Genomic DNA, 217988 nt, shown 5'->3' on the forward strand with positions numbered 1-217988 from the left:
GGTCGTGTATGGTCTTGTTAGGCCATCCAAGACACTGTAGATAGTAGTTCCAATGAAAATCACTGGAAAATGCACTGGTGCTGAATGTTTCAGAGTAACTTCCACTGAAACTGCATGCAGTTAATTTCATTGGATTGCTGATTCTGAATTTCAGCTGATCACCCTCGATTCAGCACCATCCTTTCAGTAGAAAATTTACTGAATTGGATTCAGCTCCGCATGGGTCGGGGCCCGTGTTTTAACTGGTACCCTGGCATACCCATGCCTTCCTAATATGGTAATTTGTTTGGCGTTCAGTGTCAACTTGGAATCGAGACTTTGATGAGATTACCATATGAAACTTATGTATACATGAAGCTAATCACTATCCAATGTATCCGAACCGTCTCCGATCTGATCGTTGCCACCAGGTGCTAACCACCGGTCGATGATAAAGGTTTCACCTCGTGTCTGTACTCGGCCAACAACTGCCTTGATGTTTCGTGTGTCCGTGACTACTGGTGCAACAGACTCTTTGTATCCAACTGGGGATATTGACGCATCTGTTCCATCCGTCTTGCATGGTGTTATAAGTGCAAGGATGAGTGTCGTGTTGCGTAGGAACCTGTAAACTTTGTGTTCACCAAGCTCACAAACTAAAATTTTATCCAGCTGGCCGTAACCGATCACATCAACAGGTTGTGACCCCCCCGCGTCAGAATATGAGACTTCAAACTACATCAAAAAATAAATAATGTCAGCTGCAGCCACACTCAAGGTGAAAATACTCACTCGAACGAATGAATTGTCGCGATACTTTGCATTGCTCACACCCCTCAGAGCATATTTAGTCCTGATCGAATCACCACCACTGATTATCCTCATTTTCCCCCACAGATGCATCACAAATGGCAAGTGCACTGCAAGATCATTGCACCGTCCTCCAAGAACCTGGGAGAGATACACTCTGATTCGTTTGTGGGTGTCTTCATCAGGTGCATAGCTTGAACAACACGGTGTTCGCAAGACAAGTTCAGGATCTGGTCCATAAGCCTGCTATTAAGTGTTGCATTAAACTCACGACTTCCATGACTTACAGTTTTCGAATGATTGTTCATTCTCTAATTCTTGTTGTCCACGGCGTGGATTGAGGTCTTTGAGCTCATCTTGGAGGTCAAACTTGCTACTGAGTTGGCTAAGGTATGCAGTGTATAAAACAACACAGGAAAGACCACTCCACGGGTGCCGTTTCGAACGGAGACCAGTTTTGAGGTGCAGGCAATACCGCTCAACATAGAATGTCCAGTGGACCCAAGCAGGTCCACACATGCACAGGTCTTTTGCGACATGCAGACATCCATGAATTGGGAGTGTGCAAACTGCTAACCTATCTTCCTTGAATTGATAGTAATAGCTGTTGGCATCGAGTGAGAATATTTTAAATGGAAATTGATTTAGTTACCGCTCGAACTCTCTAACCCACTCCGCAAACCCTCGCTCAAGATTATTGATCTCTTGTGTGGTGATTTCGAGCTTGACAGATGTCTTCATCAAGGAGATGAGTTTGCACATGTAGATGTAGTATTTGACCTGTGGAAAGCGATTTCGGAGCATGATGGGTGCAATATGAATGAACCAGAAGCTCCAAGCTTCGGTTGTAAAGGTTGATCTATCAACAGCAATATTACCTAGAACCCGCACAAAAGCAGTAGGTATTTCCTTCACCGCCTCCACTGTTTCAGCGCCAATTTCTTCCCAGACATGTGGTGCAAGTTCATAATCCTCGCTGCCAACATCCAACATCTTGTAATGCCCCATCCACAGGTCAACGAGTTGTGGGATAATATTCTCGAGGAACAGGTGCATCCATTCCCAAGGAGCACAATTTGCATAATCAATCGAATTGACACGACGGAGTGATGGCTCCCCCTTTATTCCATGTTCTTTTGCAAGGTGCTCTCTCTGGCGCTTTGTTACCGTAGCATCCAACTCCTCCAGGACACCAACAAAACCCTCATGTGTGCGTAAAGGGAGGTCAAGGGGATTATATGATTGGCAGGTCTGATTTTCTCGTCGAGGTGTTGTGAGAGGTGTATAATAGTTTGTCCCTCGTGCACTGATCTTGTGAACACCTTTCATCTCGCAAGATCTGCACGGAGAATATCCATTGTGTCCTTTGATATTCAAAAGTTTCTCGATGGCAATGATATCCCCGTTCTTGAAAATGTTATAGGCATAGAGGTAAAAGTTGGTTTTATCAGATGCATCAAAGGTTCGAATACCATCGGCAAGTTCAGCAAGCTCGTTGTCGAGAGGGCAGATAAATGATGCAAGATCTTTGGGCTGATGAGGACCAGGGATGACACCAACACACCGAACATTTTCGAGGTGTGTTTGGACGAGAGGAGGAAGGTTGAGATTCATTAGGAGGAGTGGTGTTGCAGATGGACCACTTTGACGACGATTAAAAAGCAGAAAACCGTCCACTGACAGCGAGAACGCTATGTCATGCTTTCCGGAGAAGAATTTGTGTTGCCATTTGACGTCATCAACCATAACATCGGTCTGACATAGCGTGCGATACCACTCTGAGTCAAAGACATCTCGAATGATGCCAGGCTCTCCGACATAGTTCTGCCGATATGAAAGCAGTTGTATCATATCTGGACTCTGGAAAAATGCCTGAAGACGGGGAATGAGGGGGAGATATGAAAAATGTTGCCATGCACGTCCACCGGCATCATAGCATGATTCATTGCAAAAAGGACATTGGATATGATGGGAATAGTCGTCGGTATATGCAATACACGAGTTAATACAGCAATCATAGTTGATCAGTTGAATACCTGATAATGTGGCAAGGCGGCACAGAATGACCCATTCAGAGTCTATTGTCATTTTGTGCCGAAAAGACTGCCACATGCGATCAAATACACGATGAGGAATGTTCCCGACCAGCTTCAGCTGGAATGCACGGATGTTGTTGCGATCCTCGTCAGTGAGTATATCATTACCTAGGTTACATTAGAATTAGCATTCGTATTTGAATATAAATACATACAGAGCTCATGCGTCTCTTTGGCCTTCATCGGACCTCGCCAATCCTCTAGCTCAAGAATCATGGTGTTGAGAGTCATGATGGTATGGTGGTCCACGTCATCCTCATTGAAATCATACAAATCATGAGCCTCCAATGTAGCAGACCCGTCAGAAGAGGTACCATCTAAACTAGACTCGGATGACTCGTCAGCACGATGGGAGGAGTGTGATGCTGCATCCTGGATGATCATGGAAGAAAGCTGTGAATCATCCTCAGCATCTGAGTCTGAGCTACCGAAATCAGAGCATAGTGCTTCATTGGGGTCTGCAGAGGCGTAGTGTTTCTCCCTGCGAGAGCGAGACAAGAACTTATAGCAAGAAGGTGCATGGCGGCAGCGTTTTTTGGCCTCTGGAGGCATGTAGTGTCTTGTCTGTAGATAGTTTGCCACTGGCGATAGCAGAAGTCAACATTTGTTCTGATTGTCAAAGTGCGTGGTCAATGTGAATGTTGAAACATTGACAAACAAGGGTCAATGCACTCTTCTATTAGTTATAGTACATCAATGGTGATTCTGCACACAAGGACCCCACTAGTACATGAAGTGTTCAAAAAGCTAGAGCTGACCATCAAAGACACTGACTACGTAGCTATGATTAGTCTGAGTGATGGCGACCGAGTTCACTTGTAGGCAAAATAAGTGTACAATTAAAAATAATGGGACATTGGACGTACAGATGTGTTGTAGTGATCAAAGGTGTTGCCTCCAATGCAGGAGTGAATCCACCTGTCAAAGTCAGTAGAGATGGATGCGTCCTGAAGAACTTCCTGTTCTATGACGAGCGTGGTTTGCTCATTCAATAGCACGTCCATTGCATAGAAGCATGTGTGGACATGTATTGTGACTGGGCACGGTTTGGGGAGGGTTAGTCTCCTGAAACTTAATGCTGCCGCCATACAACAGATGTCCGCAGCCAGTGGATGGAGCGCACTTGTACTCGACAAATGCACCATGTACATCAGTGGAAAGGCACTGCGAAGCGGCCTTGTCGAATTAAGCCTGAAGAACAGGTTCAAGAGACATAGCGCAAATACCACAGACATTGAGAATTGACTGGAGAACAAATCAGAATGTTACTCATAACAACAGCAAAGATGAAACTCACCTCGTAGTACACCCTCGCAACCTCCTCATGAGCCCTCTTATTGTGCACCTCGCACTCGGCCATCAAACCCATCTGCAGACCCATAACACCAACAAAACAGGCCCAATAGCCAGCTGTTGATCATGCTTGCGTCTGAGCCGCCTGCGGAGACTAGGACGATGAGAGTCGGTGATACAGAGAGGTTGTTGACGAGTGTGAGATGCCAGAAGAGAGAACTTCGGCTGCATGCATGTTGCAATTTGGCCTGGGTCAAGTGTGTTAGCGTGATGAGTAAATATAACTAAAAAAAATCGGTGATGGATGAGGGAACGAGAGCGTGATACTCCACCATTTGGCTTGGGGCAAAATGGGCCATACCAGCCTCATGGTAAGGAGGGGAGGTAAAGGAGCCAATACTAGATTGAGGCTTACCGATTCAACGAGATCCCACTGAGGGGAGTCATGCGTGGTGCTCGTATCGGCAGTCTGGAATGAGCAGGATCCCTGGTACTAACTGAGGTAAACCAGTTCTGCCTTTTATGCTTTTCACCCCCTGGCACACCAAAGGGAGTTACACGACAAGGTGGGCAGAGCTCTGAGAACACACAGCAGTCACTTTGATGCCCAGGGACCTAGATGCACAAGTTAACGGCGGACTAACACCTCAACACCTGCGGCTCTGATTTTCTTCAGGTCCCGGAAGGCTCAGGATCGTGCATCCTTTATAGCTCGTCCAGCCACACTGCAGATGCCGTGTTTAGCCATGGTGTGAAAGAATAACGACTATCAAGCCAGTAAATAGATGACCTGTATCTGTCAAAGCGCCAACCTACAGCACATTCAACACAGATCAGCGAGTCCAAGAAGATGCGAAACAAAAATTGATCAGATTCATGATGACAAACAAATTCTCACGTGCCTTGAGTGTCTGGTAGTGACGACAACCCTTCATTATTTGATGTGAGCTGCCTTCAATTTGTATCCTCATCACGGAACATGAGCTTGCTTCATGCAGATCCCAGTTATAAACACGATGCTAGCGCGAAACTCTGAGTGGGACAAGGCCCTCCAAGACTCAGTCAAGGTCAGATACTCTGCATATCATGCCACTGTTGGTGCTGACTCTGATTCTTGATGCAGTCCATTGCTATCCAGCCCTCATTATTGGGCTACATTTCCAAGGCCATCGCACTCCGTGCCAACGAGCAGCTCTGGGACGTGACAGAAGCATTTGATCTTGCGTTCGTATTTTCGAATCGTGATCCAATCACCGTCGATCTTTTACTGTTGATCAAGGTACTCCCATCGCTATCTCAGAGTCTGTCTGTCATACTAATACTTTGATGTCATCTTGTCCAGGCTGTTGTACTTTTCAATGCCGGTCGCCACGATGAGGCGATGAGGCGAGTCCAAGACCTCACCACCGCTTGTCATCACTTGGATACACTTCCGTGCAGTGTTATCAACGTGAGCTTTGCGTCATACCTCACGAGTTTTCTCATTTTCGAACACACTCCTCAGTCATATCTACGTGTGCAGCTTGCAATAATTGCTTTTGATGACAGGCGGTACAGCGAAGCCGCCGATCAACTGAACGATGTCATGCCTAGTATAACCGACATGTCCTCTTATCGAATGCCCTTTGAACCTACATTGAAGGTATTCACAGTGGTACGTCACTGTGAAGCCCACAGGACAATTTTAATGATTTGTGCTGTACAGCTCTTCAGCTGGGACTTGGATTCACTATGGCAAAGTATCAACCAAAGGCGGTGCGATGCACTCCTTTGCGCCGATCAAGTGATCGAAGCGGTCGAATCTCACCAATACACTATGTGCATGACTGACGAGGATGTGAAGGACAGCTACCTCGCATGGTTCACTGGTGGGTGCTTTGGGCCTTGAACGAACATCAACATTTACTCTGAGGATGTTTAGCTTTCAAGGAAACCTGTACTGCACGCTGTCTCACAAAAGGAGATGAGGCTGTTACTGCAAGCAATTACGAGGTGGCTATCAAACTATATTCAGCAGAAATCGGGCTTGACTCCTCGTGCAAGTCCCTGTTTGCACAATGCAGCAAGGCAAATTTGGAACGAAACCTGTGAGCAGCTCTGGGACGCGACAGAAGCATTTGATCTCACATTCGTATTTTCAAATCGCGAGCCAATCACCGTCGGTCTTTTACTATTTATCAAGGTACTCTTGTCGCTAAATATGACCTTTCTGATAAGGAAAATCTACTGAGTCCATTCCTCAAGCGCACTGAATGTGAATGTGCGATAGCTCCTGGAACTCTTCGGTCAACGAAACATTCAAGCACCGGCAACCTCTTGCATGTCATAGCAGCTGCGAACAATGCGAAGCAGGGGAAGCAACCTCACGCCGCAGATCATGGCACTCAGCCAGCGCTTGCATGTGCTCGCAAGGCGAGTGAAGAGGCGCGGAAGGCATTGTCACAGTCGTGACGTGTGGTGTGCTATTGATTTATTTTATTTTATTGCATCGTTATTTACGATATGACATACGATAGCCTTGGTTTCTGCGGCGGGCATGCGAAGATGACCCACTGTCAATAGTAGTTCTTTGTATACGATATCATCTGTAAGCCGATCCCCCAATCTTACCTTCTGTTACTAACTGAGCCCTCCTGAAGATTTCAATGATGCACAGCATCAAGCTACCAGGTACGCCAGTACAATTGCTGGACTGCAGGTTCTTCGTATCATTAATGAGCCCATGTAGTGCGACGGTACAGACCAGCACTCTTGCAGGTGGGCAGCCTGCCTGGACCATAGCTTGCACTGCTCCTTTACACAGATGTACTTGTAATTAAAATGTTGACGATTCGATCGCGGGAAAAATGTCACGTGATACATAATATTCGCAATACGATCTCTGATCAAGTCAACCCTCTCTCTCCCAATACCACCATCAAACATGCCTGCAACACAGAAGAAATCCAAAAGGACGCGCCTCCAGTTTTCTGGCCGAGCAAATGACCCAACTGCAGCAGGAGATCAGCTCATTACAGCATGAGATAAGTGTGAGTTTTGTGTGCTACCTTACGACGCGTGTTTGCAGGAAAGCAAAAGAAGCCTCATCGCGGGACGGACTCACTGCCCAAGCCCAAACGATTGATCCCTAAGCTGCCTGGGGCTCCTGGTAAGCGCAATGGATACTCAGTGCAATATGCAATGGGTCTAGGGACCGATAAGTGACAGTACAATGCCCTAATGGTGACTATATGCTGATTATATGCGCACAGAAATGTGTCCAAGTGAGCCTGGCTGACATTCTAACTTAAGGCGTCTACAAGACATTTATGTAGAACATATCTGAACCTTGATAAGACACGCCGTGGACAGGACGACAATGATATTTCCATTGTTGTAGCGAAGGTGAGTCGCATATAAGATTTGACATAACTTAATAGACTGACTCTGTATAGGTACAGAAAAAACACCTGATTCTACTTAAGTTCGCAAATGCATGGCCAATCCATGCCTGGATCCAGCAATACCTCCACAACCATAACAACGACCGAAAAAATCGACTGTGTAATGTAACTGTCATAAGTATTTCCGTAGTCGACCCCTTTCATGAATGCACTGACTGTACCTGTGCAGTCCCAGGATTGTGACAGCAGGGAGGACACAGACGACAATGAATGGGATGAAGACGACAATGAACAGGATGAAGATGACAATGAACAGGACGAGGACGACAATGAACAGGACGAGGACAATAATGAATGGGACGCGGACGCGGACGATGATGCAGATGAGGACACCAATGTGGATGCAGACAATGACAATGATGCGGACGAGGACACGGATCAGGACCAGGACCAGGACCAGGACGAACAGGACCAGGACGAACAGGACCAGGACCAGGACAAAGACCACGAGGATGAGGACGGGGATGAAGACCAGGATGAAGATGGGGATGAAACCCTGACTAATGATGGTGTTCAGGATGAGGGCACAGCCAACAGGGAGGCCAGCAACCAGGAAGGCCACGAGCAGGTGGCGATCAACCCAGCCAACAAGCATGTTCCTCCCCGCTTACTCAACCTATCGAGGAAGCGAAAGATGGTCATGTCATCAGATGAAGAAACCGAACCTATTCAACCCCCACCTCAGAAGAAGCAGGCGACCATACCCACTGCTGACGAGGACCTCCCAACCATCTGTCCGAGTGATGGGTGCAACGACATTGTGCCCTCACATCCTTCGGGAATGGTCCTTGTGAAGTACAAAGCATATCGACACTGCTTGCAGATGCCAGGTGGCGAATTCACACGCCAGACACTCAAGCTCGAGTTGGAGCTCTGCGCTGCCATCCAGAGCGACCTGCGGCGCGAAAGGTACATTCAAAGTGCTTACGATAACAGATGGCTATCCGAGATCAATTACTTCACCATACATCACTCTGTTTTGAAGCTCGAACCTGATCTCCGTCGACTGATCTTTGATAAAGCCACGAAGGAAGACTGCTTTGTTTACCAGACTCTTCTTACCGATCTACTCGAACAGGGCTACGGAGTTGAGCTTGACAGACGACTGGCTTTTCTTGCACACCTGAAGATATTTGATGTCGGACGCCCAATTTTCAACAAGGCACGGCCTGGATAGTGAGTCCTGACGCACTCTTGTGACATTATGCTAATGATCCATAGCTATGGTCCGAAAGGCAGTGCAGTCCTTCACGCAACCATCAACCAGCTATTTGACCCACAGGAAGGAATACCTACTGATGCCTTCGCCCCACTATCATATGAACAATATACGTATTTCATCCTCATCTCCTACATAGCCAGCCAACTCATTGCAGACGATCGGAGGTTTGTTGATGATCAGCCGTGCACACTTCAGCAAGCATTCAAACTCATGGTGGCCAGCACGGATGCTGGTGACGCACTCCAGGGCATCGACGAGGAAGGGAAGGATGAGCGATTTGATGACATCCTTATGAAGATTATGTTGAAACAGGTGACGGAGTTGGACTATCTGCCAGCAGTGTTGCAGCCAACAGCCCTGGCGCCTCAGCAGGAGAAAGGACGAAAAAAGGTCTGTCTCATCATTTTCTTACTTTAGCGAGTCTTCAATTTGTACTAGGCGAACAGGAAGGGTACAGTCACAGCTGATTCTGCCCGCCGGCGAAGTACCCGCCTGGTGAGTCGATGTGCATTACATAATTGGTCCGATACTCACAGCATGGTCAAGACTTTGTCCCAGCGTTAACAGAATTTGTGGTGTCACTCTGCTGTGCTTGTGCTCTCGAACCTCGCCGGCGTCCCCGTTTCTATACTAGTTGCAATTAATAGAGCTTCGCTTTAAGTTCATTAACTAATGTAATTCAGTGCTTTGTTCTATTACCTTGGTGTGAATGTCAGAACATAATTACAGCACATTTTCAGCACATTTTCAGAGTACAGTTTCAGAGTACAGTTTCAGAGTATCATTCCAGAGTATCATTTCAGAGCATGCATTCAGAGTACGGATTCAGAGTATGGATTCAGACCATCATTTCAGAGTTTGCTTTCAGAGTAAAATTTCACTGCAATATCAGCTGAAATTTCAGAGTAAAAAACGGCAATATCAGCACCTCGATTTCAGTACCTAATGCTATGAATTTCATGAAGTTATCATCTGATTTCACCCACTGAATTTCATTGGATCTACTATCCACAGTGAAGACCTCGTCAGGTTTGGGCACTTTTGCTGATGTAAAAAGGTTTACTACGTATACCCTGAAAGGCGCTAACGTCATCACATTGTTTGTTCAATAGTCAAATTTCTCGCTACCAATGCTCACTGGCAGGTGACCATGCAGATCCTACTGTACATTCAAAGTTCATTCTTGACCACCTCCGCTCGCTGTCTTGAGACTCAGTCTGGTGTACGCACATAATTCGGCCCTCGCTAAAAGTATTGGAGGGAGTGCTCTTGGTATTCTGGTTCACTAGCTGTTAGTGCGCAAACGCAAAATGAATATCGCATCTGATGGGACCTCCGAATCAGATCCCCTCCTACAGGAAGATTAAACACGAACTGACCTTCAGGTAAGTAGCTCAATTCCATCCTTTATGCAGTACATAGACTCATCGAAGTGGGTAACCAGATAGACCACACTCCCAGCGCACCACTCTGTTCCATCTGCGCCCAACTGGATTTCCACCAGATTCTCCTCGACGATATCCCACGGAACAAATCAATCCCCCTGGGCGGGCGGCGAGAGGAGCTTGCCAGAATTTATGAGAATGGTGGATGTAGTGTCGATGGCCGTGGTTCCTGCTCCTCCTGCGTGTCGTTATGTCGCCCTCAGCTACCTGTGGGGAGGCATTGGCGCGGAGCATTGGACGATGAAGGATAATATAGCAGAGCGCTTCATACCTGGCGGGTTGAACATAGCACACTTCCCTGAAACCATCACAGATTCCATTCAACTCGTTCGACAACTTGGCAAACGTTACATGTGGATCGACACTCTATGCATCATTCAAGATGATCTAGAGGACAAGATCCATCAGAAACACGCTATGGATTTGATCTATGGCGGGTCATATTTCACGATATATGCTGCTGGTGGTACGTCCGCTCGAGATCCTCTCCCAGGATTTCGTCCACGAACTAGAACGCCACAGCAGCACATCGCGGTCATTCAAGGACTTCATCTCGCCGTGCCTTTACCAGGACCTATCGAGGCGCTCACTCTATCCGTGTGGAACACGCGTGGCTGGACCTATCAAGAGCTCATGCTCTCCCGCCGAAGAATATACTTCACTGGGCAGCAAGTCTATTTTGAATGCAGACGAGATATCTTCTGCGAAGACGTCGTCGCTGAAAGCAGGCGCCTCGCGTCGTCCACCCAACCTTTACGGTATAAAGGTGCAGGAAACTTCACCTACCTTCAGAAACCCATGCGGGTGCTCTTCGATCAGTACATCGCGAGTTATATGTCTGCCATCGGGCTGTATACACGGCGTAACCTTACCGTGGAGTCAGATATCGTCGATGCTATCACTGCAATAACAAATGCCTTGACAAAAAGTTTTGAGCTTGGTGGGGGCAACCCCGCCAGAGCTTTTAACTTTGTAATGACGTTGACAGACCTCGAGTACGTCCTTGTCTGGCAACATGATCCACGCACGCCTCGTGTTCGTCGTTCGATTACTGGTGAAGACAGTTCACCCTGGCCTTCTTGGGCGTGGGCTGGATGGCGTGGCGCTGTTCACTACCCGGGGGAAGCTCTGTATGCCCACTTCGACAGTCATTCTGACCGACCGAGAGTGACGGAGACGGTTATCGACCCTTGGTACATCGTGGAGCATAATGGTGATACAGTGCAGCTTGATGTTGCGTTCACCGGGCATTTGTGCGTCCCAGGCCACAGGCATCGATGAACCCATATTCTTCTCCGAAAGGGATCTTGGAAGCATCACAGCTGAGGTTGGATCGTCATCGACGGCTGGAGCCAGGCACCCTCATATTCCGCACTACTTCCAGTCGCTTTAGTATCGTACGGGGACACGGTGGAGAAGACGTAAAGTCGAGTGAACGTTTCTACAACGATCTTTTCAATATCCTCTCCAACACTTCGACCTGGGTTGGCAGCGTCATACTGTCATTAGATCCTGCCCCGCCGGCTTCCCTTGAGTTCATTGTCCTTTCCCGTACTACTGCGGGCCCTGGCGTGTATGACGAAGAATGTCTTGGAAGGTTCTACTCTGGATGCATGTTATATGTGATGGCGGTGAGCGAGAGTGAGGGTTTGATGGAGCGCGTTGGGTTGGGTGTTATTCATGAGTCTCCGTGGATTGCTTCGGGTGCAAAGGAGAAGGTGGTGTTTCTTCGATGATAGTCACGTTATCTCGGTTTTATTGAAAAAAAAAGACATTTATTTTGTAAAGCGAAGACCTTTCAAGCAGTCGGTACGAATGAGATTAGGGAGATTACTAGTATCCCAAGTCGACCATGGAGCCAAGCCGGGTCTGTTTAAACGCATCATTGAGATTATTGAATGATGCAAGCTTCAGCAACGTGAAAATACCCCGGGGTAAAAGTAGTGTTGTGGGCAGAACCACTAGGTAGCACTAGTAGATAATACTAGAGTTCTGCCGTGCCAGAATCGCAAGGCAGAACTTTTTGTCCGTTATAAGAATCCATTAGTCAACACTAATGATGCAACATTCCAAATTTCTAATCTCCTTCCTCATCGCTATGGTGACCAGCTGGCAGCCAGGCAAGCCGTCGATAAGTGGGCTGCGGTGAGGGAAATTCAGTGAATCACGTGAATGTGGTTTACTGCATGCGTACGAGGATGGGGAGCTGGATATTTGGAACACCAAATTCGAGGTGTTACACACAATTGTGCAACGTGCTAATGGGGCTGCAAAATGCCACCTTGTGCTTGATCCGACGAGTCCTGGCGATATGATGGTCGCTATCACTATTGTTAATGATATCCATCCTTCTCCACCTTCTCAGGTGGAGCGTAGGACCAAACTGCTCAATTAGACTGCTATGGAGATCACGGAGGATCTAACGTGGCTGAACGCTTCGTCGTGATGCATCAGGTAGTAAGTCACCTATAATGGACTTGTAAGTTCGCTGATTGGGAAAGAAAGTCTTCTTGGCGCCAGCTGCAGCACGGAATTGAAAGGATAGGCGTCTTCCAACAAAGCTCCTCCACACTCGCTTGAGGCTGTTGTTGTCGTATTTGAATACAGCAGGTAGTAAGACCCTGTCGCAGGTTTGTACAACATATACACGATTTACAAAGTAGTTGGTTGGCTGATTAACCACTCTCAGTCTACCTACATCCACAAACTCAAAATGCTTTCGTGCCTTGGTTGACTATGAGAGCTAATCTCACCGCCGACACTTGACTATGCGTCCCGGTCAATGATCCAGAGGGCAATGGCAGTCGTGCTATCCAAAAGTTCTTCCATGTATGATTTATCGTACACGTCGCAGAACTACCAATCGTCCGGTCAGTTGCATGCCAATTCCGCGAATTGACTCACATCAAGATGGAGGTGCAATTCAGAGCGCAAGGTCCATATGTGCGTCATTCTGCAGGGCACGATGAACGGGATACGCTTATAAAATGAATGGGTCAACGCACGGACGATAAAAATCTGTCAATCTATGCCCGATCCTCATGTCCGAAATTTGCACCATTGGGTTCTGAGCTCCTATGGGCCAATTGAGAGGGAGGCTATCCTCGACCTTTTTGAGGTTGGTGATTGCGAGTGCATTTGGATTGTCTTGGAAATATTGACCGGATCCGATGTGAGGAAGATGCTTGTTAGACAGCCGGATCGAGTATTGCTCCTTGATCTTCGCCATGACCGCAAGTAATTGTGCTTTTGGACTTGCCTCCCAAGGCACGTCGCTCGCATAGACAACCATGGGGAAAGCGCACAAGAATGAGACATGATGCGAACGTGCGTCGTGGGGTGGAACTAGAAATCGTTGGTACGCTATACTGATGACCTCTCATCAAATTGCGTGATCACAGCGTCGAGTCTACTTACATTGTGAAGTCCAGTATAACATTTGCCTTGTTTTCACGAAGAAGTTCCGAGTGATGGGCCCTCAGAACAGTAAGTACTTGAGCTGCTTCAAAAAGCTGGGTGACAGTGAAGTCTGTCAACGCCAGTGCATCGAGAATTTCCTTGAACGTTTTTGCATCCAATATTCTATGGAGGCGCGCAGATGCCCCTCTTACAAGAACTTGATCTCGTTGTGGTATCAGACCTTTCAAGTGCTTTAGGGGTGTGAGTACTTGTGCTGGGGATGGGAGACAGCGAGAGCCATTCACCTGTTGATGTTCCATCGCCTGGCGTGCCGCAGTGTGTAGGGCCTCTACTCCAGCCTCCAAACCATCCCTTGGCCCTCCAGTGGCAGTGACAGGACCGACCGGAAGGTTTCTCCACTCTTGGCCCAATCAAGGGAGTCAAGGGACGGATGAGCGTCATTCGTAATGAAGTCAAAAATACGATAGAGAGCATTGTATATGATGAAGGCGTCCGCGAGATAATGAGCAGTGTGGAAAAAAATCGAGTGTAATCCACTGGGGCGTAGAACAAGGTGGCAACCGAAATGTTGCTTGATGATAAGCTCATCGCCATTTGTGTAAGGCAGCCGGACCTGATTCATGGAAAAGACAAAATCGTAGTCGGACATTGTTGTTCTGTGCACCGTGAGGCTTGCTTCCGCCCATTTCTTTGCATCTTCAAGTGTGCAAACGGGTTCATACGACCATGACCTCGCCATTGGAACGGTCGGATCTGGACCGTGTTTATCAACGGTCGCTGCTAGAAGCGGGGAAGAAAATCTAGGATCTAATCATCAGTACTGTCAAAAGTAACTGTATTAAAAGTACCTCATAAAACATAACGCGTTGTGGATAGAAGTCACTAGCTGGGACTGAGGGATGATGCATGTGAAAGACACTCCCATGCAAAATTCATTTGAACTTTACGATGTCAGGCAGGTTTGTTCCCAAGTCGTGTGTTTTGCGCCTGCTCACCCATCCAAGAGTTCAGACAAATCATGGTGCAACAACTCTGACCCATACAGAGGCCTGTGAAGACCAAGGTCAATTGGTGGAAACCGTGGAAAATGTGTAAAAGACCTCGTATAGAGTCCAGCATGGAGGGTCCATGGTTTCTCTTCTGCTGTGAGAGACATAGTGGCAGACAGGGAGGGGACGGCAAGGCTGTCAGCTGTAGTTCTCGCTGTCCATATAAAAGCCCCATCGGTAACTTAATTCCATCCAGCTACCATCTTGGACGTAAATGAGAAATGGTACCGTCTGTTGCACTGCCAATCAGTTTGTATCAATGCGGTCTAGTGATGTGTAGGCCGCGCCTCAGGCGCCTCATGCTCTCGGGCCAACCCCCCACTAGGCCAGGCAAAGTCAGGTCTACACTCCCTGTTTGCAAGGGGCCAGCCGCAAGGCCCCTGAATGGGGTTGCGACCATGGATAAGTCTGCTACGAGCCCACGATGTTCAAGGAAGCGAGGTGGAATACAGAATTGGCAGATCGATGGGAACGACGATGGACGAACAATGTGGTGAGATAAGGTTTAATAAAAACGATTCTGATGCAGATAGGCTGACAGATCTCGATAGCTCCATTATTTTCAGGACTCGGCGAGAGGGTGATTTGATGCTGATGAGAGAGATATACAGGTAGACTGGAGAGTCAAAGCATACAGTGGGAATACGTATTGAATCTCTACGAGCAAGCGGCGGGAGGTCAAAGCACTCGTGAAAGAGGTGCTAGCAACGAAAAGATCAATGATGTCCGGGCGTGAAGGTGGACTCCTGTGAATTTTCTTGGAGATCGGTCAATTTCTGCATTCTCTGAATGAGATAGACAAACAGGTCCTGACTTCTCCTCCACACAACTCCATAAGCGGTTAGTTGTGAGTCACCTAGATCAGGTCCAAGGCGGCTATCGGTATTGTAACTGCTCACCGTTATCCGTCTCCATCATCGCCATAGCCCTGATACTCCGTCGCGACGAGTATTCATCACTTTGTTTTGCCAAGTTTTCCCTGCTGATCGTGTTGAGATACCCACAAACCGCGTGTGGATTTCGGAGGTGAGTGGGGTGAGTGAAGTGAGAACAGATAGTGCGATACAGTAAGACCCAAGGTGAAGTGCATAGCCTGCGGCGCTACCAGCTCTTCAGGCATACACGTGGAAATCAGAAATTGCAGACAATATGTCCATAAGAGAGTTATTTCAGTATGCATGTATGAATAATCTAATCACCTACACAGGTAAGTAAGACCCTAATGCCAATGCAGATCGCGTACTGAGCGCTTGATTGAAAGGCTTCCGTGCATCTTCAACAACGCTCTCGTAGGTGATGGTGATGTCGTCAGGGACCGCAAGTGCAAAGCAGGAACCTGTCTCGATAATGAGGCTATATGAAATGCCAGGCAATGGAAATGCAAAGAAGATTGTCGACATCTTCCCGAGGCACCAACAAAGCCCGCAGTGCTATAGGAAACATAGAGCATCATACAGGTCATCTGGCAGAATGCGGAGATCCTGGGACGTCGGAGAATGGCATTGCATGTTCAAGACAATGAGATCTTTTTTGCGGCTGGTGAACCCGGAATTCTTAGTCTCCCGTAGTCAGACCCATCGAAGGAAGATAGACATTACTTCGTATTGAAGAATTATTTTTACACACCAAAGACTATAAGCAAATGTTGACCAAATGGCATGCAGCCTGAAACGAAGGTAGCGGTTGGTAAGCAGGCCTATGTAGCAATGACAAAATTCACCCCCCTCCGGACCTGGGTTTGTCTAAATTTAGATCACCTCAAAAATAGACTTGGTATGGATATACTCCGCATTCTACATGTGCTTGGTCTGCCGCAGATAAACAACGATGTTACGTTGGACAGATGCAAGTAAATAATGGCACACCTGGAGCTCCCATTCGGGATTGACGAAGATGTTGGGTTGAATGAGATAGTACTGGCCCAAGTCGAAGTTCGAAGTACGGTACAGGGATTGTAGGAAATTTCTAGCGAGCCTCCGAAGTCAATTTAAGACATTTTAAGGGTACTTTTCACACTGGTACCATTTTAAGTCACACTAATGATGTACAATAATATTTCAAGGCACTTACAATGCCTTGTACAATCATTCAAAGGTGGTGGTGTGTGACAAGCCTAACATTTCATTTTAAGGGAATGAAATGATCACATAAGCATTGTAAAGCCTGACAAGGTTAGCCCGAGTAATTTCAAGAGTTTTTGTGTGTCTCAATGCCCTTGCAAGACTAACATCCAGAATTTCAAAATAATAATAATGATACTGATATTGGGTGACTTCCCGCAGGCTAAATAATCCAGATTATCATATACCGGAGTGCGAAAACAAATTTCAAATAGAGCATGTAAAATACTCTGTAGGAAATAGTCAACCGGAGGCTAAAGGATAATCTGGAATATCTACTGAAGTGTTACCATACTTGCCATGGATGACATGACAATTCAATTAGCATTCCAGGCTCTGGAGAACGAGGCAGGGTTAGAACAAGATGAGGATGAAGAAGCTGCACTGGCAGTTGCCACCACTGTCCTGGTCAGAGTTGAGCTAGCACACCAAGATCGTATCGATGAACGAAAGCCACGATGGCTATACCTTTGCTGTCCACAACTCCTTCCCAACCCATGAAAGGACACCCCATGGCAGGCCCTATTTGCTACCCAAAACAACCGAGCACTCATCACAACAATGGGCTTTGATGTTGAGACATTTGCCTTCATCCTCACTTCAGGCTTTGCAGAGCAGTGGTATAACACACCAATTCCCTGTGATGATGTCAGTACCCATGCTGATCCTTATGTTGAGCTGCCTGATGTCTTGATGCCAGAGGGGCCCTGGGCCTTGTCTTGCACTACCTTAACTCTACCATGCACCAGATAAGTTTGCAACAGATCTTTGCCATCATCCCATCGACTGTAACACACTACCTTTCATTTTCGCTATGCATACTTCTCCTCACTCTCCAAGGCATGCCAGATGCCCAGATCCGTTGGCTACGTGGAGCCGAGTTTGAGGAATGTAGTAGTCTTGTTGTGGCTCGCCATCCACGACTTATTGGTGCCTTTGGTAGCATTGATGGGCTCAAGCTTCCCATCCAGATATCCAATGACAATGATATTGAGAATGTGACCTTCAATGGTTGGTTATCAGAGCATTTTATAAGCTCCATCCTCACATTTTCAGCTGAAGGTGAGTTGAATTACTGTATGAATGATGGAGACTAATGACTTATATTTCAGGTGTAATTATTGCTCCCTGGACTAATGCTCCAGGGAGCTGGCATGATTCTCATGTGGCAAAGCAAATATACACTGTCCTTCAAGACCGCACACCTGATGGCTACTATATTGTGGCAGACACTGCATTCCCTCGTGGGAGCAATGTCATCGAAGGCTGCATCCGTGCACCCCTCAAACAGGGTCAAACCCTGTGAGGGACAGCAGCTGAGATTGAGGAGCACATGGCCTTCAATCGTGAATTGCTGTCATATTGGCAAACTGCAGAATGGGGCATGTGAGGCCTCCAAGGAGCTTTTGGCAGGCTGCAAGTGCCACTTGATATCTCCAACAAAGAATTCCGTGGTGATCTTATTGAATCATGTGTTCGCCTACATAATCTATGAGCAATACAGGTGGGAATCAACCAGATATGCACTGTCTACATGCAGCAGTGGCAGGCTATGGACAAAGATGTTGAGGTTTGGCGTGATTTTGAGAACATGCTCTTTTCAGAGCAAAGGCAGAAGGATTGTGTTATGAGATTCCATTGTAACATTAGAGTACCAGTAAAGTAGTACTCGCACAAAGATGAGAGGTTCAACAAACCTCTGGTGTACCCGCATGGTCCACTACACTAGTATGCCAATCATCCATTGCTTTTTCCTTGCCCTTTTCAACACGGCTTTCAGCCATACATTGTGAAGCCACATGGTGTTGCACATTCAAGCGCTCTCTGGCCTCCAATTCACATGATGGCCCTCCAATGGGTGTGACATCATCATGACTTGGAAAGGGTTCAAACTCCTCATCTGATACCCACTGGAGTGATTGCCCTCCGTCTGGGAACCACTCTGACACCATGGACTTCTTTCTGGGCAGGACAGGAGAGGGTAGTTTTTGGTGATGGCCACCTCCAGTAGACATTTGCAACATCTCCACATGCATCTCTGCCTTGTCGCAGGCCCGTTCAGTATAATAAAGCTTGTCACGTACATCAAAGAGTTGGTTACAAAGATTTTCGGTGGTTTGCTGCAAGTCACGTAGCTGCTGAGCCTGTGTCATAAGTTGAGTATTCGCAAGAGTCCGACTTGCTCGCTCTTCATCATGAGCTCGTTGTGCACTTGGATCAAATGCACCCAATAGACGAGTCAGTAGCTCTGACACAGCAGCACCCCATGCATTGCGACGGGGAATAGGAGCATCTGTGCGAGTGGCCTTCACAACTGCTATGTGCTGTGGCTCATCTGGACCAGATGAGTCCATCTGACTGCCATCATCATTGTTGTCAAACTCCTTGTCATTGAGATCACGTGTGCCTGCTCGTTCATTGATGAGCGAATCAATGTGGTGTGCCCGCATGACATCAGGGGGGCAGACTCCATCCCCAGTGGGTTTGGTAGTCTTGACGAGCTGAGAGCAGGTTAGATATGACACCCCCTGAGATGAGAAGTCAAAGCTTACCTGTTTGAATTTGGTTTCAATCGAATTGACTTTGCGATCAGGATGGCCATGGGTCTTAGACCACTCAGCAAATCTGGTATGTACCACAAGCCAGCCTTGCTGGTCAAGTGGAAGTTCATCTTTGACAAAGTTTAGGAGGGCTTTGACATCAGCGGAGGTATAATTATTGGACCCGGAAGGGCACCCGCGTTTGTTGGCCTTGGCATCATCATCATCCTCAGCAACCTCACAAGTCCATTTCATCTTGCCTTTGCCCTTCAATGTTTGCACCTTGCGATGAGCACCTGCAGTTTTAGGTACCGCAGCATGCCCCAGTGCCTCCGTGATGGTCACTGGATCTGTGAGGTCTTGATCACCATTGTCGGGCAATGGTCGGAGAGCTGGATCCACGACTGCCTCATGCAGGGAGATGCATGAACCGCTTGGCATGGGAGGAATGGAAGCATGGTGGGTTGTAGCTGGAGTGAGAGACATGAGACCACGGAGACCTTAATAGCCAATGGGATCAGGCCTCAAGGTCTGCGATGAGAGCACAACAGTTTGCTACAGCATTAGTCTCAACATCACAACAGTGAATAGAAATGATGCACTTGTGCAATACCCGGGTGTGGCTGCCAAGTGCCAAGGTAGTCATAAGCATATGCATTGCCTGCATCATCATAGTGCAAGCCATGATCAAATCTTGGAGGTGGAATGTCAGACATTGACGGAGGTAAAAAGAATGAATACTGACCTCATGCCAATCAGAATACAGACTTTATATGCCAGTGTACCATCACCTGGCAAAAAAAACCAAACAGGACACTCGTAGCCATACATTGCAGTCAAATCGGCAGGAATGTGCAGGTTGCAGCCTAACGTGAAGGTGCGCACATGGATGTTAGGGTTGGTGAAAAGTAATTTCTTGAGGAGAGTAAAGGATTGGATGACAGTTGTCCAACAGTCCAACATGAAGGCACCCATGCAGATTTTAGGGTTGGTGAAAACAAACTTCTTGAAGATACTTGAGGATTGGATGCTTGTCGTCCAATGTACATCAACTCAGATCATTACAGGAACAGTGCTGCCATGCTGGTGCCACCCAGGTAGCAAAGGCGAAGAGTATGGGCCTGGGTCGTTGGCATGGCGGGCCATACTGTGGCATCTGAAACAAAGGGAAGCCTGAAAGGTGATTAGCATGAGGGGTGGTCACTGACTCACTACAAAGCTTCTAGTGGAATGACGGCAGGAGTGAGTCTCAGTATGAAGCCACAGCTTGAGGCCAGAGGGCCTTTACCATGCAGTGCTGGACAATTCTGAGTGGCCGACAGCGCATTTGTCTAGCTTATGTCAGTGGATATTGCAGGTGTGAGTAGTCCTAAAATGGTAATTGTGATTTATTCTGCATTGCTAAAATATGTAAGGGGGGGGGGGGGGTACCCCCCCCCCCCCCCCCCCTACAGATTTAAGGTTTATTTGAGGGTAGAAAGCCTAGTTGAATTTCAAACAATGTCCGGCTTTGTGGCACACCTTCCTAAAGCGTGCAATTATAATCTATTCCACTTTATCCTGGATTATTTGAGCCTGCAGGAAGTCACCCATTGATATTGATACATGTAGTACATAGTATCAAAAATACAATTATTTTAAAAATTGGAGGGGGGGGGAACATTCAATGTATGAATATTAAGGGGAACACAGATGATATCATCTTGGAGTGAGAGGAGGGAGTGCAGAAGGGGGGGTAACAGACAACGCACCAGAACCTGGTTGACTTGTGGCAGGTGGGAGTGCTGTGTGGGGGGAGACAGAGGATGCGCCAGAACTTGGTTGACTTGCAGCAGATGGGAGTGCCTGTTGGGAGGTGACAGAGGATGCACCAGAACTCGATTGACTTGTGGTGGGAGTGCTGTGTAAGGGGAGGCAGGATGTGGGTTGACTTGTGGCAGATGGGAGGGTGTGGGGGAGCAAGCATTTTTGACGATGGCAAAGCAGATCAAGGATAAGTGAGCAAGATTTATTGCCATAACATTCATGTGGCTCACCTGACTTGATTTAAGGATGGGATCAACCTCAACACCCGCAGGTGGTGCCAAATCGTCAACAGTTACTCCAGGGCAATCTGTTTGGCAACAGCAGTCAGGCTCGTGCTGCTAAAGGTGGGTTGTAATTTGCTTGGGGTGGGGCAACAGAGGACGTGCTGTTACACAAAACCTCTTGGATGAGATCCAGCAGTGCTAAACCCAGCAAGGAGTATTTGTAGTGTAGCCTCCAGTGCTAGCCCAACAAGGAGCTTGCCTGTGCTCGGTCTGAGTAAGGGTTGAGGCCCTTACTTGCATAGAGTTGATTGGAGATTTCTCAAGGATACAATCCAAGAAAATGGAGTTCAACTCAAGAGTATTGTCTCAAGAGAAGATGGTTCTTTGCACTAAGGGAGTTCTCTTAAGTAAGAGAAGTTCAGACCCAAAGACAAGTACAAGATGAGAACCAAGTAGATTCAAGTTAGAGAATCTATCTACAAGAGGACTTGTATATATATGTAGGTAATGTTACCAAAGCATCAGTAAGGGTTCAGGGTAAGTATGAGTCAGAACTGGTTGAATGGTAAGGGTACAGGGTATGGTGAATCATAGTCATGAAAGGGTAAGAGGTGCTGGTTGAATGGCAAGGGCAAGTGTAGGGCATAGGGTTAGATAGAAGCAGCAGCTTCTATGATCTAGGGGAAGAAGTGAGAGCTTCTTGGGTTTCAAGACAATGCAATCAAAAGAAAGAAGATATAAATGGAAATGTAACCATGGTCCAGGTTTAGATGAGTTTGCACAGTTTAGCCACATGTTGATGGTCATGTGACATTGGTCATGCAAGTCATGACAGTTTAACCTTGTGTCAGAGAATGAAGAATGAAATAATATGTAACACTCATGTTACTGTAACACATGCCAGAACTTGGTTGACCTGCGGTGGGAGTGCTGTGTGGGGGAAACAGAGGATACGTCAGAGTCATGATAGTCTGAGGTGTGTTTTTGAAGGATAGAGTTGGTGTTGGAAGAGACATAATACTGGCAATTGCTGCTAGTGTGCTTGTTGTATGCACATCAAGACCAATATAGCTATCTAATTGCAGATAGCTACTAATAATGCGGAGGAGTTTATACCCTTCTGGGCTGGTCCTCTGGTTCAAGACATTCACTGCCAAATAAAAGGCTTGCTGTGCAGCAGTTAGCATTAGAAAGCTGAAAACCCCCCAATATGTACCTTAGATAAGTCTTGCATCTTGTTGCCATCACTGAAGGTGATGTGAATGATGGTGCTGAAGTGATTAAGGTTGCACCATTGAGGGAAACCAGCAACCCTACCAGTGAAGGACATGAATATACATGAATTGCAATGTGAGTGACTTACTGTTTCTCAACTTTTGACTCTTTGCCATGCATAAGTGCTTTGAGGATCTTCTTCAACTCCTCAAGTAGGTGCTTCCACATACCAAGGTGGAGGGCATGCAGGTGGTCAAAACTGATGGCTTGATGGGGATCAGAGTGCATGATAAGCCAAAAAACATTCTGTTGATGAGGTATAATTAGCAAAGATCAGGATTATATGGGATAACCAGATATGAAGGACAAGGGTGGGAAGGAGGTCTGTATAATAGGGTTATTAGTAGACAAGTTTTCACTGGACTGTGCAAATGTGATATTGTGATTGGTGGCCAGACTCAATGAATGAGTGAGCGGTAGTGCAAGCCATTAGAACTGAGATAATGAAAACACAGAAGAGAAATGAGAATAAATATTGCTGAGAGCTTACTGCAACAGCATGCAATCCTAATGCCTTGAGTGGTTCTTCACCTTGGGCTTTGCTGACCTTATAAATGTTGAGTGCAGCTATCACTTCTTCCACTGATCTAAATGCGAACATCTTCAACAGCTTGCTAAACTTCTTGAGCGGTATGAGACAAACCAGACAGGGACATTTACTATGGTGGCCACGAATAAGAGACATGATCCCTCTAAATATCAGATTGTGGGCATGTGTAAAACAATTAGTACAGAGAGATATAGAACATACTGTTCTTTATAATCAGCTGAAAGTATCAGAAGAATGGGAAACAGCCAGCACATGATCTTGTCATAGCAATTGTGGGAGTAATCAGACTTTGAGTATTGCATGACCAGTTCCAAGAGTTTGAAGAATGCCTCATGCCATACAACACACTTGAGGTTTACAAACCCTGGCTTGCCTTCTTCATCTGCACCTTCGGATACCTGCAATTATAATGTGAGTACCATAATATCAGAAGATTCAATCAGAATGTTGACATATGATAGGCAACCACCCGATGACACGGCCGCTGCCAATGCCCTCACTGTTCCATATACTAACCAGCAAATTTGAGCAACAAACAACAGGATGTCCCTTTGTTGTGCCATGGGACGACAGTTTCGTCTTGTCTGCATACAGGATGAAGCAGAATGGAGCGGCTTTCAGACCATTGGGAAGGCAAGACTGATTAATGTTGAGTGAAAGCAGATAATGATATTAAACAAATGTCATGCACCTGGACATCCCACCATCAATCACCTGTCCAAGGCTCATTGTAAAAGCATTCAAACTCCCTGCTGTTATGCTTGAAAACACATTGCGCATCCCAGACAAAATGTGGAGCGAGTAGTGGATTAGCTAACAAATCAAGGGCCCAGTTCCAGAGAGGCAGCATGTGCATCTCATATACTTGTTGTTCTTTTTTGTAGGGAACAGTGATGTTGTGTTTTATAAACTATGTCACAAATATATCATACAAAATATTAGATTTATTAGTAACATACCAGCATAACCTGAGCGGCCACATGTTCCCAAGCCTTGCACAAACCATTATCATTTGTGAGCGTTGTTCAGCTCTCGCCTCTCGATATGCAACCAATGAGAGCAAGTAGGTCATCAATATGCAACTTGTTGAGCATGGCATTGAGCATGATCTCCGCAAACTCAAAGTCACCATGGGAACAAAAAGGATGCCAAGGCTCTTCATCCACAGGAAGATCTTCTTCATGATGTGTATTGACACCAAACTCCTTGAAGGTTTGAAGGAGTGGTTCATGGCCAGTGGAAGGATGATACTCTATTTTGAATTTGATGGGTCGTTGAAGAGAGATCATAGGTTGTAACTCAACAGAACCTTGCTGGCTATTGACTATGTAGAAGAATCAATTAGTGATACAAATAAATATGGTATACGCCTACCTGGACTGCCAGCACCCTCGAAGCTCCTGTTGTAGTTCCCATTGTAAGCTTTGGCTGCTGGCAGTGCAGGGTCTGCACCTCCTGCAGCTTGTTTCATGCTTCTTGAACTTCTTGCTACAATGCAGGCATGAAAGTTGCCTGGTCAGTGTTTCTTCTGAGAAGTTATATTTGCTTCTATAAGTACGAGAAGGACCCATACCAATAGCAATGTGGTAGTACTGATTTAAGTGAGATATGAGGCATTAGTGGTGCTCAAAGTTAACATCATAGAAATTTTCAAATGTAAAAATTTTGTGACTTGCTGGTAATTGAAGCTCTGACACTGACAAATCAGCCCCCATACCTTGTACCATGACTGTCATCATATCTATAGCATTCTGCAACTACATCTATGCCTCAAGAATCAGATCAAAAAAAACTACTTCATACCCTCAAACAAATGACTAATGACCTTACCATTGCACGATGAGTTTATGGTTGATCAGCTACTAGATAATGACTCTGATGAAGACTCTGATAAGGAATCAGAGATTGGTGCTCATAGCAGCTCAGATATCAGTATACGGACTGCATCACCAACATGGCCAGACTCCCCAGTGTCCCCTATGTCGTCCATCACATGTCATGGATTCCAAATACAAATTATTTTTCGTTCCTCAGCTTTCCTCCAGCTACTTCTAGTTACTGAACCGGTCACGTGACTTCACTTCCCATCACATCTTCACCTCTTCACATATCACCTGTTGTTTCTCTGATTGGTTCCCCAACTCCACAGGCTAGAACAATCTTGCTTCTGAAAGAAGTACTGGTCAGATCTTGGGCTTCTATTTAGTCACCATCTGACTCATTGCTTATATATCATGATGTCATGCTCAGTCATCCGCAGTATCGTACAACTCTTTTATCATTAGCTGATTTCTTTCACACTCAGATATCTCCTCTTCAATGTTATGTATATAAGTAGGTTGGTTAGCATAAGTACTCCTTAGACTTAACCTCTTCATTTCCACACTGGTGGTAGACTTAGATGTTCACGCTCAATCCTATCTTTGATCTATTCATCAACTGTGACCGAGTCCTAGTGGTTGTGTGTTAGACTTTGCCATTCGGTGAACTCTAGTCATAACATTAGGTTAAGTCTTCTTACCACTCTGACTTGAACTTTGTCTTGGACATTGCCATTCTTGACAAACTTCATCATGCTATTCTGCTGAGATTTATCTTACAGATTACGTTTAAAACTCAATCATTATTCCCCGACACATTTTGTTATATCAATCTCTTTACATTACTCTTTAGTAGAAGTGAACCAGGCCCTTGTCTTACTATGAGCCACCAGTTCATAAGGATCAGTGACACTTAGGTCCTGTTTCCGTACGTCTACAGTTCAGCCCAAAACCCTGCCAACTGTACGCTACATATCTGCTTTCTACGTAACAGAATGGCACTTGTGACTGTCCTCTCACAGTCTAGTTACATTACTATAGGAGCTTGTGGGTATTAAGCAGACCCAAAAGTTCACTGCATCTTTCGTGAACTCCTCTCGAGTTCTACTTAGGTTGACAAACCACTACATGCGCTGTATTCACACCTTTGTTATAACAGCACCTCCATCCAGATCCCATCTCATCAGGGCTAGAGCTCTCACGCTGCACGACAACTCCTCCTGTCTAGCAAACAACTGTCCATTCTTCAATGTCCGAGAATCTAGGAGAAACTGGGATAACCGCTTCAGAGAATATAGAAGTGCCAATGGCTCCGCCAGTAATACCACCAGTAGCAGCTCCAGACAGGGATCAAATTCATTCTCTGGCACCGCAGGGATGGCACAACCGGGGCCCAGTCATATCTGTAAAACCATCCACCACCACAATCGAAGGCCCTTCTGCACCGCTAGGCATCTCAGGCCCTGGAATGACTACCATCACCCACCAGGACATTTCGAATGCAATCACCACCATTGTCGAAGCAGAAAGGGTATTCACCAGAGCCTTGATAGACCAACTGCAGAGGGAGATCAACAAGCTTCAGGAAGGCTTGGTGCACGCGAACGACAAGAACACAGACCTGAGGATCAGGGTGAGGGATGCAGAGAACACAATCATGGATTTGCAAACCTCATCTATGATGAAGACCCCAGGCGCTATATCTGGGACTTCAAGCTCTGATCTCAAAATGGCAAAACCCATGGAGTTCACTGGAGAAAAGAACTCCATTGATGTTGACACCTTCCTCACTCAGCTTGAGATATACTTCATGGGTTATCCTGGAGCATCAGAACAACAGAAGTGTACATGCCTAATGTCTTTCTGTTAAGGACCTGCAGCAAAATGGGCGGAGAGCATTACACCCATGGCCCTTAAAGGTGGAGTCGGTTCTTATGATGCCATCAGGAGAGATATGCAAGTCATGTGGAGTATCATCAATAAAGAGGAGAAAGCAGCAAGGGAGTTAGAAGCTCTCCGACAGGGGAACCACACCATCGTGGAATACATTTCCCTCTTTCAGCAGAAACTTTCCTTCTGTCATTTCTCCAACTACGAGTTGATGTGCAAACTCCGCTTCGGACTAGACCAATGGGTTAGGAACCAATTGGCCCATATCCACCCTAACAGAAAAGACACACTGGAAGGGTTGATTAGGGAGACACTCATCATCAGGCAGAACCTAGAGGAACTCGACAACGAGAAGAAGAGTGACTGGACACCCCGCCATCCATGGCAAGGTGCTGCTGCAACATCTGCACCACATCAGGAAAAACTGTATCTCTATATAGAGGACCATCCTCTATATAGCCCTGATAGCACACCACAGCTCTATACAGTCTATGGCAAGCTATCACAGCGCTATAGACCAGTATAGACATCATGAAAGTCTATATATTACCATAAAGTTTGGTAAGTGTATTTAGAAGTAAAACATTTCAACAACTATAGACCCCAGTAGACCGTGGGAACTTTTTTCGATGAAAACCAAAGTTGTAGTCCTTGTCAAGGGAAGTCTATCCATAGTCTAATGACTTCAATAGGTTAAGATCCTAGTGAGTTACAAGGAAAATACTCGAAATTGAAGGGTTCAAGAAAACAACTTGACCGTGGGAACTTTTTTCGATGAAAATCATAGTTGTAGCCCTTGTCAAGGGCAGTCTATCCATAGTCTTATGACTTCAATAGGTTAAGATCCTAGTGAGTTATAAGGAAAATACTCGAAATTGGAGGGTTCAAGAAAGCAACTTGACCGTGGGAACTTTTTTCGATTAAATCAAAGTTGTAGTCCTTGTCAAGGGAAGTCTATCCATAGTCTAATGACTTCAATAGGTCAAGATCTTAGTGAGTTATAAGGAAAATACTTGGAATTGAAGGGTTCAAAAGTGTTAAGGTACACCTTATATATGTAAGCAAAAATGCGAAAATTCACCTTATGTGTATTCAAAATCCTAATGCTAACAGTCAATTTCATTGTCTTTTTCTTACTGTCATAATCCTAGTCCTATTAACCAAAAACTCGAAAATTCACCAAGTCTTGTGTTGTGGCTTTGTTTGGCACTGCTTATGTAAGCAAAATGCGGTCAACCAACAAGTCTTTTCCCATTCTTTCCTTCCCCCCCCACTGCCCCCTCATTAGATTATCTTCCATATTTTTCTTACAATTTTCGAGTTTTTGCCTCTCTTCTCTTCTTCTTGCTTCTCTATCCTTCTCTTGGTGTTGATGTTGTTGGTGCTGGTACTGGTGCTGGTGCTTTGAACTCTGGTAAGTCTCCCTCCATAATTTTCGCATTTTTGACTATTTGACTAATCTTTTTTCTAACCCTCTCCTTCTAGCTCTCTTCCCTCCTGCTCCTCCTCCCCCCAACTATTTTCGCATTTTTGACCATTTGGCAAGTCTTTTCTCTGACTCTCACTTCCTCCTGTCTGATCCTCTCCTTCTAGCTCCCTTCCCTCCTCTTCCCTCAAGAATTTTCGCAATTTTCACTATTTGGTAAGTCTTTCTTTTTTTTGTATTCATCTTTCCTCTCTGATTCTTCCTTCTAGTTCTCTTGCCTCTTCCTCCTGTAATTTTCGCATTTTTGCCTGTTTTGTAGTTATTAGTTTACATGTATTGTAGTAGTTGAAATATAATTTGGAATTTTCGCTTTTTTTTAATTTTGAGAACACTATCATGGCAACAAACAGCTATTAAGAGAAATTTTTGCTTTGTGTTTTGAGCTATAATAGCTACAATAGTTGTGGTATGTTCCACCCAGCTATAGCAACTTTAATAGAGCTATATAGCACTATACACTGGTGTAGTAAGCCTGCACAATTGGGCACTTGGCTATACGAGCTATAGGGCTATGGAGTCTGTATAGCAGTCTATAGTGCTATGGGTGGCTATATAGCCTTACCACATTTTCCTGATGCAGTAGCACCCAAGACCACATTGCAAGGAGGAAACATGATGAACATTGATGCAACCAGAACAGGAGGTAGACCCCGACCTCAAGGACAACCAGGACATGATTTCAAATGCTATCGCTGCGGAGAAGATGGGCACATGGCTCATAATTGTACAGGAAAGCCTCTTGACAAGGGCAAAGGACCAGCTGTCGGTGCCATCAAAGAAGGAGAAGTTCCAGCTGTGAAACTGCTCACACTGGAAGATATTAAATGCATCGTAAACAAGAGGATCTGCCTCTCCACCATATACAACCCAGAGAAGAAGGGTTTTTAGATAGATCAAAGTTGACTGCAAACTTACATAGATCAGAAGAATCGTTTCTCCATTCTCGGTGACTCGGCAATCATGTTTACAGAAGTATTAGAAGTTTGTTCTGGGAATAAACGAGAGCGTTTTTACTTGCTAGTTACGTTGGAAGGAAAACAAAGGAAAGCAGCCATCAATGCTCTAGTAGACTGCGGAGCAACAAATCTCTTCATCAGCGAAAGATTTGTAGAAAAGAACCAAGTCCAAACCAAGCAGTTGTTGCGAGCACTGCCAGTCCATAATATTGATGGAACTAAAAACTCCGCCAGACCAATCAAAAGCTACACCAATTTGAAACTCATGATAGGGGATCATGAGGAAGAAGTAGCTTTTCTGATCACAGATTTAGGAACCGATGATGTCATCATTGGAATAGATTGGCTATGATACCATAACCCCAGTATCGATTGGAATGCGGGAAAGGTGGCATTAGACTGTTGTCCAGTTAAATGTCAAAAAGCCAAGGTCAAGGACAAAAAGACCAAGGCGAAGAAGCGAAGAGCCACGAACTTTTCGATCCTTGAGGTGTTGCCTGAGTTGATACTGACAGAAGATGATGAAGATGACAATATTGAGGGAGCCTCTATCCATCATCAGATTCAGTCGACAAGCTTCAACTCTTCACCTTTGTTGCATAAATTGTGAGGACATGTCAGAATCAAGGAAGTAGGGGATGAGGATTCACCAAAGAATGTGTGGATCAGATACAAAAGCTCTGTAGCGTCAGAGTTAGCTCAGCAGGAGGAAAAGAAGAAGGAAAAGAAGCCCATAGAAGAGATGGTGCCAGAGTGGCTCCATGACTACCTTAAGGTCTTCTCTGAAGAAGAATCTACTTGATTCCCCAACTCTAAGAAGTGGGATTATAAAGTAGATCTCAAGGACCCTAACAATCTTCCTCCCAACGCGAAAGCATATCCCCTTTCGCCCGTCAAAAATGAAGCATGTGAAAAGTGGCTCAAACAAGAGTACAATTTAGGATGACTGAGAGATTCTGAATCTCCAGTAGCAGCTCCTTTCTTCTTTGTTGCCAAGAAAGATGGAAAACTCAGACCTGTCATGGACTATTGGAGGTTAAATGAGAAAACCATCCAAAATGCATACCCTCTCCCTCGTTCTCAGGATCTCATGGAATATCAGAGGTTAAATGAGAAAACCATCCGAAATACATACCCTCTCCCTCGTTCTCAGGATCTCATTGATCGTCTCTCCAGTGCAAAACTCTTTTCGAAAATGGATGTTCAATGGGGTTACAATAATATTAGAATGAAAGAAGGAGACCAGTGGAAAGCCGCCTTCAGAACTCCTTTTGGACATCACAAACCAGTCATAATGTACTTCGGCATGACAAACTCCCCTGCTACCTTTCAGACCATGATGGACCAGATCTTCCAAGATCTCAAGGAAGGAAAGGTCGTTGTAGTATACATCGATGACATCTTGGTCTTCACCAATGACAATGTAGAAAAGCATAGAAAGGTGGTGCATGAAGTATTGCAAAGATTGCAGGACAATGATCTCTATCTCAAACCGGAGAAGTGTTCCTTTGAGAAGAAAGAAGTAGAATTTCTCGGTTTGATCATCAAAGATGGACACATCTCCATGGATCCGGTCAAGGTTAAAGGAGTTCAGGAATGGCCCACTCCTACCTGCATCAAAGACATTCAATGATTCATGGGATTTGCAAACTTTTATTGTTGATTCATTCTCAGGTTCTTGAACATTGCCAGACCCATGAATGAGCTCATCGGGAAGGATGTACCATGGGAATGGACAGACAAACAAGAGAAGGGTTTTAGAACCCTTAAAGACAATTTCATGTCTGCACCAGTACTAGTTATGCCAGATGCACAAAAGAAACAGAAAATAGAAAGCAATGCATCTGACTACACTACTGGTGGTGTACTTTCTCAGTTGGAAGAAGATGGACTATGGCACCCAGTGGCCTTTTTTAGCAAATCAATGCAGGATGCAGAATGAAATCACAACATTCACAACAAAGAACTTTGGGCCATCATCCATGCATTGGAGGAGTGAAGGCATTATGTGCAGGGCACACCTCATCCAGTAGAAATTTGGATGGATCACAAGAACCTCAAATACTTCATGACAAGTCAGAAGTTAACTTGCAGACAAGCAAGATGGTCCTTGTTCCTTGCAGAATACAATTTTACACTGCAACACAAACTGGGGAAGGTTAATGACACTGCCGACGCTCTGTCCAGGAGGCCAGACCACAGAGGGGTGGTAGAAAATGACAATTCCAATCATGTGCTTTTAAAACCTGAGTTTTTCCATATTAAAGCCGCAAAAAGAGGTCAGATTCTGATAGAAGGAGAACAATTGCTATTGAAGCGTATCAGAAACTGTACCGATTTGGATCCGGAAGTCCGAAATGCTATTGAAACCTTGAAGAAGGCCCCTGTGCAGTTGAGAAGAGGACTAGAAGAGTGGAATACGGAGGATGGACTCATTCTATTCAGAGGATTGGTTTACGTTCCCAATAACAAGGAAATATGTCGCTCAGTGCTAGAGATCTTTCATGACTCACCTGCAGCAGGACACATGGGACATGCCAAAACTCTTGAACTTGTCTCATGAAACTATTGGTGGCCTCAGATGCAGAAATGGGTCAATGACTACGTAGATGGATGTGATCGATGCAAGCAAACAAAGGTGTTGCCATCTAAACCCCATGGACCTTTGAAACCAAATGAAATTCCAGAAGGCCCATGGCAAAGCATTAGCTGTGACCTTATCACCAGTCTACCCATCTCCCAAGGCAAAGACAGTATTCTAGTAGTCGTCAATTGTTTTACAAAGCAAGCACATCTTGCTCCGACCACCAAGGATGTTAATTCCAAAGGAGTTGCGGACTTGTTTCTCAAACATGTATGGAAGTTGCACGGAACACCAAAGAAGGTGATTTCAGATAGGGGAACACAATTTGTGTCAAAGTTTATGCAAGAAGTCTCAAAAAGACTAGGAACCAAGTGGTCCATGTCAACAGCATTTCACCCTCAGACTGACAGACAAACTGAACGAGTCAATGCAGAAGTAGAACAATACCTTCGGCTCTTCATGTCTTACTGTCAAAATGACTGGGTATCATGGCTTCCCATTGCAGAATTTACACATAATAATTCCATTACAACTACTGGACATTATCCCTTCAAAACCCTCTACAGCTATAACCCCGAATTCATCATTTCTCCCAATTCCTCTAATACCATTCCTCAAGCCGATGAGAGGGTAGCCGAGATGAAAGAAGCACAGAAAGAAGCAAAGGCAATACTAGAAATAGCAAATGATCAGTGTGGGGAACGTCCCCACTGCAGGCCCATATCCCGCATAATTCCCATGCCTTACCACCATCTTCCCGTGCATTCCGCTACCATCCCGCTACCCATCTGCATCTTCCCAAAGCCGTCCGCTACACAGAACCAAGCAGAACCAAGCAGAACCCAGTGGAACAATTGTGTACCACACACATCATATCCCTTTAGCCTTCGGAACGTCCTCCTCCGTCCTGTCCCTGTCCTTCCATCCTCACTGGTGAGTACTAGCTACGTTCCCCGTGTTACTAACATGTTCCTATCTCATTTCATATGTGTTACGATACTTATACGGATCCTTCCACTACTCGGGACCAGTTCCTTATCTCACAGCCTCACCCAGTTGTAGCATAGCGCATTTCGGAACCCCTTCCTATATAGGTAGCAATAGATGGGATCTTAGTTTTTTACCTTCTGATAGACTCGACTCCACTTCCACTTCCAGAGTACTTCCCAGTACTCCACTCACTGTCTAAAATATCTTCCTGAATCTATTCCTGATCTCATTGCAATGTTCCCACCTCTGTGAGTTCCGCTCGAAATGCCTGACATCGGATCCGATGACTTGGAGCAAGTACCAGACACAAGCCTGGTCCGACTTTGCCCAATCATCCTCCTGCAGGCTTGTAGTTTCTTTTCCCTCCATTAGTTCCCTGCTTGTTCTGTTTGTTCCCCATTTGTTCTGTTTGTCCCGCGTTAGTTCCGTTAGTTCTGCATAGTTCTGCTCGTGGTGCATTAGTTCTGCTTGTTGCGCGCTGAGTTCCACTTGTCACGTACCCTCCACATCTTTGTGTTTCCAGTCCTAGTAAGGACCGGAACCCTTCGGGTCGCTAGACAGAGTCTAGTCTTTGCTTTCCTCGCACTTATTTGAGGACCCGCTACCCAGTAGCAATCCCCTCAGGACGAGTATTAGTCTCGCACCCTTGTTAGACATCTGAATCACCCCAGAGTCTATTTTCCTCACCCACATCGGATGAAGTGTTTCTATGATCATAGAGTAAAAAATGCACCTATATTGGAAGTTGGACAGAAGGTTTGGCTAGATGCCAAAAATATCAAACAATGACGCCCAAGTCAGAAGTTATTGGATTGCCATCTTGGCCCCTTTGAAATACTCGAGTGAATAGGCAAGTTAAACTACCAGATCAGATTACCACAATCATATCAGATCCATCCAGTATTTCATGTGGGATTACTCACACCCCACAAAACTTCCGCACTAACACCTCAAATTGCTGTCATATACCAGATCCGAGTACCCCCAGTACCACCTATAAGCATCCCTACTGCTGGTCCGACCCCCTGTTTTCCCATCTGCTCCATTCCTCCTTCTCCGACAATGCATGAAGTGCATCTCAGCAGGATTAGCCCTGCTACCTCTGCCTGACCCCGTTCCGCTCTTCTGACACTACCCCTATGTCCTCCGACACCATACCCCTTCCATCGGACCCTATCTGTGGTTTTGCTCCTCTGCCCTATCGGTCCGCCTGATCCTACTCCTACTCCCTCCACTTTTCCGACCCACTCGGTTCCGCTCATCTTGTCCCACTCAACTATCAGTCCGTCCGACCGCCTCACCAGTCCACTCCTAGACTAGGAACCACTCAACTGGTCCTATCACCATTTGGTATCATAGTTCCGCTTTTCGGATCACCAGTAATCCCTATACCCTAGCAATTCTGATCTGTTGCATACATACTGTTCCCTGAGCCTTATTTTTGTATGTCTCAGTCATCCTATTGTAATCCTATACACTCAGCACATAGCTATCTGCTATGCTATGCTCATCACTTAGAGTATATAAACATATGTACATTTGTCTGTAGATACTCAGTCTGAATATTACCTTTTCTAAGCCCTGCTCTTCTGTTCTTTGACTTGGGCCTGATCCTAGTCAACTCCTGTTAGCCGGCCTAGGGGATTGACTCCCTAGGTCAGCCACCCTCCGATCCTCTGATCCTCTGATCCCCCAATCCTCCGTTCCCCTGTTCCCCCACTCCTCCATTCCCCCATTCCCCCACTCCCCCGTTCCTCCGCTCATCTGACTTCCCATGTGTCGGAACCAAACCCTGCACTCTCGTATCCATCCCCTCCATTCTGCTCTGCTTCAGACTTCGTCCAAGCAGTCCCTTCCACTCCACTTCTACTGTTGGTTCCGACCGCAGTAGTCTCCCGCCTCCCTCCTGTTGGGCGGAACAACCCCCGCCTGACTTTCCCGCACTCACCTAGTAGTCCGTTGGTCCTCCTTCAGAGGACCCCCATTCCGACATCCTGTCGGAACTCATAGAATTCGTGTTGGACTACATTCCGAATTAGGGGCACGTACTCGGGTAAGGGGCGCAGCGTACAAGCTGAAGCCAAGCCCCTCAGACTCCGCTTTACCCCTGAGCACGGTCTTAACAATTGCCCCCATATGTCCACCCCCAGATATAGTCCAATCCAAAGAAGAGTATCAAGTAGAAGAAGTGATAAATAGCAGAATGTGGCGACAGCAACTACAATACAAAGTAAAATGGAAGGGGTATCCATTGGAAGAAGTGACATGGGAAAAAGAGGAAAATCTGAAGAACTCCCCCAGATTAGTCAGCGAATTTTACGCTGTGGGGAATGCTCCCACTGTAGGCATAAAACCCCATTGATTCCACATCATCTCACATCAGTTCCACATATTCTGCATGTTCCGTGTTTCCCACACATTGTCCGATGCGTTCCACATTCCCGTGCATCCTTTGGAACACGCCCACACTATCCGATATTCCTGCACATCATTGGACAACCTTCGCATGTCCTGTCCCCATCCTTCCAGGTCCATTGGTACACTGTATCTCTCTTCCCATTGCTTCTAACATTATCCAGATCACACTGACACATGCCCTTATGGCATGGACCCCTATTGCAGAGTATTGCGCCCATGTGCACTGCCTGCCTTCACTTCCGCTTCCTGAGAAATTTACCACCTGTACCTCAGTGTTCCTTGAAAATAATGTTCCCTATAAGTAGTGTGTCACGAATTCCTATCACGAACCATTTTTCATTTCTCGGTTTTCCTTTGGCTACTTCCAGTACCTGAACCAGTCATGTGACTTCTCACCCTTTCACACCTTCACATGTCACACCATCACCCCTTCACATTTCACCTATCACATCTCCGATCGGTTCCCCTATGCCTAGGGCCAGAATTATTCCATTACCAATCACTTAATCTCCACTATGACCTCATTGCTTATATACCACAACATCATGCTAGATCATCCACAGTATCGTACGATTCTTTCTCATTGGCTGAATTCTTTTAGACTCAGATATTTCCGATTCAATGTTATGTATATAGTTAAGGTAGTCATAGTCAGTACTCCTTAGACTTGACCTCTTCGTTCCTACCCAGTGTAGACTCAGATGTTCACTCTCAATGTCATCTCTTTCTCTATACTTTGACGAGTCCTAGTGGTTGTGTGATACCTTTACCATTTGGTGAACATTGATCATAACATTAGGTTAAGTCTACTCTTACCACTCCAACTCGAACTTAGTATTGGACACTTCATTCTCGACTAACTTCACCCATGCTATTCTGCTGAGATTATTCTCATGGATTATGTTTCCAATCATCATTCCCAGACGCGTTACATGTGTCTCATTTTTTATGTACACCTTTAGTAGAAGTCAACCAGGCCCTTGTCTTACTACAAGCCGCCAGTTGATAAGAGATAGTGACATCTAGGTCCTATTCTCGCACGTCTGCAGTTCGGCCCCAAACCCTGCCAACTGTATGCTACCTATCTTCTTTCATACTATAAAGAATGGCACTCGCAACTGTCCTCTCACAGTCTAGATACAATTACTATAGGAGCTTGTGGGTATCTAGAAGACCCAAAGTTCACCACATTGCTCATGAACTCCTTTCGAGTTCTACTTTAGGTTGATGAACCGCTACACGCGCTGTATTCGCACCTTTAGTCACCATTTCACCTCCATACTGTTCTCGTCTCCTCAGGCAAAGAGCTCTCGTGTTACACAACAACTCTACCCGTCGGGAAAACAACTGCCCATTCCTTCATGTCCACTTCAGAAATAAACACGCAATGGGGAGCCAGCCATCCCATTCAGTCACCAGCTCCCCTTGTGCCATGGGCATCCCAACAAGGAATGAGCGGACTCCAAGAACAAGGGTACCAATCTGTCAAATCATCCACACCAACCCCATCGAGGCCAGCCTCTGTGGCTCCAGGCATCTCTGGCCTGCAAGGATCCATCATTACCCACGAGCATATTTCCAACACCATTCACACCGTCATAGAACTAGAAAGGCGAAACACAAACACCGCCTAGCAGAGTTTCAACAGAAACTAGACGAGATGAATGACACTCTACAGATGGTGGATCTAGAGAACCTAAGGTTGAGGGACAGACTAGTGACAGCAGAGCAAACTATCACGGCTTTGCAGTCCTTTCGTCCAGCAACGCTGACGGGACCGGCAGCTACCTCGGAAGTACGAGCTCTGATCTCAAAATGGCCAAACCTACAGAGTTCACTGGGGACAAGGGCTCCATTGACATCGACACTTTCCTCACCCAATGCGACATCTATTTCACCGGCTATCCTACCGCCACTGAGCAGCAGAAGAGTTCCTGTATTATTTCTTTCTGCAAGGGCTCTGCAGCAAAGTGGGCAGAAACCACCTCCAGAAGAGTCATGTCCAGAAACTACTCTGCACTAGGAGGATATAATCTTCTCAAGTCAGAGATGATTGCCATGTGGGGACTAGTAAACAAGGAAGAAGTCATGGCTAGGGAATTAGACGCTCTTCGCCAAGGCACTCACATGGTTGCAGAATATGTTTCCATTTTCAGACAGAAGGCATCTCACTGCCAATTCTCTGATTATGAACTCATTCGCAAGTTCCGTCTAGGACTAGACCAATAGGTTCGCAACCAGTTGGCTCATGTGAACCCAAGAGATAAGCAAACTCTTGAGGGGATCATTTCACATGCCTTAACCATTGGGCAAAACCTAGAGGAACTAGATGCGGAGAAGAAACTGTGGACCCAACGAAAGCCATTCCAACCCCAGACTATTACAGTAACATGAGTGTTACACGTCATTTCATTCTTCGGACTCGTCCAGACCTGGACCATGGTTATGATTCTATTTCTGTCTCTGTTCTTTTTGATCTCGTTGTTCTGAAATGTGAGAAGCTCTCACTTCTACTCCTAGATCACAGAAGCCACGGCTTCTCCCGAACCCTATGCCCTAATCACTGTATCAGTTCCCTCATTGATTGGGATTCCCCATGCCCTTTACCCTTACCATTCAACCGGTACTACTTACCCCTTTTTGTATGTGACTCATACATACCCTTGACCCTTACTGATGATTCAGTAATACCTCCATTACCCTGTACCCTTACCGTTCCACTGGTATCTCACTTTCCATACATATATATATCACTTCTCTTGTAGATAGATTCTCTAACTTTAATCTACTCGGTTCTCATCTGATACTTGTCTTAGGGTCTGAACTTCTCTTGCCTAAGAGAACTCCCTCTGTGCAAAGAACCATATACTCTTGAGATGATACTCTTGAGTTGAACTCCATCTCTTGGATCGTATCCTTGAGAAACTCCAATTGACTCTACGCAAGTAAGGGCCTCAACCCTTGCTCAAACTTAGCGCAGGCAAGCTCCTTGCTGGGCTAGTGCCAAAGGCCACACTTCAAACACCCCTTGCGGGTTTAGCGCCGCCGGATCTCATCCGAGAGGTTTCACATAACACAGACCCCTGCTCGCACAATTGCACAGGGCAGAGATGCAATGGATGTAGACGCATCCAAAATACAAGGTGGACCCCAACCTCAAGGCAAATTGGGAGGTTCAAGTTTCAAATGCTACTGCTGTGGCAAAGAAGGACACATGGCCCAGAACTGTACTGGAGAACCCCTCAACAAGGGCAAGGGACCTGTGGTCTGAGCAGTCAAGGAAGAGGAAGTCAAGCCTCTGACTTGCGAGGACATTGACAGGATCATAAACAAATGTATCGCCATGTCTAGCATTTACAACCCAGAGAAGAATAAGGGTTTTTAGAAGGGTTGAAGTTGACTGCAAACTTAGACGTGAACAATCGTTTTTCCATTCTTAGTAATTCAGCTATCATGTTTACAGAAGTATCAGAAGTTTGTTCTGGGAATAAACGAGAACATTTCTACTCACCAGTTACATTGGAAGGAAAGCAAAGAAAAGCAGAAGTGAATGCTCTAGTAGACTGCGGAGTAACAAACCTCTTTCTCAGTGAAAAGTTTGTAGAGAAGAATCAAGTCAGAACCAAGCAGTTATTGCGAGCACTGCCGATCCGGAATATAGACAGAACTAAAAATTCCGCTGGACCAATCAAAAGCTACACCAATTTGAAACTCAGGATAGGGGATCACGAGGAAGAAGTAGCCTTTCTGATCACAGATCTAGGAACCGATGATGTAATCATTGGAATAGATTGGCTACGATACCACAACCCTAGCATTAACTGGAACACAGGGAAGGTTGCCCTAGACCACTGCCCAGTAAAATGCAAAGAAGCAGAGACAAAAAGCTTCGGCAATTCCTGAGCTCTTACCGGCAGAAGATGATGAAGATGAGCCTCAGATAAAGGCGACAGACTTCAACTCTTCACCTTTATCACAGGAATCATGAGGACATGTTAGGCATGGAACTACCAAGAATGTTCCTGAGGTGGAGGAGGTCGAAGATGAGGATTCACCACAGAACGTGTGGATCAGATACAAAAGCTCCGTAGCATCAGAGTTAGCTCAACAGGAGGAAATGAAGAAGGAAAAGAAGTCCGTAGAAGAGATGGTCCCAGAGTGGCTCCACAACTATCTCAAGGTCTTCTCCAAAGAAGAGTCTACTAGGTTCCCCAAATCAAAAAAGTGGGATCATAAGATAGACCTCAAGGACCCTAATGATCTTCCTCCTAATGTGAAAGCATATCCCCTTTTGCCCGCAGAACATGAGGCTTGTGAGAAGTGGCTTAAACAGGAATATAAATTAGGACGACTGAGAGATTCTGAATCTCCAGTAGCAGCTCCTTTCTTCTTTGTTGCCAAGATGGATGGGAAACTCAGACCCGTCATGGACTATCGAAGATTGAATGAAAAGACAATTCATAATGCATACCCATTGCCCCGTTCTCAGGACCTTATTGATAAACTTTCTGGTGCTAAACTATTCTCAAAAATGGATGTTCGTTGGGGTTACAACAACATCAGGATGAAAGAAGGAGACCAATGGAAGGCCGCCTTCAAAACCCCTTTTGGACATCATGAACCAGTAGTAATGTATTTTGGTCTTACAAACTCTCCCGCTACCTTTCAAACAATGATGGACCAGATCTTCCAAGATCTCAAGGAAGGAAAAGTCATTGTAGTCTACATTGACGACATCCTGGTCTTCATGAATGACGATGTAGAGAAACATCGAAAGGTGGTTCGAGAAGTACTCCAGAGGCTTCAGGACAATGACCTTTACTTAAAACCAGAAAAGTGCTCCTTTGAGAAGAAAGAAGTCGAGTTTCTTGGTCTGGTAGTAAAAGATGGACATGTTTCCATGGATCCCGTAAAGGACAAGGGTGTACAAGACTGGCCCACCCCTACTTGTGTAAAGGACATCCAATGATTCATGGGATTCGCGAACTTTTATCGTCGTTTCATTCTCGGATTCTTGAACATTGCCAAACCCATGAATGATCTTATCCGTAAGGATGTACTATGGGAATGGATGGACAAACAAGAGAAAGCTTTCCAGACTCTTAAAGACAATTTCACTTCCGCACCAGTTTTGGTTATGCCAGATGCCAAAAGAAACAAAAAATAGAAACAGATGCATCTGACTACACCACTGGTGGTGTTCTTTCTCAATTAGAAGATGATGGACGATGGCACCCTGTTGCCTTTTTCAGTAAATATATGCAAGACACAGAGCGAAACTATGATATCCACGATAAAGAACTATTGGCTATCATTCACACTCTTGAAGAGTGGAGGCATTACGTGCAAGGAGTAGCCCAACCCTGTGGAAATTTGGACAGATCACAAAAACCTTGAATACTTCATGACTAGTCAAAAGTTAACTCGCAGGCAAGTGAGGTGGTCTTTGTTCCTTGCAGAGTATGAATTTACTTTGCACCACAAACTGGGGAAGGTGAATGACACTGCCGATGCTCTGTCCAGGAGGCCAGACCACAAGGAGGGGGTAGAAGATGACAATTTGGATTGTGTGCTTTTAAAACCCGAGTTTTTTCAAATAAAAGCTGCAAAAGAGGTCAAGTTCTCATCCAAGGAGAACAATTGCTGTTGAAACGCATTAGAAACAGCACAGACCTAGATCCTGGAAGTCTGAAATGCTATTGAAACCCTCAAAAAGGCACCTGTACAACTGCAAAAAGGATCAGAAGAATGGAATACAGGAGGATGGACTTATTCTATTCAGAGGATTGGTGTATGTCCCCAACAATAAAGACATTTGTCAGCTCAGTGCTGGAGATCTTCCATGACTCGCCTGCAGCAGGACATATGGGACGAGCTAAAACTCTTGAACTAGTTTCCCAGTAACTATTGGTGGCCCCAGATGCAGAAATGGGTCAATGACTACATAGAAGGATGCGATCGATGCAAGCAAACCAAGGCACTACTGTCTAAACCCCATGGACCCTTGAAACCAAACAAAATTCCAGAAGGTCCATGGCAATTCATTAGCTGTGATCTTATTGTCAATCTTCCAAAATCTGAAGGCAAAGACAGCATCTTCATCATAGTCGACCAGTTTCACAAAACAAGCACATCTTATTCCAACCACCAAAGACATTGATTCCAAAGGCATTGTGGACTTATTCATCCAACATGTATGGAAATTGCATGGTACTCCAAAGAGAACAATCTCAGACAGAGGAACACAATTTGTGTTGAAATTCACACAGGAAGTGTCCAAGAGACTAGGGATCAAATGGTCCATGTCTACTGCATATCACCCACAAACTGATGGACAGATGGAACAAGTCAATCAAGAAGTTGAACAGTACCTATGACTCTTCACATCCTACCATCAGAATGATTGGGTTTCTTGGCTTCCAATTGCTGAATTCACACATAGCAATTCCGTAACAGTCACTGGACACTCTCCATTCAAATGTCTCTACGGCTACAATCCCGAATTCATAATTTCCCCTAACTTCTCCAACACAATTCCCCAAGCCAACCAGAGACTAGCTGAAATGAAGGAAGTGCAAGAAGAGGCAAAGGTGACACTAGAGATAGCAAACGATCAAATGAAGCGCTTTTATGACCATAAAGTAAAAGACACACCAGAATTCAAACCAGGCAACAAGGTATGGCTAGACGCAACAAACATCAAACAATGTCATCTGAGCCAAAAATTGTCTGACCGCCGTCTTGGACCATTTGAAATCGAAGAGAAGACTGGCGAGCTAAACTACAAGTTGAAACTCCCCAGTAAATATCGCATCCACCCAGTCTTTCATGTATCGCTACTCACCCCACATTGAACCTCTCAACTTGTTGACCACCCACCTCTAGAACATCCACCTCCAGAGATTGTTGATCAAATCCCAGAATATGAAGCAGAACAAATATTGCAAACGCGACTATACAGACGCAAGTTGCAGTATTTAGTAAAGTGGAAAGGATATTCAGTAGAAGAAGCAACATGGCAGTCAGAAGAAGATGTGAAGAATGCGCCACTTATTGTAGCCGACTTTTATGCAAAAAACCCCAATGTGGTTAAATTGGCATGCATCTCTGCTTCAATTCTGACAACCCCTGATTTCCTCGAATGGCGAAAAAGAAATATTCGACCATCATACATTCGCGAGGACACTCACCTTAAACAGGGGGTAATGTCACAAATTCCTAACACGAACCATTTTTCATTTCTCAGTTTTCCTTCGGCTACTTCCAGTACCTGAACCAGTCACATGACTTCTCACCCTTTCACACCTTCACATGTCACACTGTCACCCCTTCACATTTCACCTATCACATCTCCGATTGGTTCCCCTACGCCTAGGGCCAGAATTATTCCATTACCAATCACTTAATCTCCACTATGACCTCATTGCTTATACATCACAACATCATGCTAGATCATCCGCAGTATCATACAATTCTTTCTCATTGGCTGAATTCTTTTAGACTCAGATATCTCTGATTCAATGTTATGTATATAGTTAAGGTAATCATAGTCAGTACTCCTTAGACTTAACCTCTTCGTTCCTACCCAGTGTAGACCCAGACGTTCACTCTCAATATCATCTCTTTCTCTATACTTTGACAAGTCCTAGTGGTCGTGTGATACCTTTACCATTTGGTGAACGTTGATCATAACATAGTGGTACTCAGGGCTTCGGTGCTTGGGATCGAATCCCATCTCTTACCTTCCGACTTTTCTCTAACTTTTCCTTCACCTTACTAGAGGACTGCTTTGACTTATGCTCACTATCAATCTAACCTTGTGATATACCTCCTTCAACTTGATCTGCAAGTTCCGACAAATCAGTACATTCCGCATTGTATCCATTTGAGTTCCGCTTCATTCCATTTCATTCCACTTGAGTTCCTGCTTGTTCCACATTTTTGCTGATCCTCATCCTACCTGTGGTAGGGTTGATTAGGGTTCGTTTAGACAGAGACTAGTACTCCCCAGTAGCAATCCCCTTTAGGGTCGAACTGCACTTGTTCCCAAGTGAGGCAGCAGGCAGCAAAGACCCAACTGTGTAGTAGATCGAATTTCTTGCTGCTGCACTTGTTGTACCCACAATGCCACACATCCTGACGCTCCAAAATCACATTCAATCGCTAGCTCTATCATTCCAATTCTACAGACACCCGGTTTCCTCGAATGGAGACAAAAAAATATCTGACCATCTTACATTTGTGAGGACGCTCAACCTAGAAAGGGGGTAATGTCACGAATTCCAAATACAAATCATTTTTTGTTCCTCAGCTTTCCTCTGGCTACTTCTAGTTACTGAACCGGTCATGTGACTTCACTTCCCATCACATCTTCACCTCTTCACATATCACCTGTTGTTTCTCCAATTGGTTCCCCAACTCCACAGGCTAGAACAATCTCGCTTCTGAAAGAAGTACTGGTCGGATCTTGGGCTTCTATTTAGTCACCATCTGACTCATTGCTTATATATCATGATGTCATGCTCAGTCATCTGCAGTATCGTACAACTCTTTTATCATTAGGCTGATTTCTTTCATACTCAGATATCTCCTCTTCAATGTTATGTATATAAGTAGGTTGGTTAGCGTAAGTACTCCTTAGACTTAACCTCTTCATTTCCACACTGGTGGTAGACTTAGATGTTCACGCTCAATCCTATCTTTGATCTATTCATCAACTGTGACCGAGTCCTAGTGGTTGTGTGTTAGACTTTGCCATTCAGTGAACTCTAGTCATAACATCACATCTACCTTTTTTGATCAGCTCTCTGACATTGCTCTCGACAGCATACTCTGATGTTCTATCAAGCAGTATCCCAGACATGTGTGATTGGGTCTTTACACAGTTTGTTGATGTGATTGGGGCACTGCACAATAGTGTCAGGTGCTTAATGTCCATCTGTCTCTGAGCCACGCACCCTAGCTACACTTGCTGCAAGAGTGGGCACTATTATCACCTCAAAATTTTTGCCACAATCTCCGTTGTGATGCAGATGTGTTTGATGAACTTACAACATTAATTCAACCACACCCTATCTTCTATAATGAATTGAATAACCCACAACTCCCTATTGCAGTCCAGCTCGCCATTTTTCTCAATGGCATTGGCCATTATGGCAATGTTGCAACTACTGAAGATATATCTGACTAGGCTGGAGTGTCTGTGGGGACCATCTACAACTGCTACAAACAGGTGATGATCGCAATCTTGCAATTGCATGACTGGGCCACTCATTTTGATCTGCTCAACCGTGAGGATCAGATTGAGTGAGAGCAGGCAAAAGCTTACGTGGAAAAAAAGATGTGTTGTGAATGGCACAGCAGTTTTCTTTGTGTAGATGGGACTCCATCCCCCTTACACGAGAAGCCTGGTTGGCATGGGGAAGGTTTCTTTGACAAGAACTCTGACTACTCTCTAACAGCCTAGGTAAGTATCAGCTCAGTGTGTGGCACAGTGACTTACAATTAAAAAGGTCATTATATTGCCTCACAACCTCCATATTGTGGACTACATCATTGGCATACCTGGGAGTCTTCATGACTCAAATGTATTTGTATGAACAAGGGTCTCCCAGCATCCCAAGTCCTTTTTTGGTGCAGGAGGGTGGTTATGGATGGACTTGGTGTATGCTGCACAAACCTGGTGTGTACCACCATATAAACTGGCCACCAGGAGGGAGTTTGATGGCAGAAAAAAAGATGTTCAACTATAACCTGTCAACAGTGAGCATTGATATTAAATAATATATTTTCATAGTCCTTACCCAGCGTCTAGGTCCATGTTTGTTCAGAGCATTTTTTTTGGCTCTATCAAGGGCTGGTTCCAATCACTGCAGGAGCTTCACATCCCAATCCAAAGCCAGAAGGACCTCGAACTATACAAACATGTGGATCCATTTGTGCTTCATTCTGCATAATTTAATTGTCAAAATCAAGGAAAAATCAAACCATGAAGACTCAAACACATGCTTCTATCAGCAAACTCAGAGGTTGAGGCGAGCTGATGGTGACACAAGAGAGGATTAGCAAGAGGGTGGTGCAGTAGGTGATCAGACCTGCATTGGAACTGTGGGGCAGGATTTTCGCAATGTGTTAAAGATGTGGTTGCTTGCCTCATTGGAGTAAGCTCTTATCACAAACCTGTAGCATTTGTTGTGTGTAGTCACACTTGAGATTTTCTCAAGAAAGGAGTGTTTTTGTGAGCTCCAGACCCTGAGTGAACTCATTCTGCAACTGCCTCTGAGTTGGCACTGTCAAGCACAAAATGGTTTGCATTTCCCAAAAACCTGTTACATGATGATATTGTACAGACCTACTTCAGTTTTGATCACCACTGCACTCCATGGCAATACAATGAATTCAAGCCTCCTCCTCCTCCTCCTCCTCCTCCTCCTCCTCTCAATGTGCACACGATAGCTCAATCTCAATTCTCACAAACTCAATTTGTTGCATCATCCTCTCCTACATGTGGAGATGATCTTGTTCAGCAAGACACATTGCATGTTCCTGCTCATCACAAGCACTGCAGGCCTTGAGATCACAAGCCCAAATGTCACTTCTCCAGTTTCATACATTTATAGTGTTCATGCTCGATATGACCCTCACATTTACCATCAAGGTGCATCATTAGGGAATCTGCTGTCTGAGACATCCTTTCTGCAGCAGCAGAGGTCTGATCAAGAGCACTGCCACCAGGGTGTTTGTGTGATGAAGAGGGGGGGGCGACTAGATTGAGGTGAAGCACTCTGAGTAGGTGCACAAGATTGTTTTGTAGCAAGAGAAGGCAAACTTTCATGACTTCCTTTAAGTGAGCTGATGCAAAGAGACTGCAGTGCTCAGCTAGCACAAATATCCAAGTCTTCTGAGTCAATGGGCGTAGACTGAAGGCTAGGTGAAGACTCTTTGAGATCAGAAAAAAAAGATTGTGAATTATCAGTGGCATTTTGATTGGGTGCTGGCAAGTGCTCAGGAGAGTTCAACAATATCACACCATGTGTGTCAAAAGTTGAGATGGGAGGGAGTTGCGGTCATCGGTACCAGTTAGGGATCTGCACAGGTAACCCCCGGGTATCCAGGAGCTAACCTGTACCCCTACCCACCAAAACCCCTACCCATACCAAGGGGTACGGGTATCACTGAGGGTACCACAGGTATGCATGGGTACATGACCTCTGGCGGGTACACCATGGGTACAATGAAAATTGAGTGCAAATTGAGTATAGTACTGACAAAATGTATACTACCATTATACCTTTATATCATCCCATCCATCCTCCATCACTCGGTCATCACCCTCAACATCAGCCATGGTTGCAACGGCCTTGACGTTGTCATCCTTGACAAGGCCCATCAACGACCAGGATCCAACACAGAGTAGTGTGCGCATCGATTGAGCCAAGAGATGATTACACACATGAGATGGAATGAGACGGCCACGACTAAAAATGTGTTCTACATCAACAGACGTAGCTACAGTGTGTGTGAATGTATCAGTTATTAGCACATACAAAAAAAAGAATCTTACCAGGTATTGTAAGATAATCCAGGGCCATATGAGAGAGACGGGGGAATGTGTGACAGCGCTCAGTGCCACCAGAGCAGGGCATCATCAACATCTTCAATATTGGTTGCAAGGTAGGTGTTGAGTTCATTCTGCACGATGCGTTGCTGGGGCTTAGCGAGTGCGGGCAAGCTGTCAAAAATATTCTCGAAGTCTCCCTGGGGACCAGTCAGTCAGCAACCAGTATTTGAGTGTGCTCACATACCTGGTGAGCACTAGCAGAGTTGTCGCCATCATTCAGGGCTCCGTCAGGAGGGATTCTGTGAGATCGATAAGATGTTGTATACTGGTTGCGAACTAGAGCCTCGGCTGTAGTAATCCATTCCGGCTGCCATCCTGCCTGCTTGAAGTATTGGAGTTTGTGGCGAGGGTGGAGAACTGTAGCACCTAATTAGTTAGTTAACTTAAATGAATGAAAAAAAAACATACCCATGGCAATGCGGTGTAGGGAGTTATGTTACTCTGGGCTTGTATTGATGGTTTTTACTTAGTTTATGTACGCATTTTTACTGCTTATGTAAACAAACAATCTTCTTGAGCCACCACCATAAGCAGTACTCTTTTGATTCACTTTTCTCTCTGAGCACTACCTAGCTCTAGTCCAGAAACCCTCTAGGGTCGAATGCACCTCCTTGCAGGTATAGCAGCAGGCAGCAAGACCCAATACTTTCTGCACCCAGCAGAATTGTTGTACCCACAGCGGTAAATGTTTGACAAGTCTGTAAGTGAATAATAGTGGTTGAGGGTTTTTTTTGCAAGTCCGAGGGCAGTATGGATGGCTGGCTGAAGACGGGCCTTGTTGATGATGCAGTTGGTGAAGGTGGTGTCAATATGGTCCATCGCTGGTATAACCATAGCGAGGTTTGGCATTGAACAAGAGAAAAACATTGTTGCGTGCTTGAGAATCTTACAATGAGTCATTTTGATTAGTCAGCAAACCAGCGGTGCGCAACATTCAGAACACATCACTCACCTTCAAAACATCACACAATTCTTTTGCCAGCATCCACTCTTCGTCATCTAGCTCATACTCTCCCAATCCCAGTTTGCGTTTGTCAGTAATTCGGTCAATTGTGGTCCGGTACTCCAGCACAAACTCCAACATGTCAAATGTTGAGTTCCAGCAAGTTGCAACATCACATGGCATGTTTCTGACTCCCAGCTGCAAGTCCTTCAAGATCTCATGCCAGGCTGGCAGCAGGAGGGTGGTGGAGTGAATGAGCTTAAAGGCAAGTTTTCGGAGCTATGCAAACTGGTGATTGTTTTTTTTGTTATATTTGATAAGATAAACTCACTTTGACGAGTATGAGCCTGATAGGACGAATATTGTTGTGGAGTTCACATTGCTCATCTGGCATAAGTAATGCAACCTCGTCAACCCATCCTGGTGCATCATCATTGCCCTCCTCATCACCATCTTCCACAGTCACCTGCTCCTCAAGCTCCATACCCTTCACAAGATCATCAAGGGTTTCATCCCCATTTCATTTTGGTGGGTCAAACTGACGTATTAGTGACTTTGCAATGAGGTTTACAACATGGAGGAAGCAATGGGTCTGTGAGTTCTTGCCCTTGAAGTGTGCAACATTGTTCAACACGTTATCGGACATAATGCTCAAGATCTTCAAGATTTGTGATCAACATGGTAAGTCCTTCCTATTCATGTCCATACCTTATCTGTCTGATATCCCGAAGTCTTGCAGAATCTTCACAAATGCTTCTGCTAGGGTCACACCACTGTGCGACTGCGTGTTTCCAGTAAGTACATTGTTCATAGACATAGATTAACTAATTGCTCACCTTCGGTACCTCTACAATGTCTAGAATCATAGCCACAGGCTTGCCCTTGTGCTCAAGATGCACGGATTCTGCCATGAAGGCTTTGTGATTGGGTGACGTCCATGCATCCATTGCAAAGTTAAGTTCACCTTCGTATTTCTGGAGCATGTTTGCTATTTGCTGACGTGTTTGCACAAAGACCAGATGGACATCACGGGATACTGTAGATGGTGAAGGGATATAGTATTCCAGCCTGCCTGTTTTCATGAGGGATTGAAACCCTCAGTTGTTCACAACCTCAAACGGACGAAAGCTTTCGGAAACCCAATGGACAATTTCGGCCCTTAAATATGTATATTAGGTTGATCTTGTGTACTGAAGGAAGTACTTACTTTGTCTCCGTTTTTGTGTGCTGATGGTGTGAAAAAGTCACCTTCCCTTTCCCCTTTCGTTCAAAAGAGGCCGTTATTGTGCCTGTCGTAAGTATACCCTGCACAACAGTTTCGTGTGCCTCCCTGGCATTTTTGGTTTGAACTGCAGCAGCAAGTGCATCTTCCCCCCAGCAGTTTTTGACATGCTTACACATGTTTCCAGTTGACCTTGCATCTCCAGTATCAAGGAATCGGCGGATTCATTGCTGACAACCTTTTGCAGCACATTTGAATATGTGGCATCGTCAACCATGTACATACTCAATGTCAGCTTCAGGATGAAAAAATGCATAGACGGGTGAGTTCCAGTCTTTTTTCAGACACTCTGACATTGATTTAGTGTGCGTCCAGTGATCAGCAGATTGACAAACCAAGTTCTGCCTCCAAGGATTCTCCATCATCAATGTTCTTACCATCGCGAGAGGTGTCAGAGTCAGTATCATTGATAATAATGGTATTGAGAGCATCCTCATCTTCTTTGGTGTGAACAGTGGCCTTATGGCTGCTTGGGAATGTGGGTGTGGGACTCAAGCTCCGAGAAGAAGAAGACTCAGAGCTTGTTTCAAGTGTGGTACCCTTGAGTTTTTTTGAGGTCTTGATAGTGGTACTGCTATGGCTAGCTTTTCATTTGAGCTTGTTGGCTCATTCAGCCAAAGCCTGGGCTGCCTTCGTCGTGAGCTTCGTTACCCTTTTGCCTAACTTAGACATGGTATTGTAGATCTAGATAACAGGGTTATGAGAAGAATTTCATTTTAGATTGGCTTTTGAGTATAATAGGAATAAGGTTTTGATGTCCTATACAGTTGTGACAGCTGTGACACCAAAATGGATAATTGAAGAGATGGGTATTGACGGGTCAGGGGTCTGTCAAACTGAACCGCTACCCGTACCCCTAGAGACCCTTACCCCTTACCCCCATGGGTTACCCATACCCCTGCTAATCCCTAGTACCAGTGTGGCAATGGAGCTAGTGAGAATGAGCTAGGTGTGTTGCTAGGACTATGGTCCAAAGGTAACAGTGGTGATGGTGGTGAGGATCATGATTCAAATGATTCCATGCAGGGGGACTGGTCAACCATCATATCATCTGTAGTGCAATTCCTAATCTCAACTATTTCTCCATCTTCAGGATTGTCATCCATGTGAACATTGTCATCACCTGTAGCCAGTGGTTGTGATTGCTTGGGAACATTAAAATGTTCCAATGCAGCGGATGCAAAATCTTGCCCTGCGTCTGCAGTAGAGAATGTGTAATTGAAAGCTGGGTTTGTCTGCCACCAGCCATGAAGGTCAGGCCACCAGGGAAATTTTTTGAGCTTTGTATCTGACAGAGACACAATTAAGATGTGCATATGAACAGCAGCTGAAACTTACCAATCAACAACTTCATCTGCAGATCCTCTTGCAGTTCCACATATGTCTTTCCAGCTCCTGACTGCTTGAGTTCCTTGTTGAACTCATTGTATTTTTTCTTGAGCCTGAAACATCTGATCGGTGATTCTAGTGGGAGGATGGATGACACAGGAACTAGAGACTTATGTGCCAAAATGGGTTGAAACTGGTTTAATAAATACCTTTGGGTCCTCCTTGAAAAGTCACTGCACCTCCAGATCCTCATCATTCAAAAATACAGCTTGTGCAACCTGTGAATAGAAGATATCTCTTGAAGTTCCACTCTGCTTCTTCTTCCGACCTTGCTCCTTGGTGTCCTTTGCAGAATCAGAGAAAAGCTTGATGTGTGTGTCTTCATTTTCCTTGCACCAGGCAAGTAGACATTCAGTATGAGCACTATGGACCCCTTCCCAATGAATAGTACACTTCCTCCCAGTGTCCATGCTGGCAGGTGTGCTGACCCAGACTCCACCTCAAGCTTTCTGATTGGAGCGTGACATTGTCCAGGGTGTTTCTTATAACAGCAATTAAAGATCAGATTGATGCTTTGGCAGTGTCGATGCCAGTAACAACAATATCGAGCACACTGGCAAGGCAGGGCATGGCAGAGTTCAAAACCTGCCATACTGGCAGCATCCAATTTCGCAAAATTTTGCTGTGAATTTTTTTCTACATTCGCTTTGAGAACCACTATTAATATCTAAATCAGTATGTTTATCAGTCATTGCATAATAATATCTCACGCTTTTGATGACTTCGGCCAACCTTGAAAAGGGATTTTAAGGTACCTTAAAATGCACATGACCCAACTTGTAAGCCGGCAGCATTACAATGGGTCTTTGCTTTTTTCCGACATATGATGATCGCTATCACTATTGTTAATGATATCCATCCTTCTCCACCTTCTCAGGTTGAGCATAGGACCAAACTGCTCAATCAGACTGCTATGGAGATCACGGAGGATCTGACGTGGCTGAACACCTCATCTTGATGCATCAGGTAGTAAGTCACCTATAATGGACTTGTGAGTTTGCTGATCAGGAAAGAAAGTCCTCTCTTGGCACCAGCTGCAGCACGGAATTGAAAGGGTGGGCATCTTCCAACAAAGCTCCTCCACACTCCTTGAGGCTGTTGTTGACGTACTTACATACAGCAGGTAGTAAGACCCTGTCGCAGGTTTGTACAACATATACACAATTTACAAAGTAGCTGGTTGGTTGATTAACCACTCTCAGTCTACCTACATCCACAAACTCAAAATGCTTTCGCGCCTTGGTTGAATATGAGAGCTAATCTCACCGCCGACACTTGACTATGCGTCCCGGTCAATGATCCAGAGGGCAATGGCAGTCATGCTATCCAAAAATTCTTCCATGTACGATTTATCGTACACGTCGGAGAACTGCCAATCGTCCGGTCAGTTGCATGCCAATCCCGCGAAATTGACTCACTTGTAGATGAATGTGCAATTCAGAGCGCAAGGTCCATATGTGCGTCATTCTGCAGGGCATGGTGAACGGGATACGCTTATAAAACAAATGGGTCAACGCACGGACGATAAAAATCTATCAATCTGCCCCCGATCCTCATGTCCGAAATTTGCACCATTGGGTTCTGAGCTCCTATGGGCCAATTGAGAGGGAGGCTATCCTCGACCCTTTTGAAGTTGTTGATTGCGAGTGCATTTGGATTGTCTTGGAAATATTGATCGTATCCGATGTGAGGAAGATGCTTGTTGGACAGCCGGATCGAGTATTGTTCCCTGATCTTCGTCATGACCGCAAGTAATTGTGCTTTTGGACTTGCCTCCCAAGGCACGTCGCTCGCATAGACAACCATGGGGAAAGCGCACAAGAATGAGACATGATGCGAACGTGCGTCGTGGGGTGGAACTAGAAATCGTTGGTACGCTATACTGATGACCTCTCATCAATTTTGCGTGATCACAGCATCGAGTCTACTTACACTGTGAAGTCCAGCATAACGTTTGCCTTGTCGTCACGAAGGGGTTCCGAGTGATGGGCCCTCAGAACAGTAAGCATCTGAGCTGCTTCAAAAAGCTGGGTGACAGTGAAGTCTGTCAACGCCAGTGCATCGAGAATTTCCTTGAACGTTTTTGCATCCAATATTCTATGGAGGCGCGCAGGTGCCCTTCGCACAAGAGCTTGATCTCGTTGTGGTATCAGACCTTTCGAGTGCTTTAGGGGCGTGAGTACTTGTGTTGGGGATGGGAGACAGCGAGAGCCATTCACCTGTTGATGTTCCATCGCCTGACGTGCCGCAGTATGTAAGGCCTCTACTCCAGCCTCCCAACCATCCCTTGGCCCTCCAGTGGCAGTGACAGGACCGACCGGAAGGTTTCTCCACTCTTGCCCCCAATCAAGGGAGTCAAGGGACGGATGAGTGTCGTTAGTAATGAAGTCAAAAATACGATAGAGAGCATTGTATATGACGAAGGCGTCCGCGAGATAATGAGCAGTGTGGAAAAAAATCGAGTGCAACCCACTGGGGCGTAGAACAAGGTGGCAACCGAAATGTTGCTTGATGATAAGCTCATCGCCATTTGTGTAAGGCAGCCGGACCTCATTTATGGAAAAGACAAAATCGTCGTCGGACATTGTTGTTCTGTGCACCGTGAGGCTTGCTTCCGCCCATTTCTTCGCATCTTCAAGAGTGAAAACGGGTTCATACAGCCATGACTTTGCCATAGGAACGGTTGGATCTGGACCGTGTTTATCAACGGTCGCTGCCAGAAGCGGGGAAGAAAATCTAGGATCTAATCATCAGTACTGTCAAAAGTAACTGCATTGAAAGTACCTCATGAAACATAATGCGTTTTGGATAGAGGACACCAGCTGGGACTGAGGGATGATGCATGTGAAAGACACCCCCATGCAAAATTCATTTGAGCTTTACGATGTCAGGCGGGTTGTTCCCAAGTCGTGTGTTTGCGCTTGCTTACCCATCCGTCGGTTCAGAAAAATCATGGTGCAACAACTCTGACCCATACAGAGGCCTGTAAAGACCAAGGTCAGTTGGTGGAAACAGTGAAAAATGTGTAAAAGACCTCGTATAGAGTCCAGCATGGAGGGTCCATGGTTTCTCTTCTGCTGTGAGAGACATAGTGGCAGACAGGGAGGGGACGGTGGAGCGGTGTATCCGCGACTGTGTGCCTGCGTGTCGCGAGCAAGGCAAAGTGATGAAGAGCACTACCCACGACAAAAGCCCAAAGAACACTGAGTGGCTGACTAAGCTACGGTGCTACCCGGCTGCTACTCCGCCCCTCGCCTAGGGGTCCCCCACTCCAACGGAAAGGCTGTTAGCTGTAGTTCTCGCTGTCCATAAAAAAGCCCTGTCGGTAACTTAATTCCATCCACCTACCAGTCTTGGAGGTAAGTGAGAAATAGTACTGCCCTTTGCACTGCCAATGTGTTTGTATCAATCCGGTCTAACGATGTGTAGGCCGGGTCTTAGGCGCCTCATGCTCTTGGGCCAAACGCCCGCTAGGCCAGGAAAAATCAGGTCTACACTGCGTGTTTGCAAGGGGCCAGCCGCAAGGCCCCTGAATGGGGTTGTGACCATGGGTAAGTCTGCTACGAGCCCACGATGTTCAAGGAAGCGAGGTCGAATACAGAATTGGTGCATCGATGGGAACGGCGATGGACGAACAATGTGGTGAGACAAGGTTTAATGAAAACGATTCTGATGCGGATAGGCTGATAGATCTCGACAGCTCCATTATTTTCGGACTCGGCGAGAGGGTGATTTGATGCTGATGAGAGAGAGATGCGGGTAGACTCGAGAGTCAAAGCATACAGTGGGGATACGCGTTGAATCTCTACGAGCGAGCAGCGGGAGGTCAAAGCACTCGTGAAAGAGGTGCTAGCAACGAAAAGATCAGTGAAGTCCGGGCGTGAAGGTGGACTCCTGTGAATTTTCTTGGAGATCGGTCGATTTCTGCATTCTCTGAACGAGATAGACAAACAGGTCCTGACTTCACAGCTCCACGCAGCTCCATAAGCGGTTATTTGTGAGCCACATAGATCTGGTCCAAGGTGGCTATCGGTATTGTAACTGCTCACCGTTATCAGTCTCCATCGTTGCTATAGCCCTGATACTCCGTCGCGACGAGTATTCATCACTTTGTTTCGCCAAGTTTTCCCTACTGATCGTGTTGAGATAACCACAAAGCCGCGTGCAGATTTCGGAGATGAGTAGTGTGAGTGAAGTGAGAACAGATATAGTGCTGATACGGTAAGACCCAAGGTGAAGTGCATAGCCTGCGGCGCCACCAGGTCTTCAGGCATACACGTGGAAACCGGAAATTGCGGACAATATGTCCATAAGAGAGTTATTTCAGTATGCATGTATGAATAATCTCATCACCCACAGAGGTAAGTAAGACCCTAATGCCAATGCGGATCGCGTACTGAGTGCTTAATTGAAAGGCTTCCGTGCATCTTCAACAACGTTCTCGTAGGTGATGGTCATGTCGTCAGGGACCGCAAGTGCAAAGCAGGAACCTGTCTCGATAATGAGGCTATATGAAATGCCAGGCAACGGAAATGCAAAGAAAATTGTTGACCGAGATACGGTAGATACCCGCATCTTCCCGAGGCACCAACAAAGCCCGCAGTGCTATAGGAAACATAGAGCATCATGCAGGTCATCTGGCAGAATGCGGAGATCCTGGGACGTCGGAGAATGGCATTGCATGTTCAAGACGACGAGATCTTTTTTGCGGCTGGTAAACCCGGAATTCTTATTGAAGAATTATTTTTACACACCAAAGACTATAAGCACATGTTGATCAAATAGCATGCAGCCTGAAACGATGGTAGCGGCTACCTACTCAGTGTATATCAAGACCGCCCTCATCATTCCCACCAAGAAGTCTATTTTAATTTTTCTCGATGTACTCAGACCACCAACCCGGCATCTTGTCTCGGATGTATGAGGGTCAGCATCCACGTACGAAGGGAATGAAGGAGGACCTTTTACCTGGCAAATTCTTGCCAAGTATCTCATAAGCCTTCTGTTCTGTATGGTGTTCTTCAGATCAAGGTCACCTTCGACATCAACGCCAATTATATTCGGAACGTTTCTTCATTTCGACAATACTTCTGGGGCAAGTTGAGTTGCATCATGATTGAGGACGACGATCTTGTTTGTAAAAGAAGAAGGTCTACATGCGTGGCTGCCACTGAACACCTCACCGTTATCGCGTCACCAAGCTGCGCTTTGGGTCCATGCCGGCACTTGCTAGCTACATCATCACCGTGTATCATGCCTTGCGGGTTTAACGTGCTACAAGAGCTATTATTCCTGGCGCTGGAGGAGGGTTAAAGTGCGCGGCAAGGATTACCGGACATCTATCATAGGGAATTCTTGTTTGCCTGACATTTCTTATAATTTATACACACTATCGACCAAGACCCGCTGATTCCTCAACTTGATGTATTCAGCCCAGTGACGCAGGCAAATTATCGAAATCTTTGTGATGCACTGTGTATCCCCTGTGTATCCCATGAACCACCAAGGGTCATGGCTCAAGCCGCGTCCGGGTTTCGGGGGCGAGCAAATCGAAAACAAATATAGTGTTGGATCTTGATGCGATAAGGCCGAAGGTGAAGTGCAGCGCTACTAGATCTTCAAATATGTAGTTGCGACCGCAAAGGACTGCCTCTGGACTCTGGAGTCTGGGCAACCATGACCCTCGAGACGAAGTGTTCACCTGAATCCTCGTGATTTTGCTACAGACTCTACAGCAGACAACAGCACCGACGAGAATGCGAAAGGAGATCACTACGTAGAGGGCAAGAGAATGTATCAGGAAATTTTCTACAAACAACTATAAGTTCAACATGGATGACTCTAAAGAGAACAAAGGATCAACGACTCGAACTTATGAATCTGTACTCGATGAAAGCAATATATATGGAGCTACACACCAATATGAATGAATACCATTCTCTGCTCAAGCGGCACTTCCTTCTTTGGCACGGTGCGCGTAGCATGGTTAAGTGCCAAGGCCGCCTTCGTACAGTCCATGTCACCGTCCTCCAAATTTTCGAACATTTTGTGATAGAAAGCCTCAACGACGTGTTTTGCGACAGCGTCATCGACCGCCCAAAGAGTTCCAATGACACTCTTAAACCCCGAAAATTGTAGACCAGCAGCGAGATGGATGACTTCGTCAGGTGTCTCCTCATCGCCGACGGCAGTATGACACGCTGATAAAAATGCGAATTCGGCTTGCGGAGCATTGTTCTCCATGATGTCAAGCAGCTTCAGAGGTTTATCTCTCATGGCGAAACGTGAGTGATATGGCTGCTCGTGGTCCTGCTTGCCATGACAAGCGAGGTGCACCCAAGGTGTTGCATCGCAAAGCATCAAGTGCACCTGCCTGTGTAGCCTCGTCGCCAGATATATTGGTGAACTTGATGTCGGGGGGAACAAGTTTATGGATGAGCTCAAGCTCGTTGTCAACATCGGCGAGCACCGTGCCTTGCCCAGCACCTGGCTGACTTTGCCCAATTGCCGCGAAGGACTGGAGGCGCATGGTTCTTCATCATCTGTCGAGACCGGATCAAAGCCGACAGCGTTGGCGTGTAAGAGCAGATGTAAAGATCCTCTAGGGATGATTCTTGCCCAGAAGCGATCTGCCTTGGTCCGAAAGGGGTGAGCTGCATGGAGAGGAATGGATGTGAAGGCTGCTGTGGGACATAGCCAGATTCGAGACCGGCGCCGCAATTTGAGGTCATGCTGGAGGACATCAACGATGGGTAGCATGATCACGTCCCAAATTTTCCTCAAGATTACTCGCAAATCCTTCCTCGGCTCCGTTGGGCCCATCAGACCAGCGTGCCGTATCTCCCTGGCGAAGTCCTTCTTGAGCATCTCTAGATCTGTGAGAGTGACAGACGGAAAGGGAACATGGTAGGGCTGTCCTGACGTCGGGACAATGAGGGCGTCACATGAGTATTTGCTGGCATTAAGGATAATGACTGGGCCATGGCGCGCTGCCACTTGCAATTCTTCATACGATGGAGGGAGCAGGAATCGCGAGAAACCTTGGAGATTTCGGATTTCACCTGCTGTAGCTTCCCATCGCGTCGTAAGTCTCCTGTACTCTACTGCTGCCTGATCAGCAGCAGCTCTATCCGTGATAGCTGCAGAATCCTCAGCGGCGTTGGAAATCAGCTCGCTCAGCTCCGAGAAGTTGCGAGCTAGTTGCGGGTTTGTTGATTCGAGGTCTTCAAGCGGAGTCCTGAGTCGGGAAGCCAGCGACCATTGCTGGCCACGGCCCTGCTCCACAAGTTCGACGGCCTTTTGCAGGTCATGATGGCGTATGGCACATGATGCTGCATTTGCAGGGAGTGTTGTAGCATATTGGAAGGCAGCAGCAGCTTCACGCCGCGAAATGATGGATGACCGTGTCGCTAAATAAGCGTCATGAAGCTCGAAAAATGCCGTGTAGGCCTCCAGCGCAGATCCGTGACCATGCTGCTCCGCTGCGACAGTCCAATTAGATGACAGCATGATGCGTTGTCGCAAGCTTTGAGTGGGATGCCTCGATGCCAGTTTCATGTTCTCGATCGCGAGTGACAAATCAGCGGGGTTGTGTAGAGTCCGGTAACGAAACAAATAGGCCTCATGCAGCCATCCATAGCTGAAAAATCTGTCCGGGTGCAGTGGAGGTAAAGTCGCCAACGATTGCTGGCAGAGATTAATGGCCTCCTCAATATCTTCATTCTCCAGAGTTTTCGTGAAACGAGAGCGGAGTGCCGAGCTCAAATTGTTAAGAGTGACATGGCGCTCTGGATGATCATGCTTCTTTAACCGAAGCGATTCGCGGTAAGAATCGATGGCCTCGTTAAGATCCTCTGAGTTGCTGATATGCAATTTCCCATGTCTGGTTGTGAGCGCGATGGCAAGGTTGTTGAGCGGGGTGTCACGACCTGGATGTCCAGGTGGGCACAATGTCAGTGCCTCGCGATGGAGGCTGATAGCTCTGTTGATGTCATCAGTGTCACCACATTTTCCGAAACGGGTGCAAAGGGCGCGCCCTAGGTTGTCGAATCGTGCAAAACGATATGCACAGTGTCCAACAGGACACAAGCGCAGTGCTTCTTCGTACAAAGAGATGGCCTCGTCGAGGTCATGAGATTTTGCTTGGTGATCGAAGCGTTTTGCGATCAAAATGGCCAAGTTATTCAAGTAGGCATCATGACCATGACATCCTTTGGGGGCCAGTGAAACAATTTCACGGCAACATTGAATGCTCTCGTCTAAATCATCAATGCTCCCATATTGTGCAAAACGAGCTCTGAGATTTAATGAAAGCTTATTGAGGGCGCTAAGACGGTATTGGTGACCCAGAGGACAGAGCTCGACCACGATTCGTCGGAGTTGGGTACCTTCATCGGATGCATCTATTGGAAGGTTGTTGCATCTGAAGATCACATAATCGACGCCACTGTTCCCTACCGCGATGCTGTGAAGATAGGTGCCCTCTGGACAAAGAGGCAGTAGTTGATGGCAGAGCTGGACGGATTTCCAGATATCAGCTGGGGTAGTATGTTGATTGTTGTGGCGCCATCTCAGCGCTTGGGTGAGATAAAAGAGAGTCAAGGGACGATCGGGGTGGTCCTGCGGACGCAATGCATGGGCATCGTGGAATAGAGAGGTGGTAGATTCAATGTCTTGAAAATCCTTCAGAACATAACCCGCAAGTTGGGCAAACGCGAGGTTGGTGAGAGCTGTTGCATGGTCGGGATGGCCGATCGGACACCGGTCCAGAACCAATTGAAATCGCTCCACAGCATCATTCAGGTGAGAGACCATCTTGCTTGTTGTGTATTCGGCAACTCTTGCGTGGCCTGCATCTGTGTCTCGGGCAGCCTCGCAGTCTATGGTACACTAAAATTTGCGTTCCGTCAGCCAAAGCCTACAGCACTGAGGCTATAATCACTCACATCAAACAGATCACCGTCGTCGTTGCTGCAAGCATGCACAGAAGCGGCCTTCAACGTGAGAGAAGGACAGACACCTCGAATAGGTGGAAAGGACAGATCTATGACCAATGAGGAGATGTAGTAGATGAATGTGAAGTAGTCCACTCACCGAAAGGCTCGTCACCATGATCGCGGAGGTCATTCCACGATGTTTTAAGTTGTCCAATGAGTTCTCCATGTCCTAGCATTCGACTAAGCTCAAAGGACGCCCGGATCTCCAGCGTTAAACTAGGTGACATATCTGGTAATCTGCAAACGCACAATGAGTACTGGAATCACGTCCGAAAATCTTTGCGAAAGGCTTTACAAGGTCACGGTATCGCCCCATGCTACAGAAATGTCAGACGATAGGACTCGGACAGCTGAGTTCCAGCGTCTCGTCTCGTCGATTTTGATGGATACATAAGTGCCTGCGGGTATGCGCGAGGAAGGGACATTAATATTTTGTCCGCTAATGACTGTGGATAGAGCGTGAACAAACACCAAGGTCGTATGGAATGACGCACCTTGAAGTCTAATATATTGGCCTTCCCAGCTACCGGGCATGATAGCCCGATAGAGCAAACGACGAGCGGTACGGCGCATCGAGTATGAGCTGAGTAGTGAGACAAGAAGGGGTAAAGGATATGGGGAATGTGGACGAAGTGCAGGTGAGAGGAGAGGAGAAATGGGTGGGGGTTGAGGGCATGCTGCGAGTGCATGTTTATGCTGTGGATGGCTGGTGGGCACAATAGACGCTGGTACTGATCAACCGAACACTCAGCGCTGAGGCAAAAATAGGACAAGGCAATCATATTGTCATGGTCAGTCGTCAGCAAAGTGGCCCACTCTCATCGGCCAGGCTGCTGGAACGTCATGCAGTCTGAGAGCGCTCTGCTGACCTAGCCTTTCCACTCTCATCAAGGTTTTCATCACTCCGGATACTAGTCATTTAGCATACCATAAGGCAAGATGTAGAATGCAGTGTTTTGTGTAATGTAAACAATACAGACCATCCAGTGTACAGAAAAGCCGATCTGATCCATTCCATACGAGTCTGATTGAGCTGATATCATGGGGAAGATGGTCGGGAGCGTCGTGGCAAGCGGACAGTACAACGAGTAACAAATAAAAACGTTAGCGTGAATGTGACTTGGAGCAGTCGGACTCAGAATGGGAACAAAGGCGAAACTTTGAACATCGCACGTAACCCAGCTCCTACAGCTCCTGGGGTGCGAGAGGATATAGCTGCACGCTGTCACCTGGGTCACTTTCGCCCGCATGGGTACTTAGTGAGAGGTTCCAAGCTACGAGCTCCAGTGGCGACAGGTCGGGGCATGGACTTTGCAGTTGTCGGTGATTGGAGTCATAGAATGTTATGAGAGTGAGTGCTTTAGGTTAAGTACAAGTAAATAATGGCGCACCTGGGGCTCCCATTCGAGATTGACGAAGATGTTGGGTTGAATGAGATAGTACTGGCCCGAGCCGAAGTTCGAGTATGGTACGGGGTTTGCCGAGGATAAATTTTGTAGTGTCATTGGCGTCCTCAGAGTACATTTGTTGAGCCGGAATATCTCTATCTCTTCGTCTGAGATGAATGGGTACAGTTATTCCGCATTGACAAACACTATCGTCCACACACGCGGAAAAGGAAGTATAATCAACCCTAGATATATAACCATATCTTCGCTTTGGGTGTTTGGGCAGCGTCCAGGATCTCTAATTCTGTTGTCCAATAGACATGCTACAAATACTCATGTTGTATATCCCCCTCTCATTTGGCAACTGCGCCATTATTTCCGACGGTTAACCACCAGTGAAAGGATCTCAACTTACAATGTTGATATAGCAGGGCTCGCGGAAGAGTAGGCTGAGGTACGTTAATTAAAGCATCGCCAGCCAGCCACTGGATGCCGAGCGGAGCTTGTTTTCGGCGGATGTGACATTGAGTTACAACTCTGTTACATTGTGTGACTGTCCGAACGAGTGATTGTCCGAAGTTGTGGTAGCCGATAGTAGAGCTCAGTAGTATAACTCAATTCCTCATTGCAGTAGCTGAGTTTACTGAATAAGAGGTCGCCCTGCACGCTGCACAAATCGACAAGAGCAAAACTTCCCTCCAATGAGTATTCAATAGGTGTCCTCGACCTTCTCAAGCGTACCGTTAGGACGTTTAGGAGAATCTTGGTCAATGGTAGCATGGGTTTACAGCATTTTATCGGCATCACTGTTTCATCAAAGTATTCTGGCTCGGTTGCACTATCATACGGCGCGCATTTGAACATGTGGTTCACGATCCACCGCCATGGCACAGAAGAAATACCTCCCCTGACTTGATCGCTGGGAAGAAAGTCGGTAGTTTGGCCATAAGAAAGCCTGGGAGCAGACAAGTTGACTGGCTCGCAGCGTGTAGAGATGACTTACAGCAAATTAGGAGTGACCTAGTCAGCATGAGCTGGAGGACAGATAAAATAAACGGTGGTTGGAGGCAGAATGGGAACAGATTCCGGTATCAACTACTTTCTGTTACGCATGTATTGTTCTAACAGTCCCGCAGGATTACCGATGGGCCAACGGCATCAACACCAGTCGTTTATACCCCTGAGAGAGGGTCCAAGGGCATCATTGCTTTTATCATCGAGAAACGTTCAAAGGTTTCTCCACACGCTAAACACTTGATAAAATCGGCATGAGACGCAGTAATAACTGATGAATATTAGTACGTACGCAAAGATTCATGCAAGCCGCGCGTATGTCTATGTTGTATGACCAGTTCAAATCATCATAACACCTCAATATTTTTTTAGACTGCTTTCGAACGGTGGTTCGATTTGGACAATCCCTGGTTCGGAGAATTGATGTCATGTATTAGTATGACAAAAACTTATTGGTTTTGCGGTTCATTCCTCAAGTGTGCTCGGCCAATTGGGTTTTTTAAAGGTATAGCATTGATAACACTGTCCTGGATACATCCATACGTATACTAGAACTATTCATAAGGGATCGTCGAATGATGATGTCTGAGATTGTGAGATGCGATGAGTAATTGTATGATGAGTGTCTGAACAACTTGAACGTCTGAAAGTGTACAAGATGTGGCAAAAGATCCAGATACGACGGAGTAACATGAGATAAATGACATATAAAGTAACAACCAATAATAACAGTCCAAACGATGAGAACACACAAGTCCGTCAATGGCGTTTCAGTTCTGCGAAGCGAAAGACAACCGTTGTCGAAGTGATTGCGCTAGGAATAATACGATGTGTCTAATGCGGCACGGTCAAATGAGGGATCATGCGCAGCATCTACGGAGAGCCAAAGAGGTCATCTTTATCTTCATCCGCTGGGATGATTGAGAAATCTCCCGCCGTAACCGGTAAGGGAGGCGCTGCGGAGAATTTCTTGGGCAAAGAGCTTGGTTCGGGTGACGCCTGGGCGCTGGGTTGCGGAGTGGGCAGGAACGAAAAGTCATGGGCAATCACAGGGAAGGGTGCTTGATGGGTCACCGAACTTGGTTCAGGTGGCGCCTGGACGCTAGATTGCGTAGTGGGCAAGAACGAAAAGTCGTGGGCAATCACAGGGAAGGGCGCTTGTTGGGTCACCGAGCTCGGTGCAGGTCTTGCGGTGAATTGTGCAGCGGGGGTGTATGGGAAGTTATGGGCGACCACCGGCATGGGCGGGGCTTGTTGGGGCACCGAGTTCATAGCAGGTCCTGCCACCTGGAAGGTGAATTCACCTGAGGGCACGGTGGTAGGGGGCAGAGACGCGAAGCTACTGGTGGTCAATGTAGTAGGTGCACTTGCACGAAGCGCTTCAGCTCTGGCCTGGTCTCTGTCACACGTTCCCGACGCAATGTGACGCGACCGACTATCAGAACGACTAAAGCTAGTAAGAATCAACAACTTCGGCCCCATAATTGCATTTGAAAGAATCGGGGTACTCACAATTTGCCACAGGTTGCGCATGGCAAGTGATCGCTGCGTCCCTGATGCTTGTTGCTTTCTCTATGTTTATGCACGTTGCTTCCCTGCATCACTTTGCCGCCGCACTGAACACGTTGGCATTGGTACCTGTGTTTTCCTTCCCGCGTGTCGAAATATCTCTGATAAAACAAGTGTTAGTGGGATGGCGAGAACCAAAGAAATAAATTCAACTCACAAAATCAGGGTCCTGATTGGCGGGAATGCGACTGTTTCTCTTTGGTACCCTGCCACCATTACTATCAACCGCCTTGCGCTTCCCGCGCTGCACAGTTCCGCCAGATGAGCCTACAGATGCCACCTGCGGCATGAATCGGTTGGAAGGGCCGACGTGTTGGTTGTAATCGGTTACCTGGATCTGAGGTAGCATGCCGTAGGGAGCAGGAGAGGAGGCGCCTGATACCTGTGTGTCGGTCCCGTATACGTGTTGCGCCGCCGCTATGAACGTAGCAATTTGTTCGGGTGTGTAGGAGTTCAAAAGTTGATTTATCACGTCTTGAGGGGCTGCGGGAGGTTGTGGTTGCGTAGCTGAAGCCTCAGGTGCAGCAGCAACAGCCTGTTGCAGACGGGGAATCGCGACTCGAGGTCGCACAGCTACTGCAGGAGCAATACCAGCTTGTATAGGAGGAGCATAAGATGTCGCTACATTCGTAGGCTGGGTGGGCGGGGCATACCCACTATACACATGAGGGGGGAGGACGGGGTGGGGGTAATGGGATGGTTGGAACGGCTGCTGGGAAGGATAAGTGGTAGCCAGAGGATGAATATACGCAGGAATTCCAGCGTCGAACGCGGGATTCGCCATTTGGTACCCTGCATTGGGAGCCGACCCAGTTGCAACATTACCATACATTTCGGGAGGATACAGTGGGAAATAAGGCTGGGACTGGGGGTGAGGCTGAGGCTCATTCTGGGAGGCTGAGGCTGAGGCATTGGGGTGGGTGGTGTGGGTAGTGGACATTTGACCCATCTGAGCGGTGTGATGGTCCATGCAGACAGATAAAGTTATAGAGAGAGATGCGAGTGGCGTATACTATAGTGCACAGATTAGACAGTGGAAGTCAAGATGTGGAAGAGAGAATGCGATGGGTGAGTGAGGAAAAGGACACAGGTATCAGTACTTAACTGCTGGGTCACCCGCTTCAAGTAAATAAAGCGGATGACTGAGCGTGCGGCGCGTCACTTCCTTTTTTCGCGCTGTGGTCCACAACTTGTTGCCCAGGCAAAGCGAGTCAGTGACCCTGCTGGATATTCATACAAGGAAAGCATCCACTGCTCTTTCATCCGCACAGATTTTTCCAGCGGACAATAGTCAAACACGCAGGCCACCCGAATATCCCCTACACGAATGGGAGGAAGCTGAATTAGGTATGTCGATCGTTGACTGTCGATCTTCAGAAACTTCTTTCCTGTGACAGATGCAAGTTATCTTTAAAACGCGTCGAACGCGACGAGTTGGATCTGAATTATGGGGGTGCTTGCCCCCTGGCTCATGGAATCTTCTTCGTGCAGTCGCTGCTGCCGGCCATTGAACATTGAGAATTGCATACCGAAAACCATATTGACAAAATCTATCAGCACAAAACACATTAGACAGGAGATTACATGCTCATTGATACAAATACATCATGTCCGACCACTAATATGACAAGCGGGGAAAGGTACGTGTCTCTCCAACACGTCCAAGTCGAGTCGCGTCTCCAGTCACCACGAACACTACTCTTCTCTATCACAGAACACTTAGTCGTTGTGCCCTTAACAAGCGGATACAACTTACTGCCACCAGATCACGAGCGTATCAGTAAGTCACGTTGCAAGTAGTCTACGTGGACTCCCGGCGGTGTACGTCTGGCAATGTGTTCTAATTCAAGAAAAATAGCCATGACGCGCAAACAGAGAACAATGTGGCAGCAGATGAATAACTCACCCAAAGCAGAACGGACCAATGAGCACCACACTCTGGCGCACGCTCTCGACGTCTGGAAGCATGGGGCTAACGTCCTGCGGGCGGTAGAACATGTTAGATGACATCAAGGGTGGTCAAGGTGAGACATACCATCAAGTCAAGCGCGACGAGTAACCTCGATTACATCGTAGATGGAGTGTCCTTCGCGGAAGGTAAGGCCACCGCGCACCTGCAGGATTTTGGTTAGTGCTGCTCTTTGACTTGGCATTTGATTTGACTAAAATGCATTGTCTGCACGCCGCGGGCTGGGCATTCCCCCACGGATCAAAGCGTCTGTGTTTCCAACATGGACCCCATCGAGACAGGAGCTTCATGTGTGACACATTTTCAAAGCGCCCGCAGGGTCAGGACGCAAGGAGAATGACGTGAATCTACACCCCAACAAGGAAACAATGGTTCAGTGTAGGTCACCAAAATGGCGTTGACCAGACAACTGACTCTGCACCCCACTTAAAAATACGTGCTAACGCACAATCAACCTCGTGCACGCCATCCGAGATATTCGAGTTGGTTAATGAGCCCCAGGAGGTGGGTGGGGCGTTTGTCCGCGCTGAGTTTTGGCTAAGGGGAGGAGGGGGGGGTGAGCGAGTGAGTGATTTGACTGAGCTTGTGGTCCTAGAAGAACTGACTTGACCACAACTGTCGTGTGTGCTGTGATAAGGTTACCATCACGCCGGTGCGGCTGGTATTGAAATGCTCACCTAAACGGATATCCCTAAAAACTGAGGAGGCGAGAAATCAGTACGGGACGTGGTAAAGACATTAAACTGGCGAGAAAGTTGTTGGAAGGGGTTGGTGGTGTCCTGAAGGCAAGCAGTGAGTGGAATCGCCAGCAGTCAAAGTGGAGCCAGTGGGTGTAAAGAACTGACGGGGTGAATCATGGTCGATGTTGATGATATCCGATTCCCGAATTCCGATCTGGGTGAAACACAAGGATGGCAAGACACCGCCACCAACAGCCTCACTCATCAAGCGCTCACAACTTTAGGAATATTCTGACTATGACATCTTATATGGCCGTCTATGGGAGACCAGCACAAATTGACCATCCAGTACGTCTGATTCTGACTCCAACTTAAATTATTCACAAGTCCAATTGGCGTCTGACCCATCAGTGGAAAAAACCTTCCGTACCCACAGACATCCATGCAGTGACTAGCAATCGTAATCAGTTGTTCCGAGTTCCATTATTCGGCAGATTTATTCAAGTACTTCCATGGTTCCTGGTCCCGTCATATGCGCTCCGCCGGTTTGAGCTCGACGATTGGAGTCAGAACCACCATTTTCACCCGGATGCGACGGATAACGAGAGCTACACAATCAATGTTTTTGACCTAGGGGCGGGCGGCGTAGGCAGCCTGTTTGTTACAACGACCTAGCACCCTGAGTGCGCCCGAGAGACCATCTACCTGCACGGTGTCGCCTGAGTCATTCCCTGATTTGTCAATTTAGGCTGCTTGCGAGACGCGCCTTCCTGTGTCAATGGGCTGCAATCGGAAATTGAGACGTTATGAGGGGTTCAGTGTGTGGAGCGGTGGGGGAGGTATGGGAAGGACATCTGCTTTGCTTGCACTACGTCGGGAGAGCTCTAGAGGGCAAGAAGGGACACTCGAGCTCGGCTGGTCAACAAGTCTAGTTTGTGAGGGTGCCGCGGCTATGGCAAAGAATTCGTGGGTGCCGTCTTACGTCTTTCCTTGTACACGAACCCCTTCCACCCTTTGTTCTAGATATCTACATTCACCCTGGCCCTACCGTCTCGACCATTGTGTCGCAATACTTCCTCGCGCACAGGAGCGCAGAGCACAGCGGCTTGCATCTTCAAATCATTGTCTCCATTGAGGAGTTTTGGACATATTCACAAGAAATCGTACTCCTACAAACGCGAGCTTCATCCTTCAAGCTTCAGATCTTCTGACCCACCTTACCCTCTTCCCCACAGCGTGGCATCGACCTGGCGCTTGTGTTGGAATGCCGCACCCCTCGCACATGCATGATTTACCTGACGGCTAGCGTCAGAGTTCACATCCGGCGAGCACGTCATTCATTATAGATACCCTGCCCTATCCTTTGCAATACCCCTGTTGCCTCCGCTCAGTCAGTCCCTTTCTCACCATACATTTCCGCTCTGTCCACTGATCTCCCCTCTCACTTTCAGCTTTTCACACACGTAGCTGGTTGATATAATAGCGAAAGGACAGATGTCCATTATTAGCCAGGTTTCCTCAATGTTCCGAAATCATCGACTGACTTAACTTCACCTATCTCGTAAGGATTGTTTCTGCCGGACCACGCATTGAAGAATGGTTTGCGAGTTGAACCAAGCAACAGAGTGATGTTAGCCTAACGCCAGTAACTCTTCTTCGTCCAACCTGAGCCATCACCTCATGGACATGCCACGACTTCCAACGCATCATCCCTGGGTGGGACACGAGAAAATTCATCGTCTTCCTGGACAGGCGCTGCGGCAATGAGAGCAGACAAGCACTTCAAGAGAGCAGCACACGACAGACCTCTTACCAACAACCCTCCCCACTCGCAACCCCACCCCAACGACTTTCCCAGGCAGCAGCGAAACAGTAATTTAACGGAAAGATCATATTAGATCCTCCTTCATACGACATGCAGCGCTATTCCATCCAACCGCTTCGCGCACACTGACACAAATATGCCAGAAATGCGACGACAGATGAATCAGTCCCTCACTTCCTAATCGCATACCTGGGCTATGCTAGACAACGACGAACACTCGTGAGCTAATTCGGAACGCGCACACATAATCTCAAATACCCTACTTATACACCCGAATTGTATCAAACCCACATTGTACGCACGAGACGTTTCGGGACGACATTCGGAAACCCCGGTTCTCCAGCGTCGAAGGTGCAAGAAGTAGATCTAATATGTCGGTCAACAATTGACTCTAAATCGCAGGAGACAACATGATCGGAAGGGCCACTCAGTTTTCATTGTCGCTGTTCAACGCGTGCGTGGCGTTATCCCGTAGTAAAGGATGACAAACTGTCCACGCCTCTCGCGAGATTTCGAGAGGAAGAGTTCAGGTCGGAAAAACTCGCTGAAGAGACGAAGAAAGATTATGATTGACAATTCATGGTTACAGCAGCAGCGAAGGGCTGAACAACGTAGACTACGGTAATGACTGATGGTCGGGCTGCGCAATAGATGTTATAATTTTAGTACAATTCTCACCAAATTCTCGCTTCGCAAGGCAGCGCCTGATCCTAGTGTTATAGTACAGATGATAGAAAATACAGTTTTTACATTGAATACAGCTATCTTTGCATTCTGATCATGCGTCCATTCTACGGCGGTTGTTGAAGGCTTTGACTACAGATGTGATTTGACCAAAGAACCACGTTTGCGATAATCTGTCTGGAATGAATACGACTTTGTCGTGGTCTTTTCCAGACTTGTGAGTGAAACGGATGCCAGTATCTTCCACTGCGACACCCTGCACCATAGTCATGGGGAGGTCCCAAGCAAGGCGAAGCTTTTTCGATGAAAACGAAAGAACTCGTGACGAAGTCAGCAATGTGGTGTTCTCGCTACCTGGGGACTCTATCGCCCAATCAGTTACGCCCAATAAACAAAATTACTAACATACCGATGTGTGCAACGTAGGCCTCTTTGCGAAATGCGCCATTGTTAAGATCCCTCATCCAATACTGACCCAAGGCTTCACGAGCAGAGAATGGCTAGTAGAACAAGGTCAGTGGGTGAGAGATAATGCTCAAGAAGGTTACTTACCACCAAAATGCCATCCGGTGGGACATGTCTCGGCTGTAAACATGGTGTAAATGGGACATAGTATGGAATACTACAATTACCCACCAAGCGAATACGATCTCGCTCTGGTTTGTCAAACACCGTAGTTGTATTGCGGATCCCTGAGAGGCGCACGGTTAGCTATCCATGTGCGGCGAAAATGGTATGACAAACCTTCGGATAAGTTAGACGCAAAGTCAAAGATGCCAATGGCTGGTTTGGTAACAGCGCTGTACACGAACAAGATGAACAGAAGATACTGCATGGTATAGTTGACTTACCCCACAACGCCCTTTCCAACGCCCTTGAAAAAGCCGAGTGCTCCTTCTGCTTCAGCGCCCTGTATGGGTTTCGTCTGGCAAGACTCAGTCAAACACAGCGACAGAAAAGTCGAGTGGAAAAGACCTACAACGATTCCTGCCATTGCGCTGACCACGCTACTCGCAAGGGCTTCGCCTCCTGCTGAAACTCCGTAGCTGGGATTGTGGGTCAGTCGCTCACGCTCACTCAATAAAAGATTCCCTCACATAGCATGGCGCGGGCGGTTGCGCCGCTGAGTTGTTCTGCGTTGAGCCTGATACCCAGAATCAAGAGTTGCTGCAGATAGCCCTTCAGGACGTCATCAGTAACAATCCAAACAGTCCAATTTGAAGTTTTCGTACCTTTGCCAACACTGCTGGTGAACTTGGTCATACTATCTGACAAGCCAAATACCGTTTTCTTCACAAAGCTAGTGGCACCCTGGTAGAGGATCACTTGAAATGGTCTACGAATATATCGTGTCTCGTACCTTGGCAATTCCAATTCCTAGCCCCCTGTTGCCATGCATAACAACTCCGTGGTATGGGGCATAGAAAATGTCTGACACGCCAGAGCTGACATTCGTGAAGAGCCCGATGGGATTGCCAATGAAATCGGCTGATCCGAGGATGCGATATAGCTGACGAAGGATATCCTGACGGTAATGGTAAGTAATCCTAGCTTGCAGTTCAGGCATCGTCAGTCGCATGTCTTTGATCGCCAATGCATTCAATTCCAGCTGCGCGTCGTTGACGTTACCCAGAGTCATCGTCAATGCATTGATGATAACAGCTAAAGGGTTGCGAATGCTTGGCCTGAAGAAAACACTTAGTGCATCCATAGTTTACGAGCAAAGTCGAAGCACAATTCGTACTTTTCCTCGCTGCTAACCCTTTCGGTGCGCATAAATGAAAGAGACAGCTGTATTGGTTGAAGTTCCAAGACTTCAAAATAGACATCTTGTCCGGCAGCAGAAAGCTGAGGTTCTGGTATTTCTTCCGGATGTTGTATTAAAACACTGATCACACATGTAAGCCGAAAGAAAGGACGAAATGAAATTCTGCACTTACTCCTTAGCGTTCTCTTCCCATGACACGCCCTGGATTTGTGTCAGATCGTATATTGCAAGAAGCAGATCTTCGTCTGCTTCTATGGTCAGCGCCTGGAGGAGGACAGAGCAATACTTGACGAATAAGACGCCGTGTTCTGAATTTAAACCCTGAGTGTGGTTCTGAAACTAAAGAAGGAAGCTTGGCTGACCTTGGTCTGTAAGCCAAACGACTGAACCCTGTATAGTCGGGAGGACTGCGATACCACTGGCTTCCTTGGATATTGGGCTAGGCTGGAGAATGACTGGATACAGCGCATCGTGCAGCTGGTTGTCTATTTGGAGTGAGTCACAGGACAGGTTCACGGACTGTGCAGCAGGGCCATTGCTGTACTCGAACTTCAAAGCCTCGACGGATATGTAAACGACTTCGACCATCCTGCGATTAACCAAGGATATTGCTATTCCAGCAAACTCCACATCGAATGTCAATGTCGGAGACACGTCTTCCATAATCGCCTCAAAACCTTCTGAGCTGCTTGTCATGGTATCAGGCCGCGACCAGGAGCTCGAACTGAGATGTTTCGGCTTGTAGATGCTACGCTCAGCAACGTATGGTGTGATGCGTAATATCTGTCGGTGTCCATCTGGTCTCACATCCAATGAAACAGCACGGATCCTTTGACAGTCCTAGGTTGCACGTTAGTAACTATTCGAACCTCAGGGGAATTGAAGGCACATGGAACTTGAACGGCATGAGAACACCCATTTCCATGATGTCCACAGTGTGGTGGGAATCGTTTTTCACGAGCATTATTTTCTTTTCTCTGACAGCAGGCTGGTCCCAGGCATATGGCATGCTCGAATGGGGCCCCAATTTATATTGTGGGGCCGAAGATTTTACTGCGTCCGCATCTTCACGACTGGGATCCTACGGAGTCGACATTGGGTGAGGATGTATTTTCAGGTACAAGGAATTTGGGAAGCCCATACCCATTGCATCATAGAGACAGAGAAATCGCTGTCGTTCTCAATAACGAAGGGCATTGCTTCCGCAGCAGACAATATTACGAATATTGTGGATCCATCAATCTTGACGTCGACCTGAACTATATATATGTCGTTGTTCGGGAGTTGAACACGAAGATGAACAGAACCAAGGTCTTCAATATTTATGGGTGCAGACCTGAGAAATTATCAGGAAGGTACCAGAGACAATATAGTCGGGATGTTACCACTGAGAGTTGAGTTCAGAGTACGCAATTGTGAGCAATTTTTCCTGGCTGGCATGCATGATCTGCAATGGGCAACGTTCGCCAGGATGGAGTATTGCGCGTCCTTTAGGTGCTGCTCCATATTCTCGGAAGTATATGGGATCTAGCAGGTTGTTTTTGATCAGAAATCTTGGGGCAAGAGTCATAACCTTAGTAAGTTTGTATTTCCCCAACCCTTCAGTCCACGACAATCCGATGTGGAACTCCTCTGCATTTTGCCTCGAGGATGGTATCACCATTTCAGTTTCTGCACAAGGGGCCTCTAGACTGAAGACCTAGTGTACAACTGTGAATCTAGTGAACTCAGCTTCCCGTCGTGTGACCGTACCTTCGACCAACCAGATTCACCAACTTTGAACACAAATGCTTGACCATTGTCACGGGGGTGAGACAATACTGGTGGGATGCTAAGCTCGCCGTAAAAAGGAAGGTATGTGGATACCTACAGAATGGAATTGGTTTGGAAATGACATCTAATAAGTTATTAGTAAGCCATGATAGATCGTCGACTGGGGTTTACCGGATCTAGTATCAGCGGCAATCTCGACAAAGGATATCGCTCGATGAGACTGTGCAGCCTTCACACCAAAAGGCAACCCTGTCTTGTTGATGACGAGATATGGGCAATATATCTGCAGTTTGAAGGCACCGCCGGACTCAGGATAGCGTCTAAGAATAAATGAGTTGCGAAACCCGAAAAGGTAGGGGCGTAGGACGGACACATAGTTTAAACGTAGATCCAGTTTACGGTTACTCTGGTCCCGCAAGCTTAGGCGTGACTCTACCTCAAAGTCCGAATTCTGGCCAGTGTTGATGACGGCAAAGTCGCTGGGCTTGAAGACTATGTTCCACAATGAGTATACATACACAAATGAGCAATTGGACTCACTCGTATCTTGTACGTCAACATTCAATAGGACCAAATGACCAAGTTCCACAGAATGCACAGGCATGACGCCACCCTTTCTAAGGTAGCTCTTCCAGTTCTGATCAGCGTCCTTGTCATATATTCTATACTGAATGTTGCAAGGGAGTAGGTTCTCGAGCTCAATTGGTGCGCGGAGTTTGAGTTTAATTTTCGGTGATGTGCTGGGTCGGAGAGAGGAACGCAATTAGTAGTAGGGACACATACCAATGTGAAGATAACTTCACTATGTTCCAGACTCGTTCGAGTCACTTTGTGCCCACGCTTGAAATCGGAAGGGAGATTCTCGCTGGTCATTACAAGGGCAACTGATTGTGAGACTCTTCTTGGTGGTAAGGTCCTCAAAGCGTATGGAGGTGCACCATCTATATCCAAGTGTCTCTTTAAGGGACTAAATCAATATGCTCCGCAAGCATTGAGCGTGTGGATACGCACGATCTGGCTGCAGTTGGATGCTGTTTTGGGTCACTGCTTCTATGGGCAGAGAATAGTCCTGGCCAGGGGCTGAGGAAGTATTAACCACTGAATCACAAGCGCATTTCAGTACTGACCTATCCTTTCTAACGAGTAAACCGGATGTCCTGTATGATCCACCAACATAATTTCCAGTGGATAGAATGTCTGATTCTCGACCAGATACGTGGAACGGAGCGTAACAATTTTTGCGCTGTCTTCAATTGATACAGAGCACATCACGCGGTCAGCATATTTCCCCGTTCGAGGCCGGAGGGAGAATGTAAAATCCCCTTCTCTGTCCACTGGTATGCCCCTTAGTATTTCCCATGGCTTGCCGACAAGATGTATGCAAATGTGATGTTGTTGGGAGGTCGAGACATGCTACAATGGCAAAATAAGAACAGCACCAATAACAAACACAAGTCTACTTGCCTCGTGCATTGTTTTCCAGTCTTCAAACCGCCAGTCCACAGTTTGATCATTCGCAATTTTGACCGCGTTGGGATCCTTTGAATCGCGACTGACATCATCGTCAGACCACACAAAGAGAGGGGATCCAGTGCGGTTCCTGATACGGTATGGTGCAAAGCTTCCACGGGCCTTCTGTAGTACGACTTGTCCTTCCTTACCCCACATATTGGCAGAAGTGACAGCGAGCTCCGCGAAAGCGGTACTGACATTGAGGTCTAAACGTTCTCGAGCTGACACCGATACCTTGAGTTCACTCGAGGGCTGATCTCGGCCAACCTACAAGATGAATATATGTATTACCATTTTCCTCAAATGTCAGTAAACTCACCGAGAGAGTAAAGGTCCATGGATCGATTACTGCATAATTGAATTAGCACAGAAAGAGAGTTGAAGACGAGGCTACTTACAAGGTTCCCAGTGTGAATTTGTCCAGTTCCAGTAGCTAACTTGGGTCGCAAGGGTAGCAGTCGCGCGAAGCTGGTGGTGAATAGTCAAACTACGGGATAACGCGAAGGCTATTCTCTACGCACATCTGCAGACCCATACCGAGCTTCAACAATAAATGGCTTAATCTTCAAGTGAATCATAGGCTGCTCATGCAGGTCGCCTATGAGAATCAGACAGAGTCCATCAAATGATACTTTAAGCTAATAGAAAATGTTAATGATCAAGGTAGTAAAACTTCTTTCGACGTACCTGTTCTTTGGACATCACGGCCTGCCTAATAGTCTGCCTATGGCTTCTCGTAGATCGTGATGTTTGGCTGGGCCCCTTGTATGCCAGTTGTGCGGACTTCGTGCTATAAATGTCCACTGTTTTTCTAGCGATAGTGGTGATCAATGTGATATCCCGAAAGGAGGCCCGGAAGATGATAGGTTTGGCAGCGAGTTCCATGCTCGTCATCTGTTCTCTCGTGGAAGAGCGACCATCCATAGAGAAGGTCAAATCAACACTATCCAAGAAGCGTGAAGTGTCTGCGTCAGCGCCCATGCGGATAAGTGACATCCGTAGTTGATTGACAGTCAACGCAAGAATGCCCTACAACACCATTCTTAGCACAGTGTTGATACAAAGAAAGGAAGGACGGACTTGCTGTGACAGCAGAATTTGGTCAATGTATAACCTGATGGCCTGTGAATTTGCGTCTTCATCGTTCTCCAGCACATCAACCGAAAGGTCACGCAGATCAAGTCGGAAATCAAGTCGAGACTGCGGTAACTCGCGCTGAGATTCAGCCGTGGATGCGTTTTCAATGTCGGCCGGGATGTCCTGCTGAAACGTGTTCGTGAAGAACTCTGATAATGCGATGACGGGCTCGATGGCCAGAAGAACGTGTAGTGAATCCACCGTCAGAATGGTACATCGAAGAGTTGCCAGACGTCGTGTAGAGAACCGCGATTTGATTACGGCCATGGTCCGCTGCAGGTATAACTTCACGGAATGCGGACCGTCCTGGGCGGGTATTGCTGATTGTAAATGACTTGAGCGCAGCTTGATCCTCCACCGCGCCATCAGATAGTCAATTTGTAGCGCAGGCTGCTATCGTTCAGGACAAAATGTGCTATACCATGGTCTTCAAGGCTTTCTTCGCAAGTTACCAGACCATCATACAAGTGCAACTCCACCATCTTCGAGGAAGCAACAAAATCCACGGTCGTCCACACGCGGATTCCCTCAACATAGGGAAGCCAGGTGGAGTTCGGTCTCGAGGTCCGCTACCTGATTACTAGAGATACCGCTTCTGTCACTGCTGCTCACAGGCAATGATGACTCTGCCTGGGCATTTCCTTCCAGTGAAGCAACCAGAATCTTAGGTATGGACTGTGCGCAAGCTTCATGAGAAGAATGTATTGAGTCTGCGTCAAGTACAGCTTGACATCAGAAATCTTCACTGCAATCTGATGTTTTCTCGCCATTAGAAAGACTATCGTAGTAATAAAAATGCGCTACCTGGGTGTCTGGAAGCTCACTCTCCTGCGATCGATCGATTCTGCTTGTTTGAATCACATCCACGACTGATGTCAATGTCGTCAGCAATCTTCAGCATAGAGGATTCTCCATTATAAACAAGGTCGGACACGAGCTGGATGCCACATAAACTGGCGGTGATTCTACTAGTGTCAGCCTCGTGTGAGTTACGAGCGCTGATCTCTCCCAGTCGCATGACCAGGACGTCTTGCAAACGGCTAGGATCTGAGGGGAAAACGATGGCTGATGTCTTCACAGAGACGTCAAATTGCACGCGCGCAAAATCGTAGAGTTTTGCTAGTTTGGTGACAAATAGATAGATGTCATGCAGGGGTTGCTCCAAAAAGTGGACCTTGAGCGACCCGGCATTCAAGAAAAAGAAGAGTCAAAACCCAAGTTTGATGTTTCTGCAGGATCGAGAGTCTGATAATGAAATTCCGCGCCTTCAAGTGGACAGAATTTGCTTGAATTGTGGCTTGGCAAGTTCCTTTGAGCGATCGTCACTCAACGCAAGGTCCTCCTAAGCGACCGGTAATCCTCATCGTGTTTGTCCGGAGGAATAAATGAGCATCGGCAGTTGATACGGAAAGAGTGGACAAGCTATCGAAGCCGTCGAGAAGCATGACTACATGTGGCAGTGAGTGTGCTGCTGATGGCTCTGAATAAAAGACAGACATTTCATATTATCAAGTCTGACAGCTAATCTGATAGTTCTCGTGTTGCTACTAGCAGGCGGAGACAATTCCCCATCACTAGAGATAGCGGGTGTACTTGGAGATTTGTTCGTGGGCTGATCTGGAACTTGAGGAACAAAAGTCGGCATGATGAAATCATACAGTGAAACTACGGGTTCTGGTGCAGCATGAAATATGAACGTGGATAGTTGGATATCAATGCTTTGATCGACGCTTTGGTAGACGGTATCAAATTCGGGTGAGTTCTTCTGCACTCGTTTGTAGGAAAATGTTAGCATATCCTCGACTGACTCCGTGTTTTCTGAAGACACCAGCTGGATGGGATTTCTGTTAGCTTGCGCGACATTCATTGTCAGTGACCTGAATGCATGTTGATGACTCCTGCTCAGAAAGGTTGTACCACGTACCTCAAATTAATGTCTAGATTCATATTGAATTTGAGAAGCGAGAACGTAAGTCGAAACTGCTGGAGGACGACTTCCCCGAGTGGCTCCTCGCTGCCATTACTACTAGACTTTGAGATAGCCCCACGAAGGGTGTCAATCTCAAAATCAAGCTCAAATATGTGTTGCCAGATTTCAAAATGCTGCAAATCGTGTGAGAATACGGGAGACAGATGATAGATATAAACTACCTCGAACGAGCTATCACTTGCTTCAAAGAACAGGTTATTTCTGTGGATCGATGCAGCTTCATTGTCGGCCTCATCATCATCCACGTTGTATTCTGTGCCAAAAAGCTCAAAGAGCTCAGCTGACCAAGGTGATACGAGTGGTGCAGTATCGATGTGCGTCTGGGGAGGCTTCTGGTCACTGACTTCATCAAAGTGCGGGATCGTGACATCCACAATGCCCATTAATGCCTTGTACTTGGCGTCGGAGACGTTCACTTGAAGACTGGGCAAATGTCCGGAAATTTTGAATCGAGCAAGGTTGACAGCAGACGGTACGATGGAGTTCTGCACCTGCAAACTGAAGTTGATGCGTTCCAGTAGATGGAGGGTGTCGCCCTTCTCAGAAGTGAGAGCATCACGATAAGCTTGTAGGTCGTTGCCTAAGACAACCTGGACATAATGGTTAGTGGCACTAGACTTGTTAACACCGCGGTGTGGACTAACCTGGGCTGCCTGAAGCTTGAGTGACACCTTGTCATACATCAGGGACTCCAGTCTCTTGTAGTCATCCTCACTGTATGACTGGTTTCGCTTGGCGTGTATCTCCCGCAGAGCACTTTTATCGGTTAGATCGCTCTTGATGGCTATGTGGCCAGCATCAATAACAAGATGACTGCATTGGAGCGTGGTGACGCTAAAAAGTAACAACTTAGGTAGTTTCGACCATTCTGCGTTGGTGGAACGCACTCTTCCGGAAAGATGATAATGGGTGCGGTTATATCCAGTTGGAGATCAATAGTTTTATGAGTTTGCAGAGCATACTCTAGACCAGCTCGAGTTCGCTTTCGTAGGCCCTCCAGGGACTGACTTGCTACATTCTAAAATTTGAAGGCATCAGGAATTTTGCTGAATGGTCTCGGAGACCGCGCACCAATAAAAGTTCGACTGATCCCAACTGGCACTCGGGTCGACGAAGGAACATGAAAATGGCTTCAACATAACCTTTGTGGTAAATAATTTCCATGTGACGCAAGCGGGCTGTAAGAGCAGTATCAGCGCGTTTGTCCAGAGGCTTGCTCTCAAATTTCACGAAGAAGAATGGATCTTCAACTCCCCCGTTCTTGATGGCCTTGGCACCTTCTGCTACCGAAGTCTTGACTCGGACTACTTGTCGATATAGCGAGTCCTTGGTCGCCCCATCAAAAACACCAAATCCTCCTAAGGACACAGATGCCTCAAAATTGTCCGGTCTTTGGATGACTTCGGCACGGAACGAGTCAAAAACAGTTGAGATAACCTCGGTGGCTGACCCCTTTGGATCGACCTTCAGCGCAAATGAACCCTTCTTGATTTCTGCAACCACTCGCGTCTTGAGAGCATCTCGGGGCACCTCGAACAGAGCTGCGATGGCCGATTTCTCATCATAGTAATCAAACACATCATAAAGCTGCTTACGCTGCTCCTCCGTCATCTGGCCTCCAAAAGCGGTGTTGTCTTTCGGCCGATCTGTCTGAGATCCCCAGGGCCAAGACATCCAGCCGCCAGATTGCTGTTGTTGTTGTGTAGTATGGGCTTCTTCAAGTATTTTCCTCGACTCCATGTCTTTACGTAGACGGGAGCGTGCTATTGATCTGTAGAAGCGAATGTCCTCATACGACAACTTGCATTCCAACGCATTGAGCAATGCAATGTCCTGAAAAGCATGACTGTGCATCCACTACAGTGAAGCCAAATAAAACGTACAGATTCACGCAATGAATTCAACATCTTCTTCTCGAATAACTCGAGATATTTGTTGCGATCATCTCGACGTTCCGCAAAGTATGCCCAAGTCAATTTACGACGTCGATCGCAGACCCTATCCATAATCGCCTGGGCGGCAAAGCGTAATAATGCTCTTCCTCGATTCGCCTTGAACTCCTCGTCGCTTGGTCGAAATTTTCTGTACTAGGATGGAAGACATGAATTTGAAATCAATATCTCCTGAATCGAGATGCTGTTACCTGATGCTGACGGGTGTAGACGTGATACATGTCAACCAAAGACATGGCATCTCGATATTGGTTGTCATCTAAGGCGATGCTGATTTCGTCAAAAAGCAATTGCATGTCGAAGTGTGGTGTATCCTTATCAAGTTTGCGATTCACAACAATCTGATGAATGGTCATGTTTTATGAACGCTGAGTGGCTAACGCCAACTTACTCTTCCCTCACCCGACACCGGGCTGAGGATGAATTGATGGGATGATTGGTGATCCTTTTGTGATATTTGAGGTTAAAGCTGATGGTGCTGCAGAATAAATCAAACTGACTGTGGTAATAAATCCCTCTTTAACTGCAGATAAGGGCAGCCCTGCCATGCTTTGCGAGTCTGAATCAAAATATACTGCTAGTGATTCCAACCTAGCCAACTGACCCACAGCTCAGTGGTGCGCCTTCACTCCATCTAGCTGCTTACCTTGCGGAATGCACCGGTCGCACATTCTATGAAAGTCGGTTGCCATTCCTCGTTGACTGACACCGCTGTGAAACTCGCCAATGTGATGCCCATGGCGAAATGATGCTAATATTGGACGTTATATAATGAATTGTGAGGCCCGTTTGTCCTACGTACGCCAGGAACGCTCATGTTGTCCTCGTACCGTACATGAATGTTCTTTACGGTCACCTGCAGGTTGCTGATTATTTTAGCCGTTAAGGAAGCCCAGAAACCCTGCGACTGCGAAGAATCCTCTGGAACAGTGATGTTGATATGACGCTGCACCAACAGAAGGGCATAAGAGTCACACACCTGAGGAAGCATGCATGTGCAGAAGTTCTGTACTTCTCAATCGGTCGAGTTTGGCGGCCTGTGCTCTCTGCCTTTCCTCATCTGGATCGATGTTCGTCTGCGGAGAGGGTGTGGCGAGGAGATACACATCTTCGATCAATATCTCGACAGGTTGATTGCCGAGGTTCATCCAATTGACAGACAGCGTGAATGTACCGAGGTAACCTGAACAAAGGTGAGCTTAAGCAGCACCATTGACGATACAATAGTGCCTTCGATAACATCGACTGGGAGTCTGAATTTATCCAAGGCACCCTTCTTGAGACGCAAGTTGCGCAACGTTACTTGACCTGGAGTTGGGTCAATTTCGCTACATGCACAAGTGTAAATCTAACACTACCTTGCCCAATACTATATTTTAGGCTGTTCATATCCAGGTTCTCAACATATGGGGCAAGTATCCTATTGAACAGCTAGACGAGATGCAATGTTTCAGGCATACAGTGTAATAGTGGGTACTGAAATGTCTTGATGACGCACATTCGAGACCTCTTTTGTGGGGTCCAACCACCACATTGTGGAGGTATCGACTTAAGCTTATTCTGATATCGGAATAAAAGTACACTGAAGAGAGAGAAAGCAGGGGGTTGCTGTAGCTATACTTAAGTCGGACAGCTAGTACGTTCGGTTGGACAGATCATGTACATAGATGACCGATCGTGGGAAATTGCAGTTACAGTGTCCTCGGCGTCCTCCTCGTGATGAACTCTATCATATATATATCGCTTTCATCTTGCCTTCATCACACACTTGATCAAGCCGAAATAACTGTCTCTGTTTGTCGGATCCGGGATGAAAACTGTTATTCCGCATTGGTAAAGTCTTCAACAGAATCATCCTCGAAAAGGCGTCGTTCACGTCCTCCTTCGTTCCCTTCCTCGTCGTTGGCCCCATGCATGAAGACTCCGTGCTCCCTCGACAACGCGACTAGTTCAACCTCAGCGCCCTCCACTCTCCAAATCGTCTATCTGTCATGTTTGCTTCATTGTGTCATTGTGCACCGTAAACTTGGAGGAATCCAGGAGGATTGATATTGATTGGTTCAACTCTCTCGAAGGTGGGCCACGTTGCATGTCATTTTTTCCGCGATCCTCCCGCCCCATCCATAGCCACCAGCGGAAGATACTCCGAGTCCTTCTGCACCCCCACATCACATCGCACTCTAACGCAGGGCGACCCATTCTGGACTAAAGGCTCGTACCACCAATATCATTTTATGACTGGTGGAGGAGTTCACTGGGGGGCATCCAAACATGGAGGAACACATTCGGCATCTACGTCTGTCTTACAAGTTTGTGCATTCAACGTCATCGTAACATGCCAAACTCTCGACTCGAAAGTGAGCTGTCAGGGCACGGCAATTCGCGAAGCTGTACATGACAATGCATATACACCACTGTAACATCGCTGGGAACCAGCGCCCATACACGTTCGTCAATTCAGCCGAATCTTTCAAGGACTTCATCTCGCTGTGCCTTTACCAGCACCTATCGAGGCGCTCACTCTATCCGCGTGGAACACGCGTGGCTGGACCTATCAAGAGTTCATGCTCTCCCGCCGAAGAATATACTTCACTGGGCAGCAAGTCTATTTTGAGTGCAGACGAGATATCTTCTGCGAAGACGTCGTCGCTGAAAACAAGCGCCTCGCGTCGTCCACCCAACCTTTACGGTATAAAGGTGCAGGAAACTTTACCTACCTTCAGAAACCCAGCCACAGGCATCGATGAACCCATATTCTTCTCCGAAAGGGATCTTGGACGCATCACAGCTGAGGCTAGATCATCGACCGCTAGAGCCAGGCACCCTCATATTCCGCACTACTTCCAGCCACTTTAGTATCGTACGGCGACACAGTGGAGAAGACGTAAAATCGTGTGAACTTTTCTACCACGGTCTTTTCAATATCCTCTCCAACTGTTCTACCTGGGTTGGCAGCGTCATACTGTCATTAGATCCTGCCCCGCTGGCTTCCCTTGAGTTCATTGTCCTTTCCCGTACTACTGCGGGCCCTGGCGTGTATGACGAAGAATGTCTTGGAAGGTTCTACTCTGGATGCATGTTATATGTGATGGCGGTGAGCGAGAGTGAGGGTTTGATGGAGCGCGTTGGGTTTGGTGTTATTATGAGTCTCCGTGAATTGCTTCGGATGCAAAGGAGAAGGTGGTGTCTCTTCGATGATAGACACGTTATCTCGGTCTTGTTGAAAAAAGATATTTATTTTGTAAAGCGAAGACCTTTCAAGCGGTCGGTATAAATGAAATTAGGGAGATTACTAGTATCCCAAGTCGGCCGTGTTTCCCGAGTCGATTGTGTTTGGATCCCACTGGTTGCTGAGGTATGTTGCGCGTCCCAAGTCGACCATGGAGCCAAGTTTAAGCGCATCATTGAGATTATTGAATGATGCAAGCTTCAGCAACGTGAAAATCGCGCTAAGCACTCTTCAAGTTGAGTAGAGGAGATCTGAGTGTCGTCCGCCCTTGCAAGTTGCAAGCGTCGTTTTTTAAACCCCGGGGTAAAAGTAGTGTTGTGGGCAGAACCACTAAGTACTAGACTCGTTCTGCCGTACCAGAACCGCAAGGCAGAACTTTTTGTCGGCTATCAGAATCCATTAGTCAACACTAATGATGCAACATTCAAATTTCTAATCTCCTTCCTCACCGCTATGGTGACCAGCTGGCAGCCAGGCAAGCAGTCGATAAGTGGGCTGCGGTGAGGGAAATTCAGTGAATCACATGAATGTGGCTTACTGCATGTGTACGAGGAGGATGGGGAGCTGGATATCTGGAACACCAATTTCGAGGTGTTACACACAATCGTGCAACGTGCCAATGGGGTTGCAAAATGCTACCTTGTGCTTGATCCGACGAGCCCTAGCGATATGATGACCGCTATCACTATTGTTAATGATATCCATCCTTCTCCACCTTCTCAGGTGGAGCATAGGACCAAACTGCTCAATTAGACTGCTATGGAGATCACGGAGAATCTGATGTGGCTGAACGCCTCGTCTTGATGCATCAGGTAGTAAGTCACCTATAATCGACTTGTGAGTTCGCTGATCGGGAAAAAAGTCCTCTCTTAGCGTCAGCTGCAGCACGGAATTGAAAGGGTAGCTTGTCGCAGGTTTGTACAACATATACACGATTTACAAAGTAGCTGGTTGGCTAATTAATCACTCTCAGTCTACTTACATCCACAAACTCAAAATGCTTTCGCGCCTTGGTTGAATATGAGAGCTAATCTCACCGCCGACACTTGACTATGCGTCCCGGTCAATGATCCAGAGGGCAATGGCAGTCGTGCTATCCAAAAATTCTTCCATGTACGATTTATCGTACACGTCGCAGAACTGCCAATCGTCCGGTCAGTTGCATGCCAATCCCGCGAATTGACTCACTTGTAGATGAATGTGCAATTCAGAGCGCAAGGTCCATATGTGCGTCATTCTGCAGGGCACGGTGAACGGGATACGCTTATAAAACAAATGGGTCAACGCACGGACGATAAAAATCTGTCAATCTGCCCCCGAGCCTCATGTCCGAAATTTGCACCATTGGGTTCTGAGCTCCTATGGGCCAATTGAGAGGGAGGCTATCCTCGACCTTTTTGAGGTTGGTGATTGCGAGTGCATTTGGATTGTCTTGGAAATATTGATCGGATCCGATGTGAGGAAGATGCTTGTTGGACAGCCGGATTGAGTATTGCTCCCTGATCTTCGTCATGACCGCAAGTAATTGTGCTTTTGGACTTGCCTCCCAAGGCACGTCGCTCGCATAGACAACCATGGGGAAAGCGCACAAGAATGAGACATGATGCGAACGTGCGTCGTGGGGTGGAACTAGAAATCGTTGGTACGCTATACTGATGACCTCATCAATTTTGCGTGACCACAGCGTCGAGTCTACTTACATGGTGAAGTCCAATAGAACGTTTGCCCTGTCTTCACGAAGAAGTTCCGAGTGATGGGCCCTCAGAACAGTAAGTACCTGAGCTGCTTCAAAAAGCTGGGTGACAGTGAAGTCTGTCAACGCCAGTGCATCGAGAATTTCCTTGAACGTTTTTGCATCCAATATTCGATGGCGCGCAGATGCCCCTCGCACAAGAACTTGATCTCGTTGTGGTATCAGACATTTCGAGTGCTTTATGGGCGTGAGTACTTGTGTTGGGGATGGGAGACAGCGAGAGCCATTCACCTGTTGATGTTCCATCGCCTGGCGTGCCGCAGTATGTAAGGCCTCTACTCCAGCCTCCCAACCATCCCTTGGCCCTCCAGTAGCAGTGATAGGACCGACAGGAAGGTTTCTCCACTCTTGCCCCCAATCAAGGGAGTCAAGGGACGGATGAGTGTCGTTAGTAATGAAGTCAAAAATACGATAGAGAGCATTGTATATGACGAAGGCGTCCGCGAGACAATGAGCAGTGTGGAAAAAAATCGAGTGCAACCCACTGGGGCGTAGAACAAGGTGGCAACCGAAATGTTGCTTGATGATAAGCTCATCGCCATTTGTGTAAGGCAGCCGGACCTGATTTATGGAAAAGACAAAATCGTCGTCTGACATTGTTGTTCTGTGCACCGTGAGGCTTGCTTCCGCCCATTTCTTTGCATCTTCAAGAGTGAAAATGGGTTCATACAACCATGACTTTGCCATAGGAACGGTTGGATCTGGACCGTGTTTATCAACGGTCGCTGCCAGAAGCGGGGAAGAAAATCTAGGATCTAATCATCAGTACTGTCAAAAGTAACTGCATTGAAAGTACCTCATGAAACATAACGCGTTGTGGATAGAAGATACTAGCTGGGACTGAGGGATGATGCATGTAAAAGACACCCCCATGGAAAATTCATTTGAGCTTTACGATGTCAGGCGGGTTGTTCCCAAGTCGTGCGTTTGCGCTTGCTTACCCATCCGTCAGTTCAGACAAATCATGGTGCAACAACTCTGACCCATACAGAGGCCTGTAAAGACTAAAGTCAAGTGGCGGAAACCGTGAAAAATATGTAAAAGACCTCGTATAGAGTCCAGCATGGAGGGTCCATGGTTTCTCTTCTGCTGTGAGAGACATAGTGGTAGACAGGGAGGGGACGGCAAGGCTATTAGCTGTAGTTCTCGCTGTCCATATAAAAGCCCTATCGGTAACTTAATTCCATCCAGCTACCATCTTGGAGGCAAGTGAGAAATAGTACCGCCCGTTGCACTGCCAATCAGTTTGTATCAATCCGGTCTAGCGATGTGTGGGCCGCGCCTCAGGCGCCTCACGCTCTCGGGTCAAACCCCCACTAGGCCAGACAAAGTCAGGTCTACACTGCCTGTTTGCAAGGGGCCAGCCGCAAGGCCCCTGAATGGGGTTGTAACCATGGGAAAGTCTGCTACGAGCCCACGATGTTCAAGGAAGCGTGGTGGAATACAGAATTGGCTGATCGATGGGAATGACGATGGACAAATAATGTGGCCAGATAAAGTTTAATGAAAACGATTCTGATACGGATAGGCTGACAGATTTCGACAGCTCCGTTATTTTCGGACTCGGCGGGGTAGACTCGAGAGTCAAAACATACAGTGGGGATACGTGTTGAATCTCTACGAGCGGGTGGCGGGAGGTCAAAGCACTGGCAGAATGCGGAGATCCTGGGACGTCGGAGAATGGCATTGCTTGTTCAAGACGACGAAATCTTTTTTCGCGGCTGGTGAACCCGAAATTCTTAGTCTCCCGTAGTCAGACCCATCGAAGGAAGATAGTCATTACTTCGTATTGAAGAATTATTTTTACACACCAAAGACTATAAGCAATGTGTTGACCAAATAGCATGCAGCCTGAAACGAAGGTAGCGGCTGGTAAGCAGGCCTATGTAGTGATAACAAATTCACCCTGGTTTTGTCTGAATTTAGTTCACCTCAAAAATATACTCGGTATGAATATACTCGTACCAGTGCCACCTCTGGAGTCCCACTAATATATAGCCCACTCGGATCCAGGCTGGACGTTTCTGTTCGAAGTGTTGCCAGCTGCACATCAAGGCTAGGTTAGAAGGTGTGTGTCCTTCATTACCCGTCTGCATGCAGCTGAAATGTATTTTCAACATATGTTCGGAGTAGCGCTCTGTCCCCAGTCGAACGCAGGAGTATCCGTTTTGGCCGCGCCTCAGAATCTTCCAGATGAGACGTTACAGGTCTGAAACTGAACATCATCTGAAGCAGCCCCTTCGAGTGTAAATATATACTATCCCTTCCGGTACAATCGGCACCCCACAGAAGTCGGCAGGTCACACATTTTAGCGCGAAAACGTTGGAGCGGTACTATGTGTCTCGGTGATGGACTCTGCTATATGGTTGTTCGTACTACTCATGTTGTGCTCTCTATGCTCGTCTTGACTGACTAAGCCTTCGGAATCGCCCATGGTGTGCCTCATGTTCTACCTCTGCCCTAGGATCCCCTACTCCAAGGTGATATTTTCGTTACAATTGGTCACCGTCAGCCTGAGTCACATTCCGTCACACGAAACCCTGGTGACTGCCGACTTCTGTGGGGATGCCGATTGCACCGGAAGGGATAGTACTACGTGTATCAAGACTACCCTCATCATTCCCACCAAAAAGTCTATTTTAATTTTTCTCGATGTACTCAGACGTATGAGGGTCAGCATCCACGTACGAAGGGAACAGAGGACGACCTTTGACCTGGCAAATTCTTGCCAAGTATCTAATAAACCTTCTGTTCTGCATGGTGTTCTTCAGATCAAGGTCACCTTCGACATCAATGCCAATTATATTCGGAACGTTTCTTCATTTCGACAAGACTTCTGGGGCAAGTTGAGTTGCATCATGATCGAGGACGACGATCTTGTTTGTGAAAGGAGAAGGTCTGCATGCGCGGCTGCCACTGAGCACCTCACCGTTATCGCGTCACCAAGCTGCGCTTTGGGTTCATGCTGGCACTTACCACCTGTGGTACGTCCGGAATGATGTACTAGCTACCCTTCTCCAGATCCAGCGTCAATTGCTGCACGCGCAACAACCACGAGTTGTGCCAGAGAGCCTGACAATGATAGGCGTTAGTGAAAGCGCCCGTTGCAGGTGAAAATCACGAGTTCGGCAACGGGAGGTGGAGGCTTGAGGAGGTACCGGGAGATTGGATCACCCCAAGGCCTTCCGCGCCCTGGTGCATTGGCACAAGTAGTACGAGTAATTGGTATTAACGAGAGCCTCACTATGAAAGATAAAATCCTTGTGGTACGCGTTGTTTACATATTAGTACTAGCGTTGGAGCGCATGGAAGCACTGACGCGCCCGAGGCTTGGGATTGACGAAGCTACCGGCTTTGATCATTGCACTGCTATTTGCGCGTGCATGCGTTGGATGAGTCAGTACACTTCTAATTCCCTTAACGTTGTTACACTGGCATTGCTGATCGATAGTTAAGCCTCTGTAAGCTGTTGAGGTTGCATTGAGGTGCAAAAGAATGGTTAGAAGGTCCGACGGGTAGTAGTACTCAAGCAGAAGACAAATCGACGATGCTGCAAATACCTGAAGACTCTAGAGTAGACAACAACATCAGAGAGAATGAGAAATTAAGATAATTGAAGCACATAAGTAAAAGGGCAACAAATTGAAGTACAAAGCAAGTGAACGAGAACGTAAGATCAACAACTTGCAAAACTGTACCAGATGAAAGAAATGTGTTATGGAACTACACACCGATATGGATGAAAACAATTTTTTGCTCGAGCGGTATTTTTGTCTTCACGGCGTCCGTAGCAAAGTTGGGTGACGAGGCTGCCCTCGTACAGTCAACGACACCCTCCTTCTTGAACAGATTCTCGTAAAAAGCTTCAACAACGTGCTTCACGACAGCGTCATCGACCGCCCAAAGAGTGCCGATGACACTCTTGAACCCTGAGAACTGCATACCAGCTGCAAGGTGGATGACCTCGTCTGGCGTCTCCTCATCACCAACGGCGGTATGACATGCTGATAAAAATGCGAATTCGGCTTGCGGAGTATCGTTCTCCATAATATCAAGCAGCGTGAGAGGTTCGTCTCTCATGGCGAAACGTGAATTATAAGGCTGCTCACGGTCCTGCTTGCCATGACAAGCGAGGTGCACCCAGGTGTTGCATTGCAAGGCATCGAGTGCACCTGCCCGTGTAGCGCTGTCTCCAGAAAGAGTGGTAAACTTGACGGTGGGAGGAATGAGTTTATGGACGAGCTCGAGCTCACTGTTGACAGCGGCGAGCAATGTGCCTTGCCCAGCACCTGATTGACTCTGCGCGATCGCCGCAAAGGATGGGGTGACACGTGTCTTCATGGTCTGTCGGGATCTGATCAGAGCTGAAAGTGTCGGCGTGTAAGAGCAGATGTAGAGATCCTCCAGGCATGATTCCTTCGTTCGAAAGGGGTGAGCTGCATGGAGAGGAATGGAAGTAAAAGCGGCAGTTGGACACAGCCAGATTCGAGTCCGGCGTTGCAATTTCAGGACATGCTGGAGGACATCAACAATGGGTAGCATGATCTCCTCCCATACTTGCCGCAACAATACGCGCAAATCCTTCCGCGGGTCCATTGGGCCCATACGAGCTGCCAGCCGTATCTCACTGGAAAAGCGGTTCTTGAGCATCTCGAGATGCGCGAGAGTAAGAGATGGGAAGGGAACATAGTGGGGCTGCCCTGCAGTTGGGACAATGAGGGCGTTGCATGAGTATTTACTCGCAACGAGGATGATTACTGGGCCATGAATTGCTGCCACTTGCAAGTCCTCGTATGATGGTGGGAGCATGAATCGCGAGAAACCTTGAATATTGCGGATTTCGGCCACTGCAGCTTCCCACTGCTCCATAAGTCTCCTGTACTCTATCGCTGCTTGGTCAGCAGCGGCTCGGTCTGTGCTGCATGTGGCACCCTGAACATCAGAAAGGCGCTTGCTGAGCGCCGAGAATTTATGAGCTAGTGATAGACTTGCGGTCTCGAGGTCTTCCAACGGAGTCCTGAGTCGAGAGGCCAGGGACCATTGTTGACCGCGACCTTGCTCCACAAGTTCAACGGCTCGTTGCAGATCATTACGACGAATAGCACACGATGCTGCATCTACTGGAAGTGATTGTGCATCACGAAAAGCGGTAGCAGCATCCCGCCGTGAGATAATTGAAGATCGCGTCACCACATGGTTGTCGAAGAGATCCAAGCATATTTGGTATGCTTCAAGGCCAGATTCATGCTCATAGACTTCTGCTTGGCGAGCCCAGTCAATAGCCTTCTTAATGCGATTTAGGAAGCCTTGAGTGGGGTGTCTTGATGCCAGTCTGAAGTTCTCCATTACGAGCGACAAATCAGTAGGGTTGGATTGTGCCCTGAAACGAGATAGATATGCCGTCTGTAGTGCTGCGTAGCTGAAAAATCTGTGCGGGCGCAGTGGAGGTAAAGCCGCCAATGATTGCTGACAGAGATCAATGGCCTCCTCGACATCTTCATTATTCCAAGTTTCCGTGAAACGAAAGCAGAGTGCTGAGCTCAACTTGGAAAGAGTTTTATGGCGCTCTGGATGATCATGTTGCTTTAACCGAAGTGATTCACGGCACGAATCAATGGCCTCGTTGAGATCCTCGCTGGCATGCAATTTTATATATCTGGTTTTGAGCACAGAAGCAAGGTTGGCAAGCGTGGTGTCACGCCTTGGATGCCCATGTGGGCACAATGTCAGTGCCTCGCGAAAGAGGCTGATAGCTTCGTTGATGTCATCAATGTTACCACTTTGTTGGAAACGGACGCGGAGGGCGCACCCTAGCGCGCCCAATGATCTGCCACGAAATTTATGCCCCACAGGATGCAAGCGCAGCGCCTCTTCGTATAGATAGATGGCCTCCTTGAGGTCACGATATTTGCCTTGGTGATTGAAACGGGATTCGAGTGAGAACCCCAAATTAATCAAGTAGGTTCCGCGACGAGGATATCCCTCGGGGTACAGAGAAACAACTTCACGACAAAGTTGTATGGTCTCTTCTAGATCATCAATGCTGCCGCATTGTAGAAAACGTGCTCTGAGGGCTCCTGACAACTCCTCAAGGGCTCCGGACAGCTCTTCAAGGGTTCTTGGATGGTGTCGATGACCCAGAGGACAGAGCTCGAGCACGATTCGTCGAAGTTGGATACCCTCGTTGGATGAGTCCCTTGGAAGATTGTTGCAGGCCTCGACTACATAATCAACACCATTTTCCCCAGCCGCCATGCTGCGAAGATAGGTGCCCTCGGGGCAGAGAGGTAGTAGCTCATGGTAGAGTCGGGCAGATTCACGGATATCGGCGGGAGTATGTTGATTTTTGTGGCGCCATCTCAGCGCCTCGGTGAGATGATAGAGAGACAAGGGACGATCGGGGTGGCCTTGCGGACGCAATTCAAGGGCGTCGTGGAATAAAGAGGCAGTAGAGTCAATATCTTGAAGATCCTTGCGAATATAACCTTGAAGGCGTGCCCACGCGAGGTTAGTGAGAGCGGCTGCGCGGTCAGGATGGCCAACCGAACTCTGGTCCAGAACCAACTGGAAATCCTCCACAGCATCGTTCAGGTGACAGACACTCTTGCTGGTCACGTAATCAGCGAGCAGCGCGTGGCCTACATCCGTGTGCCAAATAATGTCGCATTCTACAATGGACTACAGTTCGTGTCAGCAGATACCGAAATCACGGGGGCTAGCGTCACTTACATCAAACAGTCCACCACGGTCGTTTCCGCAAGCATGGGCAGAAGCGGCCTTCAGCGTGAGTGAAGGACAGACACCTCGGATGGGTGGGAAAGACAGATCTATGACTAATGAGGAGATATAGATGAATGTGAAGTAGTTCACTTACCGAACGGTTCGTCTCCATGATCGAGCAGCTCCTTCCACGGCATTTCAAGCTTTCCAACGAGTTCCCCATGCCCCAACATCCGCCCGAACTCAAAGGATGCTCTGACCTCTAATAACAGTCTAGGTGACACATCTGCTGATCTGCAAACACACAATAAGTATGGAATCACCCCGCAAGTCTTCGTCTTTACATGGTCACGGTATCACCCCACGCTACAGAGTTGTCGGAAAATAGGCCTGGGGCGAGCGACGTCCAGCATCTCCTCGAGTCGAGTTTGATGGACACATAAATGCCTGCAGGTATGCGGCGGGAGGGTACTCTGAAATTCTTTCCGTGAATGACTGGGTAGAACATGAAAAACGTGAAACCAATAGGGACGTCGTATGGAATGGCCCACCTTGAAGCCTGATATATTGACCTTTCGGGCTACCAAGCATACTGGTACGATGAAGCAAACGACGAGTGACACGGTGCACCCGCATCGAAGATTAAGTAGTGGGAGAAGGAGTAGGGATATGGAGCGGGATGAAGCAGCTGGTGAGAGGTAGAGGAGAAATGGGTGATGGGAGGGTGCAGGGCACGTTGCACGTGTATTTCCATGCAGTCGATGGCTGGTAGGGACGATAGACGCTAGACTTCATTGTACGAGCGCTAAGGCCAAAATATGATATAAACTGCTAGTGAGGCTGGAGCGGTCATGCGAATCTGAGAGCGCCCTATTGACCTGCTCTTATCGAGGTGGTTCTTGGCTTTCATCACTCATAGTAGTAGCACACTAGAAGGTAAAATGTAGGGTTCAATGTATTCATAGTGTTTCATAGTGCAAACAATACAAACCAAGTAGTGAGAGCGACATCCAGTGCAGAGAAAGGGCGTTGATTCTATACGAATACGATTGAGCTGATGTCATGGGCATTGGGGGAGGATAACCGAGAAAGATGTGGAAAAAGGCGACAGTTTGCGACAGTATGACAGCTCGCACCGTACGAGATAAGATAGCCTGATTAATGCAGTGTACAGTGCAACCAGTGACAAAGAAAGTGTGAGCATGAATGTATAACTTGAAGGAAGAGTCAGAATGGGCACCAAGGCTAGACTTTGAGCATACGAATGACAATGTCAACAACACCCTAAGTCCATTGGACGAACGCTGACGAGGGTTGCGCAAACGGAAAACGAATAGGTTACAGGTTGCAATAGAACAGACAAGATCGAAAGCAAGGAACATGTAACTGTAAGCAGGTGTATCATAATCAGAAGTTGAAGGTCCGCTAGTCCCGGCGGACCGCTCACAGGTGTCGTGCTAATAGAGTGAACGATGATATCAATATGAACGTTTGAACAATCACACTACTGTTACGACTTGGAGAGCGTGCACCAGTCTAGTAGGGAGTTATTGGATGGGACTCGGCTTTTACTTATCTGTCGGTGATGGTGCATTGTTGCTGTATGGCGGTGTACTGCCTTGTAAGGCGCTAACGTTTGGCTAACGGCATATGAACATTGTTCACAGCCTTTATCGCTTACCGGTGATGATCCAATGATCTTGTGGTTATGCACCATTGCTTTGGAGGTGCAACTCAGCCAGGTGCGCATTATTGACCAACGCAAACCTTACAGTACACCCAAAGTTCACTCTTGAAAAGCCGTCTCGAGACTCTCAGTCTGGTATCCGCACGTAGTTTGGCCCTCGCTGGAGGTATTGGAGGAGGCGCTCTTGGTATTCTGGTTCTCTGGCTGTTAGTGCGCAAACCCAAAACAAACTTCACATCTGATGGGACCGCCGAATCCGATCCCCTCCTACAGGAAGATCAAACACGAGCTGATCTTCAGGTGAGCAGCTCAATCCCGTCCTTTACCAGCGCATCAGACTCATAGAAGTCGGTAAATAGAGGGACCATACTCCCGACGCACCTCTCTGTTCCGTTTGCGCACAACTGAATTTCCACCAAATTCTCCTTGACGACATCCCACAGGACAAATCAATCCCGCTCGGCTCACTCTCATCCATCTTGACAAAAAAAGGCCAATGCGGATTTTGTCGGCTCATATCCTCAGTCGTCCATCGAACATGGTTATTGGACAAGTTTCCTCACCTCGATCTCTCAATCATTGAATGTGGGCTGTTCTCATTGGATTGTGGATGTCTTCGAGAGCCTACACCCGAACTCAAAAAACTCTGCCACCGCCTCAGCATTCACGCTCCCCATCGTCCTAGGGAGATATATCCAGCTATCATCGCGGCGCAGTGTGAGCTCGTGCTAGAAATCCAGCTCTTGGAAGAAGACGCTTTCAAGTTGGGAAGACCGATCGATCTTCATGGTCGTAGAGTGAATGATACTGTGGATGTTGGGTTGGTGAAGAGGTGGCTTGGGCTGTGCGAAGAGGGACATGGAGATATATGTGAAAGTGTCTGGTGGATGGGCGACGGGAGGAGCTTGCCGGGATTTATGAAAATGGTGGATGTGGTGTCGATGGCCGTGGTTCCTGCTCCTCCTGCGTGTCGTTATGTTGCCCTCAGCTACATGTGGGGAGGCATCGGCGCAGAGTATTGGACGACGAAGGATAATATAGCAGAGCGCTCTACACCTGGCGGGTTGAACACGGGACACTTCCCCGAAACCATCACGGATTCTATTCAACTCGTTCGACAACTCGGCGAACGTTACCTATGGATCGACACTCTATGCATCATTCAAGATGATATGGAGGACAAGATCTATCAGATAAACGCTATGGATTTGATCTATGGCGGGTCTTATTTTACGATATTCGCTGCTGGCGGCACGTCCGCTCGGGACCCTCTCCCAGGACTTCGTTCACGAACCAGAACACCACAGCAGCACATCGAGGTCATTCAAGGACTTCATCTCGCCGTGCCTTTGCCACCACCCATCGGGGCGCTCACTCTATCCGCGTGGAACACGCGTGGTTGGACTTATCAAGAGCTTATGCTCTCCCGCCGAAGAATATACTTCACGGGGCAACAAGTCTACTTTGAGTGCAGACTAGATATCTTCTGCGAAGACGTCGTCGCTGAAAGCAAGCGCCTCGCGTCGTCTAGCCAACCTTTGCGGTATAAAGGTGCAGGAAACTTCACTTATCTCCGAAAACCCATGCAGGGGCTCCTGGATCAGTACATCGAGAGTTACATGTCTGCCATTGGACTGTATACACAGCGAAACCTCACTGTGGATTCGGACATTGTCGATGCTATCACTGCAATGACGAATGCCTTGACAAAAGGTTTTGAGCTTGGTGGGGGTGACCCCGCTAGGGCTTTTAACTTTGGAATGGCGTTGACGGATCTGGAGTATGCGCTTGTCTGGCAACACGATCCATATACACCTCGCGCTCGTCGTTTGATTCCTGGTGAAGGCAATTCACCTTGGCCTTCTTGGGCGTGGGCCGGGTGGCTTGGCGCTGTTCGCTACCCGGGGGAAGTTCCGTATGCACGATTCAATAGTCATTCTAACCAACCGAGCGTGACGGAAACAGTTATCGATCCTTGGTACATCGTGGACCATAGTGGTGATACAGTTCAACTCGACGTTCGTCGCGTTCACCGGGCCTTTGTACGTTCCAGGCCACAGGCAGTGAACCTGTATTCTTCTCCGAAAGGGATCTTGGACGCATCACAGCTAACGCTGGACAGTCATCGGCCGCTGGAGCCAGGTACCCTCATTTTCCGCACGACTTCCAGCCACTTTAGTATCGTACGGCGAGGTGGTGGAGAAGACGAACAATCAAGTGAACGTTTCTACCACGGTCTGTTCGATATCCTCTCCAGCTCTTCGACTTGGATTGGCAGTGTCATTCTGCCGTTAGACTCTCCCCCGTCAGCCTTCTCCTCGAGTTCATCGTTCTTTCCGGTACCAATGCGGCCCCTGGCGTATACGACGAAGAAAGTCTTGGAAAGTTCTACTATGGATGCATGTTGTATGTGATGGCGGTGAGTGAGAATGAGGGCTTGATGGAGCGCGTTGGGTTGGGTATCATTCACGAGTCTGCTTGGATTGCTTCGAGTGCGCAGGAGAAGGTGGTGTTTCTTCGATGATAGTCACGTTATCTCGGTTTCGTTGAAAAAAGACATTTATTTTGTATAGCAGAGACCTTCCAAGCGGTCGGTACAAATGAGATTAGGGAGATTGCTACTGTCCGTGCGCAAACAAATATGTGCGGAAATCGAGAACGATGCGAGCGACAGTGAGACCTTTGGCAGGCGTTGACTAATGCGACCTCAGCAGAAGCAATGAGAATTCTCGCATTGGCGAAGTAGATGCCATCTCGGTATTACTTTACACCTCTATCGCCTTCTAGTCCCGGGGCAGAGCGTGACACGAGGGCAACATCCAGCATCGGGATGAAGGAGGGCGAAAGGCGAATTTTGACGCCTGCTGTCACACAGCTGCACACAGCATCGATATAGAAGCACGCTGCCTTGAGCCTTTTTTATAAATCTCGAGTTTGTCGTCAACTGGCAGCAGGCAAAGCATAGTCACCATGAAGTGGTTCTAGAATAGCAAGCCGGATTCGCATCCTTCAGAATGTGGGGGATGGAGGTACTTGCGGTGGAGTAGGTGGGGATCATGGAGGATGTAGTGGGTATTGCTGGAGGCGGGAGCGGGATGCACAATTGCTTCGTCAGTTGAGAGCAAATAGTGCTATTCGCCAGCTGAAAAGGATTCTGTTTCGCCCATGCAGACTCAGTCACCGCAAAGAGTTTGTACAATATTGAACAAAATTCGCGACTTTCATATGAACTTGCAGAGGTCAGGTTCAACGATGAAATCAAGGTCAATCATCATTCCCGTAAACTGACAGCCAGTATCAACAAGTAAAAGTATAGCAAAGCCAAAGTATTCCGAAACCAAAGTGATAGAAGGGTCCGTCTGAAGTCGTCCCCATTGTCCACTGAACAAAGGTATCTCTATACATCGGCATCTCCAATTCGGGTCTGCACTAGTGGTAGTGGGTAGTTTGAGGTTGTAGAGCGGTTTGCTTAACTGCAGTGGCAAATAATCATAAAGTTTGTATTTTCATTTAGAAGTAAAGGACACACTACGACCAGCGCCAGGTACAGTTGGGTGAGCCTATGTTCATCATCGCATGCTTGTACAACGCGTTGCCTCTGAATACGACACCACCATGATCGTGCTCAACTGGAGCCAGCTACCTGACCAACGGAGGCTCTAAGTCGGTGGGCTGTAGTTGAGCCGCTTGGGATGACGCGTTCTAGCTTGTTCACTGCTTCAAGTCAAAAAGGTGAGTCTAAATGACAAGTCGGACATGCCAAGGACTCACTGGAACCGGTGCAGTCATTCGAGAAGATGTTGATCGTCACCCCCTCGGTCAAGTTGTTATTCTGTAGGACTACCATACGGTCGATGGAGTTCAGCTTTTGACTCTGCAGGTGAGTTTCGTCAGCCATGATGGGGGCCTGACCGGGCGAATCTGGCGTTGCATTAGCATGGAAAACGTGTTGGAATACTGGGGCCGTACACACCGGTCGCCCTTGTAGATAGCAACAAGTTGATTAGGAAAGAATCGAGGAAAGAGTTGATTAGGAACAGGCAGACGTGCAAAAATTGCGTTTTTATGAAGTTGATTGAGTTCAACGTTTGACTCGGCAGGGGAGCGTCGTCAGCCATCATGGGAGTCTGATCGGGTGAATCAGGCGTTGCATTAGCATCACGCAGTAGAGGCAACCAAGACTCAGTTGGAGTACCAAGTGTATGTGTAAAGCTCGCCATTGCAAAGATGAAGTTGATAGTGGGTAGAGTTGGTGTTCAGAGAATCGCGTTTTAACCTCTCACAGAACTTTAGTATGGACTGACCAATCCGCGTGGTCAAAGCGAGGTTTACATGCCGCAGCTGATACGCGTGCACATAGTTAGCATTGGCCCTAACGACTTCCTGAATCCGTAGATTTACGGTGGGGCAGGTCCGTGTAAGCGGTCGTCGGGAGGCTCCGGTCTGCATACCTCCAATCACGATAATATGCAAGCGCGTCACGATAGAATCCCTGAGGTGCATTTTTACGGTCACTATAACAAGAGTATTGGCTGCGATAGAAGTTCCAGGCCGCAGTCGCCTGGTTATGTTCCCCACGAGGTTGGCGAGGGTATGCATTACGAGAGTGCGTGCATCATGGATTCCATTACGAGGCAGCGCATCGTGCATCAAGAACCCGTGCACTGCAAAAGCCTGCAGGTGTGTGCGGAGATCACGGGTATCTGCAGGGTTTGGCAGTGGTTGAGCACAGTGCAGATGCGGCAATTGTCCTCAAAGCAGACATTACACATTGCCATCAGACACGCTGAGACTGCCTGCCATATTCTGCGAGCTCTGCAGATTGTCATGACATCAGATGAAATCGTGTGCCCATGAGGGAAACTCACCCATTAACGACTCCCCGAGTCCCCGTAGGATCACAGAAAAACAAGGCAACGAGGCGTGGACTCGAGCTTGTCAAAGAAAGCCGTAATTGCAAGGCGAGACAGCAAATCGACAACACGAAGGTAAGAATGAACAATAACGCGCGAATTTCGCAGTGAGGATGAAACGAAAATGACAATAGCGAGCCCAATTGTAAGCGTTGGGGTGTGGGAATAAGTACGCACGAAGTTTACAAGTGAAAGACCAAGCACTCTACATTGCGGGTGTGGCACCGAGAGGTGAGGGAGAATTGGCGTTGACGGCGGCGGAGAGGCCCTTCACTTGGATACCATTGAAGGTATCCATTCAGCTACTAGCGTCTCCTCTAGCCAGACCAACCGAAGGAAGATAGTCGTTCCTTCGTATTAAGGTTACGGTAAAGGTCATGTAAAGAAATGCAGACTACCATTTAGCCCTTCCCGCAACACCTTGTATATAACGGTCCGAACAACCTTCGTGCATTCAAGTTCTTCAAAGTTCTTCATGCGGCGTCATGCCAATTGGCACGCATCATGGCCCATCCACATCAAAAGGACCCCAGACTCCTCAGGGACGAGCTGTTCGGTTCTCTGAGTAAGTAAGTACCAATAATAACCCTCTGCAAGGTTGTTGTGTCGTCTGAAATTAAGTAAGTACTGCGCAATAGCTCTATTTAGTAACTTTCATTGAATCGGACTGGCTGCAGCAGGGAATTCTGGGTGGTAAGTCCTTCATGCGCATGACGGAGGCGATCCGGCCTTTACGACCACCCACGTTGTATGTCCTCGTGCATGCAAGTAGTACTATCCCTTCTGGTGCAATCGGCACCCCACAGAAGTCGGCAGGTCACACATTTTGGCGGGAAAATGTGACACTTTTGTTTCAATTGATCACATGCAGTCACACAAAACCCTGCGAAAAGGCGTGACTGCCGACTTTTGTGGGATGCCGATTGCGCCGGAAGGGATAGTACTATCCCTTACGATCTATTCGTGATGGACCGTCATTTCGTGAGTCACGCTTTTTTGCGGTGAATTTCGTGACATACCGTTACACCATGTGACAAGCCATCACATTTCGATGCCCAACAGTGTGACTCACGAAATGGAGGCTCATGACAAATAGACCGTAACCGATAGTAAGTAGTGCTGTGGGCAGAATCATTTGATGGCGATTGCCGGCACGAGTCGCGGTCGGTCACCATTACTAAACATCCGATTTGGGTCCTGACTGGTAACCTTGAAATGGTCAGTCGAGTCAATTTTTGTCCAGATTGCAGCCCGGGTTCCATAGGGATCCTCATAGTAGGACCTACTGTGTCCATTGATCAGATCTGTGCTCTATAGGTGTTAATTACCGTCACATGTGAAGCTTCGACCTTCCTGAACCACATCCGCAGTTCCAAACCTGCATGCAGGTGTTCGAAGGCGTCATATTGGCATCGGAAACTTCAGTGGTGCAATCACAGCCTGTCATCTAGTATCTATCGCAAGGTTCATCTCGGTTTATTCTCGGGCGTAAGCGTCACTTCAACGCGGCTCGCACCGGCCAACCCTCTGTTTTGCAGATGCACTTGAACTTGTGTTTGCCGGAATTGGATTCGTCTTTTTGCCAATTGTGGCCTTCCTTTACGAGAGGATCAACGCACAATGCTGATGTCGTCGAGTGCCCAGTGATGGAGCGGCGATAGAGTGGACAAAGAAAGTGCATTACTCAGACGCGGAATTATGGAAGTTAGGATACCGTGCGCTTGACTTATATGCATTGGTGAAATGACCGGCGCCTATGATGGCGTTGTGGGACCCGCGGAGCAGCGAAAGGCATTGGAGCAGGTGCTCCAGCCAATGTGAATGCAAGGGATGAGTTGGTTCTATCTTAGTCCTCTGTCTACTGCTACCTTCCCTTTCGTATGTTCTGGCTTACTAAGCTGCTCTAACCTCCGTAAATCCACTGACTCTGCACCCCCTTGCTAGGGGGTGCCCCACTCCAGCATTGTGACAAGCTTCAGAATGTGGGACAGGATGAAGGTGCTTGTGGTGGATTAAGTGCGGGTCCCGGGGGGATGTGGTAGGTATTTTGGACAGTGTTCGGCCAGTCGATGAGCATTCACAAAAGTCGGTGAACATCTCTATGTCTACGGGTGAATACGAACAGCTATGGTACCAGGAGTCCAAGGGAAACATTATATAATCACATCTGATTGGCTAGGGCCTGCCTGACCGAGGACTTGTACTCATCCAAAATCTCATCTGCCTGAGGGAATTCTGGGTCATCAATACCATTGGCATCTAAATCCAACAGCTCGTATAATTTGTATGAACAGAGTCAGTTTCAGCAAATCAAAGTACATATGGCACAGCCAAAAAGTTCCGAAACCAAAGTGATAGAAGGGTCCATCCAAAGTTGTCACTAAATAAAGGTACATATTTGTATACATTGGCATCTCCAATTCGGGTCTGCACTAGTAGGTAGTCTGAGTTTGAAGAACCGTTTGCTTAACTGGCAAAGAATTGTAAAGGCTCATTTTCGTTTGGAAGCATTTAAAGGACTCACCAGCTCCCATACAGTTGTGTGAGCATATGTTTATCATTGCATGCTCGTGAAGCGTGTTGCCTCTGAACACGACACTGCCATGATCATGCTCCACCGGAGTCAGCTGCCTGGCCAATGGAGGCTCTATGTCGGCACTGGGCTGAGCAGTTGGACCCCTTGAGATGACACGTTCTAGCTTGTTCACAGCTTTAAGTCAAAAGGTGAGTCTAAATGGTAAGTCAGACACATGAAGAACTCACTGGCACCGATACAGTCACTTGATAAGATGTTGATCATCACCCCCTCACCCAAATTGTTATTTTGTAGAACTACCATACGGTCGTTCAAGTTCTGCTTTTGACTCTGCAGGCGAGTTTCGTCAGCCATGACCGGAGCCTGACCGGGCGATTCTGGCATTGCATTAGCATGGTAAATGTGTCGGAGTACTGGGGCCGTATGCACTGGTCGCCCTTGTAGATAGCAACAAGTTGGTTAAGAAAGAGTTGAAGAAAGAATTGGTTAGAAACAGGTAGATGTGCAAAAACCGTGTTTTCACGAGGTTGATTGAGTTCGATGTTTGACTCGGCAGGGGAGCGTCATCAGTCATCATGTGGGCCTGACCAGGGGAGTCTGGTGTTGCATTAGCACCATGCAGCAAAGGCAAATAGAACTCAGTTGGAGTTACCAGGTTTGTATGTCAATGCCGCCATTGTAGAGGTAGATGTTGGAAATGATAGAGCCATAAGAAAGTTGCTTTTGTATTCCACAGCTCCCGCATGGGCTGACAATTCCCGTCTTCGTGGTTAAAGTGTGGTTTACATGCTGCAGCTTATACATATCATGCCACACCTATTATGCATGCAGTCAGCATAGCCCAACAATTTCCTGGATCCGCGGATTTATGGTGGAGGAGGGCGGTCATTGGGAGGCTCTGGTCTGTATACTTCCAATCACAACAATATGTCCAAGCACATCACGATAGCCGGTACTCTCATGGTGATGACATGTGTGAATTCCCAAGGTATATTTTCACGGTTACTATAACAAGAGTATTCTGTGATAAGAGTTCCAGGCTGCAGTCACCTGGTTATGCAGTGTTCCCCACGAGGTCGGCGAGGGTCTGTATTATGAGGGTGCGTGCACCAAGAACCTGTGTACTGCAAAAGCCCAGGGGTGTGCGATGATTGCAGGGTTTGGCAGTGGTTGAGCATGGCGCAGATGCAGCGATTGTCCTCAAGGCAGACATTATACATTGCCATCAGACACGCTGAGACTGCCTGCCATATTCTGTGAGCTCTGCAGATTGTCATGACATCAGATGAAATCATGTGCCCATGAAGGACACTCGCCCATCAACGACCCGAAGGATAACAGAGAATTATAAAGGCGACGAGATATTGACCTCGAATCAAAAGGACCGGATAGCATATCGACAATGAAGGGAATGGGTGAACAGTTCTGTGCATAATACGAGCATTACGGGAGTAGGTAGTATTTAGTGGGGAATGGAGCCATACATATAGCCCCTGGCAGCAATCGGAGTTTGAAACCAGCGAAGTTGAGTTTCCAGAAGCGGCTTCAAGGGAAAGTTCTGGTCAGACGTAAAATTTAGCAGCAGTGCAGCCTGCCCAGTGTCAGGTCAGTGACTCGTGAGTGACTCACCCCCTTCATGTAATCCTCATGGCATCCACAATGCACATCAAAAGAACTCTTTCGAGAAGCGGCTTCAAGGGAAAGTTCCGGTCAGACATAAAATTTAGCAGCAGTGCAACCTGCCCAGTGTCAGGTCAGTGACTCATGAGTGACTCACCCAGTGTTCTGCCGGTCAGTGAACCAAGGTCACGGTCACTGACCGGATTTCGTGGGAAAGCTGGCGAAGTTTATTGATGTTCATCTGAACACGACTTCGAGGAGTTTCCTGGTCCTACTATAATGAACTATACTATATCTGGTCAATGCTAGAATCTTTGATTAGACGTTATCTTTGTGCCGCTTCACATATCATTACTCAAATAAACGCATGGTTTTCGTGTGTTCGGTTCAAGGGCACGCTTCAAGGCTTATAACTCGAAGATGGACTCCCCACTTTCGACATGCTAACTTGATGGTGAAGATCAGCAAGAGATCAAAGTCAAACCAAGGATGGTGGTGGGATCATTTCGTGGAGCACCCAGGTTATGCTGTCAAAGACCCAGCTTCGATGGTCAGCGGAAAGGCAAAGGTGGTGTGTGCAAGGCTCTATGAGCAACGCGTTACGCATGAGCAGGCAATAGACGAGCAGCAGGTTCACGCAGGCCAGCAAGATGCACTGAGGGATGAAGTGGCGATTGCAGGCACTCGTACACAAGCCTGTTTTATAGCTTTCTTTTACTAACTTGGAGTACTAGTTTGGGCCAGTGGCCAGAATAATCCCCAACGCACCTGGTTAATCAGTCGGCCGATGACACTATTATGTCACTTGTGTGATTGCACATTGCACTCTGAGGATATCTGTTCGCAAGCACGGCTTGAATACCACCAATCATATTCACCACGAAAAGGTGCCACTCGGGTCCTAACTCCAGCACATCTCAGTGCTATACCTCCAATCATTCTCGCCGCCAGCCCACCAGATCTCAATACATCATCGACTATGCAGTCTGCACGTCCGATTTTTCCCGCATTGCTAATTCCTGAGGCTGACACAGCCTCGAGTTCTTCCAGTAGCCTTTACCGCGACTCTCTGTCGGTCAGTCCAAGTCCTGCCCTCTTGGAAGTCTCATTACCATCCCATCCAAAGCGCCAATGTCTAATCCAATCCGGTCAATACCACTCTGCTTCTGGCTCACTTCCGCCTCTCTCCCCCATAGCACTGGGCAACCAACTTAACGGCTTTGGCGACCAAGCTTGGACGACTTCAGATCAAGCTGATTGGGAAATCGGGCTCGCAAGACTCACCGCAAGCGCTGGTTTACCGCTGCGGTGGGTTGAGAACCACGAATTGAAAGTATTATGCGACCGTTTTCTCCCAAGAGCGAAAATTCCCTCTGCAAAAGTCTTGACGCAGCGTGTCCTACCCCATGCCCTTAATATACTCAAAGATACCGCTAAAGAAGAATGTCAAGGCGCTGATGCAACATTGCAATGTGATGGTTGGACTGGTGAAAATCACCATCACCTCCTGGGGTTTATGATGACTGCTCGCCGAAAGGTAAATCTAACTGCGGAGACCGTCAATCATTTTACTAATTGTCTATTTAGCTGCACACAATTAAAGTTCATGATGCTTCGATGGACCCTCACACCGCTGAAGAACTTCTCAAGCAAATGTTAGATGCAATCAGCAGGATTGAGTCCGAGTGGGGGGCAAGTGTTATCGCTTGCATCACAGACGCGTCCGGTGAATCATGAAAAGCTCGGTGTCTGCTTCAAGAGCAGCTACCCCACATTGTTGTTCCTAATTGCTTGGCTCATCAGGTATGGCGATTTTCATGATTCGTCACACTCGCTGATTATGAATGACACAACAACAGTGGAATCTCATCATTGGTGACCTTTTCAAGGTCAAAGACGACTACGGGATCTATGGAGACGTGGCACAAGAACTAATTACGTGGCTACGCAGCAAGACACGTGTGCTCGCCATTCTCCGCAAAATACAGATGGCGACAATCGGAAAGACGCTTGCAGTTCTCAGGGCAGTGCTGACGCGTTGGATGTCTCATTATCTTGCCTATCGCTGCCTCCTTGAGCTTCGTCCTGCACTCAAATTGCTTGTAACGAAGCACAAAGCTCATTTGATATCAGGTGGAGATGCATGCTCACGCAGAAAGACTCAAACAGCCATTGCGACAATCAAAAACGCAACATTTTGGCATGCATTGGCACAGTACGGTTCAAAAATAAATGTAAAAATCGGAACTAATGCTCTCTGTAGATGGAAAACGTTGCTGGAGCCAATTTCCCTCATGACGAATGTTCATCAAGCAGCCCAGGCAAGACCTGAAAACGTTGCAATATCATTTGGTTTTCTGCACTTTCACTACTCCAAGATCGACAACAGCACTGATCTGGCAGCTCGTACAGCTGTTCTTGCAAGCGTCGAGCGCCGCTGGGAACAGTGTGACCAGGAAGTCTTTATTGCTGCCATCATTGTGAATCCTTTCTATAAGGTTTCTCCATTCCAGAATGTACCCCTCACAACAGCGTGCAGGGCTTGCGACACTTTTTGCACGTCTTTGGCGCCGTTTTTACAACACTAATGATATACCACTCGATCTTTATACGGACTTGGACGACTATTTGAATAGCTCCCATGACTTCGCATACATGGACAACTACAAGCTTTCACTGTTATATCGTGCAGAAAAGGAGGTATGCTTCATCAAACTGATTGTTTCAAGTTCAGAAGACATTTGCTAACAGTCCTCAGGGTGTTTCGGTCGATCCAATCGATATATGGACAGGACTGTCACATCCCGGTTCAGCACGTCGACCACTTCATACTATCGCTCAACGTCTTCTCTCGATTTGCCCGAATTCCGCCTCTTGCGAATGCCTATTTAGCATGTTTGGCAGTGATTCTCACGAAATGGCGCAATCGGCTCTCAACTGAGATGCTCACCCTTCTGGCAGAACTCAAGATGTATGTTCATGAGGAGCATGTACGCAATGACGTGGTCAAGAAGTGGCTTCAGCACCGGTACTGTGACACCGAGGACACTGACAAAGCAGAGCCTACTCAAGTAGTTCATGCAGTTGGTGATGATCTATCAGGAGAAAGCAGTGAATGGGAGCCACTGCAGCCTTGCTTTCGAGAGGCAAGGGATAAGCGATGTTGCCGCAGACCTTATCCGAGCTGTTCAGGAGGAGGAGGAGATTTCTGCCACAGAATCAATGCACTCAGTCCCCATTGGTGCTGTTGGTGGTTCATTCTCCTGCATTGCTATCAATGACTTACTTGACTATTCTCGTGCGGAGGAATGGCTGGGATCTTTTTATAAAGTCGCCATTCGAGGTTTAGACGCTGAGCTTGAATTGTATGAGCTTCTTGACTTAGATGCAGAGGGAATCGACGATCCAGACTTTCCTCAAGCTGACGATGTTCTTGACGAGTAGATTCAGAAAATCAGTGCTACCTTAGTAGTAGTAGTCGAGTACTATCCATTCTGCGATCGTTGATGCACCGTGTACTGCACTTTGAACATTCACTCCTGCTTCATCATCCAATCAGACATGATTATCTAATATCCAAGCAGGACATCTGGCACTGCACGGGTTCAGTTCACTTGCATCCATGGGAAAGTTCGCAGCTGAACGTACGTTAACTTTGATGAACGTACACTGACCGGCAGAACACTGGACTCACCCCCTTCATGCAATCCTCATGGCATCCACAATGCACATCAAAAGGACTCCAGACTCCTTCCGAGCTTTTCTGTCCCACTTAAGTATTTAGTTGGCACAACAGCTTTGTTTCGTAACTTTCGTTGAACCGGGCAGGTATCGGGTATCGCAGCAGGGAATTCTCGGTGATAAGACATCATGAAGATGACCCGGCCTATGTGGCCACCCACGCTGTGTGTCCTCGCGCATGCCACAAGTCGCAGTTACCATTATCGCATGTCAGGTGCACCACTACTACGGTACGTTGCTTACCCATCCTCCCATGGCTAGAAGTTAAAGTTGACCTGAGATAGCCCCACCCCCTCCACAGTTGTGTTCGGACGTTCTCTTCAAAATCGGATGTTTGGGTCCTGACGGTAACCTTGAAACAGTCAGTTGAGTCAATTTTTGTCCGGATGGCAGCCCGGGTTCCATAGGGATTCTCATATGGGTTCTGTGGTGCTCATTAATCAGACCTGTGCTCAACTGGTTTTAATTACCGTCAAACGTGCATGTGAAATTCCGACCTTCTTGAACCGTATCCTCAGTTCCTGCTGGCGAACAGGAAATTCGGAGATTTGAAACCGTGGAAATGAATTTTAAGCTACTGGACCTATTTATCTGATGAAAGTGCAAATTGTCAAGTACTAGTGAGGGTCTGAGGCTCTGAGGACAAGCGTAGGTTGATACAACAACATTCAATCTGATATCTGCTGATGGGTGGGGTAGATGAATGTCCACCAACAGGTACAACCTATTATCCCCCAGGGCGCTTGGGGAGCTGACTTATAGCTCCTGGGGTTCACGAATCCATGTTCTCTATCACGGGCTCGCTCGCAGACATTGATAGCTAAATGCGGCCAGATATATCATAGGATATCCCCTATGCCCTCGTGTACCAGCCAATCCCCAATCCAGCCAAGGGAGTACAATCGTGGAATCAGGTGATCGTACCGTAATGGACCATTGTCCGTGTTTGAACAATTGTGAACCGGTCATTTGTCTGTCAGGAAATAATTTCTTCCCTTTTTCCTGCTGTTTTTCTATGACATACGTTGCAAACACTGGTCCCGCTGATCGCCCAAACTCTATCAGCTCTGAGCATAAGCCGCAGCATGATGAGGATCGGGCCGGGGGCTCAAATCGTTCATTGGCTGCACTCTGGACGACTTCCTCCAGCATTGTTCTCAAAGTACCTAGGCCCCCAGGCGAGTGTTCACTGTGTCAATCTTTGAGTGCTGCATGACTGACTCGTTTTTTATATAGATAACTTCCAGGAATCAATCTAAGTCTTACACGTCAGATACTTACACCTTCAAGATCGTTGGATCCCGTAAGTGAAACATATTTGCAGTTCAGAGATGGCAGATGCTGACCCTGAAGCATGCTCTTTAGAGATGGTATTTGAGATATATGTGCCAGAACGACCATCAACAGGTCACCGTCTGTCGTCCTAAAACTGATTGGCATCCATTTACCCAATTACGTTCAGCTTCGGATACAGCACACCGATCAACTAGCTGCTCACTGCTCCTCGCTGGCACCGTAGTAGCACCGTATGTTGCTGCAATGTTCTTATCCATCTGTAATCTCATCCATGGATGGAACATTAACCTGTTGCATTTAGCTATCACAGTGTTGGTTTTTGCGCATTACTCAGACAAGCTGAAGATGCGGTCTCCTTTCATTCTTGCCAACCTTATGATGTGTCTCGTCGGCTTTTCGATAAATATATCCACCGCACGGTGTCGACTTGAAGTACTTTGGGACTTTCTTCATTGGTCATGCAACTTTTTAAATTCATAACCAAGTCTACGTGAATAGAACATATGGTTATCTACATTGTATTATTCCTGCGAATAAAGACAGTCGAGATTCTCAAGAATAGTCTGAATTACTGGCTGTGCATCAGTGCTTGATCACCAAAACTCCTGATTTTGCCAAGCGCTCGTAATCTCATTCCACTATGAAACCAAAAGTAGGTGAAGTTCACTGGCTGGATCACCTGTGAGGTCAGTGATGATGACGAGCTTACAAGGTGACAATCACCACCATCCAGTAGTGTTCACTGTGCAAATAGTTGCATGAAACAAGGTGAACATAACCGGAATTTTTGCCGATTTCACCATCTTGTCAAAAGGCTTTTCAGGTGACGAAGTTCACCACCTTTTGTGGTGCTTTTGACCACTCACCTGTCATGCACCATTAGCTGTATAATCAACTGCATTTCTGGTGTTTTTGACTATGTACTGTAGTGGCAATATACACCGGCTTTTCAGGTACCTTTGACCATGTACAATAGCTGCCAGATACACCAGTTTTTCCGGTGATGAACACTAAGCTCCAATCACACCGAAAATGGACCGCAAAATTGTTTCTATTCCAATCAGAACTTATAGAGACACTCAGAGCACTGCAGCTCGACAGGTGCAAAAGATGATTGGATTACCCATGACGTCATCCATCTGCAGCTTATCCTGATTCGCCCGCATTATCTCCCTCGTCGTTCTCATTGCCACTCCCACAGTCCCTGCTTTCGTCTTCCCCTTCTTCCTCTGACTCACTACCACCCATGTTGAAGCGAGAACGTGTCTTGCACCGACCACTGTTCCCCTCATCTCGAGCCTTCCTCTTGCGGTTGGATTGTTTTCTTTTGTTTTGCAGGTACTGTTTTGTTATCTCGGCTGTAGCCCAGTCATTTTGGAACCGCTTGAGGTAAGGGTGCTCACGGCGAGCCTAGTATAATCATGACAATCCTTTAGCTAAGTCCTCATTCTCTTGTTATTGACTCACCAGTTTGAAAATTTTACTTAAAATTTCTGCAGGTTGATGAACATATTTCGTGCTGAAGTCGAGTCCTACTCGAGCACACAGCAAGTGCACATCACCCTGTTCATTCCATCAAAATTGGTTAGATGCACGGTACGTAAAATATTGCATCTCACCTGGATTGAAATGTATTGATTTCTGTCATCTTCAAGTCCCATAGCTCTCATTAACCGCCCACGACCACCGTCCCTCATATTAGCTGTTGTAGGCCGGGGGATCAATTTCTCAGTTTGTCCGTCATGGTCTGACCGGGTCATATTTTTAATCTTTTCTTCAGTGGCTCTTTTCGCAGCATCTGCCTCCTGTACTGCTCTTTCGGCCACAGCCCGGGCATCATTCTCTCGGGCCAAACGGGCTGCACGATACATCAATTGTCAATCTTGATGATTATAATAAATTGTACGTGCATACCTTCTAACTCCTTGATTTTTCCAGCTAATTCTGCATTTTTGTCAGCTAAGACTTGTTTTGTAGCATTGCTGGTCTTTCCAGTAGTCTAAGTTCCACCTGTTGGCTTCGATTTGGCTGATCCGTTAGCCTTTGCTGTGGGTTGCAAGTTTTCTTTGTTGGCCATGGGGGGTATCCAAGGGGTATAGTGTACACCGTAATCGCAACAGGGAGAGAAGCTGCGAACTATCTATATGACGACAGAAGTGAAATTTTGAAGGTTTTGTTTGTTGCTGTATTGCTCTCCAATTTCAAAATTTGACAAGTCTTTTCTGACAATACATTCCCTTGACCTTGCAGTATACTATTACCCTGTAATTCGTGTCTACATACTCATGCCAAAGACATCCAGTTCACACCAGAAGTTATGCCATTGTTGCAACAAGTGGGTTAGTGCTCGCACGCAACTTAATCATCGCCGTCTTGTTGCACCACCCCACCTGAAAGCCACCTCGCCATATCTTGCCAAAGTGCTTCAGCCAGTGGAACGAGCCCCTCAAAAAATCCCACAACCTATGCTATCACCTCCGAGTCCATTACTGCAAGCTCAGCTTCCACATCTGACAACCGTTGAGACCCAGGATATTGATGCCAACTATGACATTAGTCATGACAATCAATTTCAAGGTGAACCATACAAAGATCCAGTCCAGGCAGCCTTGGCCACTGCAAAATCAGCTGTGCAAGGCCACAATTTGGACTGGAATGACGAGGACGAGGGCAACTTGGATGACGAAGCTGATTCTGATTCTGATTTGGACGGGAACTGGAATATTGGTGTTGACAGTGATCCCGAAGATGAGTTCATGGGGGAGAGTGTTGAACGAGAACTGTATGAAATGGGTATGCTGTCAAATATGACATCCATGGATATCAGCTCATATGTGGATTTTCAGGAGATGCTCTCAGCTCCTACGATAAACATATTCTTCGTGCATTTGCTTGCAAGGTCCGAAGTCGAAGCACCGAAGAGGCATTTAACATGCTTCCATCTGCATTTCCTGATATCCAACTGCCGAGCTTGAAGCAGATGAGGGCTCGTGTTGCTTTTCTTGCTGGGTTATCACCTGCCCGGTATGACTGTTGCATCAATTCATGCTGTTGCTTCGTTGGGCCTATTGAAGACCTCAATATGTGTCCGCACTGCTCAGCTCCCCATCGCACACCATCTGGTCAACCACAAAAACAGTTCACATATATTCCCATCATTCCCCGTCTCGTAGCCCTCTATGCCAATCCACAATCAGCTATGGAGATGAGATATCGCACACGTGGGCATTCACATCAGCCAGGAAACATCACTGATGTGTTTGATGGCTCGTTATATCAAGAACTACTTTCCAAAAAAAGTGAGCATCAATGGCCACAAACTTGCACACAACCACTTTAGTGATCCAAGAGACATTGCACTTGGCCTTGCCACGGATGGCTTTGCCCCATTCCAACGTTGAAAAACCACCACTTGGCCACTTATCCTCTACAACTACAACCTCCCCCCAGAAATTCGTTTCCACAAGGAATACATCATATGCATTGGGGTAGTTCCTGGGCCAAAGAAGCCGAAGGATTTCGATCCATTTCTGTGGCCTCTTGTTGAGGAATTGATGAAACTTGCTGCAGGTGTGTGTGCATTTGATGCACTCGAGGTTGTCCTATTTGCACTGCATGCCTACCTCATCCTCATCAGCGGAGATATGCCTGCAATATCTATGGTCATGCAGATCAAAGGCCACAATGGGTATTCCCCTTGTCACATGTGCAAAATCACAGGTATATGAGTCCCAAATTCACGCAGCCCTGTCCACTATGTCCCCCTTGATCGCAGTACTCATCCCGACATATGTTCTTCAGTAACTGCCGTGAAAAAATACGACACATGAAACCTACCAATGCGTACACACGAGGAAATGGTGACACAGGGCCACGAGGTTCAATTGGCACAGACAGCTGCCGAAGCCGAACGTCTTGCCAAGTCATATGGTGTCAAGGGTGTTTCGATTCTCACTTACCTCTCCTCAATGTCATTTCCAAAATCTTTTCCTCACAATTTTATGCACCTAATCTGGGAAAACACAGTTAAAAACCTTATTCTACTCTGGACGGGGGAGTTCAAAGGCATCAACACTGGTCGCGAGTCATATGAGCTTGGTTTGGAAGTCTGGGAAGCAATTGGGAAGGCAACGGCTGCTTCGGGAGGGACTCTTCCTTCAGTGTACTGTGCTCGCCCACCAAATCCGGTCACAGAACGGTCAGCATGCACAGCTGACACCTGGTCCTTTTGGACACAATATTTAGGTCCTGTCCTCCTCCGTCAAAAGTTCTCAAAAGCGAAGTACTACAAACACTTTGTGAAGCTTGTGAAGATACTTCATGTCTGTCTCCAATTTGAGCTTTCATCACAAGACATCGAAGATTTGCGAGTTGGTTTTGAATCTTGGGTCAAAGAGTTTGAAGAGTAAGTGCGAGTTCATTCTTGCATTATTCAAGTATATCTGACTATGCAAGATAGAATATATTACCAGAATGATCCTCAACGTGCAGGAGTATGCCCGATAACTATTCATGCCCTCCTCCACATTGCCAACAGTATCAAGGAGACAGGCCCTGTTTGGACATCATGGGCATTTCCGATGGAACGATTTTGTGGTCGTCTTCAGCCCATAATCAAGAGCAAGCGCCATCCGGATGCATGCATTGCACGATACATTGTCGAAGAGGCCCAGCTCACCCAGGCAGCACTAATCTACAACATGGCAGAAGAACTCTCATTGCACAAGCCACTGAACGGAATGGTGGCAGGGCAGTTCACACACAAGTCCTGTGCGTGATCACATGTGTTTTCATTCACGCGTTCATCATTGACTGGATTAGATCCTACCTGTGTGCTTCTCCCACCACGACGAAAGGGGCCTGACACCATAGATGATTCACTTTACAGCAAGATCATCAAGGCACTTGCAACACAGTTGGATACAACTCCTGCTGTCCTCAAACGGGTCGTTTTTCGCAAACATATAGAGCAATGGGGAAAGGTTCGTCGGCTAGAGGGAGGAGACACCATGATTTGTGCGAGTCTTGTTAAAAAGCAGGTGGACTCACGCGATGCAACTTTTGTTCGGGTGAGCACATTACACATCATCTACTTCACTATTAAATCATTCAATGGCAATATAGTATGAATCTCTGGTGGATAGAAATGCTCGTCAGCGAAACACACCATCAATATTTGAAAAACAAACATTTTACGGTCAGCTCCAGCACTTGTTTGTTGTCAATGTGCCCACCAATCCAACGATTCACCTGGATGCACCCTTAACGATATTCTTTGCTGCACTACTGCCCTGTCTCCTGACTGCCTCGTCAGCTCACCTGGATATGCTCAACATTCACTTTTACTCGGCAATGGGAACATCTTTGGATATCGTAGACATTATCTGCGTTCAATGTTTGGTGGGACAGGTGCCACTCAATGACAATGGTTGGAGCTGGGCTATAATTGACCAGAGTGGTGATCTCGCTCGTGCAGTGTTCGAAGACTAAGTTCAAGGGACAGAATGTGGTCTTCATAGCTCCATATTCAATTTGATGCAATGCTCGTAGTGTGAACAAATACAAACTCCAGGGACCATTTATGCACGAGGAAATTTTTTCACCTCCAGGAGTTGAGCCTTGCACTGTGCGTCGCACAGTTCCTTCTGAGCTTGCCATCATGCCATCACGATGGAAGTGAGAAAGTCTTCTGGAACCTGGAGCATTTTGACCAGTGGAGAGACTTGAACAGCAGCCTGCTCGCGCTCGGCCTGTTCAGCGAGAATGGCAAGGTATTCATCACCTATGGTAACATTATTGGTCACTTAGTTGTTAGTAGCACACAAGAGTGTAAGACGTACTGAATTCGGGAGGGTCGGAGGCGTTGATTGGTATTTTGTAGCGTTGGAACAGCCGAAGACTGGAAAAGGCGTTGATCAGCAAATACAAGGAGGAATCACAAGAATCACCCACCATTTTGGCGCACCGGGAGGATTTTCAGATGGCTGCTCACCACCAAAGACATTTTCTTTGCCAGGATCAGCGAATTGAGGTGCGGGTAACTCAGTCCGTTCACTTGTGATTGAGTGGGAGTCAGAGACAGTGCAGGCAGTAACAGAGGAGCCAATTTGTATGCTTACCGTTTGGCCATTTGCGAGGAGGCTGGTGGTGTGGCCATCATGATGGAGTGTTGGGTTGGGTGAGAGTTGACGTTTATCAGCTGAGGATCGTGATAGTTAGAGCCGCATCAGCCACAGAGCGAGTTGGGACTTACCAATTGGTGTGCTATATACAGTGGGAAGCAAAGAAAGGTGATGAGCTCGAGGTACTTAGCACTGGTGATACCAGTACCAGTGCAGATAAGCCAAAATTTGCCATCGGTCGACAAAATTAGAAGGTGTTGAAGGCCACTAGCAAAGTCGGTGATGTTCAACTAGCATCTCGTGGGTGTAAGCATGGTGTTGGTAATCACCTGACAACGTGGTGTTGCAAAATCACCCGTCAATCACCCGTCACCGTCTCATTACCTATTTAGTAGGTGAAACGGACATTTCACCTGTGGAAGGGGTGACAATAACCCCCTTCCGGTTTCATAGTGTTCCTAATCAAAAGGTGCCGTTGCTGTACTGCCTTGCAAAGCGCTAACGTTATATATATAAGTAACACGGTTCACGAATCAGATTCATAAGTTACAACCTTTCTCGGACTCGCTAACAACGAGTACTAGCCAATGTTCTTGTGCTGAATCCCGGTCTCCTGTAGCTTGAAGAAGGAAGACAGTACCGTTCCTTCGTTCAAGTTGAAGCTTCAACGGTACAACTCAGCCAAGCGCGCATACTGCTTTCGGCTTGTATTCTATGATACCTATCGTGATTGACACGCAATGAAGGAGACTAGTTATCACTTGCAGGTGATTATGCAAAGCATACAGTCCATTCAAAGTTTACTCTTGAAAGCCTGTCTCGAGACTCTCAGTCCGGTATCTGCACGTAGTTTGGCCCTCGCTGGAGGTATCGGAGGAGGCGCTCTTGGTATTCTGGTTCTCTGGCTGTTAGTGCGCAAACGAAAAACAAACTTCACATCTGATGGGACCCCCGAATCCGACCCCCTCCTACAGGAAGATCAAATACGAACTGATTTTCGGGTGAGCAGCTCAATCCCATCCTTCATCAGCGCATCAGACTCATGGAAGTCGGTGATAGAGGGACCATACTCCCGACGCACCACTCTGTTCCATTTGCGCACAACTAAATTTCTACCAAATTCTCCTCGACGACATCCCACGGGACAAATCAATCCCCCTCGGCTTTCTCTCATCCATCTTGAATAAATCCGACCAATGCGGATTCTGCCGCCTCATATCCTTGGTCGTCCGTCGAACATGGCTATTAGACAAGTTCCCTCACCTCGATCTCTCAGAGGTTGAATGCGGGCTGTTCTCATTGGATTGCGGATGTCTTCGGGAGCCTAAGCCCGAACCCAAAAAACTCTGTCATCGCCTCACTATCCATGCACCCGATCGCCCGAGAGAGATATATCCAACTATCATGGCAGCGCAGTCTGGGCTTGTGCTCGAAATCCAGCTCTTGGAAGAAGACGCTTTCAAGTTTGGAAGACCGATCGATCTTCATGGGCGCAGAGTGAAGGACACTGTGGATGTTGTGCTGGTGAAAAAGTGGCTCCAACTGTGCGAGGAAGGGCATGGAGATATTTGTGAAAGTGTCTGGTGGATGGGCGACGAGAGGAGCTTGCCGGGATTTATGAGAATGGTGGATGTGGTGTCGATGGCCGTGGTTCCTGCTCCTCCTGCGTGTCGTTATGTTGCCCTCAGCTACATGTGGGGGGGCATTGGCGCGGAGTATTGGACAACGAAGGATAATATAGCAGAGCGCTCTACGCCTGGCGGGTTGAAAACAGCACACTTCCCCGAAACCATCACGGATTCTATTCAACTCGTTCGACAACTTGGCGAACGTTACCTGTGGATCGACACTCTATGCATCATTCAAGATGATATGGAGGACAAGATCTATCAGATAAACGCTATGGATTTGATCTATGGCGGGTCATATTTCACGATATGCGCTGCTGGCGGTACGTCCGCTCGAGATCCTCTCCCAGGATTTCGTCCACGAACTAGAACGCCACAGCAGCACATCGAGGTCATTCAAGGACTTCATCTCGCTGTGCCTTTACCAGCACCTATCGAGGCGCTCGCTCTATCCGCGTGGAACACGCGTGGTTGGACTTATCAAGAGCTTATGCTCTCCCGCCGGAGAATATACTTCACAGGGCAACAAGTCTATTTTGAGTGCAGGCGAGATATCTTCTGCGAAGACGTCGTCGCTGAAAGCAAGCGCCTCGCGTCGTCCGACCAACCTTTACGGTATAAAGGTGCAGGAAACTTCACCAACCTTCAGAAACCCATGCGGGCGCTCTTAGATGAGTACATCATGAGTTATATGTCTGCCATCGGGCCGTATACACGGCGTAACCTTACCGTGGAGTCGGACATCGTCGATGCTATTACTGCAATGACGAATGCCTTGACAAAAGGTTTTGAGCTTGGTGGGGGCGACCCCGCCAGAGCTTTTAACTTTGGAATGACGTTGACAGACCTCGAGTACGCCCTTGTCTGGCAACATGATCCACGCATGCCTCGTGTTCGTCGTTCGATTACTGGTGAAGGCAGTTCACCCTGGCCTTCTTGGGCGTGGGCTGGATGGCGTGGCGCTGTTCACTACCCGGGAGAAGCTCTGTATGCCCGTTTCGACAGTCATTCTGACCGACCGAGAGTGACGGAGACGGTTATCGACCCTTGGTACATCGTGGATCATAATGGTGATGCAGTGCAGCTTGATGTTCGCCGCGTTCACCGGGCGTTTGTGCATCCCAGGCCACAGGCATCGATGAACCCATATTCTTCTCCGAAAGGGATCTTGGACGCATCACAGCTGAGGTTAGATCGTCATCGACCGCTGGAGCCAGGCACTCTCATATTCCGCACTACTTCCAGTCACTTTAGTATCGTACGGCGACACGGTGGAGAAGACGTCAAATCGAGTGAACTTTTCTACCACGGTCTTTTCAATATCCTCTCCAACTCTTCTACCTGGGTTGGCAGCGTCATACTGTCATTAGATCCTGCCCCACCGGCTTCCCTTGAGTTCATTGTCCTTTCCCGTACTACTGGGGGCCCTGGCGTGTATGACGAAGAAAGTCTTGGAAAGTTCTACCATGGATGCATGTTGTATGTGATGGCGGTGAGTGAGAATGAGGGCTTGATGGAACGCGTTGGGTTGGGTATTATTCACGAGTCTGCTTGGATTGCTTCGAGTGCGCAGGAGAAGGTGGTGTTTCTTCGGTGACAGTCACGTACTCTCGGTCTTCATGTAAAGTTATTGTATATGTATGGTTGTACGTGCTACGTGTCGAACGTTTGAACATTTGGCCTATTCGTTTTCGAGTTCCTTAGTATTGTTTGTAAATATTTGTTGTGCCACGTAAGGTTGTTTTGCAATAATTATCCCACTCGACTTCACTTCTTCTTCACTCGTCTACTCCTGGGCTTCAAGTTACGATGAGCGGTTGTAAGTTGAATACTAAAAGTTCATCAATAGACTGGTACTAACTCCTTACAGTTCGGTTTTTGAATCTCGTCCGACCATTCCTTCCACTCCTGCCAGAGGTTTCTTCACCAGATCGTAAAGTATGTCCTTTATACGCGTTTATATACTTGCAAAACTCATTAACTTCCTTTTTATTAGGTTCCTTTCAACCAAAAGCTACTATGGACTGCTGTTACACTCCTCATTTTCTTGGTCTGCTCTCAAGTACCATTATATGGCATCATGTCTTCAGATTCCTCTGACCCTCTTTACTGGATGCGTGTCATCCTTGCTTCAAACCGTGGAACCCTCATGGAGCTCGGTATAAGCCCTATCGTTACGTCCGGAATGATCATGCAACTATTGGCTGGCGCAAATTTGATCGAGGTCGACTTTAGCTTGAAGGAAGACCGCGCATTATTCAGCGGTGCACAGAAACGTACGTGTCACTTCACTCACCTCGTATGCTTACTGACGTTCGTTCGTTCGTTCAGTATTTGCTTTGATTATTTCGCTTGGCCAGGCTACCGTCTACGTCTTGACAGGTCTTTACGGTCAACCAAGTGATCTCGGCGCCGGTGTTTGCCTTCTCCTCATTATCCAGCTCATCGCCGCCGCCCTTATCGTCATCCTCCTCGACGAGCTCCTCCAGAAAGGCTATGGTCTTGGCTCAGGCATATCCCTATTCATCGCAACCAACATCTGCGAATCCATCATCTGGAAGGCCTTCTCCCCTACAACTATCAACACCGGTCGCGGCCCCGAATTCGAAGGTGCCGTCATTGCCCTCTTCCACCTCCTCTTTACGTGGAACGACAAGGGGCGTGCACTTCGCGAGGCTTTCTGGCGCGACAGACTCCCGAACATCATGAACCTCCTCGCAACTGTCATCGTGTTCGCTGCTGTTATCTACATGCAAGGATTCCGCATCGAGATCCCGGTCAAGAGCAACAAATTCCGTGGCCAACGTGGCAGCTACCCCGTCAAGCTATTCTATACTAGCAACATGCCCATCATGCTCCAAAGCGCGCTCACATCAAACGTGTTCATCGTCTCGCAAATGCTCGCAACGCGCTTCCCGTCCAATATCTTGGTCAAAATCCTCGGCGTCTGGGAGGTCAGTCATCAATTTAACTTGTTAGTTTGAAGGTACTAATGAAGGGCACGTGTTTTTGCAGCCTCTAGAAGACTCTCCCCAACTCCGCGCAGTATCCGGTCTCGCATACTACATGTCCCCCCCACACACTCTCAAAGAAGCCTTCCTCGACCCAATCCACACCCTCCTCTACATCGCATTCATAGTCTCTGCCTGTGCCCTCTTTTCCAAAACCTGGATCGAGGTGTCAGGCAGCGGCCCACGCGAAATCGCAAAACAGCTTAAAGACCAACAGATGGTCATGGCTGGCCATCGCGAGGGATCGATGTATAAAGAGCTTAAGAGGGTTATTCCGACTGCCGCTGCGTTTGGAGGTGCTATACTTGGACTTTTGAGTGTGGGCGCTGATTTGATGGGCGCTATTGGGAGTGGAACGGGGATTTTGATGGCTGTTACTATCATTTATAGCTGTGAGTTTTTCCCCTCCTTTTTCGAGGACGAACACTGATGGACGCTTTGTAGACTGGGAGATCGGTATCAAGGAGAGTGGTGGACCTGAAATGGCAGCGCTGAGCGACCTCATGTAAGCGTGACTATTGAGTCTCTTGATTACACGGGGGCACGCCGGGGTTGGGCAGAAAGTAACTTATACTACACAACGTAACGTACACATCGATGAACTGCTTTAACCGCTTGTCTGTCGCTTCTGCTCTCGTTGTACAGTGAATGGAGTTAATGTCTGGATGAGTTCTTTGGATGCATGGGCGTGGCTAAGTTTATGGAGATCATGTACCCGACCTGTGAGGCGTTTGAGGGAATGTCTGGTGCAAATTGGATTCAGACTCGAGTTCTTCGCTATGTGCCACTTGCATAAATGTTACACACTGATAGCGTGATAAGTTGCTTCTCCCGGACATGGATGCTGGTAAGTATCTAGTTTACATTATATTGCCAATAAAACCGTACATCATACACGACACTGCATCAGCACCTCCTCTACATAATCTGCCATAATCCTATGAGTCTGTTTAGAGGGATGCCTAGAATAAAGTCATTTACACGTCACTCCATCAATCAATCACGTCAAACCTCCCCAAGAATTAAACTCACCCATAAAACCAATAAAAATAATGTTCCGGGTCCTCACAAGTACGACCATCGATGAGGCAGGCACCAGTGTTCGTATACCCAAACGCCTCATACCCAGGATCAGAACCAAGGACGCCATCCCAGATAGTTGCAAAATTTGCAAAAGCGACGTTCAATCCTAAAGCTGGGTCCTGACGGAATGCGAGGAGACCGTTAAATATAGATTGAACCCATGCTTCGCCCCATGCGTTATGTGAACCGCGACCGTATAGGTCTGTTACTAGGAAGTTGCGGGCGTTGGTGGGTGGGGAGGCGAGGAGGGTCATTTGGGAGAGGATGGTTTGGGCTGCTGCTGGTAAGTGGTTTCCGTCCGCTGAAAGATATCGTCAGTGATTATTGATTTGTGTTTTGTGATGAGAGGGAGTACCAAAGGAGTCTTCCCAGTCGCTTTAATTACGAGGTCAGATCGGGGACAGAACGCGTGTTGGAATGCTCACTTGATACCGAAGAATACGGTGTACAGCGTGGTCTCCGGATCCAAATTATCATTCTGGTTTATAAACGTCGTTGCTTCAGAACCCATCACTTAAGGAATCATCACCATCAATGCGGGGAGAGAACGTACTCTGCATGATGAAATCCCGGGGATATGGGTTACTAGGCCACAAGCTGATATTCGTCACAGCGCTTGACCACTACCAGGCGTCAATATTAATCACGAACTGATTACAAGGTAATAGGTAAAACATACAGCATAATCCATGACCGTGGCACCGATATCACTAGCAATACCCTCAACCCAAACAGGTCCGTTGGTCGATCGGCCACCTGCTAGTGCATTTGGCGGGATCAGCACAGCAGGTTCAAGAGGACCACCGTCGTGCCTCCCGCCATCTGTGAATGAGTCCTGTCACGCATTCAGAAAGTCAGTTTTAGATGAGGGGACATGGTCATGGACGAACGCCGAATGAAACAATGGTTTTGAATTCAGCTAGATTTAGGCCAGCGTTGAAGTCTGATGCTGTGCCGGAGAGGGGGCCGCATTTAGGGCTGACGGCGAGGTGAATACCGTCGTTGGGATCTTGACATTTCGAGATATCGCTCTTTAGCCCCTGCTGATATCACTGACAAGACGAGAGAGAGAGACTTTATGGAATGCCCGGGTAGTCAACACGCAAAGTACCAAGGCCTGTGACTGCCTCTGTAGAGCGCTCCATCATAACACGTCGGAGAGATGCTTGTGACGGGCAAACTCCGCAAATAGAAACTGGATAAAAGAGGAAGCTCACCGATCGAAGGTATCAGGAAGGCCAAAAGGGCCTGAAGTATGAGTGCCAGTATCCCATAGAGTGCAGAGATTGGGAACAGCAGGACACTGTACATTGTCTGCAGCGGCAGCTCGCAAGCTGGTGGGAGTTTTGATTTAAAAGAGATGCTGGCCACTCTCAGGTGGACAACGAGTAATGCTTGGACATTGATCGGGTGTAATCAGATGCCACGTCTGAATCAGTAATGCTTTAAATTAGCACAACCTACAGGCTATATAATTCTATAGGACTGTTTTTCTCAGAGGTTAGTATGTCCGCTCGGAGGGTGTCCGAGTCTCATGACAATGTTACTTCGCTGTGTTCGGTATAAGAACTTCTGAAAAACTTCAATGGACGTGGCACACGGACACACCTTTACAAGGCCCAAGATTAACGTCTTAGGCTTGGCAAGTATTGGACCTTGGTTAACTGTGGGCAACTGTGATGTGGCACGAGCCGCACGACCGCGTTTCAAATTCTTGAAGTTGTGCTTATATCATCACCGACGATTCACCGTGCTTGAACTTCGTACTTACCTACTGAAGTACCAACTGCCCAGCCGCCAACTCGGCATAGGAACTAAAGGTTCTGGACTTGGTCTGTATTAGGTAGAAGGCTATACACAAGCTCCACTCATGTTACAGAATGCATCACCTCCGTGGTACGTGATTTGCTCGCAATTATGCTTCTATCAGCTCTCGGCCTCTCCCATCGATATCACAACTGATCATCGATATCATAAACGCCCATGTCAGCTGGATACGTTAGCTAATAATCAATACCGAATACCTGCAGCGCTCAGTGCAGCGTGTTACACCGCGTGGTTCCAGGGAAGTAATATATGACCAAAATGATTCTTCGCTTGCACCCGTCTTCCTTCCCTCTCAGATTATTGCAATTTCAAAAGTCTTCGCAGTACTAGGTATGTTCTGATTGTCGCTGGATGTAGGAGATCATGACCGATAAGATGTAACCTCTGAGCAGACCATGAGCCGGTCTCAACAGAAAATACTCTCTCAATTGGCTTCGTCGCCTAATGATTTGGCATCAGGGCTTGCGCAATGTATGGAGGCTTTGCGCCTCATTTCATCCCTGCCGAGGTCATCGCCCATCATGGTTGAGTACTCTGGTGCCAAGGGTTCCATGACCAAGGCCTTTGGAAGGGAGCATCTCTCACGTGTGCCGTTCAGGGTGAGCCTGGGTTCCGTTTTTCCGGAACATTCTCCTCTCGACTGCTTGTCTTGGAAATGCTAATCGACTCGAGCAGACTGTGGTCGGCCTTCTCAAAGCCTCCATGGAACTTCCTGAAGACTCACGCATCACATCTGCTGCGTTCTACCGCGAAGACGGAACAGTTGATCCCGCAAAGGTACTCGTTGATGAGGATTCGTGGAAAGAGCTTGTACCATATGTGCATACCGTCCACATCGAGGATGAACGTCAAGCGCATTCGGTCTTTGCTATGCAAGCCCTGTCAACACAGACCACACTGACATCGCCCTCTCCAACTCCAGCGCTGGCTTCCCCAACACGGAGTTTGAATGGCAATGCCAACACTTTCATCCCCACCAAGAATGGAGTGACGATGAAATCACAGGATGGAACAAAGCTCAACTTGCAAGCTCTGAGAAAGGGGAGCGTCTCCCCGGCATGTACGTATCTTTCATTCGAGGTCCGACAAAAAATTCATATCCGCCTGTCTAGTAGCCATCCATCCGGTATCTTCCTTGGTGGCTCTAGCAGACGCGTAATGCGCTTAGTGGCTACATGATTACGTTACAAAAGCTCGCAGATTAGCTGTGATCGTAGTGTATAGCGCGATATTATACACGATGAAGAGCAAGCTGTTTCTATGATATATGTGATGCGAGAACAACAGAAATGATCGATACACGATGCTATCAATGATTAGGCTGTATGTATGTTACAAAGGCTTGCAGATCAGCCATGATCGTGCGATGAAGATGAAGAGCAAGATGAGAGTCCATGATGTGTATGATGCGAGAACAAAAGAAAAATCGATACACAGTGGGAAATATGATCGAAAAATCACTGAGAGCTAAGGTAATCGAGAAGGGGTAATACAGTTTCTAGTTTTCTCCGGAGTGCTGTTATAAATGATGTGCGATTAGCGACATGTCTTGCCTCCAAGAAAAAACTAACACGTACCAAGTACAGGACAACGATCCGCGATGTCTCTTAATACGTCTAAAATGGTCCTTAGGGCCTGAACAAGTTCATGCACGGGGAACTGAGTCGCCCAGCTAGCGTTCCTGGCGCGCAAACGTGTAATCTCCGCATGAATCACGAAGGAAGCGCTAATCCATATTATCTGACGAGCAAACACTGTCAGAAAATATATAGGCTCAGAAACAACGACTCACGATGACAGGGTCAAAAAATTGCGGTTTATTCAGGTTCACGCCCTGCAGGTTACGCGCGACGAGCATGGCTGCATCGACACTTTGGATATTCGATAGCGCATAGGATTCACGGAAAGGACTGTTCAAGCGGATGGTAGCGAGGGCGAGAAGAGATTGTATGTAGACTGAATGATGAGAAACCAATTGAGTTGACGGAGCTGTAGAACTCGATTGCGAGAATGATGGTGATGATACAGTTGACAAGGAGGAATTAGATGGGATAGATAGTTTTAGATGTTCTATGAGTGCGTCGAGTACTATAAATTGCGTTCGGAATGACTGTGAGTCGTGGATTCGTGGATCTAGAAAATAAGGATGTGAGAAGGATGAGGTTACACACTAAATTTACCTACCTAATGTGTATTGCGAAACCAAATTGTTCGCCTTGTCCAGGAGTACAGCTGCTTTTGCGTGAAACGCAAGCGTTGAGAGCGATTCTCCATTAATATCATCACTTGATCCACCGTCAAGGAAATATTTTATGGTGTCCGTCTGACTTCCGACTTCCTGCCCGCTGTTCATACGTTGGATGTCTTGATCGGACGAGTTGACCGCCGGTATTCGTCCAGGCCAAGGGACAGTTATTCGAACAGACCCACCGATGCAAGGCGGGACCCCCAACACAGCGGACATACTCTTGTCCCGAACGAAGACGGTCCAAAATGCATGTACAGTTTCTGTCTGCTCAATATCGTTCAGTGGGTTTGGAAGGGTGGTACTGAATACATCGAACAACATCGATTGCATACCCTCGGGTCTATTCGATTCTCCTTCTAATGGAGAAGAAGAATGAAGTCGGAATGCCAGGACAAGGCTGACCGCTGCGCCCAAGTGGTACCTCGCCTCGACTGTGCGCCCGACCCGGAATAAGTAGTGTGTAAGTAAGACCTCTGTTTGTAAAACATGCAGCAAATTTCGAGTGCTTGCGCTGCAGGAAGGGACGATATCAGCCAGTTGGCGCAAAGATGTCGATAGCAGCTCGAGTTCGACGGTAGACTGATTTGTTTCTGTGATGTGGAAACATAGTAGAATAATGGCGTTTTGCAATGCAAGAGGGATACCACGGGCAGACTCGGAGGTGGCCTCAAGCGAGGTGCGTACGCGCAGGTACATGCAGGAAAAAGCCAAGTTCGTCCACGTAAGGCAAGATTTTGTTCAAACTGTTGGACAGTTGTAACAAAATAAATGGTCTGTAGGGACAAAGATACAGGATTTCTAGCTTACGATTCTAGTACAACGTGTCTTGGAGGTTCGTCACGAGTCCACCAGCTGTTTGGGTTAAAATTCACCCCAATTAGTGCTATGACGACCACTAGAACACGACGCTAACAAGGAAGGGTGAGACCGAGTGAATGGCAACGACTTGTAAAGACTCACAAGATCCAGGACTAGATGTAGATGATATCGACGGAGGGAGATAGAAAGGCTGGAAATCAAATGGGGTAGAAGAACCTTGCGAGTCGCCGGGCGATGAATAAGGATGGTGCAGTGCAACTGCGGGGGTAGTCTGCTCCGGATGCTCCAGTTCTTCTACCCGAGCTTGAAGACGTGTGATATTTTCTTCTAGCATGTGCATTCGGGACCGACCCTGGCCATCCGTGTATTCACAGTCGTCGGGCCTGTTAGTACGGATACATTGACCACATATTGGTCGGGTGCCATCGCACCTCTAGTAAGCCAGGTAAGCAAGTCTCGAATAATGCAGATTGTGTCTACGAACCACTTTGCGACGTCTGCATGCTATGCATGCTTTTCCCCGTGGAAGAGCTGTGACTGGTTGACTTGATGTGCTCCTAGGAGTGGAAGGTCCAGATGTTGTCATTGCAGACAAGCGAGAAAGTTTTGTAGAATCGAGGTCGTACCGGAAGTTTCTCTTGCATAGTTATATATGTCATCCTCGCATGATAAAAGTCTCCGATCCCGTATAACGGAGGTGGCTGAGCCTCCTTCGTTTGTAAAGCACCTCGGGCAGTGCTTGTCGTATCCGCGCGAAAGTGACTCGGAAGGATGTGTGAGCAGACTAGCACGTCCAGTCCCGAGATGACAAATAAAATTGTGCCTTAGACATCCTATTAACATGTCTGTTTAAACCACAAGTTACCTTGCATGTTTGAATGTGATCACCGTATTAGCAGTAGGAGGTGCAAACAATTTGCCGACGCGTTTCATTAATGTTCCGGCAGGTTCCGGCGTATGGGTACAGTCAATAGCCGCTGGCCGGGTTGAATGGTAGAATACTGTTGGCGCTTCGAGAACATACTGAGTGACTCAGTATTTAATAGATTAGTGACTGATGCGATGGAACAATGAACACCATGCATCATTACAAAGTATTCAGGTCTTCAGGTGCCGAGGTGGATTCAAGTTAACGCTGCGGCTGTGCAGCCCACAATCTTGATTCTTCATGGGTTAACTTTATTCCTTCTTGACTGACAAACTTCACGGCCCAACGAGGGTCAACATTGCAGACTCGAGTCGAGTGTCAGATATTATGACCACCGAAAAATTCATTCAGGTAGGGAAGTATCATTCTTCTACCCGCACCATCTGCACAATGGACACCTGACCCGTGAACGTTAACTGAATAGTCGCCTTCAGGCTGACTTCAGCGCTTGGTATAAAACATATTTCGATTTCGACCCGTCGGGATACTTCACATACTATGTATCGGAGCGTTATAATGCTATGATTGAAATGGTGTGGTCCAGGAGCATCTTCATAAAATGGTGCTGTGACTTATGCTACCGCTCAGAACCTGAACAGCTGTGCAATGGCTAGTGACCATGAAATCACGGGCGTTGCAGACAGCGCTGGCCACTACTGGCCACCACCGAGCTAATTTCCGTCCATGGCCGTGGTCTGTTGGAAATTTCTTACTCCCGGATTCCGTGTCCAAGCTTAATTCAATTCGACTCTAGTGTATCTCCGCGGTCGTGCGAGGTGCGCTCTGTTCTCATACTCGCCGACACAGTTGCTGAATGTGACGGCGAATGATGTGCAACGGCTTTTACCTGGGATCCACCAAGGAATTAGTATTGAATTTCGTTACTGACAACAGCGCTATCTCCGTTGATGTAAGTGCCTGGATGCTGTTCAATGATTTCAACAATGAGAACTTGCCACCCAACTCGCTGCTGCGCAGCTGATGGGCAGCACATGATGCTCAGTTGTGAGCGACAATCAGTCCATATTCAAAGTAACAAGTACAGCTTTTTTGGGACGCGTCAGGTAACACAGACGGGATTCTGCATTTCCATAACTAATAGCGGTGGTGAAAAACCTACTTGGTGACAAATGCTAGTATCTCCTCGACGACCTGACTTTGGAATTCGTAAAATAACGCATGGCTGCCACCCTTGATGACCACAACTTTCTTATTCTTAAAATGCTGACCCACTTGTGCATCAACGACCTCGTTGTTGAGATGTTGATCAGCGTCTCCGGAAAGAATAAGCAGTCTCAATCCCTCCCTCCCTGCAGAAAGAAGCGGCTCAGGATCTTGCTCGCGCGTCAAGGCGGTCAACATGTCGTTAATGGTCATGTGGTTGGATGCTCCAACCCAAAGTAGCCGCATATCCCAGTTCGAAGCGTTAAGCTCGTTGATCATGCAATCTATAAAATCAATCCTCGCTTTGATCGCATCTTCGAAATTCTGCCCAAGGAATCTTGGCTGGAGTTTTTTGAGGTTCTCCTTTGGCAAGTCCTTCATGATTTCTCCGATATAAGGGAGGGCGCAAACATAGATAATGCCTGACAAATAGCCTGCAGGACAGTGCGCGCAGACATCTGCACCAACAGTTGCTAGATTTGAATGCTGTTAGAGGAGGAAATGTTTCCCTACATGACTTACTCACCCCCTAAGCTCCTGCAGATGGTTGTCAGATACCCTGAAAAAGTGGTGTTTGTCAACTCACCAGCCGAGTAGATAAGGTGTTTGTCGTTTAAATTCCTCCACCACAGCAGCGAAGTCCGCAGCGAACTTCTGGGAGGAATAATCGCTCTTATCTAGAGGTCTACCACTCCTACCATGACCCCTCATATCATATCGCACCTGCCGCAACATTTTAAGAACAGATTAAAGAAACACTGTCGTTCACATACAAGATAAAGTTTGGAAAGTAGCTGATCGTCTTCAAAGAGGTTGTTGAATACGACTGTGGATAGAGTGAAGCCATGAATCAAGACAACGGTTGGACCCTCGAGGTTGCCGATGCCTTCAGCGAAGATCTTGCAACCATCGGGTGATGTCACGAACTTGGAGACCTTGGACATTTCGTTGATGAGATTTCGAATGTTGAGCTTATATATGTCGTGAGGATCAAGGCGCTAGCTTTTCGGTTCGACGGTGACTCTAGACCTCTGGTGAACGAGTCCAAGGAGGAAATGGTGACATTGTTGATATTGGCAGATATCGATAATAACAGCACTGCCGAGATGCTAATTCAAACGAGTTCTAGTATACACCCGGATTCAATTATAAACTGTCACGCATTGTACAACTCTCGTTACTATTTTAATGCTTCTGAATCGGGTGGTGGGGCCCTGATGGTGATGCATTGATGGCCCAGTCCGCTGAGAGAGCGTGGGAATTGATGTGCTGGAGGCTGGAGTTCGGAGATGCCCATTTGGTCAGCTTACTAATTGCTCGATCTCTGGAAGTCGAACGAACCACAAAAATGTCTCGAAACAAAGGTACATTATTTGCGCACGTGACTTAAGTGGATGCTGACACAAATGACTCTAGATAATTCTTATATGTGGCTCGATGCTTGTCTGTTACAGATGATGATATGCTTGTTTCGCCATTGGAGGCTACATGCTACTTTTGCCAGTTGGGGGAGGGGTTTCGGTGCACAGGCATTGACTTTAGCTGAATGTCCAAGATGTTGGCCGAAAGGCTCCAAGAGAGACATGATCAAAAGCACTGAGCTTTGAGGTGAAATAATGGCAGAGGAATATGTGGGGGAAATTCCAAATTATCAGCAGATAAATATAAAATAAACATACGATAATGACAACATGATTATCTCATGTTTAGTCCAAACAAGCGATGTCATTGGGTGTCCTCGATGATGGTTCGTTCTGGTTCAAGTGCCCAACACATGACACCAATCTTCTACAACCAAACTTTGCTGGATCGTGGTCAGAGAATGCAGATTGGTGTGAGGATATGGTCTGCTACATCTGACAAAAAGCCTGTGAAGTCTTTACTCAGCTTCCTGTCGAGTATCTCAAGCAAAAAACTGACACTGACATCATCAAGCAACTGAAGGAGGTGTTTGAGAACACCAGGGGATCCATCAAGAAAGGGAGCAAGGGGCAAGACATGCAGGAGGTGAGGAACCATAAGCAACGGCAGACTGCTCGGAAGAATCATGTGAGTATTTTTGCATGATACCATACTCTACGTGCCTTTTTAATGACATTGTACACTAGAAAAACATTGAGAGATCAGCAATTGACATCTGAAAAGAGACAGAAATGCATGGACCCGAGTGGGACTGGTTCTTCCAAGTTGGCTATCAATCGACTGATGAATCCGATGGTGGTGGGACTCAAAGCAGTAAACCTATGGTCAAATTTGCATCAGACAGTGAGGTGGGTCAAGGACCAGCAACAAAGAAATCCTTAAGTCAAAGAACGCGGACACGGTGTGGACTTCTCGACCTCCACTTTATCGAGACAAACAGGTGAGACAAGCCATGCATTGTCGTAACTGATCTGATGCACGTTCCAAGGTTAATGAGAAGGTTGTCCTGCTAAACGACACTGTTAGTAAGAAACGAGCAGATTGAGGGGGAAGAAACTTAGTTGTTCCCATCACTGTGGGTGAAAAATATGACTAAGATCTTCCGAAGCTAGCAAACAAGAAACACAAGATCCCACGGCAATTCATTGATGCTAACTGGCTTGCTGAGAATCCGAAAATGGACATACCCTCCTGAATTGATGATGATATTCCAGTGAAATCTTGCGACCCTGAGAGTTGTGGAGATGAAGATACATTGTATGATGGGGGAGACGAAGAAGATGAGGAAGAACAGGGTTACCCACCTGAAGGGACAAATGGTCAGTTCTTGCCTTGTTGTTGCCATGGCAGACCATGAACTCACCATAATGATACTATAGATACCGGGTTTGAGGGTAAAGTTTCATCTCCTTTGAAGATCTGATTCTGATTTGAACACATCAATATAGAAATGCATGAAAATTAAGTGCCAGTGTTCAAGTCTGGTTTGCATGGGAGAATGGTATGGACTTGAAATCCTGTAATATTAGCCTGCACAATCAAACATCAGACCATGTATTTCCATTCCTGCTGCTGTACTATTCAACATCATCAAGCTCGAGATTGATGTCCATGTCCACTTCTGTCCCATCCTGAGATGTTGTGAGTAGCAGAAATCAAAATCACACCAGATGTACATGATTGTGGGCTACTGTCACCCAATATTCAACACCAGAAACGGTGATGGGGATGAGTATGAGTTGTCCCAACACAAGTTCAATCTCAATGACCTCCATGTCACCCAGGGCATTTCCATACCAGACTTGCACACCAAGATCAATTGCCCTAGCAACATGCAGTAAGACACAAAATTGATGTTGAGAGGTACGAGACAGACCGTAAATCCCATGGGAATGCCGGCATGTTATCATCTGTAACAAAGGGACAAACAACAGCAACTGTCTTGGAAATTTCACCCTGATCTTCATACTCCATGTCAATTTTGAAGATCCATTGAATTTTGACAGCAACTTGACCATTGAAGTAGGCATAGCGAGCTGATTTTCCGCAGGGTTGTGTTGCTGCTCCATAGTGCAGGGCTTCAACAAACACATGTGAGTAAGATTTAACATAGCCCATGAAGCAGGTACCATGATCTGCCAGAACAACATCAGCGTGGATTACAAACCCTAACTCTCCCCACTCATCCTGCAGGAACTGCAGGACAAGACCATATAGCATAGGATTGAGTGTCTGAAGCCTGATATCCTTGGAATGATGGGGATATGTTACATGTCCTGCCTTTGTCAGTACAATGTGTGATGTATAAAAATGTACATGACTTACGTGCATTCCTGCCCTCCAAAAGATGCTAAGTACTCTTGCAATGTTCCATGATGTGGGTGAGTTCCACCTTTCAAACATGATTCAAGAAGTTTGATTGAGTCACGGTCATTTTCGTCAGGCTCTGGAAGCCTCCGAAAAGTGTTTAACTACAATAGGAATTAGTCAGACTCATAGTACAAAGAAAAAAGAGAATGTACGAGATCATGGTCAAGAACCCATTTCCACCATTTGCGCATCATTGTACATTCGAGTTCGCCACCCCTGTGATTATTATGGTTTGTCCTACTGAGAAAACCATTGTTTTGTTCATATGGAAAGACCCACGTAGCATAGCAAGGCCCAAACTGGAGAAACTGACGCCGAAGATGTTGAGTGAAATGAAAATAGGGCATCAGATGACATCCCATACACGCCCAATTCTGGCATGCTCTAGATAGCGCCGCACAGCCCCGTTCAACCTCATCTGGGCTGATTGAATGTGATGACAGGATCCGGATAGCGGCCGAGAACTCAAGAATGGTTGCATGGTGATGTCTGATCGAACAATCCATGGTGAGGGCATCATTCTCATCAAGCTGCTCATCAGTAGGGTGTGCTTCTGTTTCGGAGAGCAGTATTTCAAGACGATGCTGACGCATGACCTTCTCGTTCTTCACATGTGCAGCTGCATGCTTGGTGTTGGTCCTTGATTTTGGTGTGTTGATATTAGGGATAATGCCATCAATTTCCCATGCAACAAAAAGCCCGACAAATAACACACTAATATGAAGTCACCATTGGTCTGCCTTTGATGAGGAAGAGGTGACCTGTAAATGTAAAGTATTGATCAGATGAATTATGATGGGTGTGATAGCAGACGTACTGATGGGGGTAAGCAACCAACTGATACTGGCCATATGATCTGAGAGAAGAATTCATCGAGTCATTCCAGAGGATACCAGTCTTCTCGAGGAATGGGATTGAGCATGCCAGACTGAAGGATGATGACTTTCGTCACATGCCTAACCATACCTGTGATAGTTCATCAATACTGATTCATACAATGGCAGAGACTACTCACAGAGATAAACACAGTGCATGAACTCCACAACCGAGTTGACGGCTGTCAACCAACCTGGGATGAGGTTAAACACTGACCAGTGCACTCCACGACACTCAAAGATCTCCTTTTGATCATCATTGTCAAGAGAACGTGAACGAAAGGCATATTTGACATAGCACCAAGCGTCGCTTAATCTGAAGTCTGTGGACAAATTAACCGAGGCTTGACATGGCATTAATTGTAAGTTACCTGTTGAATTGAAACCACGTGGGTCTGCAAGATAATACGAAGGTGTTTCGCATTGTGGACACATAAACAACTTTGATGAAAATGAGGCAAGACCTTCAATTTTATGACTTGCTGGAAGATTGGAGACCTCGCTGTTGAGAGCTGAGTGAATGGGGTGCTTATCCTCGTGTCCATATATTTGAAACTCTCGTCCTGTCCCAGTAGTTAGTAGATTTATATTGAGACATACAAATATGCACCACCATAAAGTTCAATCATATTGGACACGAACTTTGTCATAATCTTATTGAGCTGCTCCAGGTTCGGTTCATTTGGTCCAGGAAGGACCATGATTAGAAAAGTCTCTTTGGTAAGGTGGTGAACGCCACGAGGATTATTGCAGCAAGTCATATAGAGTGCCCCCGTGGAGTGATTGCCTTGTTTGACGGTCTGGAACCTGATGTACAGATACTTATGAGAGCCTTTGATGTCTGGCAGTGGGTAGATTATGTACCAGTCAAGATTGATTTGCCATACGAGTCCGCAAGGCAGTGAGACAAAGCGCTGTTGGAGGTTATGAATGTCATCGTCCAAGACACGAAGTTGACCATTGTTGTGATATACACATTGCAAACCAGCTTGAATTGCATGCCAACCCCAGGCATCATGCATATCATGCATTGGATTAGAAGGGTCTGCAAAAGCATTGTCACCTCCCACATGTGTAGCTGGTACTTGGCGTGGTTTGTCTCCATCTTGTCTCCACTGCTGTAACTCTTGATATTTTCCTGGGTGGAGGAGCCAATGCTGTATCGCCCAATGAGGTGCCACATATGGCAGAACCTTTGTTGGCTTGCGTTTCAATTTCCCGCTAGTGAGAAGCTTTGTCATGTAGAGTATACCTTCACAATCTTCTTCATGGCACTGTTCCCAAAGATCTTCATCATACAGTGTGAGTGGATCACGGACCTGCCAGCATGTCGGACATACAAAGAGGTAAGTAATGATAGAGTCAAGGTTGACTCCCAGCCGCCTCTCAGCTGTGGGGAGAGTTCTCACCATGTCATCGAGGCCTTCATACTCAATATGTGGTGCGTGATTGTGAGCGTACCACAAGGCACAAGCAACCCCATCAAGGATTATGTGTGAAACATCATGCGAGGCACCTTTGAATGCAGATGCAATGTATGCACACACATATGCATTCCTGATAGCAGAATGCTCACTAAAGGCAGGTGCTTCATCAAACAATAGATCTTCTTCATCATCCTGTGGTAGGTGATCCTCATCCTCGTCAAAACCATTGCCCGCATTAAATGCAGGGTCATTGACAATGTCTGCACCCTCATCAAGATCTTGTTCCTCATCAGAATCTTCGCTATTTTCATCACCATCTTCCTCGACAGCATCTTCTTGGGGCAGGAATGCCTGATAAGCGTTTTCTTCATCATCCAAGCTGACATACGTGTCACCTTCCCTTCCATCACTGTCATCAGCATCATTGTTGCTGTCGTATTTATCATCTACTTCCATCCGGTACCCAAACTCAACGTTAACATCATGCTGAGGTTCTTGCACATAGTTGTTGATAGCTGGGTCTGGAGGTAATTCAGGGGATCTCGTATTTCTGTGTGATGCAGGGATCGGGGAGCCCCACTGTCAGTCTGTCTCCTGCATGCGCAGATGCTCTTGTTCGTGCTGATCAGCATCTAGATGCCTTTGGTGAGTTGTTCTTGACTGTTGGAGTTGACCACTGTCAGTTAAAGAGCAATGGCTACAGGCGCACCAAACAAGGGCTCTTGCCATCGTAGAAGTGCAGTGAGTGGTTTGAGTGCACAGCAATGTGTCGTGTCCGCCATCGTCATGAGAGAAAACGATGAGCGCCCACAGCATATTGTGAGCATGCAGAGCTCAAGCTCAAGCTCACAAGATCTAGACTTAGTGAATTAATGAGAAATTGGCCATATGGATGGTTATATTCACAGAAAACAGGACGGACACACTACATCATGTTTATTTACTGATTACATGAGATTTTCCAGAAATAATAGCAGCCATTATTTTGCCTCAAAGTCCAGTGAAGGGCACATTGATCAGGTAGTTGTGATGAGAAAAACACAGGTTTGATCAGTGTCGTGTGATGTCCGAAACTTCGATCATACTCAATAGAAAGACCATAGCACATCCAAAAACCTCCAGTGTGAGGTTGATGGGAGGCTTTGCAAGCACAACAAAACCCAAAACTGAGACACTACAAATAGGGATGAGGTGGGCAGGTGAGAGATTTATGGTAGTGGGTACAAGATAAGATCTTGCGGGCTAGAAATGTGCATCTGTCATGTGTTGTCACTTCTGTGCATTCTCTCACTTAGTAAGCACTTGTTTGAGTTTTATTCTTGTAAGCTTGCTATAATGCTCAGACAGCACCAGTACTTTCTTATGTTCCAGATCCATAACCATCAGTACTAGTTGGGGTGTTGATGTCCCAAGTGTATGTGATACAGAAGAATGCATGCAACTGCCAACTACATGCCTGGAAACTGGGTTCTGACGGAGATACACTACATGTCTAACTGCCAAGGCATAAATTTCTTGAGATACTGCCAACATACTTTTTCTATTGGGCTCTGCAGTTGTTACAGCGAATAACCAAGCCATTTAATGACCATTTCTCTGTGTTGTTAGCAACACTCAACCTATGCATTTACCAAACCCAATTTGCCCCGTTCCAAGACAGCTTTGAATCCAAAGTGCTCCTCCACACCAAAGTTATCCGTAGGATTGTGATGTTGATCCATCGTGAAGAGGGATGAACCAAGCCCATCCAGACGCATCTGCAGAAATTAAGCTTGGCATGGCGACTCCAAGTTATTGTCATACCTTCAAGTGCTTTGACCCAGATAGCATTCTGGCAAGTGGTACCCAGCATATAAGAACTGGTTGTATCCCAGTATCCCCAGCATGCAACATTGTTGAGAGCCTGGTTGAAGCGTCTATTTTTGATATTTGTGTTGGTGGCATGCAAGAACAGCTGTGTCATGCAGTTGAGGACAAAGCCTACCCAAGTCCTATAAACTTGCAACTTCATCACCAAAAGCACTGTGTCCTTACACCAGCTATTAATTTGTGTTGAACATGAGGGAATTTCTAATAAGTGACTGCAGTTCAAAGAAAGTCACACGTGATGTATGACTTCAGCATATGAGATGGTGACTTAGGGACTCAGAGAACATTCCCAATTCTGTTTGCTATGCAGAAAGGAAAAGTACTGTGAATCTCAAAGGTATACCAGTAAACATTCAAATTCTCCTCCACTAAACCGAGAGGCCATGGATATGGTTGACCCAGAGTCTTGCCACCACAAGGAGTCCTCTAGTTCCCCATGATGCAAATCCCAATATTCGGCCCAGCACATGCAAAATGTGCGTCTCCTAACAGAAGCTCCTCACGCCTTCAAACACCACTCATGGACAGCCTACAAGCACCTGCAGTGTCCAGCTCCCTGGTTGCATTGAATATGAGCCACGTGCCCGAGCGGCTTGAGATCACCAACTGGCGGTTGATGGCGGCTGGGTCATCACGTTTCTGATAGAAGTAGATGAAGTGAACATCAAGCATCCAGTGATATAGTGTCCAGACCCACAGCATGGTCTGGAGAACAAGTTCACTCATGGATGATGAAGACATCGATCCCGAGTCGCCAAGGAAGACAAGGACAAAAGCAGTGGTTCTCAATACTCCCCTTGCAGCTATCAACACCTTCTCCAAAGTCGCGGCGATGGATGCTGGAGTCTTCATGTGCTCATGCTCAATTCTGCTCCAGTTTCCTACTCACCTTACATTTTGTTAGTGTCACTCAAACATCACCTGAATTGCAATACTTGTCATGTGTCAAGCAAGTACTTAGCTGACTGGTTCTAATACAATGGCTTGACATCATCATGGCCATTTGTTGAGGATTTGGTGTTGGTTGATCAATCAAAGGAAACTTGATGTGAATCCAGGCCCTCCCCCCACTTTCTGGTATGTTTCCCACATAATCATCAGCTGCAAATTTTTGAGCAGGCCTTCATATTCCCATTCATGCCCTTTCACTGCCATTTCGAGTGTGAAGCTTAAAGCTTTGGCTGACAGTGAGAGAGTGGTTGCAACTCTGCAGTCATGGGACTGACATTTCCTATCTGTGCCTGTCTTCAACTCTCAAGTTGTTGTCAAGTTGAGTCTTGAGGCTCACTCATAAGGCTGCTTGTCACACTAGCTTGCAGAAATGTGTCGTGTGTAATCATACATGCATAGCAATGGTTATGCATAACCTGACATGGCCAGGTACCAGAGGTTCTCACAATTCAACTCCTATTGCTGACTAGGTAAAGGAAGGAAGCAGGTTTGAGATTGGGATATCTTGTGCTTTTGAACCCATTGTCACAATAATATAATATGCTAATATATGACATTCTAGCAGGAAACAATTGACATGCACATGAATGGCTAGCACCTACCTGGTAGACTGTGGGCATACTAATAATAGCATAACATTAATTGCCCACACAAGATGGCTAATTTGTCAAGGGTCAGATCTGGGAGTCACCCTCTGTGCACAACAACAACAACACCACCACACCCTGATATAATACCATGGTCTTTCATCAATTCTGATCAAATGATGTTTTACTTGATGGCCCAACCCACGGTGGCCAAGTGCCTGATTGTGTCTCCATTCATACAATCCCCTTCACAGAAATGGCCATTCAAACAGTTGTAAGTTGCTGATATTGATTCTTTTTCAAGCAGGCTGACTGTTATGACCAGCATTCACCAAATGGCAAAGGCAAGAACACAACCACTAGGACTCGGTCACAGATGATGATAAGAGCAAAGATAGGATTGAGCTTGAACATCTAAGCCTACTACAAGTGTAGAGAATGAAGAGGTTAAGTCTAAGGAGTACTTACGCTAACTAATCTACTTATATACATAACATTGAGTCAGAGATATCTGAGTATAAAACAAATCAGCCAATGAGAAAAGAGTCATATGATAACTGCAGATGACATAGTATGACATTGTTATATATAAGCGATGAGATCATAGGTGGAGATTAAATGATAGGAAGAGAGATTGTTCTAGCCTGTGGAGTAGGGGAGTCAATTGGAGATACAATGGGTGAAATGTGAAGAGGTGAAACTGTGACAGGAAGTGAAGTCACATGACCGGTTCAGGAACAAGAAGTAACCGGAGGAAAGCTGAGAAACAAAAAATGGTTCATATTGGGAATTTGTGACACTGACATATTGGATAGCCAACATTGACTCAAATACTCGTCGTCGGTGGTGGACCCACCAGTAGTTACACTGCTGCTGCTTTGGCTTGGGAAGGTTTTGAGGTTACTCTTCTTGAAGTGGCAAAGTTCCCTCGGTCAGCACATCTCATACATGTCATCAACGTATGCACTAATATTTGCTTGTGGTAGTTATCATATTGGTGAGAGCATGCTCCTGTCCATCCAGCCTTTCTTAGCATTTATTGGTGCAGAGGAGTCTGTCATGAACTACAGGATCACTGTTAAGGTGTGGATTGTTGGATTCAGGAACGAAAGAGCAAGAGATAGTAAAGTGACACAGTATGAGCGCAACCCAAGAATGCAAAGAACGACACATTGACGTCGGCCGAGAATACTAATATTGAACTGTCAATTCCTAAGCTACAGTATATTTCTTTATCGCTATGCTACTTACTATAAACCTACAAGTTTCCGTTAGAACATCTCAGTCCTTTACTCAAGACTGAGATGTGAGTACCTAGTTTTCCCATCTACATAAATCAAGCTAACATAGATTATATCTTTATCAGGTACTATACTAGTTACTGTCACGAATTCCCAATATGAACCATTTTTCATTCCTCGGTTTTCCATCGGCTACTTCCAGTACCCGAGCCGGTCACGTGACTCCTCGTCATATATCACCCGTTGCTTCTCCGATTGGCTCCCCTACTCCATGGGCTAGAACAATCTCGCTTCCCAAAGAGGAACCGGTCGGATCTTGGGTTTCTATTTAGTAACCGTCTTACTCATTCGCTTATATATCATGATGTCATACTTAGTCATCTGCAGTATCATACGACTCTTTTCTCATTGGCTAATTTCTTTCAGACTCCTATTCAATGTTACATATATAAGTAGGTTAGTTAGCGTAAGTACTCCTTAGACTTAACCTCTTCATTTCTACATTGTGTAGGGCTTAGACGTTCATGCTCAATCCTACCAGTTGATCATCATCATCCCTGACTGAGTCCTAGTGGTTGTGATCTGACCTTTACCATTTGGTGAACGTTAGTCATAACATTAGGTTAAGTCTATCTTACCACTCTGACTCAAACTTTATCCTGGACATTGCTGTTCACGATAAACTTCACTGTGTTATTCTGCTTGAGAATTATCTCGCGGATTACGTTTTATTCAATCATCATTCCCCGACACATTTTGTATCTCAATCTCTTTATGTTAGTCTTTAGTAGAAGTGAACCAGGCCCTCGTCTTACTACGAGCCGCCAGTTCATAAGGATCAGTGACACTTAGGTCCTGTTTCCGCACATCTGCAGTTAGGCCCAAAACCCTGCCAACTTTACACTACCATATCTGCTTTCTACGTAACAGAACAGCACTCGCGACAGTCCTCTCACTGTCTAAATACCTTATGATAGGAACTTAGGGTGCTAAAAGTAGACCCAAAGTTCACCGCATCTTTCGCGAACTCCTCTTGAGTTCATCTAGGTTGACGAACCGCTACACACGCTGCATTTGCACCTTTGTCATCACGGCCCCCCCATACAGATCCCGCCTAGTTGCGGCTAGAGCCCTCGCACTCCACACTGTTTCCTGTTTGGATTCCAATTGCTCCTTCTTCAATGTCTGAGAATCTAGGAGAAACTGGGATCGTCGCTTCAGAGGATACGGAAGTAGCAATGGCTCTGGCAGTCGTGCCACCAGTAAATGCTCCAGACAGAGCGACCATCCAATCCCCAGCACCGTTGTCGTGGTGCAGCCCATTTGTCACATCAGGATCTGCAGAACCATCCACCACCCCAACTGGCGACCCTTCTGTACCGCCAGGCATCTCAGGGCCCAGGGCGACTACCATCACCCACAAGAGCATTTCGGATGCAATCCAAGTCGTCATCAAACAAGAAAGAAAGTACACCAGGCAGTTCATAGACAATCTACAGAAGGAGATCGACGAGCTGCAAGCAGGTCTGGTACACGTGGACGATGAGATTGACTATCTAAATATCAGGACGAGGGATCTGGAAAACTCCTTGACGGTTGCAGAGAACCACATCACGGTTTTGCAAACCTCATCTACAACGAAGATCCCAGGTGCTACATCTGGGACTTCAGGCTCTGATCTGAAAATGTCGAAGCCAATGGACTTTACGGGCGAGAAAAACTCCATTGATGTCGAACATTCCTCACCCAGCTCGCCATCTATTTCACAGGTTATCCAGGAGCAACAGAGCAGCAGAGATGCACCTGTCTTGTTTCCTTTTGTCGCGGAGCAGCAGCCAAGTGGGCAGAGAGCGTTACCCCCATGGCGCTCAGCAGCCATCCCGGGTCCTACGACAGCATTGTCAATGACATGAAGGTCATGTGGACTGTCGTCAACAAGGAAGAGAAGGCAGCAAGAGAGTTGGAAGCTCTCCGACAAGGCAATCATACAGTCGGGGAGTATATCTCCATCTTCCAACAGAAGCTTGCCTTCTGTCATTTCTCTGACTATGAGTTAATGCGCAAACTCCACTTCGGATTGGACCAACGAGTCAAGAACTACTTGGCCAGTATCCACCCCAGCAGGAAGAACACCCTGGAGGGATTGATCAGGGAGGCACTGCTCATCGGGCAGAACTTAGAAGAGCTTGACGACGAGAAGAAAATGAACTTCACCCCATGACGACCTTGGCAAGGCTCTGCTGTTCCACCCACACCAGCTGGAGCACCCAAGACCACGTCGCAGGGAGGAAACGCGATGGACGTTGATGCAACCAGAGCAGGAGGAAGACCCCGCCCTCAGGGACAGCCGTTCAAGTGCTACCGCTGCAGAGAAGAAGGGCATATGGCTCGCAACTGCACGGGGAAGCCTCTTGACCCAAAAGGCAAAGGACCAGCCATCCGCGCCGGCAAGACAGAAGAAGTTCCAGTCGTGAAACCGCTCACACTGGAAGATATTAACCACATTGTAAACGAGAGGATCTGCCTCTCCAGTATGTACAACCCAGCGAAGAAAGAGGAGCAGAAGGGTTTTTAGGGAGATCAAAGTCGACTGCGGACTTAGATCAGAGAAATCGTTTTTCCATTCTCAGTGACTTGGCAATTATGTTTGCAGAAGTATCAGAAGTTTGTTCTGGGAATAAACGAGACCATTTCTACTTGCCAGTTACGTTGGAGGGAAAAAATAAGAAAGCAGCCATCAAAGCTCTAGTAGACTGCAGAGCAACAAACCTCTTTCTCAGTGAAAAGTTTGTAGAAAAGAATCAGGTCCAGACCAAGAAGTTATTGCGACCAATGTCGATCTGTAATATTGATGAAACAGACAATTCCGCCAGACCAATTACAAGCTACACAGATTTGAAGCTCATGATAGGGGACCATGAGGAAGAAGTGGCCTTTCTGATCACAGATCTAGGAACCAATGATGTCATCATTGGAATAGATTGGCTACGATACCACAACCCCAGTATCAATTGGAATGCAGGGAAGGTGGCATTAGACCGTTGCCCGGTTAAATGTCAAGAAGCCAAGGTCAAGGTCAAAAAGACCAAGGTGAAGAAGCGAACAGCCATGAACAGTTCGATCCCTTCAGTGTTGCCCGATTTGATACCGGCAGAAGATGACGAAGATGAGGATATTGAGGAAACCTCTATCCATCATCAGGTTCAGTCGAACAGCCTCAGCTCTAAAATGTACGGACATGTGGGTACTATACCTGTCAAGCTTGAGGAAGAAGAACAATCGGACCTTGCTACTACTGTTGGTCAGAAGGTACAGATCGAGGAAGTCGAGGATGAAGATTCACCACAGAACATGTGGATCAGGTACAAAAGCTCTGTCGTGTCAGAGTTAGTGCAGCAGGAGGAAAAGAAGAAGGAAAAGAAGCCCATAGAAGAAATGGTGCCAGACTGGCTCCATGACTATCTTAAGGTTTTCTCCAAAGAAGAGTCTACTCAATTCCCCGAGTCCAAGAAGTGGGATCACAAGGTAGACCTCAAGGACCCTAACGATCTTCCTCCTAATGTGAAAGCATATCCTCTATCCCCCACCGAAAATGACGCATGTGAGAAGTGGTTGAAGCAGGAATACAACTTAGGACGACTGAGAGATTCTGAATCTCCAGTAGCAGCTCCTTTCTTCTTTGTTGTGAAGAAGGACGGAAAGCTCAGACCCGTCATGAACTATCAGAGGTTGAATGAGAAAACCATCCGAAATGCATACCCTCTCCCTCGTTTTCAAGATCTCATTGATCGTCTCTCCAGTGCCAAGCTTTCTCAAAGATGGACGTTCAATGGGGTTACAATAATATTAGAATGAAAGAAGGAGACCAATGGAAGGCTGCCTTCAAAACTCCTTTCGGACATCATGAACCAGTCGTAATGTACTTCGGCATGACGAACTCCCCAGCTACCTTCCAAACTATGATGGACCAAATCTTCCCAGATCTAAAGGAAGGCAAGGTCGTTGTAGTCTACATTGACGACATCTTGGTCTTCACCAATGGTGATGTAGAGAAACATCAGAAGGTGGTGTGCGAGGTACTACAAAGACTGCAGGACAATGATCTTTATCTCAAACTGGAGAAGTGTTCCTTTGAGAAGAAAGAAGTGGAATTTCTCGGTTTGATCATTAAAGATGGACATGTCTCTATGGATCCGGTCAAGGTTAAAGGAGTTCAAGAATGGCCCACTCCTACCTGTGTCAAAGACATTCAACGATTCATGGGATTTGCAAACTTTTATTGTTGTTTCATTCTCGGTTTCTCGAACATTGCCAGACCCATGAATGAGCTTATCAGGAATAATGTACAATGGGAATGGACAGACAAGCAGGAGAAGGCTTTTAGAACCCTCAAAGACAATTTTACGTCTGCACCCGTACTAGTCATGCCAGATGCAAATAAAAAACAGAAGATTGAGAGCGATGCATCTGACTATGCCACTGGTGGTGTACTTTCTCAGTTGGAAGAAGACGGACTATGGCACCCAGTGGCCTTTTTTAGCAAATCAATGCAAGATGCAGAGCGTAATTACGACATTCACGACAAAGAACTTTTAGCTATTATCCGTGCATTGGAAGAGTGGAGGCATTATGTGCAAGGTACACCTCATCCGGTAGAGATCTGGACGGACCATAAAAACCTCGAGTACTTCATGACAAGCCAGAAGTTGACTCATAGACAGGCAAGATGGTCCTTGTTCCTTGCAGAGTACAACTTCACTCTGCAACACAAACTGGGAAAGGTTAATGACACTGCCGATGCTCTGTCCAGGAGGCCAGACCACAGAGGGGGGGTAGAACACGACAATTCCGATCGCGTGCTTTTGAAACCCGAGTTTTTCCATATCAAAGCCGCAAAAAGAGGTCAAATTCTGATAGAAGGAGAACAATCGCTGTTGAAGCGCATCAGAAACTGTACTGATTTGGATCTGGAAGTCCAAAATGCTATCAAAACCCTGAAGAAGGCCCCTGTGCAGTTGAAAAGAGGATTGGAAGAGTGGAATACAGAGGATGGACTCATTTTGTTCCGAGGATTGGTCTACGTTCCCAGTAATAAGGAAATTTGTCGCTCAGTGTTAGAGATCTTCCACGACTCGCCTGCAGCAGGACACATGGGACATGCCAAGACTCTCGAACTTGTCTCGCGGAACTATTGGTGGCCTCAGATGCAGAAGTGGGTCAATGACTACGTAGATGGATGTGATCAATGCAAGCAAACAAAGGTGCTATCGTCAAAACCCCACGGCCCTTTGAAGCCAAACGAAATTCCAGAAGGGCCATGGCAGACCATTAGCTGTGACCTTATCACCGATCTACCCATCTCCCAAGGAAAAGACAGTATTCTAGTGGTCATTGATCGCTTCACAAAGCAAATGCATCTTGCTCCAACCACCAAGGATGTTAATTCCAAAGGAATCGCAGACTTATTTCTCAATCATGTATGGAAGTTGCACAGAACACCGAAGAAAGTGATCTCAGATAGGGGAACACAATTTGTGTCCAAGTTCATGCAGGAAGTCTCGAAAAGATTAGGAACCAAGTGGTCCATGTTGACAGCATATCACCCTCAGACAGACGGACAAACTGAACGAGTCAATGCAGAAGTAGAACAATATCTTCGACTCTTCATGTCCTACCGTCAGAATGACTGGGTATTGTGGCTCCCTATTGCAGAATTTACACATAACAATTCCGTTACAACTACTGGACATTCTCCCTTCAAAACCCTCTACAGCTATAACCCCGAATTTGTCATTGCTCCTAATTCCTCTAATACTGTCCCTCTAGCCAATGAGAGAGTAGCCAAAATGAAAGAAGCGCAGGAAGAAACCAAGGCAACACTAGAAATAGCAAATGACCGGATGAAGCAGTTCTATGATCATGGAGTAAAGGACGCACCTGTATTGGAAGTTGGACAGAAGGTTTGGCTAGATGCCAAAAATATCAAACAACAGCGCCCAAGTCAGAAGTTGTCGGACCGCCGTCTTGGCCCCTTCAAAATACTCGAGCGAATAGGCGAGTTAAACTACCAGATCAAATTGCCGCAATCATATCAGATCCATCCGGTATTTCATGTGGGATTACTCACACCCCACAAAACTTCCACACTAATGCCGCGAATCGCCCCCATACGTCCACCCCCAGAAATAGTCCAATCCGAAGAAGAGTATCAAGTAGAACAAGTACTAAGCAGCAGAATGCACCAACGGAAACTAGAATACAGAGTAAAATGGAAGGGGTATCCATTGGAAGAGGCAACATGGGAAAATGAGGAAAATCTGAAGAACTCCCCCAGATTAGTCAGCGAATTTCACGCCACGCACCCTAACGCTCCAAAATCACATCGAATCGCTTGTTCTGTCATTCCAATTCTACAGACACCCAGTTTCCTCGAATGGAGACAAAACAATATACAACCATCTTACATTCGCGAGGACACTCATCTTAGAAAGGGGGTAATGTCACAAATTCCCAATATGAACCATTTTTCATTCCTCAGTTTTCCTTCAGCTACTTCCAGTACCCGAGCCAGTCACGTGACTCCTCGTCATATATCACCCATTGCTTCTCCGATTGGCTCCCCTACTCCATGGGCTAGAACAATCTCGCTTCCCAAAGAGGAACCGGTCGGATCTTGGGTTTCTATTTAGTAACCGTCTTACTCATTCGCTTATATATCATGATGTCATACTTAGTCATCTGCAGTATCATACGACTCTTTTCTCATTGGCTGATTTCTTTCAGACTCCTATTCAATGTTACATATATAAGTAGGTTAGTTAGCGTAAGTACTCCTTAGACTTAACCTCTTCATTTCTACATTGTGTAGGGCTTAGACGTTCATGCTCAATCCTACCAGTTGATCATCATCATCCCTGACTGAGTCCTAGTGGTTGTGATCTGACCTTTACCATTTGGTGAATGTTAGTTGTAACAATTACATCGAGTCCTTTACTCGAGACTGAGATATTATATTCTTATCAGCTCCTCCCGTTCATGTTCATTCAGCTCAAATAACTACATGGATAGTCATCATTGTATTGGAATAAATTACATAGTCACCCCCTTCATTTTATAGCCTGGTGCTGTAATCAAGTTGAACCAGTTCAAGCAGGAAGGATGTGAGTGCCAATCACCCTATTCAATGATGTACTAAAGCTTTTTATATGTCTTATTTATTCCAGATACAGATTTCATTGCGCTGAACCCAGACAATGGATCTTGGAATGTGGTCTGTAATATTTAGGGGATATTCTCACTATCTCACATTTTGCAGATTCAATCAGAATTTGATGATCTGCTGTTGAACCATGCTTCAAAGTGTGGTACAACTGTGTGTGATGAAATGAAAGTCACTGAACTTCAATTCGAGGGTGAGAGACCTGTTTCAGCTATGTGGAGGAACATGAGGACTGGAATCAAGAGCCATATGTTCTTCAACTACCTGGTTGATGTGTCAGGATGGAACAGGATCATGTCTACAAAGTATCTCATATCGAAAAGACTAAGCATGATGGCTGCAGTATAGGGAGAGAAGAGAGGAGGAAGACATTTAGGTATTGTACTGAGTCTGCTGACATTGCACACTGGTGGAGGCAGGGACAACCATTTTCTCAATATCTGCCAATGTGATCTGTTGATATTAGTTGGCAAAGCTTGGAAGCTTGGCTGATGGAGAACGAATTGCTTTTTTCCATTATTAGTATGAAACTGGAAGGAGGTTTGAATGACCTTGGCACTGCCGGAGTAGTCTCCCCTAGCCAGACTAATCGAAGGAAGACACTAGTCTCTGAGTCATATATGTGCACGTGTGTTGATGGTAGCATCATGATGTGGTTTGAATCTTGATTTCGTTGTCACGTGCGCCACAAACGTAACCGCTCAGTAAGTGCTCAGTGATCAAACTTCCTTCAACTATCGATTGGGGGTCTTGGCTCGATGCGTCTAACAATGATATTGTGCTAGCTTAAAAGCGAGCCTAGGTTAGCGTCTTCTTGTCCCCCAAAGTTCTCTTCTCTTTTCTATAGCCTCTCATCATGGCAAATAATAATGCTGGCGCCACTGGACCGAAGACACCTCTCCGTAACTCTGCCGTGCCCGCCGAGCTCACGCTCAAGTCCACTCCACACGCAGTTGGCTCCGCTGTTGTCAGCGAACATATCAGCACTCTAGGTGTTGAGTGCGATAGCTTTTCCTTTGCTCCTGCCGCAGTTACCCATATGAACTTCTTCGCCGCTCGCGCAGAGTCGATGATGTCCGCCTATGGATCGGGCGAGATGTCCAGAACTTCAGGAAATCTGATGCCGACAAAATGCTGCAGGAGCTCCTTGAAATGTGCACAGATCCTTCCCAGTCCCTTCCTGACAATGAGAAGTCGACGCTACTTGGAACTTCCCTCAAGGCCGTCCTGCACCTTTGCAATGGGACAGGCGTAGCACGGGAAATCGCGAAACACTTGACTAATTTGTAAGTGAAAATTCAGTTACGCTGAGAGAAGATTAACGCTATTGTCAAGTTGTGAATCCGAGAACGAAAAAGCCTCTTATGCGCCTTTCGTCAGAGCTGCCAACTGTGCCCTCCTTGAACTGAGCAAACTGAAGGTGCCTGGAATAACTACTTTTAACGCCAAGGATGACAGCAACATCCTATTTCATACAAACGACCTAATGCCCATGTTCCAAAACCACCAGGGCGAACAGTCTAAACGCAAGGCTGACGTGGTTATCGTCTCTCAAAAATGTGCTCGAGACATGTCAAAGAAAACGCCCGCCGAGCCCCCCAACAACAACTTCCGATGGATTGATGTTCGATCGACGGTGGAGTTCAAACGCACGCGGAAGTGTCTGCCTCTTCCGCCGTCCAAGAAATACAACACGGATTACGTTGTTCCTAAGGATCTTCATATGGCGTATCGCAAGGAAACGGACGACCCTGTCGAGCCAACAGGTTCAACATCTGCCGCTGTGCCTGCTCGAACCTCCCATGAGGCATCGAATGAGTGTAAGCCCCCTAGTATGTCCGCCTGCTACTTCCTTACCAATATGCGCGATGCAGCAAGACAAACGTCCAAGCGACTCGGAGGCAAAGCAGCTGAGCTAACAGGTTCAAGACCTGCCGTTGGTCCTACTCAGACCGCCCACGGGGCATCGCATGAGTGTAAGCCGCTCACTATCTCCGCCTATTGCTTCCTTACTGACGTGGGCGATGCAGTAAGACGAACGTCTGAGCGAATCAAAGACAAAAATGAAGCAGACAAGAAGCGTAACTCTGGTCACTTGGACTCCAACGAGCCCCCTGCCAAGCGATCCAGGAGCAACAACGAGAAGACCGACGAGAAGGAGCCCAAAAAACATCATCCTGTCGTCCAGAATGGTCTGTACGCTGCGGAGATGTTCGCGGCTCATATCGCGCGTCTCCACGTCATCTCCTCTATAGTGATGAGTAAGTCGATGTTTCACCATTGACCTACCACGGAACTTATCGCTCGTTCCAGACGACGTCATTTATATCTGGTATTTTGATCGGCAAGACGTAATTCAATGCTCGGGCATCAACTTCGTTCAGGACCTTCCGCGCTTTATGGTCTTGCTCCTCATTATGCAGCGAATTAAATACAAACAATGGGGCCTTAACACGAAATTCGAGCCTACGCCTGGAGTTTCGGACAAGATTGTCATCCCGGATGAAAAGAACGGCATGGATGTCGACCTGAAATTGGATTTAACTTCTGACGAGCGCACGACTCATTACGGTCTGCGCGGACGTGCAACCACCCTCTTCCCCGTGGAGAGCCAGGCGCTGTCGAGTCTGGAACAGAAGCCTTATTTTCATAACAAATCTACCGGACTGGTCGCCAAGCTGTATTGGCCAGAAGAGTCGCGTGAAAGCGAGCCTGCCATACTGAAGAAGGTGTATGAGATTGCGAAACAAGAGGCAGAGGTGGTAGGCCATGTCCCAGAGATGTTATGGTCCTACAAGTTCGAAGAAACTTCCACGGCAAAAATCCGAAAGGCACTGGGACTTGAAGACGCCGAGCGCGGCAGCCGAGTCTTGTACATCATCGTATTTAGAGAGCTTATCCCGATCACGACGCTCAGCGGGATGGAGTTCCTCAGCGCATGGTGGCAAATTGCACTCTGTAGGTGTTCTTTCCTTCGCGCTCTTTATTGTCCATTAAACGCTCCAACAGGCCATTACGCCCTCTGGAGGAACGGCGTCCGCCACCGCGATGCTAGCCCAAGCAACTTCATGGTATACCAATTAGGCGATCTTTGGATCGGCGTCCTCAACGACTACGACTTGTCATCGACTCAAGACGATAGTCCCAGCGGCCTCGAGCGCACAGGAACGGTACCATTCATGGCACTGGAGCTTCTCACAAAGAAAGCCATTGCAGGCCAAGTTGAGCACTTGTATCAGCATGATGCTGAGTCATTCATCTGGGTCCTCGCCTGGGTCTGTCTTCGGTACGAAGAAGGCAAGCTCCTCAGCAAGCCCAGACCACTCGAACAGTGGCTGAGAGTAGATGCCATTGGATGCAGGGAGAAAAAGAACGACTTTTTGTCAGCGGGGCTCCGTGACCAAGACCTGCGTCCCTCGAGATCGCACCAAGACACCTGGGTAGTCGCAAGGAAGTGCTTAGTGGCGATCTGGTCGCATAATGGCCCAGACGGGCCCACCAAAATGGTCGATGACGAGGCATTCCAGTTGTGGCTCAAGGCCCATGTGCCGGGGCACTTGCATGGAGGCGTTATTTTACCTGCCAAGTAGGGTAGGTATACTTGTAGTCGAGGCAGCGTGCCTCCGATTTTATTTTGCAGAAATGAACTTTATGTTTAATGACAGACAGAGAGGTTGCGGGACGTGGTGCCGGTGCACTTACAGGAAATCCGGCGAATAAGATAGATATAGAATATGTTGCATGTCAGAGACAGACGGCATAGGCATCTGAGTCAAGGTATCGTGGAATTAGTTTTTCCATGAGGGCTACGCAGGCTTGGGCGTGCTCTGAAGGCTTGATCAAGCACGTGCAGCCTGCGCCAGTTGCGCCAATGAGCAGTAACATCGTGATTACCCATGGGAAGTTCCAGGAACTGAGGATGGATGTCATTGTCTCAAGTTCTTAAACTACGAAGACAATCCGGTGATGACACACCTGATCAGAACCACTGTGCCCTTGGGCGCCTTGAAAAGCGTTGTGTCCCACCCGCTGCACCAAGCCTCTACTTGCGGTTTCTCGGAAGTATTCCACTCTCCGAGCTTCTCGGCAGCGTAAAGGGCACCTGAAACAATTGGACCGAGTTCCGGAAGGATAGTCTCCAATGGGTATTTCCCAAGGTCTGCTTTGAGGCAACCCCTGATTACGCGAAATGCCCTCAAGATCAGCACCAATATTTCAAGAGCACTATCAAATGCTTGTTGTTCCGATCAGGATCCAATATGCATCATGTTTCAATAGCACGCCCGATATACTGAGGTGTCCACCAAGAGATCTTGAAGAGATCGAATACCAAGGGACAGGATTCAGGAGTATATGTCTTATGAAATGTTGTTACGCTGGCAGTATCTCGTAACGTCCATCATGATGATCGTGAAGGTTTCAAGTTCAGCTAAAACTAGGTTCGAAGATTGACATTGGTGCGACTGAGTGTGAACGAATGACATACATTATTCACCTGACCAACGAAAATTGGAGAGATCATGCTACCAATGTGTGGTGCTATGCAAGAGATGAAAGAGTGAACGCTCAGGGCCCCGCTCCAAGACTGGTATGCGACACGGGTAGCCGTAGCAAAAAGAGGTCATATATATATATATAAAGGTTCATCCCATCACAGGTGTCCTGGGGGTGCCATGCCGCAGTGGGGACCGTGACCTTTCAGGAGACGCAAATGGCGGTGCAACAGGTGTTGTGAAAAACACCGGTCGCGGCTGCCCCTCCATACCACTTCCAGGAGATGGAAGTCCAGAAGGATAGACAAACAACGGTTGAGCAACATATGCTGGATACAATGGCCCGGAGTACGGTGGGTTACCAGTACTTTCTGAAGATGGAGCACCGTCTGAAGAAGGCGATCTGGACCGCCCACCAGATAACTGCCTGGAGAACATGAGGCTCGCAGTGCTCGGGCTCATGACGTATGGTCTTGGAGCTGGAGCAGGCTGCGAGTTCTGAACGTGCTGTGGAATACGACCGGTAGATAAAGGAGTTGATGGACCTGAGAGTAAGTCCAACGTTCCCTTGTTTCGCTGGGTATACCAGCTCTTTGATGCTTTGGAGTACCGTTGGCGGCTGTGCCTCCTCCGGGCACCCTGTCCTGGGACATACTCATTTGAAATACGAGCTGGAGAAATCCAAGGAAGACCGCCAAGGTCCCGCATAAATCGGCGAACACGCGCCACTTGAGAGCCAATGGATTCCTCTGGCGGGGGGCGGATTGGAGACTCCATCTTTGCGAAATCCTCTGCAGGGCGGGGCTCCACAAGGACGGGAGTCGCAGTAGCTTGTGTCGAAGGATGAATGGTATGAGGAATGGAAATCGCTTCGGCGGAGCGATGAAAAGGATGAGCAGTGGAGATCGCATCAGTGGAGTGGTGAAAAGGATGGGAAATGTTCAAGGTATCGTGGCGGTGGCTATGAGAGTCACCGTGGAATAGGTCATCATGGCTGTGCGAGTGAGTAGGTTCGTACAACTCGTTGACAGCCGACAATGTCCGGTCACGCCTTGTATCCGCAATGGATGTGCGTGTATCAGTATCAAGCAGGATGTTGGGTCTTGTAGGAGAAAGCATGTCGGATGGTGGGGTGTCAACTCTCTCTACCTGGGGTACATAATTTGCTAATCCCTGCCGTTGTGCAAGTGAGATTCCTGGAGATTGAGAAGCCGGTTGGTACGGAGGGATTGCGGTCCCCTGCTTCCCTGACTTGGCATGGTCCTTCGAATTCAAACGTCCTCTCGACATGACTCTCGGTAAGCTTTTCAACCCATCCATAAACCCCCCGTAAAATTTCTTTTTCCCATTGGGCTTCCTCTCGCTTCCCTCGGCAAACCTATAACCCTTCTCCTCTTCGACATTGGTTTCGATGTCAACAGTCATGTACTCGTCTGAGTCAGACAGAGTAGGCTGTGTTGTATTGGGTACTGTACGTAGCACAGGGGTGGAATGGTGCCAGCGAGGTGTCTGGGGAGTTTGAGTTGCAGGGTACTGGGATGGTTGAGAGGCCGAAATCCAAGTAACGTCTCGGACACGCGATGCATGGCTTGCCCTAGAGTATCGGTCCCTGGGCATTGGCTCTGTGCCAAGGAAATCCCGAGTAGCACTACCGGGACGCGAGAAACTTGTGTCAATACGAATGTTTCCAAAGTCATACTCGGACATTTCAACAGAAATATGGGGGGCAAATAGTGCAGCTGGCGGAAGTGGAGTATGAAGAAGCGCATAGAAGGCGACATTATATATGGCCGGCGCAAGACTCTAGGAGTGAACGTCACGTTGTGACACGAGGCTCCGGCGAGATCTGAGATTAAACAGACCGTGCCGCCCAGAGCATTGAAATGCACGCTCAGTGTTGCTGTTTATCACAGCTTAAGCGTGCATCTCTCGCGTGGTTTTAGGCGGCGAGAAGTGCGACCGCGACAAAAGTGGTCAGACAACAAGAATCAAGACGCCACCTTTAAGCATTTATATCAGTCTTGCAGCTGGCGATGTGTTTTGCTTTATCATCTTGACACCAAGAGACTGGTCGAAAACAAAGACTCTCAGCCCAAGTAATAAGGCAGTGAAACAACTGGGGGCGGAAACGTATTGAGGTGCGTACAGGTGGTCTCCCACGAATCGGGTTGATAGTCGACAGCGGTGCAGAAGTCTGGACAGCCCTGATTCTATTCATTCCATGGTTCGGGATGCTCAAGCAGTTACAAAATGTATGCTTGGCAGCGGCAAGTTGGTGCCGGCATGCGAGAACAGCTGTGCCACACCGTTGAGGACAAAGCCTACTCAAGTTCCATAAACTGCAACTTCATCACCAAAAGTGCTGTGTCCAAACTATGATCTCGTACCAGGGAAGCGTGTATCCTTACACCAGCTATCAATTTGGGTTGATCATGAGGGAATTTCTAATAAGTGACTGCAGCTCAAAGAAAGTCACGTGTGGTGTATTACTTCAGCATATGAGACGGCAACTTAAAGACTCAGAGAACGTTCCCGATTTCTGTTTGCTATGCAGAAAGGAAGAGTACTGTCAATCTCAAAGGTATACCGGTAAACATCCAAATTCTCCTCTGCTAGACCGAGAGGCCATGGATATGGTCGACCCAGAGTCTTGCCGCCACGAGGAGTCCTCTAGTTCCCCATGATGCAAATCCCAATATTCGGCCCAGCACATGCAAAACGTGCGTCTCCTAACGGAAGCTCCTCACGCCTTCAAACACCACTCATGGACAGCCTACAAGCACCTGCAGCGTCCAGCTCCCTGGTTGCATTGAAGATGAGCCACGTGCCCGAGCGGCTTGAGATCACCAACTGGCGGTTGATGGCGGCTGGGTCATCACGTTTCTGATAGAAGTAGATGAAGCGAACGTCAAGCACCTGGTGAAACAAGTATTAGATAGTGCTCTTGAAATATTGGCGCTGATCTTGAGGGCATTTCGCGTAATCAGAGGTTGCAGGCCCGGATTTCACGAATACGGCCTCAAACGATATGGTGCGCGTAGGGAGGGGACCACGGGTACTGATATAGCCTTTTGTTGTTGCACCTGTTGGCATCAGAATCCCGGAGCGCTGGGTGTTTTGGATAGGGTTAAAATATATGTCACTGTGATCAGGGATCGAGCGCGAAGCTCCTCGTCCTGATCACAAAGGCAGTTTATGCATGGTTAAAGATGTGACAGGTCTGTACACATCATTCACTCTCCTGCCAGCCTCTCTAACTCGAGTCAGCTTTTTCAAACATTTCCTCCCTGAAGTACACACCAAAGGAAAGCATCACTGAGGTTTGCCCGTCCGTCTCCCAATGACAGCTATAAATGCTGATATGTCCTGGAGATTCACGGCAGGCTGTCAAGGACTTTCCGTGAGAGTCGCACCTTTCCATTGGAATACCGCCGCAAGCAACTTCTCCACCTCGCCCGCGTCGTACAGAAAAATGTTGATGCCGTCATGGGCTCCCTCAAAGCAGACCTTGGGAAGTAACCATTGGAGACTATCCTTCCGGAACTCGGTCTAATTGGTTCAGGTGCCCTTCACGCTGCCGAGAAGGTCGGAGAGTGGGATGCTTCCGAGAAACCGCAAGTAGAGGCTTGGCGCAGCGGGTGGGACACAAAGCTTTTCAAGGCGCCCAAGGGCACAGTGGTTCTGATCAGTTGTGTCATTACCAGATTGTCTTCGTAGTTGAAAGACAATGACATCCATTCTCAGTCCCTGGAACTTCCCATGGGTAATCACGATGTTACTGCTCATTGGCGCAACTGGCGCAGGCTGCACGTGCTTGATCAAGCCTTCAGAGCACGCCCAAGCCTGCGCAACCCTCATGGAAAAACTAATTCCTCGATACCTTGACTCAGATGCCTATGCCGTCTGCCTCGAGGCCGTTGAAGAGACCACACATTTTCTATACGGGTAGCGCGACTGTCGGATGGATCGTTGCTGAGGCAGCAGCGAAGAGTCCCGCAACCTTTCCGTCTGTCATCTTGTTGGAATTAAACATAAAGTAGTAAAATAAGATCGGAGGCACGCTGCCTCAACTGTAAGTATACCTACCCTACTTGGCAGGTAAAATAACACCTCCGTGCAAGTGCTCCGGCACATGGGCCTTGAGCCACAGCTGGAATACTTCTCCATCATTGATTCTCTTCGACCTGCCTGGGCCATAATGAGAGTAGATCACCGTTAAGCACTTCATTACAACTTTCCAGTTCCCTTGGTGCGATCCCGATGGACGATCATCATCATCATCACCAGTGAGCTTCGACAAAAAGCTGGTTTTTTCCTTGTGGCATCCAATGACATCCACTCTCAGCCACTGTTCGAGTGGTCTGGGCTTGCTGAGGAGCTTGCCTTCTTCGTACCGAAGACAGACCCAGGCGAGGACCCAGATGAATGACTCAGCATCATGCTGATACAAGTGCTCAACTTGGCCTGCAATGGCTTTCTTTGTGAGAAGCTCCAGTGCCATGAATGGTACCGTTCCTGTGCGCTCGAGGCCGCTGGGACTATCGTCTTGAGTCGATGACAAGTCGTAGTCGTTGAGGACGCCGATCCAAAGATCGCCTAATTGGTATACCATGAAGTTGCTTGGGCTAGCATCGCGGTGGCGGACGCCGTTCCTCCAGAGGGCGTAATGGCCTGTTGGAGCGTTTAATGGACAATAAAGAGCGCGAAGGAAAGAACACCTACAGAGTGCAATTTGCCACCATGCGCTGAGGAACTCCATCCCGCTGAGCGTCGTGATCGGGATAAGCTCTCTAAATACGATGATGTACAAGACTCGGCTGCCGCGCTCGGCGTCTTCAAGTCCCAGTGCCTTTCGGATTTTTGCCGTGGAAGTTTCTTCGAACTTGTAGGACCATAACATCTCTGGGACATGGCCTACCACCTCTGCCTCTTGTTTCGCAATCTCATACACCTTCTTCAGTATGGCAGGCTCGCTTTCACGCGACTCTTCTGGCCAATACAGCTTGGCGACCAGTCCGGTAGATTTGTTATGAAAATAAGGCTTCTGTTCCAGACTCGACAGCGCCTGGCTCTCCACGGGGAAGAGGGTGGTTGCACGTCCGCGCAGACCGTAATGAGTCGTGCGCTCGTCAGAAGTTAAATCCAATTTCAGGTCGACATCCATGCCGTTCTTTTCATCCGGGATGACAATCTTGTCCGAAACTCCAGGCGTAGGCTCGAATTTCGTGTTAAGGCCCCATTGTTTGTATTTAATTCGCTGCATAATGAGGAGCAAGACCATAAAGCGCGGAAGGTCCTGAACGAAGTTGATGCCCGAGCATTGAATTACGTCTTGCCGATCAAAATACCAGATATAAATGACGTCGTCTGGAACGAGCGATAAGTTCCGTGGTAGGTCAATGGTGAAACATCGACTTACTCATCACTATAGAGGAGATGACGTGGAGACGCGCGATATGAGCCGCGAACATCTCCGCAGCGTACAGACCATTCTGGACGACAGGATGATGTTTTTTGGGCTCCTTCTCGTCGGTCTTCTCGTTGTTGCTCCTGGATCGCTTGGCAGGGGGCTCGTTGGAGTCCAAGTGACCAGAGTTACGCTTCTTGTCTGCTTCATTTTTGTCTTTGATTCGCTCAGACGTTCGTCTTACTGCATCGCCCACGTCAGTAAGGAAGCAATAGGCGGAGATAGTGAGCGGCTTACACTCATGCGATGCCCCGTGGGCGGTCTGAGTAGGACCAACGGCAGGTCTTGAACCTGTTAGCTCAGCTGCTTTGCCTCCGAGTCGCTTGGACGTTTGTCTTGCTGCATCGCGCATATTGGTAAGGAAGTAGCAGGCGGACATACTAGGGGGCTTACACTCATTCGATGCCTCATGGGAGGTTCGAGCAGGCACAGCGGCAGATGTTGAACCTGTTGGCTCGACAGGGTCGTCCGTTTCCTTGCGATACGCCATATGAAGATCCTTAGGAACAACGTAATCCGTGTTGTATTTCTTGGACGGCGGAAGAGGCAGACACTTCCGCGTGCGTTTGAACTCCACCGTCGATCGAACATCAATCCATCGGAAGTTGTTGTTGGGGGGCTCGGCGGGCGTTTTCTTTGACATGTCTCGAGCACATTTTTGAGAGACGATAACCACGTCAGCCTTGCGTTTAGACTGTTCGCCCTGGTGGTTTTGGAACATGGGCATTAGGTCGTTTGTATGAAATAGGATGTTGCTGTCATCCTTGGCGTTAAAAGTAGTTATTCCAGGCACCTTCAGTTTGCTCAGTTCAAGGAGGGCACAGTTGGCAGCTCTGACGAAAGGCGCATAAGAGGCTTTTTCGTTCTCGGATTCACAACTTGACAATAGCGTTAATCTTCTCTCAGCGTAACTGAATTTTCACTTACAAATTAGTCAAGTGTTTCGCGATTTCCCGTGCTACGCCTGTCCCATTGCAAAGGTGCAGGACGGCCTTGAGGGAAGTTCCAAGTAGCGTCGACTTCTCATTGTCAGGAAGGGACTGGGAAGGATCTGTGCACATTTCAAGGAGCTCCTGCAGCATTTTGTCGGCATCAGATTTCCTGAAGTTCTGGACATCTCGCCCGATCCATAGGCGGACATCATCGACTCTGCGCGAGCGGCGAAGAAGTTCATATGGGTAACTGCGGCAGGAGCAAAGGAAAAGCTAATCGCACTCAACACCTAGAGTGCTGATATGTTCGCCTGACAACAGCGGAGCCAACTGCGTGTGGAGTGGACTTGAGCGTGAGCTCGGCGGGCACGGCAGAGTTACGGAGAGGTGTCTTCGGTCCAGTGGCGCCAGCATTATTATTTGCCATGATGAGAGGCTATAGAAAAGAGAAGAGAACTTTGGGGGACAAGAAGACGCTAACCTAGGCTCGCTTTTAAGCTAGCACAATATCATTGTTAGACGCATCGAGCCAAGACCCCCAATCGATAGTTGAAGGAAGTTTGATCACTGAGCAGCTTACTGAGCGGTTACGTTTGTAGCGCACGTGACAACGAAATCAAGATTCAAACCACATCATGATGCTACCATCAACACACGTGCACATATATGACTCAGAGACTAGTGTCTTCCTTCGATTAGTCTGGCTAGGGGAGACTACTCCGGCAGTGCCAAGGTCATTCAAACCTCCTTCCAGTTTCATACTATAATGGAAAAAAGCGATTCGTTCTCCATCAGCCAAGCTTCTAAGCTTTGCCAACTAATATCAACAGATCATATTGGCAGATATTGAGAAAATGGTTGTCCCTGCCTCCACCAGTGCGCAACGTCAGCAGACTCAGTACAATACCTAAATGTCTTCCTCCTCTCTTCTCTCCCTATACTGCAGCCATCATGCTTAGTCTTTTCGATATGATATTTGTGCTACGGTCCCTGGTCTTGTCACAGGCAATCTCGGTGCCACCAGCTGGCGCACTACAACCCAAAGGGTCTATAACTTGACCCTGAGGGCGGCGTGCAGCCCCATACTGGCCCAGTTATCTCATCCTTCTTTGCGATGCTGAGAAGGGTTCACAGAATCGAGGTAGACATTCCCCCATAATTCAGATAATCATCGCTCTGACTGTGCAACGCTCTCAGGGTCAGCCAGGACTATACAAGGGATTGAGCTTGTTCCCAATAATAACCATACCATCTGGCACGTATGGCCCAGTGCCTTCCCCTCTAGGTAGAGATTTCTCTTGTCAAGGTCGCGATCTTCTTGGTCATCATGCTTCTGAGCACAGTCGTTCTCGAAGTCATTTTTATCAGACTTTCTATTCAACGGAACCACGCAGTTCCTGAATTAAACTCCCCCTCACAGGAGGACGGCGAAGCTGAGGAAGCAACGGAGTGTGCCGGTGCTTGATGAGAACGTCATTTGGTATGTAACATCATCTTTTTGCTCCGAGTTCCCCAAGTTAACGTTGCACAAACGTAGCCTGAGAACCGAGTGGGAGCCATATGTCGGCTTAGTTGATCATGCGAAGAGGATTATCGAAGGGGAAGGCTGGAGCGCGTTGTATCGTGCATGGTGGTTCACGATAGTTCGCAGCCTGAGCAGCGCACTCTCGTGAATATTCTCATTTTTCTGGTCCGTGCCAACTTTCCATAATGAAGATTCGCTTCGAATCGGCAACATACTATGTGTTAACGTTGTACTTGGCCGCCCCCTTGTTATCCATCTGACAGTTGCCTGTATCATCTAATGTATGTACTTCGTATGTCAGATGCCCAAGTGCGTCATCGTCCGATTGATTTCTTCCGCACCGTACGAAACCTTAGACTGTCTACTGAGTCCACTGAGCTAGGACTGCGACGGACGCGATCGAGGATCCATCTGGATTGACAGTTGGCGATCGTGTTGTTGGATTTCAGCTCCAATGTCGACGCGGTTCTCCGTCTCCGGCGTGCGACTCATTGAGCAGCAACATCGGTGTATAACTTTTTGGAATTTGACTTACACGCTTGCAGTCCTTCCAGTACTTAATATTGCACAGCTCTAGGGGGCTAAAAGGTTTGAAGGTCCCGTTTCTCTGTCCCGTCTGTCTATAGGGTTCATAGTGTCGAGGGAGACAAAACCAGCACCCCTAGACCGCGCTGCACTGCTGTCTGGGGAGCATCGATACAAGCAAACAAACTGCTAAATATGGCGTTCAGACCAATTACACGCTATAAACTACCTCTTTCTTAGACTCCGCCGCACGTGTTGATGATCTGTCTTCATTCTCTTTTCCGTATCCTGACGCATTGTCATTCTGCGTAAACGTGGATACACGAACCTCCAAATGCTTCGAAGGATATTGCCGCGAGCTGTCCGAGTCTTCCGTCTCGTCGGTTGTCCATCCATGCATTGTCGAGAGGTAACTGCGAGTTCTTTTATTGATTGCGATGCGAATAAGCACCATGTAGAACGCAATCGACATGATCGGCATGGCCTAGTCGATCAAAGCTCAGTATTTTTCGATAAGTGTTAACGCCAGAATTACCATGTCTACAACAGCATCTTGTCCATTGTTCCCGATGACGAAACAGATTAATGCTGTAAATAGCACCACACAGTACAACACAGCGGCATCCACAAGCACGCGCACTATTGGCATCATTGTATTCTTCGTACTAGCGCGAACTGCAGAGACACTACGGTCGAACATCCAGATACGATACGCCAGTAATCCTGGACATCTTCAGGGCCTCGATATCGCGCTTACGCAGAAAAGTACTTACCTGAACTCAACAAATTAGTTGCAATTGTTGAGGCAAAGAACGCCGTGACCCATTGTGCAAGCACTGGGGCAAATATATTCCCCGAGTTGGTACCGGCCTGCGAAATACCGTATAGTGCAACAATGCCAATCACTTCGAGGCAACGTCAGAGCACACGACGTCCCTGGGCATGATTGTTATCTCACCTGCAACGCTACACCACAACATGCTTGGTAGGACGATAATCCAAATGGATTGCCAAACAACATAGCAGCGATAAATCTTTTACCAGACAAGGTATTTCTGTAAGCCCAGAGAGGTTTAAGCTGGCAGATAAAAATGTGAACCCACCACCACTCCATCAGCAAGTAGAGTTTGCGCGAGGTATATTCCATGCTTGATCACATACGTTTCTTGGGTAACGTCTGCGAAGAACCCCACTGACCCGCCTTTGAACGTGTCGCGATACGTCACAAATGCATCTTCGGCACGAATAATGTTCACGATCATGTGCTTGGGAGACGTCAGTAGATGACATCAGATGTAAGAGGCAAGAAGCTAACCGCAGTACTCAGCATAAACAGAAGAATGGCCACCACAGTGATTGGGCGATTTATGTCCTGCATGCGACGTTCATGGGTCAAAGTCCAGATGGTACCCATAAACATGAGGACTGAAAAGCCTGAAGAACCCTAGCTTGTGGGCATAGGATGAATGAACACAGTGTGACACTCACCATATAAAATGCCTTCCAGCACTGTTGACATTAAAGCACCGGCATCCAACGGGATGCCACTTGAAGTTGGAGCCATGGCGAAGATTGTCTAGCAGATGCAAAGGAGATGTGGGCACCTTGCCAGTTCCATGTATATGCATCGTCATATATAGATCTAGAAGACAGGTTAGACTATCATTGGGAATCCCCATCAATCCATTCCTCCCGAAGGGTGGCAGACAGGGTTGAATCTCATGATAGAGATGTTTGAAACATGATGCGTAATGACCTGATTCGGAGAACGAGAAGACTTGCGCGTCTTATTTGGCGGGGGCTCTACTCAGTAAGATCAATATAGGTGAGCACGGAACTTTTGAAAGCTTGAAGCTGGTGACAGTGGGGAATTCCAAAGCTGCACATGCAGCTACAGTAGTACAAAGTACAAGGTACTGTGGTCATTGTATTGGAGGTGAAATTCGTGGGTAAATGCGCGGTGGCTTTTGCCTTATTGCTAGTAGCTACTACTAGTACTAGTACTACTTACATCTACTACTAGTCTACGTCCGACAGCCTGAGGACTGCTTGGACAATTGGGGCCTGAAACAAAGCTTTCCGCAGTGATTCCTCATTTGAATCTGGGACTCACTAGGTCCGACTCTTTTGTACGTATACGTGGTATAGTTGTGAAGTCTGTGCTCCGAGCTTGCTTCAGTTCTTACTTCCTATGCATGGTGTAACACTCGACGATAAACAGCAATGGCGCAATCCTACACATTCGGAAGGCCTTCGAGATCAGAATGGTCAAATGCCATATCTTCCTCCATCATGCCGTATCAGGGCCAGCGTTCGTCACATATACATCATGTTTCAAGAAAGTTGACAAATTTAAGACACAGCCATCAACCCCTCCGGCGCTAGCAGCGGTGGGAAGGAGCGTCCATTAAGGAGCATCTATTTAGCTGTCCTGGTGATAGTTTAATATCTTGGCAAGCGATAAGATTCGTAACGGTGAGAGAAGCCATATGCATATTTTTGTAGTTGTGATATGATACCGCAGTCACTGATGCGCTATATCCTACTTATAAGATGGTCGTATTGATGACTGGCCCATTAATCATCAGTTCTCAATGTCTCTTCCGTCTTTAACAGAATTCGACATCATTTTTGCTGGAGGTGAGCAAGAACATCTTTTGTAGTGGACTATCTTCACATAATGTTCTATACAGGCGGTGCCACAGCTTGTGTTGTCGCGGGTCGCCTAGCTGCATGTGATCCCTCACTTAAGATCCTAGTTCTGGAAGCGGGTGAACACACCCTCAACAAAGCTACTCATGTTCAACCTTACCAATATCCATTCCATATCGCGCCGAAGAGTACCACGGTCACATTCAATATTGGGATCCCACTCCGCGTCTCAACGGCCGTGCATTGATCGTTCCCTCTGGCCACTCCGTTGGTGGAGGATCAAGTGTCAATTGTTCGTAACATTCCTGCCTGACGCAACGAACATGGCTCTGATGTTTAGACAGTCGGGGCATACACTCGTGCTCCTGCCTCGGATTTTGATGATTGGGCAGTCGATGGCTGGAAATCTGGTGATTTAATTCCCCTCATGAAGAAGGTCCTCGAATGCATTGACCGTATATTTGTCAAGCTAAAACTATTATTACATAGCTGGAGACATACGAGGTGCAACCCAATCGTCCAACCCACGGATACAATGGACCTATCAAGATATCCTCTGGCGGGTATAAACTAGGTATCTGCAACGAGTTCGTCCATGTTGGCACGACTTATCACAAGAGGCCATATGCCGAAGACACCGATAATCTAGAAACATGCAATACATACAGTGTGAGCCCCCTAATATTCTTCCTCGTCTGCGACCACTAACGAGAACCGTTCTCAGCCATGGGCAAAGTGAGCCTGTGCTTCGTCGTTTGTTGTGAATTAGGCTCATGAATGAGAAGATACATTGACGGGGCCACAGGAAGGCGTTCCGACGCAGCTCACTACGTCTACAATCAAGCCCACAATCCGAATTTACAACTCTGGGTCGGCAAGCGTGTAAAGCGCGTCATTTTCGAGTGAGTGGACCACCTGGGATTGCAACCGTAACTAACTGTTGTTGACGGCTTTTTCTGAATCACAGAGACAAGCGTGCTGTAGGTGTTGAGTTCACCAGTGACCTGGTTTCCCCAGACGCAGACCAGTCGTTGAATACCGTGAGAGCATCAAAGCTTGTTGTAGTCTCTGCTGGGGCGTTTGGTTCCCCGGCCATTCTCGAGAGGTCCGGGATCGGTGCCGAGGCAGTGCTCAGGCGGTGTGGTATCGAGCAGCTGGTGAACCTGCCTGGTGTTGGAGAAAATTACAAAGGTGAGCAATCATCCCTTTATTCATGAACTTGGCTTATGGCTATCAGATCACAATGCCGTCTTGGTTCCATACTTCGTTGCTGACGGGGCAGTCACCATGGATTCTCTCTGGCGTGGGGAGGAGAGTGTTGTAAAGGGTAAGAATGGTCTCGTTGTGTTCTCTGCACCTTCCAATTACAGAATGTAGGAGCCCTTGCGCAATGGAACAGGAATGGCAGGTCGCTCATTGCTTCAAAGTGGGTTCAAGTTATTGCGGCTGGTAAGGTGTTAATTAGTATTCCAGTGGCGTCGATGCAAAAATCAAGTGGCGCCCCGACGGTGACGAGCTGAAAGCCATGGGTTTAGCCTTTCAACCACGATGGAAAGAATTCTTCCAAGACCGCGCAGACAAGGCTGTTGCAATATTCTCCCTTATTGCGGGGTGTGTATACCTTGCTTCGATGGCTTATGAATGCTCACGATAATCAGATACGTGGGGCCACTTATGGGCACCCTTCCTCCTCGCAATTACATGATGGCCGCCTATTTTTCAGTACTTTTCTCTAGTTTCCCCGTGATTCTCGCCCTGAATCATCCAATAGCTTTATCCCGCGTCTGTTGGCAGCGTGCATATTAAATTGGAAGAAAATGGCAAGGAAGGACTCGACTTTACTCCAGGCTTCTTAGACGAGTGAGTGGGGCAGAATTCATTTCAGGCATTTGTGTGACTATGATTACTCCCTCAGCCCGTCTGATATAATACCTCTTAACTTTGCATACAAGAAGATGCGCGAAATCTATCGACGCATGCCTTCCTACCGAGGTGAGCTACCTGACTGCCATCCTAGTTTCCCAGAGGGAAGCGCTGCGGTCTGTGGAGAAGCGTCCGGGCCAGTAGACTTGAATGCGCCTGACATCATCTACACTGCTGAAGATGACGAGGCTATTGATAAATATCACCGTGACTATGGTATGTCCTAACTTGGCATCTCTATTGTTGTGGTGAATCACCGAATCGAATCTCAGTGCAAACGACTTGGCACTCGGTGTGTGCAGCTGAAACAGTTTGGCGTGAGGTGCCTGATCCTTGCTTTTGTAGCTCGGCACTTGTGCAATGAAGCCGGAGGCAGAACGGGGAGTTGTCGACGCTCGACTAAACGTGTACGGCGTGTCGAACCTCAAGGTTGCAGATATGTCTATCGCGCCGAAAAACGTTGGAACGGTGGGTACTGAATAAGCATTATTGACCTGGGGTCTTACCGTCTCACAGAACACGTATTCGACTGCGCTCCTCATTGGAGAGAAAGCTGCGATGATCATTTCTGCAGAGTTGGGTATCGATTTTACTGTGCAGAGCATCGTCGACGGAAAATAGCGCAGGGGCTGTACTGGGGAAAATGGAACGATAGCCTGAATTGTCTGCATAGTCTGAATTGTCTGCACATTTACATCCCGCTGGTACTATGATCGTTCTTGGTCTCGTAATCGATTAACAACTATTTACCGTTGACAATGACAGCGTAATCCAACGCGCTCGATCAGGTCACAACGCGTCCTTGAGTCTCATCCTCGACATGTCCAGTAAATGACAGTGCAGCGGTTTCAAGAAACCCGACATTTTGTCTTTGGCTTAAAGCTGAGTAAGTCGCGAAAAGAACGACCACGTTGAAGAGATGGAAGTTTCCAAAGCACAATGCACATCATGGGCCATGTTCTGGGGAAACCTCGTCTCTACTGAAGGTCATCTCCTGGAAGAAGCACTGGACGATTCGCTCACCTGCGTCCTCAAGGGGTTCGTGCAGTTGCGAACATTCCCATACATTATAAATGTTACAAGGCAGAGACAGGCAGCTGTCAGATGTATTAACGGGCGGCGGCAAGTACAACGTTACATAGTACATAGTATATTCTCGATTCGAACTTGGGGAATCTCCATTATGGAAAGTTGGCATGAACCAGAAAAATAAGAATGTTTATGAGATTGCGCCACTCAGGCTGCCAACATCAACCACCATGCACGATACAGCGTGCTCCAACCTTCCTCTTCGATAATCCTCTTCGCACAATCAATCACGCCGACATAAGGCTCCATCCCGGTTCTCAGGCTACATTTGTGAAACGTTAACTCGGGGAACTCGTAGCAACAAACGATGTTACATACCCAATGACATCCTCGTCAACACCGGAGTACTCCGTTGCTTCCTCGGCGTCACCATCATTCTCCTGTGAGATGGGGTTGATTTCCGGGGCTGCGCAGTTCCGTTGAATAGAAAGTCTGACTGCAATGACTTCCAAAGGGGTGAGAATGACTCTGCTCAGAAGCACGATGACTACGAAGATGGCGACCTTGATGGGAGAAATATCTTCTCAGAGGGGAAAGCCTGGATTGGGGAGTTCTGGGAGAAGGAGCTGTCGGATGGCTAGCAGGCCGAGAACGTAAGCGGTGTGTGCAACTTGGGTGGCGAGAAGACCAGGAGTGAGATAGAGAATCCAAGGTTTCCGGCGCTCAGTGGGTGTTAGCAGAACACGGAGTGAGTAAATTGCGTTGAAGTACGGCAGCTTATGAGGTGTGGTTATTGCGCTAAACCGAGTTCATAAATTAAGTGCAAAGGTCATCAAACGAAGTAAAATAAACAAACCGGTTGGTGATGACTATCTTCGGAAGATATACAAGCACGCCAAAAATACTGTAGAAGAGCATGCCGACGACGTCAGCGCCAGGGGTGCTGTATGTTCCAAGACGAAGGTTATTGCCGCTCAAAAAAATCATCAAGAGGAAGAAGAAGGTGATGCTGAGATTTGACAGCAACGAGGGTACTGGGCGACACCGTGTGTCAGATGTTGCATGATGGTATGATTATTATTTAGAACATACTCAATCCTTTGTATAGTCCTGGCCAACCCTGAGAGCGTTGCACAGTCAGAGCGATGATCATCTGAATTATGCGGGAATGCCTACCTCGATTTTGTGAACCCTTCTCAACATCGCAAAGAAGGATGAGATGACTGGGCCAGTATGGGGCTGTACGTCGGCCTCAGAGTCAACTTGAAGTTGTAGACCCTTTGGGTTGTAGTGCGCCCTGAAGCGCACCAATGTGCCAACTAGTGGCACCAAGATTGCATGTGACAAGCCCAAGGGCCCTAGCACAAATATCATATCGAGGAGACTAAGCATGATGGCTGCAGTCAGGGAAGCGAGGAGGGAATCGCTTGTGTATTGTGCCGAGTCTGCTGCGCAGTATCTCGGAAAGGGCCTTGACACGCCCAAGTGCCGTTTGAGCTACTAAATGAATCTTATCGGGAGATATCGACCAAAATTTGTATTAGACAAGATGGGCTGTGTGGCCTGAGATGGCGTGATCTATGCGGGCAGAACCAAGTTGGTGGAGGCTTGGACAACCATTTTTCTCTATATCTGCCAACATCCATTGATATTAGTTGGCAAAGCTTGGCTGATGGAAAACAGATCACCTTGTTCCACTATGAAATTGGAGGTTCGGGTGACCTGCCGGAGTGGTAATTCGTCCAAACCATCTACAAGACTAGTCAGCGGGTGAATGGTCCTCGAAGGTTTCGCCCATCACCAGAGTAAGTAATAGCGGTGATGAAGTGGTGAAATCAATTCATCCATGCACCTAGGCATCAAGACGACAAGAATTGACACCTCTCGCATTTTCAGGAGGTGCTCTGCTGAAGCTTCCGGCGTCAGAGGATCTTGAGCCTCTGTGCGGGTACTACTAGGCGGGTACGGGCCATACGGGTACTATGGGTTGAGATTCTGAGATACTAATTTTTGCCTAAATTGGTAATTATTTTGGCATTCAAGTACCAACTGAACATTTCTTCGTACATCATGATCAGGGCACAGCTGTATCTACTATCTAATGCACCTGCGCCGCCACCATTCGAAGTTGTTGCTCTCAAAACAAATTTTGCCCATGACTTGTCTCGCTTGCGCGTCGACCCCAGCTCAATCACAGACATGACTAGTACTCGAGTCTCCCGTCTCTCGGATCACTTCCTTGTAGTATAGGAAGGAGGGAGGATTGGTTCTCGCAGGCGGGTGGATGATCATTTGGGTTTCGGTACGTTCATATATTGTATTTTATTTCTAAGACAACTTGTTAATGAAACTTGTTTGCAACTAGGCGCTCGACGGTGGCTGTCTCATTCGCCCTCCTCTCACCGTTTCTGTTTTGTTAGTACCCACTGGCACCGACACTGTCTTATGTAGCCCTCCTCCCTATCACCTCCCCGACACCTAGATCAAATTTGTACTGAAGGCCATCGTTTCAAGACGCTTCGGTGCTGTACCCTCTCCAAACCTCAATGTTTTTATCTATGCTATGAACAGCACTACCTCGACCTACAAGGGCGCCTCTCTCGAAGACCTTCAAGACAACAAACTCCACCTCGGCTGCTCTAAACTCCTCCAACCCGAAAATCGTCTCCTCCGCTGGCGGCTGGGGCTGGGGCCCTTTCGCAGCCTACACAATCAAAAACTGATGCTCTTGAACAAATTGCGAGGTTGGCTTGCAGTTCGACGGACTCCGTGACCTCGCGAAGAATGAAGAATATGTTCTTCGTCACTCACAACCACACTAGGGCCCCGAAATGAAGCGCCAGCAAGTACAATTCATACGAGGTGAGAGCTTTGAGAAACTATTCACTAACCTCAGGATCGATTGCTACACCTACGTCACGCCCGTTCAATTGTTTTCGTGTTCATTACTAATGCTATGAATTCCCACTTCATGCGTCGCCCAGATGTCTGACACCATCATGATTCCAGACAGCCCTTCGCAAAAATCGGTCAATCCTTTTCCACGTAAGTTGTTTCCAATTGACAGTATATTATGAGACTAACCTACGCAAACAATATCATAGTTGCAGAGGTGTACGGACAGGAGATGCAGGAGAGCTGTGAATCATAGATATCTCGAACTCCCTAACTCACCACCTTTAATGTGTCACTAGCGTGTATTATCATTTACCAAGCTGCGACCTGAGCCTGAGCCGTCAAGGAGGGCCCGGCCTGCAGTCTGAGTGAGCCTGGGCCCTATCAAGCCGAGCCGTAGCCCCGGCTTTTGAGCTGAGCCGGGCCGTGCACATCACTACGCGCGTCCGTTACTGAAATTCCTCAATTCAACCGAATCAGTCCCTCTCCTGCTGCCATCTGTGTCATATTTTGGTCTCGGCACTCGGTGGAATCAGGGCCAACGTCTATCGTGCCGACCAGCCGCATCGGCAACTACACGTGCAGCATACCCTCAACCCTCACCGATTTCTCATCTCCCTCACCTGAACTTCATTCACGGTCCCCATATTCTACACCCTTCCTTGTCTTACCACTCTGCCCATTCTCGATGCCCCGCGTCGCTCATCATTTGCGCCGTCGCGCCATCAGACTTGAAGGTGGGCTACTCCATACGACTTTGGTATTTGTTTCATGATCTTAATCCTGTCTCCAGTCATCAGTGCAAAGAATCTCGAAGTCACTTCTGAGCGCATCCCAGCAGGCATTTACGTTGCCATCGATGTCGACTCGAGAAGACGCTGGAAGTCAGCTGTTCGTGTGCTATCGTCCGACAGCTCTGTAGCTTGGGGCGATACTGTGACCTTGTAAAGCCTTCCACAGAGACTTGCGGATGCGATTCCAGTACTCATCACGCATTTGCAGATCACCAGATGTGTCACCTAGATTATCACTGGAGATCCGGGCGTCCTTTGAGCTCGGTCGAATGCTAGGGCAGGGCGAACTCATTGGAAAATTTGAAATGTGGTGGAATGATGCCCTCGAACATGGAGATGAACCTTTCGGTGAGCGATGTACTTCGTATTCTCTACATATCTTCATTGGTCGTAGATCTGTCTTTCTCGCCTATTCGAGGTGTCCGTCCTTGTCTCACGCTGAAGGCTACTTCTGTGCACGCATACGGAAACGAGGATACTGGACTAATTGATGTAAGTGACGCTAGTCTTCGTGCTTGCGGCATCTGCTGACAGAACAACAACTACAGTCTATCATTGACTCCGAGATCACACGGCGGACAGATGCAGGCCATGCACGTTTTCAAAAATACATGAAAAGCGAGCATACCCCTCACCTGAACGGTTCTGTAAATCATTTCCGGTGGGTTTTGGACCAGTGTCCGGTCGGCCATCCCGACCGTGCAGCCGCTCTCACCAACCTCGCGTGGGTTTGCCTTCAGGGCTATATTCAAGAGGATCTTCTAGACATTGACTCTACTACCGCTCTATTGCGTGAGGCCCTTGCGTTGCGTCCGCACGGCCACCCTGACCATCCCTTATCTCTTTATCATCTTACCGAAGCGCTGAACTGGTGCCATGATGATCAAGACACCACCACTGCAATCCGTGAATGTGCCCCACTCTACCACGAGCTAGGCACCTATTTTTGTAGCATCACGGCAGGGGACAAACTCGTCGATTATGTGATTCAGGCATGCAACGATCTTCCAACGGACACATCCGACGAAGGCATCCAACTTCGACGGATCGTGCTCGAGAACTGTCCGGTTGGCCATCAACACCGTCCGGATGCCCTCAGCGAGCTTGCACTGGCAGTTGAGGCACGCTTCGACCAACACGGCAGTATTGATGATCTAGAAGAGAGCATACAACTTGGTCGTGAAGTCCTTTCTCTGTTCCCCGAGGGACATTCTGACCGTGATGCCTGCTTGAACGACTTGGCTCTTTCACTCCAATCCCGCTTTAATAACCAAGGAAAATCTCATGACCTTGATGAGGCCATCTCTTTGTTTGAAGAGGGGCTGCGTCTGCGCCCTATTGGACATGAATCTCGTGATATATCATTGGACTGCTTAGGGCTCGCTATCCTCGACCGTTCCAAGCGACACAGTGATATTGATGACATAAACAGAGCTATCAGCCTCTTTCGCGAGGCACTGACATTGCGTCCACCTGGGCATCCAATTCGTGGTACCACACTCAACAACCTTGCCCTCGCGCTCGACACCAGATATGACGAATTAGATACCGGCGAGGATCTCGATGAGGCCATCAATTGGTACCGCGAATCGCTTCAATTAACGCGACATGATGATCCAGAGCGCCATTTAAATCTTTCCAATTTGAGCTCAACACTCTGCTCTCGTTTCACGGAAACTCGGAATAACGAAGATGTGGAGGAAGCCATTGATCTCTGCCAGCAATCATTGGCGGCTTTGCCTTCACTACATCCTGATAGATATTTCAGCTACATACAGCTGCAGGAGGCCTATTTGTCTCGCTATGAGGTGCAGGACAGCCCTGCTGATTTGCTACTCGCAATGGAGAACTTCCGACTGGCGTCAAGACACCCCACTCAAGGCTTTCCAAATCGCATTCAAACAGCCTTAAACTGGGTTGATGCAGCTGAGGAGCATGAGCACGAATCTGTCGTCGAAGCATATCACACATGCTTGGATCTTTTTGACAACCATGTGATGACGCGATCCTCCATTATCTCACGGCGCGATGCCGCAACCGCTTTTGATGGTGCTCGATCACTGTCAGTAGATGCAGCGTCGTGCACCATTCGTCGTAATGATCTGCAACGAGCAGTTGAACTCGTGGAGCAGGGCCGTGGCCAGCAATGGTCGCTGGCCTCTCGACTCAGGACTCCATTGGAAGACCTCGAGTCTGCAAGTCTACCACTAGCTCACAAACTCTCTGAGCTGAGCAAGCGCTTGTCTGATGCCCAGGGTTCTACAGGCATCGTAGACCGAGCTGCTGCTGACCGGGCAACAACAGAGTACGGGAGACTTACGAAGGAATGGGACAATGTAGTAGTTGAAATTCGCGATATTCCAGGTTTATCGCAATTCCTGCTCCCGCCCTCATACGAAGACTTGCAAGCAGCAGCGAGCCATGGCCCAGTCATCATCTTCAATGCCAGCAAGTATTCGTGCGACGCCCTCATCGTCCCAACGTCAGGGCAGCCCCACCATGTTCCCTTCCGTTTTCTCGCCCTCGCAGATCTCGAGATGCTGAAGAAGGACTTCGCCAGGGAGATACGGCACGCAAGTCTTATGGGCCCAACAGAGCCGAGGAAGGATTTACGAGTACTCTTGCGGAAGGTGTGGGACGTAATCATGCTACCAATTGTCCATGTCCTCCAGGATGTCCTGGAATTGCAGGACCGATCTCGAATATGGCTGTGTCCGACGGCAGCCTTCACGTCCATCCCTCTCCATGCAGCTAACCCCTTTCGAAAGAAGGTAGACCGTTCTGGGATGGAAGAATCCCTGGAGGATCTCTACATCTGCTCTTATGCACCGACACTTTCGGCGTTGATAAGGTCTCGACAGACGATGAAGACACGTGTCACTCCATCCTTCGTGGCGATTGGGCAAAGCGAACCGGGTGCCGGCCAAGGCGAGGCACTCTTGGCTGTTGATAGCGAGCTCAAGCTTGTCCACAAGCTCATCCCCGCAACAGCCAACCCCACCACTCTTTCTGGCAGCGCAGCTACGCGAGCAGGCGCACTCGAAGCTTTGCAAAACAATACCTGGGTTCACCTCGCTTGTCATGGCAAGCAGGACCGTGAACAGCCTTACCACTCCCATTTCGCTATGAAAGATGAACCCCTCACGCTGCTTGACATCATGGACAACAATGCTCCACACGCTGAGTTCGCTTTCTTATCGGCGTGTCATACCGCCGTCGGCGATGAGGAGACGCCCGACGAAGTCATCCACCTCGCTGCTGGTCTGCAGTTCTCTGGTTTCAAGAGTGTCATTGGCACGCTGTGGGTGGTCGATGACGCCATCGCAAAATACGTCGTTGAGGCATTCTATGAGGAGATATTCAAATATTCGAAGGAGGGGGACCATGTCATGGATTGTACGAGGGCAGCCAAGGCACTTAACCATGCTACGTACGCCGTGAAGAAGATAGTCCCGCTCGAGCAGAGAATAGTTTTCATTCATATTGGTGTGTAGCTCCATATCGTATCTTTTATCTGGTGCGCATATACAAGTCTTTGATCTTGCATTCTTTTTGATCCATGTTGTACTTCAAGTTGCCTGTAGAAATTACCCTGACATGTACATACTCTTGCGCTCTACATAGTCATCTCCTTTCGCATTCACTCTGATGTTCTCCTCTGCTGTAACAGAGTCTGTAGCAAAGTTACACCGATTTCAGGTGAATATCTCGCCTCCAATCGAGGGTCATGGTTGCCCGGAGGCAGTACTTTGCAGTCTCAACTACGGTTTTTCACATGTCTGAAGACCTTGTAGCGTCTCACTTCACTCGCCTCCGAAGTTCGTACGCGGCTTAGTGGTTACCTCAACGCACTATCACCAAGGGATACTTGGAGTGCATCACGAAAATTCGATAAGTTTGCCTGCCGTCACTGGGCTGAGCACATCAAGTTGGAGAATCAGTCGAGTCTTGCTTGATACACTGTGTATACATTATAAAAATGGCAGGCATTCGTCAAACAGGAATGCATAAGTAAGTTTAAGGATTCTGCAGTGCCAGTCAAGCTGATGGGCGATGGATGAGGCAGTTCTGCAGGTCGCCTGTTTAATGCAACAGGCACGAGAAACTTACGATGCCCAACATCATGGGTACGTACGAGGCAGGATCGTCGGTGTTTTCGCCGAACATGTGCCAAAGAGCGGACAACATCATAAAATACTACCGAGCTGCAGAGTAAGCACTTGCACTCGAATGGTGTTACTTCAGATGATACCTAATTTTGTCCAGTAGCCGATTAGCAGGCTTGTAACGTCTCATCTAGAGATTCTGAGGAGCGGCCAAAAGTGAGACTCCGGCGTTCTAGTGGGGACGGCTATTACACAATTTGAAAGTACATTTCAGCAGACGGGTGATGAGGGACACACACCTTCCGAACTGGCTTTGATGTGAGATTCCTTAGGGAGCAGGCAGCAGTTCAAACAGAAACATCAATGGATCCCAGCGTAATAGCGGCTCCGTTTTCCTGTCATGCACGGCTGAACATCAATCCTGAGTGACGGTAACTTACTTTACATGTGCGATTTAATCCCTCGGCTTGTATAATTGCGAACAAGCTTTGAAGAGAAGAACTATGACACCTCGACGGGCAATGGGCATGAATATAGTACTTATGATCACTGACTGAGGCGAGACGTTACGACGTACTTTAAAGCGGCACAAACTTTCACGCCCAGTCATAGGTGCGTCAATACTTAAACCCGCTTGAATTCAACTTGATCGTTAATCTGTGGCAGACCACACATGTACTTAGATGGCACTGGCGGGGCCGGGCGGGCACCACCGGGATTTCATTGACATCTCCCCTAGAGAGGTTCTCAAGTACCGATTACTTGATGCTCGACTGCTTGTGCCAAGCAGAAGGACGTGGAAGATCTTTCAGTGTTACATTCTCCCGTCACCTCCTCACATTCTCCTCAAGCCTCCACCTCCCGTAATCATCGAAGTCACATTTTTACCTTTGACGCGCGCATTTCCTCTCGCAGAAAACAATGTCCCATACCATTGTCAGGCTCTCTGGGACGCATCGCGGTTGTCTTATGTACAGGAATTGAAGTTGGATTAAGGGAATGGCTGCCCGTATTCCGGAGGCATACATTCGAGGTGGGTCAGGGATGTAGCTTGTGTAGATGGGATTCTGTAGGATCAGCTCGGGGGACACAGGAAATGTTGCGGCACTCACGAGTGTACATGCAATACATCGTTGCTCGACGTCCGACATTCAAGTAAGTTATATTTGTTCTTGTTTAATTCACGGTGCCCTGAGGATCCTTATGTAGTTCTACAGCAACAACGCACAGCGACACTGCTCCTGCTATTCAACCTGGGTTGTATGCGTGAGGTGGTAGCCCTGGGGGTGACTTACAACCTTCGTGCGCCCAGAAATTTTGAATCGATACACTGACACGGGTCATACATGTGCTGATAATCGTACTCAGAGAATACAGGCCGAATCGCCGAGCAATTTTACGTTCCTCCAACTCCACAGGCCGTTCTACACAAATGTAAACTCGTACTTGAGGCTTGTGTCGTCAGGGCCTGTACAACTCGCATGTTAATTCCCATTGCAACTTGAAACTTTCACAACGGTCGCCATCATTGTGTCGTCTTTCGACTATCCAAAACACTACAGTCAGTGAATCGACTCGGCAGACATCGCAAACACCATATCATCACTGACCAATCACCAACAGATATTCTATCAAGGATCGATTGATAGCGACGTAACCCTTGCCTTATTGCATAAATAAAGATCCTTTCGAAACCACGACCTTTCTCCTTCACTCGTACGCTTCATTGATGGCACCGGGAGTATTGTTGGGGGTCGAAGACGCGGCATCACCATATTTAATTATGGTCCAGGTCTAGAGGATGTCGGGATCTGGAGGGTCGATGTGGTTATATGCGATGTGGAAGGTGAAGAGGTGAGTTCGTTAAACTTCATTTTCTCTCAAGATGATACTTCGTCTGTCCTTTTTTTTCGTCTTCAAGTTCATATTCATGTTGTGTTGATGGGCGAGTCTCCGATCGTGCACGCTCGTCGTTTTGTCGTATGAACCCGCGAGCGTTCTGCGTCACCACGTCCTTCTGACTTGCCCTGCTATCCGTTTATGTAGATATCTTTTCCTGCGCACATATATTACTGTGTGCATTTCAAGTTTCTCTCATATGATACGATCGACATTCAGCTGAAGCAAAAAAGACCTCGTAGCACGCGCGGCCCGTCCCATGCCAGTAGCAAGCTGTCTGCCTGGTCCTCTCGGGCATTAGATTCTTCTGGTTGAGCATTTGTTCGATGTAGAGGATTCTGCAGGCACATGCAACTGGGACCAGAAGGGGGCGACGGATGCTTGCAGATGACTCCGTGTTAATGAAGCGCTAACATTAGACTTTTCGAAGTCTTGTTTCCAAAGTTACTGACTCCACCCCCGGACGGACGGACCGCGCAGTCTTTCGCCTAGTTACCCACTTAGTCCCCGCATTTCGATATGAAAAACACTCAGCACGGGCTGTATGCGCTGGCCTCGGCCATGAATGCCAGTGAGTAATCTTCCTAATGCGATTTACCAGCTAGATATCATCGGGTTCTTATAGGTCCACGTCAAGAGGTATCATAACTTTGGGGCACTATGACTGTACTTTGACGCTCTGAAGAGATCATGCTACGAGACATGGGGATCTACAGGAAAATGTATAATCTTTCCTCACCACCCGCGTATAAAACCGAAGGTCATACTGATTTTCGACTCGATATCAAAAACGCCATCAGATCTTAGCCCTCTCTTGAATTGCAGCTATGAAATTCATCTCACTCACCACTATGATCATGTCTGCCACACTAATCGCTGTCACAGCTACCGCACAAATCCTCGGCAACCCCTGCGCCCACGCTAGTGAGTAATCTGCAGTATAGCAAGTTCTAGACGTGCGGGCCTCAGATCGTATGCTTACGGCTGCTTGCAGGCAGCATGGAGTGTGGAACGCTTGCAGGTCATAACAACGGACTCCCGTTCTTGTTTCTTTGTGGACCTGACCACACGATCACTTCATATGATGACTGCACCTGTGAAGGATGCTGCATCCTAGAAGGTCCATTTGGGTTTTGCAATCCTTGACATGGGCCTAGGGCAAAAAGGAGCCTCAGCGAAGAACAAGGCGAGACGAGAATTCGAAGATGCAAGCCTCTTTGCTCATATTGTGAATCGCGGTTCTGCTAATGTAAAGGTCGAGACGGTCACGGTAAGCCTGTGTGAATGTGTATATCTAGAACGTATGATCGTAATAGGAGCTGCATTGAAGATTCGGGAGGTCCGTTGTCAAACGTGGAAACGGTGATAGGTTCATGAGAGGGGAATTTGGACTTTGGTTAGTGTGTGGTTGGTTAGGATCTTGTTGGTGTGTGGTTGGCTTGAAACCTCGCTTTCAGCGGGGTCGGTTGAACTTCCCATGAGAGGGGGGCAGGACAAACTCATCCTCGGCAAACACCGGACAGTGTCATCACGTGACCTGCCATTGCCCAATGGCGACAAGCTAAGGGACACTACTATCATAAACCACGAATGTCTTTCAACCAATCGTTACCCGCGCCCACTCACCTCATGGGAATAGGTGTTGGCTAGTTTCGACAAAGGCTGCCTGCAGGACCTATGTATGTTTAAAGTCTCGTTAATGCTGACCCTTCCTTCAAGTCACATTCACAGTGCACACATTTTCTTCGTCACCCGTTGTACTGTCCCGCTCTATTCGACCTGTCATATTCTCGGGAACCGTCGCCTTTCTTTCCACGACGCTCTCGGCCGTTCTTCCTCATGGCATCAGCTTATAGAATGGATCGGCTTTTCTGCGCACTTGATGTTGTTTTCAGTGGTTTGTACCGTTTGCGTTATGAAATACAATGGGATATACATTCTGCCTTATAGATGAGTGATTTAAGTCAAGAAAAACCTCGATAAGAGTGGCGGGGCTAGGTCAGCATTGCAGCGCGCTCAGACTTGTATGACCACTTCCAGCCGACTGCTTACCAGCAGCCTGGTCCATCGTAGGCCACTTTTGCTGACGACTGACTATGACATTGCTCACTTCGTTAACGGAGCATCTCCTGCTACCATCTATCTATTTTGGTCTTAGCGCTTGATGGAATAAGAACCAATATCTATCGTGCCGACCAGCCATTGATCACATAGACTACGCATGAACGCATTACCCATTTCTCCTCTCCTCTCCGGTCCGGGCCCTCCCACCTGAGCTTCAGTTCCGATATCCTACTCCTTTTTGTCTTACGTACACTCACTTCGTCCTCGATTCTTCGCGTCGCTTGTTATTTGCTTCATCGCGTCATCATGCCCGGTAACTTGGAAGGTCAATATATCAAACTTGAAGGTGAGCCACTCCACACGACCTTGGTATCTGTTTCGTGATCTTAATCCTCTATCTTCAGTCATTAGCGGAAAAAATCTCAGACTACTCTCGTGGCGCATACCCGCAGGCATCTACGTGTCCATCAATGTCGACTCGAGGAGACGCTGGAAGTCAGCTGTCCGAATGCTGTCATCCGACAGCTCTGTAGCTTGGAACGATATCGCAATGATCTTGTAAATCCTGCCACAAAGACTTGCGAACGTACTCATTCTCGGCTTGCAGATCACCAGATGTGTCACCCAGATTGACATTGGAGGCCTGGGCATCCTTCGAGCTCGGCCGAGCGCTAGGGAATGGAGAACTCATTGGAAAACTCGAAACATCATGGCATGATATGCTCAATCATGGAGATGAGCCTTTCGGTATGTAATCGGCTTTCCCGTACATGGACATCTACTAACTTGTTGTAGTTTTGTCCTTTCCACCCATCCGTGATGTCTACCCTTCTCTTACACTCAAGGCCGCTGTTGTGCACGCTTGCGGGAACGAGGATATTGGACCACTTGATGTCAATGATGCTAGCCCCCACACTTTCGTTTCTGCTGACGCAGATTGCAGTCCACTGTTTACTCCGAGATTGGTTGGCGCACATATGCAGCCCACGCACAATTTACCAGATACATGAAAAGCGGGAGCGTCTCTACCCTGAACGATGCTGTCGAGCATTTCCAGTATGTTCTGGATAAGTGTCCGGTTGGCCATCCTGACCGCGGAGCCGCTCTCACCAACCTCGCGTGGGCCCGCCTTCAAGGCTATATTCAAAAAGATCTCCAAGATATTGACTCTACTACTTCTCTATTCCACGACGCCCTTGCATTACGTCCGCAGGGCCACCCCGATCATCCCTTATCACTTTATCATCTCACTGAAGCGCTGAACTGGCGCTACATCAATCAACCTACCCCCGCCGATATCTGCGAGTCTGCCCGACTCTATCATGAGCTGCTGCCACTCTGTTCCGAGGGCACCTATCTTCGCAGCATTGCAGCAGGGGACAACGGTGTTGGATATGTGATCCGGGAATGCAACAATCTGCCAACGGATGCATCCGATGAAGGCATCCAACTTCGAAGAATCGTGCTCGAGCTCTGTCCTCTGGGCCATCAACATTGTCTCAGTGCCCTCGACAAACTTTCACGTGCTCTTGATTCACGCTTTACACAATGTGGAAGCATCGATGATTTGAACGAGAGTATACAATGTTGCCGTGACATCATATCTCTCTGCCCCGAGGGGTGCGATGACCGTGGTTCCTACTTGAATAACTTGGCCTATTCTATCAAGTACCGCTTCAACCACCAAGGCAATTCTGATGACCTCGGCGAAGTCATCTCTTTGTATGAAGAAGCGCTGTGCTTGCACCCTGTTGGGCATGAATTTCGTGATGTGTCGTTAGACAACTTAGGACGTGCCCTCCGAACCCGTTTCAAGCAATGCGATGACATCAACGACATCAACAGAGCTATCAGCCTCTGTCGCGAGGCACTGGAGTTGAACCCACCCGGGAATCCAAATCGTGCCACCACATTTAACAACCTTGCCGCCGCGCTCCAAAACAGATCTGAGAAATTGCATGACATCGAGGATCTTAACGAGGCCATCGATTTGCTCCGCGAATCGCTTCAGTTAAAGCAGCATGACCATCCAGAGCGCCATGCATACCTTTGCAATTTGAGCGCGGCACTCTGCTCTCATTTCACAGAAAGTTGGAAGAATGACACTGTTGAAGAGGCCATTGATCTCTGCCAGCAATCATTGGCAGCTCTGCATCCACTGCACCCGGATAGATCTATCAGCCATTGGTGGCTGCAGGTGGCCTACCTGTCTCGTTATCAGGTACAACGCAACCCAGGTGATTTGTCACTCGCAGTGGAGAACTTCAGACTGGCATCAAGACACCCCACTCAAGGCTTGCCGCCACGCATCATTGTATCGTCTAATTGGACTGTTGTAGCGGAGCAGCATGGTCATGGATCTGCACTGGAGGCCTATGCAACGTTTTTCGAGCTTCTTGACGCCCATATGGTCACACGGTCATCGATCGCGGCGCGGCGCAAAGCTGCTGCCGCCTTCAGGGATGCCAGAATGCTCCCTGTAAATGCTGCATCATGTGCCTTACGCCATCATAACCTACAAGAGGCTGTCGAGCTCGTGGAACAGGGCCGCGGCCAGCAATGGTCGCTGGCCTCCCGCCTGAGGACTCCACTTGAAGACCTTGAGTCCAGGAATCCCAACCTAGCTCACAAATTCTTGGCGCTCAGCAAGTGCCTATCTGATGCTCAGGTTGCCACAGGAAGCGCAGACCGAGCTGCTGCTGACCGAGCAGCCATAGAGTATAGGCAACTTACGAAGGAATGGGACACTGTGGTGGCTGAAATTCGCAATATTCAAGATTTCTCGCGATTCCTACTCCCACCGTCATATGACGAACTGCGAGTGGCAGCGCGCAATGGCCCAGTCATCATCCTCATTGCGAGTGAATACTCGTGTGACGCTGTCATTGTCCCTACAGCAGGGCAGCCTCACCATGTTCCCTTTCCGTCTCTCACTCTCGCGCATCTCGAGATGCTTAAGAACAACTTTGCCAGGGAGATACGGCATGCAGGTCTCATGGGCCCAACAGAGTTGAGGAAGCATTTGCGAGCACTCTTGCGTAAAGTATGGAATGTGATCATGCTACCCATTGTCAATGTCCTGCAGCATAACCTCAAATTGCGACGCCGGTCTCGGATATGGCTGTGTCCGACAGCAGCCTTCACGTCTATTCCTCTCCACGCAGCTCACCCCTTTCGGACGAAGGCAGATCGCTCTGGGCGGGAACCATGCTTGGAGGATCTTTACATCTGCTCTTACACACCGACACTGTCTGCCTTGATCAGATCTGGACAGACGATAAAGATGCGCGGGATGACTCCGTCCTTCGTGGCAATCGGGCAAAGTGAACCAGGTGCTGGGCAAGGCACAGTGCTCCCCGCTGTCGACGACGAGCTCAAGCTCGTCCATAAACTCATTCCCCCCACCGCCAAGTTCACCACTCTTTCTGGCGATGACGCTACACGTGCGGGTGCACTTGAAGCTTTGCAAAACAACACCTGGGTGCACCTTGCTTGTCATGGCAAACAGGATCGCAAGCAACCTTACTATTCAAATTTCGCCATGAAAGATAAACCTCTCACACTGCTTGATATCATGGATAATGATGCTCCGCACGCTGAATTCGCGTTCTTGTCCGCCTGTCATACTGCTGTCGGCGATGAGGAGATGCCAGACGAGGTCATCCACCTGGCAGCTGGTATGCAGTTCTCGGGGTTCAAGAGCGTCATTGGCACTCTTTGGGCGGTTGACGATGCTGTCACAAAACACGTTGTTGAAGCGTTTTACGAAAACATGTTCAAGGAGGGTGTTATTGACTGTACAAGGGCAGCTTCGTCACTCAACTATGCTACGGACGCCGTGAAGAAAATAATACCACTTGAGCAGAAAATTGTTTTCATTCATATCGGTGTGTAGGCTGGTATAGATTTACAAGTCGTTGTTCTTCGATTCTCTTTCATCCATGTTGTACTTTAGCACTCTGGTGGTTTTGTCAGTCGTAGAGTCTGTAGCAGTCACAAGGATTTCAAGTGAACACTTCGCCTCCGATCGAGGATCATGGTTACCCAGAGTCAGTACTTTGCAATCGTAACTATATACGGTTGCTCACATCTAAAGACCTCGTAGCGCTCCAGGCCAAGCGCTTCAGCTACGGCCTCATCTGACTATATGTGTCTTCTCTTCACTCGCCTCCGTACGCGGCTTGGTGGTTAAGTACCTCAACACACGATCACCAGGGGATGCAGTGCGTCATAAAAAATTCGAGGGTTTGCCTGCCGTCACTGGGCTGAACACATCAAGTTGAAGAGTCGAGTCTTGGTCGATACAGTGTGTATAAATTATCGGAATGTCAGGCACCCGTCAAACAAGAATTTCCTATCGCAAATGTTCGGCCATCCTTACCGCCCACTTTTACCCTCCTTTGACGTCAGTCAAGACGAGCATAGAGAGCACAGCATGTCAGTAGTACAAACAACCACATAGCAGAGTCCAGCATCGAGACACTTAGCACCGCTCCATCGTGGTGAACAGAGCGAATAATTCGAACCAACTCAGTTTCGCATTAGCATTTAGCTCTCGCCTATAGTCCGGGCTCGCAGTCTTGGTTTTAGCCACCCAATCAGAATTTGGATTCAGAATATCAACCCATTTGCAGAAACCTGCAGTCCTATTACGTCGCACCACGCCCCAAAGCCTGCATGTATTACAAAAACCAACACTCGTTTAAAAACGAACTGGTCAGTTTGGTCAGCAGAAACATCAGCCGCTTCCGTACGAAGCAAGACTAATCGTATAGGCGAATGCGCAATTTCTGGCCCCGATCGTGAGTCTGCACGACGAAAAGAGAAGGGCACAGGTGAGCTGCGAGAGTTGACCGCCAGCCTCTGAGTTGGGCGTCATACAGGTCGATAGGGCCGCAAGAGCGTTGCTAGGGTTATGCGAGGCGCACTGTTGGAAGTCTATAATGTATATCTGAAGTCAAGACGCACGGTCCTGAGGTCTCCCAACTTCCGTAATTCTTCGTCTGAGCATTGTACACTTTCCTCGTTCCATTGCCAGGCGCTCGGCGGCATCGCAGTTGTGCGTTGATCCTCTTGTAAAGGGAGACCACGATCCGGTAAAAAGACGAATCCAATCGCGACAAACAAGAGCTCCAGTACGTCTGAAAAACAGAGGGTCAGCCGGCGCGAGTCACGACAACGAAATTGAACTTGCGTATAAGTCACTGTTACTTTCCGCCCAACCCCTGCGTGCCCTGTGTAATCAAGCAAGTAGAGACACTTCAATCCGGTCTTGCATACTACATTTTCCTCCCACACATCCAGCCATGACCATCTGTTGGTCTTTGAGGTGTTTTGCGATTTCGCGTGGACCTGTTGCCTGACACCTCGATCCAGGCTTGGAGAACAGGGCACAGGCGGAGACTGTGAATGCGATATAGAGGAATGTGTGGATGAGGTCGAGGAAGGCTTCTTTGAGGGCATAGGGAGGGGAGTATGTATAAGGAGTTGAAGAGGGCTATTCCAACAGGAGCTGCTTTTGGAGATGCGATTTTGGGGTTGTTGAGTGTTGGAGTTAATTTGATGGGGGGCTATTGGGAGTGGGACGGGTATTTTGATGGTTGTTACCATCATCTACAGCTGTAAGCACCTTTTTGTTCTCACAAGGACGAGCACTGACGCATGCTTTGTAGACTGGGAGAGCGGGCGCAGAGTTGGGGGAGCCTTCTAGAGGCTGTAATAGGCTTTTAGTACCTGTAAAGTGGTATGCATAGATAATTGACCTCCCGGACGTCGAGGATCTCGACCAAGATATTAGACGGGAAACGCGTTGCGAGTATTTGGGACACGATGAATACGTCGGATGTATACACCACACGTATCATGCATATGATGAAGGTCAGCCCTGTATGCGACGGCATCCTCGCGCCTGTCAGTAGCGGTGACTGTACATTGATCTCTGGGCTCTAAAAGGTTTAATTACTGCGCCGATTAATTCCACGAGGCATGTTGAGTGATGTGAAGCTCTGACCTTCCAGGTTTAACCGTATCGTCCTCTACCGACTTCTGAATTTCTGTGCCCCATGTTACGGTTGCACCGGGCAGGATCATGACCTGACCGCTAGGTAGCCAACACGCATCATGCCCGAGAGACGCAGTGCGTATCCAGTCCTGCAGAATTACATCACCATGCATAGTCATTTTGAGTCAGTGCGGCGAAAATTTCAATGTGGATGCCTTGAGGTAGATGCCACGAGTGTTCAATCCGGACTTTCTTGCATTGCCGAAGGCACAAATGGGCTATTAAGTAGTGACCGAACCAATAGTATCAAAGCGGCACTCGCGTACTTAATTTTAAATGCTCACAAGTTCGCGGGTCCACCATCAGCTATAAGATGGACATGGGCAAACGACACAATTCCCACTTTCTGAATAACTAACAAAGATTTGCGACAAGGCTACTCTTCCAGGACTGCAGTGTGCTATGGCGATTAACTTCCTTTACAGCATCGTATCCTTTGAACTTCATGCTTATATTTACACTCCTTCTCATATATGAAGCTAACGCTCGAGCTCACCACCGTCACTGTATTTCACCGTCACCCAATGATCAACCGTGAGTCACTTTTTTTTATCCTTTTTCACCCTTAACTTCGTATTGACATGTAGTTTCACCTTGCGCTTTCCTTTGAGTCAACATCTCTTTGCATCGTTCTTAATTTTCCGGGTCGGGTGAACGATATTGGCGTCTAGTGAGTGAGCATGTCTTATGGGCACATGACTATCTATTGTCTTATGTAAGAGCCATGACAAGTCGACAGGATATCCGCCGCTTGCCCACGCCGCCGATGCGGCATTCTCTGATGTTCGCCCTAACAACAATCATCGCTCTGCCGCCATGCCGAACATCCCCCCTGGCACTGCCAAACCCTGTAATAGCCATGATCCCTACAAACCTTGGGCCTTTGCAGTGCACGGGTTCCAGCGGGGCATGCACGATGCAGCACCTCGTGATGTTCATAATCCACTCACTCTCGTAATGCAGACAAATCCTTGCCAACCTCGTGGAATACGACGTAACACGGTGCACTGCGGCCTGGAGGGGCTGTCCTTATCACAGGGAATACTCTTGTTATGGTGATCGTGAAAATGCCTCTCGGCGTTCCGCATATATCCTTACCACGAGAGTGCCAGCTATCGTGACGTGCTTAGGTATATTATCGATAACTAGGAGGTATGCAGACCGGAACCTCCCGATGGCCGTTTACATTGACCTTCGCCGTAAATCCACGGAGAATACATGGTTTCAGGAAGTCATGAGGGCTATGCTGACTATATTCACGCATACCGACTCTGGCATATAAACACGTTTTGATCCTGAAGAAGGTCATTTATCGAAGATTTCAGACCATACAGGAGCCGCCTATACTAGTTCCGCAGTAGGTTAAAATGCGATTTCTATCACCTACTCTTATCACCAACTCTTTCTATCACCAACTCTTTTGATCACCAACTTCATTTCTGCAATGGCGGCCTTATGCATACAGGCCCTGGTACTCCAACTGAGCCTGTTTATCTCTGCTGCGTGATGCGAACGAAATGTCAGACTCCCCTGGTCTGACCCCCGTGATGGTTGACGACGCTCCCTTGCCGTGTCAACCTCTAAATTCAAACAATCGCATGGTAGTCCTACAAAGCAACCACATTGCCGAGGGCGTAACGATCAATATCTTTTCGAGCAACTGCAACGGTTCTAGTGAGTTTGTCGCATATGCGACTTACAATTTGGACTCACCTTTTGAATTGAAGTCGTGAACAAGCTAGAACACAGTCACCCCAACTGTACAGCCCACGACCTTAGAGCCTCCATCGGTCAGACGGCTAGCTCCAGTGGAGCTCCAGTCCTGACAGTGTTGTATTCAACAACAACACCCTTTGCGAGCATGTGATGATCAACATAGGCTCGCCGAACTGCACAGGCGCTAGTGGGTTATTCACTTCTGAACAAAAATCTAAGAGCCTTACGATTCTTTGCTACTGATCAGTTAAGCAAATCGTTTTCAAACCTCAACCCAACCATAACTAGTGCAGGTGCAGCTTGGAGATGTCGATGTATATACCTTTGTTCTACATGTATCTTTTTGACGGACAAAGGCTGTAAAAAATCCTGTTATCACTTGCGTTTAGTTTGTTTTCTACAATACCGGATTCTTTTGGCTTTGCGATACTTGACTTTAATGTGCCGATACTGACTTTCGGTCTACACGAATGATATGTTGATCTTCATTTCTGAATCTGACCCACAGGTTCAAATTACTTGTTCAAATCGAATTTTGTCCAATATTCAATATTCAACATGGGCACTCATACTGTACGGTATCAGTATGTCTCGGCCAAATCTCTCAACGTCTGGAACTGGCGAAGCTACCAAAATTTTGAATTCTAATACAAAGAACGTTCGCTTGAGTCCCACAGCCGCGCAACGTCGGCCGTCATAGGTGCCAGTCATTTGACCCATACATAACTACAGGTAGTACTACTACTGTCAGCATTTGCCATTCTCGATAGTTTTTGTTCGCAGGAACAACTATATAGATAATAGTACGATACTACTATTAATACCATATGCTCCGTTGACAGTGGATACTAGGCTTGCTTCTAAGAAGATAATAGATGTGATTGTTGAAACACGTTGCATCCTCATGCCAAGTCATGAGATTGTGATATCGTTATCTCTCACAACGTGTATCTGAAATCAGGTGCACAGTCTCCCAACTCCCGTAATTCCTCAGTCCGAGTATTGCACTTTCTCTCACCGTTCGACTACTAGGCGCTCAGCGGTATCACATTGTGCGTCGGTCTTCTTGTGAAGAAATACCACGATTGGTGAAAATATGAATCCAATCCCGACAAACATGAGCTCTAGTGTGTCTGCAAAAACAGCGGGTTAGCCCACACGAGCAGCATCAACGAACTTGAAGTGACGCTTACACCTGAGGATAAACTGAGGAATGCGTGGGGTACCAACCAAAGATTTAAGAGAGCAATGATGGCTATGACTATCGTTACAAGGTCTTCGAGCAACTGCAAACAATATTTGAGCATAACTTCGATCTTTGATCATAAATGAACCCACGAAGATCCGAGACCATCCTTCGAGTTCCGCAATGCTACTCGTGTGACCAATTGCATTAGTAGGCCAGTAAACCGGAGAAAGCACCTAAATTCTGTTCGTTATTAAAATTCCAAGGACATGATGAACAGTAAAACTGCAATTGTTGCAGTGCCAAAAAACAGGCCAACTATCGGAACACTTCAGTATACCAAAACGGACAGGTAGATGTGAGATAGCTTACTTCGATATTGCAGCATGTGTCTCGTATACCGCAGCATCTTAGTAAGGCTGCAGATCCATCAGTAGTATTTCGCAGATAATTCTTGAGTTATACTCGCTAATAAACTATGCCAGTGAACAAACCTGCCTCAGTAATGCCAAGACAGGCTCGCACTCCGACAAGCTGAGGGTATCTGACATGTAAGGTTAATATCGAGTCAAATCATCTGCCTAATCTTGCGCCTTCACTAAACCCATGAGTGTGCTGGCGATAGATTAGTTCAGCAATTTCAGACTGTATCGTGACTGAATCACGCACATAACTATTCCCCAGGTAAGCTATCGCACGTCTGATAAATTCAGTAGTTATATGCCAGACTTACATTAATTTCTGAAAGCCACCTACGGGAAATGAATCGGCCATGCAGTATCTCAAAGGTCATGAACGCTCGGCTGGATGGCCTAAATACTTTGAGAAGAAGGCTGGGGCTTGCCGTCAGAGCACAGACCATGAACAATGCGAACCCCACGATCTTAGCGGGGCATTCCAACAGGCAGTATGGCCTCACGATTCGTATCAGAACCTTTCGACATCCTGCAAGATAATAACACTTACTATGAGGAACATCGTCTGCGTTTGGCCATAGTAAGATGGTAATTCAGTGAACAAAACACACAAAGCGTACTAATGCGTTATTATATCTGTTTCCCATGAGATCCAGTCGAGTAACATGCCTGTGCAACTTCGCACTACCGATGTTACCTTTTCAAAAGTAAAGGACACATTCGATGACATCTGCAACGATCACTACACACCTTTAACAAGGACTCTAATGCCCGGGTTCAGAGAACCAGCAAGGCTGCCAAGGAAGTATATTCCACCGCATTCTTAACATGAACGGTGTATGTAGAAATCTCACCTTCTGCAGCAATGATACCTATGATGTGAATAACTGACGATTGCGTTGTTGAGCTGAGTGAGAATGAACCGTTGGGCACGATGACTCACTATTTCCTTCCAGAATACAGGCACACTTTGCCCATACAATAAGCTTGTAGTAGGAAACCTAAAATTCACCAGTGATTTTCCATACCTCCGTCCCACCCTCGCCACCACCATATCCCCCACAAAAACACCTCCACCCATGAAGCTGGCCACAGCGCTTTTCGTGCTCCGTAGATCCCAGAATCGTGCAACGCCATCATAGGCGTCAGTCAATACCTGCTACTTGCCAATTTCAGATGTGGGGATGCAGGATGGTGTGTCGGGGTGCATCATGATGCCTGCGGAGGATGAGAGGGACGAAACACGGAAGTCGAACAAGGACAAGGTAAAGTCTGTCGATGCCGCGAGGAAAATATTACTATCTGGGGTGTCAGCGAGATCGAGTATCAGTCGCTCGGTGACATTCTGGTCTAGCAAAGTATTCACCTTAGGTTGCGCAACGCAAAGGGGAGGACTCACTATAGTATCACTACAGACACTATTCTCGACGTCCCAGGCTCGTACCTTATTGTTGATCCGCGAGCGGTGTGCGATTTGAGATTTCAGCACTGTGATCGGTGTTTTGCGTTTGCGTTGCAAAGACACTCTTATGTTGCTTTTTCTGACATTGTCACGGTCTAGAGTTACTTGATGATCATTGGGTGTCCAGACACCGATGAAGCCGTCCCACGACAAGGTGAGGAGGTGCGAACTAGACATCAATAGATATGATGGATAGAGGGCTAGTATGTAGATGTATAGGAGCAACGGTGGATGCGCTGGGGCCTTCTGCGGTCAGCTGCTCGCCATGGAGAAGGTCAAATAGAATAGCTTGGGGAGGTCGAGAGTGTTGTTGACAAGCTAGGAGAAGCTGGGAGAGCTGGTAGCGTTTCCAGTTGCTTGGAGGAGATCGTAGAATTTTGAGAGGGGAGTGCATAGTGTGTTTGTGTCATGAATACGGCGGGCGCTGTAGATGAAGATGTCGACGGCGGACGTATAGTACTATATACTATTAGCGTTCATACCCGTACATTACAGTAATAGTCACGCCCAAATCCTGCCTCCACCACGTAGTAGGTGGAAGTACCGCAGTACATACTAGTTGATACTCCCCGAAATTGCTTCATTCCAATGGCGGAGATGTGATTCTGTCTCGAAGTACTGTTTATTGAAGTGATGTCGGAGCCTGTCAGTTCGGGTGTAGACTCGATGCAAACATTCGTCGGATGACCTTCAACATTTAGCTCGAGGACAGATGAGAGCGGGTTGCCTCTGTCGCCGGGAGACGTACGGCGAAGGATTCGCGCGGCGTGTATTTTGCGGGAATGGTGAAGGACTGCCGCTTGCCAGTACATTTTGAATATTTCTCTTCTCAAACATCTTGGATCTACCTCTATGTCTTGAGGCATGATCTACCTTGCTTAACGAACTTGGATCCAACGAGGATTTGTACATATCGGTACATACAGTAGAGTTCGGAGATTTGCACAATGTATGGTACACACAATCTATTTTGGGGTCCAATGAATACTTGCACCGTCGAGAATAACACCTGATTATTATTACAAAAGTAAGAAGTGTATCACAAGTATCGTAAGCCAGAACTACAAGTGCGGTATCAGACTAGTCCACGACACCACCTCGTATGCGTCAGGAGGAAGATTGCGTAAAGTGGTGACCATAAGTACCAAGAGGATGGCACGTGCCGGGATGTACAGAATAGTACATAATATGAAAACTGGTGTGTCCTTCAAGTTATCGAGCTTCAGGACTCCACAGATTATCACCAACAGGAACCAAAGCCAAGGTGTGCAAGTTATAGCGACGGCACTAATGTGCCATAGGAACCTGCTCCTGATATGTAGGGAAGGAAAAGAACCAAGCAATACAATGGATGCCACCAAAGATGGTTGCAATAAGCAGCCCAGCAAGTACAAGAACGATGTCGCCATGCGACTCTTCTAGGTCGATGCTGCCATCAAATGTCGGAACTCGGAGGATTCGAGATGTGGGAAAGCGCCGGCCGCCCACCAGTTCGATAAGTGGGTAAAAGACTGGAAAGGAGACCCCAGTCTCGTCGAAGTCAGCTGTTGTAGGGACACTAGGCAAATATAATCAGTAGCGGCAGAATTTGATCGAGGCGCTAACATACTCTTTAATGTAGTCCTCTGGTTTGGACTTGCTCGACTTCCAGTACACTGGATGAGGACATTGTACATCGAGAGGCTTGTTCCACCACACAGCATAGGTGAGGAAATTGAGAACCGCAAAAGCGAGCGTCCCCGTTTCAAGCTTGGTGGTGTCGAGGTGATAAATGGTGCGGGAGATTAGCTGCAGAATAAACCAGGCCACCTGAATGATGATCAATCCTTTGGATATTACATTTCCTTTGCTCTTGTCGCAGATCTGCTTTGCCGTTAGGGTAGGGGCATCAATACGCTTGTCACGTATCAGCAAGAGAAGCTGATCAGGCAGTAGTGTGTGGTAGGGTTTCCCGTCCACATACAGCATAAAACCGCCCATCAGCAAAAAGAAGCTGTGCGTTCGAGTCCATGCATAATCTAATGATGCAAATGAGTCAAATATCAGGTATGGTTTGAGAGTGCGAATTGGACATACCTTCAGATTGCTTTGAGACATAAGCCTTAACCAACTTCTTCGCAAGACCACGAGTTCCCCCAGAAGTGGACGCTGGAGTACAATGAGTTGCCGAATAAACACTAGTACTGGTGCAGAGTTCACCTTCATCATGCGCTACGAGAAGCTGAGTGCTGTCATGATCTTGAGAAGTAGGTGAGCCCAAACGAAACATGTTTGGAATGCGCGATAGAACTTGGGGTTCACCTTCAAATTCAAGTTGCTCTACTGCACGCTCGTCATCTAAGGACATACGCATTCGGTCATCCGATGACAATATCCAGAGTGTAAGAGAGAAAGACTCACTTTCGGACCTACTCTTGCTTATGACGAACACTGAAATACTCCGAGTCCTTAAACTCCTTCGTAACAAGACGAGCGCTGAGCCACTGGCGCATAGCCCAGGTAACAATGAGTTCGGGAGCGATTAATGCCATTAACATGATGCCAAGTCGTCGCCGTAGGATAAGAACGAGGCTGTCCTCAGGACTTGGAATGTTGGGATGAATGGCACTATAAATGCACGCGAAAAGTGTCAAAGCGCAGCTGGAGATGATACTCCATAGGGATCTGTTCGTGAATGATGAGGCTTCAGAACCATCACTAGTAGTTGTTGTTGTATTCGTAGTAGGTGCGGCTTGGATTACTCCGACGAGGTAAAGGATGATGGAGAGAAGTAAGCGCATTGTTGGATGCTTTGGAGAGGATATTTTGACGCTGTGTATTGAACGACCGTGCTCACTATTAGTATTTCGCTGGCGGGCGTCATTTTACGGGGATCCATATTTCAATGAGACTATACTGAGAGCACAGGCTTGCCTGGTGTTTGCGGCATGGCAGCAGCGGGTGAATCCGATGAGGCTGTAAGATATCAGAAATTTACCTCATTTCGATCTCGAAAGGGCTGTCCACGTACGTTAACGTTGTTTATCTAGATTATGATCACTGCCCCTCACGCAGAGATCTTCCTGTGTTCGTCAGATACCTTCCCGAACTTTCTCGTATATGTAGATGATAGATCTACGCTCAAACATCAATACATACTATAGGCGTTGGCCAGGAGCAATCCGACATTTCCCCACCCCCGACCTTCTCGCCCTCCTCTGCGCTGTCTACCCCACCGTACCCACAAGTATCACTCGTTTTCATCGGGTCCTGGCTGCTAAACAGGCCGCATCCTGACGCCTGCGTTTTCATTCCAGACTTATCTGTGATGAATTTAAAAAGAGCGGTCCGCCTGATTCCGGGACTAGCAGACCTTCAACGTATGATTAATATTACTACTCGCCCGTTTGTAGTTGCTTTCGTTCTTATCTGTTCTACCACCGCAGTATAATCTACTTGGTTCTTTGCATCTGAAACTTCGCCAGAACTCTCAGATCTAACTTAGGGTGTTGCTGACATTATCGTTTTAGTCTTTACTGGCGGATCGGATGCCACCATGATTAACTCTCACGGCGATCTCGTCCTCGGCATCGCAGCCCTCGACGGTTTCTTCTCGATTCCAAATTCTTCAATATGGACACCTCCGCGATGCGCTGGGTCACCTGCCTCTGCGACATCTTTCTCCCATGTTTTCTAAGAGCTGGTTTGCTTGTCCCAGGAATGGTGGATCCAAACTCGTACAAGTCATTATGGAAGATGGTGGTGATGCTCATGCGCTGATCACTGTGGTGCAATTGTTGGACCATCGGTCTCATCTGGGCGATGGCTTGGGGGTGGCAGTTGACCGTCGTCGGGGTGGCTATTGGATCTGTCTTATGGGTCTTCAGATGAACCTCATGGCAAAATGTGAGGGTGCAACAAGAGGATTCATGAAGAGGTTGCGAGGGTATACTACGAGGTGAGTTCTATTATTTTTCGATGTATCCCATCCTAATCCCCTTTCCCAGTCGATTCTCAATGTCCGTGGTATTCGCGCTATGTATCTTCAGGCTCAATTCGAGAAGGCCGCTTCGCACTTGCCTTTCCACTGTTGTGCACCTGCCCTTTTGTACGAGGGCTGCTCTTACGGTGTCACCAGCGCTCGTCTACTTGTCCAAGGCGCTTCTTTTCTACGTCGGCACAGTGCTTCATCGTCAATGGACACGTACACCTACCTCCAGATGTGTCAAGTCCTTGATCTCGTCGTATTCACCGTTTCCATCGGCTCCCTACCCATGTCCTTCACTTGACGCATTTCCAAGTCCGCTCTCGCCGCGCACGATCTGCCCGAGCTCATCAATCTAGACACCATCGGTCGCTCAGAGTCCCAGGGTATCTTCCGTCGCTGTGAATATCGACAGTCGATCTACAGGTCATTTCGCCCTACTGCCCTACGAATATTGGATGTGCGCTCCTGTGACGTAGCAGACGCCGAAGCCGCCGCCGAGACCATTTCTTCGACTTTCTCGTGTCTCCGTATTCTCCATCGCTCTAGCGAAAGCGGTCTGGTATGTAACGAAAGCTCAAATCGTTTGCGGTTCATGGCCACACTGCAGTATCAGCAGGAGCCTGAGCGGATTAAAGGTTCACATTGTCCGACTTTCTATGACGACGGGTACTATGTTGACAGAGAACCTTTCAATGTCGAAGTATTTGGTGCTTAGGTGGGTTACTTGTAGCGCAATAGGTTTCCATTTCGCATTCTCTGGTTGCGTTCAAATTTCTTCTACCTGGCGTTTTTCATCTGAGCACACTTGGTGACTACATACACAGGCACCTCTATTTTATTGTTCACATTCTATATCCTTCCTCGTTAACGACACTCGGACTCGACCCTCAGATCCCCGCCCAGATCTTTAACATCAAACTCCTCAAAGAGCCTCGCATCTGAGATGTTGAAGACAACATAGTGTGCGGGTCAGTGTTTTAGGTATAGCTATTTGACTGTAACAACGCACTTACCACTCATGGGTTAACTTTTCGTCACATCTAATGGGCGCAGACTCAGGGTGCGCGTAACCTGTTCCTGAACGAATCGTAGCGTCTCATCAGCACCGTCAAACACGATAACTCGATCAGGAGATAGTTTGATGTTATCAAATATAGAACTCATAGTAATGTGGAGGATACGATGCCTTTATTAGCAACAAGTTGAGAATTTGAGTCAAAGGGTGCAATAATGACCGTGAGGTCATCATCTTCAGAGACGCTAAAGGATGGTCAGTAGCGGTAGGATTGAGTGAGGTGGAGGCATGCTCACGACTGTAGTCCTCTGTTTTGACTGGTTAGGTTTATTCATGGCGCTCGAAACGATCCACAGATTCATTGCACTTGCACAAGAATGACATTACTTGAATACAGCTACAAAAGTATGAAATGACATAACAATTACCATGGTGAAGAACTACAAGTGCAGCCTCAGACTGGTCCACGACACTGCCTTGTACGCGTCAGGAGGAAGATTGCGTAAAGTGGTAACCGTAAGGACCAGAAGGTGATACGTGCTATGATGTACGACATAGGCCACTGCATGGAGCTACATGGGTGCGTCAGGTGCATGTGAAAACGGGGCTCGTAGAGGAACTCAGGAAGGCGGGTAGAAGTACTCACGAGTTGGAAGGCATGCGTTCGTCATGGCAGTTGCAGGAGCGGAGACCGAGGATGATCGTGTTTCACGTCGATATGCGCTTCATCAAGAACCTCGGCGAATCTTGTACAGGGACAAGAATTTCAGTCAGTCTAGGGGCCTTAGCCTTAATCAAAGCGATATTTAACATGGACTTCATGTACCTTGCTCACCCGTTGGAAGGAACGACACAAGCCATTGGAAATGGGGCTTGTTTCACGATGGGTGGTTGGTTGATCCCTGTTTTTTGCGCATGTAGGGCGATGCGTACTGCCCCGAATCATGGTAAGACTACTGTCGTGTCAGTAGTCCACACCATCCTTACTTATGAGTTACCTGTCAGGATGTGTTCGATGCTGCGAATGTTATATTTCTCCCCTCTGATATTGTTCAAGTTACAAGCGTGCATGACATGAGGTGATAGAAATTGAAGTTTAGAAGAGGTTTGTGATTGCACATTCCACGGACAATGAACGGACACAACAATACAGCAACGGTGTAACATGAATATAGGTTGAAAAGTGAGTTAACTGTTCGAGGAGACGACCACGAACGTTTGAATCGCAAGCGTTGTGATTTGTTCGGTTACTTCCTAGCTGCGTCAAAGGCGGTCTATGGACGCGGTCGAATGATAGCTGCGGAGAAACATCTCCCTCTCAATCTGTGCCATTCGTCATCATTTCAGTCGAAGGAGTAGAAACGAACGATGAGCTCACGAAAGAAACATGTATTGAGCCGAATTTCTCACGGGTTGCCAGTAGGAACGTGTTCGACATGGTAGGTAGGAGCAGAGACTGAGGGTTAATAGAGTTCATAGAATCTCGTCGGTTAGCCGCTGCATATCAACTCAAGTCTAACAGAAAACATTTTGTGGATACCTGCTGTTCGATGTGTCTCCTCGTGCTCGACATGTTGAGAAGAATGTTGATCCTCGCAGCTCAGATTAACTCAGATGGCCGACATAACGCATTCAATGCGACTCTGTTGATATCAAGACTGAGGAGACCGCGCCGTGACATAGGGAATGCTGGATTCGATGGTATCCGGTCCAATAAAAATTCTGTTTACCTGGGCTAGAAATAAAAGAAGATTGTTAGAGGAAGAGGTGTGGGGATTGGACGTTGCACATACCACCTTTCTCTCCACCATTACAGTGTGTTTTTCAGTCAAGTTCGATGGACACGCATGGACTGCGGAGGTGCAGAAGCACTGGGTAAGATTTTGCATATAGATAGAGCGTGAATAACACGAATACGTAGTAACTCCATGACCCACCTTCTAGTTTGATAGATCTGAAATCGCCCATAACGACATGTAAATGGTGACAAGCGACGCGGATAGACGATGAGCTGAGTGGAAAGCACCAATGTAGGAACCTGAATCAGTTGCCTTGTCGATGCGTTAAGCGCTGAGACCAGAATGGCATGAGACGTGGACTCTTCGTATATGGACGGGGCATCGATAAGAACTCGACATGGAAGGTATTGATGAGGATGTGGGCTACCTTCGAGAATGAGGACGGTGATTTCAGATGTTACCGATTAGTATTGAGTCACTATCGAGGGCTTGACCAAGGTCTTGAGGAGGACTTGGTGTTAATGGCCGTGAAGACGAGAAGACATGTTGGTGGCGGCGTGTGTCTGTCAAATGGCAATGTTGCGGAATAACTGATCATGAATGATAGACACGATCATATGCGCGAGCTGAAGCGCTGACTTGTAGGACGTATTCGACGTTGCAGCTATTTTCATGGAAAACTCATTTAGCCGCTTTTGTTTGTTGTTGGAGCGACACCAAACAGAGGCGCGCGCGACAGGGTCTCGTCACTGCCCCGCAGTACCACACAAGCCCCACAAGTCCAAGTTACGTTAAAGATTCGTGTGGAGGAATGTAAAGTTCATCCTCGGCAAACACCGAGAGACACCTACTTCAACTCAAGTACCAAGGTCTACGGTGCTCGCACAATCAAGCCTGCAGGGCTTTTCTGTATGATGCACTAGGTTGTTACCTTGGAATGACGAGCTACAGGCTTTCAGCTTCCACTGCAAATGCAGACCCTTACCTTTTAAATTGACCGTGTATCGCAATAGCAAACTTGGACCCGACTCTTACCTTGCCTCCACTGGGATCTGCAGCATAACTTCCAAAGCTTCCATCACGATTGGAGTCGGCGTCGATGTACATCCTCGTCACCACCCCAGGAACAGACGTAACTAAGCTATTTGCAACAAACAGGCTAAGGCACTATCATATATCTATGTTCAAATTCTTGTTCTCGCGCCCATTCTGACTCTTGCTCCAAGTCACATTCACAGTACTAGTGCTAGTGCACAATCACTCATCATATGCGCATTGTATCGTCCCGCTCAAGACCTGTCATTCACCTCAATTGAACTCGTACACAATGAATCGACTTTTCTGTGCATTGGATGTCATTCCCCGCTTTGATTTGCATTGTTTACGCTATGAAATATATAAATTGGATTTTATAGCGTTTTGCGTGCTCAGCAACTAGATGAGAATGGCAAGACTAGGTCAACATTGCAGGGCACATTCATCGGATTCGCCCAGTCCGACTGCTTACCCTGGCCCATCGTGGGCTACTTTCCTGACGACTGACCACGACAATATCGCTCACTTCATCATTGGCAGAGCCTTTCCCGCTGCCGTCGGTGCTATATTTATAGTCCTTAGCGCCTCAGGACCAGCGTCTATCGTGCCTGCCAGCTATCAATGTATACACGTGCAACATGCCCTCAACCCTCACCCATTTCTCCTCTCCATCTCACCTGAACTTCGTCCACATTCCCCATATCCTACACCCCTTCTTGTCTCACCACTCAGCCCATCCAATATGCCTCGTGTCGCTCGTCGTTTGCGTCGTGGCCGTGGTAGCTGGGAAGGCCAATATATCAGACTTCAAGGTGCGTCATTACACACGACCTGGTTTTTGTTTTGTGACCTTCACGCTCTATCAACAGTCATTGGCGGACACAATATCAACGTCCCTTCCAAGCGCATACCCGCAGGCATTTACGTGGCCATCAAATTCGACAAGATGAAACGCTGGAACTCAGCTGTCCGAGTCCTATCGTCCGACAATTCTGTGGCTTGGGGTGATTCCGTGACCTTGTAAGCCTTCCACAGAGCATTGCGGATGCATTTTGAGTACTCACCGTGCATTTGCAGATCACCAGATGCATCGCCTAGTTTATCTCTGGAGATCCGGGCGTCCTTTGAGCTCGGTCGTATGCTAGGGCATGGAGAACTTGTTGGAACACTTGAAACATCGTGGCATAAGGTCCTCGATCATAGAGACGAACCTTTCGGTGAGTCATCTGCTTCCCATTCACACACATCTACTAACTTGTCGTAGATCTGTCCTTCCAGCCAATTGATGATATTTGCCCTACGCTCACGCTGAAGGCCGTTTCTGTGCACGCTTGCGGAAATGAGGACATCGGACTATTTGATGTATGTGACATGACCCTCTCGTGCTTTGCAGCCTCCGCTGACAGAACACAAACTGCAGACCGTCGCCGATTCCGAGATCACGCGGCGCACAGATGAAGGCCATGCACGTTTTCGAAAGTACATGAGAAGCCAGCATACCTCTCAACTGAACCGTTCCGTAAATAATTTCCAGTGGGTTTTGGACCAGTGTCCGGTTGGCCATCCCGACCGCGCTGCCGCTCTTACCAACCTCGCATGGGCCCGCCTTCAAGGCTATATTCGAAATGATCTTCCAGACATTGACTCTACTACCGCTCTATTGCGTGACGCGCTTGCGTTGCGTCCGCAGGGCCACCCAGACCATCCCTTATCTCTTTATCATCTTACCGTAGTGCTGGCCTGGCGCCATCAGGATCAAAAAACCACCACTGCAATCCGTGAATGTGCCCAACTCTACCACGAGCTAGGCACCTATTTTTGTAACATCACGGCAGGGGACAAACTCGTCGATTATGTGATTCAGGCATGCAACAATCTTCCAAGGGACACATCCGACGAAGGCATCCAACTTCGACGGATCGTGCTCGAGCACTGTCCGGTTGGCCATCAACACCGTCCGGATGCCCTCATGCGAGCTTGCACAGGCAGTTGAAGCACGCTTCGACCAACACGGCAGTATTGATGATCTAGAAGAGAGCATACAACTTCGTCGTGAAGCCCTTTCTCTGTTCCCCGAGGGACATTCCTGACCGCGATACCTACTTGAACGACTTAGGCCCTTTCACTCATGTCCCGCTTCCATCACCAAGGAAAATCTCATGACCTTGATGAGGCTATCTCTTTGTTTGAAGAGGGGCTGCATCTGTGCCCTATTGGACATGAATATCGTGATATATCATTGGACAACTCTTAGCGAGCGCCCTCCTCGACCGTTTCCGAGGCAACACAGTAATATTGATGACATCAACAGAGCTATCAGCCTCTATCGCGAGGCACTGACATTGCTGTCCACCTGGGCATCCAATTGTCGGTGACCCACACTCAACAACCTTGCCCTCACACTCAAAACCAGATATGCACGAATTAGATACCAGCGAGGATCTCGATGAGGCCATCAATTTGTTCCGCGAATCACTTCGGTTAAGGCAGCTTGACCATCCAGAACGCCATGTAAATCTTCACAATTTGAGCTCGGCACTCTGCTCCCGTTTCACGGAAACTCAGGAGAATGAAGATGTTGAGGAAGCCATTGATCTCTGCCAGCAAACATTGGCGACTTTGCCTTCGCTTCATCCAGATAGACATTTCAGCTATATGCGGCTGCAGAAGGCCTATTTGTCTCGTTACAAGGGGCAGGACAGCCCTGCTGATTTGCTACTCGCAATGGAGAACTTCCGACTGGCATCAAGACACCCCACTCAAGGCTTTCCAAATCGCATCACACAGCCTTGAGATGGGTTGATGCAGCCGAGGATCATGAGCACGAATCTGTCGTCGAAGCATATCACACATGCTTGGATCTTTTTGACAACCATGTGATGACGCGATCCTCCATTATCTCACGGCGCGATGCCGCAACCGCTTTTTATGGTGCACAATCACTGCCAGTAGATGCAGCGTCGTGCACCATTCGTCGTAATGATCTGCAACGAGCAGTTGAACTCGTGGAGCAGGGCCGTGGCCAGCAATGGTCACTGGCCTCTCGACTTAGGACTCCATTGGAAGACCTCGCATCCGCAAGTCCACCACTAGCTCACAGCCTCTCAGAGCTCAGTAAGCGCCTGTCTGATGCTCAGGGCTCTGCAGGTAGCACAGACAGTGCTGCTGCTGACCGGGCAGCAATAGAATACAGGAGACTTACAAAGGAATGGGATGCTGCAGTGGCAGAGGTTCACAGTATTCAAGGTTTTTCGCGTTTCCTACTGCCACCATCATATGAAGAACTGCAAGCTGCAGCGCAGCTATGGGCCAGTCATCATCCTCAATGCCAGCAAATACTCTTGTGACGCCCTCATTATCCCGACTTCAGGGGAGCCGCACCATGTTCCCTTCCCATCTCTCACTCTCGCGTATCTCGAGATGCTGCAAGAATAACTTTGCCATGGAGATACGGCTGGCAGCTCGATATGGGCCCAACAGAACCGCGAAAGGATTTGCGTGCGCTGTTGCGGCAAGTATGGGAACAGATCATGCTGCCCATCATTGATGTTCTCAAGCATGACCTGGAATTGCAGGACCGGTCTCGAATATGGCTGTGTCCCACGGCAGCCTTCACCTCCATTCCTCTCCATGCAGCCAACCCCTTTCGAAAGAATTCAAATCGCTCTGGGATGGAACCGTCCCTTGAGGATCTCTACATATGCTCTTACACGCCCACACTTTCGGCTTTGATCAGGTCTCGACAGATGATGAAGATGCGTGCGGAGACACCGTGCTTCGTGGCGATTGGGCAGAGTCAACCAGGTGCTGGGCAAGGTAAAATGCTCGCCGCTGTCGACAGCGAGCTCGAGCTCGTCCATAAACTCACTCCCCCCAATGCCAAGTTCACCACTCTCTCTGGCGATGATGCTACACGGGCAGGTGCACTGGATGCTTTGCGACGCAACACCTGGGTGCACCTCGCTTGTCATGGCAAGCAAGACCACCAGCAGCCCTATCATTCACGTTTTTCCATGAGAGATGAACCCCTCACACTACTCGACATCATGGAGAATGACACGCCGCATGCCGAATTCGCGTTCTTATCAGCGTGTCATACCGCCGTCGGCGATGAAAAGACGCCCGACGAAGTCATCCATCTCGCAGCTGGTCTACAGTTTTCGGGGTTCAAGAGTGTGATTGGCACTCTTTGGGCGGTCGACGACGCTGTCACAAAACACGTTGTTGAAGCTTTTTACGAGAATATGTTCAAGGAGGGTGTCATTGACTGTACAAGGGCAGCCTCGTCACTCAACTATGCTACGGACACTGTGAAGAAAATAATACCGCTCGAGCAGAAAATCGTGTTCGTTCATATTGGTGTGTAGTGCTATATCATATTGCTTTCATCTGGTGCGGATTTACAAGTCATTTCTCTTTCATTCATCATGTTGTACTCTAAATAAGTTACGCGCAGAAATTACCATGATACTGTTATGCTCTAGGTCAACTCTAGTTGTCTCCTTTTCGTATTGTCTATGTTGTTGTCTCAGTTCTAGCGTCTTTATCCGTTACTCGACGACAGTGCCGGTGTATTCGAACGTTTGTGGCGTCATCTTCTACTTGAGTGCTAGTTGAAAACTTCAATTCGGCCGCATCTCAATGGAACCTCAAATAAGCACCGTCAGCGGCCCAGCGCAACCAATGTCGAGACAGAAGCCTGGTCAGTCCCAATGAACCAACTCTATGGAGCCGAATGGGTACATCAGGTGCATGTCAAAACGAGGCTCGTAGATGACGAGGAACTCACGAAGGTGGGTAGAAGTACTCGCCAGTTGGAAGGGACGCATCTGTCACGGAAGCTGCAGAAGTGGAGGTCGAGGGTGATCGCGTTTCGTGTCGACATGCGCTTCATCAAGAACCTTGGTGAGTCTTTTATGGAGATAAGAATTTCAGTGAGTCTAGGGGCCTTAGCCTTCCAAAGCGATAGTTAACACGGACTTCAAGTACTCACTCACCCGTTGGAAGAGACGAAGCAAGCCGCTGGACACGAGGACTTGTTTCACGACGGATGATTTAATTGATTCCTATTGTTGATGCAGAGGGATGTGTGCCGTCCATCCTTCGAATCATATCAAGACTGCTGTCGTCCCGCTGGTCGAATGACATGCTCAGACACCCTGCACTGTGTAGCTATCAGGATGTATTCAACGCGGCGAGTGTTATATTTCTTACCTGCGATGTTGTTTGACAATGCGCATGACATGAACTGTATGATAGAAATTGAGGCTTAAAAGAGGTCTGTCATCGTATGCAAAGGAATACATTCACTGACAATGAATAAGTACAACGATATGGCACCATAGCATGAATATAGACTGACAAGTAAGCTGGCTGTTCTAGGGGACCATCACGAATACTTTAGTCGCAAGCGTTGAGATCTGTTCAGTTCCTTTCTACCTGCGTCAAAGGCAGTCTACGGCTACAGATACAGGCAATGCGGAGGAACGGCCCCCTCTCGATATGTACCCTTCGTTATCAGTTCAGTCGTAGAAGCAGACACGAACGGCGAGCTCAAGCATGGGTTGAGCTGAAGTGCTTGTGAGTTGCCAGTAGGAACATGTTCAACTTGGCAGATCAGCAAATCACGAGTTTCCTTTTGAGTAGCAATGTCTTCATCCCTTCTCGGCCCAGCCCGCGTAGATGACATTTGTTTGCGACTGTCATGGTAAGTATGTACCTTAGACTGTTTTAGGCGGGTTGGTCCCTTGTTCGTGGGAGGCATGTCAATGATTGGCAGCCTCACGTCTGTCCTTGCTTGTTATCATTATCATTAAAGGCAGTGTACATCTAACGTTGACTACATAGGCGGTGTCTCGCAGTGTGTACTTAATCCACCCGATGACCCCAGTATGTGCTGGCCCTCCTTTACACCTCTCTTATGTCTTCCCAACCGACGGAACAAGATTGGCACCCATCCAGTCTTCTTGCACATGACGCACTCGACTCGATATCTAATGCGAAGTTCACTGCTCAGGCTGGAACTGATTTCTATGACCGCAGTCCGATGAGCCGCAGATATGCCCTTGCTGGAGTGGCATGCTCGAGTATTGTCAGCTGCTGTTGCATCATTGCAGGCACTGTCATTATTTCCGCTCGCGGACCTTCGGGTATGATTCAAGCGACGGCCACGGACCTGCAGATAGAGATGCGGAACCTAGCACTAAACTTAATTGTCACGTTATGCACAGAGTCTATAGGCTTCGTGCACGGCATCTCCTTGCGCTCAGCGCTGGCCTCACAGTCCCGGCTTACTTTCAACACTAATCTACGCCTTTTGACCGCAGCTCATGGATGGCGCAATCCTAACGGTGCCCTCCTCAATGGTCTCATGGCTGTCCTCCTCATTATATCTTACACCTCAGTCTCACTCGCCGCATCGGCTCTTTACATCGTAGGGCTCCCTCTCCTCGTTTTGGGCATTGCACTTCTTCTGCAGATAGCCATCGCATTAGCAGGGATGCAAACTGTCAAAATATTGACGTGGAGCTCCTCACCCTTCGACCTCACCGCTGCTCTGGTTTATCACACCCAATTGGCTCCTGCTTCTTTCCGGTGCATGCGTGGTGTGTCCGACCTGTACATAGCTGGAGGTTCAGCGAGGCCGTCAGATGCCCAGCCATCGGCGTGGCATGCTCACACTAGCATCCGGAAAGTTGTTGTTTCTCTTTGGGGGCTCGTTGTAGTATGCGCTGGATGGGCTGCGTTTGTCATGTACAAACAAAACCTGGTCCCTCAGTCGACCTCGATACCGTGGTCGTTTTTTTTTCACTGACGTGCAAACAACTTATGCCCTCGAATACCGTGTTACGTCCTCCAAGGGTTTCAATGCCCAGACGTGGATTCTGGCATTTGTCAACATAGCAGTCATCCAGGGAGTGTTGACACTTGGGCTGCATTGCTCGGAGCTCATCGCGGACGTCATTCAAAATGAAAGGCAATGGAGATGTGCAACAACAAGGAAAGGACTTCACACGGCGACGAACCCGCTGAAGGGGTTTCTCACTAACCCCCTCGGCCTCGTCCTTTTCATCGTGAAGCCTGTGCTACGTGAGTCATTCGCGATTATCTTTTATCGATTTTCTTCAATAACATCATTAACGCTGTAGACTGGATGTTTGGGATTGCATTCCAGGCCACGTATGTAATCGACATTCAATACCACCCATTCACAGTTATGGGATCGTACACAAAAATGGGTGTATACCAGGTTTGCATCGACTGTCTGAGTACAGCCGCTACAACATCCTCACATGTTTGCAGATCGTGAACTTATGTATAGCACTGTTTATTTTTTCCTGTGTCTTCACTATCATCGCACTGCACCAACCACGCGGACCCCAGCCTGCCACATACGGGCACCTCCAGACTCTGGCAAATCTTGTAGATGAGTGGTCTCCTGTGATGTGGTGGGGTCACAAGGAAGACGGAATCCCATATTGTCATGCTGGTAGCGAATTTCCATTCATGCAAGGATGATGTATTGACGCTCTTGAACAGGGACGAGTAATCATCCGCTGCCGGATGTCAAGATGGACTGTGTATATGCTGGTACCGATGTCATGTCCTATTCACCCATCTCGGGAGAAGTACCTGCTGTTGAAAAGGCATTTCTTAATTGATGATTTATCTTTTTTGAGCCGTGCTGACGATTCATTTAGTAACGGTGCACACGGTCAGCCACGCCATCGAACAAGATATTGGTGATCTCCACGATATATCTACCGCGTTGCAGGTAGCTCGGTATGCTATCTCATATCATAGCAGGCACGCGAAACACTTCCTGGCTCTTATGATTTTCACCTTGATTATACTTGGGACTGATCTAAGTACCTCTGATCTACTTCGTCAATAGTCTCGATCTTCAACATCTCCGGATACCACATACCTTCCTCGCACTTCCGTCCTCACATGATACCCGCATTTCTCTTGCTTTACGAGTTACATTACTAGTTGTACGACTACAGCCTCGCTGCAGGGATTGGTTCACAATGTGATTCTCATGTAAGTAGGTATCGAAGCTAAGTAGGGAGGACTTTATCATGAGCGGTGAAACAATAGATAAGTATATTCCTCAACATCAACTTCTTCCTACTTCTTCAGTTCTACTAAGTTGGTAGTTAGTACACATTGCGAAGGTTGATTGTTTGTAGGACTTGGTGAATTATTTCGCCTCTCCCCTTGCCCGTACGCGTCGGTGTGCATGCAGATACCAAATTTCAGCACCATGGTTGACAGTGCCCACTGTCAAGCGCGAGACCTAAAATTTTTGTGATAACGTGACAGCATGTCGCACCTAACTTTTGCCTTCTGCCACCTCCAGAGACCATGAGGGTTAACGTTCAACTTGAAGATGGTATCTGAGTCCAGCTTCAAGTCGAACGTTAACCTTCGGTTCTATTTCGCAGCTAAGTATACCATGGCAGGGGTTGGCTGATTGGTTCTTTGAGGTACTTATCTCGCTGTCGCTTTTGCCTATATGGATCACATCCAGTCGCCAGGCTGAATGCGGGAGTAAATTAGGTCTTCCGAAGATTTTACTGTCTGTTCGATAGGGACATCTTTAATGCTGTACGCGCGTTTTCTTGAATCTTGTGGGACACGATATCTTATCATAGTCGACCTTGTCTGGCATTCGCAGGCATCATTCGTGACCTATTATTAAATCGCTTCTGCTATGGATCTGATAGAGCAGAGTAGGTGAGAATTCACGGTGCGGGGCTTCCGAAGTTTGACACCCGCCTTGGCGAGCGCGTCTCGTGCCCGTCTGCCAGACGGCATATAAGTAGGAATACATCCACGCGTTATGGCTTCACCGTGGAGCGTTTCCACGTCTCTGTATTATGTCCAGCTCTGCCGACGAGAAAGGGAGCGGCTCGACCAGCCATGACAATGATTCTGTGTCGGTGTACGAACGACCAAAAGGCTTGCGCGGGCTGTATTATCACCCTATAACGCAAATCGTTATGCTGGCTTTCGTCTGCTTCTTATGCCCTGGTATGTTCAATGCCCTCACTGGACTCGGCGGAGGCGGCCAAGTAGACCCAACAACCTCTGCAAACTCGACTTGTGCGGTGTACGCAACATACGCGTTCTTCGCGTTCTTCTCTGGGTAACGCACATTCTCATCCCATGATCATCCAGTGATTTATTGAGCTTATGAAGGACCGTCAACAACAAGATCGGTGCCAAACGTACTCTGCTCTTTGGGACATTGGGCTATGCGCTCTATGTCGGTTCTTATCTGCAAGTTATTTTTCGTTTTCGGTCATGTCTCCACTGATGTCCTTATGCCTACTAGTGCAATCAATATCCACCCGGGCGCTGGCTGGTTTGTTGTTACATCGGGTGCCCTTCTCGGCGTCACTGCCGCATTCCTCTGGACTGCACAGGGCGCGCTGATGCTCAGCTACTGTACTGAAGCACAGAAGGGCATCTTTATCAGTATCTTCTGGGCCATTTTCAACTTGGGAGCAGTCGTAGGAGCCACAGTATCTTTCGGGCAGAATATTCACTCGACGGTAGGTACTGTGATACATTATTGACACAAGCGCTTATCATTGAAGCTTTAGAGCAACGGCGGTAAGTCTACTCCCTCACCATGCCACTATCTTGATTAAACTTGACATCCTACCAAGTCAGCAATGGCACATATGTCGGTCCTCCCACATCGCTTCACCGCCGCTATCACTCAATATAATTACTGCACAGGTTGGAATATTGGTTCTCACCTTGCTCGGCGTGACGATCCCCCTGTTGATGGCCGATCCCGACAAGATGATCCGCACAGACGGCACGAAAGTAGTTATGCCTCGCCATCCGTCCTGGAAGTCTGAATTCTATGGCTTGTGGGTTGCGATCATCACAGACCCCATGATCCTCCTGCTTTTCCCGATGTTCTTTGCGAGTAATTACTTTTACACTTGGCGTGCGTCTCTTCTAATTCGTACACCTTGTGCGTCCTGACCTTCTTGAGCAGAGTTCAACGATTACAACTCAGCGCTTTTCAACATCCGCGCGAGATCACTAAATAATTTCATGTACTGGCTTTCGCAGATCATTGGCAGCGGAATGATCGGAATCATTCTAGACACCAGGAGGCTGCGGAGACGCGTGCGCGCATTCACTGGGTGGAGTATTCTGCTAGTCATGACATTCCTCGTCCACGTCTGGGCCTATTACTACCAAAGGTTTGCATTCTTCAATATAGATAGACCTTTATATCACTTATTAACGGTCGTGTATCCAGGACTTATACCCGCGCCTCCATCCCACAAGACTCGCAGAAGATGGACATTTACGACCCAAGATACCCAGCGCATGTCTGGCTTATGATATTATATGGCGTGCTCGACGCGATGTGGCAGACGACCAGTTTCTGGCTCATCGGTGCCATGAGCAATGATACGAATAAGCTGGCTATTTACTCAGGGTTTTGTACGCCTCATCTCTCTCCCTTCGTCTGGTATGTAATGTCTGACCGTCTATTCATTTCACAGATCACTCCGTCCAGAGCGCTGGAGCTGCTGGCGTATGGCGGATGGATGCAATCGGGCTTCCGTAAGCCCTAGTAACTCGATCAATTGATGAGGCTTGAAAGTTAACCTGTCTTACAGCTACATGAACATCTTCCTCTCAACATGGTGTCTGGTCGTCGCGGGTCTTGTATTCGCCTTCCCTATGATCTACCTACGCATCAGAGATACAACTATGCTCGAAGACGAGGGCTTGTACGCGACTCTTCTTTCTTCATATATCTGCGGTTGCTAATTTTTTGTGACATGTACAGGATGCAAAGAGATCAGATCAATGATATGAAGACAAAAGGGATGGTTGAGGAGAGCGGGAACGAAATGCCATGAGCCCTGTTTAGTGTTCATGCTTGTATGACCATTCAGAAAACTCGGATAATTAGGCTGCGCACATTTATATCTTGGAATACATCCAGGAGTATGAGGTTATTTTTTCCTCGGGTGTGATAGTGGCAGAGAGGTATTAGTACTTCAGAGCTGAATTCCCTGTCTAGTTGCAGACAAGTTGAAGCATGATTGATCAAACTTAGGATCGGTGCGCGCTGTACGTCGTCACACGCCATACTAACCGTGAAGACTGTAGCTATGAGATCAACACTACTCTCCCTAATCAGAACGAAAGGAAGGGGCATGTAGGGAACGCAAAAAAACAAGCGACACAATCGATACCGCCAAATATGGTTGCCATAAGCAATCCAGCCGACGTAAGGACGAACGCATCCGACCCTCCTAGTATGATTGCTGCCATCAAATGTTGGAACTTGGAGGATTCGAAATGTGGGATTGTCATCCCAACCCATCAATTCGAGAAATGAGTCGAGGGGTGCAAAAAAACCGAAGCCTCCCATGCAGGGTCACTAGTACAGACATGATCAGCAGCGGTAGAATTGATCGAGGCAGACACATGCTCTATAATGGAGTCCTCTGGCTTTGACTCGGTCGACTTACAATACACTGGATAAGGACATTGTACATCGAGAGGCTTATTCCACCACACAGCATAGGTGAGGAAATTGAGAACCGCAAAAGCGAGCGTTCCCGTTTCAAGCTTGGTGGTGTCGAGATGACAAATGGTGCGGGAGATTAGCTGCAGAATAAACCAGGCCACCTGAACGATGATCAGTCCTTTCGATATTACATTGCCTTTGCTCCGGTCGTTGATCTGCTTTGCCGTTAGGGTAGGAGCATCAATATGCTTGGCACGTATCAGCTCGAGAATCTGTTCAGGCTGAAGTATATGGTAGGGTTTCCCGTCCACATAAAGCATGAGACCGCCCATCAGCACAAAGAAGCTGTGCGTCTGAGTCCACGTATAATCTAAGGATGCACGTGAGTCAAATGTCAGGTATGGTTTGAAAGGATGAATTGAGCTTACCGTCAGATTGTTCTGAAACAGAAGCCTTAACTAACTTTTTGAATGGCCTCGCAAGAGCACGAGCTTCCCCATTTTTGCTGACGAAACACAAGTATAGATGGTTCACCTCCAGCAGGTGCTACAAGAAGCTGAGTGCTGTCACGATCTTGAAAAACAGGTGAGCCATAACTAAACATGTTTGCCATTTGGGATAGAACATTGGATTCACCTTCATATTCAAGTTGTTCTACAGGTACTGCTGCACGCTCGTTATCTACGCACGTACATGGTGAGTTGCCCAATGACCATATCCAGATGTTAGGGAGAAAGACTCACTTTCAGACTGCTATTGCGCATGACGAACACTGAAATACCCCGAGTCCTTGAACTGCTTCGTAACAAGACGAGCGCTGAGCCACTGGCGCATAGCCCAGGTAACAAGGAGTTCGGGAGCGATTAATGCCGTCACCATGATGCCAAATCCCCGCCGTAGGATACGAGCAAGGCTGTCCTTAGGACTCGGAATATTGGGGTAAATGGCGCTGTAGATACACGCGAAAAGTGTCAGACATCATCGAGTTTTTCATCCTCCAAATAATCCTCGACGATGCCCAAAAGGAGATACAGCAAATCTGCACAGATTCTGACGACGGAACTGATGTGCCATAGGACCTGTTCCCAATATGTGGGGAAGGTAGAAAACCAAGCGGTACAATGACTCACTTTCAGGTTGCTCCTTGGAAGGATGAACACTGCATAACCCCGAGTCCTTCAACTCTCTTGTAACACGACGAGCGCTGACCCACTGGCGCATAGCCTATACGACGATCAAATCAGGAAAAGCTATTGCTATTACCATGATCCCAAATTGTCGCCATACAACACGAACGGGGCTGTCCTTAGGGCTTGGGATATTGAGGTGAATGGCACTGTACATGCACACGAAAAGGGTCAAAGCGCAGCCAGAGACGATGCGCCACAAGGTTCTATTATTCGCGCATGACAGGTTTTGGGAGCCTTCCTTGTACTGGTTGATTTTAGTATATGAGTAGTAAATGCGGCCTGGACCACTTGAACGAGGTACTCGAGCATGTCGTAGAGAAGTGTAAGTGTTGCTGAGTGCCTTGAGGTTTAGACGTTGTATGTCGACGTTTGGAACAAGCCGCTCACCTCCTAAACCGTATCCAAACTCTCCTAATTCCTCCTAACCCTGCGTGATCAAAAGTGCCGAAAAAACGGCCTTACGGTAGAATCTCATGGAGTTGGCGCACCCTCTGGTTGATCCCAGAACTGACATTCAGTGAAGTAATCCAAAAACCATCTAACCAGCAGAAAACACAGTATTAGCCTACGATAGTCGATGCCAAGGTGTAGTGATCGAATGGGAGTCACGGTGCCACATATGCTATGATAGATGCAGCATTGAAGTAGTCCAGTGGCAGTGCTCAGACTTCCAATCCCGACGTCATGATTTGTCTCTTTGTTAACATCAACTCGAACGTATATGTTACATATCCTTAGTTCCAATGGCGAAGATATCGAACACGTCAGGTTGTGCAGGCCAGCGGATTCTGGCAAGGAATCCTCGCTATGTTGATAATCCCCGTACGACCTGGCCAACTTGAACAAGGCAGATCAGCACTGTGGACCCTCTTCTGAACGCATGTAGGTTGGAGTTCAACACTGAGTGCGCTAAAAGACACGTAGAACCAGGCTATATCGAAGATCTTTCGGACGACAAAACGTTTCTTCCCTTCTTTACTTCTCTTTGCTTGCCTTACTCTTCTGTCTATGCTAATATTGGTATAGGTTGACTCACCACCAGTGAAAGTTTTCATCTGGTCCAATGCCCTTACTGCGTCGGGGGTGCTGGCAGCGTTACACTTTCTGCTTTTAGTAAGTGTTTTCGTTCCTTTCCCTCAGAAAGACGCCCTCGAAAACGAGGTCGCCACCTCTGCGGATGCCCGTTGCTGAATGTATTTTCTAGGCACGTCTTTAAAAATGCACACGTCTAGTATATGTCGATCCTTATCGTCCAGATTTCCGTTTGCAAGAATTGATACGAATACACTAAGGTCCCACTGACCTATTATTAAACCACTTCTCCCATGATGCAGCGGAGCAGGTGAGAGATCACTGTTCAATCCCACCTTGGCAAGCACGTCCCGTGCCCTGTCTGCTTGCATATCAATGTATAAGTAGTAGGACGAATCCACCCGTCATGTCTCCACCGAGGACCTTTTCCTCTCTTTACCATGTCCAGCTCTTCCGAGGAGAAAGGTAGCGGCTCGACCAGTCATGATAATGATTCTATCTCTGTGTACGAACGACCCAAAGGCTTGCGTGCTATTTACTATCACCCTTTGACGCAAATTATTATGCTTGGGTTTGTCTGCTTCTTATGCCCCGGGATGTTTAATGCCCTCACTGGACTCGGCGGAGGCGGCCAAGTCGACGCAACAACCTCTGCAAACGCGAATAGCGCAGTTTATGCGACATACGCTGTGTCAGCGTTCTTCTCCGGGTAACGCTCATTCCCATTCCTATGATCCTCCAAGTATTTACTGAGAGTACGAAGAACCGTCAATAACAAGATCGGTGCTAGGCTCACTCTGCTCTTTGGAACATTGGGCTATGCGCTCTATGTCAGTTCTTATCTGCAAGTGCCTTTCTTTTTAGACCGGTCTGCTTCATCCTTATGCCTTATTCAGCGTGATCAATATCCACCCTGACGCTGGCTGGTTTCTTGTTACCTCGGGTGCCCTTCTTGGTGTTACAGCCGGATTCCTGTGGACCGCTCAAGGCTCGCTGATGCTAAGCTATTGCACTGAAGCACAGAAGGGCATCTATATCAGTATCTTCTGGGGCATTTTCAGCTTGGGAGCAGTCGTAGGTTCTGCCGTGTCCCTCGGGCAGAATTTTAACTCGACGGTAAGTACTATGAAACCTTATAGGAATTAATGCTTACCAGCCACACGTTAGAGCAATGGCGGTAAGTCAGCTTCTTCATCATACCTTTATCTTAATTAATCTTGCCATCCTACCAAGTCGGCAACGGCACATATGTTAGTTCTACCCGCGAGGCTACACCGCCTACTATCACTCATTACTTCACAGATCGGGATCCTGGTTCTTACCCTGGTCGGCGTGACGATCCCGATGATGATGGCTGATCCAGCCAAAATGATCCGGACGGACGGCACGAGGGTCGTCATGCCTCGCCATCCATCGTGGAAGTCCGAATTCCATGGCTTATGGGTCGCGATAGTCACAGACCCTATGGTCCTCCTTCTTTTCCCGTTGTTCTGTGCAAGCGCATACTTTTACACCTGGCGTGAGTATCCCAACCCTTCCTGCTTGGTACGCCTGACCTTCTGTGAGCAGAGTTCAACGACTATAACGCAGCACTCTTTAACATCCGCGCGAGATCGCTCAATAATTTTGTGCACTGGCTTTCACAGATTTTTGGGAGCGTGATGCTTGGATTCGTGCTAGATTCAAAGTGGCTGCGGAGGCGCGGGCGCGCGTTCGCGGGGTGGTTCATTCTGCTGGTTGTCGCATTCGTCGTGCACATCTGGGCGTATGAGTACCAAAAGTTCGCACTCTCTCTCATAATCAGACTGTCCCGTCACTTATTAACGGCTTGTCTAGGACATACACCCGCAGCTCTGTGCTCCTGACGCCAAAAATGGACATCTACGACCCGCGGTACCCAGCACATATCTGGCTCATGATATTCTACGGCCTGCTAGACGCGATGTGGCATGTGATGTGTTTCTGGCTCATCGGCGCTATGAGCAATGATACGAATAAACTGGCAATTTACTCGGGGTTCTGTACGTCCCACTGATGCTTTCGTTCGGTGTGAAGCTCTAACCGTTATCCTTGTTTGATAGTCCATTCTATCCAGGCTGCCGGATCTGCTATCGGATGGCGTTTGGATGCGATTAAGCTTCCGTAAGCACTATCAATTGTGAGGTTCGAGGATTAACTTTGGTCCTACAGCTACATGAATATCTTCATCTCGACGTGGTGTCTCGTCGCCGCGGGTCTGGTGTTCTCCTTCCCCATGATCTATCTACGTGTTAGAGATACAACGGTGCTCGAGGATGAGGGCTTGTGCGTGGTCCTTCTTTGATTTGTCTATTTGTGATTGCTAAGTCTGTGTCGTGTACAGGATCAGGAGAGATCAGGGGCTGAATGATAATGACATGAAAGTAAAAGGGGTAGGTGAGGGGCATGGGAATGAAATGCCATGAGTTCTTGGGTATTCATGCGTGTGACGACTCAGAACATTGATAGAATATCAAGCTTAACTTGGGATTCATCGCGTACACGTTCGTGACACTTACTTAGCTACCATCCAGCGGTTGTCCAGTTTTGACCTAGGCTGCTACGAAACCAACGATACGAAGATAGTTAGTTGTGGTCTTCCATATTTTGAACACCAAACTTGTATTATAACGTACAGGAGCAGATCTTGCTCCATGTTGAGACAAAATACCTCCAACGTGTCAGGCATGACGCTCTAATGGTATAAACGATGGCCAATGCCACACATTGGGTATGGGATTCAAATACAGACGCGATAGGTGAAGCAAATCGTCACAGTTCCTCTGGCAGAACGGATGCATCTTTGTGCATCCTCGGAATTTCTATGATGTCATCCCCATTGTCGATATTACGACCCTCCTCGGTGATCGTGAACATGTCTCTCTGGTCAGTTGATGTGAGGCCCTCGTTATACATATGCTGAGACGTGAACTGGATGTCGGAATGTTCTCTTGATCGGATAGCGCTTTTGCTAGAAGATGATGCAGATGATGCAGAGCTGATCCATCCGTTCCCTTGGGCCTCGCGGTATATAATTAGAAGGGGGGCGATGAGCTGTGGCAGAGTTGATGTCGAAACGAGAATTATTTTTGTATGATACTACTCACTTGTACCTCTCCGAGGACTTGTAAGAACACGTTTGCAACAGGGCTTTTCGTGGCGAATGGGATCAAGAACAGTAAGGAGAAGATGGAGTAGATGGCGGCGCTTTCGACTATCATGGACGCGACATTTGTATGCTCTGCTACGTGTGCAGAACCTAATGAAGCCTGTGCCATGCGCTGACGATAGATGTATAGGCGCAGTACGATGAGGATGGTGACGATGATATTGATGACAAGCTCGAGGAAGACGTACGGGAGGGTGTAATTCACATTTGTGCCAGCAGCGTAGTACGGGGAGGATAACGGGGATGAGATCTGGAGGAGAAAGAGGATACCGAGGCCTGAGGAGAGAAATTTTGAGCAGAACATGAATGTGTAGAAGTGTACACTACTTACCGAAGGATGCGAGGAGCATGCTTCCTAGAATCATGACGATAGGCCATGGACAAGTTCCGCAATCTCGGTATATAATCACGCAGCGCCAAACCTACACTCGTGAGCAGGGACACATCACTCGTCTCGACCAAAACTCACCATGAGCGCTGCGGAACACCAATCTGCCAGGACAAAAGAGACATTCGAAATCTCATCCACATTGATGGAAAACATCTCGACCTCCCATGCACTGGGGCCACCTGGAAAGTTTCGATCGTCTACGAAGGCGAGTTGGGTGAATTTGAAGATGGAGCCCATAAAAAATGATCCTAGGGCGAACATGACACAGACATAGACGATAAAAAAGCAATTTCTAGTGTAATCTGCGTCTTTTACTCGCGTACGGTGCCATAAGGATCGCAGACAGAGCCAGAAAAGGGCGAGGACAACGCCATAGCCGGCGCCGGTCATGATGCTACCAGCCAGCCATGTTTTCTCGGCATAGAGCTGAGCGGGGGACTCATCAGGTGTGTAGGACATGACATACGGGGTTATGTAGCCTTGGGTGGTGGTTATTGATAGAGAAACTCGAAGAAGGAGCCCAAGAGAAACATGAGCGAAGACCGACGAATTCGAACTTGGTCGTGGCAGAATTTCAAAGGTTGCGCTCGAGAGTACCAGTAATTAACGCCGACTTGTTCTTGGCCCAAGCGGCACATCCAATGACCCACGGTTCCATCTGGCAAAATCATAGACCGACGCTCGTTTGATGCATTCATGTTGCCTTCATGGAAACATTCCTGTTATAACCGGGAGAAGCCCCTCGTATATTGTCATGTCGACGATGCCAGCAGAACTCGGATGTATACATGCAATTCTGCTGCAAAGTGCGATGATAACTGTGGCCTCAGACGAGTCTATGGACGACTCTGAGAACTAGAAACTGATCATGGGGGTAAAGAGTCAAGAACGTTATAATTATACATGACGTGCTCTATCAGTAAGGTTCCTGACTTGGGTTCATGACGACTTATTACATAATATTAGCACCACTCGATTACATTTTATTTCGCTCATTTTATTTTTTGCGTATATTGGCGAATCTATAATAATAATAAATAAATCTATAAAGTAAGGGAGATCTTAAAAAGTAAGGGAGAAGGGTGTGGGGGAAGGGGTGGGAGACGGGTATTCCGCGTAGCGCACATGGTGTCGCCAGCGTCGGTTTTTTCGGTTACAAGCCGCTTGGAATGCTTATTTCGCTAAGGTTGCTGAAAAAGGGATCCCATGTGGTTCTGTCAAGCGGAGTTTAAATTTGCGAAAACCATTGTCCCTTACTATACGAGCTCACTGTCCAAAATTGGGAATTTGTAAAAATTGAGCCACAATGGGATTGGCAGGTGCTCACTGGCCCTTCATTTTGCACAACAACAATGAATTTTATATGTACTGCAACTGTGAATACATAATAAATAGTAAAAAATTGAAGGACAACAAGGGATTTTGGGATTGTTGTGGGGAAAAGAGAAAAGAGAACACCAAGCAAGTAGAAAAATGTGAAAAATGCAAAATGCAAAATGCCAAAATGTGAAAATGCAAAAATGCGAAAATATAAAGATGGCAAAATTGGCAATGGGTAAACAGGAGAATGGGAGGATGGAGAATGGAGAAATGGGGTGAATAGGGAGATGGGAGGATGGGAGGATGACAGGGGGATGGGAGGACAATGAGAGGATGAGAGGACCAGAGGAGGACAAGAGGACAACAAGACATGGGACAATGGGACACAGGACATGGGACAACAGGACACGGGACAATGGGAGATGGGACAACGGGACACAGGACAATAGGACACGGGACAACAGGTCATGGGACACAGGTCATGGGACAACAGGACACAGGACAATAGGACACAGGACAACAGGTCACGTGACACAGGTCATAGGACAACGGGACATGGGACAATAGGTCACAGGACACGGGTCATGGGACAATGGGACACAGGACAATGGGACATGGGACACGGGACAGTGGGACATGGGACATGGGACAACAGGACAACAGGACACAGGACACAGGAGATGGGAGATGAGAGATGGGAGAATTGAGGGGAAAGGCATGAGTCAGTAGCAAGACACAAACAGTTTGACTGAAGGTTACCTGGGACACTGGCTTGCATCCCGCTGGCCGAGGCACGAGGCCACGGGATCGCAAGCCAGTGTCCCAGGTAACCTTCAGTCAAACTGTTTGTGCAACATCCCATAACTAAAACAAAACTATATAATGTAAGAAATTATTGATTTGTTATAATTAAATAATATGTAGACACAGTGAGACAAGGCACCGAAGGTGCCTCCAGCAGAGCACAAAGTGCTCTGCTTGCTTCCTGTGCCGAAGGCACAACGGGCTTGGGCTAGTCTTAAAAAGTAAGGGAGAAGGGAGGGGGGGAATGTGGGAGGATTTGGGCATTTTCGCGTAGCCCACATGGTGTCGGCAGTGTCGGTTGTTTCGGTTGCGTCGGTTGCGTCGGTTGTTTGAATCCCTTCTCCCTTGGAGCGCTGAAAAAGGGAATGCCATGTGGTTCTGTCAAGCGGAGTTTGAATTTTGCGCAAACCTTCGTCCGTTAGTATGTAAGGGTTGACTGATTTGGCAGGTGGCTCCAACAACAATGATGTATATGTACTGTAATTGTGTATACATATAAATGTAGCCACAATAGGATAGAAAAAGAACACCAAGCAAATAGAAAAATATGAAAAATGCGAAAATGCGAAAATGTGAAAGTGTGAAAATGCAAAAATGCAAAAATATAAAGATGGGAAAAATGGGCAATGGGTAAACATGGGAATGGGAAGATAGAGAATGGAGAAATGGGGTGAATAGGGAGATGGGAGGATGGGAGGATGACAGGGGGACGGGAGGACAATGAGAGGATGAGAGGATAAGAGGACAAGACTACAGGAGGACAAGATGATGGGAGGATAATGGGAGGACAATAGGAGGATGGGAGATGGGAGGACATGACAATGGGACACAGGACAATGGGACAATGGGACACGGGACACGGGACACGATCCTGCTGGCCGAGGCACGAGGCCACGGGATTGCAAGCCTGTGTCCCAGGTAACCTTCAGTCAAACTGTTTGTGCAACATCCCATAGCTAAAACAAAACTATATAATATTTTTTAAATGTAAGATGTAAGAATTTATTTATTTCACAAAATTAAATAATATGTAGACACAGTGAGGCAAGGCACCTTTGGTGCCTCCAGCAGAGCATGAAATGCTCTGCTTGCTTCCTGTGCCGAAGGCACAATGGGCTTGGACTCGTCTATAAAGTAAGGGAGAACGGTATGGGGGAAGGGGTGGGACGATTTGGGCATTTTCGCGTAGCCCACATGGTGTCGGTTGTTTCGGTTGTTTTCGGTTGCGTCGGTAAGGTCGCTGAAAAAAGGATCCCATGTGGTTCTGTCAAGCGGAGTTTGAATTTGAAAAAAACCGTTGTCCCTTACTATACGAGCTCACTGTCCAAACGTGGGAATTTGTAAAAATTGAGCCACAATGGGATTGGCAAGTGCTCACTGGCCCTTCATTTTGCACAACAACAATGAATTTTATATGTACTGCAACTGTGAATACATAATAAATAGTAAAAATTGAAGGACAACAAGGGATTTTGGGATTTTTGTGGGGAAAAGAGAAAAGAGAACACCAAGCCAGTAGAAAAATGTGAAAAATGGAAAAATGCGAAAATATAAAGATGGCAAAAATTGGCAATGGGTAAACAGGAGAATGGGAGGATGGAGAATGGAGAAATGGTAGGCAACAGAGAGATGGGAGAACAATGGGACAATGGGAGGACAATGGGAGGATGGGAGATGGGAGGACAGGACAATGGGACATAGGACAACAGGACATGGGACATGGGATACAGGACAATGGGACATGGGACAACAGGACAATGGGACAACAGGACAACAGGACACGGGACAATGGGACATGGGAGAACAGGACAACGGGACACAGGACACAGGACACGGGACACGGGACACGGGACAATGGGACATGGGACATGGGACAATGGGACACGGGACAACAAGACAATGGGACATGGGACAAGATAATTGGGAGGAAGTGTATGAGTCAATAGCATGACACAAAGAGTTTGACTGAAGGTTACCTGGGACACTGGCTTGCATCCCGCTGGCTGAGGCACGAGGCCACGGGATCGCAAGCCAGTATCCCAGGTAACCTTCAGTCAAACTCTTTGTGCAACATCCCATAACTAAAACAAAACTATATAATATTTTTTAAATGTAAGATGTAAGAATTCATTTATTTCACACAACTAAATAATATGTAGACACAGTGAGGTAAAGCACCAAAGGTGCCTTCAGCATCTATAAAGTAAGGGAGAACGGTATGGGGGAAACCGTGTGAAACGCGTATTCCGCGTAACGCACATGGCGTCGTCAGTATCGATTGCGTCGCTTGCGTCGGTTGTTTGAATCCCTTCTCCCTTGGAGCGCTGAAAAAGGGAATGCCATGTGGTTCTGTCAAGCGGAGTTTGAATTTTGCGCAAACCTTCGTCCGTTAATATGTAAGGGTTGACTGATTTGGCAGGTGGCTCCAACAACAATGATGTATATGTACTGCAATTGTGTATACATAAAAATGTAGCCACAATAGGATAGAAAAAGAACACCAAGCAAATAGAAAAATATGAAAAATGCGAAAATGTGAAAGTGTGAAAATGCAAAAATATAAAGATGGGAAAATTGAGCAATGGGTAAACATGGGAATGGGATGGGAAGATGGAGAATGGAGAAATGGGGTGAATAGGGAGATGGGAGGATGGGAGGATGACAGGGGGATGGGAGGACAATGAGAGGATGAGAGGACAAGAGGAGGACAAGAGGACAGGACTACAGGAGGACAAGACAATGGGAGGACAATGGGAGGATGGGAGATGGGAGGACATGACAATGGGACACAGGACATGGGACACGGGACACGGGACATGGGACACAGGACATGGACACGGGACACAGGACACAGGACAATGGGACAATGGGACACAGGAGATGGGAGATGAGAGATGGGAGAATTGAGGGGAAAGGCATGAGTCAGTAGCAAGACACAAACAGTTGACTGAAGGTTACCTGGGACACTGCTTGCGATCCCGTGGCCTCGTGCCTCGGGCCAGCAGGATGCAAGCCAGTGGTCCAGGTAACCTTCAGTCAAACTGTTTGTGCAACATCCCATAACTAAAACAAAACTATATAATGTAAGAAATTATTGATTTGTTATAATAAATATAGTAGACACAGTGAGACAGGCACCGAAGGTGCCTCCAGCAAGCACAAAGTGCTCTGCTTGCTTCCTGTGCCGAAGGCACAACGGGCTTGGGCTAGTCTATAAAGTAAGGGAGAATGGTATGGGGGAAGGGGTGGGACGATTTGGGCATTTTCGCGTAGCCCACATGGTGTCGGTTGTTTCGGTTGTGTCGGTTGTTTCGGTTATCAGACCTTTTAGGAATTTTCGCGTGCTTTTCATTTTCGGAGTTCAATTTCCCTACGAGTTTCGAAACCCTTGCAATCTGAACACCTCTTTTCCCCCCCATCTATTCCCTCACATACTACTGTTGAAATTGTTGAATACCATCTCCCCAGTGATTATTTGTAAATTTGTAGTGAAATTCCCCTCCTGGGGTAAGCTTTACTTATTTAAATACCAAAATAACTTGAAAAATTCAAAAAAAATTAGTGATTTTCGCTTTTCTGCTGTGTTTTGGACCGCATTTTGGACGATTTGGACCTCCCTTGGACCTCCCTTGGACCCCTGGACCCCCCTGGACCCCCCTGGACCCTTTTGGAGAGCAGGTTTGTGTGGTGTGTTTGTTGTTTGTTTCTGGGCCCAAATCCCACGGAGGAACGGGGGAAATTGGGTATACAAGACGAACGTGCGTGGAGTCTTGCGGGCGTCTTCTGCAGTTGTCAAAGACTGTCCTGTGAGATCTCCGTGTCAAGTCCTACCTCCCTGGCTGCCTGTTTTTACGGGTGTTTGCCGGTTGCTATCAGCTTTTGCTGGGACCTCTGATAGCACTACAGTGCAGAGATTTGGTTGGCGGGACGCTTTTTTGCGTTGAGTCTGACTGGGGTGTTCTATCTGGCAGTTGCTCACAGTTGCCTTCCTATCCCCTGGGATAATATCTCGGACAGCATTTGTTGTCTTCAGCACTGTCATACGTCGATTTCCTGACGCGATCCTGACCTCGGGAGGCTCAGACTTCTTCGACCACCCACACACACCCACTTTGTTGGATTCCGACCTATGTACGTAATGTATCTCTCATGTCTTCCTCAACTAATTGTGCTGCAGTGGTGTTTCTATCCTGTCCATTGCCAGATTTTGCCTCATTTTTCGATTTTGTTGCTACGTACTGCCATGTTCGTATATCATTTATTAATTTTTATCGAGTTCTGCTAATCAATTTCCCCTTAGGCTTCCTTCCACTCCACCTACTTCCCCTCAACGAGCCCAGTCTGCTGCACGTCATGCTGAGAGAAATCAACGTAATCTTGGCTCGCCTCCTGCACGACGTGTACCGCAAAATGATCCTGCCCCTGTAGCACCAGATGCTCCCCATATGGTATGTGTATTTTGATTGAAAACTTTGACTGTTGCTGACATATCCTATTCAGAATATTCCTCATATGCTAGGAAATTTAAATCATGCTCAGATCCCTGTGCAGAGATTTCCTGGAATTCCACGAAATGCAATTGAGCGTCATGAGGCGCATCGTCAGTGGCGTGCTCATCACCCACTACCACCCCCACCTGCTCCAGGCTTTGGCTATTTCCTCCTGGTCCTCCTCCTCCCATTGTCTATCCTCCAGGATTTGGTGGCTATCACCTCCTGCTCCTGCTGTGTTCCTGCCCTGCCCCAGCTCCTGCCTGTCCCTGCCCCAGCTCCTGCTCCTGTCTACCCTGCAGCTCAAATGCCGATGTATGGTGCTGTATATTATGAGGGTGCAGCTCGCCTCAAAACATGCAGAAGGCCCATCCAATTCCTCATGAGCCTGGTGCTCAGGGAGTACGTGTCGACCGTAACTTCGATCTCATGGAAAATTTCAATCGACTTCATGAGCAACGTCGAAGGCAAAGACATAATAGACGAGGTCCTGCCCCCAATCCACCACCTCCTGATCTGCCTCCTGCTCCTTTTAATCCTCCCAATCCTCCTCAACCTCAACCTCAACCTCTTCCTCCTCACCCTCTTCCTCCTCAACCTCAACCTCAACCTGATTACGCTCAGTTTAATGTCCAGTTTCATCACCATTTGCAAATCTTGCAAAATCAGGTTGAAGATATAGAAGATCCATATCTTTGCCAACTCAGGGAGGAAATGATACAGCGAGAAGCACAGGAGGCTCATCGTCAGCAACAGCTTCGTGAACAGTTGCAGCGACAAGCACAGCAGGCTCATCAGCAGCAACAGCTTCGTGAACAGTTGCAGCGACAAGCACAGGAGGCTCACCAGCGGCAACAGCTTCAGCAACAGTTGCAGGATCGTCAGGCTCAAGAGATGCATAGGCAAGCACAGATTTTGCAAGCCCAACAACAAGCACTCTTGCGAGCACAGGAAGAGGAAGCACGTCATCATGAAATAGCTCAGCAGGAGCATGAGCGTCATCTTCAGGCAGAGCAACGCAGGCTTGCATATGAGGCACGTATGGAGGATGCTTGGCAGGACTATCACAATCCAGGATCACAGGAGCAGCATGACCAGGATGAGGAGAGAAGGAGAGCTCAGGAGCATGAACGTCGTCAACAGGAAAATCCAGAGGATGAGCAACCACCACCAGCACCACCACAGAACATTCCTATTCCTATTCAACAACCACCTCATAATGCTCCTGTTCCTCCTGGAGGTCAACCATATGCAGAGCCTATCAATCATCACACTCTTGGTCCTCTCACTGTAGAGTGTCCCAACTGTCATGCCTGCCACTTTGCAACTGAAAGACTCACCAACTCCTCTGCACGTAATCCAAAATTTGGCATGTGTTGCTTGCAGGGCCAAGTTCATCTCCCACCCCTCCTACCATGGCCTCCTGAGCTCCAGCAGTTGTATCAACAGCGTGAATTTGTCACCAATATTCGTCAGTACAACAGTACTGTGGCATTCACCTCTGTTGGTGTTAAAGTCGATGACCTTGCTCTTCGAGGCTCTGGCCCAAGCTCCTTTCGCATCCATGGATCTCTCCATCACCTCATGGGAAGTCTTATGCCTGGAGAAGCTCAACAGCCTGCCTATGCTCAGCTTTACGTCTTTGATGCAGAGCATGCCACCGATGTTCGTGTTGACAGAAATCGCAATCTCAATCCTCAGACCCTCAGACAACTCCATGATATGCTCTACAGACACCATCCCTATGCTCAACTTTACAAGGCAGCCTATCAAGTCATGATAGAGAAGCCTCCAGAGCAGCACAGAGATGTTCAAGTACGCATTCACTTCAAGCCAGGCAGTGATGGTCGAAGATACAATCTTCCTACTTCCAATGAGATTGCTGCCATCATTCCTGGAGATGGATCTGAGGACGTTTCTGATCAACGTGACATTGTATTGCGACTCCAAGGTGGTCAGCT

General features: G+C 47.5%; 65 protein-coding genes across 65 annotated transcripts; 28 read left to right on the forward strand and 37 right to left on the reverse strand.

Annotated features, from left to right (window-relative positions):
- Window positions 1-357: 357 nt before the first annotated feature.
- On the reverse strand, window positions 358-1020 carry EDB91DRAFT_1059392 (uncharacterized protein; the record flags this gene model as incomplete). The annotated part of the gene is made up of 2 exons (XM_041314239.1): window positions 358-714; window positions 778-1020. Coding segments are annotated over 2 exons (600 nt in total), but the record flags the coding sequence as incomplete, so codon positions are not given.
- Window positions 1021-1167: 147 nt separating this feature from the next.
- Window positions 1168-1332, reverse strand: EDB91DRAFT_1009728 (uncharacterized protein; the record flags this gene model as incomplete). Its single annotated transcript, XM_041312395.1, has 1 exon — window positions 1168-1332. A coding segment is annotated over one exon (165 nt), but the record flags the coding sequence as incomplete, so codon positions are not given.
- Window positions 1333-2442: 1110 nt separating this feature from the next.
- EDB91DRAFT_1009217 (uncharacterized protein) lies at window positions 2443-2982 on the reverse strand (the record flags this gene model as incomplete). The annotated part of the gene is made up of 1 exon (XM_041312384.1): window positions 2443-2982. A coding segment is annotated over one exon (540 nt), but the record flags the coding sequence as incomplete, so codon positions are not given.
- An 11-nt stretch (window positions 2983-2993) lies between these two features.
- Window positions 2994-3437, reverse strand: EDB91DRAFT_1059419 (uncharacterized protein; the record flags this gene model as incomplete). The annotated part of the gene is made up of 1 exon (XM_041314243.1): window positions 2994-3437. The coding sequence occupies one exon, from the start codon at window positions 3435-3437 to the stop codon at window positions 2994-2996; it is 444 nt and encodes a 147-aa protein (XP_041173040.1).
- Window positions 3438-7541: 4104 nt separating this feature from the next.
- EDB91DRAFT_782230 (uncharacterized protein) lies at window positions 7542-9514 on the forward strand. The gene is made up of 4 exons (XM_041328379.1): window positions 7542-8797; window positions 8843-9233; window positions 9282-9338; window positions 9390-9514. The coding sequence occupies exons 1-4, from the start codon at window positions 7764-7766 to the stop codon at window positions 9405-9407; spliced, it is 1500 nt and encodes a 499-aa protein (XP_041173041.1). The 5' UTR covers window positions 7542-7763; the 3' UTR covers window positions 9408-9514.
- A 440-nt stretch (window positions 9515-9954) lies between these two features.
- Window positions 9955-11541, forward strand: EDB91DRAFT_1227563 (heterokaryon incompatibility protein-domain-containing protein; the record flags this gene model as incomplete). The annotated part of the gene is made up of 3 exons (XM_041321006.1): window positions 9955-10134; window positions 10188-10228; window positions 10277-11541. A coding segment is annotated over exon 3 (1119 nt), but the record flags the coding sequence as incomplete, so codon positions are not given.
- EDB91DRAFT_1156722 (uncharacterized protein) lies at window positions 11414-12045 on the forward strand. Its single transcript, XM_041319648.1, has one exon. The coding sequence runs from the start codon at window positions 11566-11568 to the stop codon at window positions 12022-12024; it is 459 nt and encodes a 152-aa protein (XP_041173043.1). The 5' UTR covers window positions 11414-11565; the 3' UTR covers window positions 12025-12045.
- Window positions 12046-13054: 1009 nt separating this feature from the next.
- On the reverse strand, window positions 13055-14115 carry EDB91DRAFT_1059431 (uncharacterized protein; the record flags this gene model as incomplete). The annotated part of the gene is made up of 5 exons (XM_041314245.1): window positions 13055-13144; window positions 13193-13241; window positions 13294-13656; window positions 13706-13938; window positions 13993-14115. Coding segments are annotated over 5 exons (858 nt in total), but the record flags the coding sequence as incomplete, so codon positions are not given.
- Window positions 14116-15483: 1368 nt separating this feature from the next.
- EDB91DRAFT_782372 (uncharacterized protein) lies at window positions 15484-16286 on the reverse strand. Its single transcript, XM_041328380.1, has 2 exons — window positions 16001-16286; window positions 15484-15948 (listed from the first exon to the last, which is right to left on the reverse strand). Exons 1-2 carry the CDS (start codon window positions 16155-16157, stop codon window positions 15713-15715), a joined length of 393 nt encoding a protein of 130 aa, XP_041173045.1. The 5' UTR covers window positions 16158-16286; the 3' UTR covers window positions 15484-15712.
- Window positions 16287-18775: 2489 nt separating this feature from the next.
- Window positions 18776-19801, reverse strand: EDB91DRAFT_1008508 (uncharacterized protein; the record flags this gene model as incomplete). Its single annotated transcript, XM_041312364.1, has 2 exons — window positions 18776-19378; window positions 19430-19801. Coding segments are annotated over 2 exons (975 nt in total), but the record flags the coding sequence as incomplete, so codon positions are not given.
- A 2832-nt stretch (window positions 19802-22633) lies between these two features.
- EDB91DRAFT_1085384 (uncharacterized protein) lies at window positions 22634-24128 on the reverse strand (the record flags this gene model as incomplete). The annotated part of the gene is made up of 7 exons (XM_041315888.1): window positions 22634-22760; window positions 22811-22968; window positions 23213-23414; window positions 23474-23670; window positions 23789-23911; window positions 23987-24032; window positions 24091-24128. 7 exons carry the CDS (start codon window positions 24126-24128, stop codon window positions 22634-22636), a joined length of 891 nt encoding a protein of 296 aa, XP_041173047.1.
- A 169-nt stretch (window positions 24129-24297) lies between these two features.
- On the reverse strand, window positions 24298-24743 carry EDB91DRAFT_1252585 (uncharacterized protein; the record flags this gene model as incomplete). The annotated part of the gene is made up of 2 exons (XM_041323526.1): window positions 24298-24596; window positions 24647-24743. 2 exons carry the CDS (start codon window positions 24741-24743, stop codon window positions 24298-24300), a joined length of 396 nt encoding a protein of 131 aa, XP_041173048.1.
- Window positions 24744-27950: 3207 nt separating this feature from the next.
- On the forward strand, window positions 27951-28781 carry EDB91DRAFT_1338797 (uncharacterized protein; the record flags this gene model as incomplete). Its single annotated transcript, XM_041325634.1, has 5 exons — window positions 27951-27975; window positions 28304-28396; window positions 28468-28624; window positions 28678-28697; window positions 28728-28781. The coding sequence occupies 5 exons, from the start codon at window positions 27951-27953 to the stop codon at window positions 28748-28750; spliced, it is 318 nt and encodes a 105-aa protein (XP_041173049.1). The 3' UTR covers window positions 28751-28781.
- Window positions 28782-47184: 18403 nt separating this feature from the next.
- EDB91DRAFT_1059393 (uncharacterized protein) lies at window positions 47185-48120 on the reverse strand (the record flags this gene model as incomplete). Its single annotated transcript, XM_041314240.1, has 3 exons — window positions 47185-47402; window positions 47714-47912; window positions 47989-48120. 3 exons carry the CDS (start codon window positions 48118-48120, stop codon window positions 47185-47187), a joined length of 549 nt encoding a protein of 182 aa, XP_041173050.1.
- A 683-nt stretch (window positions 48121-48803) lies between these two features.
- On the reverse strand, window positions 48804-49641 carry EDB91DRAFT_1239076 (uncharacterized protein; the record flags this gene model as incomplete). Its single annotated transcript, XM_041321805.1, has 5 exons — window positions 48804-49075; window positions 49103-49137; window positions 49187-49393; window positions 49487-49548; window positions 49639-49641. 5 exons carry the CDS (start codon window positions 49639-49641, stop codon window positions 48804-48806), a joined length of 579 nt encoding a protein of 192 aa, XP_041173051.1.
- A 621-nt stretch (window positions 49642-50262) lies between these two features.
- Window positions 50263-51060, reverse strand: EDB91DRAFT_1252590 (uncharacterized protein; the record flags this gene model as incomplete). The annotated part of the gene is made up of 3 exons (XM_041323527.1): window positions 50263-50549; window positions 50600-50783; window positions 50830-51060. The coding sequence occupies 3 exons, from the start codon at window positions 51058-51060 to the stop codon at window positions 50263-50265; spliced, it is 702 nt and encodes a 233-aa protein (XP_041173052.1).
- Window positions 51061-51929: 869 nt separating this feature from the next.
- On the reverse strand, window positions 51930-53235 carry EDB91DRAFT_1059395 (uncharacterized protein; the record flags this gene model as incomplete). The annotated part of the gene is made up of 5 exons (XM_041314241.1): window positions 51930-52019; window positions 52069-52117; window positions 52170-52532; window positions 52583-52815; window positions 52870-53235. 5 exons carry the CDS (start codon window positions 53233-53235, stop codon window positions 51930-51932), a joined length of 1101 nt encoding a protein of 366 aa, XP_041173053.1.
- A 3072-nt stretch (window positions 53236-56307) lies between these two features.
- Window positions 56308-60308, reverse strand: EDB91DRAFT_1349607 (CHAT domain-containing protein). Its single transcript, XM_041326027.1, has 5 exons — window positions 60141-60308; window positions 59942-60092; window positions 59744-59883; window positions 59596-59693; window positions 56308-59539 (listed from the first exon to the last, which is right to left on the reverse strand). Exons 1-5 carry the CDS (start codon window positions 60217-60219, stop codon window positions 56561-56563), a joined length of 3447 nt encoding a protein of 1148 aa, XP_041173054.1. The 5' UTR covers window positions 60220-60308; the 3' UTR covers window positions 56308-56560.
- Window positions 60309-61629: 1321 nt separating this feature from the next.
- EDB91DRAFT_1156791 (uncharacterized protein) lies at window positions 61630-62385 on the forward strand. Its single transcript, XM_041319649.1, has 2 exons — window positions 61630-62122; window positions 62171-62385. Exons 1-2 carry the CDS (start codon window positions 62064-62066, stop codon window positions 62304-62306), a joined length of 195 nt encoding a protein of 64 aa, XP_041173055.1. The 5' UTR covers window positions 61630-62063; the 3' UTR covers window positions 62307-62385.
- A 536-nt stretch (window positions 62386-62921) lies between these two features.
- EDB91DRAFT_1085391 (uncharacterized protein) lies at window positions 62922-64587 on the reverse strand (the record flags this gene model as incomplete). Its single annotated transcript, XM_041315889.1, has 3 exons — window positions 62922-63501; window positions 63561-63718; window positions 63775-64587. 3 exons carry the CDS (start codon window positions 64585-64587, stop codon window positions 62922-62924), a joined length of 1551 nt encoding a protein of 516 aa, XP_041173056.1.
- Window positions 64588-68823: 4236 nt separating this feature from the next.
- On the reverse strand, window positions 68824-78988 carry EDB91DRAFT_1156817 (vacuolar protein sorting-associated protein 13; the record flags this gene model as incomplete). Its single annotated transcript, XM_041319650.1, has 43 exons — window positions 68824-69138; window positions 69185-69275; window positions 69328-69360; window positions 69412-69467; window positions 69520-69575; window positions 69627-69773; window positions 69873-69954; window positions 70008-70086; window positions 70136-70460; window positions 70520-70663; window positions 70716-70851; window positions 70906-71383; window positions 71433-71624; window positions 71687-71879; window positions 71929-72242; window positions 72296-72363; window positions 72414-72440; window positions 72488-72636; window positions 72688-72808; window positions 72857-73056; window positions 73120-73273; window positions 73328-73396; window positions 73444-73729; window positions 73781-74085; window positions 74227-74296; window positions 74350-74466; window positions 74516-74857; window positions 74909-75114; window positions 75167-75317; window positions 75373-75492; window positions 75539-75606; window positions 75642-75717; window positions 75770-75777; window positions 75833-76139; window positions 76297-76412; window positions 76463-76842; window positions 76890-77068; window positions 77117-77545; window positions 77600-77789; window positions 77843-77973; window positions 78027-78496; window positions 78551-78788; window positions 78839-78988. Coding segments are annotated over 43 exons (7722 nt in total), but the record flags the coding sequence as incomplete, so codon positions are not given.
- A 449-nt stretch (window positions 78989-79437) lies between these two features.
- On the reverse strand, window positions 79438-80590 carry EDB91DRAFT_782829 (N-terminal region of Chorein, a TM vesicle-mediated sorter-domain-containing protein). The gene is made up of 6 exons (XM_041328382.1): window positions 80406-80590; window positions 80266-80338; window positions 80138-80215; window positions 79887-80090; window positions 79554-79828; window positions 79438-79498 (listed from the first exon to the last, which is right to left on the reverse strand). The coding sequence occupies exons 1-5, from the start codon at window positions 80439-80441 to the stop codon at window positions 79659-79661; spliced, it is 561 nt and encodes a 186-aa protein (XP_041173058.1). The 5' UTR covers window positions 80442-80590; the 3' UTR covers window positions 79438-79498; window positions 79554-79658.
- An 899-nt stretch (window positions 80591-81489) lies between these two features.
- Window positions 81490-82404, forward strand: EDB91DRAFT_782947 (uncharacterized protein). Its single transcript, XM_041328383.1, has one exon. The coding sequence runs from the start codon at window positions 81651-81653 to the stop codon at window positions 82179-82181; it is 531 nt and encodes a 176-aa protein (XP_041173059.1). The 5' UTR covers window positions 81490-81650; the 3' UTR covers window positions 82182-82404.
- Window positions 82405-83186: 782 nt separating this feature from the next.
- Window positions 83187-84486, reverse strand: EDB91DRAFT_1059391 (uncharacterized protein; the record flags this gene model as incomplete). Its single annotated transcript, XM_041314238.1, has 5 exons — window positions 83187-83276; window positions 83325-83373; window positions 83426-83788; window positions 83837-84066; window positions 84121-84486. 5 exons carry the CDS (start codon window positions 84484-84486, stop codon window positions 83187-83189), a joined length of 1098 nt encoding a protein of 365 aa, XP_041173060.1.
- Window positions 84487-87432: 2946 nt separating this feature from the next.
- On the reverse strand, window positions 87433-91382 carry EDB91DRAFT_782962 (CHAT domain-containing protein). The gene is made up of 5 exons (XM_041328384.1): window positions 91162-91382; window positions 90955-91105; window positions 90765-90904; window positions 90620-90717; window positions 87433-90568 (listed from the first exon to the last, which is right to left on the reverse strand). Exons 1-5 carry the CDS (start codon window positions 91244-91246, stop codon window positions 87614-87616), a joined length of 3429 nt encoding a protein of 1142 aa, XP_041173061.1. The 5' UTR covers window positions 91247-91382; the 3' UTR covers window positions 87433-87613.
- Window positions 91383-92304: 922 nt separating this feature from the next.
- Window positions 92305-94934, forward strand: EDB91DRAFT_1349613 (heterokaryon incompatibility protein-domain-containing protein; the record flags this gene model as incomplete). Its single annotated transcript, XM_041326028.1, has 4 exons — window positions 92305-92352; window positions 92385-92597; window positions 92657-94480; window positions 94555-94934. The coding sequence occupies 4 exons, from the start codon at window positions 92305-92307 to the stop codon at window positions 94819-94821; spliced, it is 2352 nt and encodes a 783-aa protein (XP_041173062.1). The 3' UTR covers window positions 94822-94934.
- A 988-nt stretch (window positions 94935-95922) lies between these two features.
- On the reverse strand, window positions 95923-96517 carry EDB91DRAFT_1252599 (uncharacterized protein; the record flags this gene model as incomplete). Its single annotated transcript, XM_041323528.1, has 3 exons — window positions 95923-96011; window positions 96069-96218; window positions 96271-96517. 3 exons carry the CDS (start codon window positions 96515-96517, stop codon window positions 95923-95925), a joined length of 486 nt encoding a protein of 161 aa, XP_041173063.1.
- Window positions 96518-99371: 2854 nt separating this feature from the next.
- Window positions 99372-100130, reverse strand: EDB91DRAFT_1085398 (uncharacterized protein; the record flags this gene model as incomplete). The annotated part of the gene is made up of 3 exons (XM_041315890.1): window positions 99372-99469; window positions 99735-99920; window positions 99974-100130. 3 exons carry the CDS (start codon window positions 100128-100130, stop codon window positions 99372-99374), a joined length of 441 nt encoding a protein of 146 aa, XP_041173064.1.
- A 1687-nt stretch (window positions 100131-101817) lies between these two features.
- EDB91DRAFT_1252600 (uncharacterized protein) lies at window positions 101818-104810 on the forward strand (the record flags this gene model as incomplete). The annotated part of the gene is made up of 9 exons (XM_041323529.1): window positions 101818-102052; window positions 102101-102903; window positions 102954-103062; window positions 103108-103169; window positions 103226-103581; window positions 103630-103846; window positions 103899-104066; window positions 104180-104437; window positions 104469-104810. The coding sequence occupies 9 exons, from the start codon at window positions 101818-101820 to the stop codon at window positions 104808-104810; spliced, it is 2550 nt and encodes an 849-aa protein (XP_041173065.1).
- A 2739-nt stretch (window positions 104811-107549) lies between these two features.
- EDB91DRAFT_1085400 (uncharacterized protein) lies at window positions 107550-108480 on the reverse strand (the record flags this gene model as incomplete). Its single annotated transcript, XM_041315891.1, has 5 exons — window positions 107550-107813; window positions 107871-107966; window positions 108023-108261; window positions 108318-108347; window positions 108414-108480. 5 exons carry the CDS (start codon window positions 108478-108480, stop codon window positions 107550-107552), a joined length of 696 nt encoding a protein of 231 aa, XP_041173066.1.
- A 777-nt stretch (window positions 108481-109257) lies between these two features.
- Window positions 109258-109743, forward strand: EDB91DRAFT_1059375 (uncharacterized protein; the record flags this gene model as incomplete). Its single annotated transcript, XM_041314237.1, has 1 exon — window positions 109258-109743. A coding segment is annotated over one exon (486 nt), but the record flags the coding sequence as incomplete, so codon positions are not given.
- Window positions 109744-110404: 661 nt separating this feature from the next.
- On the forward strand, window positions 110405-111893 carry EDB91DRAFT_1059408 (uncharacterized protein; the record flags this gene model as incomplete). Its single annotated transcript, XM_041314242.1, has 4 exons — window positions 110405-110808; window positions 110863-111173; window positions 111225-111472; window positions 111528-111893. The coding sequence occupies 4 exons, from the start codon at window positions 110405-110407 to the stop codon at window positions 111891-111893; spliced, it is 1329 nt and encodes a 442-aa protein (XP_041173068.1).
- Window positions 111894-113265: 1372 nt separating this feature from the next.
- Window positions 113266-115718, forward strand: EDB91DRAFT_1338809 (heterokaryon incompatibility protein-domain-containing protein; the record flags this gene model as incomplete). Its single annotated transcript, XM_041325635.1, has 2 exons — window positions 113266-113526; window positions 113585-115718. Coding segments are annotated over 2 exons (2394 nt in total), but the record flags the coding sequence as incomplete, so codon positions are not given.
- On the forward strand, window positions 115632-117835 carry EDB91DRAFT_1156893 (SecY subunit domain-containing protein). The gene is given in 7 exon segments (XM_041319651.1): window positions 115632-115753; window positions 115764-115972; window positions 116024-116091; window positions 116150-116429; window positions 116485-117107; window positions 117169-117556; window positions 117609-117835. 6 exon segments carry the CDS (start codon window positions 115963-115965, stop codon window positions 117671-117673), a joined length of 1434 nt encoding a protein of 477 aa, XP_041173070.1. The 5' UTR covers window positions 115632-115753; window positions 115764-115962; the 3' UTR covers window positions 117674-117835.
- Window positions 117836-119983, reverse strand: EDB91DRAFT_1156896 (carbohydrate esterase family 16 protein). The gene is made up of 11 exons (XM_041319652.1): window positions 119856-119983; window positions 119712-119798; window positions 119465-119641; window positions 119138-119256; window positions 118927-119082; window positions 118801-118870; window positions 118673-118745; window positions 118603-118622; window positions 118197-118548; window positions 118052-118126; window positions 117836-117886 (listed from the first exon to the last, which is right to left on the reverse strand). Exons 3-10 carry the CDS (start codon window positions 119556-119558, stop codon window positions 118054-118056), a joined length of 957 nt encoding a protein of 318 aa, XP_041173071.1. The 5' UTR covers window positions 119559-119641; window positions 119712-119798; window positions 119856-119983; the 3' UTR covers window positions 117836-117886; window positions 118052-118053.
- A 2-nt stretch (window positions 119984-119985) lies between these two features.
- Window positions 119986-121362, forward strand: EDB91DRAFT_1156904 (uncharacterized protein). The gene is made up of 5 exons (XM_041319653.1): window positions 119986-120143; window positions 120278-120404; window positions 120467-120673; window positions 120750-121134; window positions 121187-121362. The coding sequence occupies exons 3-5, from the start codon at window positions 120470-120472 to the stop codon at window positions 121231-121233; spliced, it is 636 nt and encodes a 211-aa protein (XP_041173072.1). The 5' UTR covers window positions 119986-120143; window positions 120278-120404; window positions 120467-120469; the 3' UTR covers window positions 121234-121362.
- Window positions 121363-124197, reverse strand: EDB91DRAFT_1156909 (uncharacterized protein). Its single transcript, XM_041319654.1, has 8 exons — window positions 123626-124197; window positions 123283-123574; window positions 123130-123205; window positions 123017-123065; window positions 122259-122988; window positions 121867-122207; window positions 121652-121814; window positions 121363-121590 (listed from the first exon to the last, which is right to left on the reverse strand). The coding sequence occupies exons 1-8, from the start codon at window positions 123725-123727 to the stop codon at window positions 121532-121534; spliced, it is 1812 nt and encodes a 603-aa protein (XP_041173073.1). The 5' UTR covers window positions 123728-124197; the 3' UTR covers window positions 121363-121531.
- A 510-nt stretch (window positions 124198-124707) lies between these two features.
- On the reverse strand, window positions 124708-126467 carry EDB91DRAFT_783341 (Alpha/Beta hydrolase protein). The gene is made up of 4 exons (XM_041328385.1): window positions 126007-126467; window positions 125820-125956; window positions 125760-125770; window positions 124708-125706 (listed from the first exon to the last, which is right to left on the reverse strand). The coding sequence occupies exons 1-4, from the start codon at window positions 126175-126177 to the stop codon at window positions 125186-125188; spliced, it is 840 nt and encodes a 279-aa protein (XP_041173074.1). The 5' UTR covers window positions 126178-126467; the 3' UTR covers window positions 124708-125185.
- Window positions 126468-126955: 488 nt separating this feature from the next.
- EDB91DRAFT_1085408 (uncharacterized protein) lies at window positions 126956-128078 on the forward strand (the record flags this gene model as incomplete). Its single annotated transcript, XM_041315892.1, has 6 exons — window positions 126956-127078; window positions 127121-127282; window positions 127381-127503; window positions 127644-127680; window positions 127870-127974; window positions 128035-128078. The coding sequence occupies 6 exons, from the start codon at window positions 126956-126958 to the stop codon at window positions 128076-128078; spliced, it is 594 nt and encodes a 197-aa protein (XP_041173075.1).
- A 238-nt stretch (window positions 128079-128316) lies between these two features.
- On the reverse strand, window positions 128317-131783 carry EDB91DRAFT_1239083 (uncharacterized protein; the record flags this gene model as incomplete). Its single annotated transcript, XM_041321806.1, has 13 exons — window positions 128317-128479; window positions 128532-128894; window positions 128981-129126; window positions 129178-129739; window positions 129919-129991; window positions 130041-130223; window positions 130272-130463; window positions 130511-130707; window positions 130765-131219; window positions 131241-131285; window positions 131310-131416; window positions 131444-131475; window positions 131500-131783. The coding sequence occupies 13 exons, from the start codon at window positions 131781-131783 to the stop codon at window positions 128317-128319; spliced, it is 2802 nt and encodes a 933-aa protein (XP_041173076.1).
- Window positions 131784-133019: 1236 nt separating this feature from the next.
- On the reverse strand, window positions 133020-134048 carry EDB91DRAFT_1085410 (uncharacterized protein; the record flags this gene model as incomplete). Its single annotated transcript, XM_041315893.1, has 3 exons — window positions 133020-133084; window positions 133131-133397; window positions 133736-134048. The coding sequence occupies 3 exons, from the start codon at window positions 134046-134048 to the stop codon at window positions 133020-133022; spliced, it is 645 nt and encodes a 214-aa protein (XP_041173077.1).
- Window positions 134049-143092: 9044 nt separating this feature from the next.
- Window positions 143093-143524, forward strand: EDB91DRAFT_1002589 (uncharacterized protein; the record flags this gene model as incomplete). Its single annotated transcript, XM_041312255.1, has 3 exons — window positions 143093-143135; window positions 143199-143245; window positions 143291-143524. Coding segments are annotated over 3 exons (324 nt in total), but the record flags the coding sequence as incomplete, so codon positions are not given.
- A 1927-nt stretch (window positions 143525-145451) lies between these two features.
- EDB91DRAFT_1156919 (uncharacterized protein) lies at window positions 145452-146854 on the forward strand (the record flags this gene model as incomplete). The annotated part of the gene is made up of 3 exons (XM_041319655.1): window positions 145452-145455; window positions 145508-146152; window positions 146204-146854. 3 exons carry the CDS (start codon window positions 145452-145454, stop codon window positions 146782-146784), a joined length of 1230 nt encoding a protein of 409 aa, XP_041173079.1. The 3' UTR covers window positions 146785-146854.
- A 2066-nt stretch (window positions 146855-148920) lies between these two features.
- EDB91DRAFT_1022889 (uncharacterized protein) lies at window positions 148921-149367 on the reverse strand (the record flags this gene model as incomplete). Its single annotated transcript, XM_041312594.1, has 1 exon — window positions 148921-149367. A coding segment is annotated over one exon (447 nt), but the record flags the coding sequence as incomplete, so codon positions are not given.
- Window positions 149368-151453: 2086 nt separating this feature from the next.
- EDB91DRAFT_1156929 (uncharacterized protein) lies at window positions 151454-151830 on the forward strand. The gene has a single exon (XM_041319656.1). It carries the CDS (start codon window positions 151460-151462, stop codon window positions 151634-151636), a length of 177 nt encoding a protein of 58 aa, XP_041173081.1. The 5' UTR covers window positions 151454-151459; the 3' UTR covers window positions 151637-151830.
- Window positions 151660-154649, reverse strand: EDB91DRAFT_783481 (uncharacterized protein). The gene is made up of 6 exons (XM_041328387.1): window positions 154082-154649; window positions 153548-154032; window positions 153392-153493; window positions 153107-153337; window positions 152410-153054; window positions 151660-152358 (listed from the first exon to the last, which is right to left on the reverse strand). Exons 1-6 carry the CDS (start codon window positions 154234-154236, stop codon window positions 151775-151777), a joined length of 2202 nt encoding a protein of 733 aa, XP_041173082.1. The 5' UTR covers window positions 154237-154649; the 3' UTR covers window positions 151660-151774.
- Window positions 154650-154939: 290 nt separating this feature from the next.
- On the forward strand, window positions 154940-155961 carry EDB91DRAFT_1156936 (uncharacterized protein). Its single transcript, XM_041319657.1, has 5 exons — window positions 154940-154962; window positions 155033-155227; window positions 155284-155371; window positions 155430-155566; window positions 155624-155961. The coding sequence occupies exons 2-4, from the start codon at window positions 155201-155203 to the stop codon at window positions 155549-155551; spliced, it is 237 nt and encodes a 78-aa protein (XP_041173083.1). The 5' UTR covers window positions 154940-154962; window positions 155033-155200; the 3' UTR covers window positions 155552-155566; window positions 155624-155961.
- A 227-nt stretch (window positions 155962-156188) lies between these two features.
- EDB91DRAFT_1156941 (uncharacterized protein) lies at window positions 156189-158071 on the reverse strand. The gene is made up of 7 exons (XM_041319658.1): window positions 157625-158071; window positions 157452-157570; window positions 157240-157401; window positions 157095-157170; window positions 156910-157041; window positions 156672-156859; window positions 156189-156620 (listed from the first exon to the last, which is right to left on the reverse strand). The coding sequence occupies exons 1-7, from the start codon at window positions 157698-157700 to the stop codon at window positions 156348-156350; spliced, it is 1026 nt and encodes a 341-aa protein (XP_041173084.1). The 5' UTR covers window positions 157701-158071; the 3' UTR covers window positions 156189-156347.
- A 659-nt stretch (window positions 158072-158730) lies between these two features.
- On the forward strand, window positions 158731-161506 carry EDB91DRAFT_1309937 (GMC oxidoreductase-domain-containing protein; the record flags this gene model as incomplete). The annotated part of the gene is made up of 17 exons (XM_041325084.1): window positions 158731-158776; window positions 158830-158907; window positions 158976-159080; window positions 159133-159224; window positions 159278-159457; window positions 159513-159523; window positions 159574-159690; window positions 159756-159979; window positions 160026-160115; window positions 160166-160214; window positions 160262-160399; window positions 160447-160510; window positions 160560-160648; window positions 160704-160927; window positions 160984-161003; window positions 161057-161179; window positions 161228-161506. 17 exons carry the CDS (start codon window positions 158731-158733, stop codon window positions 161330-161332), a joined length of 1755 nt encoding a protein of 584 aa, XP_041173085.1. The 3' UTR covers window positions 161333-161506.
- A 283-nt stretch (window positions 161507-161789) lies between these two features.
- EDB91DRAFT_1309947 (mitochondrial carrier) lies at window positions 161790-163401 on the reverse strand. Its single transcript, XM_041325085.1, has 6 exons — window positions 162917-163401; window positions 162833-162860; window positions 162597-162774; window positions 162394-162538; window positions 162119-162303; window positions 161790-162062 (listed from the first exon to the last, which is right to left on the reverse strand). Exons 1-6 carry the CDS (start codon window positions 163130-163132, stop codon window positions 161948-161950), a joined length of 867 nt encoding a protein of 288 aa, XP_041173086.1. The 5' UTR covers window positions 163133-163401; the 3' UTR covers window positions 161790-161947.
- Window positions 163402-165664: 2263 nt separating this feature from the next.
- On the forward strand, window positions 165665-169040 carry EDB91DRAFT_783697 (CHAT domain-containing protein). The gene is made up of 2 exons (XM_041328388.1): window positions 165665-165921; window positions 165978-169040. Exons 1-2 carry the CDS (start codon window positions 165745-165747, stop codon window positions 168921-168923), a joined length of 3123 nt encoding a protein of 1040 aa, XP_041173087.1. The 5' UTR covers window positions 165665-165744; the 3' UTR covers window positions 168924-169040.
- A 3251-nt stretch (window positions 169041-172291) lies between these two features.
- Window positions 172292-173290, forward strand: EDB91DRAFT_1085418 (uncharacterized protein; the record flags this gene model as incomplete). Its single annotated transcript, XM_041315894.1, has 5 exons — window positions 172292-172358; window positions 172429-172554; window positions 172592-172704; window positions 173074-173113; window positions 173154-173290. 5 exons carry the CDS (start codon window positions 172292-172294, stop codon window positions 173288-173290), a joined length of 483 nt encoding a protein of 160 aa, XP_041173088.1.
- A 175-nt stretch (window positions 173291-173465) lies between these two features.
- On the forward strand, window positions 173466-177399 carry EDB91DRAFT_783781 (CHAT domain-containing protein). The gene is made up of 5 exons (XM_041328390.1): window positions 173466-173844; window positions 173903-174056; window positions 174106-174245; window positions 174294-174391; window positions 174442-177399. The coding sequence occupies exons 1-5, from the start codon at window positions 173805-173807 to the stop codon at window positions 177391-177393; spliced, it is 3384 nt and encodes a 1127-aa protein (XP_041173089.1). The 5' UTR covers window positions 173466-173804; the 3' UTR covers window positions 177394-177399.
- Window positions 177400-178236: 837 nt separating this feature from the next.
- On the reverse strand, window positions 178237-179678 carry EDB91DRAFT_1085420 (uncharacterized protein; the record flags this gene model as incomplete). Its single annotated transcript, XM_041315895.1, has 6 exons — window positions 178237-178425; window positions 178467-178639; window positions 178779-178995; window positions 179158-179211; window positions 179261-179441; window positions 179509-179678. The coding sequence occupies 6 exons, from the start codon at window positions 179676-179678 to the stop codon at window positions 178237-178239; spliced, it is 984 nt and encodes a 327-aa protein (XP_041173090.1).
- A 2611-nt stretch (window positions 179679-182289) lies between these two features.
- Window positions 182290-184516, reverse strand: EDB91DRAFT_1085421 (uncharacterized protein; the record flags this gene model as incomplete). The annotated part of the gene is made up of 14 exons (XM_041315896.1): window positions 182290-182408; window positions 182453-182561; window positions 182614-182697; window positions 182834-182880; window positions 182956-183005; window positions 183131-183150; window positions 183195-183395; window positions 183428-183442; window positions 183498-183574; window positions 183628-183699; window positions 183732-183749; window positions 183821-183878; window positions 183917-184033; window positions 184277-184516. 14 exons carry the CDS (start codon window positions 184514-184516, stop codon window positions 182290-182292), a joined length of 1227 nt encoding a protein of 408 aa, XP_041173091.1.
- An 884-nt stretch (window positions 184517-185400) lies between these two features.
- EDB91DRAFT_1330497 (uncharacterized protein) lies at window positions 185401-187119 on the reverse strand (the record flags this gene model as incomplete). The annotated part of the gene is made up of 5 exons (XM_041325357.1): window positions 185401-185644; window positions 185676-185768; window positions 185789-185869; window positions 185949-186357; window positions 186810-187119. 5 exons carry the CDS (start codon window positions 187117-187119, stop codon window positions 185401-185403), a joined length of 1137 nt encoding a protein of 378 aa, XP_041173092.1.
- A 766-nt stretch (window positions 187120-187885) lies between these two features.
- EDB91DRAFT_784018 (uncharacterized protein) lies at window positions 187886-188845 on the forward strand. Its single transcript, XM_041328391.1, has 2 exons — window positions 187886-188276; window positions 188326-188845. Exons 1-2 carry the CDS (start codon window positions 188005-188007, stop codon window positions 188660-188662), a joined length of 609 nt encoding a protein of 202 aa, XP_041173093.1. The 5' UTR covers window positions 187886-188004; the 3' UTR covers window positions 188663-188845.
- Window positions 188846-189690: 845 nt separating this feature from the next.
- EDB91DRAFT_1338827 (uncharacterized protein) lies at window positions 189691-191060 on the forward strand (the record flags this gene model as incomplete). Its single annotated transcript, XM_041325636.1, has 6 exons — window positions 189691-189837; window positions 189880-189901; window positions 189936-190090; window positions 190243-190268; window positions 190580-190760; window positions 190836-191060. Exons 1-6 carry the CDS (start codon window positions 189751-189753, stop codon window positions 191058-191060), a joined length of 696 nt encoding a protein of 231 aa, XP_041173094.1. The 5' UTR covers window positions 189691-189750.
- A 1444-nt stretch (window positions 191061-192504) lies between these two features.
- Window positions 192505-196462, forward strand: EDB91DRAFT_1338828 (CHAT domain-containing protein; the record flags this gene model as incomplete). The annotated part of the gene is made up of 10 exons (XM_041325637.1): window positions 192505-192907; window positions 192965-193115; window positions 193173-193312; window positions 193360-193457; window positions 193489-194034; window positions 194288-194462; window positions 194509-194606; window positions 194846-195209; window positions 195243-195438; window positions 195466-196462. The coding sequence occupies 10 exons, from the start codon at window positions 192505-192507 to the stop codon at window positions 196460-196462; spliced, it is 3168 nt and encodes a 1055-aa protein (XP_041173095.1).
- A 1553-nt stretch (window positions 196463-198015) lies between these two features.
- On the forward strand, window positions 198016-199877 carry EDB91DRAFT_1309967 (uncharacterized protein; the record flags this gene model as incomplete). The annotated part of the gene is made up of 5 exons (XM_041325086.1): window positions 198016-198839; window positions 198874-199184; window positions 199244-199344; window positions 199398-199584; window positions 199635-199877. The coding sequence occupies 5 exons, from the start codon at window positions 198016-198018 to the stop codon at window positions 199754-199756; spliced, it is 1545 nt and encodes a 514-aa protein (XP_041173096.1). The 3' UTR covers window positions 199757-199877.
- A 1100-nt stretch (window positions 199878-200977) lies between these two features.
- On the forward strand, window positions 200978-202996 carry EDB91DRAFT_1239087 (major facilitator superfamily domain-containing protein; the record flags this gene model as incomplete). The annotated part of the gene is made up of 10 exons (XM_041321807.1): window positions 200978-201246; window positions 201300-201401; window positions 201436-201659; window positions 201773-201789; window positions 201846-202062; window positions 202114-202324; window positions 202384-202571; window positions 202634-202694; window positions 202751-202864; window positions 202924-202996. 10 exons carry the CDS (start codon window positions 200978-200980, stop codon window positions 202994-202996), a joined length of 1476 nt encoding a protein of 491 aa, XP_041173097.1.
- Window positions 202997-203465: 469 nt separating this feature from the next.
- Window positions 203466-204588, reverse strand: EDB91DRAFT_1059422 (uncharacterized protein; the record flags this gene model as incomplete). The annotated part of the gene is made up of 2 exons (XM_041314244.1): window positions 203466-203983; window positions 204387-204588. Coding segments are annotated over 2 exons (720 nt in total), but the record flags the coding sequence as incomplete, so codon positions are not given.
- A 1479-nt stretch (window positions 204589-206067) lies between these two features.
- EDB91DRAFT_784275 (major facilitator superfamily domain-containing protein) lies at window positions 206068-208455 on the forward strand. The gene is made up of 11 exons (XM_041328392.1): window positions 206068-206544; window positions 206599-206679; window positions 206732-206951; window positions 207003-207012; window positions 207069-207085; window positions 207138-207354; window positions 207405-207615; window positions 207672-207856; window positions 207917-207977; window positions 208026-208139; window positions 208198-208455. Exons 1-11 carry the CDS (start codon window positions 206276-206278, stop codon window positions 208277-208279), a joined length of 1467 nt encoding a protein of 488 aa, XP_041173099.1. The 5' UTR covers window positions 206068-206275; the 3' UTR covers window positions 208280-208455.
- Window position 208456: 1 nt separating this feature from the next.
- EDB91DRAFT_784285 (uncharacterized protein) lies at window positions 208457-209986 on the reverse strand. Its single transcript, XM_041328393.1, has 4 exons — window positions 209492-209986; window positions 209354-209444; window positions 208961-209298; window positions 208457-208907 (listed from the first exon to the last, which is right to left on the reverse strand). Exons 1-4 carry the CDS (start codon window positions 209870-209872, stop codon window positions 208626-208628), a joined length of 1092 nt encoding a protein of 363 aa, XP_041173100.1. The 5' UTR covers window positions 209873-209986; the 3' UTR covers window positions 208457-208625.
- Window positions 209987-215051: 5065 nt separating this feature from the next.
- EDB91DRAFT_1309983 (uncharacterized protein) lies at window positions 215052-216504 on the reverse strand (the record flags this gene model as incomplete). Its single annotated transcript, XM_041325087.1, has 5 exons — window positions 215052-215341; window positions 215369-215664; window positions 215859-216029; window positions 216174-216323; window positions 216434-216504. 5 exons carry the CDS (start codon window positions 216502-216504, stop codon window positions 215052-215054), a joined length of 978 nt encoding a protein of 325 aa, XP_041173101.1.
- Window positions 216505-217988: the final 1484 nt, after the last annotated feature.

The sequence above is a fragment of the Suillus paluster genome (genome assembly GCF_016628075.1).
Source record: "Suillus paluster strain FC165 chromosome Unknown EDB91scaffold_70, whole genome shotgun sequence".
Lineage (NCBI taxonomy): Eukaryota > Fungi > Basidiomycota > Agaricomycetes > Boletales > Suillaceae > Suillus > Suillus paluster.

Bases quoted from the DNA above. Each gene is read 5' to 3' on its own strand.
- EDB91DRAFT_782230 (XM_041328379.1), top strand. From the start codon at position 7,764: ATGAATGCACTGACTGTACCTGTGCAGTCCCAGGATTGTGACAGCAGG. The intron at 8,798-8,842 runs GTGAGTCCTGAC...AATGATCCATAG, and splicing joins AACAAGGCACGGCCTGGATA to CTATGGTCCGAAAGGCAGTG. The intron at 9,234-9,281 runs GTCTGTCTCATC...AATTTGTACTAG, and splicing joins AGGAGAAAGGACGAAAAAAG to GCGAACAGGAAGGGTACAGT.
- EDB91DRAFT_1156722 (XM_041319648.1), top strand. From the start codon at position 11,566: ATGAACCCATATTCTTCTCCGAAAGGGATCTTGGAAGCATCACAGCTG.
- EDB91DRAFT_782372 (XM_041328380.1), bottom strand. From the start codon at position 16,157: ATGTCGACAATCTTCTTTGCATTTCCATTGCCTGGCATTTCATATAGC. The intron at 15,949-16,000 runs GTACGCGATCTG...GTAGGTGATTAG, and splicing joins GCCTTTCAATCAAGCGCTCA to ATTATTCATACATGCATACT.
- EDB91DRAFT_1349607 (XM_041326027.1), bottom strand. From the start codon at position 60,219: ATGCGCCGTACCGCTCGTCGTTTGCTCTATCGGGCTATCATGCCCGGT. The intron at 60,093-60,140 runs GTGCGTCATTCC...CTCTATCCACAG, and splicing joins CCAATATATTAGACTTCAAG to TCATTAGCGGACAAAATATT. The intron at 59,884-59,941 runs GTAAAGCCTTTC...GTGCGTTTGCAG, and splicing joins TGGGGCGATACCGTGACCTT to ATTACCAGATATGTCACCTA.
- EDB91DRAFT_1156791 (XM_041319649.1), top strand. From the start codon at position 62,064: ATGAGCTGGAGGACAGATAAAATAAACGGTGGTTGGAGGCAGAATGGG. The intron at 62,123-62,170 runs GTATCAACTACT...ACAGTCCCGCAG, and splicing joins CAGAATGGGAACAGATTCCG to GATTACCGATGGGCCAACGG.
- EDB91DRAFT_782829 (XM_041328382.1), bottom strand. From the start codon at position 80,441: ATGTGGTGGTTGGACCCCACAAAAGAGGTCTCGAAT. The intron at 80,216-80,265 runs GTAGTGTTAGAT...ACCCAACTCCAG, and splicing joins AAAATATAGTATTGGGCAAG to GTCAAGTAACGTTGCGCAAC. The intron at 79,829-79,886 runs GTGTGTGACTCT...TCACTGTTCCAG, and splicing joins GCACATGCATGCTTCCTCAG to AGGATTCTTCGCAGTCGCAG.
- EDB91DRAFT_782947 (XM_041328383.1), top strand. From the start codon at position 81,651: ATGAACCCATATTCTTCTCCGAAAGGGATCTTGGACGCATCACAGCTG.
- EDB91DRAFT_782962 (XM_041328384.1), bottom strand. From the start codon at position 91,246: ATGCGGGTGCACCGTGTCACTCGTCGTTTGCTTCATCGTACCAGTATG. The intron at 90,905-90,954 runs GTAAAGACGAAG...GTGTGTTTGCAG, and splicing joins TGGGGTGATACCGTGACCAT to ATCAGCAGATGTGTCACCTA. The intron at 90,718-90,764 runs GTAAGTGAACTA...CATTAGTCATAG, and splicing joins TCATGGAGACGAACCGTTCG to ATCTGTCTTTCCCACCCATC.
- EDB91DRAFT_1156893 (XM_041319651.1), top strand. The intron at 116,092-116,149 runs GTATGTCCTTTA...CCTTTTTATTAG, and splicing joins TTTCTTCACCAGATCGTAAA to GTTCCTTTCAACCAAAAGCT. The intron at 116,430-116,484 runs GTACGTGTCACT...TCGTTCGTTCAG, and splicing joins ATTCAGCGGTGCACAGAAAC to TATTTGCTTTGATTATTTCG.
- EDB91DRAFT_1156896 (XM_041319652.1), bottom strand. From the start codon at position 119,558: ATGTACAGTGTCCTGCTGTTCCCAATCTCTGCACTCTATGGGATACTG. The intron at 119,257-119,464 runs GTGAGCTTCCTC...CGAAATGTCAAG, and splicing joins CTTCCTGATACCTTCGATCG to ATCCCAACGACGGTATTCAC. The intron at 118,549-118,602 runs GTACTCCCTCTC...GATATCTTTCAG, and splicing joins CGACTGGGAAGACTCCTTTG to CGGACGGAAACCACTTACCA.
- EDB91DRAFT_1156904 (XM_041319653.1), top strand. From the start codon at position 120,470: ATGAGCCGGTCTCAACAGAAAATACTCTCTCAATTGGCTTCGTCGCCT. The intron at 120,674-120,749 runs GTGAGCCTGGGT...CGACTCGAGCAG, and splicing joins TCTCACGTGTGCCGTTCAGG to ACTGTGGTCGGCCTTCTCAA. The intron at 121,135-121,186 runs GTACGTATCTTT...CCGCCTGTCTAG, and splicing joins GGGGAGCGTCTCCCCGGCAT to TAGCCATCCATCCGGTATCT.
- EDB91DRAFT_1156909 (XM_041319654.1), bottom strand. From the start codon at position 123,727: ATGACAACATCTGGACCTTCCACTCCTAGGAGCACATCAAGTCAACCA. The intron at 122,989-123,016 runs GTACCTGCGCGT...ACCTCGCTTGAG, and splicing joins AACTTGGCTTTTTCCTGCAT to GCCACCTCCGAGTCTGCCCG. The intron at 121,815-121,866 runs GTGAGTCGTTGT...TTTGCTCGTCAG, and splicing joins AATTTTTTGACCCTGTCATC to ATAATATGGATTAGCGCTTC.
- EDB91DRAFT_783341 (XM_041328385.1), bottom strand. From the start codon at position 126,177: ATGTCCAAGGTCTCCAAGTTCGTGACATCACCCGATGGTTGCAAGATC. The intron at 125,957-126,006 runs GTATGTGAACGA...ATGTTGCGGCAG, and splicing joins TACTTTCCAAACTTTATCTT to GTGCGATATGATATGAGGGG.
- EDB91DRAFT_1156929 (XM_041319656.1), top strand. From the start codon at position 151,460: ATGTTACTGCTCATTGGCGCAACTGGCGCAGGCTGCACGTGCTTGATC.
- EDB91DRAFT_783481 (XM_041328387.1), bottom strand. From the start codon at position 154,236: ATGCTGCAGGAGCTCCTTGAAATGTGCACAGATCCTTCCCAGTCCCTT. The intron at 153,055-153,106 runs GTAAGTCGATGT...CGCTCGTTCCAG, and splicing joins CATCTCCTCTATAGTGATGA to ACGACGTCATTTATATCTGG. The intron at 152,359-152,409 runs GTAGGTGTTCTT...ACGCTCCAACAG, and splicing joins ATGGTGGCAAATTGCACTCT to GCCATTACGCCCTCTGGAGG.
- EDB91DRAFT_1156936 (XM_041319657.1), top strand. From the start codon at position 155,201: ATGCTGAGAAGGGTTCACAGAATCGAG. The intron at 155,228-155,283 runs GTAGACATTCCC...CAACGCTCTCAG, and splicing joins GAAGGGTTCACAGAATCGAG to GGTCAGCCAGGACTATACAA. The intron at 155,372-155,429 runs GTAGAGATTTCT...TTCTGAGCACAG, and splicing joins CCCAGTGCCTTCCCCTCTAG to TCGTTCTCGAAGTCATTTTT.
- EDB91DRAFT_1156941 (XM_041319658.1), bottom strand. From the start codon at position 157,700: ATGGCTCCAACTTCAAGTGGCATCCCGTTGGATGCCGGTGCTTTAATG. The intron at 157,402-157,451 runs GTTAGCTTCTTG...ACGTCTCCCAAG, and splicing joins TGTTTATGCTGAGTACTGCG to CACATGATCGTGAACATTAT. The intron at 156,860-156,909 runs GTAAGTACTTTT...GAAGATGTCCAG, and splicing joins AACTAATTTGTTGAGTTCAG to GATTACTGGCGTATCGTATC.
- EDB91DRAFT_1309947 (XM_041325085.1), bottom strand. From the start codon at position 163,132: ATGCTTAGTCTCCTCGATATGATATTTGTGCTAGGGCCCTTGGGCTTG. The intron at 162,861-162,916 runs GTAGGCATTCCC...CAACGCTCTCAG, and splicing joins GAAGGGTTCACAAAATCGAG to GGTTGGCCAGGACTATACAA. The intron at 162,304-162,393 runs GTTCTCGGCCTG...TCTCCCATCAAG, and splicing joins AAGTTGCACACACCGCTTAC to GTCGCCATCTTCGTAGTCAT.
- EDB91DRAFT_783697 (XM_041328388.1), top strand. From the start codon at position 165,745: ATGATGCCCTCGAACATGGAGATGAACCTTTCGGTGAGCGATGTACTT. The intron at 165,922-165,977 runs GTAAGTGACGCT...CAACAACTACAG, and splicing joins AGGATACTGGACTAATTGAT to TCTATCATTGACTCCGAGAT.
- EDB91DRAFT_783781 (XM_041328390.1), top strand. From the start codon at position 173,805: ATGCCCGGTAACTTGGAAGGTCAATATATCAAACTTGAAG. The intron at 174,057-174,105 runs GTAAATCCTGCC...CTCGGCTTGCAG, and splicing joins AACGATATCGCAATGATCTT to ATCACCAGATGTGTCACCCA. The intron at 174,246-174,293 runs GTATGTAATCGG...AACTTGTTGTAG, and splicing joins TCATGGAGATGAGCCTTTCG to TTTTGTCCTTTCCACCCATC.
- EDB91DRAFT_784018 (XM_041328391.1), top strand. From the start codon at position 188,005: ATGTTTTCTAAGAGCTGGTTTGCTTGTCCCAGGAATGGTGGATCCAAA. The intron at 188,277-188,325 runs GTGAGTTCTATT...CCCCTTTCCCAG, and splicing joins TTGCGAGGGTATACTACGAG to TCGATTCTCAATGTCCGTGG.
- EDB91DRAFT_784275 (XM_041328392.1), top strand. From the start codon at position 206,276: ATGTCCAGCTCTTCCGAGGAGAAAGGTAGCGGCTCGACCAGTCATGAT. The intron at 207,355-207,404 runs GTGAGTATCCCA...TTCTGTGAGCAG, and splicing joins CGCATACTTTTACACCTGGC to AGTTCAACGACTATAACGCA. The intron at 208,140-208,197 runs GTGCGTGGTCCT...TGTCGTGTACAG, and splicing joins GTGCTCGAGGATGAGGGCTT to GATCAGGAGAGATCAGGGGC.
- EDB91DRAFT_784285 (XM_041328393.1), bottom strand. From the start codon at position 209,872: ATGTCCTACACACCTGATGAGTCCCCCGCTCAGCTCTATGCCGAGAAA. The intron at 209,445-209,491 runs GTGAGTTTTGGT...TCACGAGTGTAG, and splicing joins GGTGTTCCGCAGCGCTCATG to GTTTGGCGCTGCGTGATTAT. The intron at 208,908-208,960 runs GTGAGTAGTATC...ACTCTGCCACAG, and splicing joins AAGTCCTCGGAGAGGTACAA to CTCATCGCCCCCCTTCTAAT.